General features: G+C 48.8%; 73 protein-coding genes across 73 annotated transcripts; 35 read left to right on the top strand and 38 right to left on the bottom strand.

Moving 5' to 3' along the window:
* Window positions 1-8,818: 8,818 nt before the first annotated feature.
* Window positions 8,819-10,243, top strand: P175DRAFT_0495127 (camp independent regulatory protein; the record flags this gene model as incomplete). Its single annotated transcript, XM_040896056.1, has 1 exon — window positions 8,819-10,243. The coding sequence occupies one exon, from the start codon at window positions 8,819-8,821 to the stop codon at window positions 10,241-10,243; it is 1,425 nt and encodes a 474-aa protein (XP_040750153.1).
* A 1,131-nt stretch (window positions 10,244-11,374) lies between these two features.
* Window positions 11,375-13,998, bottom strand: P175DRAFT_0330887 (tRNA modification protein MTO1). The gene is made up of 3 exons (XM_040892853.1): window positions 13,838-13,998; window positions 13,655-13,758; window positions 11,375-13,562 (listed from the first exon to the last, which is right to left on the bottom strand). Exons 2-3 carry the CDS (start codon window positions 13,756-13,758, stop codon window positions 11,567-11,569), a joined length of 2,100 nt encoding a protein of 699 aa, XP_040750152.1. The 5' UTR covers window positions 13,838-13,998; the 3' UTR covers window positions 11,375-11,566.
* An 80-nt stretch (window positions 13,999-14,078) lies between these two features.
* P175DRAFT_0559586 (acireductone dioxygenase (Ni2+-requiring)) lies at window positions 14,079-14,824 on the top strand (the record flags this gene model as incomplete). Its single annotated transcript, XM_040900929.1, has 3 exons — window positions 14,079-14,159; window positions 14,247-14,618; window positions 14,690-14,824. Exons 1-3 carry the CDS (start codon window positions 14,130-14,132, stop codon window positions 14,822-14,824), a joined length of 537 nt encoding a protein of 178 aa, XP_040750151.1. The 5' UTR covers window positions 14,079-14,129.
* A 202-nt stretch (window positions 14,825-15,026) lies between these two features.
* mmm1 (ERMES complex subunit MMM1) lies at window positions 15,027-16,678 on the bottom strand (the record flags this gene model as incomplete). Its single annotated transcript, XM_040900928.1, has 3 exons — window positions 16,581-16,678; window positions 16,481-16,511; window positions 15,027-16,410 (listed from the first exon to the last, which is right to left on the bottom strand). Exons 1-3 carry the CDS (start codon window positions 16,594-16,596, stop codon window positions 15,027-15,029), a joined length of 1,431 nt encoding a protein of 476 aa, XP_040750150.1. The 5' UTR covers window positions 16,597-16,678.
* Window positions 16,679-16,680: 2 nt separating this feature from the next.
* Window positions 16,681-18,092, top strand: P175DRAFT_0534527 (DUF1183 domain protein; the record flags this gene model as incomplete). The annotated part of the gene is made up of 3 exons (XM_040900142.1): window positions 16,681-16,696; window positions 17,052-17,596; window positions 17,649-18,092. 3 exons carry the CDS (start codon window positions 16,681-16,683, stop codon window positions 18,090-18,092), a joined length of 1,005 nt encoding a protein of 334 aa, XP_040750149.1.
* P175DRAFT_0463729 (transcription factor TFIIIB subunit BDP1) lies at window positions 18,083-20,121 on the bottom strand. Its single transcript, XM_040894824.1, has 2 exons — window positions 20,042-20,121; window positions 18,083-19,980 (listed from the first exon to the last, which is right to left on the bottom strand). The coding sequence occupies exons 1-2, from the start codon at window positions 20,067-20,069 to the stop codon at window positions 18,302-18,304; spliced, it is 1,707 nt and encodes a 568-aa protein (XP_040750148.1). The 5' UTR covers window positions 20,070-20,121; the 3' UTR covers window positions 18,083-18,301.
* A 134-nt stretch (window positions 20,122-20,255) lies between these two features.
* On the top strand, window positions 20,256-23,429 carry P175DRAFT_0525535 (E3 ubiquitin-protein ligase BRE1). Its single transcript, XM_040899417.1, has 6 exons — window positions 20,256-20,592; window positions 20,705-20,848; window positions 20,908-20,959; window positions 21,019-21,566; window positions 21,628-22,701; window positions 22,761-23,429. Exons 1-6 carry the CDS (start codon window positions 20,404-20,406, stop codon window positions 22,932-22,934), a joined length of 2,181 nt encoding a protein of 726 aa, XP_040750146.1. The 5' UTR covers window positions 20,256-20,403; the 3' UTR covers window positions 22,935-23,429.
* P175DRAFT_0330762 (uncharacterized protein) lies at window positions 22,981-23,396 on the top strand. The gene has a single exon (XM_040892852.1). The coding sequence runs from the start codon at window positions 23,113-23,115 to the stop codon at window positions 23,332-23,334; it is 222 nt and encodes a 73-aa protein (XP_040750147.1). The 5' UTR covers window positions 22,981-23,112; the 3' UTR covers window positions 23,335-23,396.
* A 28-nt stretch (window positions 23,430-23,457) lies between the features above and the next one.
* Window positions 23,458-24,600, bottom strand: P175DRAFT_0525534 (urease accessory protein UreF; the record flags this gene model as incomplete). The annotated part of the gene is made up of 2 exons (XM_040899416.1): window positions 24,319-24,600; window positions 23,458-24,251 (listed from the first exon to the last, which is right to left on the bottom strand). The coding sequence occupies exons 1-2, from the start codon at window positions 24,479-24,481 to the stop codon at window positions 23,458-23,460; spliced, it is 957 nt and encodes a 318-aa protein (XP_040750145.1). The 5' UTR covers window positions 24,482-24,600.
* Window positions 24,601-24,737: 137 nt separating this feature from the next.
* On the top strand, window positions 24,738-27,087 carry P175DRAFT_0503560 (protein kinase COQ8). The gene is made up of 3 exons (XM_040897658.1): window positions 24,738-25,545; window positions 25,599-25,884; window positions 25,938-27,087. Exons 1-3 carry the CDS (start codon window positions 24,811-24,813, stop codon window positions 27,029-27,031), a joined length of 2,115 nt encoding a protein of 704 aa, XP_040750144.1. The 5' UTR covers window positions 24,738-24,810; the 3' UTR covers window positions 27,032-27,087.
* A 419-nt stretch (window positions 27,088-27,506) lies between these two features.
* P175DRAFT_0511213 (alpha-mannosyltransferase) lies at window positions 27,507-28,976 on the bottom strand (the record flags this gene model as incomplete). Its single annotated transcript, XM_040898577.1, has 1 exon — window positions 27,507-28,976. The coding sequence occupies one exon, from the start codon at window positions 28,974-28,976 to the stop codon at window positions 27,507-27,509; it is 1,470 nt and encodes a 489-aa protein (XP_040750143.1).
* A 652-nt stretch (window positions 28,977-29,628) lies between these two features.
* On the bottom strand, window positions 29,629-30,450 carry P175DRAFT_0525531 (uncharacterized protein). Its single transcript, XM_040899415.1, has 2 exons — window positions 30,242-30,450; window positions 29,629-30,157 (listed from the first exon to the last, which is right to left on the bottom strand). The coding sequence occupies exons 1-2, from the start codon at window positions 30,416-30,418 to the stop codon at window positions 29,810-29,812; spliced, it is 525 nt and encodes a 174-aa protein (XP_040750142.1). The 5' UTR covers window positions 30,419-30,450; the 3' UTR covers window positions 29,629-29,809.
* A 932-nt stretch (window positions 30,451-31,382) lies between these two features.
* Window positions 31,383-32,833, top strand: P175DRAFT_0495116 (putative Snf1 kinase complex beta-subunit Gal83; the record flags this gene model as incomplete). The annotated part of the gene is made up of 2 exons (XM_040896055.1): window positions 31,383-32,113; window positions 32,197-32,833. 2 exons carry the CDS (start codon window positions 31,383-31,385, stop codon window positions 32,831-32,833), a joined length of 1,368 nt encoding a protein of 455 aa, XP_040750141.1.
* Window positions 32,834-33,517: 684 nt separating this feature from the next.
* kae1 (O-sialoglycoprotein endopeptidase) lies at window positions 33,518-34,868 on the bottom strand. Its single transcript, XM_040900927.1, has 2 exons — window positions 34,403-34,868; window positions 33,518-34,341 (listed from the first exon to the last, which is right to left on the bottom strand). The coding sequence occupies exons 1-2, from the start codon at window positions 34,752-34,754 to the stop codon at window positions 33,602-33,604; spliced, it is 1,092 nt and encodes a 363-aa protein (XP_040750140.1). The 5' UTR covers window positions 34,755-34,868; the 3' UTR covers window positions 33,518-33,601.
* A 390-nt stretch (window positions 34,869-35,258) lies between these two features.
* P175DRAFT_0550824 (ribosomal lysine N-methyltransferase) lies at window positions 35,259-37,242 on the top strand (the record flags this gene model as incomplete). The annotated part of the gene is made up of 4 exons (XM_040900440.1): window positions 35,259-35,409; window positions 35,528-36,123; window positions 36,183-36,410; window positions 36,470-37,242. 4 exons carry the CDS (start codon window positions 35,259-35,261, stop codon window positions 36,959-36,961), a joined length of 1,467 nt encoding a protein of 488 aa, XP_040750139.1. The 3' UTR covers window positions 36,962-37,242.
* A 280-nt stretch (window positions 37,243-37,522) lies between these two features.
* On the bottom strand, window positions 37,523-39,701 carry P175DRAFT_0484224 (enhancer of polycomb-like protein 1; the record flags this gene model as incomplete). Its single annotated transcript, XM_040895561.1, has 4 exons — window positions 39,325-39,701; window positions 38,696-39,181; window positions 38,343-38,639; window positions 37,523-38,287 (listed from the first exon to the last, which is right to left on the bottom strand). The coding sequence occupies exons 1-4, from the start codon at window positions 39,481-39,483 to the stop codon at window positions 37,523-37,525; spliced, it is 1,707 nt and encodes a 568-aa protein (XP_040750138.1). The 5' UTR covers window positions 39,484-39,701.
* A 32-nt stretch (window positions 39,702-39,733) lies between these two features.
* Window positions 39,734-40,949, top strand: cnaB (calcineurin regulatory subunit B). Its single transcript, XM_040892850.1, has 5 exons — window positions 39,734-40,070; window positions 40,132-40,184; window positions 40,235-40,308; window positions 40,385-40,719; window positions 40,848-40,949. Exons 1-5 carry the CDS (start codon window positions 39,965-39,967, stop codon window positions 40,856-40,858), a joined length of 579 nt encoding a protein of 192 aa, XP_040750137.1. The 5' UTR covers window positions 39,734-39,964; the 3' UTR covers window positions 40,859-40,949.
* Window positions 40,950-43,148: 2,199 nt separating this feature from the next.
* On the bottom strand, window positions 43,149-44,602 carry P175DRAFT_0511208 (uncharacterized protein; the record flags this gene model as incomplete). The annotated part of the gene is made up of 4 exons (XM_040898576.1): window positions 43,149-43,228; window positions 43,296-43,562; window positions 43,801-44,260; window positions 44,282-44,602. The coding sequence occupies 4 exons, from the start codon at window positions 44,600-44,602 to the stop codon at window positions 43,149-43,151; spliced, it is 1,128 nt and encodes a 375-aa protein (XP_040750136.1).
* A 4,464-nt stretch (window positions 44,603-49,066) lies between these two features.
* On the bottom strand, window positions 49,067-50,101 carry P175DRAFT_0442514 (mitochondrial 37S ribosomal protein uS9m; the record flags this gene model as incomplete). Its single annotated transcript, XM_040894125.1, has 2 exons — window positions 49,067-49,158; window positions 49,243-50,101. The coding sequence occupies 2 exons, from the start codon at window positions 50,099-50,101 to the stop codon at window positions 49,067-49,069; spliced, it is 951 nt and encodes a 316-aa protein (XP_040750135.1).
* Window positions 50,102-50,371: 270 nt separating this feature from the next.
* P175DRAFT_0503548 (putative translation elongation factor eEF-1 subunit gamma) lies at window positions 50,372-52,145 on the top strand. The gene is made up of 3 exons (XM_040897657.1): window positions 50,372-50,751; window positions 51,002-51,727; window positions 51,786-52,145. The coding sequence occupies exons 1-3, from the start codon at window positions 50,448-50,450 to the stop codon at window positions 52,070-52,072; spliced, it is 1,317 nt and encodes a 438-aa protein (XP_040750134.1). The 5' UTR covers window positions 50,372-50,447; the 3' UTR covers window positions 52,073-52,145.
* Window positions 52,146-52,803: 658 nt separating this feature from the next.
* Window positions 52,804-55,305, bottom strand: P175DRAFT_0518188 (NIF domain protein). The gene is made up of 2 exons (XM_040899040.1): window positions 55,158-55,305; window positions 52,804-55,098 (listed from the first exon to the last, which is right to left on the bottom strand). Exons 1-2 carry the CDS (start codon window positions 55,182-55,184, stop codon window positions 53,101-53,103), a joined length of 2,025 nt encoding a protein of 674 aa, XP_040750133.1. The 5' UTR covers window positions 55,185-55,305; the 3' UTR covers window positions 52,804-53,100.
* Window positions 55,306-56,653: 1,348 nt separating this feature from the next.
* Window positions 56,654-58,301, top strand: rrp36 (putative pre-rRNA processing protein). The gene is made up of 2 exons (XM_040892849.1): window positions 56,654-56,935; window positions 57,001-58,301. The coding sequence occupies exons 1-2, from the start codon at window positions 56,759-56,761 to the stop codon at window positions 57,898-57,900; spliced, it is 1,077 nt and encodes a 358-aa protein (XP_040750132.1). The 5' UTR covers window positions 56,654-56,758; the 3' UTR covers window positions 57,901-58,301.
* A 400-nt stretch (window positions 58,302-58,701) lies between these two features.
* Window positions 58,702-60,204, bottom strand: P175DRAFT_0442303 (uncharacterized protein; the record flags this gene model as incomplete). Its single annotated transcript, XM_040894118.1, has 2 exons — window positions 58,702-59,920; window positions 60,008-60,204. 2 exons carry the CDS (start codon window positions 60,202-60,204, stop codon window positions 58,702-58,704), a joined length of 1,416 nt encoding a protein of 471 aa, XP_040750131.1.
* Window positions 60,205-64,485: 4,281 nt separating this feature from the next.
* Window positions 64,486-65,676, top strand: P175DRAFT_0503544 (DNA-directed RNA polymerase core subunit RPC19). The gene is made up of 4 exons (XM_040897656.1): window positions 64,486-64,910; window positions 64,972-65,063; window positions 65,163-65,239; window positions 65,323-65,676. The coding sequence occupies exons 1-4, from the start codon at window positions 64,806-64,808 to the stop codon at window positions 65,454-65,456; spliced, it is 408 nt and encodes a 135-aa protein (XP_040750130.1). The 5' UTR covers window positions 64,486-64,805; the 3' UTR covers window positions 65,457-65,676.
* A 218-nt stretch (window positions 65,677-65,894) lies between these two features.
* Window positions 65,895-66,713, bottom strand: P175DRAFT_0559564 (putative NADH-ubiquinone oxidoreductase B14 subunit; the record flags this gene model as incomplete). Its single annotated transcript, XM_040900926.1, has 4 exons — window positions 66,644-66,713; window positions 66,465-66,526; window positions 66,116-66,262; window positions 65,895-66,014 (listed from the first exon to the last, which is right to left on the bottom strand). The coding sequence occupies exons 1-4, from the start codon at window positions 66,684-66,686 to the stop codon at window positions 65,895-65,897; spliced, it is 372 nt and encodes a 123-aa protein (XP_040750129.1). The 5' UTR covers window positions 66,687-66,713.
* Window positions 66,714-66,904: 191 nt separating this feature from the next.
* loc1 lies at window positions 66,905-68,155 on the top strand. The gene is made up of 3 exons (XM_040894823.1): window positions 66,905-67,407; window positions 67,495-67,644; window positions 67,732-68,155. The coding sequence occupies exons 1-3, from the start codon at window positions 67,126-67,128 to the stop codon at window positions 67,852-67,854; spliced, it is 555 nt and encodes a 184-aa protein (XP_040750128.1). The 5' UTR covers window positions 66,905-67,125; the 3' UTR covers window positions 67,855-68,155.
* P175DRAFT_0550810 (putative hydrolase, alpha/beta fold family) lies at window positions 67,882-69,690 on the bottom strand (the record flags this gene model as incomplete). The annotated part of the gene is made up of 6 exons (XM_040900439.1): window positions 67,882-68,228; window positions 68,283-68,411; window positions 68,462-68,585; window positions 68,641-68,715; window positions 68,763-68,932; window positions 68,983-69,690. The coding sequence occupies 6 exons, from the start codon at window positions 69,688-69,690 to the stop codon at window positions 68,052-68,054; spliced, it is 1,383 nt and encodes a 460-aa protein (XP_040750127.1). The 3' UTR covers window positions 67,882-68,051.
* Window positions 69,691-71,429: 1,739 nt separating this feature from the next.
* Window positions 71,430-76,305, top strand: P175DRAFT_0442941 (uncharacterized protein; the record flags this gene model as incomplete). Its single annotated transcript, XM_040894150.1, has 7 exons — window positions 71,430-72,733; window positions 73,188-74,286; window positions 74,346-74,456; window positions 74,513-74,530; window positions 74,593-74,708; window positions 74,757-75,409; window positions 75,464-76,305. 7 exons carry the CDS (start codon window positions 71,430-71,432, stop codon window positions 76,303-76,305), a joined length of 4,143 nt encoding a protein of 1,380 aa, XP_040750126.1.
* Window positions 76,306-76,916: 611 nt separating this feature from the next.
* Window positions 76,917-78,123, bottom strand: P175DRAFT_0484190 (histone H3 family protein). The gene is made up of 2 exons (XM_040895560.1): window positions 77,621-78,123; window positions 76,917-77,546 (listed from the first exon to the last, which is right to left on the bottom strand). The coding sequence occupies exons 1-2, from the start codon at window positions 77,742-77,744 to the stop codon at window positions 77,200-77,202; spliced, it is 471 nt and encodes a 156-aa protein (XP_040750125.1). The 5' UTR covers window positions 77,745-78,123; the 3' UTR covers window positions 76,917-77,199.
* Window positions 78,124-78,493: 370 nt separating this feature from the next.
* On the top strand, window positions 78,494-79,329 carry derA (putative ER-associated proteolytic system protein Der1; the record flags this gene model as incomplete). The annotated part of the gene is made up of 2 exons (XM_040900141.1): window positions 78,494-78,682; window positions 78,769-79,329. 2 exons carry the CDS (start codon window positions 78,494-78,496, stop codon window positions 79,327-79,329), a joined length of 750 nt encoding a protein of 249 aa, XP_040750124.1.
* A 2,778-nt stretch (window positions 79,330-82,107) lies between these two features.
* On the top strand, window positions 82,108-83,307 carry P175DRAFT_0442226 (glycosyltransferase family 32 protein; the record flags this gene model as incomplete). The annotated part of the gene is made up of 3 exons (XM_040894114.1): window positions 82,108-82,386; window positions 82,445-82,600; window positions 82,663-83,307. 3 exons carry the CDS (start codon window positions 82,108-82,110, stop codon window positions 83,305-83,307), a joined length of 1,080 nt encoding a protein of 359 aa, XP_040750123.1.
* Window positions 83,308-84,440: 1,133 nt separating this feature from the next.
* Window positions 84,441-85,321, top strand: P175DRAFT_0484180 (uncharacterized protein; the record flags this gene model as incomplete). Its single annotated transcript, XM_040895559.1, has 2 exons — window positions 84,441-84,907; window positions 85,014-85,321. The coding sequence occupies exons 1-2, from the start codon at window positions 84,556-84,558 to the stop codon at window positions 85,319-85,321; spliced, it is 660 nt and encodes a 219-aa protein (XP_040750122.1). The 5' UTR covers window positions 84,441-84,555.
* Window positions 85,322-85,362: 41 nt separating this feature from the next.
* On the bottom strand, window positions 85,363-86,243 carry his3 (imidazoleglycerol-phosphate dehydratase HIS3). Its single transcript, XM_040895558.1, has 2 exons — window positions 85,872-86,243; window positions 85,363-85,816 (listed from the first exon to the last, which is right to left on the bottom strand). The coding sequence occupies exons 1-2, from the start codon at window positions 86,188-86,190 to the stop codon at window positions 85,401-85,403; spliced, it is 735 nt and encodes a 244-aa protein (XP_040750121.1). The 5' UTR covers window positions 86,191-86,243; the 3' UTR covers window positions 85,363-85,400.
* A 108-nt stretch (window positions 86,244-86,351) lies between these two features.
* On the top strand, window positions 86,352-87,118 carry P175DRAFT_0503534 (uncharacterized protein). The gene is made up of 2 exons (XM_040897655.1): window positions 86,352-86,520; window positions 86,605-87,118. The coding sequence occupies exons 1-2, from the start codon at window positions 86,428-86,430 to the stop codon at window positions 86,998-87,000; spliced, it is 489 nt and encodes a 162-aa protein (XP_040750120.1). The 5' UTR covers window positions 86,352-86,427; the 3' UTR covers window positions 87,001-87,118.
* Window positions 87,119-88,296: 1,178 nt separating this feature from the next.
* On the top strand, window positions 88,297-92,235 carry P175DRAFT_0442961 (uncharacterized protein; the record flags this gene model as incomplete). The annotated part of the gene is made up of 2 exons (XM_040894151.1): window positions 88,297-89,486; window positions 89,553-92,235. 2 exons carry the CDS (start codon window positions 88,297-88,299, stop codon window positions 92,233-92,235), a joined length of 3,873 nt encoding a protein of 1,290 aa, XP_040750119.1.
* Window positions 92,236-92,409: 174 nt separating this feature from the next.
* On the top strand, window positions 92,410-92,967 carry P175DRAFT_0329934 (uncharacterized protein). The gene is made up of 2 exons (XM_040892848.1): window positions 92,410-92,854; window positions 92,922-92,967. The coding sequence occupies exon 1, from the start codon at window positions 92,584-92,586 to the stop codon at window positions 92,839-92,841; it is 258 nt and encodes an 85-aa protein (XP_040750118.1). The 5' UTR covers window positions 92,410-92,583; the 3' UTR covers window positions 92,842-92,854; window positions 92,922-92,967.
* A 519-nt stretch (window positions 92,968-93,486) lies between these two features.
* On the bottom strand, window positions 93,487-96,195 carry P175DRAFT_0463649 (Pet127 family protein). Its single transcript, XM_040894822.1, has 4 exons — window positions 95,925-96,195; window positions 95,346-95,823; window positions 95,225-95,288; window positions 93,487-95,144 (listed from the first exon to the last, which is right to left on the bottom strand). The coding sequence occupies exons 1-4, from the start codon at window positions 96,135-96,137 to the stop codon at window positions 93,581-93,583; spliced, it is 2,319 nt and encodes a 772-aa protein (XP_040750117.1). The 5' UTR covers window positions 96,138-96,195; the 3' UTR covers window positions 93,487-93,580.
* Window positions 96,196-96,846: 651 nt separating this feature from the next.
* ade1 (bifunctional aminoimidazole ribotide synthase/glycinamide ribotide synthase) lies at window positions 96,847-99,785 on the top strand. Its single transcript, XM_040900925.1, has 4 exons — window positions 96,847-96,892; window positions 97,076-97,380; window positions 97,437-97,964; window positions 98,020-99,785. Exons 2-4 carry the CDS (start codon window positions 97,101-97,103, stop codon window positions 99,621-99,623), a joined length of 2,412 nt encoding a protein of 803 aa, XP_040750116.1. The 5' UTR covers window positions 96,847-96,892; window positions 97,076-97,100; the 3' UTR covers window positions 99,624-99,785.
* A 1,363-nt stretch (window positions 99,786-101,148) lies between these two features.
* act1 (actin ACT1) lies at window positions 101,149-102,955 on the bottom strand (the record flags this gene model as incomplete). The annotated part of the gene is made up of 6 exons (XM_040896054.1): window positions 101,149-101,379; window positions 101,429-102,200; window positions 102,266-102,296; window positions 102,481-102,536; window positions 102,774-102,804; window positions 102,949-102,955. 6 exons carry the CDS (start codon window positions 102,953-102,955, stop codon window positions 101,149-101,151), a joined length of 1,128 nt encoding a protein of 375 aa, XP_040750115.1.
* Window positions 102,956-104,746: 1,791 nt separating this feature from the next.
* On the top strand, window positions 104,747-105,421 carry fes1 (Hsp70 nucleotide exchange factor FES1). The gene has a single exon (XM_040897654.1). The coding sequence runs from the start codon at window positions 104,799-104,801 to the stop codon at window positions 105,264-105,266; it is 468 nt and encodes a 155-aa protein (XP_040750114.1). The 5' UTR covers window positions 104,747-104,798; the 3' UTR covers window positions 105,267-105,421.
* A 648-nt stretch (window positions 105,422-106,069) lies between these two features.
* P175DRAFT_0503527 (UPF0220 family protein) lies at window positions 106,070-107,318 on the bottom strand. Its single transcript, XM_040897653.1, has 4 exons — window positions 107,185-107,318; window positions 106,804-107,064; window positions 106,596-106,693; window positions 106,070-106,536 (listed from the first exon to the last, which is right to left on the bottom strand). Exons 1-4 carry the CDS (start codon window positions 107,281-107,283, stop codon window positions 106,473-106,475), a joined length of 522 nt encoding a protein of 173 aa, XP_040750113.1. The 5' UTR covers window positions 107,284-107,318; the 3' UTR covers window positions 106,070-106,472.
* Window positions 107,319-107,568: 250 nt separating this feature from the next.
* On the bottom strand, window positions 107,569-109,231 carry P175DRAFT_0463631 (uncharacterized protein). The gene is made up of 2 exons (XM_040894821.1): window positions 109,124-109,231; window positions 107,569-109,062 (listed from the first exon to the last, which is right to left on the bottom strand). The coding sequence occupies exons 1-2, from the start codon at window positions 109,173-109,175 to the stop codon at window positions 107,687-107,689; spliced, it is 1,428 nt and encodes a 475-aa protein (XP_040750112.1). The 5' UTR covers window positions 109,176-109,231; the 3' UTR covers window positions 107,569-107,686.
* A 219-nt stretch (window positions 109,232-109,450) lies between these two features.
* P175DRAFT_0503525 (Vps55 family protein) lies at window positions 109,451-110,477 on the bottom strand. The gene is made up of 3 exons (XM_040897652.1): window positions 110,261-110,477; window positions 109,972-110,185; window positions 109,451-109,845 (listed from the first exon to the last, which is right to left on the bottom strand). Exons 1-3 carry the CDS (start codon window positions 110,297-110,299, stop codon window positions 109,712-109,714), a joined length of 387 nt encoding a protein of 128 aa, XP_040750111.1. The 5' UTR covers window positions 110,300-110,477; the 3' UTR covers window positions 109,451-109,711.
* Window positions 110,478-110,759: 282 nt separating this feature from the next.
* On the top strand, window positions 110,760-111,701 carry pre5 (proteasome core particle subunit alpha 6; the record flags this gene model as incomplete). The annotated part of the gene is made up of 3 exons (XM_040898575.1): window positions 110,760-110,797; window positions 110,860-110,971; window positions 111,063-111,701. 3 exons carry the CDS (start codon window positions 110,760-110,762, stop codon window positions 111,699-111,701), a joined length of 789 nt encoding a protein of 262 aa, XP_040750110.1.
* A 311-nt stretch (window positions 111,702-112,012) lies between these two features.
* P175DRAFT_0463622 (LOG family protein) lies at window positions 112,013-113,127 on the bottom strand (the record flags this gene model as incomplete). The annotated part of the gene is made up of 2 exons (XM_040894820.1): window positions 112,931-113,127; window positions 112,013-112,739 (listed from the first exon to the last, which is right to left on the bottom strand). Coding segments are annotated over exons 1-2 (768 nt in total), but the record flags the coding sequence as incomplete, so codon positions are not given.
* A 199-nt stretch (window positions 113,128-113,326) lies between these two features.
* med6 (mediator complex subunit MED6) lies at window positions 113,327-114,454 on the bottom strand (the record flags this gene model as incomplete). The annotated part of the gene is given in 3 exon segments (XM_040894170.1): window positions 113,327-113,857; window positions 113,869-114,299; window positions 114,358-114,454. The coding sequence occupies 3 exon segments, from the start codon at window positions 114,452-114,454 to the stop codon at window positions 113,327-113,329; spliced, it is 1,059 nt and encodes a 352-aa protein (XP_040750108.1).
* Window positions 114,455-114,958: 504 nt separating this feature from the next.
* Window positions 114,959-117,427, bottom strand: pabA (aminodeoxychorismate synthase pabA; the record flags this gene model as incomplete). The annotated part of the gene is made up of 1 exon (XM_040896053.1): window positions 114,959-117,427. One exon carries the CDS (start codon window positions 117,425-117,427, stop codon window positions 114,959-114,961), a length of 2,469 nt encoding a protein of 822 aa, XP_040750107.1.
* Window positions 117,428-117,962: 535 nt separating this feature from the next.
* P175DRAFT_0484132 (histidine kinase-like ATPase domain-containing protein) lies at window positions 117,963-123,916 on the bottom strand. The gene is made up of 3 exons (XM_040895557.1): window positions 123,472-123,916; window positions 118,336-123,423; window positions 117,963-118,271 (listed from the first exon to the last, which is right to left on the bottom strand). The coding sequence occupies exons 1-3, from the start codon at window positions 123,597-123,599 to the stop codon at window positions 118,163-118,165; spliced, it is 5,325 nt and encodes a 1,774-aa protein (XP_040750106.1). The 5' UTR covers window positions 123,600-123,916; the 3' UTR covers window positions 117,963-118,162.
* An 896-nt stretch (window positions 123,917-124,812) lies between these two features.
* Window positions 124,813-126,023, bottom strand: P175DRAFT_0495080 (phosphotransferase family protein; the record flags this gene model as incomplete). The annotated part of the gene is made up of 2 exons (XM_040896052.1): window positions 124,813-125,312; window positions 125,393-126,023. The coding sequence occupies 2 exons, from the start codon at window positions 126,021-126,023 to the stop codon at window positions 124,813-124,815; spliced, it is 1,131 nt and encodes a 376-aa protein (XP_040750105.1).
* Window positions 126,024-126,512: 489 nt separating this feature from the next.
* P175DRAFT_0442082 (uncharacterized protein) lies at window positions 126,513-128,002 on the bottom strand (the record flags this gene model as incomplete). The annotated part of the gene is made up of 3 exons (XM_040894099.1): window positions 126,513-127,336; window positions 127,389-127,797; window positions 127,853-128,002. Coding segments are annotated over 3 exons (1,383 nt in total), but the record flags the coding sequence as incomplete, so codon positions are not given.
* A 979-nt stretch (window positions 128,003-128,981) lies between these two features.
* On the top strand, window positions 128,982-134,070 carry P175DRAFT_0329180 (TRAPPII-specific subunit TRS120). Its single transcript, XM_040892847.1, has 3 exons — window positions 128,982-129,291; window positions 129,391-130,379; window positions 130,446-134,070. The coding sequence occupies exons 1-3, from the start codon at window positions 129,126-129,128 to the stop codon at window positions 133,743-133,745; spliced, it is 4,455 nt and encodes a 1,484-aa protein (XP_040750103.1). The 5' UTR covers window positions 128,982-129,125; the 3' UTR covers window positions 133,746-134,070.
* P175DRAFT_0484123 (SDR family oxidoreductase) lies at window positions 134,052-135,714 on the bottom strand. Its single transcript, XM_040895556.1, has 2 exons — window positions 135,475-135,714; window positions 134,052-135,385 (listed from the first exon to the last, which is right to left on the bottom strand). Exons 1-2 carry the CDS (start codon window positions 135,613-135,615, stop codon window positions 134,396-134,398), a joined length of 1,131 nt encoding a protein of 376 aa, XP_040750102.1. The 5' UTR covers window positions 135,616-135,714; the 3' UTR covers window positions 134,052-134,395.
* Window positions 135,715-136,011: 297 nt separating this feature from the next.
* Window positions 136,012-137,970, bottom strand: P175DRAFT_0518156 (Sec1 family protein; the record flags this gene model as incomplete). The annotated part of the gene is made up of 3 exons (XM_040899039.1): window positions 136,012-136,700; window positions 136,762-137,787; window positions 137,854-137,970. The coding sequence occupies 3 exons, from the start codon at window positions 137,968-137,970 to the stop codon at window positions 136,062-136,064; spliced, it is 1,782 nt and encodes a 593-aa protein (XP_040750101.1). The 3' UTR covers window positions 136,012-136,061.
* Window positions 137,971-138,332: 362 nt separating this feature from the next.
* On the top strand, window positions 138,333-140,598 carry P175DRAFT_0518155 (lysophospholipid acyltransferase; the record flags this gene model as incomplete). The annotated part of the gene is made up of 4 exons (XM_040899038.1): window positions 138,333-138,354; window positions 138,461-138,505; window positions 138,584-139,702; window positions 139,768-140,598. The coding sequence occupies 4 exons, from the start codon at window positions 138,333-138,335 to the stop codon at window positions 140,247-140,249; spliced, it is 1,668 nt and encodes a 555-aa protein (XP_040750100.1). The 3' UTR covers window positions 140,250-140,598.
* Window positions 140,599-141,540: 942 nt separating this feature from the next.
* Window positions 141,541-143,743, bottom strand: P175DRAFT_0442134 (putative serine-rich protein; the record flags this gene model as incomplete). The annotated part of the gene is made up of 3 exons (XM_040894107.1): window positions 141,541-141,579; window positions 141,634-141,830; window positions 141,889-143,743. 3 exons carry the CDS (start codon window positions 143,741-143,743, stop codon window positions 141,541-141,543), a joined length of 2,091 nt encoding a protein of 696 aa, XP_040750099.1.
* Window positions 143,744-145,811: 2,068 nt separating this feature from the next.
* On the top strand, window positions 145,812-147,147 carry P175DRAFT_0495073 (CAAX prenyl protease RCE1; the record flags this gene model as incomplete). Its single annotated transcript, XM_040896051.1, has 4 exons — window positions 145,812-145,866; window positions 145,958-145,998; window positions 146,175-146,555; window positions 146,614-147,147. 4 exons carry the CDS (start codon window positions 145,812-145,814, stop codon window positions 147,145-147,147), a joined length of 1,011 nt encoding a protein of 336 aa, XP_040750098.1.
* A 681-nt stretch (window positions 147,148-147,828) lies between these two features.
* P175DRAFT_0495072 (sucrase/ferredoxin-like domain-containing protein) lies at window positions 147,829-148,788 on the top strand (the record flags this gene model as incomplete). The annotated part of the gene is made up of 2 exons (XM_040896050.1): window positions 147,829-148,023; window positions 148,084-148,788. 2 exons carry the CDS (start codon window positions 147,829-147,831, stop codon window positions 148,786-148,788), a joined length of 900 nt encoding a protein of 299 aa, XP_040750097.1.
* A 345-nt stretch (window positions 148,789-149,133) lies between these two features.
* On the top strand, window positions 149,134-152,338 carry P175DRAFT_0463584 (leucine--tRNA ligase NAM2). Its single transcript, XM_040894819.1, has 2 exons — window positions 149,134-149,754; window positions 149,858-152,338. The coding sequence occupies exons 1-2, from the start codon at window positions 149,197-149,199 to the stop codon at window positions 152,240-152,242; spliced, it is 2,943 nt and encodes a 980-aa protein (XP_040750096.1). The 5' UTR covers window positions 149,134-149,196; the 3' UTR covers window positions 152,243-152,338.
* Window positions 152,339-152,939: 601 nt separating this feature from the next.
* Window positions 152,940-154,425, top strand: fdh (formate dehydrogenase (NAD+) FDH1; the record flags this gene model as incomplete). Its single annotated transcript, XM_040894172.1, has 4 exons — window positions 152,940-153,098; window positions 153,164-153,339; window positions 153,425-153,969; window positions 154,079-154,425. 4 exons carry the CDS (start codon window positions 152,940-152,942, stop codon window positions 154,423-154,425), a joined length of 1,227 nt encoding a protein of 408 aa, XP_040750095.1.
* A 436-nt stretch (window positions 154,426-154,861) lies between these two features.
* P175DRAFT_0442120 (uncharacterized protein) lies at window positions 154,862-155,399 on the bottom strand (the record flags this gene model as incomplete). Its single annotated transcript, XM_040894104.1, has 2 exons — window positions 154,862-155,284; window positions 155,373-155,399. 2 exons carry the CDS (start codon window positions 155,397-155,399, stop codon window positions 154,862-154,864), a joined length of 450 nt encoding a protein of 149 aa, XP_040750094.1.
* Window positions 155,400-156,159: 760 nt separating this feature from the next.
* P175DRAFT_0518148 (formin sepA) lies at window positions 156,160-164,887 on the top strand (the record flags this gene model as incomplete). The annotated part of the gene is made up of 20 exons (XM_040899037.1): window positions 156,160-156,916; window positions 156,953-157,128; window positions 157,168-157,207; window positions 157,232-157,312; window positions 157,352-157,423; window positions 157,451-157,465; window positions 157,496-157,560; window positions 157,600-157,768; window positions 157,790-157,869; window positions 157,897-157,930; window positions 157,964-158,225; window positions 158,253-158,416; window positions 158,447-158,854; window positions 158,882-158,907; window positions 158,929-159,036; window positions 159,073-160,860; window positions 160,907-161,222; window positions 162,695-162,810; window positions 162,889-164,492; window positions 164,574-164,887. The coding sequence occupies 20 exons, from the start codon at window positions 156,160-156,162 to the stop codon at window positions 164,590-164,592; spliced, it is 6,300 nt and encodes a 2,099-aa protein (XP_040750093.1). The 3' UTR covers window positions 164,593-164,887.
* Window positions 164,888-165,695: 808 nt separating this feature from the next.
* On the bottom strand, window positions 165,696-170,047 carry P175DRAFT_0525482 (ankyrin repeat protein; the record flags this gene model as incomplete). The annotated part of the gene is made up of 3 exons (XM_040899414.1): window positions 169,425-170,047; window positions 168,683-169,284; window positions 165,696-168,611 (listed from the first exon to the last, which is right to left on the bottom strand). Exons 1-3 carry the CDS (start codon window positions 169,780-169,782, stop codon window positions 165,696-165,698), a joined length of 3,876 nt encoding a protein of 1,291 aa, XP_040750092.1. The 5' UTR covers window positions 169,783-170,047.
* lysF (homoaconitase LysF) lies at window positions 170,030-172,613 on the bottom strand. The gene has a single exon (XM_040897651.1). It carries the CDS (start codon window positions 172,571-172,573, stop codon window positions 170,264-170,266), a length of 2,310 nt encoding a protein of 769 aa, XP_040750091.1. The 5' UTR covers window positions 172,574-172,613; the 3' UTR covers window positions 170,030-170,263.
* Window positions 172,614-172,793: 180 nt separating this feature from the next.
* Window positions 172,794-174,143, bottom strand: P175DRAFT_0503503 (cytochrome b5 reductase family protein). Its single transcript, XM_040897650.1, has one exon. It carries the CDS (start codon window positions 174,087-174,089, stop codon window positions 172,911-172,913), a length of 1,179 nt encoding a protein of 392 aa, XP_040750090.1. The 5' UTR covers window positions 174,090-174,143; the 3' UTR covers window positions 172,794-172,910.
* P175DRAFT_0518141 (putative amino acid transporter) lies at window positions 174,094-183,234 on the top strand. The gene is made up of 7 exons (XM_040899036.1): window positions 174,094-175,518; window positions 175,572-176,338; window positions 181,110-181,364; window positions 181,446-181,467; window positions 181,525-181,797; window positions 181,863-182,057; window positions 182,128-183,234. Exons 1-7 carry the CDS (start codon window positions 174,481-174,483, stop codon window positions 183,016-183,018), a joined length of 3,441 nt encoding a protein of 1,146 aa, XP_040750089.1. The 5' UTR covers window positions 174,094-174,480; the 3' UTR covers window positions 183,019-183,234.
* A 308-nt stretch (window positions 183,235-183,542) lies between these two features.
* P175DRAFT_0503495 (replication factor C subunit 4) lies at window positions 183,543-185,176 on the bottom strand. The gene is made up of 5 exons (XM_040897649.1): window positions 184,877-185,176; window positions 184,600-184,820; window positions 184,446-184,545; window positions 183,973-184,395; window positions 183,543-183,912 (listed from the first exon to the last, which is right to left on the bottom strand). Exons 1-5 carry the CDS (start codon window positions 184,963-184,965, stop codon window positions 183,687-183,689), a joined length of 1,059 nt encoding a protein of 352 aa, XP_040750088.1. The 5' UTR covers window positions 184,966-185,176; the 3' UTR covers window positions 183,543-183,686.
* Window positions 185,177-185,596: 420 nt separating this feature from the next.
* On the top strand, window positions 185,597-186,245 carry P175DRAFT_0534457 (uncharacterized protein; the record flags this gene model as incomplete). The annotated part of the gene is made up of 3 exons (XM_040900140.1): window positions 185,597-185,951; window positions 186,028-186,096; window positions 186,148-186,245. The coding sequence occupies 3 exons, from the start codon at window positions 185,597-185,599 to the stop codon at window positions 186,243-186,245; spliced, it is 522 nt and encodes a 173-aa protein (XP_040750087.1).
* Window positions 186,028-187,658, bottom strand: P175DRAFT_0559517 (protein GET4; the record flags this gene model as incomplete). Its single annotated transcript, XM_040900924.1, has 5 exons — window positions 186,028-186,096; window positions 186,148-186,944; window positions 187,006-187,158; window positions 187,258-187,514; window positions 187,570-187,658. 4 exons carry the CDS (start codon window positions 187,656-187,658, stop codon window positions 186,349-186,351), a joined length of 1,095 nt encoding a protein of 364 aa, XP_040750086.1. The 3' UTR covers window positions 186,028-186,096; window positions 186,148-186,348.
* A 350-nt stretch (window positions 187,659-188,008) lies between these two features.
* On the top strand, window positions 188,009-190,072 carry P175DRAFT_0503493 (DXO/RAI1 family decapping nuclease). Its single transcript, XM_040897648.1, has 9 exons — window positions 188,009-188,131; window positions 188,211-188,453; window positions 188,519-188,550; window positions 188,609-188,636; window positions 188,697-188,704; window positions 188,771-188,874; window positions 188,946-189,116; window positions 189,179-189,478; window positions 189,543-190,072. Exons 1-9 carry the CDS (start codon window positions 188,057-188,059, stop codon window positions 189,686-189,688), a joined length of 1,107 nt encoding a protein of 368 aa, XP_040750085.1. The 5' UTR covers window positions 188,009-188,056; the 3' UTR covers window positions 189,689-190,072.
* P175DRAFT_0525473 (tRNA dimethylallyltransferase) lies at window positions 190,053-191,702 on the bottom strand. The gene is made up of 2 exons (XM_040899413.1): window positions 191,579-191,702; window positions 190,053-191,481 (listed from the first exon to the last, which is right to left on the bottom strand). The coding sequence occupies exons 1-2, from the start codon at window positions 191,675-191,677 to the stop codon at window positions 190,105-190,107; spliced, it is 1,476 nt and encodes a 491-aa protein (XP_040750084.1). The 5' UTR covers window positions 191,678-191,702; the 3' UTR covers window positions 190,053-190,104.
* A 153-nt stretch (window positions 191,703-191,855) lies between these two features.
* Window positions 191,856-193,290, top strand: P175DRAFT_0463541 (putative ABC transporter). The gene is made up of 2 exons (XM_040894818.1): window positions 191,856-192,221; window positions 192,325-193,290. Exons 1-2 carry the CDS (start codon window positions 192,089-192,091, stop codon window positions 193,032-193,034), a joined length of 843 nt encoding a protein of 280 aa, XP_040750083.1. The 5' UTR covers window positions 191,856-192,088; the 3' UTR covers window positions 193,035-193,290.
* A 33-nt stretch (window positions 193,291-193,323) lies between these two features.
* On the bottom strand, window positions 193,324-199,391 carry P175DRAFT_0518134 (Elongator subunit ELP2). Its single transcript, XM_040899035.1, has 13 exons — window positions 198,966-199,391; window positions 198,670-198,858; window positions 198,575-198,610; window positions 198,416-198,513; window positions 198,184-198,353; window positions 198,046-198,126; window positions 197,877-197,984; window positions 197,707-197,826; window positions 197,265-197,639; window positions 197,037-197,213; window positions 196,761-196,982; window positions 195,745-195,903; window positions 193,324-195,667 (listed from the first exon to the last, which is right to left on the bottom strand). Exons 1-13 carry the CDS (start codon window positions 198,977-198,979, stop codon window positions 193,346-193,348), a joined length of 4,071 nt encoding a protein of 1,356 aa, XP_040750082.1. The 5' UTR covers window positions 198,980-199,391; the 3' UTR covers window positions 193,324-193,345.
* A 176-nt stretch (window positions 199,392-199,567) lies between these two features.
* Window positions 199,568-201,360, top strand: tom40 (TOM complex pore protein TOM40). Its single transcript, XM_040897647.1, has 3 exons — window positions 199,568-200,159; window positions 200,229-200,876; window positions 200,940-201,360. The coding sequence occupies exons 1-3, from the start codon at window positions 199,848-199,850 to the stop codon at window positions 201,045-201,047; spliced, it is 1,068 nt and encodes a 355-aa protein (XP_040750081.1). The 5' UTR covers window positions 199,568-199,847; the 3' UTR covers window positions 201,048-201,360.
* The last annotated feature ends 8,634 nt before the right edge of the window (window positions 201,361-209,994 follow it).

The raw sequence follows: 209,994 nt of genomic DNA, 5'->3' as shown, positions 1-209,994 counted from the left end.
CACTTGTCTGTTCAGTGCTTTCAGTTTCCCCTATCTTAGGGGGCTAGTTGAGATAACTAATATCTCAGATATTAAATGGGAATAGTCTGGGATCCTTTCGTATGAACAAGTGGCTCTTTCGTAACAAATCCGGGTGCTTTTTTCTCATGTAGATCTCTCATCGCTGCCAGAGAGTCAGAAATCCAATCGTCTACCTATCTTAGCATCCCTTGCTATTATATTATTATTATTATTATTATTATTATTATTATTATTACTCCTAACCGTACTCTGTAGATACGCCCCTGTAACTAATCTGTACTAGTAACTAGTTAACGAAGTCCTCCGTATTAGTATTTACTAGCTCTCATATCTACGAGAGATGAGGTTGCCAGACACCCCCGTAGTCACTTACTCTGGACGGAGTAAGTGTCTCGAGGGATTTCCGCAAATTAAGACCAAGTATCATCTGTGAGACCCGCGCAGACGCCAGAACCACGTTTTCTGAACAGTCTGAAACCAATCCCTGTCCGTTCTGTGGGGAATTATTATCGTCTGCAGCTGGTTACAGTCAAGTCCGTAAGTTACGCTGCGCTTTCCAGAAGAGTTAGAGACAGGTACTAGTTAGTAGTAGGCCATTACTCCGTACTCGACGGAAATCGGACCACCCAGCTTTAAGTACTGATTATAGATAGACTCGAGACTCATGCAAGGGATGAGAGAGTACGAAACATCTAGAAGCCTGCTCGAAAAGGAGTCGATTTGACTACCGAGGGCTCGAAAAGGATACCGCTCTAGTAGGGTACATATATTATCATATATCATACCGAGTAAGAGCGGAATGAAAGAAGCACCAGAAAGAGGTTCAGTTGAGTACGGAGGACTCCGTAATCAGGAAGCAGGAATACCCTGCTTTTTGAGATCTCAAAGTAATAATAAGTCGAGCTATATTATGGATCATGAAACGAACGAACAACCCAAGGCTCGACTCTCGAGCCCTCCAGCGGCTGAGACCAGGGCGAAGGGAAAATTAATTGGAATTCTGATTGGGATGCGCCGAACGAAGACCCTAATTTGGATCTAGGATAGTGATGGTTGCGATCACCGCTGCATTATTCGAGTCACCTGTAGTACCCTAACCCCCGACGGTTCAATCCTCCAAGACCGAGAGTGCCAATGGCATGATTCCTGCCAGTGTGTTCGCACTGCCCTCTCTACCTAGGTAAACTAGCGTGCTTTCGGTCATTTTCTCTCTACTCCGGCTAATATCAGTGACCTTCAAGCCAACCTAGGTACCTAGCTAGTCATTGTTGATTAACCACATGGGTTTGATTGATTATTCTGCTTTTCCCTTAGAGCCACCTACCTAGGTATTTATGAGTTTTTGAGAGAGAGAGAGAGAGAGAGAGAGAGAGAGGTTTCGCAGTCTCTCTGATCTGCGCACGGAAGTCTCCCGGGCTTTCATTCCAACTACCCCATCTTGAGATTAATATAATTAACTTTCATCTGGGACTTTTTTTTTTTTTTTTTTTTTTTTTTTTTAGCTAGCTCATGACATCCTAGTCCTGATCTACAACAGTAGCTTAACCTCATCTTGCGAAAGGGATGGATTGAGATAATGGTAATCGTAATGGACTCCGAAAACGCCACAATACCGGCAGGATTGGTCGCATTCACATACTGGAGATAGATAGTCGTCCGAATGAAACAGATAAGGTGATCCCAGCTAGTGCACTAGCGACGACGGCGAACACTACAAACGCCAATCATCCCTAGGTGGTTACATGGGATGCATACATAGGTACTGGAGCTGCAGCCTTGGTTCAGGTTACCGGCCGAGAGGACGGGAATGGGAGAATACTACTACTACTAATAATAAAAGAAAGGAAAGGAAAGAAAAGAAAAGATCTCTCAACTAGTTTATTATGGTGATTACAGGGGAAGCGTCAATGGGGTTGAGATGTTCATCTCAACCTGCTGGCCATCCATCCATCCATCGATGCTGCAGGCCGTGCACTCAGTCGTGGTCACACGTACATGTTTAGTCGAGCGCACTCTCAGGGAAACAGAGAGATTATACAATCTCCCTCTCCTGCTCTCACCCTGACATGGAGCCAGTGCTCAGACCTAGTACAGAGTGGTGTTAGTGAAGGATGGAGGTTGAGTTGAGAATCCGTCTAATGACGAGTAACGAACTTAGTAGACGACATACTTTTCCTCCCGTCCCATCTCCCCAAATGCTTAGCCCGTTGATATCCTCTAATCGTAACGAGCCCAGAGGAACGCTATCCTAGACTATTGGCAGTGCAGTGGATCCGCGATGGTTTTCGGGTCCCCCTCAACTGGGAGTCTGGGACTCTCGAAGCGCCCGACTGATCACCTAACCTTGGAAGGGGGCTGGGCAGGCCATTTCAAAGCTGATTATCACGATTAGATTCTTCTGATTCGTTGGAGGACATGTCTGAAGGAAATCCTTTGATTAAATTATTTATTATTACACTCCTTTCCCCCTCCCCCTTGAAACCGTGCGGACGCTGCCAAGTTGACAACGAGATGTCTCTTCCGTTTCTCTCCGGCTCTCCAGGACGGTGAGACTTGAGTATGCGTGTACCCCATAGTAAACGCTTGGACCATTTTACGATCTTAAATTTAATCTTCTGGGAGGAGGAGAGGAGAGGAGAGGAGAGGTATACTACTCTGCGTCTGTCCTCTGAGAATTCCCCTGTGAATGAGATAGACCACCAACACGATATATATATACTCCATAAATAAACTACCCTGGAGCTTAGGTGAAACACCTGCAACAACACAATGGGAAGAGGGGGCACAGGGACAGGGGGGACGATCCAGCAAGGATACCTTTTCCGTAAGCATTGTGATTTGTGCCCATCCTGGTTTCAAAATTGGCCAAATCATATCACTCCACGAGCTGGTGGCGTCAGGACTAAGTGTCTAGTGCATGTCGACTAGCATATTTGGGAACCTATCATCAGAAGGGAATACGACCCTTGTCGTCGATGCTCACTTGCGCCAGCGGTCAGGACGGACTCAGGACCTCCTAGTACCTACCTCCTAGGTACCTACCAGAGTAGGTAGTAGCTAGCAGGTAGGTACTAGCCGAATCGCCACGCCGCGCCATCGTTAAGGAGCTGGAGTCTGGACTGCTGGAGAGCTGAGAGCCGAGACAAGACGGAGGGCTTTATCATTCCCCATACGGAGTACGGAGTCCCAAGGGTTGATTGACAGTACGGAGTAGTACTCCGTAAGCTGAGGGAAAAAAAAAAAAGAAAAAAAAAAAAAAAAAAAAAAACATCATCATCATCATCATCATCATCATATCATGCCAGTTCAATGAAGCTATATCTAAATCCGAGGCAGCTATCCAATCATAATCTCTATCATTATGCTGTTCTGGAGCTGCAACATTTGCGAGAACCTCCTTACGGAGTACTCACTCTATCGTGGGCATACCTAGCTTCATCTTAGGTACCTGGTTCCTCAAGCATTCAGGTATGGCTGTGTAAGTACCTAACTCCGCGTGAGAAGGCGCCAATATTTTTTTTTTCATCCTCTCGCTCTTACTCGAATTAGCTACTTGCATTGAGAGTACGCAAAAGACCTGTGCCCTGCATGAAGTGACTCTGGGTGTGATAGGAATTCCATTTCTCTGGTTTTTTTTTTTTTTTTTTTTTTTTTTTTCTTTCTTTCTTTCTTTCTCTTTCTTCTCAGTGTCCTTTATTATTATTTTTAAATAATTTTGGAAATTTCCTTGTGCACAGTTCTAGAAGGAACCAGATTTATAGAACTACCAACGTAGTATGCTCAGAAACTGAACTGATTTTTTTTTTCTTTTTTCTTTTTCTTCCTCATTTTCATTAAATTACAATGATCTACTACAAAGTACCAACTAGTACCAGCTAATACTAGCTGATTGCGAATGGGATGTACTATGTACTATGTAGTATGAAGTTTGAACTCGTGTTCCGCCTGAGCAGGAGTCCGGAGACTACTACTAGACTACAAGCGCCGAATCGTTCCGTGTAAAATTTCCCATCGACCCCGTTCTGGCCTCCGAGTCCTTGGTTCAACCAACATCCTTGGGGTTGCGATGATCGGCTGTTAGATTAGCTCGACCCTGTCATCTTGAGTGCGCACTTGCGGTATTTCTGTTCTCAGGGTGGGAGAGATGTCAGAAGCGCCACATTTTCCACACCTCCCCCTCCTCTGCTCCTCTTTTTTTTTTTTTTTTTTTTTTTTTTTTTCTTCTTCTTCTGGTCCCTTTTTTCTTCAAAGTCACAGTCACCGTTACTTTACCGAGTAGGGACTCCATATTCCGTTTTGTAACTTGTTTCCCCTCTTTGCTAGACCGACTGCCCGCTAACCCGGGTGTTAGCTGGTGAGGCGAGTGAGCATAGGAAGAGGAAAAAGATGATCCGCTCAGACGACAGAAAGGCCCCCTGATTAGTTAACTGAAGGTAGTTAACTATCTTCGGTCAGTCAGTCGTCAGTCGTCAGCGGTCACCCACCCCGATCAGAATCCACACCGCGTCTGCCAATTTCTTCCACCCGGCCACTGGAAGAGGATCAGTTGTCCTTGTCCGTGGTTTCTAGTAGATCAACTTGGCAAATAGAATTGAGGGAAAATATAATTAATACTGACTATCTACGTAGAGGGGAAAAAAAAAAAATTAAAAATTAAAAAATTCTGTAATTCCATCTTACTTTCATTCTGGCCCAGGTGTACGGTTCACCGTCTGTGGCGGCGTCACTGGTGCATTTTGAGGATATGGACTCCCCAAAACAATCAGACTTGGATACGAAGAGTGTTGGGCGTGGGGACCAATAAGAATCCTTCGGTGACGAAGCAGAGGGGTCGGTGTTAGGTAGTAGCTGATTCCTCCAACCTGGATACGAAGCACTCTGGGTTGTCCAATCATGGGAGACGGATGGAGATCTCCTCCCTCCATGGGTTGTTACTGGACGGCCATTTTTCCCACCACGGAAAGAATTATGTCCTCTGCGACTATATTGTACTCTCTGTAGTTACAAGTTACAACTGCGAATACGGAGTATAGGACAGAAAACACACACAAGATAAAGCTCGGGGTGGGTGAGCCCGAACTCAACTCTCTTACTCCGAGTAATCCATGCATGCAACTGTACGGAGTATGTAACTTAAGCATGTGTTATGTATACCCTGGTCTTCTCCATGTTTACTACGGAGTACGGAGTACACGGCTCAAAGCCTCAAACTTGGGGAGTCTGGGGGAGATTTGCATCTTCCAGACGCATCTCGTCCTGTTTTGGGTGCAGATCTACCCCCCCCTCAGTGGGAACTGCATCTCGAAGTAGGGTAGGGTTCATGTTTTTCCCTTTTTAGTATCTGTCGTCTCCTACGGAGTACCCTAAGCTGGACCAGCACGCTACCAGAGTATGTGATAAGGTGAGAATGCTGCTTTGTCAATGGACGGCTCTTGCGGCTGCATGTAATATAATGGAGCCGCCTTACGTTCCTAGTACGGAGGAGCGTCGTCGTTCTCAAGAATAGGAACTCGGTCAGTACGGAGTACATCGACTTCACAGGGTTCAACCTCCCCAAAATTGCAACCCGCACGACGCCTAGCAGTAGCTAGCAGGTCGTGCGGCTCCCTTACTCCGTCGTGCTGCTTACCCCCTTCCCTCTAATGGCTGATACATAAGTCTCCGAGACGATATCTAGGAAAGTGACCTCCGAGCTCGACCTGAAGGACGGTCTCAGCTATTGAGCGTAATGCATGGGGAAGGGTCTAAGTAGCTACTCGCTGAGTATCGTATCCTGGGTTTGTTCCTAGTTTAGTCCCCGAAAGTCCAAAACTGCTCCAAGGTAAGCGCCCACCTACGAGTCACAATCCTGTAAATGGACAGAAAAAAGCGTCGGGGGTTCTAAGGTAGCTCTTGAGCCTTGACAGTGAGCGAGACCCCCCTTTTCCCCCCAGACAGACAAAGGCGTTCTTTGATCTTCCTCTTTGATAGAATTGAGTTTCAACAAGCACGCGCCAACTCCTGATCGCCTCCAGTTCGCCCACTTTGTCGGGATCTGCCAATCGGGAGTTCAAAGCAAGTCGTCTCTTTTTGAACCCCAGTTCCTAACTATCAGTATCAGGTAGATCAGACACACGGCAGGGGAAGAAAAAGAAAAGAAAAGAAAAAAAAAGAAGCTCTGGTTGGTACCTGTCAGTCCTTGGGGACGAAAGTTTCGGAGACTCTTTTTTTTCTTTTTTTTCTTTTTTGTTTCCCCCCCCCAAGGCAGCAGTTTGAATCAACCCTTTGCTGGATCTACTGAGGATCTCCCGCGAAAGTTTTTCATGAGCACCCCCAATACATACAAGCTCCAGGAACGGGGGGGGCCCCTGAATCCTGATGAAGTTACCGAGAATTTCAGGCGAGTCAACTCTAATCTTCTCCCTGTTAATCCGGATTACGGAGTATAGGAGAAGAGACTTAAGATATCCTGAATTCTCCTTCAATCTTTCATAAATTCGGAGCACCAACGGAACCAGAGAAGATGATGATTCTGATCTACGACAAGACGGAATACGTCGGAAACCGGCTGTCCCCTTTCTTTCCCTGTGGTGGTCGCAATATAATCCCGTCACAGACACTCATTTGTGGTGTCATGCTCAAGAAATATATATATATCTATGAGGAAAACGAGCTCGGACAAGTCTGGCTGCAGGGCGTTTGTGGAAATCCAGGGATCATGACAAAATGACGTTGATGGGTGGGTTCTTGTGTGAGGCAATAATCCAAGCCCATCCCCCTCCATCAGAAGGCCTCGACTCGATGACCAGTGCACATCATCTTATCCTCAACTCCGTCAGGGACAGAGCCATGATTGGCAGTCTGGTCTCCACTTGGACGCAACCCCCTCAGTCAGTCCATCCATGGCCATGGGATCGTTGATTTACTGGGGGCAAGAACGAAGAAAGAAAGAGGGTATTTAGGAAGAAATTCCCCGAGTGACATCGGAAATAGGTGATATTTGAATTTGTTCCATCCCAGAGGTCATCCTGTTCCTTGGCCCCCGTAGTTGAAGTTGGGATTCTTCTTCTCCTTCATCATCTTCTCTTCTTTCCCCTGGTATCCATGGATGGCCCATGACTACCACCACAGTCACTGGCGGTCCAGAGCCTCCAAGACGGGGTGGTTTCCTTGGGACTGGGTTCCTGTCCCTCGACTCTGATCTTCCTCTGAGGGTCCATCCCATTATTTGCTTGAAATTCCAGACCACCCCTCAGTACTACAAGTTGAGGGTTAGTGTAGTCAACGTCATTACTGGTTAAAACCCACGAAAAGAAGAATCCCAGTAGAAAAAACGGGGTACCTGCTTTTTTTGCCTTGATTTTTTTTTTCTTGGGATTTATTAGTTATTTATTTCCCATGACTCTGATATAATAAATAATCCTGTAATAGTAGTCTTGGGATTCACTAGTTTTTTCCTCTTCTCTCTCTCTCTCTCTCTCTCTCCCTTTTTTTCTCTCCCACCCTGGGTTTGCCCCGCCGGTCACCTCTCCTCTGGAGGCTTTAGCTGTCTGTCTCCGTATTATCGATTATTATTTTGAGAATATTTTTATTCTCTTTCTTTTATTTTTTATTTTTTTATTCGTTTTTTTTTTTTTTTCTCTTCATTAGGAAGTGTAGAAAAGCGAAAGCAAAAAGAAACTGGGAAATGAAAAAAAAGGCAGCAATTTTACAATACCTTACTTTACTTTATTAATAGTTATTTGTTCCTTAATAATATATTTCCTCTCTAACTAGTTGGTTATTATGATTATTATCCCTTTCATCTTTCTCTCTTTCTTTTGTCATCCTCCAAAACACGCATTGAACCGTTCAGTCCATTTTCCAGCATAAGCTGAACCGTCTTCTCTTTCTCGAGTTGAGATTTTAAAACAGTAGAGTTTCCCAAGGCCATTTTAACTTCTCTGACAGCCCAGGTTTCTTCTGGCGTGCCCTACAGCCCAAAGCTTGGGAATTCCCGCACTCTTTCCCTGCTCACTACCTTACTGAGTCTTCGATCATAGTCCGTGGAACCTTCCTTCCCCCCCCCCCAAACAGCTCCATTTCGACCCAGGCTTTGCTTCTTCTCCAGAAGATCCATCCAACCTTTATTATTTTATTTTATTTTATTTCCTCCCCCCCCCCCTTCTAGTCCATAAAAAAATAGAAAAAAAAAACCACGGGTCCGTGCTTTGCTTGTCGATCCGGGTCTCCCAAGTTTGGTAGTTTTAAACTCTGTCGAAGGGGGGTTTAAACTTGCGCCGTCCACCCTTTTTCTATGGGACGCTGGTGACTTGTGTGAGCTCCCTCGACCTGTCATTCTCTCTCTCTCGCTCTCTTGCTCTCTTGCTCTCTCTCTCTCTCTCTCTCTCTCTCTCTCTCATCTTCGCCCCGAGGTTTCCTTCCCCCCCCCTCTTCGCAAAGAGGTTATTTTGCCTCCCCCTCCCTGCTCTCTCTCCCTCATTCCCTCCAGATATCGATCGTCCTTCCTGCTCTCTCTGTCGCCAAAGGGAAAGCTACCGTTAAAAGCGCTCACATCCACTGTCGATTTCACCTTCCGGCCTAGTTCCTGCTAGTCTTTCTTCATCAGCAATCACGGAGTTGACGCCGCCATTGCCCTTCTGGAAACTTTGATCAGCTGTGGGTTTCAACTCTGTCCGATTTTACCTCTCTGGCCCCTTTCAACTAGGTTCAAACCTACAAAATTCAGGCAACACGGCAGACAACAATAGCAGAATCCACCACCAACGATCACCATCCCCATCACCACCACACAAGTCCAAAATCTTAATTAATAACAATGGTAAACGGCACCACTACGGTGTTGGAGCCAACCTTCACAGGCTATGTTGCGACAACACACGATGCGCTGATTCTCTTCGAGGCCTGTTTGACTGGAGTCTTGCACCATGTGCCCCGGCGGCCTCATGATCGCGAGCGCAGCCATCTGGTGCGCAGTGGGAGCGTCTTCATCTACGAGGAGAACTCGTCGGGCATCAAACGATGGACAGACGGGGTCACCTGGAGTCCTAGTCGGATTCTGGGCAATTTTCTGGTCTATCGCGAGCTGGAAAAGCCGTTCCCCCCAGGCGAGAAGAAGAGGGCGATGAAGAAGACGAACCGTCGTCCGCTGCCCCCAGCACGCCCAGGAGAGCCGTATCCGCGACAGGATAACAATGGGACCTACTCCCCGTCATCAACAGCCGGTCCGTTTGGCGAGAGGTCGCACCAGTCAGATGTGGAGAGAGCCCTGGTGGGTTCGCTGGTGGATTCATACGGCTTCAAGGATTCCGGCTTGGTGAAGAAGACGATGAGCGTGACCGTCTCCGGCGTGACCCATCACCTGGTCTCGTACTACAGTGTCGACGATGTGATCCGATCTGTCCTGCACCCGCCATCGACGGTCGAATCTCTGCGATACATTCGTCCTCGCGTGGAACTGACGCAGAAGCAGAGCTTCCGGGCTCCGATTGATGATCTGGAAACGGTGGGGATCGAGAACCCGAACGATCCTACCCATGGGCTCTTCCCCTATCGCTCTCCGATGGTCCCAGCCCCAGGCTATTCATTACAAAGCACCCATCCCGAATTCTTCATGCACACGAATCCGTACGTAGCGACCCATGCGCCGCAGTCCAATGCGATTCCCGGATACTCAATGGGTGGCTCGATGCCGGGACAGCCCGCCCCGAATCCTTATCTCCCGACGCCCACGGCTCCAACGCAGATCCCCCAGAAACAGGAGGATTACTCCCAATTCCGACAACCGTCGTTTGGGACCGGGTTTGACCCTCTCACCCATGGCTCTCTGTCGTCGTCTGTTCAGTCTGGTCTGAACGCATCTCTTCCCAGCTCCCTGAGCGACCGCGCGCGATCCCAGTCGGATCACAGCCAATCGGCATATCGAAACTCGTCCATCTCCTCCAGAAGCGTTGCGACCGATGCGACGTCCCCGATTGACCCTGCGACCCCGGGTACTTACTCACAACGGGGAAGCTTTAGCCTGGCAGCCCAGCTCGATGGATCATCGCATCCGTCCTTGGAGCAACGTGGATTAAGCTTCGATGCCAGTATCCCGCGTCGAGAGTCGAACCCGATTACTGCGCCCTATTATCCAACAGCCGACCGGCACCCGTATTACGTAGGTGCTACAGCGCCGGCTGCCCACGCATCGTATCCTGTTACCTCATGGACGACAACCGCTTCGGCGCAGCCCCAAATCTAACCTTTTTTTTTTTTTTTTTTCTCTCTCTCTTTTTCCTTTTAATCAATATACGGTTTCCTTGTCCCTCTTTTCTTTGGGTGGCAATTTGGGCATAGACTATGCATGCTATGGCTATGGATGATTACCTGGATGATTACCCGGAGGCACTGACTGCTCTTAGAGAAGATATTGGTGGCTTTCGTTGCCCTTTTTGTTTTCCCCCATGATGATATGATGCGTACCAAAATTCTTTCACAACAGCCTTATATTCCTTCCACTCTTGTCAAATTGTTTTTTTTTCTTTCTTTTTTCATATTCTCATTTGAAGGGGTTCTTTGGATTTTTTTTTTTTTTTTTTTTTTTCCCCTTTCCGCGTGGCTTTAATGTGTTTACGAGCAATGGGATGGTTCGGGCGGCATGGTCTAGGGCGGTTATCTGATTTCGTTTTCCGTTCATTGCTTATTGCTATCAAATTCTTTCTGTTACCATATGGATGGGCGGTGCAATGAGTTAATGGCAGACTCAATCCTGAGTTTCCTACAGGATACTTGGGATCCTGGACAAAAAGATCCCGATGGATTGAGATTCAGCCTCTTCTACTCTCTTTTAGTTGCTTGTTTATTACTCTTCAGTTTAACTTTTTGCGGTGTAATCCCCAGCGGCAAAGGGAAGGTTCAGGATCAATATTGTTATCATTAACGTTAACTTAACCTTAACTAGTGCTAAATTTGCCGCATGCATGTCGGCAGAAAGAATCCTTGCTTTCTTTGAATTCACTGGTTGTGCTACCTATAGAGGGTGATACTATAGTAGGTAGATTAATGAGCTGTGATTAGAACTAGAAGAGAGAGAGAGAGTTAGTTAATACCTAGTTAGAACTATAGTAGTAGTAGTAGTAGTGGTAGTAGTAGTAGTAGTATGTACGTCAAATGTAAAAAGTATCATCCAACTATCTGATATACACTCCTATATTCTCTACGTTGCTATATAGTATATATACTTCTTTCTGGGTGGATGATGGATCTTCCTAGTCAATTGATGATGCTTTCACCATCCAGGTTTGAAGTTAAAAAAAAAAAAAAAAAAAAAAAGGTTGGCCTGGTTTGGTTTTGAGTGGAAACCATTATTACTAGTCCGTCCGTCCGTCAGTCCGTCAAGTCATGTTTGATCGAATTGCTTTTAGGGTATTATTATTATATATGCAAATGTAAAAATGTAAATGTAAATGTAAATGTAAATGTAATGTACAGTCCTGGTATAATACGGAAACTCCACCAATAAGTTAACACACGCCGAATGCATCATAGCATACACCTCCGTATTCAAGGCGCCCGGGACAACACATCATCGGGCGGCGTTTCTTCGAGCTCGCGCGTCCCATCCGCCGTAAGGACGTCCTTGGGCATCCCCCCTCCCCCCCGCGTTCCTCCGCACATGGAGAAGAATCCGCAGCGCACCGGCTGGAGTCACGCCCTCGATGCGTCGTGCCATGCCGACACTGACAGGCCGGACACGCTCCAGCGCCTGTCGCTCTTCGTTGCTGATGCCCTGGATGGCCGCGTAGTCCAAGTCTCGAGGGAGGAGCACGTTTTCGTCTTGCTGGAATTTCCGCGCCGCCGCGTCTTGCCGCATGACGTATGGCGCGTAGCGGCCCTCGATGGCAACGCGACGTCGGATCCCGGGCGCAAAGGAGGAGGGCTGGTAGACCGTGCCTGTCGGGGTCTCGATATGCGCGATTAAGCTGTCAATGTCGACTTGGTCAAGACATAACAGGTCTAGCGCGGACCGGATGGAGCTGTCGTTTCGTGCGTTGAAGCCCCTGCGAGTCCAAACGCTCGCAGACATCTTCGTGTTCGCGAGGAGAGTCTGCAGCTCGGTAATCTGGGCTTCGGTCTCGCGGAATTCGCGCCAGCGCTTGTCCGTTACGACTCCTGCCTTGCGGGCCATACGCGTCAGACGGAGATCTGCGTTGTCCGCTCGTGTTGAGATCCGGAACTCGCTGCGTGCTGTGAACATGCGGTACGGCTCGGAGACGCCCTTGGTGATGAGATCGTCGACCATGATTCCAATGAACCCGTCGGAACGGCTGAGCGTAAGGGGGGCTCGGCCCTGAGCGGATAGACCAGCGTTGGTTCCAGCAAGGATTCCCTGGCCCGCTGCTTCTTCATATCCTGTTGTTCCGTTGATCTGGCCCGCAAGGTAAAGACCGCTGATCAATTTGGTCTCGAGGGTTGGCCAGAGATTGCGCGGGTCGATGTAGTCGTATTCCACACCGTAACCTGGCTGCAGCATGTGCACATTCTCAAGGCCACGAATGGTCCGCAGCAAAGCAAATTGTGCGTCCTCGGGGATGGTCATGGAGATTCCATTCGGGTAGATGACCTCATTAGGAGCGAATCCCTCCGGCTCTAGCCAAATGAGATGTTGGTTCTTCTCGTGGAATCGGATGATCTTTGACTCTAAGGAAGGACAGTATCTCGGACCTTTAACTGTCTCGCGGATGTGAATGGATTTGTCCAGGTTGTCGCGGACAATGTCATGCGACGCCTCGTTGGTGTGGGTCATCCAGCAGGTAAGCTGAGCTTCGTCGTCCACCTGAACCCGGCTGTTTAGATAGGAAAATGGCTGCGGTGGCGAGTCTCCTCTTTGTACCTCCAGGGCCGCAAAGTCGATCGTCTTCTTATCAAGCCGTGGAGGCGTTCCGGTCTTCAGCCTGCCCAACTGGAACCCAGCCTCGCGGAGAGACTTGCTCAGCCCGAAAGTCGCAGCCTCGCCCATCCTTCCAGAGGGGAACACTTTCATCCCGATATGAATCTCCCCCCCGAGAAAAGTACCCGTTGTGATAACCACCCGGCTCGTCGGGATCACCTCACCCGTTTCGAGCCGCACCCCGACAATCTTCCCGGCCGGCGCAGCGGCACCAGATCCCCCATCCTCCGTGGAAATCACAATATCCGCGACCTTGCCTTCCACAATGCTCAGCCCTTCTGTTCCCAGCAGCTCTTCCTGCATATACTTCTTGTACAAATCACGGTCGATCTGCGCGCGAGGTCCCCAAACAGCCGGACCCTTGGACCGATTCAGAACTCGAAACATAATTCCCGCTTTATCGATGATCCGTCCCGCAACTCCATCCATGGCGTCAATCTCGCGAATCATTGTACCCTTCCCAATCCCTCCGAAACTCGGATTACACGAACACACGCCGATGTTAGAAAGCGACGGAGTAATCAGCGCAGTGCGAGCACCTGAACGCGCAGCCGCAGCACAGGCTTCTGAGCCGGCATGGCCGCCTCCAATGACAACGACATCGTATGGTCTATCAATGAAGCCCCCCCCCCTGCCCTCCCCCCCAAAAAAAGGGAGAGTGGGTGGTGGTTAGTACACTCAGGATCTAGAGAGAATGCGTAAGGAAGACAGACAGTTTCGTACCGTGTGCTGTCCGACACCGTAGCCAGACCACGAACGCTCCCCATCCGAGATCGGGTGCTCTGTCCCCATCTGAGGATTGCTCCTGACCGCGCCCGAAAAGCCATCTTGACAAGAGTGGGCGACGTGTGTAGGAACAATTATCAGCAAAAGTTTATCTCCAACAAAAAAAAAACGATTGCTGACTTATCAAAGTCACGTGTGTTAACTAGCGGAATTAATTCCCAAGGCGGTGAAACATGTGACTAGGTAGTGCTGATTCGACCAATTGTGGGGCTGCATTTTTCACACCCCGCACTCGATTGGCTTCTATTTAAGGCTGAGTCAGGCTGATGCCATTTTAGCTCGTCTTTTGCTGGGAGTTTTAAGCTCAGCAAGAGGGGCACGCTTTTTTAAATCGCAAACACCCCCCCCCCCCGGGCGCTTGCTCACTTACATTAATTGATTCTCAAGATCTCTTACATAGTCTGCTGTCAAAATGAAGGCCTACTGGTACGATAACAAGCCTGTAAGTAACGTTTATGCCGTTTCTATATGAATCATCTAGACCTAGAAGAAAAGAATATGATAACTAACCACGGCATACTGAGTAAAGGGCGATCAGCGTGAACCTCACGACTCCGGTCGATTGGTGACGGAGGAATACCTTGCCTCTCTCGGTGTTATCTACCGACACTTCCCCGAAATCGAGTCCGTCAATGCTCTGGCCCAAGAACGAGGATACAAGAACCGTGATGAGATTGTTGTTGCCCCACAGACCATGGGCGAGGCCTACGAGTCCAAAGTAAAGATGTTTTTTGCTGAGCATTTGCATGAGGACGAGGAGATTCGGTATATCCGCGATGGAGAGGGGTACTTTGATGTCCGGGGCCAGGAGGATGAGTGGGTGCGCATTAAGCTGGCCAAGGATGATTTGATTATCCTACCTGCGGGTATTTACCATCGCTTTACAACTGACGAGAATAATGTATGTTGGTTCTTTCTCTCTCTTCTCTCTCCTTCCGGAATATTTTATGCTAATATGTGTTGGTGTTGTAGTATGTCAAGGCTATGCGACTTTTCCAGGAGGAGCCCAAGTGGACACCTCTCAATCGTAGTCCTGATGTCGACGTTAACCCCCATCGCACGACATATCTTGGTGCTTTCCCATCGTCTGCGGTTGCTGCGAACTAGATGGTGTTTATCGACTACCTGACCACTTGTAGGATAGCAGCCTTTGATGATTTTGTATATAAATAACGACGAGATTGATGACATCGGCGGTGAAATTCGTGGCACCGTACTTGTGATATCTAGAAGATAGATTCACTTTCCCCCATCTTTTCATTGGAGTTTAGTAATATGGTATCATACATTTGACAGGTAAAATATCAGCCTAGTTAGGACCAGAGAGCTCAGGCATAGAGCCAGGGACGTGGAAATCGTCCCCCATACTCCTCTCGCGAGTCAAACTAGGACTGCGATAATCCCCCGTCTCAACCTGATAGCTGCTGGTTCGGGAGAGGGCATCAAATGCCGGGCGTGCACCGAGATTTCCCCGGAACCTTAGTGTGTCTGGTTCCCTGCCAGTATCATCCCCACGGAGAGGACCACTCATATCGACCGACATTGCTGATCGAGAGGCTGCGTTGGAGCCAGTCTCCGAATCATCACCGGTTCGGACACCCGTTCTGCCCATCCGTGGCCAGAGGTCTGGAAGTCCCACCACCTGCACCCGGGGCTCGACCACTCGTTCCTCAAACCAGGCATGCACACGCGCCTCCACAAGTTGCGCAACCTTGGGCACATCCTGCAGTCTGCTGCGTGATCCAATGAGCGATCGAACTGAAAGGTCGAGTCGATAGTCAGGTAAGAATGAGAACGCAACATTGCTCTTCGGTGATGCTGTCTTTGGCGGCACATCATTGGCGGTCTCGTCGGGGGCATTGCCAGACGGCCGTTGTGATTCCGCTGCCGGAGGCGATGGTATAGGAGAAGGAGTATGGAGTGGAGGAGCCGACGCGGGAACAAGAGAGATGCAAAGCGTCCCTGAGAATCGAACAACAGATATAGATAGAGCAACAGGAAGAATCGCAGAATTCGGTTTAGGGTAATTTAGCACTAGTGACGTTTCAACGGCAATGGAGAGATTGTCGTCGCTAAGGTCGACATCCATCAGGGCCTGGAGCCTCCCACCATCGGACATGGGATCATCAACGGCAATGATACGGCAATTGCTAAATATCGGAAATTCCTCGCCCAGCGATATATCTGTGACCGTGATTTTATCGATGAAGGATGGTTTCTTCTCCGGATTGTTCAAAGCTGCGGTCAAGGAACTAAGGATGGAGGACGTTGGCGAGTCCTTGAGAAGATATGCAGTCTGCCTGTACTGGGCGATTGTTTGTGCAATAAGGACGTTAAACCAATCCAAAGACTCTGGTTGATGTGAAGAATGATGCATACGGTGTCTGCCATGTTTTGAGGAAGGGTTCGGGGGAATTGCAGTGTAGTATGTTTTTCGAAGAATGGAGCGCGTATTGGTGGAGGATGACGGGACCGGACGAAGAACATTAGATGTGGAAGGCTTTTCTCTTAACGATCTGGAAGAAGCATCTTGTGAGTATATCGAGTTGGACCGTCGGTGTGTGGAAGCTCGGTGCGAGAGACCGCGGGATGGTGGCGGTGGTGCCTCTCCGAAAATGAAGAACTTGATGAAGGCACCGATCAGCAACACCACAGAGAGCTGTCCTAGGAGAAATCCTTGGGTAAACGAGAGACTGAGCCCACGCAGTTAGATAGCGATCTAAAAAAAAAAAAAAAACGTTGAGAGAAGAGGAGTATACGAACGATGACGGAGCCGGAACAGGCGTAGGTTCATCTGTGTAGTTCGTGACGGTCAGCGAGGTCGCAAGGACAGGAACCGAGGAACGAATAGATTATATCGTACTTTGCTGAAAAGCCATTGTCAGCCGCTGTAGACCCTACCGTCTGTCCACAGCCCATCCTCATGCCACACTGGAGGTGAATGACTCGAATAAATCCGCGTGATGGCGGGGGCAAAGAGTGAGTGATCGAAGGGTTGGAGCTGGGAGGAGGAGTCGGGGTTTTTATCGGGGATACGCTAAGCCGGAGTTTATCGGTAAGGCGATGGATGATAAAAAGAGCGATCAAATTTATTGAATAACTTCAACTAGGAGGACACTAAATCTACCTAAAGCGGGAGACTTGAGTATTGACTAAAACCCTCTCTTAGGAACGATCGTGATTTGATTGATGCTTCCACAGCCTAGTTCTTTTACCAGGCAACACTCCAATGGATACTCTTTAACAAGAACACCTTTCCTTTTGGCCCCTCATCCTCTCCCCCCCCCCCCCCCATACTGACACCTACACAAAACAATACTTGAACGCTTCGCAGGCATGCGCTCAGTGACTACTTTCCAGCTATTTCTGTTTCTGCTTGGCCTTTCATCTCCGGTTCTTTCAGGCAAATCACAAAAGCCACCTGGCAAAAATGCCATCCTGCTCTCGCAAGTACACGCGCTGACACTCCATGGAGGCCGACTCACAAGCTCTCGGCGGGTGTCCCCTGTTCCTCAACTTAAATGTGTGGGCCCGTCAAAGCGCATATGTGATCTATACGAGATTGATACTATGAGGTGCACCAATGCAGGTTACGGCTACGACGAAGACGACGTGCAGTGGACTTGTACTGCATCGCTCCCCCCAGAGCTGAAGCTTGGTTCAACAGACGTCATTTGCGAGGGCTACCGAAACTCGGATGACCCATGGGTTCTAAAAGGTAGCTGTGGGGTTGAATATCGAATGCTTCTGACAGATCTGGGAGAGGAGAAATTCGGCTATAATTCCTATGATTTCGCACAGCGCGGTCATCGACCAGGGAAGCTCGGACGAACAATGGATCGGGTATTCAATGTGCTGTTCACTGGGATTTTCATTGGTGTTTTTCTCTGGATTTTTTGGGCATGCATCAGGGGTTGCTTTAGATCCGTAGGGAATCGGAGAGGTCCGCAACCTGGTCGCCGTTGGGGTGGTGGTGGTGGTGGCGATGGTGGCGGCGGACCCTACCCTGGACCTCCTCCTCCTCCTCCTCCTCCTCCTTACCGTCGCTATTCATACGACCCGAGTACGGAAAATCCAGATTGGAGGCCAGGATTTTGGACAGGCGTACTCACTGGTGGGTCGGTTGGCTATGGGCTTGGAAGTAGGAACAGTCGCTACAGTTCCCCAGCGAGAGGACGCAGAGGGAACTATGGGTCTGGAGAAGGCAGCTCCTCGCGCGTGTCATCCTCGACTACTACAAGCACAGGGTTTGGCTCTACGAGTCGAAGGTAACTCTCAATTTACTCTACTGATGACGCGAGTTTTCTTTATCTCGGCTCATACAACTACATGGATATATATTCAAGTAGTGTTGGCCGCCTTCGCCCATGAGTAAAGAAAGGCCTCATTCTCTATATAATAGTGATTTTCATCGACATGTGCTTCAAGCAGCGGGTCCAAAATATGTCACCACGATTATAATCCCGGATTGAAAAAAAAAAGACAAGTAGGACCGATTTACCTATACATTGAAAACGCCATGAAACGCCTGTCCCATCCAGGTAAACAAAGCCGCGCCAAAAACCAAGTCGTCCTGCGTTTTATTCAATCGTCTATAGAGCCCAAGATTTCTTCTGTTCCACCTCCCAGGCCTTTCGCGAGTTGCTTCTTATTATTGCGCTTGGGCTTGACGGGTCCTTTATCAGGACCTTGGACATTACTATTCCCATTTAAGCCATCTGGATCGCGGAGTAAATCTTCCTGTGCTTTCTTCTCTTTTTCATGCTGTTCTTCAATCCGTCGCCTTTCCTCGTCCAGCTCCTGTTCGATCACGCGAGGGTCATCGTACTCTGTGTTGGTCATCTCAGAGTAGGTACGAATGTCAATAGACTCCCGAGGCCCCATGAGGGTTTCCTTAATTCGTTCCGGATCCCGGCGCTCCTCGTTGTTGAATTTCAGTTTAATCTGGCGCCTAGACCGGCCAGGAAAAAGTTTACTTATCATCATAAAATCGGTCCCAAATATCCGTAGGCCTCGGTAAAACAAATCTGTCAGATCTTCGTCCCATGATTCGGTTTTGGACCGTTTCCCGTATGTAGATTGATTGATCTTTCGGGTCAGCGAGTTCTCAACCACGTCCTCCAATTCCCCAACATTCCTTGCTGCATCTGCATGGCGATCGACTTGAAGGGAAGCGGTATCTAGAACAATCTCCCCATTCACAATTCTCATGACCGGACCAGACTGGGGCTTCTTATCAAGAGTGCCTCGTTCCCCATCAGCTGCAGGGGATGCAGCACTCGGTGTCTCCTTAATTGGGGTCTCATCAACACGTTCTCCCTCTTGCTGAGCCTTTTTCCGCTCAAGTTCGGCCAATTCCAAGTTGCGCAACTCTGTTTCACGTTTCGATTTCTTTCCCGTGCGTAGATCTTTGCATAATTCCGACATCTTAACGAGTGAAGGGGCGATCTCTACCATCTCAGCACCCTCAGGAGTCGGCTCACGCGCCTTGCGTGAGCGCGGTTTTCTTTCTTTCGGTTTATTCCTCCCTTGATCGTTACTGGTGGATCTGCTCGACCTCCTGCTCTTTGTTTTAGTAGTGCTTTGTTGGCTAGCCCTGCGCGTCTCTGATTCGTCACGACTCTCACTACGCTCTCCAAGTGCAGGAACTTGCGTAGGCGGGGGAGTAATGAGTTGGTCCGGGCCTCCCATGGATTCATGGGAGGTGGTTTCAATGGTTGTTCTAAGGCGCTTAGACGGCCGAACTTGTGTCGTAGCTTCAGCATTTCGAGTCGCGGGCGATCCAATACTCCGAATATCATCCGGCGCTATTCCTTCGCCATCTATGTCTTCACTCTCACGGCCGGTTAAGTGCACCGTGGCCTCGGTACTCGACACAGTAGACACAGGTGGCGGGGAGCTTTGTGAGGGGACGGGGACATCTTTCGTAGGTCGAGGAACGGGTGCGGCGAATGAAGCCTTTCTCTTAGGGAGAGGGATCGGAATGGAGGTTGTAGATTGGGGTTTCGGTGCATCTTTAGCATTCGAGGGGATAGACGAGGATTCAGGGACAGATAGCTCGGATGGGATGGATGACTCGATAGTGGTAGTAGGAGCAGGGGTAGAAGGAGTCGGTTCGGGAGTTGCGGTCTCACTTGCGCGTGCAGGTACTTGGGTAGCCGATACTTGTGAAGTGACACTAGCCCTTCTTGAAGGGGCTGGAGGGGGGACTGGAGCGGCTCGTCGGACGGGCGCCTTTGGTGCAAATTTCTTGCCCGACTTATCTGGAAAAATCAGGGAAGATTAGAACCGGAATAGACCATCAGACAACAGAGGGATACATACTGATAACAGAGCTCGAAAACGACTTCATTTCTCAGTGGTAAACCATTTCTAGGGCCGATCGCTTGTCGCCGTCGTCGTCGTCGTTGGAAGCTGACCTGCAGCTGAGGCCCAGGCAGACTTCCGGGGAAAGTGGGTTGGGTCACGTGGGAGGCACTAAAAGCGCGCTAAACTTCCAAGCCGAAAATCCTCCTGGCTTCCCAAGTCTTGCTTATCTTGACCACTCCACCCTCACTTTTCCACTCTCCCTCTTTCACCTCCCCAAGAATTTTCACCGGTCGGATCCTGCTACAGTCCCTGCTACCGGCCAGTCGCTGCTCAGTGGTTACGGCCTCGCCCGACCTATGCCTCTCCAGTAGCCACTGATGCCGGCCGCCGAAGCATCCCCCGTCGCACCTCCCGAGTCCGGTTTTGTCAAAATGGAAGACCGGAAGAGAGCTGCCGCATACGATCACAATGACTCTGCCCCCCCGTTGAAAAAACAGGCTACGTCTGTCAATGGTGGCAGCAAACCTCATCCAGACGCTGATATGCCTTGGAAAGACGATTTGGAGGTAAGCCTTTAACCCTTTAATGTGGGAGGTGACTTTACACAGGGGTCGGGCAGGATTCATCCCATCTGTGTATGGCAATTCACTGACCAAACATTCTTTCTGTGTCCAACAGCGATTCCAGAAAGACGCGATATGGCGTCAAATGCAAGAGTACAAACGCGAAAAGGTTTCTCTGGAGACGAAATTAAATCAGATGTCTAAGGCTACCGTCAATCACAACGATCACCTTCGTATCATCGACGCCTGGTATGGACAGGTGCGTAGAACGAATCCCTGAGCCTCCCCCTCAATTATCTATAGCTAACAAATTCAAAGTTAATTGACGAGATTAAAATTCTCCTTGGCGCTCCTAAGGACGACAGCAAGGGTAGGTACAAACTGTGCCAGATATTGTATTTATTCGTGGAATTGTTAACAAGATCACAGAACGTGCCTCCTTCCAAAGCCTGCTACTTTTCGATGAGATTGGGAAATTTGAAAAACATCTGAAATCTCGCTCTGATGATATCCGCGACATTATTTCCCGCCTCCTTTCTACAACTTCGACAGCTTCTCCTGAGGTTTCAGATTTGCAATCCCAACTTGCCAAAAAATTAGCCGAAGAGAAGGCCACTATTGTCGAGCTCGAGAAAGCCCTATCCGAGAAGCAACAGTTGGAGGAGAGCCTGGAAGAGGCGTCTTTACGGTACATGGTTGCTGAGAAGAAACTTGATCGTGCTCGAAGCTTGACTGTTGCCAAACTGGAAAAACAGTATATCTTCGGTGCTCAGCGACCCGGTGGTGACAGTGCATCCGCAAATCGTGAAGAGGCCCCACCTACTAATGGCACAACCCCTACTGGCGAACGAACTCCGGAATCGGACGAAACCTACAGTAAGCTGTCGGCTATATCCGAGAAACAAAAGGAACAACTACAAAAATTAGAGGCTGAAAACGCCAGTTTGCTCGGCCAAATAACAGAGCTCAGTATCAAGGTAGGTACGCTTTATTTAAACCACGCTCAGTTAATGTGCTAATCTTGCATTTTTTTTTTAGAAATCTAAACTTACGGATGATGATTACGCGCATACGGATTTATTCAAGCAGCTGCGATCTCAGTATGATGATGTTGTTAAGCGGATAAACCACTTGGAGGCCACCAATGTGCAATTACGCGAAGAGGCCGCAAAACTACGATCGGAGCGAACAGCTTATCGTAACCAGGTGGACGAGGAGACACAGAACGTGATTGCTGAGAAGGAAGCCCACCTAATGAGAGCTGAAACAGACCTCGCACGCATACGCAATGCTCGTGATGAGTTACTGGCTGATCAGCAGATGCGAAAGGCTACACAGGAACAAGAGAAAATAGCCACCGTCAAAGTCCAGGAACTCGCGGATGCAGGTCAAGCTCGAATCGAAGCGTTAGAGTCGGAGGTGGAGCGGATGCGCCTAGAACTTGAAACGGAAAAGGCAGCGCAAGCTGGCATCGACGAGACACCGATTGAAGAGTTACGGGCTAAATACAACAACCTTGAACGCCAATATTCTATGCTCAACACTGAATTAGCCTCTATGCAAACAGCCTGCAAGAAGTATTCTTCGCTAGCATCTCAGAAAGTCACCGATTTCAGCACTTTGGAAGAAAAGGTACTCCGTCTGGCGGCAGAGAAATCCAAGGCAGACCAGAAATATTTCGCTGCAATGAAAAGTAAAGAAGCTCGGGATATGGAGGTTCGCTCATTGAGAATACAAAACTCGAAAAGCTCCGACATCGTCTCGCAATTGAAGGAGTCAGAAGCAACCACGCGATCTTTGCTGGCGAATATGGAAAAGCAGGTCAGCGAGACCAAGGAAGCACTGAACTCGATGGGCAACAAATATCATGCCGCACAGCAACAAGTTACAGAGAGCAATATCATTATGGAAGGCTTGAGAGGGCAGATAACGGAGCTTAAAGCGTTATCTGTGTCCAAGGATTCAACGCTAGCGACCACCTCCAGTGCCTGTCGTCAAGCTGAAGCCGAAGTCGAAGGGTTGAAGGCTGCACTATCTGATACTAAAAAGAGCCTGGACAACTGGAAGAACAAGAGTCTCGGAAACTCTTCATCCGAGTATGAAATGCTAAGAGTGAGTCTGCCTTGTCTTTCCTTGCATCCAGTGCCCGTTTGTTTGCTAACTAGTTCCAGACCCTTGCACTGTGCACCGTATGCCGCAGGAATTTCAAGAACACCGCCATCAAGACCTGCGGCCATGTTTTCTGCAAGGACTGTGTAGAAGAACGCCTCACTTCTCGGTCTCGGAAATGCCCGAATTGCAATCGCTCCTTCGGCAATAATGATTATATGCACATCACGCTGTGAACTTTTCGCCCTATATTTTGGTCTAATTCCGCAAAACCTCCTTCGTGTACCATAGTTTCTTTCACCCTCCCCCTCCCCCCCCTTTATTTACTTCTTACTTGGTTTTATTACTTTTTCTTCTTCTTCTCCTTCTTCCCCTGTTTTATCCATTTTGATTTCTCAATCATGGAAAAGGCTCATGGTGCGGTGTTTTGTTGTGTATGATTTAGCAGGATCGGTTCCCAGAGTGGCTGGCTGGCGTTTGATATTTTTATATTCGTGGACCAGGTATCGGGTCATCTGGTCTTTGGGTTCCCTTTTTACCCATACTCATTTTCCTTTCTTCTCTTTTCTTTACTGGGTCTTGGATACCTGCAATACCGTGGTTTCCAAGGGAGGATACCTAACTCGCGAGTTGTAGGATTAACAAGGAAGCAGTGTATGGGGAAGGGAATGATGAATACCGCCATAGTTATGGAAGCATGCCATTAATGACATCATGCAGAACGATTCCATTTTAATATTTTTTGTTTTTATTCCCATTTTAAGAGTTGAAGATTCTGCTGTATAGAAGTTCATGTCGCCCAACCCAAAGGTCTAATGGAGGGACGACTTGGCCGGCATCTTCGACTGCAGTCTCCCACTCTCGGGTTATCCGGCCCGCAATCATATCTTGGAGGTCCTTACTAGCTAAGACACTCTGGGCCTGATAGGGACCCATAACAGAAGCCCGAACCGCCGCACTGAGCACGGCTTTGGCATGATTCAGCATAAATACATAAGCGGTCTGATGCGCATCCATCCCCATGGCTTGACATACCGCGCCCCATAACGGCGCAAAATGCCCCTTCGGGCCTAATTCGTCTACGCCCTCCACCGATGATTTCAGAGCATCTGAAAAGGTCTCAATGGTCATGATCGCTTCCGTAGGGTTGCCTGAAGCATATGGGTTCCGGAATGCTCGCTCCCAGACCCCTAGTAATGCCCTTCCCTGGGCGATGCTTGCGCGCTGGGCGACCGGACAAGGAGTCGATGCATCTAGGTCGTTATCTAGGGCTTCTAAATCGGTAGGATGGCGGTATCCCGCTAAAACGTAGGGAAGCGAAAGACTAGCCATGGAAGCCAGAGATAGTCTTAAAAATCGATGAAAGGAAGCAGCCGGGGTTATTGATTGCGGGAGAGGCTTGTTGTGAGCTATGTAGGATTCCAGGCCGCTGGAGTATGCGAAGGAGCCCAGTGGGAGGGCGGAATCCGATAGGAGGAGGAGCGCATGGGTAGGTGCTAGGAAATTCGAGTCTAAGGGGAGAAAACCGTCCAGCATAGTTCTGTAGATAGTTACTGTGAAAAAAAAAAAAAAAAAAAAAAAAAAATTTGGATTAAATCCGAAGCTTCACAAACAACATACCGGCTTGGAGAGGCAGGTGTAAAGACGGCGATGAGGATGGAGGTCGTGGTTCGGCAGATTGCGCCACGGAGGTTTGTGCTAGACGAGATTTGGCATTGCGCAAACGATACTCGAGATCTGCAATCTCTTTCTCTAGATCCTGTACGTTGGCTTTGACGGTCATGGAGTCATGTTATGTTTCTGTGTAAGGGACATGATGGATAATAAGCGGGAAAGAGAAGGACTTCTCTGCCCTCCTCCTCTCGCGCACTGCGATAAAACCCCTCCCGGAACTGATAACTGCAGGCCAGTCAAGAGAGGACAGACAAACACCTGTGGAAATTCCCGGCGGAAAACAGCCGCGAGGGCGGTGTAACGTGGCAGAATAGAGCCTAGGTGAAGGAAAAAAGGATGACGAGAGATGCAATGACGAGGTACTAGTTCACTATGCGAGTACGGTAGGAGAAAAAAATTGAATCTGGAAGAATCTCCTCCCATTTTACGGCCAAGACGATGTCGGGTAAGCGTCTACTCGACACAATCCAATTCCTGAACGTCGCAAAGTCCATTGCGGCTAAGCACCTTGCTCTGCGTCAGAGACAGCTCGATGTGTTTACCAGGACATCTTCCCTGACGAAGGGAATAAAGAACCAAGCAGATGGCCTGATACTCACAGCCAAAGCTGCTGCTGCGCTTGCCAAACGATTCGAAGACCCGAGCCCTTCCCCGTCCACGCAGAATGCTACCAGCACAGCCGAACCCTCCCGTTCGACGCAACCAAAATCGCACACCGAGTCCAAAATACCTTCGTCTGTAGCAGGTGTTAGTGGGGATACAGGGAACGACAAGTTAAATGTTAGTCTGCAGCAGGAGGTTTTCTACCAGCCCTCCAAGGATGTGGCTGCGGATCCCGGGAGTTTACCTCGCATAAAGATACCGGAAGTTACGAGCGATGCGCAAAGCCAGCTGGATAAGGGGATCAATGCGGATTTCTACAATTCGCCTGTGAATGCACAAGAGTCAAGCTCGGCGGCACAGTCTGTAACAGAGCAGCCGGAACTTCCCGAGGAGATGATGAAGGATATATTCCATAGCCCCCGAGTCGCTAGGGTACTCTCTCGACAGGCAGCAGCGGAGCAGAGATTCCGTCCGCAGGAAATACTCAAGGGAGCGTCTAGTCAGACTGGAAATCAAGATGTCGAGCCCGTCGGCTCGACACTTGCAGAGGAGGTCGTCCCCGCCTCAAAGGTAAGTCGGAGATTGTATATCAATACCAAACAAACTCTCTAACAATTTCCCAGATAGATTCAGATATTGCAACCGACCTCAAGCAGGCGGAAGGCACTTATAAGATGGTAGAGTCCCGTGTGCCGTCTTCACGTCTAGGCAGATTATGGCAATACGGAGGGCTTGCCACATCAATGGCTTTCGGTGCCGTTAGTGAGAGTCTACGAAGGGTAGCAGGAAGCGCAGAAGATGCTGCTGGGTCTATTATGTTCAGTCCTGGGAACACAGAGCGACTTGTTGCTAAGCTCTCCAAGATGCGTGGCGCTGCTTTGAAGCTAGGTCAGATGATGAGCATCCAAGGTGTGTAAACCCAGGGCCTTTCATCATCTACTCCTAGTTCTAACCATAACAAGACTCAAAAATGCTCCCGGAACCAATGCAACAGATTCTCCAGAGAGTCCAAGACCGGGCCGACTACATGCCTGCTTCTCAGCGGGACAAAGTTCTAGCAGACAACCTAGGCCCTAACTGGCGTGACCTCTTTTTATCCTTCGAAGAGATTCCCATCGCAGCTGCTTCCATCGGTCAAGTCCACGGCGCAGTCCTCAAGCGCACAGGACAGCCTGTCGCCGTCAAAGTTCAATACCCAGGTGTTGCAGATTCGATCGACTCCGACCTCAACAACCTCTCCGTCCTCCTAACCGCGTCCCGCCTCCTCCCCCGGGGCCTGTACCTCGATAAAACCATCGCAAACGCACGCATAGAACTCGGCTGGGAATGCGATTACACCCGCGAAGCCGAATGCAGCAACCGCTTCAAACAACTCCTCCAAGACGACCCAGTCTTCCTCGTCCCAGAAATCATCCCCGAAGCCTCAGGCAAGAACGTTCTCACCATGGAGCGCCTCAACGGCGTCGCCGTCACCAAAATCCAAAACATCACCCAAGCCCAACGCGACTGGATCGGAACCCAGATCCTCCGTCTCTGTCTGCGCGAAATCGTCGAGTTCAAGTACATGCAGACCGACCCCAACTGGACCAACTTCCTCTACAACACTGCAACGAACAGACTGGAGCTGCTTGACTTCGGCGCTTCAAGGGAGTTCCCGGCCGACTTTATCTCAAAGTACGTGCGGACTCTCCGTGCGGCGTCCCACGGCGACAGGGAGACCTGCCACAAGCTCTCGATCGAACTGGGCTACCTCACAGGCCATGAGTCCCCCGCAATGGTTGAAGCCCACGTCACTTCGATTCTCACCCTAGCTGAGCCGTTTGTGAATTCCTCGCCGGACGTGTATGATTTCAAGGACCAAACGATTACAGACCGTGTGCGGGACTTGATCCCCGTCATGATTCGCGAGAGACTAGCCCCGCCTCCGGAGGAGACTTATAGTTTGCACCGCAAGCTTAGTGGAGCTTTCCTGCTGTGTGCTAGACTAGGCAGTCGGGTGCGTTGTAAGGAGTTGTTTGCAGATGCTATGAAGAAAGCGGATGAGAATCACCTCTAGGTAGGTAAACCTTTGATTTAACCGCCCCCCCCCCCCCAAAAAACGAGTTAAAGAACGGCCGCCTGAGGTTGAATGAAGTTGGGGGGTCCCCAATTTCATATGTACTTTATGTAGAGAAACATCACCACCCTGTATATTATAGAGCTATGTGCTGGTATAAAATAAATGTATGGTACAATAGAATATGCATCAGCTGCGAGGCCATGTTCGGGGCCAGGAGGAAGTGGATCTGAGGCCTGCTCATGTCCACATTTTCCTGTCCTGTCGCATCAATATGGGGTTATATGCGCGGCTCATCTCGTGGAGAGAGCCTGATCCTTCTCAAATGGGGTACAGTTAGCTTTCACGATGCTGGACGCCGTTCCCCAATGAAGATCCTAGGTCAACAACTCTTGAAATCGCATTTCAATGGAGAAGAAGTCCACTGACAAACTCCAAACGACCGGAAGGAATAGGGTACGAGATGGAACTCATTTTACTGCTTCCCTTTCTCATTTGCAAAGATGGCGTTCCAGTATCTCCTTACGTCCTTGCAGATGCCCTTCTTACCCCTCCAGGTTTGGAACTGGTTCTCGAGCTCGCAAGCCGTCCAGAGAATTTCTTTCCAGTAGTGCTTCTCGATATCAGTTCCAAAGTCCTGAATCAGGGTTTCGGGAACAGTCCAGGCACGGGTGTAGCTGCCGTCATCTGCGAATGCAGGGTTCACTTCTCCCTTTTCGAATATCGTAGCCGGATTGAATTTGGGGAAGTTGGCATGAATAAAAAATGCTCGGGGAGTAGGCGCATCGGCGTCACGGCTGGCACCATCGCGTCTTAAGGCGTAGTCTTCTGTAGGGTCGAACTGGACCATTGCTGAGCCTGCAAGGCCACCAGCTGTCGGGTGGCCGATTGCAACGATGCCTTCGGAGACTTGGTAGTACGGCTCATCGACGGCTAAGGCGGCGGCGACAAAGGTTTCTTTGTCACCTTCTCCTGCAGCGCCTTGCGAGAGCAAAGGGTAGTAATATGAGGGTCCCCATAGGTTGTAGTAGGTGCTAAGAAGGAGTGTTTTTTGGTGGGTTTTCTTTGAGATCAGCACCTCGCCCGATTCTGTCGACTGCCGAAGAGTGTTTTCGGGCTTCGGCTGAGAGGCAATCTCATAGTAGTAGGAAGAGACTGTGGATGCCCAGAAGTCAGGCCAAGTGACCATCTTCCTCGATTTGAATGGCTCGTTCGTAAATAATGAATCTGGTGGGAGCAAAGGGAAAGAATCGGCATCCAGAAATAGGATCTCTTCGAAGGAAGAAAAGAGCATCGCGAAGAGCTTGAATTGGTATTTCTCGATTTCCATAATCTTGGGGACCGCATCCAGAATGCGGGAGAGCACCACGCATCGCGCATTCAAAGAGGGGAGAACTACATCGCAGATAAAAGGTTCATATTCTTCGTCAGAGGCTAAGAAGACCTCGACGGGGAGTTCTGAGCTTGTTCTCCTAAGCATTCGGAGAGAAATCACCAGCACGGGCAGATACGAGCCTCCAGCGGTAGAGACGAGGCCTTTTGTATTGGGGGTATAGTGTAGATGCGGTGGATTACTTTCAATTGCCTCGACAAATCGGGTATGCGTGTTCTTCATTTCCTCAACTTCATCGGGTAGCATGTCCAGCATCTCAGGTCGATTATTCGGATCTGATTCCTCGACTCTGATAGACGGAGCATTTCCCATCCTCATTGGCGACTCGCATTTTGGCGTAGAGAGAATTAAAATCGGTTGAAATTGGCGCCAAAACTCAATGTGGCCCTCAGGCTCATGCACGACTCTGGCATATCCACTGGAGGATGACGAAGCTCCCGCAGTGCTTGGAGACCTGAGGTTTGGGGAGGACTTTCTATATCGCGAAAGAGACCAGAGAGAAAAGAGAGTTATTATTGTAGCTAGCAATAATAGTACGCGCACTCGCGCCATCGGTCGCCGTGGAATCATTACTTTGGTGTCGTGCGTGAAAGAGGCGGCTGTGTCGATCCTTCCACGCTGGCCTTCGATAAGCGCGGCGAACAATCAATTGGCGATTGTGGCCCGTATGTATTGCTTGACTAATTCCGGTCGCACTTGGTCGCACAGACTTCTCCAATTCGCCAGGAATTGGAAATGGGAGATTCCGCTCCTTTCAATGTGTCTAGTGAGGGCAAAGGAGTGGACGGTCACCAGGAGCAGAAAGACATCGAACTCGAAGGCAAGGTGATGTCTATGACCTGAACCCAGGCGGAGCTGGCGGAACAGGGAGATAAGTATGAAGTCTCCAGCTGCAATAGAAGCTCATGGGACAAGAGAAGAAAGGAGAGGGAGAGTAGTAAGAAGGAATAACATGATAATAATGATAAGAATAATTCAAATGAAGAAGATATGTTCCCCTTCCAATTGTTGGAAGGACAAGTAAGCAGCTTATTGTGATGAGACTTTTTTTTTTTTTTGACTGTTTATCGAACAGCGTCACTGGCACGTGTCGGGTCATACGTCATACTTGAGCGCTGGATTTCTTTTCCACGCAATGGTTTTTTTTCCTGCTTTTCTTTTCTTCTTTTTTTTTTTTTAACAAAAAGGTATGACATATCATTTTAGAAATGAATGTTGTTAAGATCATTCCCTAGTAAACAATTAGATTGCTGTAGGAAGCACCAACGCCATGTTTCATGATACATTAAAGTCAATTTAAGCACCTAGATAGCTCCATGATCTAGAACTCCTAGTCAACCTCGAGAAGCACACATCCAATTTTATTATTATATTAAAAGACTTCCTTAGGATTTGCTCTCGAAATTAGAGTCCTGGCTGGACTCTTCTTCTTCTTCTAGAATCGTTCCTGACAAAAGTCCTCCATTGTTCAAAAGACTCGCCTCTTTTTGCCAGCCCCAGCCCATCCAGGAATCATCGTTGGATAAAGTAGAGTCACCTTGGTATACAGTCTTAGCATCCTTGAGCGGACGACGTAGACCGTCCTTGGATCTCAATTCGAGTCCCGGTCGAGTCCTTGATGATGCGCCCAGGGCACGATTTAATAGATGGACAGTGAAAGTGGTGGCCAAATAGAGGAAAACCCCCAAACCAACGCCTGTCAGCAAAGCCACTCCGAGGTAGATAAATAGTGCCTAGAAATAAATATCCCAAAATTAGCCCCTAGTAATTCCATCCCACGGACAGCAAGCTAGGGACAGTCGAGCAGCACCGCGTACCTCAAATTTACTCAGTATTCGCAAGGGTATCAGGACCAAGTGAAGAACAACGGAGCAAATTTTTATCACCGGTGCTGCCAGAAGCACCAGGAGAAAATATCCGACGGATGCTACATATACCAGGGGGGAAATGAGGACAATGGAAAGGCCGGTTGATAGACCTGAAAGCCAACCCATTGGTAGAATAATGGAGTTGTTCAGGTTCTAATGTTGGTTTAATAGTGGAAGAGTGGACTTGAGTTACTTACTCTGAAGCAACATAACATGTCATAGGCGGCCAACCCTGGCAGAATAAATATATCTTCAAGCTATACAAATGGTGGCCAATCAGAGAATGTAGGTACTAGGTAGCTGGTAGCATACCTCTAAGTACCTAACCTACATCCTCTTGAAGTACTTAGTATGGGTGTATTTCGGTCCTTCTCCCTCTGCCAACTGGCCTCTATCTACGGGGAAAATTGAGACCGTACTAACTATAACTTGGTTTGTAACCAACGCATGCCAGGTCATCGAGTACCCGCTATAGCACCATATTCGCTAGAACAAAGTAAACTAAAACTGTCAAGCAGTAAATTACATCTACATCAATTTCGATTTCCATCATCTACTGTATACTCTCCCCAGTGATACTCGAACAATAAGACTTCAGCAAAACGGGAACATGAACAGTTCGAGAGCGTAGAGCCCTAAGCCCTAATTTGACGTTTTGGGCCAGACTCTGAGGTTGTTCCTATTGTCTTATCGACATCATCATCGCCGCCAACTTCAGCAATACTGTCATTCCTGTCCATTTCTCTTCGGTCGCTCGGGTATCCCGTTGTATGAGTGTTTAATACTAGCTTAGATAGATTATCTTCCCCCTGCCTTCTCATCTCTCAGTCTTTCACTGGCCGAGTAAACCCTTTCCCTGATCTATCGCGTCTTCGAATCCGTGCTCTGCCCCTCAGCCTCTTCGGATTGGCGCTCTAATGCGGGCATCTTGATCTACACAATCTCATCGCCCACTCGTGTCTGTTCCATTTATCACTCACGGGAGCCCTCAATACTGGTCTTTTCGTTTGATTCTTCCATTTATCCCCGTCCCCCCCCCCCCCCCCCCCCTTCTTTGTGACCCAGGATTCCCCCCGCCCCCCCCCGGCAGATGGGCAATAATCCTTCCAAAGGCCCTCTCGGAGATGGGCCAACGACTTCGGGCACTACGGGCCTGACGGCTTCGAGAGTGGCTCGTCAGCCATCGCTTAATGCCCTATCAGGCAGCGCGAAAGCCTCTGTGGCCGACCCATCTGCCTCTAGAGAAAATGCGACCGGCCATTCATCCTCCCAAAACCAGCCTTCAGTCCAGCATCGCCTGCAATCACGAAATGCCACGGATTCGCCTTCGCGGAATTTAGATCGGCCGGATCGACACGAGCCTAGGAAGACGGAATATCGCTCGAGAGACATTCAGTCTCCCGACCCATCTAACCCTGTCCAGGTCCCCGTCTCCCGGACCGCTCCTCGACGGGATCCTTATCAGCCTGTCGCTCCTTCTGGTCCTCCCCATAAGATGTATTACAGTGCTTCGACACATCTCCAGCGTCCCCCACGGATGCCATTGCCGATTGGAGATGCCACAGCTACCCCCGGGTCTCCGATTAGCGGCCCAGAAGAACCCGGTCTGCCACCTAATCAGGTCCTAGACGATCAGACAGATACCGCAAACCATCCCACCACCATCGAGGATGACGATACACTGGATGAGTTGCAGCCATACACTAGCAGCGGCGTGGGCAGGGCAGTTCCGACAACTATAGAATGGACTGGCGGTGGCGACAAGCTGTATGTCACCGGAACATTCGTTAACTGGGAGAAGAAGTTCCGCCTACATAAAAGGTATGCGATAATCCATGTTTTTGTGACCCGTGTTCTGGTGGCATTTATTCGCGGACTAATTGAGATTCTTCGCCTTGGATTAGTGAAAATAAACCTGGGGTTATGTCGGCAAAATTAAATCTCCGTCCAGGCACACACTATTTGAAATTTATTGTCGATGGTGAGATGCGCGTCTCCGACAACCTTCCAACTGCGGTCGACTTTACAAATCATCTGGTCAACTACATCGAAGTGAGTGCGGACGATGTCAACCGGTCGAGGCGAGAGAGTGATAAGGGCGGCGTTCCTCCTGGAATCCACTCCCCACAGGTTCTACCTGGCCTTGCTGGAGGTGACAAACTCGAATCCAGCGTGGACGACGAGTCCGACAAGGAAGAACCTGAAGAAATCCCCCCTGGGGATTTCCGTAACATTATCCCACCATTCCTTGTGGACCTTGACAAGGATGAGGAAAGCCAGAGTTACCAGCAAGCCGTCAACATCATCGGCGATGCGCCCACCCCACCAAGTCTTCCCCTTTTCCTTGGGAAGTCGATTTTAAACGGGACCACGCCAATGAAGGATGATAGCAGCGTTCTCAACTATCCCAATCATACCGTCCTAAATCATCTGGCCACTAGCAGCATAAAGAACGGTGTTCTAGCCACAAGCGTAACAACCAGATACAAAAGAAAGGTGATTTGCTCCATGTTAATCATTATTTGGAAAATAAATCACTAACATACTTGGCTGCAGTATGTTACAACAATATTGTACAAGCCCACTGGGGACATTGGTGAATAAATAACGCGCCAAGGTGGATAGTCCCAATATCACCCACCCCTCTTTCAATTCCTGGGTAACCATAATGTGATATATCTGCTCCCCGATCGATCCGAACTGCATTTGGTGCTCTGCCTTGACCTCCACTCGGAATTTTCTGGGGTTTTTTTTCTCTTGTCTCCAAAATTCCGACTTGCAGAAATCTTTATAAAGCCTTGTTCAAGGCATCCGCTGCACTCAGAGCTCCTCCCTGGGGAATGAACATATCCGAGGTCTTGCATCGGAAACCTAGCCTTCCGGAAATTTGCTGTTACCTTGACTTCTGAGGGGTTCTAATAACAAAAGCCATCTGCAGTGGTTGGAGGGTCATCTTTTGCCTTGCTTCTTTCTCATTTATTTGGCGTTTTAGGGCAGCGCACGGCAGCAATGCAAGTTATTTGGTTAGGTGTCTCGCTATTTGTCCTTTTTTCTTCTTCTTCTTCTTCTTCTTCTTCTTGACAAATCCATGTACATACAGAAGAACCAAAGTACAAGGTCTACTCTGGTTTAGATACAGGAGTCGGATTTGACTAATATAGATGTTTTTGCTGTTCACTGAGAGTGAACAAGTCATTTAGCATTTCCTAAATCCAATTGCATTTAGTCACATACAATGGGTTGTTTTATTTTGTTGAATTCTAAACTCTATTATATTCCAATATTCATGGAAAAAAAAAAAAAGGCAGGCTAATCCCTCCATTTCACAAACACATCGTCCGTTCGAAATCGTTGCGTACACGTAGATTCCTTCAGCGGTGTTCGGAATCCCGTTTTGTATGCAAGTAAACCAGCCTGCGCAATCATGATGCCGTTATCAATACAAAACCTCTCATCTGTTGCATGAACACTTCCTCCACGGTCTCGCGCCATAATTCCCATCATTTCCTGTAGTCGTTCATTACAGCCCACGCCTCCCACGATCAAAACCTCTTTCGACCCGACATGCGCCATCGCACGTTCCGTGATCTCGACTAACATAGAGAACACCGTCTCCTGGAGTGAGAAGCATAGATCCGCCCGTGTGGGCTTAACATTATCAACGCCATCCGACATTGGGGTATCTGCAGTTGCGTCTCCTTCCTCGGCTTCCTTTTCGGCCCCGTCGAGACCATGTGTAACAGCTAGGGCATCGATCGCAGCTAATATTCCGGACATCGAGCAGTCCATGCCCTTCACGGTATATGGTAGATCAACCAATTGTTTGCCTTTCTTTGCTAATTGCTCGATGTTGTATCCCGGGGCCGGGTCATTCGAAATGTGTAGGGTTCGGGCAAACCGGTCGAGGCAGTTGCCGACTGCCATATCGAGAGTCTCGCCGAAAATGCGGTATCTTTGAGAGCTGTAAGCAATCACTTGGGTGTTTCCTCCGGAGACGTAGAGGACCACGGGGTTTGTAGCTCCAGTGATAAGGCGCCCCATTTCGATATCTAGTGGAATGTGTCAGGTTAGGCACTAGCTAACCCTTGAATCTGTAGAAAATATACATACGTCCAACACAGTGATTAACACCAATCAACTCCTTCCCCCAGAGTAAACTCAACATACGAGCGGCCACAGCTACACTTTGAAGCGGAGCTCCCATCCCGGGACCCTTGGTGTAACAGATACAATCCACATCATCGGCGGATAGACGAGCTTCCTTGAGCGCTTTCTTCACTAGCTTTACAACCCACGCTCGATGATGCCTAGCTGTGTCCTTGGGGAGGAATCCCTCGCCTGGAGGGGAGACATATGTGTGACGAATATTCGCGAGGACCTGCGGGGTGCTTCCATCGTCGGGATGCAGCATGATGCCCACACCAAGCTTGTTGGCGGAGCCTTCGAGACCGATAGCAATCATGACAACAGATAAAACGTGTCTATGGGGTGGACGAGAAAACAATAAATAAAATCATATAAAGGTAGATAGGGTTATAAGAGGTCTGGATGTTTGTATAGAGCTTTCACAATCCACAGCGGTTGAGGGGCAAATCCAGATCCAAGAATCTTTTTTATCAGCAACGCTTATCGATTGGTGCGTGGACGTACCTTTTGGGGGGGTCTCTTACGGCACTTCCGCTGCTGCGTTTATCCGACGGTACCTATACAATACTCCTCCTCTCCCTCCAGCCCACTTTTGGAGGTCTTCCTACTCCTCTTCCCCCGTCTGCTGTTTCTTCCCTCTTCCCATAATTCCGGTGCGGTTTCTTGTTTCCTTTTATGATTCTCCATCTCGGGCTCTTGAATTTATAATTACCTGTCTCGCTCCTTTCTTTTCCGGAGCTTAAATTGTCAGTGTGTGTGTGTGGCTTGGGTTTGATTTTCTTGCTGATCTCCCACAACCAACCTTTCTTGTCCCCCGGCCATGTCATCCTCAGCCCATTTTACTGAATCTGGGAGTTTCCAACGTCAGTCCGATGAGTTTGCTACCTGGCTGGCTAGTAGACCCGGTGTCAGGGTGAATTCAAAGATTCTTATCGCGGATTTAAGAGGGAACGCTGCCGGAAGAGGTGTCGGTATGTTTTTGGACCCTCCCGAGTTTTCCCCTCCCTGAGCAGCCCATTTCTAGCCTGATCGAGTGTTTTCATTGTTGAAAGTGACTCCCAATCTGATTCGTTGGTGTCATCATATTAGTCGCTCAGGCCGATATTCTCGAAGGCGAAGAGCTTTTCACAATTCCCCGCGGTCTCGTTCTCTCGACTTACAATTCGAAGCTGAAGGATCTTCTTCCCCAAGACGTGGAGGAACTTGGCCCATGGCTGTCGCTTATCCTAGTGATGATCTATGAGTGTCTCCTAGGCGATCAGTCTGCCTGGGCCCCGTACTTTAAGGTTCTTCCCCAAAATTTCGACACCCTGATGTTCTGGTCACCGTCCGAGCTTCAAGAGCTTCAGGGAAGTGCGATTGTCGACAAAATCGGAAAGCAGAGTGCAGAGGAATCTATTCTTGAAACGATAGCCCCAATCATACGATCTAATCCTTCTCTTTTCCCGCCCATTGGCGGTCTGCCTTCGTACGATGGTGATGTCGGCGCCCAAGCCCTTCTTCACCTTTCCCACATCATGGGTTCGCTTATTATGGCCTATGCGTTCGATATCGAGAAGCCTGATGACGGGGACGACGAGCGTGTTGGTGAAGATGGATATTTGACTGACGAAGAAGATGAACAATCATCCAAGGGTATGGTGCCTCTCGCAGACATGTTGAACGCAGACGGAGACCGGAACAACGTGAGTCCTTACTGCGCTTTGCCTTTACTACCTGTTCGTTCTAATTTTTGAATTTCCAGGCCCGTCTATTCCAGGAAGAAGATTCCTTGGCTATGAAGGCCATCAAACCCATCAAAGCAGGAGAAGAGATTTTCAACGACTACGGAGAGATCCCCCGTGCTGATCTTCTGAGACGCTACGGCTATGTGACAGATAACTACGCCCCTTACGATGTTATTGAATTATCACTCAGTCAACTCTGCAACGCGGCCAGCCTTCAAAATGCCAGCATCGAAAGTCAACCCTCCGTATGAACCTCGCCTCTGCTCTTTTTCTCCCAGAAAATCCCTAACTCTAAACCGTATAGCTCCAACTTTTAGAATCCCTAGAACTCCTTGATGACGGATACGCCATTCCCAGACCTTCATCCAAGGACTCGCTGACAGATATCCTCCCGGATGAGCTTCTCTTACTTCTCAAGACCCTGGCATTGCCGGTCGAGGAACTCGCGCGCCTCCAGCAAAAACAAAAGCCCCCGAAGCCATCATTCGGACAACCAGAAGCAAGAATTCTCTCTAGAGCAATCCAGCTCAACCAATCTCAATACGGCACAACATTGTTGCAAGACCAAGAACTCCTGGCCCAGCTCAAGCAGTTAGAAGCCACCTCCGGCCCTGCCGAGGGATCTACCCGACGACTAAAAATGGCCATCCAAGTTCGACTCGGTGAAAAGGAGATCCTCCAGGATCTCTCTGCCAAACTCGACGCCTATCTAGCCAATTCCGCTCCAGCTGCTCACAAAAGAACCGCGAGCGGGGATGACCACGATTCGCGGAGAACAAAAGCGCAAAGAACCTAGTCCATCGTCCTCGATTTTCCGATATACTCTATAATACCAGGCGTGGGAAAAAGTTTTCTTTTTTTGCGTTTTATTAGAATTGATTAATTATTGTTTTTTTTTTCTTCGTTGCTGACCTCATAGCTCCGCTATCCGTACATGATTCTATCGACCCATCCATCCATCGACTGCAGGGGAAATAAAAAAAAAAAAATTCAGAGCAAGAGAGAAAAAGAAAAACTGGCTATGTACACTAACATTCGCATAATCCTAGGTCGTTAAAAAAGGGATAAGATAACCATCAACGACATTATCCTGAAATTTTCGAATACTTCGCGGCATTCAAGTGAGAAAGGTGGTGGTGGTGGTGGTGGTGGGTGGGTGCGCGTCTCAAGGGTATGCGATAAAGGACAACTAAAAAATGCAGCCCCACAAATCAAGATCTCGAAGGAATAAAAGTACACTGGGGGGTAAGCAAAGATGGCGCAGGTCGATATGGAAGAACGCCCGCTAAAATCGACTTCGTGGGCGCGGAGAGAAGAGACAAACAGGTTCAGGGAGGGAAGAAAGATGAAGCCCGGCTCATGTTTCAGATGTGGGAGCAACGGCGCCAGGCCCGAGATTGGATCCCGTTGTTTGCCCCGGATTTGATGGGTTACTGGCTGCAGCTTGTTCGGCCTGCAACCGTCGTTGTGCTTGCACTTGCGCCGCCTGCGCGTGTGCTTGATCTCGGGCTTTCGCGATCATGATCGCCCGGTTTTGCATGATCTGAATATCATACTGATCCATCTCATAGCCGAGATCGTCCTCTGAATCTTCCTGGTCATACTTGAATCGGTCTGCTTTCCAGGGATCCAATTCCACTCTACAACGTGCGGCAAGATTACGACGGTCGATCAGCAGGCGACCACCACGCCCGATACGCCTTCTAAATGAAGGCATCTTGCTGGTATCCTCACTCATCACCAGATCATGGGCAGCGAGTTTATCACGGAAAGAAACGGGGCCTGCAGTATCTAGGGCCGTATCCATCATATTGTCAGAAGATTCCGAAGACGGAGGAGTCGGCAGCTGTGTGGTGATAGCAGGACGGAAATTCCCATCAAATGTCCTCTCAGGAGATGGTGAAAGGGGGGATCTTGTGAAATCCACATAGCCCTCGTTCCATTTGACATGCTTCGCGATATTTTGCTTGATATCTCGAACGATATCGTTCTCCTTCTCGGCCTGGACATCTTCCAACAACTGCAAATCTTCCGCAGACTGTGTTCCAGGTTTTGGAGGCATGCGCAGTTGGGGGGCAGCTGGGCGCTGCATAGGCGGTGCTTCTGTTGGCTTTTTCTTGGGCTGTTTGCTTGATTAGCATCGTGATGGGGGTGTGATACTCATGAATGATGCTCACCTTCTGATTGATGAGGTCCTCGTCGTCATCCTTGATGTGGAGTTTCCTCTTCATCTCCTTGACTTCAGAACGCTGAAGGAAAACGAGCCGCTCAGTGGCGAGCATCTCCTTCCTTGCTAACTCTCGTTGACGGACCAATGCAACCAGTTGTCGAGCATCCTCCAATTCCTTCCTGAGCCTCTTCAGTTTATCCGCACTCTGAGCATCTCTGCCACGAGTCTTGCGAATCTGACGGACTTCACGCCTACGGAAACACACATACGGGTCTGAGTCATCGGTATCTTGGCCAGTTTCAAACTGCAAGAGCCGGTTAGTACTTGATAAATGGCACGATCATGAAAAGTGACGCTCACCTTGAGACTAGCGAGGAGTGATTGGTTTCCATCGATGGACCTCTTCTCCTTCCAGTGCTCATATATGTCCTTTGCAAAACGTTTTACGCTGTCCTCTACGGTGGCGTCCATCGCTTCCTGCATTTCTGCGAAGCTCAAGACAGGCGGGTTATCTACCGCGGCAAATGGTTGTTTCAATTGCGCCGTCTCCTCGAAGAAGTTCATTGTTTCTTCGAACTGATCCTCGTTGCATCGACTGGCAGCATCCCGCTTTTGGTTCATGATCTTCAGGAATACCTCATCCTCTCCAGTCATGTTGTACGGACACCCGCAGCAATCCTCCACGGTGGAGGAAAAGCGAATGTACGTCGCTGGCTGCGAGAACACCGGGGGATAGAGCTCATCATACCGAAGGTTACTAAGGACGGTCTCCGGTGTCGGGATGTGGGCTTCATTTGCTACTTTTCCCTGAGCAGTTGCATTTATTGCGACTTGCAAATGGAATTCCTATACAAAAAAAATCAGCATTAGCGGGGGCTGTTGGGGGCCGCTATAGCCCGGTGCAAAAATTTTCACCATGGGGTGAGGTCGGGATGATATCACGTGATATAGACAGGGATGGGGAAACACGGTCGGGGGGCAACACTCACCGACTCCTCAGCCTTCTCAACACCAGTTTCGATCTGCTGTAGGGCATTTTGGATTTCATCTTCAATAAGATCTATCTCCTGCTCCCTGACAATGGGGATAGACGCCTTGGAGGTGAGCTTTTTAGGGCGCGTCCTCCCCAATCCCCCGTATCGAGTCATGCGGACGTTTGGGGCGTAGAAGGGGCAACGACCATGGGTAGGGGTCCCGAAATTGGTATCAGTCGAAAGGTCTGATCATGGAAGATCGCGTAGAAGTATTTTTTTGATAGCCAGCGATGGGTGGTAGAAGATATTGACGGCGGAAATCTCGTAGCAACAGCGCTGGCGGATGGGTTGACGTTGCAATGTCACCTAGCCGTGGCCTGTTTTGGGCTGGCGCACGGGCTCAGGGGTTCGCTTGCCTGACCGAATTGGGTTAGTGCGGGGCTGGCCGATATCAAATTGCTGGGACGGGCTCTTCCCTTGGCATGTTGACCTCACCTGTGTTTGGCAGCTGCATCACTTAACTAACATTGGCTCACCATAATTCAATAGAACTTCTATCTATAATACATTCGCTTTTTTTCTCTCTTTTCCGCGCTTTCTTTTCACTTCACTTGACTCTGACCTCAATTCCAGACCTGTGCGCACCGTCTACGACATGGATCAGCCACACGAGCCCAACAACGCCGCTCTATATGCGCGGAGGCGACGGAGCTCTCTGGGGACTTCCCAGCTTTTGGAGAACATTGTATCCGCATCCAACTGTAGGCTCCTTCGTCATCACACTAGGGCCCGCTCGATACTAACTGCCGTCGACCCCGCTAGTCGACAAGGACGAGGTTGACCGACTCCGCAAGCGATTCATGAAACTGGACAAGGTCAGCCTTCCCGACATCGCACCGACCCAAGATCTATCTAACTTGTTCAGGATAACTCCGGCACAATCGATCGCGATGAGTTCCTCTCCCTCCCGCAAGTCTCGTCCAACCCTCTTGCCACACGGTGCGTGTCCGACTCCTCGCCCCCCCGGCTAGGCTCAAGCCGCCTTCAAAACTAACAAATATAATGGGAGGAACAGAATGATCGCAATCTTCGATGAAGACGGCGGTGGCGACGTTGACTTTCAGGAATTCGTCTCGGGGTTGTCCGCCTTCAGCTCCAAGGGCAACAAGGAAGAGAAGCTGCGGTTCGCATTCAAAGTATACGATATCGATCGCGACGGGTATATTTCCAACGGGGAGCTGTTCATTGTGCTGAAGATGATGGTGGGTAATAATCTGAAGGATGTGCAGCTGCAACAGATTGTCGACAAGACGATCATGGAGGCGGATAAGGATCACGATGGCAAGATCAGTTTCGAGGAGTTTACGGATATGGTTGAGAGCACGGATGTTAATTTGAGTATGACTTTGAGTATGTTCCCTTTTTTTTTTTTTTTTTTTTTTTTTTTTTTTTTTCTTGTTGCCTATACTCAAAACATCGAGTGATAATTGTTTGTGTTTGTATCGGTATTCAGATATGGTGACTAACAAGGCATTCAGATCAAATTTAGCGAAACTTGGCTTTCTTCCTCTTATGCTTGTGCTTCTGCTTCTGCTTCTCTTGTTCTTTGATTCCGCCTCTCCCCGCTACGCCGTTTTGTATTTATGCCTGTCGTGCCGATTCGATTTGCTATGCTTATGATCGAGACGACACACTACCTACAGTTTAGAGACAGCTGGCTTCTCCCTTGGGATGAATGATGTACTATCTGATCCATGCCGATCCATTGCGCTACCCCCCTACCTAGGACACCAACTAGTAAGTACTCGTCGGCGTACAACACACCGTATACATGGTAGAATGGGCATAAACAAAAACTATCTATCCCAACGGGTCCTGAGAATCCCCAAACACCGAGTGTTCGATTTATAACGAATCCTAAGATCGCAGACGATACGTCAAGCAAAGCGCAGCAATTTCATTAGGTCCCTTGCGAGTGCTAGGAGTTTACTACCTACTAACTACGTAATGAGCACGGGGGCGTTTAATGTTTCAGGCGATCTCTTTCTGAAACAGATCAGAACTCGGATGAATATTGTTACTACCAGCCTAACTAGGTAATAGTAATAGTACAGTATGTATGTAAGTTAAGTAAGTAAGTGCTGAATAACTAACTAACTAATTTATCCTTGACCCCTTAGTAATGGTTAATAAAAAGCCATCATCTCGTCAGGTACAGAGGTAGAGTACGCCGTCCCTTAGGTAGGTATGTAAGTATATGAGAAAATGATGACTGGTGGGTAATGCCACGCCATGCCACGCCATGCCCTGCCATGCAATCAATCAATCAATCAATCAATCAATCAATCAATCAATGCATACATGCATGCATGCATGTATGCACGGTCTCTTACGTGGTAGAGGTAGTAGTATAGTATTTCTTCTGGATTCTGATTGAGGGGTTTTTTTTTTTCTCCGCAGACTGGTTGTTGCATGACGACGGACGGACGATCTTTGACTGACTCGGTACAAGCCTAGGGAGTAGTAGTTAAGTAGATACGATACTGTATCTCGGTAGGTAGGTGGAAAGATAGAGTGGCAGGTGTTCTTGTTAGGGCTAAATCCACATCCAGATTCCAAGTTACATAGTGATCAATGTACCTAGGTAGGGAAGGGGGGGATGGCGGGAAACTCCGAGGTTCGGCTTTCGTCGTCGATCTGCACGGATGCTACAATATAATACTAGTACTCTGTTACGGAGTACGGAACCTTGACGGGTCGATCATATCTGATCAACGGTGACGAATGGAAACTAGATCTGTTTTCGGTGAATTCTGTCGGGTAGAATAGAGTGAACTTGATAACTTAATAATAACTTTCATAACTAACTCTAGGTAGGTGGTGTCTACTGGTGGTTATATCAGTATCGTACAAGACATGAATATCGAACACAGGCTTAGTTAGTCCTTCTCTTCGAAGGAAGGTTGAAATCAGAGATGGAGGAGTCAAGGATAACAACACCAAAACAAGGAAAAGGAAAAGGAAATTAAAATCAAAGGATAATAGGACATTATGATTCCTCAATAGCGTTGACGATCGAGGGAGGCCCTAAACAAACCCCTGTCTGCCACCCAGCCGAACACTGAATCGTAAACATTCAATCACTCAATGAGTTAATATCGATAATGGAGAAGAACGAAAACGATAAATAATCAATCCCACATTCCGAGTACTGCCGGGATATCAAATCAAATCAAATCCAACTAACAAACCAAATCTATGCCGCTAAAATTCGATTCAACCGGTGCGCCTTAAAAGAGGTAAATGCAAATGCAACAGTAGTGGTATCTACAACCCGACTCGAATGAAAACAGGGAACTGACTCGCCCTCTTTTGGGGACATTATTTCGGGTTTTGCTTTGGTGAACTTTTGTGAAGTTTTGTCGTCACATACTCTGTAAGACCGCATCCGATACAAGTTTGAAGTTCTTGGTGGTCGAATATCCCCATGAGGAAAGTCGTGGCTTTTCCGACGTTTCGCCGTCACGATCATATTTGAAAAAAAAAAAAAAAAAAAAGAAAAAGAAAAAGAAAAAGAAAGGAAAGGAAAGGAAAGGAAAGAGAGAAGAGGGGACAGGGAAACGCGATTGAGGGGATCACAATTCGCAAAGAATCGAATCGAATCTATCAATCGATAGCGCTTCCTATTTCTGGTGCTATAGCCTCAAGGGTTAAACTAGCCCCTGGTTTAGTCTCTTAGGGCGGATCCTGCCCGTCCCCAAAAGTACTGGCGCGAGACGAGTGGGTGGGTGATGCGCACTAGAGCCCGCACTAGATCCCGGTTCTTAGAGCTGAAAGCATCATGCGCGCGAGGTCGCGACAGGGCGGCTGCGGATGAGCTCCGGTCGACTTTCGATGAGGTCCAAGCACTGACCTAGGGCTGCATCGGAGGGTCAGCAACAAAAAACTCTCAAAAGTGGGGAGCCGACATTTGGGCAACCACCTACCAGACAGAATTTCTTCCTCCCAAATGCCCATCTGGTAATCTACCAGACCGTGTTGTTCCATTTGATCACACAGTCGGATGAGTTCATTGCCTAGGTTCTCCATTGCGTCGGCGCTAAGAAGGCGGGTTCGGGAGGATTGACGGCCGGTTTGCAGGAGTTCCTGCGTCATGTCTTTTTGTTTTTGGCAGAGAGCAAGCCAGCAGATATTGAAGTCATTCCATAGTTTCAATCGGTCGGAGTGGAGTACTTGGTCATCGCGAAGAATCCCTGTTGAGATTAGTTAGCCCCAGCACCGCCGGTGCATCCCCGAAATTAGCCCCCTCTAATTTACATTCTCAAACCAGTAGGAAACCCGCAGAGGGGGGGGGAGAAAAGGGGAAAAGAAGAAAGCACGAGGATGACCAATCCATTGGGACGCAAGTTTATGTTGCATGTGGGTGGGAACTTGGGAAAGGTGGAAAATGGATGGGAAAAATCATCCCCAACGCTAAGAGGGAAAACATACCAAGCTCCCGCGCACTAGCCACTAGCCACTCGGAAATTTCCAGTAATGATCGACTAGCCTCTACCAATCGTCCGGTGCGTGTATGATCGATCGTTACTCGCAATGCTTGTTGAAATTGTCGATAAGGTTCATTCGAGCCAGGCGCTTCTAATGAGGCTCGCGCATGCGATTGAGGTTGTGATAGTGCTTGCTGTTGTCCCGCCGTCCCCACCGGGGTCATGTCCGCCATAGTTGCGGGAAAGGGCTGCGTTGCGCTGGAACGTCCAATGGGTCCCGACTGGTTATAAGCAGATAAAGAGAGCTGCGAAGCCAGGTAAGGTGGCGGGACCCCCCCTGTGCCTGCCGACTCATTGGGAGAGAAATACTGTGAAACGGCAAATTGGCCGGGAAGTGAGTCCATCGCTGCAGACTGCCGTGATGAGTATGGTGGCACGACCTCGTACGGGGTTTGCGACGGGCCCTGCTGACCGAGGTTGTATACCATCTCGGGCTCATATGGGGAGAAGGGTTGCTGACGCTGTTGGTCGCGCAACGTCGGCGGATACGGTTGCAATTCGTCCTCCTGCAACGCACTGCCCTGAAAAGCGCTGTCTGTGTATCCATAGTCCATGTAGGCAGACATTCGTGGCCTCCCTGCGCCTGGGTACGGGTCTCCACGTGTTGAATGGAGACCAACCTGCCTGAATCGGTCTGCCGCGCCACCGGATGACCTCCCAGCGGAGCGACGGGAGGACATGCTCGACGCTGTCGCGTAGTGGGCTTGGCGACCATGTTGCTTCATGCGTCGGGAATCACCATCCATCCCCCCGAGAGCACCCCTGCGCACTGGATCGAGGTCAATGGACCAATGCGTCGGCGGGGAGAGCGGAGGACTCGCGTAGGATTCCAGCTTGGCGAGAGTGATTTGGGGGGATGTGTGGAAACTTGGACCAAATGTTGCGGACAGAAAGGCTCTCTGCTCTCGATATTCTTTTAATTTGTCCCCTTTCCTGAAAGGAATTGAATAGGGACTATGAAGAGAATTGTAAGCGCGCGTTGGTCTTACGAGTTTTGCCTCTGCGCGGGGACTTGGTACCACAGGATATAGTCCCAAAATCCAATCAATAACTGCGCATATCAGAACCGATTGCGCAGAAAACTAAGGCAAGCTTGGTTTATTCGCACCTCCCGAGCCAAACGAATACCTGTTTGGCGACAGAATTGACAGTGATTCCAATGCGCGCAGTAGAGCTGGAGAGAGGGGTGGGAGAGGAAGTGTAAAGAACTGTCTTTGGAGAGAAAGGAGGGGGGAAACAGACGCGTTATGGAGAAAATAAAAATCAAATAAAAATAAAGAAATAAAATAAAGCAAAAATTTAAAAGAGCTTCACACGCAGGCAGTCTGTAGATGATTTAATTTCCAAATGCAATGCAGGAGCTTATTAGTATGCCAGAGCCTGGGGGTATTGCAGCCCAAACATGGGAGTTATTGGAAAATGGGGCACGGAACAGGTGGGGACGGATAAGAAGGAAGAACAAGTAGTAGTAGAGAACAGATTAGTATCTCTAGAACTGGGGATTCAGCGTGATACTTATAAGAAAGAAGAAACCAGCTGTTCGAGAGAGAAGAGTGTGTGGACAGCAAGGCAGGCTCTCTTTGACTGAGGACTTGGAGGAGGGGGAGGGAGGGGGGAACGAAGATCTTCGGGTCAATTATTGAAAGCCTCGAGAACGAGGCGATGGAAGAATCTCTAAACAGTAAAGACAATAAACCCGATATCGCAAATGTAATGGGCTTTTCCCCCCCCCAAGGCCTTGCTCGGAAGTGTACCGGTGTGGACTCTGTGTGGACTCGATGTGGAGAGAGAGATAGTAAGAGAGAGAGAGAGGGTTTTAGAAAATTGACAGAATCATGTAAGCAATAGGAAGATGTAAGAAATAAAATGAGGAAAAAGAAAAGAAATAAACTAGCAGGAAAGAAAAGAAAAAAGAGAAAGGATATAATAGAGAGAGAGAGAGAGAGAGAGAGAAAGAAAGAAAAAAAGAAAAGAAACAGTCTATAGTTGCTCTCTATTTGTGTTTCGATTCCTTTTCTTTTTCTTTCTTTTTCCCTAATATTTTTAATACTATATTGTCTATAGTATAACTCATCCTTTCTTTTAGAAATACATTGAAACTACTGGAGTCTAGTATGGAGTAGGGTATATACTATATAGAGCACGAGCAATCGAAGCTTGTCAGTCATAAATAACCCAACTGGAAAGGAAGGTTATTGAGGACTTCTTCCACTCCCCAATTTATTTTGTATTATTATTTAATCTACAAGTTATACTGTGTATGTACTCCGTACTCCAGTGGTCAATAGTCTTTTGACTTCAGATAAAGCTGATGACCCCTTCCACACTAACAATCCTTCCCAAGACTCAAGTTAGTGTCGAGCCTAGTTGTATACTAGTACCTCCCTAAGAATAATAACTAATAGGATGATGGCATCTCGTCCTAGAAAAATGACCTCCTTCCGGAAGTCTATTCCCCTCTTTTTCCCAGATGACTGACCCAGACTCTCGGAACCTGTGCTGAATTTGCAGCCCCGGGAGGGTATTTATCATCTTATTGATTAACTAGTTAGATAAAACTAGCATGAAAAAGAAAACATCATGCGTAGTATCCAACCAGAGATGTCAACTCGAAACCCCTGCTCTTGGTTCGACTTTTAACCGGGAGAGGTGAGAGGTGAGAGGTGAGATCGCCTGGGGTCGCGCAGGAGGAACCGAGTAACAAACGCATTGCAGCATCTATGGAAAAAGGGATTAGCTGATGATTCTCAACTCTTGAAAGGTATAGTTGAATAAAATCCAAAAGACTAACCCCCCCCCTCCCAGTAGAGAGAAAACAATTCCGTGGAGTTGCTGTGTGAATGTCACCGCACACACTGCATGAGTTCCATCCATGCACGTACCTCGATTCTCCACCAATATCTGTCATCTTTGCCGCTCTAATTTGACTAGTACAGGCAAGACACCCTGTGGTTATTGTTAGTAGTAGATTAGCACTACCAGTAGCGCGCCTTGGAGACAATCCGGCTGACGTCGCAGCCTCGTCCGGACCAAAGGGGTGGATCGCCTAACCACCAGGGGGATCTACGGTGCTGAAACTTCTCCAGAGGGACGTGCTGGATCTGACTCTGACTCGGGACACTGGGACAGAAGAGGAAAATTGACGTCGAATCATGAATGAGGAAGAGAGAGAGAGAGAGAAGAGCGAGCGGCCTTTTGGTGGGGTTTTGGGCAGATCATCCCAGCGCTAGATCCAGCATGAAAAAAAAAAAAAAAAAAAAAAAAAAAGATATAACTTGGATAACCAGGACCTTGCTGAGGGATTTCAAATTCCAATGCTCATCATCGTCATCAAGACTGAAAAACCAGATATTAGTTATTCTTGTCAGAAATTCTCGGGTCATTGATTAACAAGTGAGGCTAACTCCGCCTCATCCACCGTCTTGGGTCCTAGCTGACGATGCTAATTCATACTAGGTCGTGGGAATCAATAGTTGAGGATCCGGTCCCAAGCACCGATCTAAAAAGGGTTATGGGGTTCAATCTTGGAGTCCTCACTGGTTGATGAAGTTTTTGACAGGTCTTTTTTCCTCTCTCTCTCTCTCTCTGTGTGTGTGTTTTCATAATTCCCATCGCATATCTCGTTTACACTTCCATACATATCGTGTTGGATTCGTATACTTCAGCCCTAATCTAATACGGAGTCTGTACTTTGGATATCCTTCCTTGAGCAATATTCCTTCAAAAATACTATTCTGCACATGGGAGAAAGGAGGATCGATATTTATGGCGTTTAGGGAGACTGATTAGAAACTAATCTAGATGAAATTTGAAATTCCCCCTGCACAAAAGCACCGTCTGGCAATGTTCCAACTTTCCCTCCTTCGTCATCGGAGAGAGGAGAGAAGTAATTAAACACGAGGAGGAGCAGGCATCCCATCTCCACACTTCATGCGAAAGACAATAAAACCGCAGTCTTCACAGCCCCATTGCAATCAATCCAGCATGATCTCATGCCCCCCCCCCCCCCAATCCCATTCTTGTCTACAATTAGTCGAACTCTCCGACCTCGTGGTTGTTACTTCTTAGCGAACCTCTCCTACGCCATCCCGCCAGCTCGTGTCTCTAACACATTAGGTAGATAAAAAAAAAATACCTAGATAGGGACGCTGATAGGATGATCTCGATCTCGATCACATCACAGAAGACATCAGTGGAAAATCAAGGAAAGAATTCCCAATCGAACGGGATGGGATGGTGCCGATGCAGCGCTAGATTCGATCTATCTAATGCGCTTCTCTCCTCACGATCGAGTAGGCATTGTCCGGTGACCTAACAGGAGTCCCGGATTTCCGGGAGAGACTTTGAAAGGATCTCTCTAACTTCACTTGGGTTAACTCTGACCCTGGACCTGGAGAGATATATATGTAGAACTACCTACTAACTGCTAACAGGTACATGCTCCGTACACCCGGATACGCCTACTCATATCTTTTTTTCTATTTTGTTTTCTTTGCATGACTCGAGCATCCATCTTCAAGATGAACCCCCTGCAAACTCAGTGTGATTCTTGTTCTTGTTCTTTCTATTCCGGGCATCTGATAATCTGAGCGCCTCGTTGTGTTGTTGTTGTTGTTGTTGATATACATACATCGCATGCGTTAGAGCTTACAGTATCAATGTACTCTACTCTGTACACATGGCAATGGTCTCTCAATATCTTCACTCTCTAGTCTCTTTCTAGGAAATTGAACCTTTCTACCGGATCCTTAGTTGCAAAGACCTACAGCCAATGGACCCCGTCCCACTTCCAATGTTTCCTTCTTCTTCTTCTTCTTCTTTCAGCCTAGGTACAGAGTAGACTTTGATCTACGTACGCACTGTTCCCGGTTCCTGGGCCACCAAAAAAAAAACCAGCAGGAACCAATAAAATTAATCACGACATTGCTAGTAGTACAGATATTCTACAATATCATCGGTCCAGTTTAATCAGACGGAAAGAACGCCAATAGTTACATGCGGGTCGCCGAGATCATACAAGCCTCGTCGTCGTGACACCGGATAGAGGGAACAGGGAACAGGATTTGCTTTCGTCGAAAATGGAATAATACAGGGTGGGAATGAAAATGCGGGAGAGAGAGAGAGAGAAGAGAAAGAAAGAAAGGATATGTCCAGCGTAAGCAGAAATTCCCGGACAATGCCAAAAACTCGAGAGGGTTGCTTTTTTTTTTTCACCTCTTGACCCATGTGGGCATCTTCCGCGCTTTGACATGACCCGGCTTCTTCCTTTCCACGCGACGAGCGTCCACCGTAATAACACCGGCTAAAGAATAAGATTTCCATGTTAGCCACCCAATCATCTTCAGGTCATCGCCGTCGTTCCCCAGTGGAGACAAGAGATACGTACCCTTCCGCAGAATCGGCTTCAATGCAGGTTCGTGGACCAGCAGCGCCCGTGCGAGCGCCAACGTAATGGCCTCTGCTTGTCCCGTAACACCCCCACCCCTTACTGTCGCCCAAACATTATACTTGTCCAGTCTGGATGTACTTCTCAAAGCCCACGTTGCACTCTCACGGTCATGCAACCGGGGGAACACCTCAGCCAAGGTTTTCCCATTGACCATCACCTCGCCCTCGCCCTCCACTAAGTGCACAACTGCCGAGGAGGTCTTGCGCTTACCCTTTCCACGGGCACGACCCATCTCATCCACCACCGGCGGAGTCGGCTTGTTTCCATACGGATTTCCCGGGCGGAGAAAGTCCTTGAGTGTGTCACGGACTTCGTCCGGAGTCACATTAGGGTCTATCCGGTTCAGTCGCTGCAGGATCTTCAGCAGATTTTTGTACTTCTTGGTTGGCACAGGTTCTCCCACAAAGTCACGGAACTGCGGGAGCTTGAACCACGCCATTCTAGGTGCTTCAATTGCGGACACGGTCGGTAGTGATGCGTATTTCGCTAGAACATATTCCAATCTCAGTAAATGATCGATGAATTTGGGACTGCCGGAAAAGTAGGACGGAGACATGGGGACGACTCGGGCAGGCCGCGCAACGAATTTGGAGAAATCGATCTCGGGGGCAGCAGGCTGGAGTTCAGTCGCATAGCCTCGAACATTCTTCCGTGATTGCGGTTGTGCCGATAGAGAAGCCCCGGAGACGGCGTAGGCAGGACCTATCGAGCGTTGGGAAAGGAACGCCCGGAGGTTTGATGTTCGACGAAGGGATTGCATGGCGTGCACAACGCAATTAGGGCTCTGCAAGGCCATGATGAGACAGACCGGCTGCCGGAAGCCTCAATTCAATATGGACCTCAGGGGGGGAGGGGCGAAAAGGAACAAGATGGGTGAAAGGGAGCTTCCGTGCTTGGATTGCCATCTTGGGTCATCCTGAGGTTTTTCGACGGTGAATCCACGTGATTCGGGGACATGTTCCTCCGAAGCCGAAACTCCGTCTGATTCGCACAAAATTATTTCATCCGCTCAGAGTTTGGAGGTCTTCATCTTTCTTTCTCCCCTCTCTCTCTCTCTTTTCTTCTCCTTTTTCTTTCTTTTCCCCTCCATCCCTCAAACCACCTTTCAAAATGGCCTTCGGCAAGCTCTACGGTCTTCCTGTATGTTCTTTCTCTTCCCAGTTAACCCCTATACTGTGTTCTCTTTATTTGAATTTGCTGCCCCGGCAATTCCTTTGGACAGCGTGGCTAATTGTGCCTTCCAGGACAACACTCGCTCCATCGCCATCCTCGTCGCTGCTAAGAGCAACGACCTGGAGCTGGAGCTTGTTGAGACTCAGGCCAACCCGGCTGCTGACTTCAACACCTCTGCTGAGTACACCCAGATCCAGCCTCTGGGCAAGATCCCCGCTTTCGTCGGCGCCAATGGCTTCTCTCTGTCTGAGGCCATTGCCATTGCTGTCTACGGTAGGTTTAACTCTTGTTTTGCATCCATTGGAGTCCCTTGGGTTCCTGTTTCCCTTTTTTTTTTTATGATGAGCAATTTTATTATTAGTTATCCCTGTCAGAACTACACTGTTGATAACGTACACCTCTGAAAAAAAATTTGGTTACCCCGCCTTTGGGCGAATATTTTTTTTTCCAAAACCTCCACTCTTTTTGACTCACGTTTTATGGTCTTGGTTTTCTTGGGCATCTCAAGCTAACTATTAAAAAGTGACCTCCCAGAACGAGAAGACCACCCTCCTTGGAAAGACCAAGCAGGACTATGCTTCCATCCTCCGCTGGATGTCCTTCGCCAACTCTGAGATTCTCCCCAGCTTCGGTCTTTGGTACCGCCCTCTGCTGGGTCTCAGCCCCTACAACAAGAAGAACGTTGAGGATGCTTCCAAGGTCGCCCTGAAGAACATTAGCGTCCTTAACACCCACCTCACCGCTAACACCTACCTCGTTGGCGAGCGCATCACCCTGGCTGATTTCTTCACTGCCGCTCTCCTCAACCGCGCTCAGGCTACTGTCATTGACAAGCAGGTCCGTGCTGACCACCCTGCCTTCTCCAGGTGGTACCAGACCATCATCAACCAGCCTGCCTTTGCTGCCGTTGTCACCCCTGTCCTCGTTGAAGAGGCCATCAAGTACACTCCCCCCAAGAAGGAGGAGAAGCCCAAGAAGGAGGCTGCCCCCGCTCCTGCTGCTGCTGCTGCTGCTCCCGCTGAGGAGGAGGAGAAGCCCGAGAAGAAGGCCAAGCACCCTCTTGAGGCTCTTGGCAAGCCCACTCTCATCCTCGATGACTGGAAGCGCTGCTACTCCAACGAGGACACCCGCTCCACTGCTATGCCCTGGTTCTGGCAGCACTTCAACGCCGAGGAGTACTCTCTGTGGCGTGTGGACTACAAGTACAACGAGGAGCTTAAGCTCACCTTCATGGCCAACAACCTGATCGGTAAGACTGTCCTGGGTCCTTCTTTATGTACTCGAACTTTAGCTAATCAGATTTATAGGTGGTTTCAACGCTCGTCTTGAGGCTTCTCGCAAGTTCCTCTTCGGTTGCCAGGGTGTCTATGGTGCTAACTACGCCTGCGTCATCAAGGGTGTCTTCATGGTCCGTGGCCAGGACTTCAAGCCCGCTTTCGATGTCGCCCCTGACTGGGAGAGCTACGACTTCATCAAGCTCGACCACACCAAGGAGGAGGACCGCAAGTGCCTTGAGGACTGCTGGTCTTGGGACGCTCCTGTGATCGTTGACGGCAAGGAGCTCCCCATGGTTGATGGCCACGTCTTCAAATAGACGAATTCCTTTAGATGCCGTAGTAGCCAACTCATGATGATATCCAAAACTTCCTTTTTTTTTTTTTTTTCCCTGGTTGGAGAAACTCGGCTTTAAGAATTCGGATCAAAAGCATTTTCCCCTTCTAATATCCGGTGGGAAGTGTTGTGTCTCTGTTGGATGACATGTCTCTCCAGATGTGCCCCTCTTTCCACCAATCTATTTTACCCACATTTTCATGTCTATGCCGCCCACGATGCAATGGTTTATGTCTCCGACTGAGAATAAAAATACATTTCATTTTGTTTATTATTCCCGCGTCGATCCTATCATGTCACGCCTATAATTTGAACTAACAATAGGTAGTTAGTTAGCTAGGTAGTTTGTAATCAACTGGTTACCTAACTAATTGATTGTTCACTCTATGTATCAAGTATGCCCCCCTGTTGGATATATTCTAAGAAGGGGAATGAACTATTCAACTCCTAGAGAATTTTAACAACAGCGAAGCTACCTGTACACGCAAATATATATATAATCAAAAAAAAAAAAAAAAACACTAAAACAACCCAAGCAAACAACCAAAGGGATAGATAGATGCCTAGCAACAACATCATATTTTACACTAGAAGAAATAACTACCTTCACCAACAACATATATTCACCAAAAGATGTCACATTCTGGTTGGGTTTGCCCAAACTCTTTACAACTAGTAGTGTCCTAAGATATCGTATGGAATTAACATTGTCTACTTTGTAATATATAATATATTATATTATACAACTGCGGCATGGGTAACAGAACAGGATCCTGTAGGAGGCCTTCTAATTGAGGTCAAGTTTTTTTCGATGGAATTAACAACCAACAAAATCAATCTATCGTGAGGTAGGTAGTAGGTAATATGCAATGCAATGGGTCTTTCTTTGCCGCAGAAATCAAAATCATGCCATGTCATGCGATAATATGCGATAGAAATAGTAGCGTAGAGTAGAGTAGAAAAGGCCGTTAGATTATTCGTCGGGTCTCGTCCAGTCAGCCAAACAAACATTCAGAGATCTAGAGACTCCTCGAGCCGATCCAGGAGGAAATTCTCTGACGGCGCAGATGACGTCGCTGGGGAAGGCGATCGATTCGTTTTCTGTTCCATTTTTGTAGCGCTAGGACTAGGACCGGATGATACAGAAGGCGAGGGAGGCTTGCTTTGATTTGCCTCTGTTTCTAAATTTGCTGTCACGGTTGCAGTTGTAGTGATAATAATAGAAGAAGAAGAAGCAGAAGAGGAGGCGGCGGCGGCAGCAGCAGCAGCAGCCCACCGTGCGGCTTTCTTTTCCTGTTTGCGAGCTTTCCGTTTCTCCTTGCGGGCTTGGGCTGGATCGACTGGAGTCGCAGCGAGGACTTTGAGATCAACCGTAGAGCTGATGTCGAGGTCTAGGATACTTGTTGTTCCCGAGGCCTTCGAACTCCATAGCTGGAGCATTTTACTGACGTCGTCGCATTTTGATAGAACCTCAAGTTGTTTGAGGACCTTAGGGAAGATCATGGATTCGTCGATTCCCGCGGCGTTCGTGAACTCGGGGATTTCGATGAGGTTGTAAGGCTCGCTGAGGGCTTTGAGTTTGCTGTCGTCAATAAGGATGGTGTTTGTTTGGTCCCAGCGGGATTTAGGGGGTGGACCCTTTTTCGCTTTATGGGGTGGACAGGCAGGGCGTTGTGGTTGTTGTAATTTCGGGTAGGACGCTTGGATTTCCTGGCTAGACCAAACGGTATCAAGGGTCTTGTAGACTTGGATCTTGGATTTGTATTGGGCGTCTGTAAGACCGAATTTATCTCTACCCCATTCTGCTACCAGCTTTTGTCTTTTGGGCTCGGGGAAAAGTTTCTGGCAGACGGCTTTAACCGTTGGCGGTTGGGAGCTAGACCAGATCATGACTTTGTATTTTTCAATCAAGGTGTCCAAGAACTGATCTAGGCCAACTCTCCGTGCGAATGTAGGTGGGAAACGTCTGGTTTTGCGGTATATTAATGTGCCATTCAAGTCAAGAATGATGAGAAGAGGTTGCGGGGTTGGTGAGAGTTTGGGTGATAGAGATGATTGATGGAGGTATTTCTTTGTTGCCGACGGTTGCTCTGGGAGTTTTGGTGACTTGAGACGGTCTGTGAACGGCGCACCTTGGGGCTGATGCCCTGAAACCATAGGAACTGGTCCTCTGACGGGGTTGGATAGGTTGGGTGCTGACAGTTGACCAAAGCCATTGATATTGATCATGGGCTGGGGAGCTGTCTGGCTCAATGGACTAAAGTTCATGAAGGGATTGGGCGGTAGAAAATGCGGTATTGCTGTCATTTGATTGCCACAATTCCACGGAGAAGGAAGTAAGAAAGGGTTCACTGTAGATTGATCTAGAGACTGAGGAAGCTGCATGTGTTGCTGCTGGTTGGCAACGTTCGGCGCAAAGAGTGGGAGTTGGAATGCTGTTCCAAATGGCGCTTCTACAGCCATAGGAAAGTGGTTCGGCATAGGAATCGAATTTATGACTGAAAACCCGGGAATTCCGTTATTCGCTAGCGCCTGGTTCGGGTCATGCTGCGATTGGGGCCACTGTGACGAAGTAGGCGGCGGTTTATGCGGCTTATGCGGAGAAAGCGATCGCTCCGGGTGATCTCTGTAGAATCCTGTCCCCATGTTCAACTGCCTCTCGGAACTTCTTTGATTGTGCCGTGGACGCCCTCTGCGCGAATTGTAGTTATCGCGGGACCGTGCTGCATCAAGACCGGCGTTCTCCCGAGCCGCCCCCTTGGAGTTCCAACGACCTCGGTACGGTCGCCATCCTCCTCTCGAATTAGGTGCCATATCGCCCTGCGAATTAATCTTCTCAGCCCGATTGTCAACTGACGACGTAGTACTCGTTGACACTCTTTGTGAGCCCATTGCGGGTTTCGAGGATTTTGCTGTGTTTCGGCTAGCTAATGAATGCTTTGCGGACGAGAGTAGCGGGGAATAAGACGCCAACGTCAAGCGATGCTTGGCCGGATATTTCAAAAGGAGCTTATGCAAGTTAGTTATCGTGTATTGTTTGCAAGCGCAGTTGAGGATACTGTACATACCTTATACGAGGCCCCACCACGAGACATGAGACCATAAAAGAAAAACTGAACCTGGGGGGGGAAAAAAGAACTAAACAGAAAAGAATGTCGTTGGAATATCCAGCATATAATCTATATACAAATTGAAGACAGATCAAGTGAATTGGCCGATGAAAAAGGAAGGGAAAGTGAATATGAAGAACCAGATGGTTTGGGCAAAATCCAGATCGGTATCCAATATTCCGCTCCGATCCTCGGGTGCATCACGTCAGCATCTCCACCTTCTTCCTTCCATCCAACTATCAACAATGGCTTTTACCACTTCAACATCAGACATCATTATCATCACGGGTTCTGGTTTAACTCCATAACAAAATCAAGCTACCAGCTGATTAAGGATTATGGCCTAGAAAAACTTGGGCAGAAGGATTATATGCCTGCAATGCTAATCTATAAAACATTCCAGCATGTCATGCGCAATCAAAAGATATCTTTCTACACTTCTTCTTTTCATACATTTATGACTGTCTGGAGTCTATAAATGAGAATACTACTGGATTTGATATTTCCCTTAAGTTAAACTATCTTAATGGGTTCTTCTCCTCCTTTAATCCAGATCAGAAAAGCAAAATCCACAGGGCTATGGAACATTTTGCTAATTATATGGTCGACAATTTCCCCCCCTGTAAGTTAATTACTCTGCATGGTTAAGAATGCTCGCTTACTTAAGTAGTTTATTAGTTAAGGCTTCATCTGCAAAAACACCAGTGATTTCACCAGTAGGTACAATACAACATGTATCTACTCTTCGACAAAGTTGTCTTATCCGGGATCATCATTATTACGTTATCTCCCACTAGTTTGATTGGGAATGAAGACGAGAGGCACACCGAGAAGACCCTTCGAGAGACAGATGAAGTCTGTGTGAAAGAAGATAGATCAACAAAAATTTAGGACATTCATTGACATTAAGACTCGGGGGTTGGTTGAAATCATTAACTAGTTAGCTGGATTCCGATTGCTTAGTCCAGCACGCACCCTCGTGGAATACCTAGTTAGCTAGCTTTTCTCTTTCCAGTCAGAGCCAGAGGAAGATAGTTAAGTGTCAGTTATACCGTTCAGCTAAAAAGGTGTCAAGACGGTCATTTCTAGTCTAGCTCATACAGTGTTATATTGGACCACATTAAGGATCTATTGATCTTCGGCCTCACTGTGTATTGTGTATGTTGTGTGTTTCAGCAAAGATAGGCTTCTAATTAATAGTTAGTTGATTCAAAAGGATTACTTTTCTTTCTCTTTATTATTATTTTTAGGAAGTTACTTGATAGAGAGTAGGAGTAGAAACAAAACAAGACAAGAGAAGACAAGCACTTGTTGGTTATCCAGGCTTACGTAACAATTCTTTGCCTTGGGTGATTATATCAGCACATCACGTGACATAAAGTATGACCTTCTTACCGCCTACACAAAGCGGCAGAATCTGTTTCATTTTTTTGTTGCGACCTCACCGCCGTCAAGATTTGGCACGTCGAGAGAAATTTCAACGTCCGTGCTTGTCCTTGATTATATATATATATATACATTAATTGGCCTGGCTTTTTGAGAAAAGCAGAGAAGGAAGCATGGCAATTTCAGATTTGCTCAATCGGCGCATGCGAGCCCGCCCAGATGAGGATGACGACGGATATTCAGATCCATCCGGATCGGAAGCGAGCAACGCGAATGTTGGTCTTTCGGATGAATCGGGGTTGGAGGGTGGGAGTGATGATGATGATGATGATGATGAAGGCAGTGACCAGGTTTGTATCCCTCCCCGGGCCATCCCATGCAAGGAATAGATAGAACAACTCCTAACTATGTCTAGTCTCGCGGGTCCGAGTCCGAGTCCGAAGATCCAGACGAAGAAAGCGACCAAGATAGCAGCGAAGAGGAGGATGACGGCGAAAACGACGTCCAAGCCTCACTGAGCAACATATCTTTCGGCGCCCTTGCCAAGGCCCAGGCGTCTCTCGGCCCCAAGGCCAAACGGAATGCCAAAGCTCTCAAGAGGAACAAGGATGAAGATGCCGGCTCAACGTCATCGCCACTAGACGATATTCGAGCCCGAATCCAAGAGGCCAGGGAACAAAAGCGCAAGGCGTCACTCAAGTCCAAAGATGCGGACAAGCCCGCACGGTCGTCCAAACACGCACCCGCGGTGCAGTCCTCTAAATACGCCGTTTCCCGGAAACGCACTGTTATCGAGGCGCCCAGTTTGCCCAAATCCCGAGACCCGCGGTTTGACCCGACGGTTATTGGTGGCCGACATAATGCTGCGGGCCCGAGCAATGCGTACGCTTTCTTGGATGATTATCGCGCTTCGGAACTTAAAGAGATGAAAGAACAACTTGCCAAGACGAAGGACCCTAAGCAGAGAGAGGCGCTACAGCGAGATATCCGCTCGGCTTCAGATCGTCTACGCACTATTGAAAACAATAAACGAGAGAAGGAGATCCTGGCGGATCACAAGAAGAAAGAGAAACAGCTTATTCGTGAAGGAAAGAAGAGCACACCGTACTTCTTGAAGAAGTCGGAGCTTAAGAAACAGGTGTTGTTGAAGAAATATGAAAGCATGAATTCTAAAGACCGGGCAAAGGCACTCGAGAGAAGACGGAAGAAGGCTGCTTCGAAGGAAATCAAGGCAATGCCCATGGCTCGCAGAGGATTTGGCGGAGACGATGCCCCTGACTTTAGTGGAAGTCGGAAACGACGACGGGTAGAATGATGTCGCTATACGAATGGCTAATTAGGAATATTCGTCTTGGTCCTGCGCCGAAAACTGCATAAATTTCGTTTCTTCAAAATACTACCAAGGTGATGCTCAAAGCATGTATTAGGACGACCAAAACATTATTAGTTGACATTATCCAAAACTACCCGCATCCCTTCCTTGTCACATAATGAGACACTAAATGAGGTCTCAGGATTACCGTGGTCCTAATAAATCCAAAGAAGAAGAGGAGAAATGATAATGAACAAAACTAATGGTATCGCAACAAAGCATCAAAACCATGACAAAGATCGCCGAAATATGAGAGATCTGGAACGAGGTATGGACGTAATGTAATTCTTTGGGGGGGAAATGGGGGAGGGAAGATAGAAAAACTCCTCAGAAACGCCATCAAATCCATCGAAATGGAGCGAGATAAAACAAAGTGCCTTAGTCTTTTGACCTCAATGGTATAAAAATGATAACCAGCAGAATGGGATGGGATGGGTAAAGAAAAAAAAAAAATGAGACAATGATAAAAACAGAAAAAAATAAAATAAAATAACCCCTAAACCTTCCTTTGGTTTAGACGCGACTGTTCATGCTGTTCATATAGATAATCATAGGCTTGCGCATTCATCTCATTCAAAGCGCAGGTGATTCGCAAGTCACCTGTCTTCACAGACATCTCTCGGAAGCCGCCGTCCAAACCGTAACTTCCAATCTCTCATGTAAAGAGTGAACTTCTTTTTTTCTTTTTCTTTTCTTTTTTTTTTAAACAGAACCCTTGTACTTCGTAAATTAAGTTGATTGCGATTAGGAATGGAACAGATCCCATGCCCGGGAGCAGAGAGCCAAGAATTCTTCTTTCTTCTTGCGCTGTGTCTCGGGGGAATCGCGACCAGCACCGAACGGGCCGTAGGAGGTACTAGGTGGACGACCCATAACAGGATTAGGGCGATGGTGAGGTTCAGGACCATGCCCCAGAGGAGGGCTGCCATTATCTTGTTCATATTCACTTCTGGGCCGACGACGAGAAGTTGTTTCAGACGGGTATGACGCAGTTTGATGGACTGGAGCATGTGCACTGGCTAAGGGCGCAGCCTCAATGTGCGATACGGTGGACTTAGGAGGGTTCGCAATGCGTGGAGAAGGTGGAGTGGGTGGCTGATGTCCACCATAATGCACAATACGTGGAAGAAGCTCCTCACGTCCACCCGACATTTCTTGAACAGCCTCCTCAGCTGAACGGTATTCTCGGGGTCGGTTGGATGGTTGTGCAGCACTGCCTGGCATCCTCGGGGATGGGAGCGGGGGTAAGTTATTCGACTGCGAAGCGTTGGAAGCAGTTGCGCCCTGGTAAAAAGGACCCCGATTCGTATCCCGGTCTCGTAGAGCATCCGACCCGAATACGTCGGAAAGTGGCGGCAGTCGATTGTTCGTTTGGGTTGCAGGGACATGATGAATATGGGATGTTGAGCCTAGAGCAGGGCTTTGGTTGACAACATGGCGTGTTAATGGCTGCGCTTGATGCCGGCCTGTAAAGGTTTGATGCAATGGCGCGGATTGAATCACGCGCTCATTAGCGAATTGCGCCGCCGACGGGGGGACGATAGACAACCCGGGGGGAGGTCTCCTCTTCGAAGAGCCAGCTTTCGGGAGACCGAATGTGTGTGATTCGGACGGTTTAATGCCGTCTGGGCCGTCATCCTTGGCTGATTTCTGTAATCTGGATTCAATAATCGATCTCTGTTGATCTCGTACTGATAGGCTCCTTTGTAGTTGTTCTCTCATGATAGGATCCTGCGTTTGAAATCCAGGAGACAGGCAGGCAAGTCCAACATCTTGCATGGTAACCCCATCCCGAGCTGTCATAGGGCCGCCGGGAGGTCGAGCGGATAATCCTCCGGAAGAGGGAAGACTTGTAGAAAGGTCTAATTTTCGAGGTCGGGGTCGCGTGTGGGTTTGCATTCCAGGGGAAGAGGGCGGTTCTTTCTTAACGATCACCTTTGGAGGGTTACTCCCGCTTTGTGACCTATTTCTTTTTTTTTTTTTTAAAAAAAAAAAAAATATTAGTTACCCATCTGCAAGATTGCATTTATGTTTTGGGTGGTAGACTTACGATGGTGAAGTCAATTTCTTTCCCGCCGGTGAACTCTTCGTAGAGGAACCATCGCGAGAGGCACCAGATGCGCGAGGCGGCGTGGAGCTTGACTGGATACTGGAACTCACTGGCGCCAGCCGTTTTGGACTTGGATCTCTGTTCATGTGCGGAGACGGTAGTGGTGCGGCTGTGGCAGGCGCGACGGCGGTCGACATTATACAGGGTTAATGGGAGTATTCGAACGAAGAGGTGGGATGGCGGAACCAAAGGAGGGGTATATTAAACCGGTCGTATTCTTCAAAGGTATGTTGGGGCCGAAACCGAAAAGGGTGCTGCTGCAGTGATCGGGATGAGAGCGACTCTGAAAATCCGATCAACAGGACGGGGAACGAAATAAGAAGCCTCCTCTGGAAGTTTTCCCTCTTGTTTGCACAGCCTCTGTATATATAAAACTCACTCCCTGCGAGTGAATGACTGTGCCACCCAATGTTGACGGTCTGGCTTCTGACGGACGTTTTGTTGACAGTGGGAACGACCGGACGAGACGGAGTCAAAGAACGCGCGGGTCCAAAATTCAGGCGGCTAATGGGTGCCTCTGGAAGGAGGGGAGAGGGGGAAAGAGATAGTCAAAGCAGGCTAAAGAAGGCAAGCAAGCTTGGAACAACCAACTACTACAACCCAAATAGCAACGGACGAGAATGACGAGCTGGGACGCGAGAAGTTGGCAGGGAAGGGAAGCCAACACCAAATTGGGTGTACCCCGGAGCGTCTCGTCGAATCGTAGGGGCGGAAGGAGGAAAGAGGAGTGGTTCGACACCTGTTTGGGAGACGGAGGGGGGAAAGCAGGCGGTTAACTAAGGCTGGCTGGCGGCAGTGTGACAACGATCTGAGGTCGGTCAGACCAAAGGCAACAAGCGAAAGAAACGGACGGGGATGTCAACAGGCCTGGTCCAGAACGAACGCAGGTGGCCGGAAAGGGAGGGAGAGAGGGGGGGAAAGGAACGAGGGAAGAAGAGCAAGACGTAGAAGAAAAGAAAAAGAAGAAGAGGAGGAGGAGGAAAAGGGATGGGCAGGTGGATAGGAAAACGGGGAATTAAGAGAAGAAACAGCCTAGGTAGAAGAGGAAGAAGAGGATTGATTAATTGTTGATAATTCGACCTCAGGAAAGGAATAATAATAAATTGTTGGGTCTGGAGGAGGATCGGAGAGGAGAAAGACAGATCAATTAACCTGATGAGACGGTGGAATGGGGATCGAACTAAAAGCACCGACTAATAGTAATAATAATAATTAAATCAAAATCTACCAAGTATAATAATAACATTTAATAAATCAATAATAAATCAATACATCTTTCAAACTGCTGTTTCAAAGGTAGAAGCAAATAAGAAGCTGAAATTGGGCTGAAAGATCAGACACTTTCAGGTATACTACTACCTAAGTACTTGATAACTATACTCCTGTATACCTGTATAGCAGCATAGCTATATGGTGCATCCCGTCCACTCAAGACCAAAAGTACCTCATAGAATACTTATTCAAATAGTCGGGGTGGAGGTCATCCCATCTGATTGGCAACTCTCTGAGACACTCTTTGTTTCTGCCCAGGGCTTGTCGCTTATGATGTGACACTTTTGTGACAATGTCCCAGTAGGGCGTAGTAACTAGGACTAGTTAACTATTTTATACAATCTTATCTCCTAGTGAAATAGTGGAAACTGACTCATTCTCATGTTCTCGCGGTCTCAAGAAGGGGGCTCTTGAACCATCCCGATCCAACCTATGAAGATCCTGGCACTGACGCTTGAAGTCATGTCATTTACTGGGTATAGCACAATTCTTGACTTTTTTCCCCCCTCTTTTTTCTTTTCACTTCATTAAAGTCTTTTGATTCTTATTATTACTTCCCCATCTTCCCCTCCCCTCATGGTTATGAAATCAAAGCTTAAACAAAAAAAAAAAAAAAGGTGAAACATCAGGTAACCTGTGACACCAGCGTCCCTCACCATCCCCGAGATCCACCTGGCGCCAAACTGGTGAAAACAATAGTCTTGGTTCGATCCATGAATCCAGCCTCTCTTGTCACACACTTTCATGTTTCTCCCTCCCCTCATCCTGTAATTACTCTCTACCCCTCGTAAACTGACATCGTAATTTGTTTTTGTTTTTGTTTTTTTTTTTTTCTTATCCTTTTCCGAATCGACGTCTCATATTCCGCCCTCCCTCCCCCACGTTCCTTTTTCTTGCGGGTTTTTCGATTTAATTTCCAGACATCGGATGAGGTGAGATTTCCCTGAACTTAAGTCTGCAAGGGTTGTAAAATATCACCATCTACTCCGTACACAGTATGTAAAAGTCGCAGCGTAATAATTTTATCCTGTGGGCCAAGTCGTACTGTACGGTCAATGTTTTGATATAACACTAATCCGATAGCAAAAATAACACCGTCTCTCCAATTGTCAGGGTTGGAAGCGAAAACATCCAGCCAACGCATCATAAACCATCGGTTCCCAGACAGGCATGGAACTCTTCCTCGTAGCTGTCAAACTGATCTTCCGTGGCTAAAACGTTGATCCAGAGTCTGCCGTGTTGATCACAGGCCTGGATGGCGTTTCTGCGTCAATAGTCGTAGGCTGAGATCCGTCTGCAGGTGTAACTTTATACGATGATATTATCTCATACTAGGGACTCCGTAGAGTATCTATCTAACCACAACAAGTGCTAATAAGTAGGTAGTAAGTGTTATACCAGAACTTGTACAGTTGTACATGGTACCAACTCACTACTGCTGTCTCGAGTGTGCTAGACTACTCATGCACCTGCTAGTACTTATCAACCCACTAACTAGTAGCGTATGGAACTACTAGTGGTAGTTTCCGATGTCCACCTTAACAGCCAGCGCTGTTCGTCTCCAGGCGGAATGCAGGCTGGTGGCCAGAGTCAGACTGCTATCAGACAAGGAATAAATGAATGGATCCATCCTTGTTGTGGTTGCAGCACCAATAGTGATAGCTGCCACACCTTTTCCTGGGATTTGGCCCCCGGTCGGCATGGAGGTAGTAATTAATTGTAATTGTTATGTTAATTAAACTCCGTTTTGTTGGGTTTATACAGAGAGGTGCTAAAGCACTACTACTTTCTACTAACTACCACCACCTACGTAAGAACTGTACTGTGTTGTGCTTGGGTATTTACTTCAAGATATGCTGGGAGTTGTATTTATATATATATATGGATATATCAATGATGACCTAGGCACAAAATCTTCCTAATCCTTGGTAATACTCCTAAGTACCGTAATCCCAACATTTCCATATCAAACACGGAGGCTGGAGGGTGTGATATGATTACCAGATCTGGCATAGCAGTTGTGACATTGAAAAAAAACATACATAAATAAATAAATAAATATGGAATCACAGGATGGAAATAACCGACAAAATAGCAAATAAGACAAAGAAAAGCCTGCAAGTAACCATCACCACCAGGTAGAAGTTGGAGTACCTAGATAGATACCTTGCTGTCACTTTTTCATGTCATTTCCCTGGTTAAAATCAATAATAGACCCACGAGTGTTCCTTGCAAATAAGATCGAGGACCGATGCGGCCGCTGCTCACTAGTTTACGGGTCTGTCACTTTCAATCCTGGACGGTCTCTAGGAATTATTGATCCACTCAGCGTCGAGGTCTTTCAATGCCTGTCTCTCTGACTGGAAAGGTGACGAGATACTACCTACTAGGTAACTAACCTGCCTGCTCTGGACAGACAATCAATCATTGCAGGAGGAACTGGAACTGCTCTGACAGTAGACTTGAGAATAGGGATTAACACGATACGATATTCATCCCTTGCTGGTTCAAGGTTGTATTAGTTCTGTCGCACCTAGGTACAGACGTCCTTCAGAACTTTTACAGGATCGGATCGGATTGGATTATCTGTATATCTCCATAAAATAAAATTGAAAATACGCAAGTGAAATTATGAACGCGCGCAAAACCCCAAAAATAACCGCCGTCCGCTTGACCTCTTGGCCTTTAATTTGAAATTCGAAAGCGGAAGAGGGTTTTCAATCTGCACGGACTATTGCTAAGATTAATTTCCATGTGGGCGTGTGGTCGTTGCGCAGGAAGAGTCGATCGCAATAAAGCTATCACGCACTGACTTCTTGCGTGATCTAAATTGAGAACCCCGTGTTTCGTGCGAATCGAACTCGTGGCTAATTAGGGTTTTTTTCAGTCTCTTTCTTGGGACGGTAGGCAAGGTAACCTAAGATGGATAGCGACCTGTGGTTTGGATTTGGATTGGATTGTTGTTCTGTCGACCATTTCGTAGCATCCTTTCAATCGATTGAGCTCCCAGTTCAGAGGTATGTAACTATTTATAGTTACCTAGGTAGTCTTACACAGGAACAATTGCACAAGAGGCCCGCATAGACCGCCGTACTCTCAGATCAAGCCGGCAATATCAAAGGCGGTCAGACGCTATCGATAACCGCTTTTCACTTTTTTTCACACCGCAGCCGGACGAAGGAGCAGCATGAATATCTGAGCAGAATAGCAGCAGTCAAAGCCTTGAACCGATCAATTATCTCGATCTCGACCTAGCGAACCAAAGTGCAATCTCGATCAGGTTACGGGGACCGAAGCACAATCCACCCAACTTGCGGACTGCCTGCCTACCTACCCACCCTCCAGCGTCACAACCCACTGACTCGGCGATTAGAGCCTGCGTTACTCCCAGCAAACGACACTAGACTGCTTCCTCTGCGATATTCTTCTAGCTGGCCAGTTTGAAACATACCTACTTACGCCTACAATGCCTGCCTCCGTACACTCCCAAGACAACGACCAGTCCATGATGGACGCCAACGCAGCTGAGCAGAACGAAGTGCTACAGCTCGAGGAGAAGCGGATTGTTGTTGTTCGTTTCCCCTTACCTCATAAAACGAACATAGTGCTAAGACCTACCTACCTATGTACAGTTGCCCGGTGCCACGGACACAGCAGCTTCCTTCCAGTTCGAAGGGGAAGGACACACATTAGGAAATGCCCTTCGTTATGCGATTATGAAGAAGTATGGGTTTTCTCTCTCTTCCTTCCTTTCCACTCTGCATCCCGGAGCTAGGAAGAACCTAAACGAAACGAGTACTAATTGGACTGAATTGAATGACAGTCCCGGTGTTGAATTCTGCGGATACACTATTCCCCACCCTTCAGAATCAAAGATGAACGTTCGTATTCAGACTTATGGTTCGCCCCCCCCCCCCCATATTCTCTCTCTCTCTCTCTCTCTATATATATATATTAAAGTGACTGTGTTTAATATCTACTAGATACAACGACTGCAATCGAAGCTCTCGAAAAGGGCCTGGACACATTGATGGACCTTTGCGATGTCGTGACGGATAAGTTCACCACTGCGCGGGATGCGTTCAATGCTTCCCAGGCGGATAAGATGGAGTCATGATTTCTGTTTTCCCCCGTCTCTTTTTGATTTGCTTTTCTTCTTCTTCTTCTTTCTCTCTCTCTTTCGTGTACTTGGGCTGTACTGTATGCTGTATATATGACTTGGATGGCGTTCTTGTGCAGAAAAAGTTACACTTCCCAGGGATTTCCATAGACTCTTTCTTGAACTACTAGTTCCTTATTCATGCATAGCAGAAGATATCCAATAAACAATTTAACTCGGTAAACTTGTCTTATACTTTAAAAGTAAACTGCGCTCTTACTTCTACGACTATAAAGAAAGAAAGAAAGAAAGAAAGAAAAAAAAATAACGAAAATGACGTTCCTATTCTGACAATATATACATAATATAATACCCTCTATCAATGTTACGACACGAGGACCCAAATCGAAATCTCAACTCAATGCTAAGGAAAACATTAAAAGAAAACAGCAGCAATCAATTGCGGCCCTCCAGGAAGCCCGAAATGAAGTTAGGAGGTAGCCGGGCACCGGGGTCCTCCTCTGGCCGGAAATACTTCATCACATGCGAGAGCTGCTTCCAGTAGTTGAGGGTTTCCTGGGAGGGGGAACGTAATTAGCTTGTTGTTCTGCGGGTGAGGAGGCCAGTAGCGCGTCTCAGACTTGGAAGGGGAAAAAAAAAAAAAGGTAGCAACTCACCTGGAACTCGGCGTGGCTTTGGAACAGCAGCACATCCACGACATTGAGCTGGTTGACGTAGCGGTGCTTCTCGAATTCCTGGCGGACCTTTGTGCGGATGGCGGAGACGGGGATGTTCAGGGAGTACATGGTTTGGATTTCGGGGGACTGTCGGGTTTGCAAGCGTAGCTGTTAGTATGGTGGACTCATCTCATCTCATCTCATATTATATCGTATTGTAGGGTGTCATGTCATGTCACAATGGAGTTGATATAAAAAAAAGGCCGTCGGCGAAGGCATCGACACCATTATTCCACTCCCCTCGTGACACGGAAAGGGAACCAGAAGGAGGAAGAGGAGGACTACTAACAGCTCGAAGCCACTCCCTGTAAGACCTCAGAACACGAGTCTTCGCATCGCTCCAGTTGGCAGCTATACAACGCAAAAAAACAAGTCAGTCAGCCTGGGATTCTAGTGCAGCCATTGACATCGCGGCAATTTCTAAACCGGTCGGACGTGCTCGGGTAAGGTGCCCTGGAGAAAACGTACAGGAGCGAGTGCGCTGCGCAAGGTAAGTAGGATTGATAGTCATCTTGATATTAAAAGAAAAAAACCCGACGTCCTTTGTGAACACCAATGGCGTACGAGGGAAGAAGAAAGACTAAAGAGGGGGACAGAACCGAGAGGTCGAGGTTTCTATGGACGGATGGGACGAATTGGTGGAGGTTGGAATTCGGAGACCGGTGTTCACCGCCTGCCTATTTCAAAAATTTCTTTTTTTTTGCAGGCTGGACCGCCGCATTTACGATCTTCTTCTTTTTTTTTTTTTTTTTTTAACACTGACCTTCAAGAGTCTGATTTTCTTTTCCTTTTATTTTTTTTTTTCAGAAAAAGAGGCTATTTGGTGGATATTTACTAGTCCCTAGTATTCATATCTTGGGGGGCGCGCTTTCGGTTTTCCCTTTCGATAAACTCCCCATCCCCTAACGAATTCCCTCGACCCCATTTGAATTCCCCCCATAACCACCGCGATGGCGCCAACCAGTGGTCCAGCTAAGGCCAAGTCCTCATCAAAAGGCGATTCGAAGAAAGGTGGTGTCCTTGGAGCCAAAGTGAACAAGAAGAATGTGAAGCGTCCGCCGCCAAAGGAAATGAAATCGAAGGCGCGCACTGAGAAAAGTCAAATGAAAAAGACAAAGAAGAGAGAGTATACGGAGGCGGAGCTAGATCTTCCTCAACTCAATATGATTACCCCTGTTGGTCTTGTGAAGCCGAAGGGAAAAAAGAAGGGAAAGATATTTGTTGACGATCCGGTACGTTTGGCCTATAATCGGCGAATCGTGTGGAAGGGTCTCGTGATAGTGCTGACGATGCTTTTTTTTTTTTTTTTGATGATGTAGGAGGGTATGATGACGATTTTTGCCATGGTCAACGCTGAAAAGGAGGGTCAGATTGAGTCTAAGATTATGAAAGCCCGGCAACTGGAGGAGATTCGAGAGGCGAAAAGGAAAGAAGCTGAGGCTAGACAGTCCCAGAAGAAGTCGAAGCTGGTACGTCGCTAAAGTTCCTATCCCCCGTTGTTCGATAGGCTCATAGAGCCCTAAGGCGGTCATGGTAGCTAACGCGCTTGAGAACAGGAAGATGTCAAGGAATCGATCCGTCAGAAACGGAAACGCAAGAGTGGCGACGCCCCCGATACCAAGTCAGATGCTCCCGCTTCCAGGTCAAGCGGGAAGAAAAAAGCGGTCTCCTTTGCGTGAAGCGTTCTGTAAAAAAGTAATTCTGTCTATAGCATGGTTGAATATGTATTTAGAAGGGTCGCTGGCGTTTCTATGGGTCTATCTATATCTTTCGAAGTATGACATGAATGACATTCGCGACGAACATCTAGTCATCAACAAAAACAACAAGTCTTCATCCAACAATATATCCTCTAAGGTCTAAGAATGACGCTGAATTAAATGATTGGCAAGCTTAGCTTGCGGCGCATCGGGCTGAAATTGGCCTTCTTGAAGTGTATATCAGTGTCGTCATCAGGCTCAGACGCCTGTCCGGGTACCTGCCCCGGAAACTCGACCACTGGAGCAGTTTCAAGGTCGACTTCCTTGGCCATCATGTTCAAGAAATTATTTACCTACATCCGGAGTTAGTTCGTTATCTTCATGCAAGATGTGGCAACTAAACGTACTGGTTTCGCAAACCATCGGTCTCCTCCGAATTCAAACCAACCAAGATGACCACCCCACGAGGTGGTCATCATGACACCGTACGGAGTTTGGCCCATTTCCTGGAATGGAAGAGCCTGGACGCAAGCAATCTGCTGCGAGTTAGCACTGAGACCTGAAGCCAACGCGCTGCTGAACTAACTGGATCGTCCTCTGCTTGCACAACAAAGAAAGGGATTCTGATCGCGAGCAGTGAATCGACAGAAGATGCATCGCGATAGTAGGTACCTTCTGTAGGATATCCCCACAAGGCGCATTGCAAAGCCCTAGATACAACGGTTAGATCAATGTAGAGTCGCGGCAAACCTTATAACGGCATACCTATCAAACTCGTGCAGATAAGTGATGCTTCTGATAGCTTCCGCATCGACTCTGGGATGCTTGGAAATCTCCTCGCTATGTCTGAAAACAACAGTTAGTCTATTTCTAGACAATTGCATGACAACACATACTGCTCGAAGAGCTTTTTCATGCTAATTCCCATCACCCTGCTGTACACCTGAAGTCCCATGAAGCTGCTCTGTAAAGCCATGGAGCTGATTTCCAAGTTCCAAGGGCTTGCGCAGATAACCGCTGCTTTCAATTGACAAGCATCTCCCTCCTCACCAAGGTACTAGGGATCGTTAGTCGGCTCTGTTTGAAAAGTGAACTGTTGCAGCTTACATTGGTAAGAATGTTCGCCCCCAAAGAAAATCCAATACCAAAGAGAGGTCGGTTGGGGAAAGTGGCTCGCAACCACTTCACAGCCTGACGGACATCCCAAGTAGCACGGGCATTGTAGAGTACACCACTCGAGATCTTTGTCTGAGCACAGCCTCTAGAATTTACCACACAGGCTTCCCAGCTTCGGTCTGCGACAAGGGGGCTAACTACATGGCGCAGGTAAAGTTCATGCGACCCACCACTGAGGCCATGGAGAACCACGAGCATTGGCTTCGTATCATCTGAAGGCAAAGCGGCGAACTCGGCCTCTGAAAACATCGATGTGCGTTCTGGAAGTCCGGATGGCAGAGTGTACTTTCTCTCTTCATCGATTGCTTCGGCAGTCTCCGGCACCTCGTACGGCTCCACGACAAAATCGATTGCGAACTGTCCTTTGAAACGGGGGCTATCGGCCTCGAAGATTCGTCGCTTGTAGTAGACAGGGACATTATCAAACTTTACTGAGGTCCAACAGGTTTGCAGGTGGCCATTGAAAAGCAGGGGGTTCAACTGGCATTTTGTTGGAGTAGCAGTGCGGCAGAGCTCCGCCAGGGTAACATGTTCCTTAACGCCAGATTTTGCAGATTTTTTAGTCAAAAGAAGATTATTCTCCTTTGCGCTAAAGAATGAAATCCGTCCGCTGGGACGGATCCACGAGAAAAGTCCCATTGCGACCAGCAGACCGGACAAAATAAGAGACACCGGGAATGAGTTGGTGAGAGGTACCGAAGTGGGAAATTCAGCCGAGGCAGCCATGGGCTTTCAGGGAGAGAAAAGAACGAGAGTTAACGGAGAAGAAAAACAAACGAGCAAAAGATGTTGGTCCGCTGGGGTATAGAATATGAGAGGGAAAACCAAGGGTACCTGAAAGTTCCTCGATATAGTATCGATGGAGGAATTTGTCAATGTCTCGTGGGATCCTCTTTTGCTCAGACAAGCTACGAATCAGTCCTACCAAACGTACCAAACGGGTCGGATGTCGAGCTTGATATCGAAGCCTGGAGATTGGGGGGGGGGGGATAATGTGCAAGAGGTTGACTTATTATCTACAATGTACTCCTAGATCTTCAGAGAATTATTCTCAGCCTGCCAGGTGCTCGGGAGTTGATACCAAAAGTAGTGGAGCCTCCGAAGAGCATATAATAATGCCCCAGGCATAATTTTAATGCAATCTTTCCGTGGATTTACTTTGAACACGACCAACCCTTTGGATACAAGCAATATGGCACTAAAGAATACCCATACTTGAAGCTACTTGCGTGATAAGCCTCACAAGTATCAGGAATCAGGATCAAGTTTAGGGACTTTACTTTCCTCTATGATTCTACATAGGATGCTGAATGGGCCTGTATAGTCATGTGACCTCATCTCAGATGTGCCACCATTTCCCCTTGTCATTCGCCGCACATCAGATCAAAGTCGTCACTAGTGTACTTTGTCAGGTACAAACTTCCGGAAATAAACCAAGTAAATTTCCCTTGAGTATATACTATAGTCTCTTGATATCAAAATGTTGTATAGTCAGGTACCTCGCTTCCCAGTTAAGGTATGACATGACATAAGCGGCACGGGACGTAACTAACCATTTATGTACAGTCGCAGCTTATCCTTATCGCTTATCCTTATCGCTTATCGCACGGGTTGATCAAGGGGCGGATGACTCAATAATTGGTCACTTGATGCATGGAATACGAGAAAAAAGGCTGCTGGAGACATTGTCATTTGATCGCTCCTTGCCGTTCTTCTTGTGTATGGCAGTATGCAACTACTCCGTACTCAGATCGCAAACAGCCTTGGTGCTAGCTTCAGAATGTCCTGCTAGGATGACCATTCCTTCCGTGCGAACAGGTGGGCTCTTTAATACCCCGCCAGATGATGCTGCTTGATGCGGGAACAACTGGAGGCCGCATGCGGACGTCAAGGGGCAGGTCTAACCCCGACAAGCAGCGCCATAGAAACCCTCGACGATCCTCGCTGGTAGCAGAGATCTGAAACTAGAAGCATCTGAGGTGTTTTCTTTTTTTTTTCTTTTTTGGAAGATGGTTTTGAATGCAGCCGATGTCGATCGAGATTTTGGGGGGCGAGAGGCTTCGTCAGGTTTATATCATCCGCCCAATGGGTTAGTGGTGGGCACGGATCAGGCTAAACAAAGAAAGCGGTATTCCCACTGCATGAAGAGGTCCTGATAACATTGTCCCTATCAATGTTGTGATGCTGTCCCGTGCTCCGTTTGCGTGCAAGATTATAACTATATGCGTAGAGCACTTCAAGGTCAAAAGGCCCGCCTTCCTTCCTTCGACTCGTTTTCTGATCTTGAGCTTTTGTCACGCGATGCTATTCACCATACCTTCTATATACAACATGATGCCCCAGAGTGAGCAAAAAGATAGCTCTTTTCGATTCCACTCATGAGGTTATATCAGACCCCAACACGCAACGATCACTCAGCAACACCTGCAAGTCAGCGACGGCGCTTAGGAAAGCGGTTGGTGGCGGCTATAGTTCAGACTGAGAGACCAGACTCTCCGACCGACATGGCAGATAGCCTCCATCGCGCTGGAGTAAAACTAAAGGCCATGATGAGAATGACCCGTTGGTCGCGCGGTCAAACCGAAAAACGATCTGGAGAGCAGGACTCTCCAAAGCGAAGCTACCTCCTTGAACTCCCCACAGAGTTACTGCTCGAGATCATCTCGCACCTATCAGTCTTACCAGAGGCATGTCTTGCCCTGACGTGCAAGAGATTATTTGCAATATCCAGTACTGTTCTGGATTCGAAATCCCTCCATTTCAGTCGCGACTTTGCTCCCCTGTTTCACCACTATCGCAACGGACATAGCTTCGTTACTCCACGGTGGCAGCTCATCAAAATCCTGGAAGATAGCAGGTGGTGGGCCTGCTCAAAATGCTTGAAGCTGCACCCACGAAGTTTCTTCCCATCACGAGAGCTGCGGCGAAAACCCGAAGATCGAACCTGTAACTTGGGCAACCTGGCTGGTGTGGTCGATCTATGTCCCTGCAAGAAGCTCACGTTCCGCGACAAGATTGACCTGGTTGAGCTTTTGAAGGTGCGACAAAAGTCCATAGCGCTCCTAGAATCCCAGTTTGGCTCTGGAGTCCAAGAGCGCTTCTGCTGGCATGATTGTACCGAAAGCTACGGGTCTACGCAGCTGAAGATAGAGATTTACCCCGAACTCGATGCAGAGGACCAGTTGATGATCAAGACGGAATATCACTTGACTACAGTTCCAGGACAGCTTGGCAAAGAGGAGCACATGACAGCTCGGTTCGGATGCGCTCACCGGTCTGTCGACTTGTGGCTCGCAGGTGTTTGCCAGACCACCATTTGCCGACTGTTTGACAATAGCTGTGCGTCATGTAAGCGAATAACGGTATGCAGATCCTGCAATTCTGCATTAAAGTGTTCTCGCAAGCAGCCCTGCCACGTGGATGAAGAGGCTCGCACCGCGACCTACTCCTTCTGGACCGAGAGATGCCTTGGGGGTGCATCTTTGATCCCAGATACTAAATGGGCAGTGCAGCGAATTCACCCTGCTGAGACCTTGGTTGATCTCGATAATTGTAGCGAGCTTTGCCCCTGGACTGTTCGTGAACATCCTCCTCTTCTTGACCCCCCAACCTTGGGGATGGACATCCTTAACCCCGCCATCAACGATCAATCGATGAACCAGATATATTCATCCATTAATATGTCTTGAACGGTATGGGTGGCAGGGTTGTTACGAATTCACGTATATGATGTCTAAAGGATTGGTTAGAAATGGCGTCCTCGGAAGATTCCGTTTCGGGACTGTTTCTGAGCTTTTGTCCGGTAAAGGCTGGCGCAATCATGAAGGAGTTACTATTACATATGCTGTTACTTTTATCGGTCATAGTAGTTTGTTTGATTTACATTACATGTACACTGTCTTCCTTGTTTTTGATGAACTAGGTATTTGCATATAGATTGGAGAGATCGCCCTAAGGAGTATATTCGGCGTTACTCCGCCACATACTATGATCTTGTTTTCTTGGAGGCACCAGAGCCCCGCAGACTTATAGCAGATAAATAACATAGTCGCTTGCGCTCTATCAACTTCCTGCCACAAGTTATAAGAGTAACTTCAGTAAAAAGACTTACCTGATTGTATCCCAGAGAGAGAGAGTGGCCGTCATGCTTCACCCACACTATTCCATATTTGTCGACCGCTCTCGGGTTTCTCCGACCCGAAGCCAAAAAGGAAAAGGCCTCACGATCTGCTGGAAGGGAAACAACCTTCCAGAATATTGGCTTCAACTCGAGATACTACGGGAAATTTAGCAAATTGCAGTAGTTTTGATGTACAGCATCCGCGTCCTGGGGCGATGAGCTACCCACCATCCCATAACGGTCAATATCCCCCGCAGTATATGCAACAACCCCCCGATCTCCATCCACCCCAGCAGACTATTCAACCGCAGCAGCTACTGTATAATAATGTCAACGCGAATACCTCGCCATATCAGTATGGCAAATCGCCTGTTTACCCCCAGGTTATGATCCCGTCCTACCCGGCTTATAATCAGCCGTACGCTCCTCAACAACATCAACTCCCTCCGCCGGCGCCACCACCACCACCGGCGCCGCCGCAACACCACCAACAACCACCACCACCACAATATGTCAATCCGTCCGATCTGTTCCAACAGCCTCCCCTTCCTTCTCCCTCGCCCTCGTCATTCAGCAGCCATGGTATGTCTCAGTATGGCTTGCAAAACGCGGTCTCTGTTGCAGGCAACAACCGTTCCCCAGCCCTCACCACCTCCTCCATCCCAGCCCAACCGACAACGACATATTACCCGGCGCTTACTCCCAGCCAAAGGAGTCAATCATATGGTAACACTCCTCAACCTGCGCCGACCCCATTGCCTCAACCAAAACCAAAAGCTGTTCCAGCAACTCCTCCGATTGCCGCTATTCCGCCCGCGACACCTCCAAAACCCGTCCAGGTGTTGATTCCAGCCCCTGCACCGGACATACAGCACAAGGTTCCGCGCCAACCTCCTAAGAAGCCAGCACAAAAGCAACACAGCCAGCAACATGCACAAAAGCCCGCCAAGCCTCCGATAGATTATCAGGTTTTGCTGCTGGCAATGGCGGATGAATACCTCAATGCGGCTCATAGCCATGGAACAACAGTTGCTTTGTTGAGGAGGGAAATGGAGATGGAAGAATACTACAGGCTTGTTGCAACTGGCCTTGGGTGTTTGGAAGCTGTTCTTAAGGTATGCGGTGACCGTCGCGTTTGGAATCGATGTCGTGGATGATCCTAATCGGAGTTCAGAATTGGAGGCTACAGCCTCGAGTAGAGGCGTTGGTCCGCTTGAGATACGCCCGTATTCTCTTTGAAGAAACAGAGAATGATTTGGAGGCGGAGACCGCGTTGAGTAAAGGCGTATGTATCCCCTTTATCCAATGTCCGTAGTTTAGATACTGACAAATATGCTCTAGATCGACTTATGTGAGCGAGTGAGTTGTTTCTCCCATCTCCCATCTATCTTGATCTGCGCGGCCATACTAATTGTCATTAGAACCGTATGCTTGACCTGAAGTATAGTATGCAACATCTACTTGCCCGGATGTTATACAAGACAAATCCGAAGGCCTCACTAAAAGCTGTCGATGGAATGATCCAGGATGTCGAAGCGTAAGTTAATTCAAATGTGACCCTTCGATTGTATTCTAAATGTTGCAGTTACCGTCACTGTGCCTGGGAGTATGCGTTTCGATTTCTTCGTGTGTCGCTTTCGCTCTCATCTTTTGCCCACCAAGAGTCTGTTCCAGCTCTTCAACATCTTCATAAAATTGCCAACATGGCTAATCGTAACGGGGACAAGGCCGTTTCTGCCATGTCTGCCATAACGGAGGCTCTCGCACATCTTCAGCAAGGGTCTAGTCTTGACTCTATTGAACAAGCTCAGCGTGCAGTGGCGTTGGCACGAAGCCACCAACTCAACGACGAGTTGCGTCATATTCCGCAGCTGACAACACTAGTTCAGATCGTCGACATCTGCTGCAGTCTTCTCGAGTATGATGTCAATCAATCTTCTCAAAAGCTCAAGGTTATGCAGGATCTGATGGATGAGCGACTGAATGATTCCAATTGGCGTGCCGATGGGTCATTCTCCATCCCTTTGAGCGGCAAGTCGGCAGGGCCATCTTCTATTGATACCGGAGATATCCTCCAAGTCCAGAATGGCACCTTACTTCTGAGCTTTAACTGGTTACCCCAACATGACCTTTACGCCCTTTGCTATTTCCTTAGTTCGATCACACTGAGTTGCAAAAATTCATATGATGGACGCAAGGCGGAAAAGTTCCTTCAGGAAGGGATACATATGGTAAAGGGTGAGTCATTTAATTCGCACGCTAGAGTTCACAGGTCGTTAATACCATCAACAGGAAACTTTAAGGCACCTCAGGAAATCACGGAATCATTGGTCAATGCAAATAGACGTGTGGAATGGCGCAGGACGCTATACTGTAATCTACTTATCCAACAAGTGTTCCTTGCATGCGGCCGTACAGACTGGGACCTCGCCAGCAGGACACTGAAAGAACTTGAGCAGGAAACTCAGGCTCAGGGTGATTTTCTTCCCGACGCAATTCACTGCCTGATGGAGTACGCTACGGGTACGATTGCGCAGGCGACTGGCGATGTCAAGGGAGCCCTGGCTGCCTTCCAATCTCCTCTCCTCTCACTATCTCAGCCCTTCAGTAAGACTGCACGCAACGACCCTCGTCGCGATATTGCCATTCTGGCCGCCATCAACACCGTGCTCATCCTCCGCGATCCCAACCATCCGCTACAGTACCACCTCCCCAGTGTCTTGTCTACCATCGAATCCTTCTGCAAAGCAAGCCCGAACAAGTATATCCAAGCGGCTTACTACCTTCTCTGCGCAACCGTGCAAACAGACTCAACCCTGCAGACAAAACAGCACCTACAGCAAGCGCTCCAGTCCGCCACTGCGATTGGAAACAGCCAGATAACTTGCATGACGTTAACATTTATGAGCTGGAAGTACTTCCGCGGTGTGGTCGGGGAACAAGCGGAAAAGAGCGCCCGAGCCGGTCGTGCAATGGCCAAGAAAGCCAACGACCGGCTGTGGGTTAGCGTTACAGACGAAATGCTTGCAGAGACCTTGGAACGGCAGGGTAAAAATGAAGAGGCCAAGGGTGTTCGCCAAGAGGGTCATCGAGTGATGATGGGACTGCCACCAGCACTACGACGGCCCGTCTAGGTACCTAACATCATCACCTTTGTAGTTCACTTTTTTCTTTCTTTCTTTTTCTTTTTCTTTTTTTCTCTTTTCCTTATAATCTTTAGTAGTTTCGTGATACCATTGTCAAAATCGTGGATTTTTTGTTGTGGTACATGGGAGGGAGGTATCTGGCGTATTTTGAGCATCATAAATCGGACTGGGTTTAGTTTAGGGTTGTGATGGATGGATACTATGTAGTTTTTCGAGGCCATTGCCGTTTCTATGGATGCTTATATATCCGAGGATCCATAGTTAGTGTATGTGTGTGTGTGTGTGTGTGTGTGTGTGTGTGTCTATGTCAAGTCAATTAGAACCGGGCACATATCAGGCTTGCATTTTCAGTGATTCCTTTATTTCGGGGAACATCCCTCACACCTATCATTCTAAAACAAAATACTCGTCGATGGGGAAGAGAACAGGTCATACAGAGTTCAAGTATACTCTTGATTCGTTAGGTATCCCAACTCGTATTCATGTCACCCATAGGGACATCTCTCATCTTGTATATGTAAAATACAAAGTATAATTAAATGGCAATCAACTCAGGAACAGAAAGCGGGGGGAACAACGATAAGGCAGAATTGGGAACGAAAAAAAAAAAAAAAAAAAAAAAAGGAGATAGATAGAAAAAACCAATTCCATGCTCAACGAAGACTCCTTAGCCCACCGTACGCCTATGCCATATGCACCAACGAAATCAAGCAACTCGGATTAGCAGCCCTTGAGGAAATAGGGTTACCCCGTGGGTAGAGTTTTCTCGTCTTTGTATATGAATATGAAGAATTAGGAGTGCTGTCACCGAAAGCGAGAGAGAGAGAGAGAGAGAGAGAGAGGGAGGAAGAGAAGGAAAGAGGGGGGGGGGACAAAAGGGATTTATCCCAATCCACCCCAAGCACCACGGATCCTCCTTGCAAGTTGAATGTCCTTCTGCATAATCGTTACCCGTTTCGCGTGGATGGCGCATAGATTTGTATCTTCGAACAAATGGACGAGGAAGGCTTCTGCGGCCTCCTGGAGTGCGAGAATTGCATGCGACTGCCATCGCAGTTCTGCACCGACCTCTGTGGGAAGGAGGTCCAATGCGACCTCACGGACGAGCCGTGCGAAGGGAAGTTTCCGGAGGAGAAGGTCATAGGAGCGCTGGTACTTCCGGATTTCCTTTAACGCGACGGTGCCGGGTTTGTATCGGCGAGTTCGGCCGTGGGGGGTTGGATCGCCAGCTATTGGAAGAGGGGGGGGGGGAGGGTATTAGTTGGGAAGATTCATTGATTGTGGCTGGATGGTGGGAGCTTACGCTGAACATTGGATGTCCTTGGTGGTCGCTTGCCGCCCTTTGCTGCTGTTCGCGGTTTTCGGGTTGCCTTGGAGGGGCCTGCAGCGGAGATGATTTTTGTACCTTTGCCGGTTTTGGGGGGCATGTTGGTGGAGTTTTAGGGGGTTGTCCCTGGGAGGGTGATGTGGGAGGATGAGGAGACTTGTTTGGCGACGTTTCGTCTTAATGCACAAGGAATTGCACCGGATACTGAGGGGTAAACTTGATGGCGCTTCTTTCCATGTGCGGCGCAAAGCAATTGAGTGGTGTGGCCCGGTACCCTTTCCTCAGGCGATCCTTCGCGTGGAAAATTGGTATGGAGTGGAGTATATACTGTACAAGCTGCGAAGCTTTGTCTGCAGCTGCAAGCGTTAGAACCCCCTTGGAAATCCGCAGGAGGGAAGGAAGCTCCTGACACAGTACGGAGTACGGAGTAGACAAACGATATTCGAAGCGCACTTTGAAAGAAAATCGAGGGGGCTGGGGAGAACTGGACTCGAGCTTTCGAAATCCCAGCCTTCGAGTTTTGACGCGTAGCGCGTCTCTCTGTCGTTTCCCCGCCCAAGGCGCGCGGCTGGGTGGCACGTGACCGCACGGGTTGAGGCCGACATCTTCGACTGCCTCAGGCTGAAAGGCCACTTGGAGCCGCGGCGCTGGCTAACTGGGTGTTAGGTGTCATTTGTCATTTTTATCATTCTTTCTTGCCTTGGTTGTCCCTCGTATCCTCTTTGAGGGCACACGCACCATAAATACACACACACCCCCTCTCGTCTCTCCCTGCTGTCCCTCATTCCTTTTCTCTGTTGATCGCTGTCAAGCTATATAGCGGCCTGCACGGCTCTTATCTCCGACGGCATGGCCGCCATCTGGGGCAATGGTGGGCAGGGAGGACAGTTTCCCCTGGAACAGTGGTTCTATGAAATGCCCCCTGTGACTCGATGGTGGACAGCAGCTACGGTGGCGACCTCAGTTCTGGTTCAATGTCACATTTTAACACCGTTTCAGCTATTCTACAGCTTCCGCGCAGTCTATGTAAAGTCGCAGGTGCGTCATCGAAGGCAGATCCAACCCGAACCAGCAAAAAGCTGTTCATATGAGATAAGAGTTGTGGAAGCTAAATGAACTCGCAGTATTGGCGTCTAGTCACAACTTTCCTTTACTTCGGACCGCTTAATCTGGATCTGCTTTTCCATGTTTTCTTCCTCCAGCGATACTCGAGGCTCCTCGAAGAATCATCCGGTCGATCCCCGGCAAACTTCTCCTGGCTATTGTTCTACGCGATGGTGTCCCTGCTCGCTATGTCTCCGTTCCTCTCACTCCCGTTTCTGGGTACCGCCCTGTCCTCGAGTCTGGTCTACATCTGGAGCCGACGCAACCCGGATACTCGACTGAGCTTCCTTGGCGTCCTGGTCTTCACAGCCCCATATCTTCCTTGGGTCCTGATGGCGTTCAGCCTAGTTGTCCATGGAATTGTGCCCAAGGATGAAATATGCGGTGTTGTAGTGGGTCACATTTGGTATTTCTTCAACGATGTCTACCCCTCGCTCCACGGCGGCCACCGGCCATTCGATCCCCCAGCGTGGTGGGTGCGGTTGTTTGATCCTCGGGCAAGATCTGGAGAAGGCCGAGGTACAGATACGGCTAATATCAACCGCGACTTCGCCGCGGCTGCCGCGCCGGAAGTTCGATGAACTGGTCCTGGAGGATGGCTTCAACCGCCATGGCCTTTCTCGGAGAAATAATCACGAAAGGGGGATCAATCATCTTTTGGATCTGGATCAATTGAGACGTCCGTCCCTTGTAGCGGGATCTTCTGTGGGCCGCACCTTGCAGCTTAGGCAATCCACGGTGGCACCGTGGACAGAAGAGATGCCGTTGTACATTTCGATAGCTCGTTCTATTTTCCCGGGCCTACCGCATTCCGTTTCGCAATCAGTTAGTCGATGCATTTCTGGGAGGTCCTTACATAGGAAAACGGTCGGATGCTTCACCTGCCCCGCGAGGATCTGGGGATCGCTTGTGGGGAAGCATTGGAGTAGGGGATTCTGGGGTTGTTTTTTCTAGCGTCGTTGACTGTAGACCGCAGTTTGCCTCATTAGCTTGTTGGGAAGAAATTGTACGGTGTATAATGACTCGAATCCTAAATTGGGTTGGTAATATCCTATGCAACGAAGATCCCATCTCGTGCTTATCTCTGTTTCCTCCACGCCACGACAGCGACAGACTTAAGGAGGTGCCTAGGAGAGTTTCCCTTCCCCATCTTCGAAGGCTACATACAGTACAGTATATTATGATACCACGGTCCGGACTACTTCGTCGTCGTCCTCCTATTTGGTAGGGGATAGATTCAAGGTTTGATTCCCTAGATAGTATATCCGAGGTCTAATCACCCCTGCTTGTCAGTTTTCCCAAGACAGTAAAGTAAGTACTGCGCGATCTAGGATAAAAATGGAGTCGTGAGTACATACATACACTGTATGTTCCTTGTTCGTGTCGGGAATCGTATGTCGTCACTGACTACGAGGAAGATGAACAAAACAAGGAATAACCCGATACCCGCCCTTCTATCTGTTCAAGTTCTGATATCATAGGCATTCATTCACTTTGGATTGATTCGGGGGTTGTGATGATGGAGAACAGACACGGTCTCACGTCACTCTGGTAACCTCTCTGGTGGACGAGGGCCTTACTACTTTCGGTAGTACGTGCGAAATAATTATTCTTTCTTAACTAGTTATTATCCGAGGTAAGAGTAAGCGAACGGATTCTTGTTTAGTAGGAGGATATGGCTGTGCTGCATTGCATTACGCATGCCTCTTCAGCTGCCAAGGTACTACTACTCAACGTCGGGCAGTGGACGGACTACCTGTACAGATTACAGAAGAAGAGGGTCCTATGTTTAGCGCACGATAGAGTGGGGGTAATGTGTTTCAGGCAGGATTCTTGGATTAGAATTCAGAAATGCATGGTATAATTCATGTACTTTATTGCAGGGGGCCCCAAGATACCAGGGAAAAGACCAGAATAACTGACTGGTCCAGCTGCACTTTCTTCGTGCCTTAGTTGGTTTTCTAAGTTTAGGACGGAATCATAGGAAGATAAATCTCTTCTGGGCGTCGGGGAATCGGCCAATACACGGTCCGTTGTTCTTTATTCATCCTATCCAAGTTCGATGCATAAAGTTGAGCGATTAAAGTATAGGGAATTTGTGGATGGTTCTTGGTAACTATTGTGTCTGCCTGATAATAAATGGTAGAGCCCTCTGGTAAAGTGACCTCAACGGTGGCTACGAATACGATAGGATAGACCCTCTTCAAGAGTCCCTTAACAAGAACCACGGAAATAATTCGTGGCGGAGTACTCCATAGCTTTGGTTCCAACTTAATATTTATTTATTTGTTGTTCAAACTCAGAGAGAGAGGGGAGAGCCCCTTTAACTAACCATAGACCGTTTCTCGCTGTTAACAAAGGTATCGTGACTTGCCGACTACTCTCTTGTCTTTTCTCTTTCTCTTTCTCTTTCTCCCAAAAAAAGTCTACGTACGTCCGTACCACTACTTCTCCCATCCTGGATGCCAGGCGTCGTTCGTTCCTTGTGTTCTCTGGGGCTTGTACCTTACCTTCCTTTTTTATCTCTCTCTTTTTAATTTTATTATTCTTTCTTTAATATATATATATATATATATATATTGATTTTTTTTTTCATTCTTTTGGAACTATTTTACCCTCATTTTCCATTGCCTCTTATCATCCCAGACCCCTCCTTCCCCAACCAAGTAGAGCCACTCCTCCATCCTACAACCAAAATCTCTTTTTCCTTATCTGACCCTCTTTCCTGGATTTCATTTCTCTACTGTGCTACTACTAGTAGACATCTACTTATTGTTGCAGTGCTTGTGATCAACCTCCTTCCAATCCAAGTTCAGCACTAGCCAGGTTTAGGCTTCTTGACTAGTTAACTTACTTTCACTGCTTCAACCCTAACCCAGCTCGTGGAAGAGACCCCAGGAACAAGAAAACAAAAAGATTGACTGACACCTGCTCTGCTCTTTCCATTGTCCCAATCTCTCGAACCGTCGACTGCAACTCTCCTTTCCCCCACAAAGCTCGAAGCGCTCCTCTCACGACCCCGAGTATCGTCCGATTCGCGTCTGCATCCCCCGGCTTGTGCTTGTGGAACACGATCGTCGTCAAGCCCATCTCCTTTTTTTTTTTTTTTTTTTTTTTTTTCTTCTCTTTCCCCCCTCCCGCTGAATTGGTTGGGATCTTGTCGTCCGGAAATTGGGTTATTGGTTATTCTTTCACTCTCTCAACCACTTTGTTTCCTCCCCTGCCACGAAATTACGACGCAAGGCTGGCATCAATTGGCTTATCTCGCCGGCCCTCGGACACTGTGTTACCCTTCTCCTCGTCTGTCTCGTTATTTTTGAACAGGGGCCGCCCAACACCACCTCCAACCAGCTTTCACCATGCGGCGCGGGCTTCTGGTTTTCCTCGTCGTGAACCTCCTCATTATCACCTTCCTGATTCGCAGCGTGTCTACACTCCTGTCGTTGCTGTTGGAGGATGCCGCGGCTGATGCGATCCACCGTGCGGAGCTCCCCTCGCCAAACTCGTCTCTGATCGAACAACGTCCCCAGATCATTCCCAAGATCATCCACCAGACATACAAGAACGAGTCGATCCCGGAGGTGTGGCAAGAAGCCCAGCAGAGTTGTATTGACCTGCACCCGGACTACGAATATATCGTACGCGCCCCTGTTCCGGTTGAATGCGACGCATTAGCTAACCCTCGCCTTCCTGTAGCTTTGGACCGACGACAAGTCACGCGAGTTCATCGCCGCCGAATACCCTTGGTTTCTGGACACCTTTGACGGCTACAAATACCCCATCCAGCGCGCGGACTCCATCCGATACTTTGTCCTGGCTCATTACGGTGGAACATACATTGATCTTGATGATGTACGCGTCACTACTTTCACCCATAATGACACCCCATGATTTACTGACTTTGAGGATGCTAGGGTTGCAACCGTCGTTTGGATCCTCTTCTCGCATACCCCGCGTGGGTTCGTCGCACCGTCCCCACGGGAATTTCGAACGACGCCATGGGATCGGTTCCGCAACACCCATTTTTCCTCCGGGTAATTGAGTTGCTGCAGGCATATGATCGCAGCTGGCTTCTCCCCTATATCACCGTCATGTACACCACCGGCCCGCTATTCTTGTCGGTGGTTTGGAAGGAGTATATGGCAGAAAATCCCGGCGAAGCGGGCCGGGTTCGGATCCTCATGCAGGATGAATACAACCGACACTCGTGGAGTTTCTTCACTCACCATGTGGGCAACAGCTGGCACGGCAAAGATGCCAGGCTAATCTTCTGGATGGGCCAGCACTGGGTGTTCCTCACCCTCTGCGGATTCATCCTTGCTGCTGCCGTGGGGCTGTGCCTGTGGTGGGCCTATGGACGACTGATCCTGCTGGGCTCCAAGTACCGCTTTCGCTATGCCAAGCTCCCCAATCTCCCTTCGATCCCCGGTCTGTCTTCGCCAAATCGTCGTTCCCGCCGCATGATGCCCACCCTCCTCCGTCGCGTCAGTTTCAAGGAGGACGAGGAAGCGGGCCATGTCACCGAGACATCTTACGAATTCTTCGACCGACGGGACTAAATTCGGCTGCTGTATCAATTGTAATGTGCCTGCTTTTCCACGGCCTTTTGACACGAATTTTGCGTCCACCTTTTTGCTTACCTTTTTCTCTCATGAATTTATTCCCGTCGCTAGGGACTTGTCCCGGGAATTCGCTTCAGTGCATGTATGGAGTTTTGGGAATACCGATCGACCGCAGTGCTTTTCAAAGCACTTGTACATGTTTTGACATTGTCTTTCTGATCTGTACGCGGCGCGATCTGCTAGGCAGCGCAGCCGCATAGTATTTCTTTCCTCCCCCTTTTTTCTTCTCTCTCTCTCTCTCTCTCTCTCTCTTCTTTTTGGATGTTTCATTTAGACCTTTCCTCTCAGCCCCTTTGCTTCTTGTCTCTTTTTACACCTACTGTTTCCCTCACCACATAGACTCGCTTCCGATTAGGTAGAGAGGTCAGCGTTACAGATGCCTGGAGCTACCTGGAGTCGCGACAATTATAATAGTGCCACAATGACATAAATCAACTTCACTCGCCTCGGTAGTAGTTGGTAATCTGTAATTGCATGGCACCCTGCCTCGGTACGGTTATCTCGTATATATACATGCCGAGTACTGGTATATATCCTCTGGATATATGTAGGGTACACGTGTTGACGTACTTATCCCCAAGTGAGGAGTCTCGCGACGATGGTCAGATATGAAATATCAATATCATATAAGTACATATTACCTTGTCCTACGATGAAACAAATATACTCAATTACCAGGTACATAGCTAGCCCTACTAAGTACTATTTACTATTTACTAGTTTGGTATGGATGTACTCGAGGCTTGACAGGACTTCGGAACGATCCTGACCGGCCCCAGCAAAGATCTCGAATCCCCATCCTGTGCAGACCAGAATAGCTGGTTCGGTAGCTCTCCCTCGGCAAATTACGAATACCTTTGGTTGTCGGACCTCAGAACCAGAGAAACGATCGCTGATTTGCATCCACCGTGGGGAATGTGGAGTCAGGAGAATCCGTGATTGTTGTTGTTGTTGTTGTTGTTGTTGTGCGGTGGCCCCCTTGTACATAAGACTATTATTTAACTATGTATAGTTGTCTGATATGGATATAAATGAACTTTTTTCTTTCTTTCTTTACTATACATCCATCATACATACATACATACATATTCTATTCTATTCTATTCTATTCTATTCTATTCTATTCTATTCTATTCTATTCTATTCTATTCTACAGAGTATAGTATAGTATAGTATAGTATAACCATGAAACCATCCTATCTCCTGCTAAACACCCTCCTCCCCCTCGTCATCAGCGCCATCCCACTCCACTCTACCTCGCACCTCACCACAGAGATCGGTCCCGATTCCACCAGTACAAGCATCACACCCAGCCAAATCGAAGCCATCGCCCCAAAGGCCAAGGCCTGCGAGAACCCGCCCGCGCCAGACGAATGCGCCACGGCCGCGCAGGCCGCGCCCTACATCGCCAGATCCTTCGCCACGTACAACGTGACGGCCAGGGCGGAGCAGGCGGCCGTGCTGGGGCTGATGGCCTTTGAGAGCGTGGAGTTTCGGTATAACCGGAATCATTCCCCGGGGGTGCCGGGGCAGGGGAGTATGTTTGTTTTTTTTTTTTTCTCTATCGGTTATCTGGCTAGCTAAGAAAGAAAGAAGAGAAAGAAGAGAAATGCTAATTGTATGGCTATATGGCCTATGAACAGCGAGAAATATGCAATCCCCCGGGTTCAATGCGGAATATGCCGCTTCCATTCCGGGGCTCAAGGAGGCCCTGGACGGTGGTGCGCAGGGAGACGTCGTCAAAGTGTTGGATTTGCTGCGCGGGAATGCCGAGTATGATTTTGGGTCCGGGGCGTGGTTCTTGACGACGCAGTGTTCCGCTGAGGTTCGGGCTGCGTTGAGGACGGGGTCGGAGGAGGGATGGGCTGGGTTTCTTACGCGGTGTGTGGGGACGGATGCGAATGAGGAGAGGAAGGGGTATTGGGTTCGGGCGGTGCAGGTTTTGGGGTAGTTAATATTATTATATATATATATATATATATATTGTATATTGTATATTGTATATTGTCTATTGACAGGTTTAATTTTGATTATAATACTCCCTTGGTACTAACGACATCGCCCGCGCCAACTTCACCCGCCACTCTTCGCGCACAAGCGGCCCGGATCGCAACCGCCAGCGCCTTGAACGCGCTCTCTGCCCGGTGGTGGTCATTGTCGCCGTACGTGCAGCCCACGTGCAGTGTCACGCCCGCGGCCTGCGCAAAGCTCTCCAATCCATGCGTGATCATCTCCGTGCTGAGGTCGCCGATCTTCTCGCGGCGGAATCCAAGCTGGATCACCGCCCACGGACGGCTGGAGAGATCGATCACCGCCCACGACAGGGCCTCGTCGAGAGGCGCATCGCCGCGCCCGAACCGCGCAAGGGACTGCCGCGCTCCGAGGGCTTTGGTGAATGCGTGGCCAAGCGCGAGGAAGGTATCTTCTGTCGTGTGGTGGTCGTCGACTGTTGTATATTAGTTTTCGACTTGTAGGATAGGGGGGGGGGGGGAAGAACGCACTGTATAGATCTCCCTTGGCCCGAATGGCTAAACTCCATCCTCCGTGCTTTGCCAGCGCATGCAACATATGGTCGAGGAATCCGATTCCCGTGTTGATGGTGATCTGCTGGGTTGGGGTGAATTGCGTCGCATGAGGGGCGTTCTTGTCCGGTACGATGCCAGTCTTTGCGGCTTCAGCTTCCTCGGGGTCACTGGGGGCGGGGAAGTGCTGTGATGGCTCGTAGGGAGGGAGGACGCCGCCGTCGAGAGACAGCGAGATCTGGATCTTGGTCTCGTTGGTGACGCGCGAGATGGATGCGGTGCGTGGGGGGAGGGGCATTTTGTCTGTCGACTAGTTCTTCTGACTGGTCTCTGACTGGTCTCTGACTGTGTGTGTTGATTGATATGGAGAGAGAAAAAAACCTAGTTCAATAGATATCGGAAATCAGGATAAATAGTTGGTCCGGTAACTGCGTCATGGTCTTGTCGCCAACTACATATATTTTCTACAGTTATATCACATCACATCTGCGATATGATCTCCTGATTTTCTATATCGATTGTGATTTCTCCTACAATGCCTCCACCGTCTTCGCAAAGAGCAGACATCGAGCCTCCAGAGGAAATCACCACCGAGGCTGTTCGTGGCTTTCTAACGGGTGCTTTTCGCGTATGTTGGAATCATTTCCCCAGGCTACAGCTTCGATATGATTAAAACATGCTAATACATGCTATGCTGCCTAATGTCCTGTAGTTTGGCTCCGTCTCCATCTTGGCTCATATGATTATGATCCTCCCTCATCCCTTCAAATTCTCGTCGTCCACCGCCGCCGGGACGGGCCCGTCACATCCTCCGGTTCAGCCACATCTGCAAGAGCATCGTCGTCGGCCACCGCGGCCATCCCCCTTTTCCCAGGAGTTTATTCGATCGAGGCTCTTCTACCAGCCGCTCGAGGGGGTTTCCGAGTGGCTTTCCCCGACGGCTCGGATCTACAGGGGGTTGACGCTGCAGTTCAAGGTCTTTCTGCAGATCGCGGCCATGACACTGGGTGGATGTATCTATGCGGAGAGGAGGGTCAATGATTATATTAATATGATTCGAAAGGTTAAACGGGCAGAACGGTTGCAGGCACAGCGCGAAGCCCGGTAGAGAATCGGAGGTGTGGTATGTATGATTATTATGGATAGAGATCTTGTTTCATCCCGAGGTCGTTCTCTTAATTTTACCCTATATGGAAAGATATATCCTTCGATTCGGTGGTTCCCCCCCCCCCCCCCTTTTTTTTTTTTAAACAAAAAAAAAGGAAGCCAAAGTCCCCGAAGTGGCTTGACTTTTTCCAAACTCTTAAGAGCTGGACTGACTCAAGTCAACTTTTCCTTTCTACGGGATTACCGAAGAATCTCCAGAATCCATTTGCCCAATCTGTATAGTTCAGCCCTCTAGGGAGGATAATATGACCAGGTTGGCCCCGAATTGGGACAGGTTATTTCCGATCTCTCTGATGGCGTCGACGGTGCGCTCGGGAGAACTGTTCAATGGTTCATCTGATTGCGCTATGGTCGTTAACCCGGATGGTTCGTGGACCCTTAATTAAAGAGTTAGTTATATGCGAGTAGTAGAAGATACTATATAGTATTATTGAATCGTGGGTGAGAAACTCACTCTGTGTGGACGAATTCTATCTTGTATAAAACACTAACAATTGCTTTCTTCTGGGGTTACATCTCTTTGGCATCATTGTATTATCTATCACTGACTGTTTTCATCGTCCATTTCCTCATCCGGCTCTCTCTCTCCGTCTTCTTACGCTGGTATCTTCTTATTTTTTTTTTATCTTATTTTACTATCTAATTTGCAATTTGCCCCAGGGTTCATTTCATTTATTTGATTTGGTTCCTGTTCCAAGTGGGTGGTTGCCTGGGATTCTTCTAATTCACCCGTTTTTTCTTCTTCTTCTTTTTTTCCGTCTTGAGCTGTTTTCTTTTGATTACTTTGTTATTATTATACTCAAACAATCCTTCTTTCTTTCTCTCATCTCTTCTCTTCTTCAACCTCTGCTTAGATGCTACTGCTAGGTATGTTCCACCTGCCTCCCTTCTTCCTTTTCCTCCTCCCTATTTGCCTTCTCCCGACTTTTCTCCACCTTTCGTCGTCACTAGTCACTTTCTTGGTCTCATCCCCCTTAGCTTTTTGTCTTGCATCATCCAATGTCTATCCAATATCCGTTCCCTTTTTATTATTATTATTATTATTATTATTATGGTCTTATCGTTCGGTGATAGCTAACGTTGGCCCGTTTCTCTCGCTTTTCCCTTTCTTCTAGTGAGAGCAACACCGGCGTCGTCGATGTAATAGCTCCTGCTGGACAATTCTCTGCCCGCGGACTTCCTCCCTCGATCCCTCTTTTCTCTCTTTCTCTTCCTCGCCCTCTCTCTTCGCTCCGTCATGGCCGAGAGTTTGGGGAAAAGGGAGCGGAGAAAGAGTCTGAGTCTGTTTGGGCCGTCCTCGACCACCTCTTCCCAACCCGGTCCCTCGCCCATTGACCAATCGCCCACAAACGAGGTTAATGTTCTGAGAAAGAGACAACGCCGTAATTCCGGTTTCTTTGGGGGCAGGAACCCCAGTCCCGTACGTACTCCGGCCGCTTTGCCCCTTCGTCGTCCTGAGGCCGCGGATTTCGAGGCCGCTCCCGCTGTGACGTCGTTACCCGCTATCGCCGTCGACGGCCCTCGCGCGCGCCGCAAATCCCTCCAGAGGAAACGGACCTCCGTCTTCGACTCCCTGCGGTCGCTTCATTCTCTCGACGATGATGACCCGTCTCGAACGCACCCCGATGGAGAGGACGCCGGACATGGCATCGGGTCGATGATTTTACACCATGGCGAGATGCAGATCACCGGGGGCATGTGGAGGAAGAAAAGCCAGTACCTGGTGCTCACAGATACCCATCTTGTCCGATTGAAAAATCTCAACAAGGCCTTGGAGATGTTTCCCTCAATTCCTCCCTCCATGGCTCGCACGGCTGCAAATCGCCAGTCGATCGCATCAATCAGCTCCCTGCAGGATCCACAACTCGCGGCCATAGGAGATGCCTCAGCTGGGATCCCCCTGAACAGTATTGTCGCCGTGTACATGCTGGATGATGGAAAGCCCTCCTCAACCGTGGAGGTCGCCTATATGGACGAGCGTGGACAAAAGACTACCTTCATCCAAATGCAAACCCCGGATTTCGAGGATCTCAACCTATGGATGGTGGGGATTCGATCCGCTGCGGAGATGACTCGCGGCGCGGAGCCGATGCCCTTTGACCGCCGAGGCCTGGAGTGTGTAGTCAGGATGCTGGAGCATGAACGAGATTATGATCCGGACACCTTTCGTATGTTTCGCGTCATTCAAATGGCCTCCAGCAAGTCCCCGACGCGGGCGTCGTCGGACGAACTCACCAAACTGTCACCGACTGGATGTTATTTGGCCCTAGGAATACACAAGCTTCACTTGGTTCCGCTACACAAGGTCCCGAGTCGCAGCTCAGCAGTGTCGCTGAGTGACTTGGATACCTCGTCATCCTTGGGTCTGATGAACCTGTCATGTCTGTCCATGGAATGGGGCGATGACAGCCTCCATCTGACGTTTCGGTATGTATACTCCCGAGACGGCTGCTCCGGGTACTTACTTGCTCCATTTATTAACTGGGATCCCAGGGTTCCACTTCAAAGGCCCTGCTCAATCTTCCTCGCCTCCGTCCATTCGCTTGAAATCGCCTTCTGGATCCGACAACAAACGGAATTTCTGCGTCCGTTGTGGGCCAAGCAACCCTACGAATTTATCGTACCCCGCGATCTCAATAACGACGACAATTTCCCCCCGGTGTGCCTTGACGAGGACTATGGCTGTTTCGACCGGACGCTGGTAGCATACTGTGCGAGTTATGACATCGACACGTCCAACATTCGATACACAATCGATACCCAATGCGATGACGCACCTTGTTTCAAACTCCTCCGGCCCGCCTCCCTCCATCAAAAGAAATATACGGCCCTCGAATTGATCGCTCTCTTGCGCGCCCTGCGGTACAATGAATCGTTCCAGTCAATTTCGTTTAATGGTGTCAGTCTGGATGCCCTCCAAGGCTTGCGCGATTTGTACGGCAGTGATAAGGATGCTCTTGTGACTCGCGCAAACACCCCAGTTCATATACCCGGCCAGGAAAATCTATCGGTGCTGTCCCAAGAAGTCCGCGCTTTGACCTTGAAGAGTAAGTGGCTCCGGCGCCTCGACTTTTCGTACACTCTCAGCCGAACGCCCAAGTCGGATAGCGAGAGTCATGACCCGGGATGTGGCATTCCTGAAGCGATATTTCCCATCTGCCGGCGCGAACTCACCAGTGTCGACTGGGTTGTCTTGAATGGAATTAAACTGGGAGACTCAGATCTCGATTACCTCGTCGATGCGGCCTCTCAACGGGGAAGCCACCTGCGAGCCCTTGAAGTGGGTAATTGTGGACTATCTGTTCACGACCTTGATCTTCTTCTTTCGACAACTATCGCTCAAGTCTCGACGATGGAATCAATCAATATATCCGGCGCCCAAGGCCGTGTAAAACCAGATATGTTACAGCAGTATCTCGGCTACTTTGGTCAAATCAAAACGCTTGACCTATCTCGCATTTCCCGGACCTCGGGGTTGGAACCCCTCATCAGCGCTGAAACACTGTTTCATTGGCGTCTCGAAGAACTTTCCTTGAGCCGGACCACCCTGAACCGGGAAACCGTGGACGCCGTGGCCACATATTTAGCTAGCGACCGCTCTGAGCGGTTGAGGGTGCTGCGACTGGATCAATGTGGACTCAGTGGACAAGATGTTGCCATTTTCCTGCATTCCTTGGCTGCCATCGAAGAAGGGCGCGACCTTCACCTCCATGTTAATGACAATCGACTCGATCTTGGCTGTTCATACCTGAGTGATGCAATTGCCCACAATAAAGCCCCTTCTCACATGTCCATGAGAATGATTGATTTCAAAAAAGAGGAGCAATTCCAGGAGTTAGCGGAGGCCTTGCGCAAGAATCGCACAGTGAAGTACCTGGACATCTCGAAAGCATCGCTGCCATACGATGCCGGCCCAGAGACCTGCAAATCCTTGCAATTAATGTTTGAGGAGAACGAAACCCTGGAGGATCTGGACATCAGCGGAGACAGTGCCCATCTGGATGTGGCTCGCTTTGGAATCGGTCTGAACTTAGCCCTGACTGGTTTGAAAAAGAACCAGTCACTGAAAGTCCTGAGGATCGAGCACCAGAAACTGGGATTACAAGGTGCGAACACTTTGGCCTCGGTTCTGGAACAAAATACTAGCCTGTTGGAGGTTCATTGTGAAAACAATGATATCAACCTCCAGTCCTTCACGGTTTTAGTCAATGGGCTCCAAAAGAACAAATCTCTCGTGAGCTTGTCGAGTATGGATCATGACCGACTCCACTCTCTCGAGAAGGTCCGTCGGGAGATTGAGAATGTGAAGCGGGATCTGAATCTCTGTCAAACTTCGACTACAAGTTCTATCCGCCGATCACTCCATGCTGCGATCAATGTGAAGCATATGTCAGTAGGACATAAACTGACCAAGCACCCTCATGGACCTGGTTACGGTCGCTCTATGGCCAACTCCCTTTCCGCCGCCGAGGCCCCCACACTCTCTGTGGATCACGATGTCGAGGTTATCTTGCGGTCATTGATCCAAAAGTGGGATGCAGAGGTGTCCCGTCTGCATCGATACCTCTTTCGCAACTACCACCTCGCTAACGGGGTCGATGAGAGTCTCGCAGGACTTTCAGGTGATGATGCTGCTAGCGACGGGCGTCCTGCAACAGCAACGAGCCTTGGGACCATGCTGGGGAAACTCAGGTTAGACATGACGATGTCTAAAAGCGAGGATCATTCAATACCGTCACCTAGCACGCAGGTTGCTCCAAGAATCGACGAAGAAGGCCAAATTGGTCATCTGGATCCCCTTCAAGGTTCTGGCGCGGGGAGTAGTCAGGAGGCTGAACTCCAACACGCCTCCCAGATCCCGCTGTCCGAGTATGCCGCGTCAGGTTCAGGATCGTCCAGGCTTGCAATGCTAGTTCCCTCGATGCCTCCGCCGATCAGCAAGTCCAGCAGTGTCCGGAGCGCTCGTAGCTCCAGCACTGTATCCACCAGTACAGGTACTGGAAGCGCGAGGAGTGCATATGGGACGGCATCTTCCACACTACGAGGCTTCCTCAGTTCGTCAAAGGATCGCAAGAAGATGGAGATGATGAAGTCTGGAGCGGTGTGTGTATCAAGTGATAGACCGCCTACTTTGGACTGGTCACCGCCCCGCTTCGACCTAGGGGACTTGCGGTAGTTCCTCCTCCCTCTTACAAAGACATAGGATGTCTTGAAATGATTTACGAATCCAAATGATATATCATCTGAACACCATCCCTTGTTCACTACCTCACTCTCCTCCTCACTTGCAGGGAAAATTCTTCCAGGCCTTGGTTTCCTTGATGAATAAGCCCATGACACACCCTCATGCCACCACCACTGGTTGTTCATCTACATTCACTTGCGCTGTTTACTTTGTCTGCGACTTAGCCAGCTAGCACTTTACTCCCCCCCCCCACATAACCCTCATTGCTTTCCTTTTTCTTTATCTATTATTATCTGCCACCGTCCAGGGAAGACGGTCTATAACCCAGAAGACAGATGTATGTCTACGCCCGGGGTTGCATATCGCGTGTTTGGCGCATGGATTCGGCGGCGTTTTTTTCCCCCCCCCAGCACATCCCTCGAGCAACCCAGCTTGACATCAATTGGAGGACCTGTGCAAATATGTTTTCTTTCTTTTTCTTTCTTTTTTTTTTTTTTCTTTCTATTTCTGGTTTTTGCCATCTCTCAACATGACTTAATTGTTAATGACAGAAGATCATCATCAGCTTTGGGGTTCTGTGTCTGTCAGATACCATGATGAATGCTTTCCTGTATGGCTCTCTGTTTCCCAGCATGTTTGTTACAATTGTTGATATTCTAGGCCGGCGTTGGATATAGAGCGTGTACATAAGAGTGTTTTTGATACACACACACATATATATATATATATATACAGTTATATGGCATGGTTGGTTTCATCTTTCTCTCTTTTTCTGTCCTTTTCAACATTCTTTCTGCATCAGTTTAGTGAGTTGCGCATCGTTGAAGATAAGAAGTATGCCGATTTTGCAAGGTATGCATTTCGTTGCGAGATATACTTGGGAGTAGTCCTGGAATCTAGACCTGGTCCTTGGTTTAAAATGAATAGACCGTGATATACTATGATATGGTGCCCATTTGGGCTCGAAGTTAGCCGTTAAACTAGAGCCAAACATACTACTACTACCACCACCTGTACCTAGTAGATTAATTAGTACAAGAAAAAAAAAAAAAAAAAAAAAAAAATCCATAATCCATCGAATCAAGCAAGAACCCCCATCGGATCCCACCGCGGAAGAACTTTAAAGAGACGGGAGCCGTACTTTTGGACCAGGTTAGCCACCAGTAGGAATACTTGGAGGTAGTATGGAGGCTAAAAGGATTACAGGTAACATATGTTGTAGGTATATATAGCTTGGATATCAAAAAAAAAAAAAAAAAACAACAACATTTCAGTGGAGGCGAGGGAATATTATTACAAGGGCGTCAATAGAAGAATAAGAGAGAGCTTTCAGGGTCTAGAGCTTTACATCATTCAAGACAATGACGCCATGGTCCTTGTCAAGGCTTTCCTGCTCCTTGCGGTATTCGCGGCCTTCCTCGCTCATCGCCCGTAACTTGCGGATGTAATAGTTGCCTGCGACGTCTGAATCATCCTCGCCACGAACCGTCAGTTCCTTCTGGCGACGCTTCAGGCACGCTTGATAAAGAGCATAGGGTTGATATCCTTGCATCGCGCTTAGTTCATATTCAACGGTCCACCGATCCTTGGCGCTGAGATTTTCGGGTCGCTCCGTTTCCTTTCCGTTCACAAAGGTTTTGATCATGAGCACCATGCCAAAGAGCTCTTGCTCACCGGCTTGCGAGGTAGCAGACGTATCGTCCGGAGTGGCCGCGTCCGCTACCTCATCGGCCAGGTCGTCCGACGTCTCATCTGTGACTTGAGATGGGGGGGCCTCGTCTGCGTCATGGGGTGCGAGGTTTAGAACCCGTTGCTGGTAGGCATCAATGGCGGCCTTGTTCTTCGTCTGAATGGTATGGATCTCGGCATCCGTGACGGGAACCGCGAAGATATACATGAAGGGAACCTTGGCGTCCCTGGTCTCAAAGTGGAACCGAAGAGACTGCTTAGGAAACTTTGCGGTGGCTTTTTCGAGAATCTTGTTCCAAAGCGCAAGACTTAGGCGAAATTCAGCATCGCCCAATGCCGTGTCGCTCTGGCCATGTAAAGTTCGGTCCATTTCCGGCAAACTAATATACTGGAAACCAAATATCCGCTCGATGTTGTGGAAAGCCACAAAGATGCCATCCATTCGTCCAATCCGCACCTGAAGTGAATACTTGAGGAACGCAGCACGGATCATGTCAAAATATTCCCGCTCATACGACTCGAAAAGACCGTACTGAGATTTGATCTGATAACCTAGACCATGCTCAAAGTTACGTGCATCCATCCGGATAGACACAACGGCGCGGGTCTTCAAATCGAACATCCCCGTGCCTGGAAGACGTGGGTCATAAGCGTCTAGCTGAGACCTCATGAGAAAATCTCCAAACGTGGAGTAATGATAGGCTTCTGGGACTGCCTGTTCCTCCTCGGGGGTGATCTTATTCGCACTTGATCTCCGGTAGCGCTCAAAGTCTTCCTTTGGTAAGGTCAGAAGCTTCTCCATAGACTTGCCTAGATTCATGAGAATGTTGGCGGAGTCAAACTCCTTGTCAGCGTCAATTGCGTAGACGCCATCTTGATACCGAAGGAACATGGCAGCGGGAGCTCGCATCAGACGTGTGAAGGTGCGCATTTTGTCAGAAAACCCTTGAGACAATGTCTCCGTATTAATGGGGCGCCACGCCGAGAGAAGATAATGGAAATGCGAGAGTACAGATGTCATGCTTGACGAGGATCCTATGTACTTCTTTTTCTCCTTGGTCGCGATATTCCGCAGGATATCGTCCTTCGAAGATGTAATGTATTCCTTCAAGGCTGCAAAGTCGAATTCAGTCACAGGCATAATGGATCCTAAGTACGGATCGAAGTTGAAAACGCGAGATCGGGGATCGCGGAGGTGATATACCCCAGGGCTGGAGATCAAGAAGGCGGTGTTAGATAGCACAGTTCACCTAACCTATCTTCAAGGACGTAGTGATGATTTTTAGCTTACTTGAATAAAACTCTCTCCAACCCGAAAGAAAGTTCTGGAACCGGGGGCCGTTCAACGTCCAGTGCTTTAAACCAGTTAGCTCAAACCCTCCCATTGGCACCCAAGAAGTCAAGATTCATACGTGTTATAGCCATTCCCTCTGTAACTCCCAGCCTAGAGTACAGCTTGCCATGGTCTCGGGACCCAATGTGGGCTAAGGTGAAATTGGGGGGTTGGGGGAAGTCTTGCGTAGGTGGAGGAGGAGCTGCTTTTGTATCGGGAGCACTGGCAGCGGCGGCGGTAGCAGTTGCAGCGGCAGCAGTCGCAACAGCCGCAGTAGCAGCAGTAGCAACAGTCGAGGGCGTCTTTGGCGGTTTCACTGCTGAAGACTGTGATGAACTATCCGCTCTCGCTATCGGCTTCAGCTGCTTAAGACTTTGACCTGTGGATAAACGAATCTTCGGATTATTCCCTGTCCGCCCTTTTCCAGTTGGCTTCCTTGGTTTTGTGAATTTCTTGTCCCCGTCGCGGTCTGCACCTTTATCATGACGTTTGCTGGGGTCCTGGGGCCCGGAATTTCCCTTATGAGACCGGGGTTTCTTCTTCGCAACAGGTTGATGCTATTGTTGGAGCTCCGTTAGTGATCTTGATCAAGCTCCGCAAGCGCAAAACAATCTGAAAAGTCCGGATCAGATGAAGCCACACGGGAATAACCACGCACCTTTTTGAGTTGTTCAGCGGCAACTGCTAGTTCCTTAATTTGCGCGCTACCAGCGTTCTCATCTTCTGGCTTATCTCCTGATTCCGCACGCGACACACGGCTGGCGTAGAAAAAGCGCGCCTGGGGACGAGCTCCGAAGCTTCGGGCTAAACAGGAGAAACAGACATGATCACGAAGAGGGTCTGAAACAGACCGCAATGAGGCTCGAAACATTCGAGTCAAATGTGTCAGAGAATCCCGTCACCCAGCTCAATTAAAGACTGAAGAGAGTGGGTGGAAGAAGTTGGTGTTTGGAAAGCTTTAACTGTCAAAAGTGCTGCTGTTCCCATCTTTTTTTTTTTGCCCTTGAGAATTTCTCACCGCCTTAGGATCTTATTTACCAGGTAACGTATGGTACGGTATGATACGGCCATACAGTGTACCTTCTAGAATGAACAATAAGAAGGTCATTCATGAGGTTAGACAGGTGAAGTCTGTAGGTATTTAGAGAGATTAGGTGATGATTGACTACATGGGATGAAGATAACCCCAAGTGACATCCAAATTGCAAGTATACAAATTGGCCTCGTCGATAGCACATAGAAGTATACAAAGTATGAGTCACATGACTTGTCTGCAATGGCGCAATTCTGTCGATTTCCAGTATTCTTGAGGATATTCTCATGCTATGGTGGGACCTTATCAGATATATACTCTACAAAAAGGCCTCCCCCCTTCCAGATGCTTAATGTCATGCAAAAATGGCCGTAAAGTATCCCACTAGAGGCACGTAAAATCTCAAATCAGTCCTCCGAATCCGGGGATGATTCGGAGAAAAAGCCCCGCCGGCCCGCAAACCATAAAAAAAAAGTGAGGGAAAAAAAGGTGACGAACAGCGCAACCAAGTCAACTTTATCACTTTTTTTTTTTTCAACAGCTAATCTCGCTGTCTCTGCAGTTTGGTCTCTCTGGTCAAGTCTCTTCTAGAGGTGAGTTGCATAGTTTTCTCTGTCACTGTCTTCGCATGCGTTTTTCCTGTCTCATCGAAATTTCTGCTGGTATGCGTTGATGGAGGGGTCGAGTACCCCTCCACCGAACCTGCAATACTGCAGATTTCCCTTCTCCAAAATGCGCATCAATTTCGTTTACTAATATTTTGGGCGATTGGATAGGTTTACTCGAGAAAGCTGCACCGCAATGGCTCAGGAACGTCTCCGCGTCCTTGTCGTTGGCAATGGCGGGCGTGAACATGCTTTTGCTTGGAAACTCAGCCAGTCTCCCCGTGTCGATGTCGTTTACGTTGCTCCAGGCAATGGAGGAACTGCACTAGGCGCCTCTAGCAAGATCGAAAATGTCAACATCAAGGGCGACGATTACCCTGGATTGGTGGCATTTGCCCAGAAGAACAATGTCAACCTGGTGGTGCCGGGTCCAGAGGCACCCTTGGTGGATGGTATTCAAGGATATTTCCAGGCAGGTTCGTATATCCTCTGGTTTTGGACGGTCGTGGATATGGCGCTGATTAGCCGAAAGTTGGAATTAGGTGCTTTGGCCCATCTAAGGCCGCGGCCCGTATGGAAGGCTCCAAGGCCTTCTCCAAAGACTTCATGAAACGTCACAACATCCCCACTGCCGCATACGAGAATTTCACAGACTACGAAAAGGCCCGGCAATACATTGACACTGTGTCCTACAATATTGTCCTCAAGGCTGACGGATTGGCCGGTGGCAAGGGTGTTATCCTCCCCACAACCAAGGAAGAGGCTCACCAGGCTCTGAAGGAGATGATGGTTGATCGCCAGTTTGGCAACGCCGGAAACGAAGTTGTTATCGAAGAATACCTGGAGGGAGATGAGCTGAGCATCCTGACCTTCAGCGATGGCTATACCATCCGATCCCTTCCCGCTGCGCAGGACCACAAGCGGATTTTTGATGGAGATAAGGGCCCGAACACTGGTGGTATGGGCTGCTACGCTCCTACACCTATTTCGTCAAAGCAGGTTCTCCAGGAAATTGACCGCACCATTGTGCAGCCTTCCATTGATGGCATGAGAAAAGACGGTGCGTATTACATACATCCCTTTGACCATTTTGGACCACGCTAATAAACCGCCAGGCTTCCCCTTCGTTGGTATTCTTTTCACCGGTCTCATGATGACCAAGAACGGCCCTAAAGTCCTTGAGTACAACGTCCGTGGCGGAGACCCAGAGACCCAGACCCTGCTGCCTCTGCTTAGCGACGATACCGATTTGGCGGAAATCATGGTCTCCTGCACCGAGCACTGGCTTGATGGTGTTTCGATCAACATCAAGCCCGACTTCTCGACCACTGTCATTGCGGTTGCAGGGGGATACCCTGGCTCCTACGCCAATGGCAAGAAGATCACATTGGACGCTGCCCCAGAAGGTGCACTGATCTTCCATGCCGGAACCAATCTGGCTGGCGACGAGCTGCAAACCGCCGGTGGACGAGTAATTGCATCCACCGCGACCGCTTCTAGTCTCGAAGAGGCTCTCCGCAAGAGCTATGCGGGCATTGATACTATCCACTTCGAAGGCATGTTCTACCGCAAGGATATCGCCCACCGTGCCTTCCGACAGCGGGACGCCCAGTCTCTCACATACGCCTCCGCTGGTGTCTCCATCGATGCTGGCAACGACCTTGTGAACAAGATCAAGAGCTGTGTCGCTAAGACCAAGCGTCCCGGAACAGATGCTGTTATTGGAGGCTTTGGAGGTCTATTCTCGCTGGCCGCCGCCAACTCTGCCTATCACCCCGAATCCCCAACTCTGATCGGAGCCATCGACGGTGTGGGGACCAAGCTCAAGATCGCACACGCTGCTGGCGTGCACAACACCGTGGGAATCGATCTTGTGGCCATGAACGTCAACGACCTAGTTGTCCAGGGTGCAGAGCCCCTGTTCTTCCTTGACTGCTACTCGTGCGGCCACCTAGACGTGGAAACCGCCGCTGCATTTGTCACCGGTGTTGCTGAGGGTTGTACGCAAGCAGGCTGCGCCCTGATCGGTGGCGAGACCGCCGAGATGCCCGGTCTTTTCATCGACGAATCCTACGATGCCGTCGGGGCTGCCGTCGGCGCCATCAACACCTCGGGCCCCAACGCCCGCACCATCCTCCCTGACACATCCGCCATGAAGCCCGGTGACGTTCTGCTGGCCCTGGCCTCCTCTGGCCCTCACTCCAACGGATACTCCTTGGTCCGCAAGATTGTGGAGCACTCCGGCCTAAGCTATAACGACCCCGCCCCTTTCTCGATGCCTTCCGCTAATGAAACCCTCCCCCTTGGCCGTGCCCTGCTCACTCCTACCCGTATCTACGTCAAGCCTCTCCTCAAAGCCCTCTCCGTCTCTTCCTCCGCCATCAAGGGTCTCGCCCACATCACCGGTGGCGGTCTCCTCGACAACGTGCCTCGTATGCTTCCATCCTCCCTGACAGCACACATCAATGCCTCTAGCTGGCAGCTTCCCTCCGTGTTTGCCTGGCTCAAGAAGACCGGCAACGTCACCGCGCACGAGATGACCCGCGCTTTCAACTGCGGTGTGGGCATGGTTATTGTCGTGGAGAAGGGCAGCGAAGCTGCTGTGAAGGACCTCCTCGAGAAAGAGGGTGAGACCGTTTACACCATTGGAGAGCTTAAGGCCCGTGCTGCCGGCGAAGAGGCCTGTGTTGTCTCCGAACTGGAGACATGGAGTGCTTAAGTACTAGCTAGGGCTCTCAGCACATGGATGCGATTTGCGGATTCCACGAAGTCTTTTTTAAGTGCGCCAAGATTATTAAGAAAAAAAAAGTTATCAAATAAGACAAATGCGAAGGGCGAAGGCGAAGACCAAGTTATGACATTGCGATATGGTTAGAAGTACACTTCTTATTTTTATTTATTTTATTTTTATTTTTTTTTTTTGACCTGGGATTTAGAAATACAGTATTGACCACGCTATGCATATGACAATACTGTATGGTACAATACGTTACAAGCCAATATACCTCCCTATACTTCTACTTCTATATATACCTTGTTCTGATCTGATAATAGAACAAACAAACTCTGAGTACCTAGGTGAGTACAGACTACAGAATATAAATTAGGCGAGCATCATAATTAATGAATACTCAATGTAAAAAAAAAAAAAGTTCCTCCCTGATAACTAGTTAATGCCACCGCCACAAAATCAACCCCCGATTTCAACCCGAGTACCCCCCCCGTACAAGCATCAATCAAATCAATCATTTCACTCGAACCTCTCGAACCAGCCCAACAACCACACGCAGGAAGTACGGAGTACAGGGAAGGTTTTTTTTTTTTTTTTTTCTATGCGGACTAACCCCAAGCAGTGAAATATGTATCTCTTCTCTCTCTCTCTCTTTCTCTCTCTCTCTGTATAATTTACTTATTTATAGAGGGAGACGAAGTTGGGTAAGTCAAGGAAGGCATATATATCTACTACTAGTAGGCGTGCATGTTGCTTGGGGATGTATGTATGTTTGGGTATGAAGGTTGAGTCCATGAAGACGACTTAATACCGAGCGGCTAGGATCAGTCGGTCATACGCTACACGATGATAATGTCTGTACTGTGTATTTTGCACTACTAATTCCATACTATACTGATATCAAGCTCGCTGGTTGCAACGTGTTAGAGGGAACGTCGACAATTCCAAGGTTCGAAAGGGTGAAAAGGGTTTGGAGATGAGATAAAGAGAACAGGAAAACAAGCAGTGGCTAGAGATACCAATCCGCTCACAGGAAATCAACATTCTCAGCAGCCGTGAAGACGTCACCCAGTCCGTAGATTGAGCACTTCAGAAAAAAAAAAAAAGGAAAAACGAGAGTCCAAATAGGAAACAAACGGATTCAAACAAGGTTGGAAAACTATATGAGAGGAGCTGTCACCGCACTGGCAATAAATCCATGTACAGTATTCCCTTCATCGGCTTTTCTTGCCTTTGGTCCCCACAAGCTGCCTTCCGAAATTGCCCTCCCCCCTGCGCCGAGCGACAAAGCATCTCAAACAAATCATCTCTATTCCACAACTAAAATCAAAGTTCCTTTTTCAGGCAATCTTCCTCCTAGTGCGAGTTCAGAGAAGGCCTGCAAGCCACCATTTGTCTCCGTGTGATCTTTTAATACAACAGGAAATACGAGAGAACGATAAGGTACAACGCAAGAGCTAATAACTGGTGTTAGCTGGATTTGCTGTGATAGGCACGGCAGCGCAGACATACCTTAGAAGCACTTGCGGTGAACGATCGAAGGACCGCTCTCATCGTACTCCTGCTTGGAGATCCACATCTGTTGGAAGGTGGACAGAGAAGCCAGGATGGAACCACCAATCCACACAGAGTATTTACGCTCAGGAGGAGCAATGATCTTAACCTTCATGGAAGAGGGAGCAAGGGCGGTGATTTCCTTCTGCATACGGTCGGAAATACCAGGGTACATAGTGGTACCACCAGACTAGGAATGTGTTAGTAGGCGCCAAATAAATCGCAAAGAAGGAACGTACCATGACAATGTTGCCATACAGATCCTTACGGACGTCGACATCGCACTTCATGATGGAGTTGAAGGTGGTGACGTGGATACCACCGCTCTCCAGACCCAGGACGGAAGGCTGGAAGAGAGCCTCAGGAGCACGGAAACGCTCGTTACCAATGGTGATGACCTGTCCATCGGGCAGTTCGTAGGACTTCTCCAGGCTGGAGCTCTGGGAAGCGGTCTGGATCTCCTGCTCGAAGTCGAGGGCGACGTAGCAGAGCTTCTCCTTGATGTCACGGACAATTTCACGCTCAGCGGTGGTGGAGAAGGTGTAACCGCGCTCGGCCAGGATCTTCATCAGGTAGTCGGTCAAGTCACGACCCGCCATATCGACACGAGAGATGGCGTGGGGGAGAGCGAAACCCTCGTAGATGGGGACAACGTGGGTAACACCGTCACCAGAATCCAGGACAATACCAGTGGTACGACCGGAAGCGTACAGGGACAGGACAGCCTGGATGGAAACGTAGAAGGCGGGGGCGTTGAAGGTCTCGAAGACGATCTGGGTCATCTTCTCACGGTTGGACTTGGGGTTGATGGGGGCTTCGGTCAAGAGAACCGGGTGCTCCTCGGGAGCGACACGGAGCTCGTTGTAGAATGTGTGATGCCAGATCTTCTCCATGTCATCCCAGTTTGTCACAACACCGTGCTCAATGGGATATCTCAGAGTGAGGATACCACGCTTGGACTGTGCCTCATCACCAACATACGAGTCCTTCTGGCCCATACCGATCATAATACTGTTGCGCGGGTCAGTATGCTACCCGAGTTGGGGGGGGGGGGGGGGGGGAAGAGGGATATTTACCCATGATGACGGGGACGACCGACAATGGAGGCTTTACGAGATGGTTAGCATTCTGCTGAGATGACAAGAATAAAATGCAAGCTAATCACCCGGGGATAAAGCCAGCTGCGACGCAAGGGCACCCGTGGCTTTATTTTATCGAGATTTTACCTCGATGACCGCTGTGACACGGGGGAGGGGTTGTGCATAATGAAGAAATTGTGGGGTTGACTTACGGAAGACAGCACGGGGAGCATCGTCACCGGCAAAACCGGCCTTGCACATACCCGAACTGGGGGGGGAATCAGCGTCAGCATATACCAGGCAAGCTCATTAATTGCGTGAAACAGAAATTCTTCATCCTCCAAACAAGCACCCCAGCTCGAATGGAGACCGTCAGAACGCCGATGACCATCGTGATCAGAGCAGAAATCGGGTGAATTTTAGGTTGAAATTTCTCTCTGTAGGAAAAGAAAACAACGGAGGATGGACTGCATCAACCAGCATCCAGAACGGAGTCAAAACATACCCATTGTCGATAACGAGAGCAGCAACTTCCTCTGTAGAGAGCAAGAGAATCAAGTTAGCGCAAAATTGTCATAATAATTCAGTGTGAAAGGGAGGGTGGGGGGTGCAGTTGGGAGACACGGAAAGGGAGAGCAAGCGAGTGAAGCAAGGTGTTGTTGAGGTGGCAGGAACCTTACCTTCCATGGTGACTAAAGTGGATTAAGAAGTTAAATAGAGGAGAAAAGAAGAGGACTGGGGAAAAAAAAAGAAAGAAAGGAACGAGAAGAGTGATGAGAAGGAGAAGAAGAGGGGAGGGAGATGATAGAGAGAGAGAGAGAGAGAGGGAAGAAAGATAGAGGAGGTGAGGTGGTGGTGGTGAGAGAGGAAGAGAGAGGGGAGGAGGTCGAGGTTCAGGTAACAGCGGCGGCTGTGGTTAGTGGAATGGATTGGTTCAGGGTTGGCGGAGAGAAGGGGGAGAGAGGAGTAGTAAGCAGGCTTTTAGTCTAGTTTAGGTAGTTAGTTAACTAGTTAGCTAGTCTAGTTAACCAAAAAGAGTCTTGACTTTGACTCCTAAGAAGAATTGAGGTGATGCTTCTCGAGGGGCAATAGAAGAAGTACCTCGTAGTGAGAAAGGGGCAATAATAATAATAATAAGAGGATGTGATGATTAGGCGACAAAGGGGCTTAGTCTCGTCTAGTTCAAAGTTGCTGTCACCGCCACACTATTACAGAGTACCAGAGAGAAAAAAAAAAGGGAAAAAAAAAGGGAAATCTTCTCTACGTCCTTTTATATGTTTCCCTATTGTGATTGTATTTATATTTAACAAAGAGAGTAAGGAAGTAAAAGAGAGAGAGAGAGAGTGAGTGAGAGAGAGAGTGAGTGAGAGAGAGATTGGTGCCTTCAAGGCAGAATGATTCTAGCTGAGGTGTCCTTTCCACCTTTCCAACCTTCCCACTTCTCCGGAGCTGATGGCAAATCCGCCGCTACCACTTGCGCATCCTCGTGGGGCAGATCCTGAATCCAAGGTTGTCCCTTCACGAGAAAATGGTTCTGCCCGCGCTGTTCCAGTGAACCTGCTGCTATTATTGTTGTTATCGTCTCTCGGGAAGATGATGACGACTCTTTTTTGTTTTTTTTGGCAGGCTTCCAGATTCCTTGTTGCCCCATCCCGAGTAGAAAGAAGGGCTGGTGCCCGAGGCCACCATCTCCAACCTATCTTCACTATCTGAACCATATCATTTGTCTTTATTACAGTAGTAGTAGTAGTAGTAGTAATATCTTCCAAGTAATAGGAAAGAATCTAGTTATACAATTTGTATCCTCAGGTAATAATAGAATAGCCACAATAATTCATTCCCACACTTGTTGGGCTTACCGCCTTTTTCATCCTCAATAATAATACCATCCGGTTTATCTCTCTGCCTACTTGGAACGACGAAATATGAGATTCCAAATGCCTATTCCTATCAATTTCGCCTTGGTTTTGATTCCAGATCTAAAACAATTGCAAACACCTAACCTCAAGAGAAATGTGTTATAATTCCCTTAGGATGATCAATTAGCCGTATACGAATACGTAGATGACAGCATCGCGGGGCTCACAGGGGCTCACAGCATCGCGGGGTATTTATTATGTATGATGATGTATACACAGGGTTCACCTCTTAAGCACTGCAGTTTTGTAAGTCAAAGTGAAGAAATTAGAATATCTCTGAGGTGTGGACTGCAATTCAGTCGGGTAGAGGACTGTGGAACAGTGTGGAAAGTCATCGCCGCTGGGTGAAGCATCTGGATTCGTCCCGAACTCTGGTCACCTTCCAATTCTTGGACCTTTTCAGTCTTCACCTCTCTCTCTCTCTCTCTCATAATATTTAATAAGATTTTACTTCAATTATTATTTTCCAAGTGACTACTCTACTCCTACTCAAAACCAGTCAACCCCATTTCACTCTACTCTGTTGTGGAAAAAGAAAAAAGAAGAACAAGAAATTTGCAAAAAAAAAAAAAAAATTTACTATACTTATCTATCTAACCTTCAACCTCAAAATGGATCCCAACATGAATAACCTCCTCAAATGGGGAATCCAAAACTCCACCCAAAACGGCGAACAACCCTCAGATGATACCAATGCCAATGCCAATACAACTACCACGGCCAATGGCACGGACACCTCTCGTGGCCTCACCCCCCAAATGCTCTCTGCGCTGTTCGGTGGTCCCTCCGACGCCGATCTCATGAAAGCCGCCATGGAGGCCCTGCACTCCGACGAAGTCGACCTGGAAAATAAAATGATCGCCTTCGACAACTTCGAGCAGCTCCTTGAGTCTATTGACAATGCGAATAACCTGGAACCCCTGGGTCTCTGGACCCCGCTGGTCCAGTTACTTCAACACGAAGAGGCGGATATGAGACGAATGGCTGCATGGTGTGTCGGAACGGCGGTACAGAATAACGAGAAAGCCCAGGATAAGGTATTTCCCCTTGCGTCTATGATAGTTCGTCTATCAAGCTAACGAGTTTAATGTGAAAAGCTCATCGTCTTCAACGCCCTCCCCACCCTCGTCTCCCTGTCTACCAAAGACACCACCCCCGCGGTCCGCAAGAAGGCCGTCTATGCCATTTCCTCTGGCGTGCGCAACTACCAGCCCGCCATGGACGAGTTTGTAAAACACCTGCCCGAGGGGTACCCCACCGGCGAGAAAGTCGACGCCGCAGACATGGAAGCCGTTGATGCCATCATGGAGAAGCTGCGCGCACACTCTGTGGCCTCGTCATAATCACTTTCTTTTTCTTTTTTCTTTTTCTTGTCCTTTTCCTTTTCCCCGAACGCCACACAACACAGTTATATGGCCAAAAATAAGGGACTTCAATACGAGGATTTCCCCCCCCCCCCGGTCCGCGACGTAATCAGTCACGTGCACTGTCTGTAAAACAGGCAGAAACAGGCAGACGGTCTTTTCTCTCTTTTCACAGGATGAATCACACAAGTCCGTTTGTCCTCCAAGGAGGATTTCACCGTCGTATCCCGGGACAGGCTCCCATTGTTTGAATGAATCCGAGCGAGGGAAATGGCTTTCAAGGTTCGCCAAGAGCGATGGCGTACGTACGCAGCTCGCATGTTTTTCTGGATATCTATGTATATACCTACTCCTAGCACGTTGTGAACCGACAGAAGGTCAGCACTTTTTGTTGTTAGTCACCGCTAGCGTGCTATTTCAGATATAGATGGGAAAAAAGAAGAAAAAACATCTAGAATAGTTCTCTTTCCCCCGTGGATAACTGCTGCCTGACTTTGACCCTGATGTAATATTATTAGTCCGAATGTATAAAGAATAGTCGCCTAGATTAGGTAGGTCCCTCAAGACACAGCCTATCTACCTATGCATGACAAGACATATCGTAACATCAGGGCATAAGAAAGTACGAGCCACAAGTATACAGGTACAGCTGGGAATTCAAACAAAACAACATCCTATTATTAGTAGTAGTACAAGAACATGCAATAAAGAAACCCAACTACGCCATCCACAAACAAACAGGATAACAATAGCAGCAACAACCACCGGAAAACTGTAAGAACAATAGAACATATCAATCATTGAAGCATCATATCAAATAATATACTCTCTGAAGCAAAAAAAAAATATCAATCTCCTGATCATTAGTGTAGTCCCCCGAATACTACACTAAACAAAACACCCTTGACATTGGACATTCCCCTACAACGCAAGGTTATAGGTATAGTCATCTTCTATGTTCTGCGAAACCCACAACACAATTGAACTGCGAACACAGCGTCAGCATGCAACATGATGACATCCCACACCAGATAAGAAACCTACCTAAGCATAACCAATCCATTCGCAATGACATTCGCAATCCCAAAGTACAGCGTTGGAAGCGGATACTGCTTAATGAGGTATTTGAGGACCATGACCGTCTGCAAGGGGAAAAAAAAAAAAAAAAACAACCGTGAGCCCACACCTTCCAAGCATAAATCATTTCTTTTCTCCAAAACAATGAAGAAGAAGAAGAAGAAGAAGAACTCACCACACTCCCCGCCAATCCACCCGCCAACAACGCAAACCCCAAGAACAGCACAAACCGCGCCTTCCACGCAACCCCATTCCCACTATAACTGAAGCTATCCGCCTGCAACCGGGACTTCTCAATCGAGTTGATAACCAGCATTCCCAGCGCCGAGCAAATCCCCGGAATCCAGTCGACGAATTTCACGTGCACGTCGGAGCCGTTGCGAGTGCTGTGCGAGAATGCGGCGGCATCAACGAGGAAGAAGAACCCGAGGGAGAACTATTTTTTGTTTTGTTTCCCCCACCGTCCAGAGTAAGTTAGATAGAATGATTTTATCCCGCCTCTGGCACTTCTTTGGAATTTTATTTTTATGTAGACTTGGAGATGGGGGGTGCGTACCAGTGCGCCTGAGGCGTAGACGCCCGCGTTACGGATGGCCGAGTTGTTGAGCCATTCGGGCTTGGAGAAGCGGAAGAGACGGTTCTCGGAGTCGTCCATGGTTTTTGTTTTTGGTTCGTGTTGCGTCGGAGTTCTATCCCCTTCTTTTTTTTTTTTTTTTTCTTGTCTTGTCTTGTCTGTTCTTTTCTTTTTTTGCTTGTTGATTTGGGGAGCTGATCTCTAGGTAGTCAATATGCTCGGGGGGACTGGAGATGGTTGGTGATGATGGAGAGTTGCTCGGGCCGGAAAATCGTGGGTCCGAGGTTTATACTTATGTAACTATAGAAAGAGAGGGAAAACATTTAACTATTAGGTACGGAGTAGTTAGGTCGAATCTTACTTTTTGACTTCATTTAATCAGGAAGTGTGTCTAAATTATCTGCCCGGTTCGACCTTAGTCCAGGGAATAAATGGCTGTATATACTTCGTAACGTCATTGCTTCTTAGCCCCGGTCCGGCCGGCTCAATTCTCTTCCTCGCAGAAGAGTTTCAGAAATCCATCAATATATGTCATCGCCTTTTCTTTCTCCAGGATCGGCGGCAGACTCTTCGAACCAGTCTCACGCACTGGGGACTCCTTCAAGTACTTTCTTAGGGCAAATGTCGACGCGCGATAGGTTGCGTGGTACATAGCTTTAAACTCGTCTTCGCCATGCGCGTTGGAAGCAGGGCCCTCGCCAACTGGGATTTGTGAATCTTGTGTTTCGCTGTTCAAAGGAATCACATCATGGTGATTGCCCATGGCCGGTGGCTTGGTAGAAGTAGCAGAGCGCGGCGCTGAGCGATTGAACCCATATAATCGCATACAGGTCAAGATTGTGCGGGTGATAATGTTTTTATTCTCGGAGATTACTGTATCTGCATCCTTCGGTCCTGACCGAAGCTCGATCTTGTCTTCTGAAGATAACAAGCTCGGCGAAGCTCCACGGTCTCTTCGTGTAGAAGCATCGGAAAACGGAAGAGGTGTACCTCTTTTGGAGACGAGCTCGCGGGCATGGCCGCGGTTGCTACTCGATCGTGGATGTTCTGGACGGCTCTCGGCCGCTTTATTCGGATTGAGATTCGAAATAGAAAGGGACCTCGACCGGTGAGAAGCGATCTTGCTCAATATAGGGAGGCCCGGTTCTTCGGACTCTCGTTTGATTCTAAGACCTTGTAGCTGCTGGGATGATTGAGAAAGGCTATGCGCCATCAACTGGGACACGGCCTCGCCTCCCCTCTCCCGTACTCGCTTGTGATGTTGTGCAACCGATTCAAAAAGAGTAGCAACGCGTTTGCGTTTCGGACTAGGAGAATGGAAGTCCGGGAGGAACTGACCAAATTGCTCATCCCCAGTTATTGCGCCGGAGCCCTCATGACTTGTGGCAAGGGCCTGCGCTTTGGCAATGAGTGATCCGGAGATCGGTGCAGCATATATCCTTAGTTCCTGTTTAACGACATCGGAAATGGGTTCTTCGGTCTCTGGCGAAGAGGATACAGGCGGAGTAGGCGGCCGTTCGAATGTGGTTACGGTCGACAGAATCCCGTAGACCAGCAGATCGGTCGTGGTCACTCCTGAGCTTCGCGGTCGTGCCGCTCCGTCAAGGCTCACGAGAAACCCAACTGGGCATTGAATTGTCTGAAAACAGTCCAGGTCCTCATCTTCCAGCCAGATATTGCCGAGGAATTTGTGCTTCAACCACTGCGAAGTTTCCGGGTCTGTCGTGTGGAGTTCGAGATTTGGGCCAATGCGAGCGTAAAGTGGAATTAAGGCTGGGTTCACAAAAGAACAAAAGCTTAGGGTTGAGTCCTTGGGTATATCCGACTGCCAGTTTGTCGATCGATCGATAAGTTGTACGCCTGGGGTACAGTTTGTGAGCAGAGTAGGTTTGATGTGCGCGTGGAGAGTTGTAGAGCCTACCTCGAAGTTGCGACTTTTCATCTAGCGCAATAGCACCGGACCAGACATTCATTTTCGAGGCTCTCTATACCAAGCAGTATACATTGCAAAAACGCATATCAATTTCCGAGGGCAAAGCTACTGAATAACCTGGGGGTCGAGAGCATGAAATCGACACGACGCGCGGGAAAAAAGGCGCGTGGTCATGTGACGAACCTGCTCAGACCTGTTGTGCCTATGTTCCCCAGCTACGAAGGCGACAACTGTCAAGAAAATACTTAGTGATGACAGGAGAGTGAACTACTTTGAACCATCTTAGAGAAAACGCTCTATATAACCGCACAAGTGGCTATAGTACATCAATGAATCATATCACCTAAGAACGGACTGTAGAATCAATGACGGAATTTCATGTAAAGTCGACATCAAGTGCTCTTTGCATACGTCAAAGACAAAAAAAATATTCATGAAAAATTGAAAAATAAAATGGGAAAAATGATCCGTATTATAGACCAAAGGTCACCGGTTGTTATAGGGGTTACTATAGGGTAGCGATGAAAGTACCCAGTAACTAACCTTACCCTCCCTGCATTCAACCGACCCAACCCTTTAAAATTCCTCCTGCTCACGGAAAAACATTGAGAAACTGATGATCGTTCCGTAGATCAAAAGACCACCCAGGATAGACATGATCATGGCGGGAATTTCAATCTCACCACTGTGCGCAAGAACGGCCGGAAGGGCTGGATAAATCAAGAAAGTTAGCTCAGGGTACACTAGTCATAGAAATATCACAGAAATATTACACCAAAAAAAGAATCCATCAAAGCAGGGCATTATAACCACATCTGGGAGAGCGAAAGACATACCAATACCCATAAGAACCAGGAAACCGGTAATGAAACGGCCAAAGTCTGCGACAGCGCTACCAGAGCTATCCATAAAATCATCTGGGTTTGCACATCGTGAACAAATCCAGTTGGGGAGAGGCGCAATAACGTAAGTTGCAACGACGGTCAGCGGCAGGAAGCTGGGCCAGAGAGCCGACGAGAGAATAACAAGGAGGAATCCAATGGCGAGGACCTGAGCAAGAAGAAATAGATTAGCAAGATGTCTTGGAGAAACGCGCGAATATCCCATCGGAATAGCCAGCCATACAAAGGAGAGAGCAATGATCGTCTTAAGACCGGCCGTCATGACTGCGGAGACGCAGGTGCGTCCAACTCGAAAAAGGCAGAAGGCGGAGGGTGTAACAGCTCCTGTTGCGCAAGCGGATATCGACGAGAATTGTACTTCCCTAGGGAAGATAAAACAAGCGTAGAGTCCCGACCGATCTATCCGATCGATCGATGGATGGATCAATAATGAATGAAAATGAATGCGGGTGACGTGAGAGGTTGGAGATTCAGGCGGCAGCACCATCCAAGGAGGGCAGCCTTGGCAGCCTGAGGCGCCCAGGCCACCCTGCCATCGTCGAGCTTCCCTTCGTAACTTCATGTTTTGCGTCAGTCGCTGTCTGCCTGTTGTCTCCCCCTCATCTTTCCCATCAACTCTTCTTCTGTTTCTCCTGCCAGTGCACTTTCTCTACATAGGGCATTGACCTGGATTTGATTCAATCGATTTATCCCCATACTTTCGCCCTCTTAAAGCTCCCAAGATGTTCAGGAACAACTACGACAACGATGCGGTCACCTTGTACGAGCTCCCCAAGCATCTATCTAATCACATCCAGACTGACCCCTTTTGCTTTGAAATAGCTCCCCGCAAGGTCGGATATTCCAGGTAGAATACGCACAGGAGGCTGTCAAGCAGGGTTCCGTGGTAGTGGGACTGGTCAATAAGACACACGCCGTGCTGGTCGGCCTCAAGGTTCGAGAACCCACCACCACCACCACCATCATTATCGTCGTCGTTGTCGTCACGCATTGATCTCTACAGTCTAACATTCTGCAAATCTTAGAGAAATGCCGAAGAACTCTCCTCATATCAGAAGAAGATCATCGAAATCGACTCGCACATGGGCATTGCCATCGCCGGTCTGGCATCGGACGCTCGAGTCCTCTCCAACTATATGAAGCAACAGTCTCTCGGTTCTCGTATGACCTACGGCCGTCCGATCCCCGTTGACCGTATCGTCACGCAGATTGGCGACCGTGCCCAAACAAACACGCAACAGTACGGAAAGCGGCCATATGGTGTGGGCTTGCTTGTCGCCGGCGTTGATGAAGCCGGTCCTCATCTATTCGAATTCCAGCCCTCCGGAGTGACCCTGGAGATGGTGGCCTGTGCCATCGGAGCCAGATCCCAGATGGCCCGTACTTACTTGGAACGCAACCTGGAGCAGATTTCGGAGAGTACGCGGGACGAGCTCATCACTCACGGCCTGCGGGCTCTCAAGGAGAGTCTCTCGCAGGACAAGGAGCTGACAGTGGACAACACATCTGTTGGTGTGGTCGGTCTTGCAGGAGAAAAGGCCAATGGGAAGCTGGAAAGCTTCAAGCTCTACGAGGGACAGCAGCTCGTACCGTTGCTGGAGGCCCTGGAGCGGACCGATGCGGGAGAGACGAAAGAAGAGGAGACAATGGAAGTTGATTCATAAGTTCTGGATTTACGCCCATAGACATGACGGCTTGTTTTCTTTGATCTGGAGATTACGTCCTTCTAAGTACTGGTATATCGGGGATAATGTGACAAGATTTCATTCATTCATTCAAACATCCATGCCATGCCATTGTCATCTATCCGTAAAAAAAGAAAAAAAAAGGAGGGGGGGAGGGGGGCGTCTCCTCTATAATAATAATACCTTATTCCTAACCATGTACGTACCGTATATACTTACGTATAGGAGGCCTCAAGGAGGTTGGTTTGGTTACCCGTAGACCAAAACCTACCCAACGGTACCTATTTCTCCCAGTTCAACTCCATCCGCTCACTGCTAACCTGATACTGCACCAACTTCGGCCAAACCTCATCTACATCCTTCGCCTCGACTAGAATCCCCCCATTGCCTTTCCCAATATACCCCTCTGCCACAGCATTCCTCACCCAAGCCAACAGCCCATCCCAATACCCCCCAGCATTCAACAACACCACCCCCAAATGATGGATCCCCAACTGATTCCACGTCGTCATCTCCATCACTTCCTCGATGGTCCCAAACCCCCCAGCCAACGCAACAAACCCAGACCCCGGACCCCCCTCGCACACCTTCTCCGCCATCAGTCTCTTCCGCGTATGCATGTCCGCCACGATAGTCGTGACCCCGTACTCGGACTCGCCGAGGCTGCTGCTGCTGCTGCTGCTGCTCGAGATGACGATGCGTTCGGCTTCTTTGCCCGCGCCCGCTGGTCCCGGTGTCGGCGCTGCTGCTGCTGCTGCTGCTGCTGCCTCGTCCTCCTCCTCGTTCTCTTGTTTTCGGGCGCTGTCGTACCCTGGTTCGATCCGGACCAGGGCGCGCGGTATGATGCCGTGCACGGCTTTCGGCCCAGATAGGGAGACCAGCGTGCGTGCGATCTCGCCCATGAGACCCTTGGTGCCGCCGCCGTAGACGAGTTGGATGTTGTTCTCGTGGAAGATGTGCGCGAGGCGCCGTGCGGTTTCTATGTGGATTGGGTTGTTGCCTTCGACGGATCCGCAGCTGTGCGAGGATTAGATTAGTTTTTTTTTTTTGGGTAGTAGGGTTAGGGGGTGGAGATTGTATGGATAATTTCTGCTGGAGATGGGGGAAGGTATCTAAGATATCTTCTGGGAAGTGTAGGGTAGAGTGATTGCGGGGGGGGGGGGGGAAGAAGAGGAGAGGAGGGGTAATAATAATAATGAATTACTTACAACACGCAGACAACCGGGGGTTTTGATTCACGACTCGCCATGTTTGGACTCTGTAGATTGGGATCAATCAATTGAGTTGGAATGAGGGGGGGGTTTGATTCTTGCGCGGTTTATAGAGTCTGGAAGAGTTGTTTTTCTCTTTTGTTTTTCCCCCAGAGAAAGAGGGGAGAAGGAGATGCTAAGAGGGCGGGAACATACTATACTGACTTCTGGCTGGATTTCAAGACCACGTCTACTACTATCTCTAGGCGGCTACAGGAACAGCTACCTGACTATTCGTACTTTTTTGTCGGGCCTGGATGCATGCAAGTTGATTGGTAACGGGTATCATGAGCTTTTTTTTTTTTTTTTTTTCATTTTTTTTTTTACATTGGTAGAACGACCGATATACAGTGGCTAACTGCCCAGTTTACTCTTCTTCCTCCGTAGTTTGGACTCCTCTGCGCCCGATGGAGCAGCTTTCTCGGATGTCTTCCCCGGCGTATCCACCTTGACTTGAGGGGTTGCAACACGCCCGGGAATCGTACTAGGCGGGGGCGGTTGCTTTGCGGTCGCTCCTCGGTCGGTGTCGCCGGCCTTGGAGAGAATGAAAGACCCCGGCTCACCCACCAGGGGATTCTCGTCCATGAACTCATCGCCATACCGGGAGAGAAGATTGAACGACTCCGCGAGGGTCTTCAGATCTTGGAACGTCGAGCCAGAGGTCTGCTGCGCCTGCGAACTAACGAGGGCTGCTGCCGCCTTGCTTGAAGCATCGACGTCCGGCATTGGTGTGTTCTCCTTGCTCCCTTGCGACTGAACCCCAGGCTGACTGGGGTCCGTAGATTTAGGCGCTGGTGGAAGGTAGGTGTGCCCATGCGACGGCGTAAAGATAGGCAATGTCGACGCGGTCTTGAGCAAACTGGTCAGAGAAGTCACGGCCGAAAGCTATGCCACACCAGGACCAGGACGATGTTAGCTGCGGACGTGGAAAAGAAAAAGCACCCTAAGAGTAAAAGTTCACGTACGATCCGATTCCCCACAACACTCGCAACCGAGGGCGCCATGTAAATACAGTCTCCGACCACGAAGAACGTCGCCAGGACCACCACCTCATCGTCAAGACCAGCCCGTTTTCGCCGGGTTTGTTTCCGGATCACCCAGATGTTGGACGGGTCGCGTGCAAACTGTGTGTTCGACTGTGCTGCAGCCTGCAAAGGATCATACGCCACGACAAACTCGAGACCCTGCATGGTCTTCAATCGGCCTTCGAAGGCTTCCCGTGTCTCCACGAAATGACGGAAGGCTTCATTGTAGTTGGCTTGAATGGCAAGGGAGGCATTGTTTGAGGTGGCATCGAAGAAGGGAGATTCGGCAAAATAGAAGAGAACTATTCATGAAACATTGTTAATGAAGAGGACAAGCTCCGGCAATCTCGAGATCCTTACTGTTATTCGAATGCAGATATCCGCCCATCATCTGGACGTGGGGGGGGGAACGCCACAGAATCTCCTCCAACGAGGAGGGTTCCTGGGTTCCGGCCATTTCTGAGTTATCGCCGTAGCTTAAGAGATGGGCGGATCTGGGTGAGATATTTGAAAGGAGTGCTATCCTAAAGGTATGAGATTTGAAGCTCTGACGATGGATTTGTTCCTGAGCATCTCTTGCGGGTGGATTTCCTCCGCGGAGGAGAAGCTCTGTTTGCTTGGTTTGCACCCCGGTCTACAGATGATAAAAGCCATAGAAAGAGAGAAAAGAAAAGGTATCGTGGAGGTATCATTGAGAAGTGTTGAATAAAATAAAACAAAATGGGAGAGGGTCTTGAATCTCCGTATCAGCAATGTATATATATATATGTGTGTGTTGCAACCAACGCCGTCTTCCAATCGCTGAATGTTGAATCCCGTCCATATCGCATAGTAGTTCACATAACCCCCAACCATTCCTGCCCGAAGAGGTATTTGTTGAAGATTGTTGTCATTGAATTAAACGCCGGTATAAAAGCCAAAGCTCTGGGTATTGAAGCACATGCCGATGAATTAGAGCACATTACTTTCCATTAGACGATTTTGCATCTAAAGGCGTGAAAATGCCACAGACAGTTCGTAACTTGGTGAGCATCTCATCCCACTCCCCTTCGGCAGTACTCAGAATGGTGACTGCACCACCGGCACCGATTCGCCACTTTTGAACCGGCGAGTTGTCATCGGAAGAGGTGAAAGCTGTGCGGATAAGCACGGAAAAGCTCCCCCCGCCTCCTAGGTCAAGAAAGCCCATAACGCCCGAATAGACCCCGCGCTTGCGACCCTCGATTGACGAAAGGTGTACACATGATCGTTCCTTCGGCGCACCTGTCATCGAGCCTGGCGGTAAGCACCGTTGCAAGGCTGTAAGTCCGTAGACAGACATGTTGGGGGATTGTAATCGTGGCATACTCCTCGCGGCGTATCCAGGCCGGCGCTGGTCCACTACTCCCTTGACGTGGGTAATCATCTGATACACTCGTCCATGATCCTCTACCTCAAGGAGTTTCTCCACATGGACACCACCGGTTCCGCAGATACCATATAGATCGTGTCGGATGAGATCCGCAATCATGAGATTCTCAGCCATCTCTTTCGTCGATCCCAAAATCTGGCGAGCTTTCTCTAACGTCATTTCATCGGATTTCCTCACGGTGCCTTTCATTGGCTTCATCTCAAGAGTAGACTCGCGGTCCCAGTTGAGAAAACATTCGGGACTGCTGCTTATGATCTTGACATTTCCAAGTTTTGCGTAAGCACTAAATGCCGCAGGGTTGTACTTCCAAAGCCGTTTGTACATCTTCCAAGGAAACATACTGCGGCCTTCCGTCGTTTCTGGGGAAGGTAACGTTATCGAGGTTTCGCCAGTGAGACACAATTCGTACGATTCGCCCGCTCTGAGCTCATCTTTGCAAGCCTCCACCCGTTTGAGGTATGTCTCTTCATCTGGAAAATGGGTTATTCCTCGCCGCAAAATAGGATCCAAGAATTCTGCATCAGCTGCAACATTCTTAGCGGCTGTGGGTAGGTCAACTTCGGCAAGGTCCTTAAGATATTGGAGAGTTGCATCCAACCATGCGGATGGTTGGTTGTCTTCCTCCCGTGTAGACTGTACGGTGATTCGTCCTGTTTGATTGTCGACCACAATACTTCTATCCGTCCATAACAGACTGACATCTGCAGGGTCTTCTGTGAAAGAGCTGCTTTTGGTGCAGCAATGTTCTTGTAAGCTATCCTCGGCCTTGGGATGCGCAAGACAAGCCAGTCCTAGCTCGTAGGAGAAATATCCTAGGAACCCTGCCCAGAAAGGGACCTCGCTATCTCCCGATTCAACCTTTTTCATGTCCATCAAGTACCTTAAAACGTCCCAAAGTTGGCATACTGAGACGACCTTTTCAAGCGATTGGTTTTCATTCAAGCCCTGGAGGGTTTCCATTCGAAGTGTCTGTGTTTGAATATAATACTCCAGTCTCCAGCTGCCAGGGCTGGGAACAGACATGACACTGTGTCTTCCATTCGATTGAAACAAGACTAACGGCGAGCCTGGAGAATTGAGACTTTCGCATATCCTTTCAGCGTCCAAATTTTCCAGGGTAAGAGTCCGAAAAGCAGAGTGTTTGGAAGAGGATGTACTCCAGCTCAACATACTGAAGGCGGCATCGGAAAGCGAATTCACGTCACTTAGTGGTCGGATAATATCGGCAGGTAGACGCCCGTAGCCTCCCCGACCATGTCTCTTATTATAGTTCAGAGACATCTCCCACCATTTGCGAAGAAGTTCATCGCAGGCAGTGCGGTCTGACTTACAGGACTCGGGGTGAAACTGCACGCCCCAGAAGGGCTTCTCCATGTGACGTACTGCCATCGGAATCTGGGTTTCCGTGAGCGAGGTGTCATCTGGTTGAATAGAGAGCCATGCCAGAAAATCAAGACCGTGCGTTATTACCACCGTGGAAGTCTCTCCGGGTAAAGTCGAGTGTGTTCCGTCCTTTAATTGGGCATAGAAGGAATGATACAGCGTGACTTCTAAGTCTTGAACTTGTTCAAAGATGTCTCTCTGCGCCGTGGTGATTCGATGCACCTGCCCGTGTAGAGGCTCCGGCAGTCGCCCGATAGAAATGCCATGATGCAGACACAAACTTTGAAAGCCTAGGCAAATCCCCAGGACGGGCAGTATGTTCGCACTGGAGAGATTCCATATATCCGCCATAACCCCAACGTCCGTAGGAACATGCGGATCTCCCGGTCCAGGCCCCAGGACAACAGCATCGTAATGCTGGAGAAACTCGACCATGTTGCCATCCGGCCATTCTGCGTCAATCATCATGACCGTCACTTGGGCCTTGAGCACCTCCTCAAGCATAGCTACCACATTATAAGAGAATGAGTCATAAGCATCAATATAAAGGATGCTTTTCTGAGTAATGCCCTGGCTAGCCGCTTGTGAATCAGATCCAGCAGCGGACGCACTCCAGTCCCCCAGCAATGGTGCCATTTCGAAAGTGAAATGGGCGATACGCAGTGTTGGACGCACTGGCAAGAAAGGAATAAAACGCAAAGGAAACAAAATAAAGAAATAAATAAAAATAAAAGAAAAGAAATCCGGTAGAATAGAATCGATCCTTTGCTATACCCAAAAAAAAACTCCGGGTCCGCAGCACTAAAATATTACTACTGCAGCTGTCATTTGACGAAGATTCCACCACGCTGCTGGGTCTTAGTATGGCCCAATTCCGGCGCAGAAGAAAGAAAGGAAGCTAAAAAAAATGAGCCAAGGTTGTGAATAGAATGATAGCAGCAAAGAGAAAAGTAGATTGTTGGGAGTGGCGGAGAAGGGATAGAAGAAGAAGAAGAAGAAGAAGAAGAAGAAGAAGAAGATTTCCACCGAGGGGTGGAAAAGATAGGAGAGTGGAGAGCGGGAGAGTCGAGCGAATTCCCATGGGTCTGTCTCCCCATAACCTTCTCGAACACTACCGGACCACGCTTACCATCGGATCTTGAACTGGAGGAAGTACAGAGCTGTAATTTGAATAGAACCCAATTCATTTACATTCATGCTAGCCGCTCATCTATCTATATATGAAAGAAAGAAAGAAAGAAAGAAAGCAAGAAAGAAAGAAAGGGGGAAAATGCGAACAGTGATAGTGGAAGATATTGCAATATATATCAAACCACGCACGTTATGGGTGCATTGGTCTGATCCCCGTCTCAAGAATGGGTGGATGTGACATTACTGACTTGATCCCTGGCCTTGTGTACTGGCTTGAGTACCAGGTTGTGCACATACGGCAGCGATTTTAGCCGCCATCTTGGGGAAGTATTGGGTGACGAAACCCTCACTGCAGCGAGATCGTTAGCATAAACACGAAGGGTACAACGCTTACAGATAGCCGTAAACCATACCTATAGAAGCTATGGGCAGAGCTGTGGTCTCCAACCAGGTTATGTGCCAACTCGTGACATAGAATCACCCACCAGTAAGTCATAGCGTCGCCGCGACTTCCCGATGGGGTCTTGATCAGTTCTGCCTCGTGTAGCTGCTGGAAAAAATGGTAGTTGCAGAAAATGCTGCCTGAGCGATTGAAAGCGATGGTCTTGGATCCTGGCTCGTAGAACACGCTGAGGCTATCAGACCGTAAAGAGAAAACATCCGCACAATCAATCAGAATCGACCCAAATATGTTCATGCCGGCAAAATTCTTCGCTAGGAACGCACTTCTGTCCGGAACAGTTTTGGAAAACAGAACATTAAGTCGACAGGGGAGATTGGCTACAAACTCTAGATCATGCCCGGGTTTCTCGTCACAATAAGACTTCATATCTGCGATTTGATTCGTCTGAGGTCGCGAGAAGACCCCAGACGCACCGTGCGGACGGCTGGACTGAACAGCGGACATCAATTTCTTCTGAAGCTCAAGGGGTGAGCCGACAGTCACGGGGGCTTCGGGGAGAGGGGTTTTCGGCTCTCCAGGAGGAGGAGCGGGAGGAGGGCTAGAAGAGGTAGACGGAGGTGAAATCTCGCTGAAAGGGTTCCAAGATGATCGGTTTCCGTCCTTGAAATGTCGGGTAAAATTGGAAAACAGACCTCGACGCTTCTCCTGGGCGCGCTCTGATCCGTCTTGTGGGGAGGAAGAGCCAATGCTCTTATTCGAAGGAGAGTCCGGAAAGACACCGGGCATTGCAGGTTGAGCATGCTGTTCCGGTACCTGACCATGAGCCTGTTCCTTCATCCATGTATCTTCCTTCTCCTGAAGGCGCTTGCGCTCTTCTTCTAACTGTTTCTGACGCCGGTCTTCCGCAATCTTGGCTTCCTGAGCCTTCTGCCTGAGAATGCGTTCCACATTGTACCCCCGAGCTCTTAGCTCCAACAGATCGGTTTTCAACAGCATTTCTAGCGTCAAAGTTGAGTGAAGCTTGGGTCGCGAAAGAATGAGATGTGAAAGAGCTTGACTGATTTCATAGAAGTCATACCTACCAGGGCATATTCGCATGACCCAGGTTTTGGATAATTCGGTCACTATAGCCCTCCGTTCTTGTTTGTAAGAGATGCGGCGATCTTTGAGTGATCGTGTAATGGCGACGGATTGAACAACCTGGACCTGAAGGTGATTCTCCACCCATCGGCTATCGTGCTGGATTGTATCTCGTGGATGGTCGTGGAGGAAAAGCCTTGTACGTTCATTGATCAATTTCAGCAATTTGGATGCAGGGCGTTGGTCAGCAGCTATTGCTCCCCAGTGTGCTCGTTCTTCCACAAGACGACTCAGAGGGACTGCACCTAGAGCGATGTAGAAATTTTCTAGCACCTCTTCCTGGGGAGCCGCAAGAACGTGTTCCTTGAAGAGAATGAAGCTCTGGATGTCGTCGACAACGACCACATCCTTTGCCGCCGTTAATGTCCATTCCCTGATGCTTTCCTCTCCAGTCTCATCATCATCCTCCTCCTCCTCTTCCTCTTCACCAGATTTAATGATGCGCTCTTTCGTGGGCTTCTCAGTCTTTTCCTTGGCGGCTGAGGTGATGTCCTTACTTGCCAACAAAAAAGCGGATCTTTTCATTTCTTGAAGAAGCTCTTTGTTCTTTTTGAGAGTAGAAAGGTCTTCAGCAAGTGTCCTCAACAATTTGAGGTATTTATCTGCACTTTGGAACGTAGAGGATATCCTGGCTGGCTCCTTAACCACCATCTGGGCGAGCTCGATTTTGGTTGGCTCTCTCTTCGATCCTACTGCCATGAGAAAGAGGTTTGCTTCATGTCCAAAATCCACGAAATCGAAGATATCTTTATAATCCTCACCCTCTCCAAGATAGCAAAACTTGGGTGCCACGCGATGTGGGGGTTGACCTTTGGCAACTTCATCAGTTGTGGATACTGGCACGATTTCAGCCCTGCTAACACGGCCCATATCTCGTGTCGTGAGTTCCGAGGCTCTTCCAGCCAGATATCGGAAAATTACTCTTGCATCTCGTTTTGTCGATGGTGGATTTTGGATGACAACATCAAGGCAGTCGGGGAGCCTAGGATGTTGTTTTACACCTAGCTTCGACGCGTGACGGTGTAGGTCCCCGCGAAGAATCCTAAAACCGAACAAGGCAGCCCCTGGATCTGTGAAACATTTACCCGGAAGGCTAACATCATAAAGCCCTTCAGCTGGCACGCCGAGCATAGCTGCATGTGGGCTAGTTGTATTCTCACCGAAAAGACCAGGATCTGGTTTTTCGATTGGCAGGAATGGTTCGGTAACTTTGTTGTAGTCGAACGTGCCATAGCCATTAGCATCGTATTCCGCAAGGAAATACGAAAGGGCTTTTCCGTGCAGAGTCCAGTTATTTGAAGAAGCTGCTTTTGCCATGACCTGTATTACCTCGGCGGCTGTCGGAAAGCCTCGAAGGCCTAACCTGGTCAAGAATTGGCCTTCGTTGCTGTTCGGCAGATACTTTCCGGGCCACTCAAGTAACGGAAGTCCCAGGACCCTGAGAGCGTCGTTGGGCTCAAAGAGGTCGAGGACCTTATAGCGTTTCTGGCTAGGTGTCTTGGAACCATTCGGACTGGTGCTCAACTCGGCCATGCAGAAACTAGTGTCCTTGAGCCTTTTGATATCATTTGTGGGAATGTCATTGCTCACGGAGGCCAGATAACGTATTAAGTCAACATGGCTCCATTTTCTCCGGCCGGAACTGTTTCCGTCAGACGGCTCCGGTGCATTCAGAAGACGTTCAAAGATCACACCAAGTTCAACGGTCTTCCGTACGCCCAGAGCGGCCAGAAACTTTTCTTTCACTCCCTGTACGCCGTGGACGACGGGGAGATCATCAAACAGGCGAACAGAAGGGAAATATGTTTCTGCCGGTCGTTTCATCCCGACTCTGGTTGGAATGACGGTATGCGGCTGTAACTGATCAACCAAGAGTTGTTTGTAGTTCGGACTGAGGCTCTCCCATTGTTTTGATAGAACCGGGAGCACCTGTGTCGAGAATGAGGGAGTTTGGGTAATATCATGATCCACAGGAAGGACGTCTCGATTTGCAGCGTTGCTAACGAGCCAGCGGACCCAAGGGACAAGTGGTAATTCTATCCAGTCAAAAGCTTCTAGTTCTTGCTTTGCGAGGGTTTTGGTGTATTTGAAAGGGATTACAGTTGGTGGCAATGGTAGATCTGCAGGAATCCGCTGCGGGTTCAGGAAAGAGGTGATGCCTGAAAAAACGATCAAACCGGTCGTGTTGCCATTTTCGTCTTCTGTATTCGCTACTGCAACGGTGAGAAGACTCTTCACAGAATGGGGGTCGAGTTGCCCTGTCAGAGCCCTTCGACCTAACCATGCCAGAAACTCGGTGATCTGATGGGAGCGGAGAGTGCTGGCCTCCAGTTCACGCTTAATGTCAGATACTGTGACCTCATTTACCAGCCCTAGAACGGTCAATTTTTTGACGAACTCTTTCGCTCCCTCCACAAACTCATCTGGCAGGACAGGAATAGAGTCTATAAAGTTCAAATCTTTTGACGCAATTCGCGCCTCATGGTTTTGAACGATACCGCACGTAGACAACACCTCGATAGCTGCATTTTTATTGCAAGTCCAAAAAGCATCCTCCATCGTCTGTCCGAGTAATGACGAGGGTGTAGACTCGCGGAATACGAACTGATTCGCTGCATGGATGGCCTCTGGGATCACACTCATAATGTCGTCCTTTCGAATTTTCGACCGCCTTGCCGGGTCTTTCGCTGAAAGGATGCTTGACTTGATGGAGGCCATCTCCGCAGACCAGGCAACTCGGCAGACTATACCCGCCGCTCTCAGCATCTCCATATTCCATCTGCTGATATATCTAGTATTTAGGTCGATGCTCTCGCGCTCAACGGTTGGGATTACTGAAGGGGCCGAGATATGGGCGTTGAGGCCAGTCGTTTGGTGTGTAGGGAAACCAATGAAGACTCGGCCACCCTTGGAAGGAAGGATGGATGACAGAAACTCGGGCTGCGATCCCGACGCCGCCGAGGCCATGCTTGTATCATATGAAGGTGTTAAGACGGAGAGGGAGGTTTTCTTAGGCGGAGGCTTTCGAGTAGCTCGTTCTAATTCGTTACTTAAAGACTGACTGATCGAAGCCTGAATGCTCGCAGTGTTAATGTGCAAGAACACAGAGGCCATTGACATCTTTGTCAAATCCCCATTGTTACCGGGATGGTCCTTCTTTTCGCTGCTCACTGGCTTGTCCGAGACACCCTGGAGAGTGAGCCTGGATAAGAAGCCCCGCAAGGAAACCGTGGTGTCCCGGATCCCGTCGCGGAGTAAGCTTCCATTTGGATTCCATTCAACAACCTGCATCCAATGGGCATCAACCTGGGCGACCTCTCGCGTAACGGCTGTAACCTTCATTAGACCATCCTGCGTTTTTGTCTCAATATCCCGCGGAAGAGTGAGACTAAGGCTGGGGGCGGTTTTCTTGCAGAGGCGAAGAACATTCCAGTCATCAAGCCATAGCTCTATGCATTCTAGGCTGACGAATGTCAGACTGCTGGACAGGAACTGACATAGCTGCATTAGGGACGGAATGGGGCTCGTATCATTCCGATAATCCAGGACAAAGGTCGTCTCAGGGTTTGCCTTCTCGTTCAGTTGTAAGCGACGAGTAAAGAGCGCATTGCCTTTCCAGTAAAAGGCCATAGCATCTTTTCCTGAAGATACAAACGGTTCCTCGCAGTCATCAAAAACGCTGTAGAATCCGACTCCAAAGGCTCCAATCTTCGTCTCATCCGGGTTGCCGTCCGCGATACGCTTAAGTCTCGCCCAGTCCTTCTCACTGAAGGGAAGACCATTATTGGAGATCAAGAGGCGTCTGAGAGTATGGTGAGATATCGTGTGCTTTATCATAGTCGTGCTGTCGGCAGCAGAAGGCAAGGGAACCGTCATCGAGGGTAGAGTTTCGAATCTGACCGTGACTTTTGTAGCATTGGCATCGGCGGCATTTTGGATCATCTCCCGCAAGACCGTCCTTAAACCCCGTCAGTAAGTAAGGACAGAGAAGCGATATGCAACATACCATTTCCCCGAATACCGTGCCAGAACCTTGGAAATCAGCCCGCGCGTGTCAACGGTGACTGCTTCCTCGTCATCCCCGGACCCCATAGTGCGCGCTTTGAGCGCATTAAAATCAATCTTCTGTGCCATCCTGTAGTCTTTCAGAGCTCCAAAACACCTGCGCTGGGTCTATTATGCAAACAAAAGCAGAACAAAATCACTGAGACAATAAGAGAAGACAAGTCACCGCAACAAACAGGAGAAAAGGACTCTATTCTAAAAATAGACTCAGAAAGAGCAAAGAGGTGCGAACAGAGAGTGCAAAGTAAAGCCAAAGATCATGGCACAATCAAGACACAAAAGCAATCAGCTGGCAGGGGAATTTGCCATCCATCATAACATACATGTCCTTTGTATGAATGATGCGGCTGCGGAGTTAAGAAAAGCTCATGCTGTACTTATCAGCAATTTTATCAGCAGTTGGGCTTACAGCTCGGCGTGGGTAGAAAAAAACTCCGCGTGGGTAGAACCCCGGAATGGATTAACTCTCGGCGTGGGTAGAGATTCTACCCATGATGAGGTTGGCCCATACTAGCTCTACCCACGATGAGCTATTTATCTAACTATAATAGGGTCTCGCTTAGAATTAGTACTACCACACCAAAATTTACTACTACTACTCCGTACCATTAATATAAAGGCTAATTCTAGCTAAAAAAAAGCCTTTTTCTAGCTAAAAAAAGAATAATAAATAATAGTAGTATTAAAATTACTATTTCTACCAAGTATATGCCTATTACTAGTATATTAGAAGTAGTAAATATTTTATTCGTGTTAGGTATATACCCTAATGATAAGAGATAAGCTCATTATGGGTAGAGAATTGATTTTCTACCTATGGTGAGGTTAGACCGCGCTAGCTCTACCCATGCCGAGGTCCAGAGTTCATCGTGGGTAGAACTAGCGCCACGCTAGTTCTACCCACGCGGAGTTTTTTTCTACCCACGCCGAGCTGTATCCCCCAGCAGTTGGTTATCAGCGGGAGATGCCTGGATGACTAACCCCGTGCCCCAATACGGGAATTTATTCTTGTATCAAATACGGAGTATACAACTACGTAACTCCCTGGGAGAAATCAACTCACACTCTACCGTCTGATTTCTAAAAGTCTGCAGTGCCCGAATGGCCCGGAACTACCCAAAGCTAAGCCCCCACGAAAAGCCACGGTCTAAGAAGCTTCATGAAAAGACCTCGGCTGCCTAAACAATGCTGACATTCTAGGTAGCCATAGGATAACCCCGATGAGTCGGATGTCTGGACTAGTGGTCTCTGCTTCCCACTAGTGAGCCCATATATTGTTGGACTAAAGATCGACAAACTGGTCGTACGTCAAGTGTTCTTCCAGAACGTTTTCACGGGCCTGCTGCATCTTTAATGGAACAATTTCTTCCAGCCCATCCAACTCTTCCTGCGACAAAAGCAAAAGCCTATCCTCAAGAGACCCTCTGCCAAAGTATTTCTGGTCAAGAAGTGTCCAGTAGATATCATCAAACATAAAACTTTTTCTTGCAGCAAGGCAAAACCAGAAAGACTGTGCCATCTTGTCAGAGAGTCGTTGAGAATCATCCATCTTCTGTAGCTGAATCTGCTGGTCTTCGCAAGACCGAAGTACTTTAAGAAAAAGTTGTAGGCGAGGAGTGTACCGAGATAGGAACTCGTTCAGATCCGGCTCCCAGGCCTCAGGGCTCTCAAATAAAAGCCACCACGGGGCAGCGTATGTGAATTCATCGGGTGCCACATATGTATATTCCCAGTCGATGATACCGGCGACTGTGAAGTTTGGGTCTGAAACAAGCACATTCCCTGGATGACATCATTGCGTTGGTATTTGAGGTGAAGAAGCTGCTGTGCTGCTAGCTGCTGAAAATAGTCGTACGCGGTACCAAAACTCCCTCCCGCGAATTTATCCGGGGGAATGTTTCCTACACGCACAAGCTCATTCATATTGAGAGTCAATGGTCTGTTCACCACCTTCCACACTCCCGACTCTTGAACAAGAGCCCCAATACATGGGAACGTAGGTTTTGATAGTTCAAGCATGATCTGGGCCATTGCATGAAAAGCATTCTCAATGCCAGGGCCTGAAATGGTTGGATCTAAGCCAAGTGAGCTTTCGACGCGCTGGGACAACAAGGTCCCCTCGATGAAGGTCATGACAATGTAAGGCCCGCAGCCCCAACGGCCCGCACCAAGGACAATGGGGACAGGGATATTGGTCTGTTGAGACAGATACCTCATCACCGATATTTCATTTCTAGTTTTCTCAGTGCGAAACCGGCTCCGGCCTAGGATGGGAAACCGAACAAGTGCACGGAATCCATCGTCGAAAGTAACCGTACAGCAGATGTTGTAAGCACCAGTACTGAAACCTGACACGGCAATCGCCTGTGCCTTTCCACGACGATGCTGATTTGCCAGTCTCAACGGCAAGGCAGGTGACTGTTTGGACAACAGCTGAAGCCAGGCCGCAAAAAGCCTTTGACCATTCTCTTCGGCTAGATGGTCCCAGTCCATGGCATGGGATTATGGAATAAATATGCGGATAGAAAGAGACCTGAAATGGTTCTTGATGCGAAGAGGCAAGGGAAAGAAGATCAAAGAAGATGGGTGTTCTGAACAATGTACCAAGCGATGTACAGTCAAGTAACTACCTGTTAGTTACCTAGGTAGTTAACTAGTTAGTGAACACAGTAATCAGTCAGCCAATGTAAACCAGTTTATCCCATAAGTACGGGTTATACGCAGCGGCCAATGACAACACTGCCGGTCCTCCGACAGGAAGTGAGGGGAAGTTGTGTACTATATAGGCCTACTTCAAGCACCTCCTGTTCTGCTTAGCCGCTTTTATCTTTCCTGGCTTCAGAATCAATGATGAGAACCATCCAAAGTAGAACAACAGCTTTTCAACCATTCGTCAATTGCAATGAATTGGAACGGGGAATACATTACCATGCGGCCAAGCAGTCATTAAAATCTTTTCCCAAAAGCATCCTAGCTGCAGTTTCAAACATAAGGCCATATTTTACCATGCAGTTCTCTCTGCTCGTCGTTTTCTGCCAAGTCCACGAATTTTTGTTTCAATATATCGTTCACTCCCTTCGCATGCTCATAGTCCTGCCGGCGTACCATACCACCCAGTGGAATAAGTCCTTCGTCTTGTAGCTGGTGCATGATGCCCGAAACCTCCTCGATAAGTTCCATCTCACTTTGGTGTTCTGACAGTTCCGCGTCTGTAAAATCGATTGGACATGAATTTTCATATATGTCACCCCAACGAGCTATAACCATGATCAAGGCATTGCGTAGAGAGAAGAGATCTTCCCAGTCCCAACAACCAGGTACCAAAGAAATGGGCTTAGTTACAATCTTGAGAAATGGCTCACAGAGAGCCTTCCACCGTAATGGGTCTGCTTCCTTAACTGCATCAAGATAATGATCAAGGAGTATCCTCTCATCCTTGTATTTATCTGACTGTTCAGCAGCCGACAGTTCGAGCATCTGTGGGTAAAGGCGTTGCATAATTGTGGGGGAAGCAGAAACGTGCTGCCAGTCTATTATACCAGTGATTTCGCTTGTCGTAGGATCAACAAATATGTTGTCAAGATGCAAGTCTGGGTGTGAAATCCTGTTGGCCTGCTCTATGCTCATTGAAGTAGACACCAAATATGGAGCAAGCGTTACGTAGCGTTTAAGGAGAGAAATATAATCATGTGGTACTTCATGATGCTCCAATGACCGATAGAAATTCATTCTCGGCTGCGCGTAGGATTCTGCCCATTTTTGTTCGTTCTTTCCGATGGCTATGGCATATTCAGCAGCGGTGTTCCCTGCACGTATATTAGCCTGTAAATATGATAATTCTGCGTTATAGAAGCATACATGGACCTCTGTCAAGTTTCATGGTAGCCCTTTCCCCTTCCCAGAATCTTGGATTAGTTGATGGCCCGATTACGAAGTCAGGCAGGGCGCTTTTTGCACAGAGCGATGACACCGAAGACGAACCAATTGGGATGTCAAGCCGTTCATAACTGAGTGACCTTGACTTCAAGTCCGATTCGTAGTAGATGCATCCATGCTTTGGAAAAGAGATAGTTGCGAGTTTCTTCTCCATGTCCACGACCTGGTCCACTATCTCCAGGCGTCTTGCTGTGGATAGCCCATCCCACAGTTTCCCCAGTGGCTCTCCTCTAGCTTTTTCCTCGATGATATATTCAGCACCAACTGGATTAGACGGCTCAGCTGACCAAGCATAAACACGAGGGATAGGAATGCCCATGACGTCCCGCAGCTTTGCACTGTATTAGACCTTGGAAAGATCCAATGGTAAGGCTGATTTTACTTACAAAATGGCGTGTTGCAACCTCTGATGCGATTGTATAGAAGGCAGACCCTGCGTTGGGATTTGGTAATCGAGCGACCAGTTCATCGCCACGACTCATAGTCAAGATGAAAGCTTTGTTGAATTGACCTTCGACACATTTAAGAAGCTTCACGCCTGCGATAGAAAGATCAGATAAGAGTGCTTTAACGAGGGGATGCTTCTACACTTGTTCCCATCGCTTCCACTCGCCCTTGAAGATGCACTTATTGGACGCGCACTCGGAATCGTACTCGAAGAAAAGTAGGGACTCAAGTTGGAGGAACACTTGATCTGCTGTTTATAGAACTATACTCCAAGGTACCCAGGCAGTATTCTATATTCTATTCTATAATTCTATAATTCTATTAATTAAATAATATATGAAAGTCCCCCAAACACCCGTGGTATGACCTGTACACCGTGCTGTAGAACCTGGGGATATTGGTTAACCTGTTAGCTATGGAGATTCCTATCTTATCTACTTTTATAAGCTATTACTATGCTAATACCTACTTGAATGCCTGCTTCAATGCCTACTTGAATGCCTACTTGTGACAATATGTCAAGATACTGCATCATCCCTTTGCGAGGGCCCATAATCTCCTCCAGCCTTAGCGCAGAAGTGCAAATGCGCTTTCCGGTCCTTCGGATGAAGAATATTCGGGTCTCTGAAGGGCTGCTAAGAGCGGCGAGACGCCCATGACTACCTAGGTAGCCTTGGGTATGTTTTTATTTATTATTCTTTTACTTGTTAAGTTTAGCCCCCGTGCCGCCCTACCTCCCCCTACCGGATAAACCTATAAATCCGAGATGGCTAGAGATAGTTGCCACGGGTCTACAGCAGCGCAAGGTCCAAAACATGGCTATTTCCTATATCTTCTTAATATCAAATAGCAGTTATACAGACAAGGAAGAAAGGGAAAAAAATTGTCTCCCCTATGTGATACCTCATAAACATTCCCTGTAGACGAAAGCACAACCTACTTCACTCTTTGGATGGTTGGTCACGTGTCGGGATTGTTGAAATAGTGGCCAAGTGGGAATGGCCTCCGGGTAAACAGCGTCTCTGGTCGCTATTTTCGGGGTCGAAGATCTCGTGGAAGGTATAGAGAAGTTCCGATTGGACTTACCTGTGGCAACCTCGATTTCAAATTTGCTTCGCCCTTTTGATCGATTTTGTATGCCTGAAAGGCACTTGTGTTTCCCCAGGTGGAAGCAGTGACGTCCCACACGCCCGCCTCCTTTCAAATGTCACGATGGGTGTTGACCCTCTTTCGCCTATTGCGCCCGCGCGCCTGAGGGCTTTGATTCTTCCCATTGGCAACATCAAACGGTCCCGGTTCTTGAGTTTCGCTGCCAGACTCCAGGCCGAAAATGTTGTCCGCTTGGGGGACATTAGCCCCGATGCGCGGCCCAATCGAAGTAGGTATCCCAAGGAATACATGATAGACCTCTTACTAGGCGATTCACAGGCTCGTACAGGAATCAAATAACTAATTACTGGTTGTGCTTTGAATGTAGATATGTTCTCCCCCCTAGCCTTCCCGACTGGCATCATTCTCTACGACCTCTCCTTCTCCATGCCCCCTATCTCGCATTTGGAACTGTTCCCTTTTGAAATCTTCCGCGAGCCCCTTGTGGTCCTTGCCATAGCGGATGGAACTGAACTCGGTGGTTCTACAAAGGAAAACGGGGTAGGGCCGTCCCCAAACAAGTCGCCGGCTCCGGATGGCCTGGACCAGCTCCGGCAAGAACTAGAACTCGTGAAAGAGAAGAACCCAAGAGCATTGGTCCACCAGCTTCTCGTATTCGATTATGATGGAGTTGATAAACTATCCAATGGCCCGGATAATGTGCTATGGATTCCACCCCCGCAGGCCTCCAAGGCAACCACGATGAAAACCGTTTTATGCGATATAACTTCTATACTCCTTTCTGAAATGGATGATTTTGCGAAAACCATACAGGGCATACCTTCGATTGAATCACCCAAGGCATCGTCTTGGGGTCCGCATCGGGGCCCCGATCTACGCCGTCGGCCAACAGACAGGCTGTTTCACAGGATGACGATGCCTGCGCAGCTTCCCTCAAACCCATCGGGTGGCTCCGAGACGCCCGTGGGTTCTACCCACAGTTCACCTACCCCAGGCGATCATGAAACCCCAACAACGTTCGACGAAATCACTCGATCCATACAGCTCACTACCCGTTCCAACACTGCCGTGCGCAAGCCACATTCCCTGCCGTCATCCAAAGAGCATAGTCGGGATCGAATGTCTGTGGGCGGCCTGAGCGCAACAGACCGAACCAAGAATCGAATAAAGGGGCGTGCAGGTGTTGTCATTGGAACTCTGTTTCTTCAAACCGGCAGATGGCCTGACGCCTTGAAAGAGCTTGTTGAGGCAGCATCGAACGCACGAGCAACCAGCGACTATGTGTGGTATGCCAAGGCTCTCGAATCAATCCTCCTTTGTTTATTGATGTTTGCTTGGGCTGGCATGGATTTCCATGTATTTCCCCCCCCCCCCCCCCCTCCTGTATAGATCAATGCTCCATGTCACTAAACATCTTCACAGATTCCTCCAATCTGCTATCCTGTAGCGGAGAAGTCGTCTAAATCATCCTTGAGCAGTACCTTCGACCCTAGTCAACCCACACCGGGGAATCGGCTCGTCTCTTTGCAAAATCTTTCAAACCTTTTGCCTGACCTGACGAACAACATCCTGAACCTTTACAATCGTGCGGCCAACATCACGGATGAGCCACTCCCTCAGCTGGTTTTCTCTGAAACCGTTATACGCCTATCAAGATTGCTCGTTGCCTGCCGTATTCGCGATGGGGCGTTGGATGACGATGCATTGAAACACATTGTCATGAATGAACGCCTACGTCCCTTGTACCGGCCGGAACGGCCACGGGGATTGACCATCCTTCGAAAAACGGAAATTGCAAACTTTCTCTTTCGTGGGTTACCCCTTTCTGCTGGCTCAGATTTACCCGCGACCGATGCCATACCCATCTTAATTGGGATCGTCTCCGTTTTGAATGCCCTTGACCTACCACGGAAGAAGGCTTTCATCCTAAGGGAACTTCTTTCCATCATGGTCCCAGCTCTTGTCCAGGCTCGAAAGATTGGCGCTGCTGAAGTTGGTATTCACCCCGCAGCCGGCCTATCCTCCCTCAGCGAGAGAGCCTTCGATATGAATGCTCTTGATGTAGGACCAGGGAACATGGAATACAGCATGCGTTCCCTTCTTGCTACAGTAGGGGAGATATACGGTGTCCAGTCCTCTTCATTTACTGAATGGGGGAAGAGACTGTCGTTGAGTGCTAGCGAAATCCATGTCCCTGAATATGACTCGGTAGCAGCGATCATAGAAAGATCATTTCGGCACCTCGTTCTAGATCATTACGGGGATCTGAAATTGAAGATTGATGTCCTCAGGACGTGCATCAACTCCTGTGAAGCCCTGCCGGATTTTGGCGGTGTTCTTCGGTTCACTGTTGAGCTGCTTCAGACTATTCGAGGAGACCTTATGCTTTCTCACTCACTCTACATCTCCCCTTGTTTGCCGCCTGACGAGCAGAACAGGCTTTTGAACAATATCAAGCGAACTGTTGGCGCAGCAAATAAGCTCGGGGCATCTGGATTGGAAGCAGAGTACTGGGATGATTTCTTAATTCGCGGTGTCCAACTCTTGTCCCTCCCAGATCCTCGAAGACCTGTTCGTCGGTCAAAATCTGAACTTGATGCTGTGACAGCAAGCCGTGAAAAGGTCACAAAAGATCCGTTCTTGTACAACCCTTTCTCGAAGCCAAGTAATAAAGTCTCCGAGCTTCTCATGGTTGCTGGGGAGCATGCAGCCTTTCGGGTGACACTTCAAAACCCCTTCGAGTTCGAGGTCGAAATCGAAAGCATCCGCCTTGAGGCTGAAGGCGTGCCCCTCGATGCTGTTGCAGAGTACATACTGCTTGCCCCACTCTGCATCCAGGATGTCACAGTGTATGGCATCGCGCGCGGGGAGGGTTCTTCGAAAATCACTGGCTGCTCTGTCAAAGTCCGGTACTGCAGGGAACGGAAGTTCCCGATATTCAAAGATCTGTGGCGACCAGAGGTGGAAAGAAAATTCAAACGAACCGGCTTAGCAGCCAAAAAGCCCTCGATAGACCGTCCTATGTCTTGGAGCTCGACAACTTCGAGAGACGGGAAGCTGGTCCCCAAAAAAGGGCCTGAAACGTCGTGTTGTGAGATTAAAGTCATTGGCGAGCAGCCATCCCTCCTCATAGAGTCGTTATCTTTATCACAATCTGCGATTATGGTCCTCGAAGGCGAAAGGGCATCCTTCAGCATTACACTGCGAAACACTTCATCATGTGCTCTCGACTTCATCCTATTTTCTTTTCAGGACTCCATAACGAAACAAGTTCAATCTGCACTGAATAACAAGGACTTGCTCCCCGTTGAAGTGTATGAACTAGCACTTAAATTGTCAAGGCCAGCTTTGCGATGGCGTAGAGAGGGCCCGGATCCGAGCGATCACTCGATAGCAGCAGGACAGCGTGCTACCTTTACCATTGATATTATTGGCAATCCTGGGTTACAAGAGGCGACTGTGCAGATTGATTATTCCCGCATCGGGGTCTTCCATGATGCTCTACCTGATGTGTTTTATACCCGACAACTGTTTATCCCCCTGGCTGCAACTGTCAACGCAAGCGTAGAGGTGGCTCGTTGCGATATCTTACCCTTCACAAGCGACTTTGCTTGGTGGAGTAGTGAGGAAAATGGGGGCAATCCACCCGCCACTACCAACGTTGAATCCTCGTACTCCAACAATAGCGACCACTTTTCGTCCGTTCTGTCTAACCTCGCGCGGGGTACTTACGGATCCGATCATTGTATTCTCCTTCTTGATCTGCGCAATGCTTGGCCAAACCCGTTATCAGTAGCTCTCCAAGTTAGCGAAAACCCGGTTGAGGCGCCAGTCGACAGCCTATCCGAGAATAAGGACGGCCAGTATATCGTCCGGGAGATTCTTCAGCCCGGACAGATGTCACGCTTCGTTCTCGTTTTACCTCGTGTCTATGTACAAAACCCTCATGCTTCGATCCCATCACTCAGCACTGGGTTCAAGAGGCAATTCGTCGTCAGTGCCAATAAGCTTACATTTGAAGCAGAGGCTGCGTCCCGAGAAGCGTTCTGGTATCGCGAGGAACTCCTCAAAAGGGTTGCCGGATTCTGGACCGAGGCGTGTGGCGAACGAGAGGGAATTATTGACCTCAGGAACCTCCGCTTTACCGCCCGGATGGTAGATGCATTTCGGCTCGAGGATGTCGAGATGAGCTTCTCGTTGAAGTCCTCATTTTCCGGGGGCGATGAAAACCAGGAGCGTAATAGCGTCATACAAACGGGACGATCGAAGTACAAGGTCCAAACCGACGAGATGATGGACCTCACCGTTACCGTTTCTAACCGCTCCTCCAAACCTATCCACCCTCTTTTACGACTCCAGCCCAGTCTTCGGCACCAACCCAGCAACGTCGCGCTTGATCTTCCAAGACGCCTTGCCTGGACAGGCATGTTACAGCAGGTGCTTCCCGTGCTAAACAGCGGAGAGCGCACCAGTACTACCGTGGGAGTAACGGTTCTCTGCCGCGGCGAATACGAATTCGGCGCCACCGTTGAGGAACTACGACTCTTACGCGCATCCCCCGAAGGCGAAGGAGACCAGAAATCAAATATTGCCCCAGGCCCCCCGATAGCGCCCTCCTTTGACGATGAGGGTTTCATCCAGGATACCTTTGGCGCAGATTTGGCCAAGAAACGACGAATCTGGCATGCAAAGGAAACATGTGTTATGAATGTTCATGATTAACGGCCATAATCAACCACTATTTGTATTGCTTACTTACTGTCTTTTCTCTCTCAACCCGAACAACGAAGCTTTTTTTTTTTTTTTTCTTTTTTAGCGCAACACAGCCCCTACCAGTGGTTTCATGAATGAAATGAAAAAAGAAAGAATGTTTTGTACAATCCCGATGCCAGATATGATGTTGCTCTAATGCTGTTATTGTGGTTTGGGGAAGGGAGTCATTAACTAAGTAACTATATCAGACCTCTCATTAATTGAGATGTTTAGTGGAAGGTGAAGGTATCAAGTGAGATCTAGAATAGAAGCTGCAATATTTTGATACCAGGTAGACTGATACCGACGCTTTCGCTTGCTGGTCAATACTTGGAGTTGTATATATGATATAGGTTGTTGTTGATACTGTCTAATGGGTTTTTCTTTTCTTTTCTTTTTCTTTAATTCATCTTTCTGTACAGATAGATTTGTTTGGTTCCATAGTGGTGATTCTGTACATACCATGCACATCAATCCATATAATGTAAAGTATGTACCCCTTCTTTGGTTCCCTGTTCATCGTTTCCCAAAATCGATCCATGCACATGAGTATATGGCCGTTATCATCGTCATCATCATCGTCATTATATCATATCGTATCGTATCGCAACCCTGGTGCTCTACTCTTGATCTTGAGAGGCCGTTTCCCTGGCTGGTCCTGCTGAGGGACCACCACCACCACCACCACCACCACCACCACTAGTTTGCGGGTCCCCCGTGGGAAAGCTCAGATACTTCCAGTCCTCGATCTCCTCGATAATACACTTGAGTCGGTCACGAATACTCTCAACAGCATACGTGCCCAGAACCAGCCGAAGAGGCGGATAAGAGCAATGACCTAGCTGCCAGACCAGGTAGGCAGCTTTGACGGCACTGGCGGGCTGTTTATCCGCCAGCCACATCAGCATACGCTTCGCATGCGCAGCAGGGGCCGTAGGCGTGCTGTAGGGGTCGCTGGGCGGCTTGACCAGGAAGTGCCCGTACAAGGGCAGAGGCGAGGAAAGGTGATGCACGCCGTCCGAGCTGCTGGGGGGGACAAGCTCAGCGGAAACAAGATCCCCGGGATCGTCGCGACGCATGTGGCCCGGTTCAACCAGGGTGGCTTTGATATTGAAGCCATCGACCTCATACAGCATGCTCTCCATCAGGCCCTCGACCGCATACTTCGAGGCACAGTAGGGTCCCAGCCCCGGAACCCCGAGGGCGCCCGACGTCGAGCTGAAAATCAGGTACCGGCCTGCGCGGCGCTCGCGGAAATGCGGCAGCGACAGCTGGATGATGTTCAGGGTCCCCGTGAAGTTTGTCTCGAATTGGTCGCGGATGTCGTATTCGTCTTGGTCTTCGCAGGACCCGATCACGCCGTACCCGGCGCAGTTGGCGATGATGTCGATGCGCCCGAAACACTGGATGGTGCGGTCAATCGCCTGGTGCACGGTTTCGCGGGCCCGTACGTCGCAGAGCAGACCCAGGCAGTTTTCGTGCTCTTCTTCGAGCTTCTTCATGCTTTGTGGGCTGGTTTCGAACGTGCGCCCGACTGCTGCGACCCGGTCGTCTCGGGACAGAGCTGTTTTCACGAGGGAACGGCCCATGTGGCCGGTTGCACCGAAGATCTAAAAACAAGAAAAAAAAAAAAAAAAAAAAAAAGGATAGTCATTAGTCCGTGGTTTGGTGCTTGTGCATATTTGAGGACTTCTCTCACCAGCCAAACTAGTGGCTTGGGCGGATTCTGTGGCCCTGGGGGGTCAGTGGTGGAAGGAAGCTGGAGCTTCGGTTCTCGATGGACAGTCGCAGATGGTGACAGTGCCATTATCCCCGTGGTGGGGGAATCGTGAAGCTCCATCGAGCAAGAGAAGAGGCACAAGGAAGGCGGGGGAGGGAGTAGTTGACTGGGAGAGAGGAGCAGATGAGGTATTGTTGTAATCTTGATTGCATCGTGAAATTTGCCGCCAAGTTTAAGCTCGAGTTTCTCCGCAGCGGGAAAAATCCGGGGTCTCACCAGAATCCGTCCTCGCATATAAATAATAGCCTATCTACTTCAAATTCCTTCTTTTAATTCTGTCTCCTTTTTGAAGATCTACTGAATATATATATTTATTTATGTGTGGTTGTATCATAAATAAGACTATTAAGATACAAATACTGCTACAGAGTCATCGCAAGGGATATATATATACGCCATGCTATCAAACCTCATCCAACCCAACACCCAGACCCCAGGAAGAACCCATTGAAAAACAAAAAAAAAAAAAAAAAAAAAAAAAGAATTGGAGCAAAGTAGGCTAAAATCTAGCGCCCGATCTCTCTCCGAAGCCGTCCAGCGGCGGTGGAAGGGGTAGGTTCAGGCCAGCCGCTTACAGCATCATCAACTTCCTCTAGGAAGCTCTTGCTATTGTGAATGCCTGTGCCACCTAAAACGACCCGGACTCCCGGTGAACTGGCATTGACCTGGGCCACCATTTTGGCCTCTTCATACGTTGCCCCGCCCACCATGAAAATAATGATATCTTGAGGTTTGTCCCGAATATGACCCACCCCCTCCAGAAATGGATACTGGAGCTCCTTCAGTCTGCCTTTGATCAGATTCTGGAGCGTAGCTTCTAACCGCGGGGAGTGCTGGGTGTAGACGTTCTCCACTCCTTTCAATCCTTTGAATCTGTCCCGAGCGCCGGAGAAGAGCGACGTAGATTCGAACAGGTCCGAGAAGCCGCCCGCAATGGGTGGAGCCTGAAGGGAGTGGTGATAAGCGAGCAGCTTGGGGATGATATTGACAAGACGCGAAGGCACATTGCCTGCCGTTACCAACAGGTCGAGAAGAATTGGAAGGGAGTTTGATGGCTGCTTCTCGTATCGAATAGCATACAATGCCACTAAGCGGAGCTTATTTTCAGCTGGGACAGAAGGTAATTGAATGATTCGTTGAAGATTCTACCCAAACAGTTAGGAGATGGGATGTTGCCGGCGGTGCAGAGGAATACTTTTCTCATACCTTCAGGTCGTTACTGTGGTTATCGCTGCAAGCCAAGCTTTGTTCCAGTTCACTCACATCGAGAAGGTCTTCTTCTCCCACTCGTCGACTAAGTTCCCCAACCAAGGTGACATGCTTGCTCACGTTTCCAGATAGTTTCCGGAACTCAGGATAGTCCTCCACGAAACGTTTCATATCCGCAATAGAATCAATATTCATGGTGTTCTTAGTCTTAACCTGGTACTGTTCAACGTACTCCTTGATATTCTGGCCAAGATCTCCAAAGTTCTGGTACATATTCTTCTTGAAGAATGGGTCCTGATCTTGCGAAAGGACGATTTCCCGTAACTCGGGCCGAATTTCGGGCACGTCTCGGAGGTCCACCCGTCCATTGTGAATTCCGATCTGCTCGTGCACCATCGCTTGATATGTCCACTGGGTGAGGAGCGGAGTGATAGGGTCATCGCGGCGATCGAGAATCATAAGAATCGGAGGGGTATCGGTCTTGCGGAAGTTGAAGAGCTGCTCCTCCTGCGTGAGTTGATACCGAACCTCCGTAGCCAGCTTCTTTGCCAATAAACTATTCTTCTCGTATCGAATCAAAGGATTCTTTTTAAGAGAAAGAAGCATTGCGATCACCCCTTCTGTGGTTCTCTGCAAGGCATCTGCATTCCACACATCGGGCGAATTGGCCCAAAGTCGTTGTTCGGGGTACCCTAGATTCAAAGAGCAGAGGTCGGGATTGATCACGAGAAAGTCCGCAAAATGTTCTTGAACCACCCGCACCACTTCATGGACGTCAGCTTCAGCCAGGCGTTCGAGGGAGGACTTCCGGATGATATTGCTCAAATAGATGTAATATTCGCCGTACTTCGGTTCGCGTAGCTCGTCGATAAGCAATTGGATGGAGGTAGGGGACGGTCGCACAAAACAGAGACAGCGTAGGTGTCGCATCCGTTCCCGGGCAGCGTTATCCAGTCGGTCGATCAGGTATACCTCATGGTTCAAGAGGGCAGACTGTGTGATTGCGGTCGATACGATAGGCACCTACGGTTCAACCATTAGCTCCCAAAAGTTACTCGCAGCCACCGAGGATAGAAGCGCGTGTCCCACTGTCTCACTATCAAGAAGCAAGATCTTCATCTTGGAGGATGAAGAGCCCGAAGCCGATGGATCACCAGCGGTGACCATCTTGGATATGTACCCAGACACCGCCGCGACGACGTCCATTATGCCTGAGCTGAGTGACAAGGACAGGGAGGGAAATTAGAATATAGCAAAATCACGGGCAAATCATGGAGGAGAAGAAGAAGAAAAGAAAACAGAACTGAAGCTATAGGTCGGCCCTATGGAGATTGTGATGATGGAGGGGGAAGAAGAAGAAGAAGAAGAAGAGGGAGTGTGGCCAAGTCACGATGGGAAGATCGCCCATGTGATTCCGTCATCCTTCGAAACGAACATCGCCAACTTTTTTTCTAGCCTCAATTGCGCCTTTCTTCCCTCGTCCTCTTCTTTTCTTTCTGTCTACCTCTTTAATCTCCATGGTTTTTGTTTTTCTTTAAATCTCTCCCCCCTAACGGGCTCTTTTAACCATGTTACCAGGCATAGACCTTTGTATGTTTCTTTTTCGGCTTTTTTTCCCCCTTCCACCTACTCGTTTGACCCCGAGGCTTGGAGCTTGAAATCGAATAAAGTCACCTTCTAACTTGCCTTTCTGTAGTGTTCAGTTATCCTGCTAGGATTACTGGAGCTTCCGCTGATGAGTGTATGTTCTCTCTTCTTGCCTGAGTGGCACACAACCCCAACTTTGATCACTCTTGCTAATCCACCACCGCTCCATTAGTGAAGCTTATTGCCTCCTTCCTTCTTTCTTATCCTTTAGCGGGGCTGCTGAAGAGAATCCCGGATGGGGAGCCCTGGAAGAAAAATGCCTTCATTATTGCTGTCTCTCTCTTCTATCTCCTTGGGTTGTTTGACTTATGGGATGGCCTCCGAACCCTCATCTACAGCGCTGCTGGCGTCTATGCCATTGCTTACTACGTCGATGGCTCGCTGATGCCCTGGATTGGTTTTATCTTTCTCATGGGCCACATGTCCATCAATCACATCTACCGTCAGATTGCCAATGATCCGCACTCCGTCGACATCACCGGAGCCCAGATGGTGCTTGTTATGAAGCTCTCCGCCTTTTGCTGGAACGTACACGACGGCCGGCTGCCTCAGGATCAACTCTCGGATGCTCAAAAATATGCAGCAATCACTTCGTTTCCCTCGATCCTGGATTATACGGGTTATGTTCTGTTCTTTCCATCCCTCTTGGCTGGGCCCGCGTGCGACTATGTCGATTACCGCCGATGGATCGACACTACGCTCTTCGATGTACCTCCAGGTACAGATCCTTCCAAGGTGCCTCCAACTCGAAAGAAGCGCAAGATCCCCCGAAGTGGCACCCCAGCTACTATCAAGGCTGCGACCGGCCTAGCGTGGATCTTTGCGTTCCTCCAGCTTGGCTCGTTCTACAATGAAGGCAAGGTGATGGAAGCCAGTTTCTTGGAGAACTCCTTCCTTCGCCGCGTCTGGATTATTTATATGGTTGGATTTACGGCACGTACGAAGTACTACGGCGTGTGGTCATTGTCTGAGGGGGCCTGCATTCTCTCTGGAATGGGGTATAACGGCTTTGATCCCAAGACTGGCAAGGTATTCTGGAATCGCCTTGAAAACATCGACCCTTGGAAGCTCGAGACTGCTCAAAACTCTCATGCCTACTTGGGAAACTGGAATAAGAACACCAATCACTGGTTGCGAAACTATGTCTATCTCCGTGTCACTCCCAAAGGAAAGAAACCAGGATTCCGTGCTAGTCTTGCAACATTTGCGACGAGTGCCTTCTGGCATGGCTTCTATCCTGGATATTATCTCACTTTTATCCTAGGATCCTTCATTCAAACCGTAGCTAAGAGTACGCGATAATCCACAATTCCTATGCCCTTTCCGCCCTGCTCGTTTGCTAATAGAATCATCTAGAATTTCGACGCCACGTTCGACCCCTCTTCCTGTCTGCCGATGGCAGTAAGCCTGGTCCATACAAACGCTATTATGACATTGCCAGCTGGTTTGTGACCCAAGTCACCCTCTCATTCACCGTAATGCCCTTCATCTTCTTGTCCTTTGCGGACTCTATGCGAGTTTGGCAAAGCGTCTACTACTACGGCATTGTTGGCGTCATCGCATCTCTTGCATTCTTCTCCTCCCCTGCGAAATCCATCCTCGTCCAGAAGTCACCAGCACGCTCTCGACCCGACATCGTTCGCTCTACGAGTACGGAAAGCCTCCAAGAACCAACGCTCGGACTACCGAACGACCCAATCCAGGAGTTTGACGATGCTGTCCAAGAGATCAAGGCTGAAATTGAGTCCAGGCGTAGACGAGGAAGTGTGGTCACTATGCCCACAGGCGAAGAATTGAGAGCCGCCGTCGAAAGCAAGCTTGGTCGAAAACTCCCATGAGCGGGCGCTCCCTTCTTTTCGGGTTCCAATGTCAGGTCAATAACTCCGGCAGCCCCATCAGGCGGACTTGGCCGTTTGCTTTCTTTTCTTCCTATTTACATGCACAGTATTAACCAACCAGTGGATGACCAGGTGAATTCCCCGGTGAGAAATGCAGTCGATATAGATGATCATGTGTCAATGTGCACTACCTAGACGTGTTGTTGTTGTTGTTGTTTTCTTTTTTTTACACGGTACAAAGCGGCGCCCTTATACTACTTTCCCCAGCCAGATGTTACTGCAAATCGAGTTCTGAGGCTTATTTGCGCTTTTTTCGTATTAATTCAGCGCTTTTGAATACAGAATAGTTATATATAGTTACATCTCCTTAATGGACTATTGTAATAGTAGAGGTTGCTACACTGGTGAGCTTCTGCCCTCAGATAATTTACCTAGTATGTGAGTTAGCTGTTCGTATATCCCCAACAACCCCGATGGCATACCAGTAGTCAGCAGGCGCTTGACTCTTGTCTCCTTCCACTGGTCGTCCAAGTCAACCATAAGACTACCTACCTAGGTACCTACCCTACCTCGCCTACTTATATTGGAACGCCTAGTAGCAGCTTCCACGAGAACGCAAGGTCTTGATGGGGATGGCTCTTTCATCAGTGGATGTTCGAGATAATATATAATTGATATTCCCCCTCTAATAAAGCCACGGCCCAATATATTTATACATAAATACATAAGTAGGGTAGAAGAGAACAGAGAAAGGTAAAGAAATCTAAGAGATAAAAGGGGTAAAGGGGGGTAAAAAAAAAAAAAAAAAAAACATGTCCATAATCTGTCGTGAAAAGTCCGCCATGGATCCATTACCCTTTCCTCCACAGATATAAAAGCTACCTTCCATACGCTGAAATGCGAGGAGAAGCAAAGGTCAACGCCGGGTATGATAGAAAGAGAAGTAGAAAAAAAAAATAATAAGAAGAAGAAGAAGAAACATTATGTGCATCACGTCGTGCAATCGTGTCGAGTAATTTTTTTTTGACCAGAAACAAAACAATCGGTTGGGGGAAGGTAAGCGAAAGAGATGATGAGAAGAATCCAAGAGAAGAATAAGAGGTAAGAAGAAAGATGACCGAGATAGGGATAAAGGAGGAAAGATCCGACTTCTAGAGGGAGAGGGAGGAGGGAGATAAAAGTCGATGCAATCGAGAAAGGAAAATGGCGGGCATAGCCTGCTAGAAGGACGCAGAACCAGCCGGGTGAAAAAAGAGAGGGGAGATAAATGAGGATATTCAGTGTTGCTTCTTTAAAAGCCCACTGTCGTTCCTACAACAGCCAGTGTAACCTAAAGAAATGTTAGTCATTTGAAACATACAAGCCCGATTGTTATTATGCCTACAATGATAGAGATAATCACCAGCCCCAACGGGTTCATCCAACGATTGAGGTTTCTCCACCACCGAGCGTTCAAGTGTCGTTTCCGCTCAAGGTCATAAAGCCGCATTTGGAGTGTTGTTTCAAGCTGAGGCCCAGAGTTTTCCTCCATTGGCATCTCCGGTTTCTTTGGCAAGGGAAGAAATGAGGCAATAAGCCAGGCTGCAGGAAGGAAATGTAAGCAGAGTATAACTCTGGAAGCAAGACCAAGAATACTTACTGAGTGGACATATGAATCCCAAGCAAAAGGACCATACTTGAATGTTCCGCCGGCCAAGCAAAGGCTCTGTCCTTGAATCCATGGAGGGAGCACGCCAAGCGCTCGATTTAGGTGCAACAGCCCGCCTATCAGGATAGAGATGAGGCGACCAACTGTGCCGTAATCGGTGAAAAGACGGCCCAGATCTTGTTACAGACGGCTCTGGAGCTTTCACCCAGTGGTTTCGAGGATCCCGGGGGTCGGGTTTCCAGCGTATACTTTCGCGCGTTTCATTGGTGAAGGTCCTAGCTCTACTAACAGCAGTAGCGAGGCGTTGAAGAGGGTTCGAATTAGAAGCTGCCGGACGTGCCGATGCCGGTCGAGTACCCTCCACCATGGACAAGGTGGAGTTACCGGTCTCGTCTTCCGCGCTATAATACATCTTAGCCCAGGTGGGAAGAATGTTCGTAACAAAGCTAGAACTAGTGCCCGGTCGCTTGTTGCTCCTTACACTGCTGCTCCTTGAGCTCGAAGACTGACTATTAGGAACGCCTGGATTTGCGGGACGAGGAGGCAAACTGGAAATATTGTCAAGGTATTCGTCGTCATCCTCCATGTTGTTCACTAGCCAGACCGATGACGACGTTGGTCGCTGGCGCATCAGAGCAGTGGGAGGTGGAGAAAGCTCTTCCGACATACTCTCAGAGTGATTGTCTGCAGGAGAGGGAAAGCCAGAGTCACCTTCAGCCGACCATTGGGACGGCACAATTGACAGATGAGACCTAAATCGATCAGAGGAATACTCTCTCAGTGGTTCATGCAGATTATTCTCCGATGAATCCGGAGAGTGTGATACATTATCGAGTCTCGAGCTAGACGATGAAGGTGCGCGGATCGTTGGATACTGAATGAACACTCCGCTATCAATGGCCGGTTGGATATCTGATGGTGGACCACTGCGGGAAGAAGAGGTTCCGGATCGAGAATGAGTTCTAACACTGGGCCGGGTGGAATTAGACCGTACTGAGGGGACCTGATGAGGCGGGCTTGAGCGGAAAGAGTGAGAACGTGAGCCGCCAAGTTCAGATGATGAGCCATGTGTCCATTGGGCTGCACCCGCATATCTAATGACTGTTCCCAATGAATTCAAAGATGACAACGAATTGGAGCGAGACCCAGAATCCTGATTAGAGGAAGCGCCGATGGGGACAAAGTTTAGACTTGAGCTATCCAGGGCCACAAAATTTGGACTCGAAGGCGGTCCAATTGGGATGAAGTTGGGGCTTGAGTTACTTGACGAGACGTTCTCGGAACCAGACGCTTGGCGCGAGGCAGTCTCAGAGAGCACGGGTTTAATAGTAGGAGCAATTCTTGGGAGGGAGTTCGGCTCGTCATCAGAGTAGGTAGCGGGGGAGCCATCATCGGACAGGGGGCCGGCTAATTTATGTTGTGGTAGATCAGGTGTTGGGAAAGAGGATTTGCCTGAGTTGGGGTCATCCTCCCACACTGGTGGAGGTGTGTTCGCAGCATCAAAAGTCGATGAGAGATCCCAAGGATCAGAAATTGATTGATCAACCAAGCTGCTGTCACCAGTAAGACTGAGATCCGTCGAGTATGTCGCAGAGGATTGGCTTGGACCTTCGTCGACATGAAAGCGGGAATCTGGAATAAACTCTTGGCCCTTCCCCGGGCGTGGAAGAAGAATTTGCTCTGGTTTCGTTGGATATGGAGTTGCTGTATACACATGGAACTCTTCATGATCGGCATGCTTATCGCTGGCAACTCGTACGGATGGTGGTGGAGAAGTTTCATTCGTATGGGACGGGGTGCGTTCATGAAGAGCCCTCCGGCGGGGAGAGGAATTAGTCGAACGCATGTTGAGGTGACGATTAGTTCATTATCAATAAACACCAGCAGAAGTAGAAGTATTAATAACAGTGCAAGGAATGTAGTCCCCAAAGGGGTAAGTTTCTCTAAAACAAGTGAGAAGGAAAAAGGAATGAAAGAACGAAGGCTCCGCAAAATTATCAATTCGCGGGAATATAAGAAGTGAAAGAAAATTAAGGGCAATCGGCGATGGCTGCTTGAACCGAAGCGGATAAGAAAAATGAGGAATGGCGAGTCTGATAGTTCGACGAAACGATCGACACTGTTTATGTTGTGATGGTCTATAAATTTTTGTGATGTAATAAGGAATGACTCGACACAAAACGACGTGAAAAAGAGCGACAATGGGGCCCAACAGACACGGGATGAAAAGAGTGTAGATCCGACCGAAAGAACAACAGGAATGTTGATTATCAAGTCATGTCAAACGACAGTCAGAGAGAATGTGAAGTGCAAGAACGAGAAAAGAGCGTCTAACCGGAGACCCAGGAACACGGCGGAACAGTTTCTAAAAGAGCGACAAACGACAGAACGACTGGAAGCAAAAGGATCCCGATCTGAAACGACGAGATGCACCGGCAATTATGTATTTAAAAGCCTTTTCCCTTTCAGCCCTGGAATCTGGTTGCCCAGCGGTGAGGGACAGCAAGACTAGGCCTGAACCGATCCAGGGGCATGCAGGCTGCACGCTCGAGGACATGGGAGTCTGGCGCACGGGTTGAAACCGCACGATTGGCCGATAAGGAAGGGGAAAGGATGCTCATCGCTTATTTTAGCTAGATGCCCACCTCTCGATTTGCGAGAAGGTTTTGGTTTGATTGCTCCAGCGGTTCCTCTTCGTCATCTGAAATCAAGGCCTGGATGGAGATCGCCTATGTCTAACAATAATTGACCATCCCATGCTGATGCTTCGATTAAGGATTGCGTTCATATTTCGCCGGCGGTGGAGCTAGTGATTATGAGCCTGTTCTCTAGGCTACACGGTCAAGTTGGACCGTAGTACTCCGTAACTATACAGAGTACTTTGTGTCATCGTATTCCCTTGATCCACTCCACGAGTCCAATACGTGCTGCTTCATTTTCAGGAACGAGTTGGTTGGTGGAGAGGTCAAAAAATCAACAATCGGACAATGCAAGGTACCCCTCCATCATACATACAATGTGCATTGGTAGCACTGTGTATGTAATATCCATGCACGGAGGACGGTCCATCCCACTCCCTGTATGCCGGGGAATCCCATCACACTTCCAGTCTTGGGTTCGCGCGGCCACTTTTCCACGAGGATGCCAATTAAGACGATGTGACAAGTCGCAACGGTGGAGTCTAAGGCCTCGAACGAGTCGAGGTAGCAAAAAGGAATCGGGGATCGGTCCACCCGTGGTGGCTGAGTGCGCTAAAAGCGGATTCTGGAAGCTTTCATTGGTGTCATAGAAGGGGATTTGGACTTTGTAATCCAATAAAAGGTCAGCTTCAGGGGTTTAATTGAAAACTGGGCAAATATAATGATGCTTGGGTATGCCTGTACATCACGAAAGTAAAGGACCACCCTAAAACTGCCAACTCATCCAAAGTGGAGTTGCGAGAATTGCTTCTCACGGAGTTCGAAGGTTAGTACAGAGTATTTCTCCCACGAAAGAAAGGACATGGGATTGGACATACTTAACCGATTGGAGAGAAACCCCAATGAAATACAAAAACATGATAATGATAATGATGGAAATGAAAGAATAAATGATGAAAGGACGTTAAGATTCGATGAGGTACAGAACCAAAAATACCAGCGAGACTCAACCATGGAAAGTTGGGTGTGGGATTGATGCCTTGCTTGTCAGGCATTTTTCGTGCCTTTTCTTTGTCTGTTTCTATCAGCTCGACTCAGCAAAGAGACTGGCCTCATCAACCACTAGACTTCGTCCAGCACAACTTGTCTATATTTTCATCTAAACTGTTTGGATGCAGTTATTTCCCTAGGGTGGTTAATCCTCATATATTCATTCTTTAGCTACGGATTGTCTTTCGTTCCGAACGTCAACCGTGTTGCCTGGAAGAGAGGGAAATGGCACCCGTCGGTCTTGTTGCGCGTCTGAAGACTCTGTACTCGAGACAGGATGGTAGGTTACACCCCAGAAATGTTGATCTAGTTCTTCCTATTTTCATTTGATCGTCTTCGTTGTTTCATTTTTTTTTAACCGTTCGTCCCAGAAGAACCGGTTATTTCGGCCCAGGCAGCCGCTGGTATTTCTGTAAGTTCTGCTGGTCCTAGCGTTAATTCTCGGCGCTTCTATAAAAATAGTTCGGTTGCGCTGCTCATAAAAGGAGAAGGCAACATAGGTAAAGGGGTAGTCGGAGCACACTGGATCCGATTCCTCTTATTCCAAAGATTTGTCTTCTTAAACAGGTGCTAATGCACGCGTTCTAGATCTGCTTAACGCTGATCTACGTGATCCCATTCTACGTATCTTCCGCTACGCGGCCATCCGCTACACTCAGTCGAGATGCACCCTCCGTGATCAGAGCCAGGATCAGGGCGGTAACCCTATCATGTATTATCTGTACCTTGGCTGTTCTATGGCTCATTACTGCGAAGAACAATGTCTCCTTCTTTGGTGCCCTCAAACTCATGGGATGGTGGCCCATCGGCTTATCGGAGGTCTTTCAGAGCTTACTTCTAACGGCCATTCTCTTCACCGGCCCCCTTTTCGAAAGGGGGATTGCCGAAGGAGAATGGAGAGAATGGGTCAACGGAAGCAAGGTCTCCGAGACACTTCGGGGCTGGATCGGATGGAGAAACTACGTCGCAGTAAGTCTAGTCCACAGGCCCAGGATGGAATAATAACCCGACTTACGATGAGATGCAGGGCCCGATCACAGAGGAGATCATGTTCCGGTCTGCCATAATCCCTCTTCATCTTCTCGCCAAGATCAGTCCAGGCCGCATTGTTTTCATATCCCCTTTATATTTTGGGATTGCACATGTTCACCATTTCTATGAGTTCCGATTGACTCACCCGGATACCTCAATTCTTGCCTCCATGTTTCGCTCCATTTTTCAGTTTGGGTATACCACCGTCTTCGGTTGGTATGCAACCTTTCTTTATCTTCGAACTGGTTCTCTCCTGGCTGTCATCTTGGTGCACACCTTCTGTAATTGGTGCGGACTTCCCCGACTCTGGGGAAGAGTCGAGGGTCCCATTGCGGTGAAACATCCCCTGGTTAAAGGTAAAGAATATTCTAACCAGGGTTCCGTGTATACATACGGTCAGCTAGGCATTGGTTGGAGTACTGCATATTACTCCCTTCTCATTACAGGGGCTATTGGCTTCTATTATATGCTGTGGCCCTTAACAAACTCTGCCTATGCACTGGTTGACTTCACGAGCCAGACCAAGTGAGCAGGATCCTCTTGTCTACACGTATCGTTGTCTTTATCCTTTCGGTCCCATGTTCAGTTCCTGGTCCTCTTATCGGACCTGATGCTTCCGTAACCAGTCAGCCTGTAGGCATTGGTAGGGAGGTAATGACTGGTGCTTGGCTACGAAAATCATGATAATGGCTGCCCAAATATGTTATTATAATTCTACATCATATGAGTTAATGTTAATATTCATTGTACAAGATTTCAAAGTTGATGTTATTGTTTGAGAAGCTTCGAGTACTTATAGGTGTAGTTTTATTTTGGTTCTCGGCGGGCATCTTTTATCTCCGACTCGGCCTCGGAGTGCTCGGGGTGTCTTGTTTTTTCTCATCCATCAGATGCACTCGGGTTACCAACCATTCACCCTACTTTAAAACGCCGTTACTCCCTAATGCCTTTTTAATTCAGTAGATTCGATCTTGCGCCTTTCTCCTCAAATTTAATATAAGCGATGCGGGCACGATTCACGAGCTTAATGCTCCCGGCTCCTTCGTGCGCCAGGAACAAAACCACTAGAACAACAGCTGCAGCAATCCGGCCCTTCTCAAGCACCAGGTGCCTTTTGGGCTCTGGACGGATCCCCCTTCACATCCCTCCGCCGTTTCCTGTCGCGGAAACCTGTCCAGAGCCTACCTGCTCATGTCCTACGACCCCGGCAATGCCCGAGGGGCTTCCGCTAGATTATGACCAAGCGCTAAATGGGACGATGGCAGCCTATGCGCAACAGATAGTCATATGTACGGGACAAAGAGATTGGACAAGTCGCATTGAAGATGATGGGAAGGACCAAAGCTGGGGAGAGCTTGTCAGGGGTTTGAAGGGCCTAATGGGCCGGGGGGGCATATACGCGGATGTAAGTTGCATCATTTTATCTCACTCATATAGTACGTGGCTAATCTGTACGCGGGACCAGCCGTTCAATAATATTATGATTTCCAATTCTTCTTTGTCGCCCTCTCCCAGCTCTCCTCCCTCTGCCAACACCGCCTCGGCCTTCCTCTTCCCTAGCTTCAAATACTTCCCTTCGATCCCTGTCCAGGCCCCAGAACCATCGAATACAATCCCTGACCTCTCGACATTCGTAGAGGCGTTTCTTCTCCCTACAAGACTCAGCGCAATGGCTGAGTCCCTCCCCGAATCCCGACAGCATGATCTACTCCGCAAGCCCGAGTTAGCATCTAAATTCCCAGACGCGGTCGAGCTACACCACTCCCCAGTCATCCTGATATGTGGTCATGGCGGCCGGGACATGCGATGCGGGGTGATGGCGCCAGTTCTAGAAAAGCAGTTTCAGGAGGTTTTAGAAGCTAGGGGAATATTCACATCTCCCGGCACGGACGAAGGCGTCGTTGATAGTCCCGATCGTGCTTATATCGGACTAATCAGTCATATCGGCGGACACAAATATGCTGGTAACGTCATTGTATATATCCCTAACGGCATGAAGTATGGAGATTCGACTGTTCCTCATCCGCTGGCGGGCAAGGGTATCTGGTATGGACGTATCGAGCCAAGGCATGTTGAAGGCATTGTGGAGGAGACCATATTGAATGGAAGGGTGGTATCGGATCACTTTAGAGGAGGGATAGACCAAGATGGGACTATTTTGCGATTATAGATGGGTATCTTTGGACGTGTACAGTCCCGAGAGTCCGTGTATGTATATAGGTAGATATATAGTGTAAACTCAAGAAAATTTTCTAGAAAAAGATGATGACCACTTCATGACAGAAACTTGATCCAAATCTTCCGTCCGTATAAGCTAAAATATTAATAATAACTAAATAACTCTTGAATCCAGCCAGATAACCCATAAAGCTGGTGAATAATACATAGTTATCTAAGAGTAACTACAAAGAACTCCGATATATATTGGAAAATTGCGCTAATCCCTATTAGGTTAAATATCTCCAAAAAAACAAGCGTCACCGCGATTGAGCAAGTTTATCACAAATGCAATTCCTCTCTCCCACCTCGTCCGTGGCCCAATTCCATTATCCCAGGGCAGGATGATTAATCGGATAATATGCAATACCTCGCCCGATTCCGATTGAGTCCGTCCCGGACGCCCCTGGCGCCCGGCGCATGGAAAACCAACCTATCCCGTCCACTACCGTTCCTAGGTTCGAGCTGTTACCACCGCCATCTAGCCTCTACGACCACACCCGCGAAACCCGGGAGACTCGACCTACGAGCTCTGGACAAGAAATGGCAAGCGAAATGGCAAGCAGATGGAGCGGGGGGCGTTGGATTGACCGAAGGAGGATCCTCCCACACGCAGGGAACCCGGGAACCCGACGGAAGTGAAAAGCCCAAATTCTATGTTCTTTCCATGTTTCCTTATCCGTCTGGAACGCTGCATATGGGTCATTTACGGGTGTATACGATCTCTGACCTGTTGGCGCGGTTTTATAGAATGCGTGGACATGAGGTGTTGCATCCCATGGGGTGGGATGCGTTTGGGCTCCCGGCAGAAAACGCGGCGATTGAGCGAGGGATTGATCCGGCGAAATGGACCATGGATAACATCGCGAAGATGAAGGAACAACTACGGAAGATTTCGACTTCGTTTAACTGGGATCGGGTATGTGGGATTTCTTTCCCTTTAGCCAAGTAGGCTAGGCAGTTGAGAGATGGGTGGGTGTCTTGGGCTGATCTGGGCTGCTAACGGGGTTTGGTTATATTAGGAAATTGCGACGTGCAATCCGGAATTTTACGAGCACACTCAACGACTGTTTCTGAGGCTGTACGAGAAAGACCTGGCGTACCAGGCTGAAGCTATGGTCAACTATGATCCGATAGACAAAACGGTGCTGGCGAACGAACAGGTCGATGCGAATGGCTTCTCATGGCGATCCGGAGCGAGAGTTGAGAAGCTGAAGCTGAGACAGTGGTTCTTCCGCATTACGGCATTTAAAGAAACGTTGTTGAAGGATTTGGATTCCCTGGCCGATGGATGGCCAGAGCGCGTGCTGTCTATGCAGCGGAACTGGCTCGGGAAATCGTACGGCGCGAAGATCAAGTTTCCTCTTGTTGTTGAGGGCAACGGCGGCCAACATGTAGATATTGAGGTTTTTACTACCCGCCCTGATACGCTCTACGGAGTTGAGTACCTCGCACTCGCGCTGGATCATCCCATTGTTCTAGAGGCGGCAAAGAAAGACGAGGGATTGCAAAAGTTCCTGCAGGAGGCAGCGTCGTTCCCACCTGACTCTAAGGCTGGTTATAAACTGTCGAACGTTAGTGTGACACATCCGCTGCGCGCCATTGACCCGGAAAGTCCTCACATCGCTCCATCCTTACCGGTGTTTGTAGCACCCTACGTTCTGAGTGATTACGGTGAAGGTGCTGTGATGGGGGTTCCGGGTCATGATTCTAGGGACTTCCTGTTCTTCAAGGAGAACGCGAATCCTAGCTCGATATCTCTCGTAATTGAGGCTGAATCTGGCTCTGATAGCGCGAAACCCATTACACAGGAAGGGGTTCTAAACTCAAGATGCGGTAAATACCACGGTCTTCACTCCCGCGAGGCTGGGAAACAGATCGTAAATGATCTCAAGGCCACTGGTGGCGGCGACTTTGTGGAGCAGTGGAGACTAAGGGATTGGTTGATCAGTCGACAGCGTTACTGGGGAGCTCCAATCCCCATCATTCACTGCGGAGACTGCGGTCCTGTCCCCGTGCCAGAAAAGGACCTTCCAGTAAAGCTACCTGAGATAGAGGGTGACTGGCTAAAAGGGAAACGAGGGAATCCCCTCGAGTGGTCTGAGGAGTGGGTGAACACCCAGTGTCCGAGCTGTGGCGGAGCAGCTAAGCGGGACACTGACACGATGGATACATTTGTCGATTCTTCGTGGTATTACCTACGGTTCCTGGATCCTAAAAACAAACAGGAGCCTTTCTCTCCTTCGGTGGCACGGCCAGTCGACATCTACATTGGTGGTGTCGAGCACGCTATTCTCCATCTGCTCTACGCCCGATTCATCTACAAATTCCTAGCCAGCACCGATTTGTTCCCGGATGAAGCCCGCACAGGTGCAGCACAAGAGCCATTCAAAACCCTCCTTTCCCAGGGCATGGTTCACGGCAAGACTTTCTCTGAACCATCCACGGGCCGATTCCTTCTGCCTTCTGAACTAGATCTTTCCAACCCCGATAGACCATTCATCAAAGGCACTGCGGTCACTCCTAATGTCTCATTTGAGAAGATGTCCAAGAGCAAACAGAACGGCGTGGATCCGACGACGTGCGCTGCCAAGCACGGCGCGGATGCCATCCGCGCCCACGTTCTCTTCTCCGCTCCAGTAAGCGAGGTACTGGAGTGGGATGAGACAAAGATTGTTGGCATTGAGCGTTGGTTTGGCCGACTTTGGAACCTTGTCCTGGACGCACAGCAGAGCTTTATTAGCTCATCGCCCTTGGAGTCAGGGCAAGGTGACTCGAGCGCGGTCGTTGATCTTGTAGCACGCCTTGCGGATCAATTGCAGAGCCTGGGCGACAATGACGCCGAAGCGGTTCTTTCCACTCACCGAACCATCTGCTCCGTCACCAACTGCATTGAGAACAACCCCTACGGGCTCAACACGGTCATCTCTGACCTAACCAAGCTGACGAATTCCCTCTTATCGTCACCCCCCACCTCACCACTCGTCCTCTACCTCACCGTTTCCTCTCTTTTGCGTCTATTGGCTCCTATTGCGCCGGCCTTGGCCTCTGAATGCTGGGAGATCCTTCATGCGGCTGCGGTGCCAAAAGTATCGGGGCGCGTGGTGCCGGCGATATTCGATTGCCCATGGCCTACCCCTCTGTTGAGCACGGAACAAGCGGATGCTCTTTCTGCACGCGGAGGTCAAATCGTCGCGGTGCAGATTAATGGCAAGCTTCGATTCACGGCCACCGTTCCCCGCCCAGTGTCGCCCACGACGACGGCCACGGAGGAACAGGAGTGGATTATCCGGCACATTCTAGAGACGGAAGAAGGGCGCACTTGGTTACGGGAAAAGAATGACTGGGAGAAACGCAGACGGGTGATTGTGGTCAAGGGAGGAAAATTGGTCAACGTGGTGTTCTAGGTTCTTTCTCTTGCTTCTTGAGGTTGCAATAGACCAACTCATTGTATTTTTTATCAAGCCGTGTAAATTAGAAATTCTCAAATACTCTTAAAATTCCTCTCTACCTAGTTTAAGTAATACCGCTTCTCTAAGGTACCACTACACTTACTACTATCGAGTAGTGAGGAGAATGGGGGAGTTTCCCCTCATCTCTCAACTATTATCTGAGTGTCCAAATATTGGTACTTCTTAGTAGTTGAGATGACAATCAAGAAGAATTGGTGAGGGGTACATTCTGTCAGCCCCGCACTGACCTCGTACCCCTCACGAGGGGAAGCCAGACAATACGAATACCTGAACACTACTCCGTGGTACTTTGTAGGTACTTTGTAGGTACTTCGTAGGTACTTCGTAGGTACCACCTAACTAAATGAAGCCAAAATATCCTTCGACTTGAGGTTCCCCGCATAGAGTATCCCATGCGGAGAAAAGCCCTCAACCCACCTTACGATAGAGGTATATATTCGAGTCTTGGAATCTTCTCAATCCTCTCAATCAATCTTTTCTATCCTCTCAATCTACTTCCATCCAATTTCAATACCCGCATTTGGTCAGACATCTTGCCTATTCTCCACACTGTCTCCCTCTATATACTGACCCTGGAAAACAGCCCCTCGCTATTTTATTCCACCACTATCCCTTCAATTGATCTTTCAAAATGGTATTTCTGCGCTCTTTCTCCCGTCAACTCCGACGGCCTGCCACCACTCTTCGCCCGTTCAGGGTCTCCGCATTGGCAAATAATGCGGCTCGCGGAGCTCGTTTGCTAACTGCTTCTGCACGTCTACAGGGCAAAGTTCTTATGGTCCTCTATGATGTGAGTTCCTCTCTCTCAACCGGATCTCTCCTCCTCGATCGCATCCAATGCTGACCATATACTAGGGTGGAGAGCACGCCAAACAACAGCCTGGTCTCCTCGGAACCACAGAGAACGAGCTGGGCCTGAGGAAGTGGCTCGAGGACCAGGGCCACACGCTGATCACCACCTCCGACAAGGAGGGCGAGAACTCTACCTTTGACAAAGAGCTTGTTGATGCCGAGGTGATCATCACAACTCCGTGAGTAACAGCTTTTTCTTTTTCTTTTTCTTTTTTTTTCTTTTTTTCACCCCATTTCTTCAGTCTAGCAGCTGACTTACTTCAGCTTCCACCCCGGATACCTCACCGCTGAGCGTCTGGCCAAGGCCAAGAACCTCAAGATCGCCATCACTGCTGGCATTGGCTCGGACCACGTCGACCTGAACGCCGCCAATAAGACGAACGGCGGTATCACCGTTGCCGAAGTCACCGGTAGCAATGTCGTTTCCGTCGCCGAGCACGTCGTCATGACCATCCTCATTCTGGTCCGCAACTTCGTTCCCGCCCACGACCAGATCCGCAACGGCGGCTGGGACGTTGCTGCCGCTGCCAAGAACGAATTCGACCTCGAGAACAAGGTCGTCGGTACCGTCGGCGTTGGCCGTATCGGTGAGCGTGTGCTCCGCCGTCTCGCCCCCTTCGACTGCAAGGAGCTCCTCTACTACGATTACCAACCGCTGCAGCCCGAGGTCGAGAAGGCGATTGGGTGCCGCCGCGTCGAGAGTCTCGAGGAGATGCTTGCGCAGTGTGACGTTGTCACCATCAACTGCCCTCTCCACGAGACGACCTACGGTCTGTTCAACAAGGACCTCATTTCCAAGATGAAGCCTGGTAAGCTAGCATCCCATTTTCTTTTCCTTTTCCCCCATTTTTTCCCTACCTATGCAACAGCAGCGTACTGACTTTTTTTTCTCTCTCTCTCTCTCTTTTCTTCCTAAAGGCTCCTGGCTCATCAACACCGCCCGTGGCGCTATCGTCGTCAAGGAAGACGTCGCTGCTGCCCTCAAGTCCGGCCACCTCCGCGGCTACGGCGGTGACGTCTGGTTCCCCCAGCCCGCTCCGCTGGACCACCCTCTGCGCTATGCCGAGCACCCATGGGGCGGTGGTAACGCCATGGTCCCCCACATGTCCGGCACCTCCATCGATGCTCAGATCCGTTATGCCAATGGCACCAAGGCCATCCTGGACAGCTACTTCTCTGGCCGCCACGACTACCGACCCGAGGACCTGATCGTCCAAGGTGGCGACTATGTCACGCGGGCTTATGGCCAGCGCAACAAGGCTTAGATTTGGGAGGAAGATAAAAAAAAAAACACATTACTATTTGGGATTATGAAATGAATGACTTTGCTTTTTTTTTTTCTTTCTTTAAATGAACTGTATTATTGGCGTATTGCATTTTTTTTTTTTTTTTTTTTTTTTACATCGAAGTAGTAGCCAATCTTTTTCTCTCTCTATATATTTTTGTTGAATTCTAAAATAACCCCATGGCTTAAGAAAGGAATAACAGAAGCATAATTAGGTAGATATATGCTAGTCTATAGTATATATATATATATATATTGTGAGAATATGCAGAGAAGGACTAGTTAACAATGCCAGGAACATGTCTAGCACAACACGCTTGTAAGATGCTGCTGCTCAACTTTCCCTAAAACAAAAAACGCCAGAAGTGATAACCCATTCGCACGTATATACAAATCGAATGCAGAGAAATGTAAACTTAATGGCGACGCCCGCGATCGCGATCCCCTTCCTCGTCTTCCTCCTCGCTGTCGTCCATGAACCCTTCCTCGAGGTCCCGGCTCAGCCGACTGTCATCGGCAGCTGTACTGCGTCGTCGCTCGAGCGCTTCTCGGTGGGCGGGATCCACATTCATGCCCACCATGATTTCGCCTTCCTCGTCGAGAATACTGATGTTGTCGTGGGCGTCTGGGAGGTGTGCTTGCTCTCGCCAAGAGGACGGGAGGAACCGGCGCATCACGGCATCGGCAATGCGGTCTCGGAGAGAGGAGGTGTGTGCTGAGATGGTTTCGAGCGGGAGATACTGAGAGTATCGTTGGTGGTAACGGCGGAAGAATGGGACGATTACGAAGGATATGAGAACGTAGAGTGTTAGGGAGATCACTGCCGGGATAAGAAGGGTCTACTCGGTAAACCAAGGGGGCAGGCAAGTATGTTAGAAATCAAAAAATAACATAAAATAAAAATAAAAAGCGCTGATAGGTACATACCTTTGCAAGGTTAGATGCAGACCCCATTGTATTTGATTGACTTGAGATTCTCTCTTGTCTTGAGCTCGCGCAAGGCAGCAGTAAACTTTGTACATTCACAGCGGCTTCCGACAAGCGGTTGTCATGACCTCCCCAGACTGCCACCAAATGGGAAAGCAAAACCAGTAATTGACTATACAACCCGTGGTTCGACCGAGTGCACAGCGAATCGCATCTTCATCTCCTCTCGTTCTCAAGATTGTCGTCGCTCTCGTCTTCTGTTTCCGGCGATGGCGCGGACGACGGCCGCCACGTGACGATGGCGTCTAGCCGTGGCGCCTGAGGCAGCCATCGCATTACACGTGACTGGCATTCCTACCGCGCTGTTCTAGAGCCGCCGCTTCCCTTTCCCCCTCAGCCCGCCCCTAAATGGCGTTACTGAGAAAAGAGGTCCCAGCGTTTATTATACCCTCGTTTTTGGGTGTTCAGGCAGATTGAATTTTTATTTACAGGGGTTGTTCTCCGGATGTCTGTCGGGCAACGGAGGAAGGGAAAGGTAAACCGTTTATTTGTGGCCCTCCCCTCTCTCGTTCTAACCCATAACGGAGCGGCGACGACTTAGTGACAAAATATCATCGCTCGTTGTGAACTTGGATGTCACCGTTTTTTTTTGGGCCCGGAGTTTTTGGAGCGAGGGTTGTTCTTCTTATCTGGTTGAGGGAGTGAACCAACCACACCGTCCACTTGTGTGCGCCGTGGACGACGCTCATGCTGCGCGCTCTGCATCTCCCCAGCGACGCTCGTCAAGATGCCAACGACCACATCCGCCTCTGATAAATCTAGACAGACTTCGGCGGGCAAATCGTTTTTTGGAAGGAAGCTGCATAAGGAAAGAGCTGGTGACGATCGGTATGATGCGCACGGAAGCTGGGAGAGTCTCGCCCCTCCTGGAAGTGCTGCTGGTTCCCGTTCGTCGCGACACTCGAAACGCTCCTCCATCCAGTCTGTAGACTTCCCCAACGATATAGACCCCGCGGGGCTTTCCATGACCGCTGGTGTCATCACTGCTATACCTTTCGACAGTCTCTCAACCGAGAACAAATCGCCCATCCCGATCGATTATCTTTCAAAGCCTGACACCTCCCCTCGAAAGGATCCGTCACCAGGCCTCCTATCGAAAAGTGCGGACTATCACCAATACCCATCGTTGAATTCATCCAATATGCGCGATAATCCACAATATTCACATCCTACGGGGCCCCGGCCTCCACCACACGCTTCGAATATGGCAATGAGCTCAAGTGCTACGGGGGATAGGGGTCCGCGATATCAGCAATGGGGGAGACCGGGGAGCGCGGCCGCCAATACTGGATTCAGTCACCATTCGTCCTCGACCGCGGATTCTTCATCCAATTCTCGCATGTCTATTGACCAAGCCAGCGTTCATTCGTCCCCCTCGTCAAATACACGTGGTTCAAGCTACTTTCCCTCGGATAATTCAGCGCGTACACTGACGACTTCGCAATCTGCCGATCGGAGTACCTTTCTCCCCAGTGCAAATTCGAGTCGACCCTCGACTGCGCAATCCGCATGGCCTTCAGCTGCTCCACCTGCCAGGGTCACGCAGAATCCGGAGCAGTACCTGACGAGGCCCAGAGATGACCGGGTCGTGGATCAGTTGTTCCTGGAATTAATGCAGAAGCGAGGTTGGCAAAATCTCCCTGAGCAAGCCAGACGACAAATGATGGCCTACCCGGCAGCGAAGAAATGGACGCTGGTCCACCAAGATCGATTGACGGAACTTCAAGGAGAGCAGAAACGAAGACAAAATGCCCGCCAAACGCATGGATATGACGGTCCATCGGGGATCCTTGAGCGAGCCGACGAGGAAGGTAGCCCGGAGTGGTATGTCAAAAAAGTCATGGACGATTCTATTACTTCCAAACAACTGGCGAGTTTGAGTGTCAGCCTGCGAACGCAACCGATCAGCTGGGTGAAAGCTTTTGTCGAGGCGCAAGGCCAGATCGCGCTCACGAATGTCCTTGCGAAGATCAATCGCAAGAAGGTCTCGGGTCCCGTCCCCGCGCCCCCCTCGGGAGACAAGGATTTGGACCGTGAGTACGATATCGTCAAGTGTCTCAAAGCCTTGATGAACAACAAGTATGGCGCGGATGATGCTTTAGACCATCAGCAGATCATTGTGGCCCTAGTTAGCTCTCTACTCTCTCCCCGTTTGAACACGAGGAAGCTCGTTAGCGAGGTTCTTACCTTCCTCTGCCATTGGGCTGAAGGACATGGCCACCAGAAGGTCCTCCAAGCTATGGACCATGTGAAGAACCAGCATGGCGAAACTGGCCGCTTTGATGCCTGGATGCGCATCGTTGAGGTGACCATCGATGGGCGTGGCAAGATGGGCAGTTTGGTCGGTGCCAGCGAAGAGTATCGCAGTGGTGGGATTGGGATGGAGAACCTCCTCATGGAATATGCTGTTTCTACCATGATCCTGATCAACATGTTGGTGGATGCTCCGGAGCATGACTTACAGCTCCGCTGTCATATCCGAGCGCAGTTTACTTCTTGTGGCATCAAGCGCCTGCTGACAAAGATGGAAGGCTTCCAATATGAGGTTATCGATAAGCAGATCGAGACCTTCCGAGAGAATGAAGCCATTGACTATGAAGATCTCCTACAGCGGGAGGGCAGTAGTATGAAGGACAGTATCGAGGGTGAGGTGAAGGACATGAGCGACCCGATGCAAATCACGGACGCCATTACGACCAGGATCCAAGGAACCCGAGCCCATGACTATTTCCTCTCTGCTCTACAACATCTTCTTTTGATCCGCGAAAACTCAGGCGAAGATGGTCTTCGAATGTATCAGCTCGTGGATGCCATGCTCAGCTATGTTGCTATGGATCGAAGACTACCTGATCTCGACCTCCGACAAGGATTGACCTTTACCGTACAGAGTTTGTTAGACAGACTTCATACAGACGCCGAAGCAAGGCAGGCATACGATGAATCCCTCGAAGCCCGACAGATTGCAGAGGCTGCACTCGCTGAACGTGATGAGATGAAGGCTCAGGTCGAGTTAGGCGCGGAAGGCTTGGTCAAGAAGCTCCAGAAGCAGATCGACGAACAGACCAGTATCATCGAGCTTCAGACTAGACAAAACGACATGGTCAAGGCAGAACTCGTTGACGTTCAGAGGCTTCGTGCTCAAGAATTGCAGCGGAACGAGCTTGAGACCAGAGAGCTTTATCTTATGCTTCGAGATGCCCAAGATATTGCCGCTTCGAATGCCAAGAAGACCAATCTACCGGAAGCCGAGATTGATCCCGCGCAGATGCGGGGAATTCTAGACCGGGAAAGATTGCTACATAGATTGGAGAAGCAGCTAGAGAGAACAAAGACTCAGTTCAAGTTGGAGGGCAAGGTCTGGGGTCAGCACGGTCCTTCAGATCGGCTGCGTGAACTTCGGGAGCAGATGGATGGTGATGCTGGTCCTAGCGAGGACTTTGAGGAACAAGCCCGTCGCAATCTTAGCATCAATCCTGTGGGGTCGGTTTACCGCAAGAGAACCTATATGCAGGGCATGGAGGACATGGACGACACCGTTACGGAGGAGCAAGGACTGATTCAAGGAAACGAAAGCAGCGAACTTATCTATGAAAAAGCGCGCCTTGTGGATTTCCATCGGCCGCGCATAGATCCAGCGCAGGCAACAGGCCTCATCGGTGAAATCGCCGCTAAAGTCCCCAAGATTGATGCCGAAGATGGGACGGAAACTCTCAAGCCAGCTGAGTCTAAAGGACTTGAAGGAGATGATGCTACCTCCAAGGCCGAGGAACCAGCCGTTGATGCGAAGAAAGCTGGGGATTCAGCTGGTGGGCCCCCTCCGCCTCCTCCACCACCACCACCACCACCTCCTCCTCCTCCTCCTCCAGGGGCTGGCGCGGGACTTCCTCCTCCTCCTCCACCACCACCACCGCCGCCTCCTCCGCCCCCAGGACTTGCCGCTGGAGCTCCACCTCCGCCTCCGCCACCCCCTCCTCCTCCACCTCCAGGGGCTGGGGCGAGACTTCCTCCTCCGCCTCCGCCACCTCCTCCTCCCGGTGGATTCGGTGGAATGCCTCCCCCGCCGCCTCCTCCCCCGCCCCCAGGTGGTGCACTTGGCGCCCCTCCCCCGCCGCCTCCTCCTGGCACAGTAATTGGAGGATGGAGAGCAAACTACTTGGCTTCTCAAAACGGTCCATCTCATGCTATGAGTCTTATGCCCTCTATTAGACCTAAGAAGAAGCTCAAGGCACTGCATTGGGACAAGGTCGATACTCCGCAGGTCACGGTGTGGGCGTCTCACGCACCCACTCCCCAGGAAAAAGAAGAAAAATATACGGAGTTGGCCAAGAAGGGTGTACTGGATGAGGTTGAAAGGCTTTTCATGGCCAAGGAAACAAAGATTTTTGGAGCCGGTACAGGCGCCAAGCAACGCAAAGACAAGAAACAGATTATTTCCAATGACCTGTCGAAGAACTTCCAGATTGCTCTGTCCAAGTTTTCTCAGTTCCCTGCAGAAGACGTCGTCCGGAGAATCATTCATTGTGACCCAGAAATCCTGGATAATCAGGTGGTCATGGACTTCTTGCAACGGGATGAGCTGTGCACGATTCCAGAAAATGTCTCCAAACTGATGGCGACGTATAGCAAGGATTGGACCGGCCCTGATGCTGCCAGCTCAGAGCGGGAACAGGATCCAGGTGAACTGACTCGCGAAGATCAGATCTATCTTTTCACCGCTTTCGAACTCAACCACTACTGGAAGGCAAGAATGCGTGCTCTTGCGTTAACACGCACTTTTGAACCGGACTATGAACATCTCTCCGCCAAGCTGCAAGATGTCGTGAGAGTGAGCGAGTCTTTGAGAGACTCGGTTGCTTTGATGAATGTTCTTGGCCTGATCTTGGATATTGGTAATTTCATGAACGATGCCAATAAGCAAGCGCAAGGATTTAAGCTGAGCTCCCTCGCCCGTCTTGGTATGGTCAAGGATGACAAAAACGAGACCACATTCGCGGATCTTGTCGAACGTATTGTCCGAAACCAGTACCCTGAATGGGAGGGCTTTGTGGACGAAATTAATGGAGTCATTGGTCTCCAGAAACTCAACGTTGATCAACTCCGAACCGATGCGAAGAAGTATATTGACAACATTAAGAATGTACAGGCAAGTTTGGACGCAGGCAATCTTAGTGACTCGAAGAAGTTCCACCCCCAGGACCGTGTCAGCCAGATAACTCAACGTAGCATGAAAGATGCTAGACGCAAGGCTGAGCAGATGCAGCTCTATCTGGATGAGATGGTGAAGTCTTATGATGATATCATGGTATTCTATGGTGAAGATAATACCGACGATGGAGCGCGACGAGACTTCTTCGCGAAGTTGGCTGCATTCTTGCAAGAGTGGAAGGTAAGCAAAAGGCTTTTTTTTTTTTTGTCGGAGATTCTGTCAGTATGGCTAACGTTGATTGATTTTTTTTTTTTTTTTTTTTTTTTAGAAATCCAAGGAGAAGAACGTAACATTGGAAGAGACCAGAAAACGCACCGATGCGTCATTGGCCCGTAAGCGTATTAACGCTGGTCTCGCCAATGGCACGGGCGCAGGCGGTGATGTTCCTGCCTCACCTGTAACTAGCGGAGCCATGGATTCGCTTCTGGAGAAGCTACGTGCCGCTGCCCCTCAAGCGAGGGATCAGCGGGACCGTCGTCGCCGTGCGAGATTGAAGGAGCGGCATCAGGTTCGCATTGCCTCGGGACAGATGCCAGATCTAGCAAGCACCGACAGCCCAGCGGACGGCACTGACGGCGAGAATGGTGGCTCTGGCGATGCCAACTCTAATGAGTCTGGGCTATTGAGTCCTCCACCCCAGGACTCCGAGACGGGCAGCTCGCAGCCTGTGTCGGAAAGCGAGGATGTGGCAGACCGAGCAGCAAGCATGCTCCAAGGTCTCAGAGATAATGTTGATGGAGACCGCATTCGGAGGCGACGAGAAAGTGCGGAAGAAGAACGACGAAAGCGTCGGCTGAGGAGGCGTAATGGGGCAACCAGCGGAAGTAAAGATAGCAACGATGCTACTCCTTTATCGCCTGTCGCCGAGCCAGCTTCTACCCCCCACACGGAGCTGGGAGAACCAGATGATTTGGCTCTTCCCGGTTCGCCCAACGGAGAAGACCCAACTGCCAATCCTCCATCGATTATCTTATCCACTGCTGGTCAATCAGTTCCCATGTATGGCGACGAAACCAACCACAATAGTCCTTCGTGAAGCTAGTCCACAGCTGTCGAAGCGATATCATGCTCGATTTCCTTTCGTTGTTGCGAGGAAAAGAAACCAGCAAAAGAAAGCATCAACCGCCCTAACCCTTCTAACCCTTTTCTAATATAATGTTTGATAGACCAGCGGATGTCGTCTCGGAGAACCCCTTTACTATGCCATTAAATGTATAATATTTCTTCGACCCTTTTCCCTTTTCGTTCTTTCCCTCTCTCTCTCTCTCTCTCTCTCTTTCTTTTCCTTTTTTTTTTTATATGTCTTTCACGCTCTTTCTTCTGCTAACTAGCGTGACGGGATCAGGGTTGATGTTATGATCATCTCTTCCTTCCCCGTGTTCCTTTTCCCCGATGCATTTCTTTCGAGAGTACGTTGTTTCTGATCTGATCTTCAAAGCCTTTCTTTCTCTTTCTTTTTTTTGCTCCTTCTTCATTTCATTTCTCTTTCTTCATCCCACGTCTGAGACGATTGCCGTCCCTGTACATAACTTCTCTTCCACCTATCCTTGTTGATGTCTGGTCTGTCTGGTTATATCCATGAAGAATTGAGCGCACGGTTCTGTTATTCGGCACGCAGGCGTGGCGAAGTGATTTATATATATTCTCGCATTATCGTCTTATGACAGGTAGATAGTTTTGATATAAAATAAATTCTTCTCCTGGACTGATTGACTGCTTCAGATTTCTTTCTGGCGTTGCAACTTGTACGGTTTCCTAATTGGGGATAGTCCGATTCGACTGGACAGATAGTCACGTGACACGTGGTCGACTTCCACTTCGCGACCTGCATGATCTCCTCGAATTGAGGATTTTCTGTCGTCGAATTTGGCTTGAAAGGGTTCTTCCTATTTCTCTGACTTCTAACCGCGTATGCGGACATCTCCGTTCCGACACCTGCGGTGGGTTGCAATTCCCTTTCGCCCGGCATGGAATCGACCTCTAAATAATGCGCACCTACTCCGGTCTGCGCCGAGCTCGTCTCTTCAACCGAGAACCCAACCCCGATGTTTCTCAGCGTCACAGTCTGCTCGGTTGATCTTCGACGGGGATTCCACCATATATGCGCTTTCCACGGCCCCAGGTAGGGCTGCAATTGCGGTGGTGCGGGTGTCTGGGCCCTCGTGTGTCTCGGTACGGCTAGGATCGCAAAAGTCCTCTATTTCCGACTGCCCCAATCGCTAATATCGTTTTGTTTCCTGATTTTCTTAGGTGTACCAAGCACTGTGCCCCAAATCCCCACTCCCTCGGCCTCGCGTTGCCGCCGTACGCACCCTTTACGATCCATCATCATCATCATCATCCGCAGAGCCCTCCGGCGCTTCCTCCGTTCTAGATGCCGGCGCTTTGGTCCTATATTTCCCGGGGCCCAAGACAGTCACGGGAGAGGATGTCCTGGAGTTCCATCTGCATGGTGGGCCTGCAATTGTTAGATCGGTCCTCGCTGCTATTGCAAGCGTAGGCAAGGACGATGGCCGTGTCATTCGCTACGCGGAACCGGGGGAATTCACCCGGCGAGCGTTCATGAACAACAGGCTTGACCTTCCGCAGATCGAAGCGCTAGGGGATACCCTAGTTGCGGACACAGAGCAGCAGCGTCGACTTGCAGTGCGGGGCGCGAGCGATGCGCTATCGAACCGCTACGAACGGTGGCGGCAGCAGCTACTCTATGCGCGCGGGGAAATGGAGGCCCTGATTGATTTCTCGGAGGACCAGCACTTTGACGAGTCCTCGGATGAGTTGGTTCTGTCTGTGGCGGGCCAGGTGCGTGCGCTGCGCGGCCAGATTGCGCTTCATATCCAGAATGCCTCCAAGGGTGAGTTAATGCGCCATGGGATTAAGGTTGCGCTGCTCGGCGCGCCTAATGCGGGGAAGAGTTCTCTGCTGAATCGGGTTGTGGGTCGGGAAGCGGCTATCGTTAGCACGGAAGAAGGGACCACCCGGGATATCGTGGACGTCGGGATTGATTTGGATGGGTGGTACTGCAAGTTGGGGGATATGGCGGGGATCCGGTCCGCGTCCGCGTCCGCGTCTGCGGCTGGGGATGATGGTGGGGTCTCGGTGGTGATGATTGGCGCCGTGGAGCAGGAGGGAATCCGACGAGCCCGAGCCCGCGCGTTGGAGTCCGATGTCGTGGTGGTGGTGATTTCGGTCGAGGATGGGGCTGGAGGTGATGGACCGCGGTACCGACTTGCCGTGGAGCCGGACGTGGTTGACGCCGCCAACGAGTGCGTCCATGCAGGCAAGAATGTGATCGTTGCAATCAACAAATGTGACCGGCTCCCGTCACCACAGGACTGCAGCGAATGGCCCGGCCAAGCCCCGCGCGATCTTGCATCGGCAGTCCGCCAGCTCTTGCCCGAGGTGCCGATGCGGCGCATCTTTGGCATCTCCTGCCTGGACCTCGACGACCACGCCGGATCTCGCCGTCCCGCGCAGGACTCGTGGTCGGTTTTCCTCAGGGGCCTCATCACAACGTTCGAAGAAATGGCCACCCCGGCCGGACTAGAAGGAGACGCAAACGGACAATACGACCGATCCTATTGGGAAGACTCTCTCGGAGTCACACATCGACAAAGCACTAATTTACAAAGATGCCTGGAAAGTCTGGACGATTTCCTAGCCCAAACCACCGCCGCCTCTTCTCCCAGAACGCCACGAACCTCTACCCCTTCCGCCACGAACGCCATCGAATCCGAAGTGGACATCGTAACCGCCGCAGAACATCTGCGCTTCGCTGCGGACACACTCGCCGCGATCACAGGCAAGGGCGAGAGCGGAGACGTCGAGGATGTTCTGGGCGTGGTCTTTGAAAAGTAAGTGCAGCCTGCTCTCTCCCTTTACTCCGCAAAAAAACCAGCCTTCTTCGCAAATGGTGATTAACGAAAGTGGTGTAGGTTTTGCGTGGGGAAGTGATGTTTTCTCTTCCTGGACCTTGTTCTGGAGATCACATTGTGTGTGTGTTTCTCTTCTTCGCTCTGGAGAGGAAACGTCCGGTCGAGAATTATACCCTCCTCGACCCATAGTGATGCTGAAGCTCCCGGCTGTACTATTTCACGGATATTAGATAATGTACAATATGTAACAATAGCAAGAGAGCTTGACGATGCCTCAGAAGGTATCCCTGTAGATATATTATGTATCTTTCTAGATATAGATATAGATATAGATATAGATAGATCGAGTAGACCAGACCAAATAAAGCAGTAAGAATGAACAGAGAACAGGAATTCTGTTATGGATTGTTGATTGACTGACTGATTCTAGTCTCGCATCTATTGTTGATATGTATGTATATATGTATATATACCTAGCTTGGTAACCATCCATCTATTATGACTACTAAGCAAAGCTGACTGACTAGTAACAAGGTATATATTATCAATGCTTGTTATTTTCTTCCCGTTCTATGATGATGATGATGATGATGATGGATGTGTCTGTCTGAATGCAAGGCCGTTTCTTATTCTAAGCTTGCAAGCGGAAAGAAAGACAAAAGAAAGAGAGGCGCTAGCTAGGGCTGGGGCTTATTTTGTGATTCTTACGGGATACTGCCCTGTTTCTCTTCTTTCTCTGTGCTGTGAGCTCACGGTAGCACTGACTGGTGGTCTGCAAGGGGAGGGAAGCGGGGGTTTCTTTCTGTGTACTCCGTATATTGTTGCGGCTGGTTGAGTTGGAATGGAAGGAATGTAGGGACTTGCGTTGGAGTTGACTATGTACCTGATTGGCTTGGTTGAGGGCTACAGGTTATCTGGCCATGTCAGGCCAGGGCAGTGAGTAGTACCAATATACCTTTGGGCTATATGTAAATCTATATATATGTATATATGTATGTATGTATGGATGTATGGATGTGTGATGAATAAGTCTGTCTCAGAGAAAAGTGGCTGTCTTGATCCAACTCGTTAATTCATTATGTATAGGGGTATACTATTCGTGGTTTGTACACGACCTAGGTAGATGGACACGTAGTGATTACAGTTGTGAGAGTCTGTTGGGTTCATCATTCATTCATTATGTCAGGCTGGAAGTTCGGCGGCGCCTTCTGAGGCAGTGTATACCGAAGTCATCGACTCCGAGTCCGTTTCCCAGCCCGAGTTGGCCCTTACGTTCGCGTCCCCAGCCGCCTCATTCGGACCTGGACCTGGACCTGGACCAATGGCTGAGGCTGCGGCTGCGGCTGGGTCTGGGCTGCCAAGTACTGATCGTCCCAGCCTGAGACCCTCGTTTTTAGGGAGAAGGTTGGCGGGCTCGATTCTACCTTCGCGGGTGGGGGTAGGGTGGCTAAGGGGTGGTGGACTTGGAGGGTGTGGCAGGGGTTGCGATGGCTGGCGGTCCCAGGAATAAGGGGGTTGTATGATCTGTTCGAACTCTAGGCGCGAGGGCTCTGAATATTCTGCGAATGCTGGATCGGGATCTTGGGAGTTGAGAATGTTTCGTGGTTCTTCCGCGTTTGGTGGACGGTGCATGCGTTCTGGTGTCTGGGATCGGCTTGCGGGCAGCCCTTGCTCTAGCGTGCTTGGAAGTTCCTGCGCAGGGATCGGGGCAGATCTGTGTGTGCTTTCTAGCACAGGCGTTAAAGAAGACACGCATGGCTGCATGCGTATATGGCTCACTCTCCGTACTCCTGACGTTGTTTGGTGGGGTTCTGTGGGAAAAAGAGAACTCCCGGGAAACGTGGTTTCTCGGACAAGGGACTCTGGCTGTTGCTGAGCCTGAAAAAGTAAATACATCACCTTTCTTTTGCGCTCCTCGGAAATATCGGCGGAGGGCGCGAAACCAATCCCATCGAATGGTAGCCTTAAAGTCTCCCCCCGGATAGACAACTCAGCGAGGCTCCGGGATAGGAGGACCTCGAGAACGCGCGGATGTCCATGGTAGGCTGCATACTGGTATGGCCACCAGTCGTTCTCATCTTGTTTTAGTACAGATGCACCACGCTGAAGAAGAAGGGTGACGATAGGAAGATGTCCACCCATTGCAGCCAGACATAGCGGAGAATCGTCTCGAGACCAGGCTTCGAACGGTAGATGCACGGGAGACCCGCGGTCGAGAAGATTCTGAACAGCGGCAGCGTGGCCAGATCGGGATGCGGCACTCAACGCTCGGTATCCCAATGCATCTCGGGACTCTAGAGAGGCACCTTTGTCGCAGAGAAGATTTAGGAGGCCCATCGACCCCTGGGTCGCCGCGATATGCACAGGCCGTCGTTGTAACTCCCCCTTCATTTGAGCTTCAATGTCTGCGCCCGACATGAGCAGGAGCCTTGATATCTCAGTGCTGTTCGCAAGACACGCGTAGTGCAGTGCTGTGAAACCGGACTGACATCGCGACTCTAAAGGCATCGCCTTGCGGAGCAGCAGCTCCACAACAGCGAACTGTGAGTTCATCGCCGCCACGTGGAGAGCCGTCCGCTCTGCAATATTCACCTTTGTCAGCGAGCTTTTTCTGCGACTGAGGACGTCTACGACATCTGCATGTCCGTTATACGCAGCCCAGTGGAGGGCAGTCATGCCACTGTCATCGACGCACCGACTAGATGCCTTCTTATCCAGGAGAAGCTGAGTGACTGAAAGCCCACCAGCTGCCGCTGCACAGATGAGAGGCGTCCTGCGGTCACAACCAGGTATATCGATACTTGCCTTGTTGTCAAGAAGAATCTTGATTACACCAACATGACCATTTTCGCAAGCATAATGCAAGGCTGCCATCGTCGTACCGTCCTTCGCTTCTACATCCGCACCGCCGCGAATTAAAAGCTTGACAATGGCCTCATCGCCTCGCATAGCGGCTGCATGCAGAGCAGTCATCTGTGTTTCAGCCCGGGCGTTGACCTTTGCGTTAAAGGAGAGTAGCATATGTGTAGCCTCCACCTGACCTCGTCCAGCAGCAATCCAGAGAGGTGTCCGGCCCCTGGCATCTCGAGCCTCCACGCTCAAGCCCTCCCAAAGAAGTAATTCGAGAACTCCACAATGACCACGCGATGCGGCGAGATGTAGAGCGGTGGAAACCGACCCATCTGCAACATCAAGACGAGCACCTTTATGAATCAAAAGATCGACAACAGCCTCGTTGCCGCAATGTGCTGCTACGAGGAGAGCTGTTCGACGGGACTGGAGGTGCTTAGCTTCCAAGTCACATCCGCTTTCAATTAATCTCTCCACGTCAGGCCTTGTACCCGATTGGGCAGTCTTGACAATCAGAGGGGCTCTCGCACCGTCAGGAGAGGTAAGGTCGATGCTGGTATTGACATCTTTATCATATTGTCTGCTGGCTGCTGCTCCTGCTGCAGAACCCCCCGTTAGACCTCGTGTGGGGATCCGCGGAGAGGCGTTCGGTTTGAGACTGGCTTGACTGAGCCGGCGAATGATAGACTGGAACTTTGGGAACAATTCGCGTCTTGATTTTGAGGCACGATCTAGTCCGGAAGTATAATTAGAATCGGACTTGGTTCTTCGCGTTTGGTTTGTAGTTGGGAAACGAGCCGTAGGTCTTAACCCGACGCTGTTGCTTTGTCCGAGAGTTGGACTGATCGCACTGGATGGGTGAGAGGGTAATGCTAAACTACTAGTCCGTGTGGTGGTGGTACTGGTTGCGAAACCACTTGCGTAGCCTTCGTCCGTCGTTTGGCTTTGACTGCCACTACCCGTGGTTGACCATATTTCGGGCCGTTGCTGAGATTCCCGGGGTGTGCATTGGTATGGCATAGATGCGGCCAAAGTCCCATCGAAATCAAAGACAGTAGTATCACCCGTTGTGGACTCGCGTTGGCTCAAGCTGGAAGCTGTATCGGCTCGGGAAACGGCGTACCTGTTCGAGGACCGGAGGGTCGCAGCATCGTCGGCAACTTTCCATATTTTGCGGCGATTTTCTGTCCGACGTAACAATTCGACTTGCTGGGCAAGGGTTTTGCTAAGATATGAGCTGTTAACACCCTGTTTTACGTTGTATTACTGGAGTGTCCTCACCATTGGCATGCTTGCACAAGTAAGTGCAGGGCAATCACCTGTGAGTGAAGACGCTCTTGATGTCCTTTCATGACATCTTCCTTCCAGATAACTCGTATGCGGGCTCGCATCCCCATTCCATTCTCGCTGACCGACAGGCCTTGGGTCAGCGCAGAAATCTCATCCGCAAGGGCTTCCATGACTGCGCGACAGCCATCGAGCGCAACGTCAAGACTTTCATGGTATTCATGTGAATCATGGAAACTGCCTCTTGTCCAATCCTCGAGCTGTCTGATTGCAGCTTTTACCGTGCGCAACTCCTGTTCCAGGCAGGCAATGGTGCGATCTGCATTCAAGTATTTCCCACGTAGAGCTGACAGTCCAATCAATGTATCGGAAATAGCCTGGACAATCTGGACTGCTCCCGAAGCCACCCCAAAGGCAGAGATAGGATCCATGGGGACGGCCGAGTAGGGACCATGATCCCCTGACTCGTTAATCGCAGCACCAGAGTGAAAACAGATTTGGGAGAATAAATCGACCAGCAGATTGAAATAAGTACTCTGAAGAGATCGGTGGGTGGTTGAGTGAGGCTGAGACATACCGGGAGTCAGAGTGGGCGTTGTGCACTGCCCCCATAGAACGAACGAGTTGTGGTCAGCTTGTAACGAGGAGCAAAGTACACATCCCTCTCAGGTGCTGTAGATACTGCCCGAGAATAGTAAATTATGCTCCAGCCTGTTCTCATTCAGCTTCTTTTGTTCGCAGCTTCCAGGAAGAGCCGGCGGGCTTCCGCTGTACAGAGCCGTGGTGGGTAGAGCCCGTCCAGGGCGAACAGGGGGCGTGTGTCCTCGGCCAGCAGCGCGGGCACCGCAGCCAGCTCCCGCGTCTGCCGGAATTGATTGCTTTTGTAGTGCGCGTTGGGGTCACTGTGGGCGGACATGTTATCTCGGTCTAGTTCCTCAAAATTACGCCATGTCTGCATCATGCAGATTTTCTCCTTCTCAGTTGCTAGTCCGCGGGCGTCAATCTCACGGATGCGGTCCTGGATGAACTGCCAGTTGGCGGCCGTCATGCGCGTGCGGAACCGATCAACTGCCTGCCGCATGGTTTCGTCCGCGTCAAGAGACAGCGGATTGGTGCTGGTCGGAACGGTCATTTTAATAACTTGGGTTAGAAGCCAAGGTTGCAGGCTTATACAAAGAGGTGGTAATGACTAGAAAGAGAGAAGGAATCACCAGAGTTCAGCAATCCATGAATGTCCCAGCCCTCATAAAAGGGGCGGCACCGTTCACTTATGCACTTGGACAGGCCAAAAACCAGCATTGAAGTCAGCAAGGACGCAGACAGGACCAGAAATGTAACCGGGAGAATAAAGTAGTATCGAGTATATGTTCAAATCCAATCTCTAATCTAGATTGCTGCCACGAAATCGCTTTTTGGTATGTATACACATCCAACACGGTAATCATCTCAATCACACTGCCTTTCAAGGTTACAATGGAAGTCCAAAAGCGAAAAAAAAAAGTCAACCAATCCATCAATGCTGTTCAAAATAAAGGGTGAAACGTTGGGTATAATAGAACACGCGTAGAGCCTCCCTACTTTACTCCAGTATTGGCGAGAAAAGCCTGTTTGCTTTATGCTCCGATGGCATTCTTGACCCATTTCTCGAGACCACCCTTGGCGATGATCTCCTGGACGTTTGGTGGGAGCTCTCCGACCTTGTGTGTCCACTTGGGGCCATCCTGTCCTTCCTGGACCTCGATCTGGCTCCTCCGCACATCCCAGGTGAGAGTCCAGCCGGTGCGGCGGGTGAGAACCTTGTCCCCAGAGCCAAAGGTCTCACGGAGGCGGCTGACCAGGCGTGGAACTTCGAGTCCCATCAGAGCATTGTTGATGCTGTTACGAGAGAAAATATTGCCGAAGCTTCCAGACACCACCAGCGGGATCTTCTTTGCCAGAATAGCAGTTGCTGCCTGTTCTCGGGAGCTTCCACAACCAAAGTTGAAGCCACTGACCAGGATATCCCCCTCCTTTGCAATGGAAGAAAATGTAGTGTCATAATTTTCCATGCAGACCTTAGCCATGGTCTCCGGTGGCACGTCATCCTGGTAGGTATACTTGCCGGGGTAGATACCATCGGTATTGATGTTATCTGCATCGCAGAAAACAATCTCGCCAGAGACACGCTCGGGGAAGCCAGGGTAGACCTCGGTCAGAGCTCCCTCGGATTCCTCAACAGCTGGGGTTTCAGAAGCGAAACGCTTCTCACCATCAGCGACAAGGTCATCCAGTTGGCCAATGATCTTTTCCAGGGCCTGCTCAGCGGTAAGCATCCGGTCTTCTTCCCGGATACCGTCGCCCTCCCCTCGCACAACTTCAGTCCAGCCCTCCGGGGACTGGTACCAGCCAGGACCGCTAAGCTTTCCACTCAGAGCGCTGGCAGCGACCACCTCGGGGCTTCCCAGATAAGCCTTCGCATCCGTACTGCCCATACGGCCTTTGAAGTTGCGATTGGAAGCACTAATACCAACCTCCCCGGGTTCAAGAAGACCCTGGCCCATTCCGATACATGGTCCGCATCCGGCAGGAAGGGCTGTGGCCCCGGCTTCCAAGAGTGTTTGCCAGTCTCCAGCACCCTCAGCAGCCAACTGCTCAGGAATCGAGGCGGCAGCAATGTAGAATTTCACACCGTCGGCAATCTTAGGGATCTTGCCTCCGTTCTTTTCGGCAGCCTCCTTGAATACCGCGGCAGCGGCAGCAATGTCAGAAGCTCGGGAGTTTGTGCAGGAGACGAGATAGGCCTTGTTGACCTTGATGTCCTGGGCCTCAAGCTCCTTGAGGGGGGTGGCGATCTTGACGGAGTTTGGTCCAGAGACGTAAGGAGTGAGGGTAGAGAGGTCAAGGAAGAGCTCCTTGGCGTACTTCGCGCCCTTATCCGCAGTCAGTGGGTTCTCGAAAAGCTGTTCCAGGATGGGGTGCGTGAAACGGTCGGCAGCCAGGGTCTTGAAAGGACCGTCTGCCAGGCCCATAGCCGCGGTTGTAGCCTTGCCCCTTAACCATCCCTTCAGCACGTTGTCGATGGGGAACAACCCAGAAAGCGCACCCCACTCAGTTGTCATGTTGGCGATTGTCAAACGGTTATCCACGGAGAGACTTCGCATCGTTTCTTCCGATCCAGTGAACTCAATGGCGTGGTTCAAGACGTCGTCCTTGTCAAATAAGCCACAAAGCGCAACAATCACATCTTTACCGGTCACACCTGTGGGCAGGATTCCGGTGAAGGTGACCTTGGCCACGGGAGGGATCTGCCACCAGGTCTTGCCTGTCGCCCAAATACTAGCTCCATCGGTTCTCACAATGGGGGTTCCTAGACAGCCAACACCTCCGTACATGTTACTGTGACTGTCAGACGCCACCACGAGAGTTCCGGGCCAGGCATAGCCTTCTTCCACCATGATCTGATGACCAATACCTCTCCCAGCAGGGTAGAATTCTACTCCATGGTGCTTGGCAAATTCTTCGATTTGGCGGTACTTCTGTAGGTTCTTGTCCGACTTGTTCTGAACGTCATGGTCAAGGGTCATGACAATTTGATCGGGGTTGTGCAGGCGGGAAGCTCCAATAGACATGAACTTGAGGGCCACAGGCCACGAGTTATCGTGAGTCATGCAGCGGTGCGGCGAAATTGTGACATAGTCGCCAGACTTGACGAACTTGTCCTTCCCCAGTCCCACGGAGTATTTCTGGACTATTTTTTCGGTCAGGGTCTGAGGTACGGCCCGGGAGCTCTGGAGGGTCGAAAAGATCGCCGCAGAGGCAGGATTATCCAACTGCGATTGGAAAACATCCTGGAGATGGCGTCTGGTGGAGGCGAATGCTCGTCGCTGGAGATTCTTCGAGGAGCGCAGGAGCGCCCATCGGCGGACAAGGCCGTTTGGCGACATCAATCGGGACTGTATATATGTTAGATACGGGCCTGAAGGTGTGTACATCCCTTATTTAAGACACCATGACAGAGGATACTCACCGTCATGATTGCTTTTGCGGATCGTGGAGAAGTTGAGAATCGCTTTTCTTCCCTTCGTTCTTTTTTGGTCCGCGGCGAATCAAATGTCGGGCATTATTATTGGTTCTTTCCGGGGAAGCGCCGACAACCGCGGTTAGCGCACGCCTGCCGGCCGACATCGGCGGTAAATCATTATATGTATTCATATAGTATCTGTGAATGGATTATGCATATATTACAGGTGGAAAGATGCTAATCTAAAGCTGGGGAAGCTGTCAAAGCTTCCATACAGCCCAACCCTGGAGATTGAGGTCGTTGATGATTCCTTGAACTGGGCCTTGGAGTTCCCTGCCTTGGGCCCAAAGCTTTGGTCCTGCCATGTAACTGATGAACCCTTCTGGCCCGGAAACAAGAATCATGTTGCGTCTGGGCGAAGTAGGGGAAACTACTGCAGATCTGGTGAAATCTAATATAGACTTCTTCCCAATAAAGGTGTTGTTCTCGTCAACAAAATACTCAACGGTCACCTGCCCAGGATACTGAGACTGGAGAGACTCCAGCTCCCGTATGACAAGGGATGTATCTTGATTATTTGACTTCTCGACCGGTTTATGGTTTGCATCGGGACTCGAAGTCTTGAGAAGCCGGGAGAGCCACGATCTCTGGGTCCCATCTGAAGAAGTCCCCGAAACCGCGTTGTAGCCGCCCTTACAGTCTTCTAGCATTCTATTCGCCCAGAGGATATGTATTCGGGGTTTGTGAGATTGGTCTGTACGGCGTAGAAGGGTATGTCCCGCCTGCAGAGCAGGAGCGATACCGGTGCCACCAGCGATGAAGAGTATAGTCTGCGTCTCCGATGGAATCTCGCACTCGATCCGAGGGCCCCGTACTTCAATGGGTGCACCAATTTTTAGGCTATGTAGGTACCGAGAAACCTCGCCAAAGGGATCCTTGCGAATAAAAAATCGTAGGCACTCCTCATCATCCCCGTCTGGCGATGAGGATGGCAGGGGGGTATAATCTCTTCCAATCTGCAGCTGCGGCTGTTTGAACATCACGCTCCAAACTCCGGTCTTCCATGCTTCATCGTATACCTCGCGGTTACTTCCATCCGACCGGGGAGGCTGCAGCGTAAATAAGCTACCTGTGGACGAGACTGGCTCTCGGGAAACCAAGTAGTAGGGAGTAAAGCGCAGGGGATTCAGTGTAGTAGATGACCCTAACCCGGAATCTTGTGTCCACCGAAAATACGCCCCGATCCCTGCAGCCGTGACGGTGACCAAAGTCAATCGCAGCCACCGCCGTTGGCCCGAGGGAGAGGTGGCAGATGATCTAGATGGCGGAGATGAGGAAGTAGTAGCATGGCGTCGCTGCGGTCGACTTAACGGCCTCGTCGCTGTGGGAGATACATCGCCCAAAGGAAAGAAGCCCCGCGACGGTATTCTAGGCTTCATGGGACGGGTGGAAGTGTAGAATCCGAGAGTGGAGAGAGAAGTTGAAGTCTTTTCTGCATCTTCATTTGCATTTTTGGTGATTTTCTGGGTCTATTTTTACAAGACGAATACACTAGTCCCGATCGGGAAATCCAGATGATCGTCGTTATTTCATTTCGTCTTCTTCCACCTCAAAACTTCATCCACCGGCTTGTTTTCATCTTTAGATTTACTGTGTTTATGCTGCTTCGTGTGCTTCTGGGATCGGCTCTTTCCCTCGGCTGGCCCTAGAGACAACTCCCGGTTGTGCTCCCCTGATTGATTGGCATGGAACTCATTCTCCCCCTCCGCCTCTAGACCACCGCCACTACGACTTCCTCAACCTCCTTTTAATTCGGTTTGTGAGGACGCGATGTCCCGGATCACCTTCTCGGCCTCCGGACCAGCATCGGATAGCCATGATGCTCATAGGGACTCCCTGGAACTTGCCTCTCTCGCCTCTTCCTCGCCTGAATCCGGGCTTGACCTTTCGCGCTCCTCGTCCCCGTCAGGCATTTCGTCTTCGCGCAAACTCTCCCTAGAAGATGAGGATCCTCTTTCCGCCTCGAGTTTACATCTGAATCACGAGTCCTCACAGTCGCGGTCTGGTCGATCTTATTCGATTTCCTCCGCCTTCGATTTTGGGAGGAACCTATTTCCCCTGTCCCAGACGGCAGGGGGTTACGCTCCCTTGGGGACTCCATCCGCGCTTGATCGAGAAAGGGGTCTCGGTGATGGCTCGTTGGAAAGAAACAAAACCTTGACGTATCTGAATGGTCTGTCATTGGTGGTAGGTCTGGTTATCGGCTCAGGGATCTTTTCGTCTCCTAGCCAGGTCAATGCCAATGTGGGGTCTCCAGGTGCTGCTCTAATTGCATGGCTCGTTGCCGGTTTGCTGGCCTGGACGGGAGCAGCTAGCTATGCGGAGTTAGGTGGTGCGATTCCTCTCAATGGCGGCGCTCAAGCTTACCTGTCAAAGATATTTGGGGAGCTGGCGGGGTTTCTCTTCACATGGTGTGCCGTCCTGGTGCTCAAGCCTGGAAGTGCTGCCATCATCTCTATCATCTTTGGGGAGTATGTCGTTCGCGCTGTCGTAGGCGCTCAGGTTGACCAGGTTAACCCATGGATCGAGAAAACAGTTGCCTTCGGAGGGCTGTTTGTCGTCACTCTTCTGAACTGTCTTTCTACCCGACTCGCAGCGCGCATTGGCGATCTTTTTATGTTCTTCAAATTTGTCGCACTGCTCGGAGTCGCAATTATTGGAATCATTGTGGCTGCAACTGGGTTTTCGTCGAAAGGGACTGCCAATCAGGAGTGGAAAACAGGTTGGTTTGAAGACACAAACATGGACATATCCGGCTGGGCTGTCGCGTTGTATGCGGGGCTTTGGGCGTTCGATGGTTGGGACAACGTAGGGAAACATTTGTCCCAGTCATCTTTATTTGCGATACTAACGAATGGCAGACAAACTACGTAACTGGCGAATTCAAGAACCCTAATCGCGACCTCCCTCGTGTGATCCATACCGCCATGCCACTAGTCATCCTCTCGTACCTACTTGCCAACATCTCCTACTTCCTTGTTTTGCCACACTCGACTATTGCTGCCAGCGACACCATTGCCGTTCAGTTTGGTGATAAGGTGTTTGGTGCCGTGGGGGCCTTAATATTCGCGCTGGTGGTTTCTGCAAGTTGTTTCGGAGCTCTGAATGCAACTATATTCACCAGCGGACGACTCGTCTACGCTGCTGGCAAAGAAGGATATCTCCCTTCACTTTTCGGTAACCTATGGACTCGCGACTCCTCTTCTAGCGGAATGAACAGGCTCCAGCGCCGGTCGTGGGCCAGCAAATTCATCTCGCGCATTTTCGGCGACGGAAACTGGTTCGGATACACACCCATCAACGCCATGGCGCTCAACAGTACGCTCACCCTCCTTTACATCATTGTCGGCGAATTCAAGACGCTGGTCACCTTCTACGGTGTCGCAGGATATACCTTCTACTTTCTGACGGTCCTCGGCCTAATCGTGCTCCGCATCCGGGAGCCTCACCTCGAACGACCGTACAAGACCTGGATCTCCACCCCAATCATCTTCTGCTGCGTCAGTCTGTTTCTGCTCAGCCGCGCCATCATTGCCGAACCCCTCCAAACCCTAATCGTGGTGGCGTTCATCGTCGCCGGGGTTCCCGTATACTTCTGGCGAATCTATAAGCGAGATGGCCGCAAGACGTTTCCGGGGTGGAAATTCTGGCAATCGCGATGACTTCCGAACATCTCTTTTTTTCTTTTCTTTTCTTTTCTCCAAGATCATCTTTATATATCTTATCTATTTTAACTATCATGTCAAGAGTCTCCCTCCCATGCCACACACACACACACACACACATATATATATATATCATGATACCCCATTCGCATTCCCCGGGTGTATAATGGATACCAGAGTTTGTTTTCCCTCCATGTATGTTATGTTATGCTGTTCTACTTACTCTACTATACTAATGAACTGAATACGAAATTTGTCTGTTTTGTCTTTGAAAGAGCTTTTTCATTTTTTTCATTTTTTCATTTATTTACTTATTATTTTCTTTTTTTTGGTTCTCGACATGTACGGAGTATTCTAGATTCTATTATTTATGATAGAATACCATGAGGACTACCTAAGTTACCTACTAGTAGTTAACTCACTGGTCCTACCTACGGAGTACGCATGGGCAAAATGATTTATTTCATATAGATAGATAGTTAGTTAGTTGACCACGCAGCTAATATTCATGAATGAATTACCACCCAATATACGGCGGCAAATTATACACTATGTACATTTTTTTTGGTAAAAAAAAAAAAAAAAAAAAAAGAGAAAGGAAAGAGAGAACAAGAAGCGATAGACAGGATATGAATTGTACGTCTCTTTCTCAGCCTATTCTATACCTATTTGAATCTGCAGGCAAATGCAACGCAGCGCTCGAGAATTGGAGAGATTCCCTTTACCAAGGGGTTGTCATCTTCAGAGAACAGCTGCAGATCAGGTGGCGTTCAGCGATATCGGGTCGTGTGTCGAATAGAGATATCTAGATCCGGGTTTGAGAAGGCGGGGGTGCTCTCGGTACAAAATCTTCCATTATACTCGTGCCAAAGACACAGATATGGGGGATGTATGGCCCTTCTGTTTCTGCCTTGGAGTCATTGGGGGGGAAAGAAAAAGAAAAGAAAAGAAAAGGATGGACGCTATCCGCTAGATCTCCTTCAGCGATCCCAGCAGTAGACAAACATTTTGCTTGGTGAAAGAAAGACTCGTCCCCAAAATGCGTGACTTGTAAGGGGTTTACACTCTGAGTGGACATTCGCGCGTATCCAAAGTTGAGCTTGGGAGAGTTTGTTCTCTGATCAATGTGGCCGCAGACAGCGCTCTCGAAATTTCCGGAAGCACTTTCATTTCCAGTAAGTGGAATCCAGCGAGCAACCTCACAGTTAATCCCCAATGAGACAAGACGGTTAGGAGAGTCCAATATTGACCAGCGGTCCAAGGTCTTCCATTTCCTGAAGTTGGAGGGGTTGGGTCATATGAAAAGACCGTCGAGGTCTGAGTAGCAATATCCCCAGAAAGAAGCGTCTCCGTGACGAAATGAGGAAATGAGTAAATCCCAATTTGGTTTTAGCCTCGATCTGTGCACAAAAACCGGAGGAAGCTTTTGGGCATCTTATCCTCTACTCTGCTTACACATCCGTCCTCTAAAACGCAAGTCGAGTTGCCAGAAATGGTTCGTAGGTGGCATGATCGCCAGAAGCACTGGGTGATCTCAACTGGAGGCACCCTTTACGTCGTGACTTAAACCTGATGTTCTGGATCAAGGTAAGTCTCAAATATCGGATGTGGACTATGATGTTATTGAGCAACATGGGTCATCCTCAGGAACGCCTTGAATTTGGGAAGAAAAGGATGTCTTCCGCCCCGAAGGTTGCTCAGCACGAACAAGAAGTTTTCTGCAAGGGGGTGCGATAATCGTGGAGTGCTACTGGTTTGCGTTATTGGAGGGGTCAAGCCTTGAGGAGGAGTCACCCCATCCGAAACCGTGGAGTCTGGGGCTCCTAGATCATTGTCATCGGAAGGCGGGACTTGAACATTAAAGAGAACACAGATTGCGCTGACCGCGATATCGTAGAGTTTCTCAACCTAGGTGGTTCCATGAGTACATCTGAGACACTACTGGTTCTTGGAGATCTTTTTTTTTTTTTTTTTCAAAACTTACGAGACCGATTCCATGCGCTTCCATAGAACTCAGGCGCAGCTTCCGACAAATTTGAAGTGTTTCTTCAGCAACAGTAATTGCGTAGTTGAAACAGAGCTCGCGGTACTCTGATGTATGAACCAACAGCCCGTGTGTGGAGCACAAGACCCAGACCCGATTCTGCAGCCATTTTTTGGTGATGAAAACATCCGCACACTGGGTTCCTCTGAGACCCAAGACTGGATGAACGTTGTGTCCTGTCGGTTGATGAAGTTTGGAACGCTCAAACCAGTCATATCCGCTCAAGGCTTCCGACTCGCTAACATGGTTGAGAATCTCATGGATAGATAAAGCTTTGGCCGCGGTGAGCTTCGGACAAAAGCCGGAGTTTATGTTGCACCGGCGGCTCCAGCAATCAATGACATCCTCATCAATAGCGTCGAACAGTTCCATTAAATATGCCAAGCCCAACATGCCCTCTGCGTCCTTTTCGTTATGGACAACGATACCGGACACCAAGCTGTTGGTGGCATTGTGGATGAAATCGTGGACGGAACTCATACTAAGGCTTGGTCTTCCCCAGAAGGTGATTGGATGTCGACGCTGCAATGCGTATGCCCTTTAGAAATCGCCCGTCAGCAAAGAACCGACTGTACGCATTAGTACGGGGTAAGCCGTTACCTCTCCGTGATGGACAAGACAAGATATGTTCGCAAATATTGGCCCCGGTCCACACTGGGTAAATCAGCATATAAGTGCGGATTGCTCAAGCCCAAGGCAGCAGCTAAATCCAAAGCTTCCCGCAAGCGCAGCCACGCAGCATTGTGTTGATTGCTCCCAAAAAGGCAGCCAAAAAGAAAGAAGCTGGTCAAGACGGCCTCAATGGTTGGGTGCTCGCCAAAGTCCGAACAGCTCCGCATCTTGATGGCTTCGTTCATCATGGATCGAGCCTGGTGGGCTCGCGATAAAGAAGTCGACCTTTCGTTTATGTCAATCGGCTGGGTAAGAGAGAAGGCACATAGGGCGAGAAGCATGGAGCCAAACTGGGGGTTGGTGCGATGCTCCTGTGACAGGAGACGGATAAATAACGAGGACCGATTCAGTAGTGGTAACGTGGCATGCAATCGGTCAAAGTAGACATCAATCCAAGGAATCATATTGGCCTCCACGATCGACGGTGGCCATGCCGATCGCTGGTTCGGTGCTGGCGGCATCATTCCCACAGGCGTAACGGGAGCTCCGGACGGCTCCACATGAGATGATCGTAGAAGCGTAGAATTAGGATCATCTTGAACGATCGAGGGAAGGGAAGTCTTCAGGTAGATATTGCTGTGGGGGAAGTTGAAGATGGGCATCTGGGCGGCACCACCAATTGCATCGGGTAACCAGTATTCGACATCATCCCGCTCAGGCCAAGCAGCCACTCCGTTCTGCCAGCCAGCTGGTTGAGATTGAGAGACGTCAGTGGGAACGGGAGCTTCACCCTGGGTAGGCCACGGAGCAACATTATTATTAGTAGTAGTAGTAGTAGTATTATTATTCTGTATTGACGATGGGATCGACTCAGGGGCTCCATGTTCTCCGGATGAGCTACCTCCTCCTGTCTGATAGGAGAAGGAACCTGTCAGAGCATCCACGGGGCTGGCATTGGTGGGAGTCTGCACAGGTGTCTGCTGCTGTCGGATCTGGGTTACACGACTTTGCAACCATCCACGTATCAATATCAAGGAAAGAAGACGAGAAAAAAATAATAATAATAATAAATAAATAAAAGAGGTCGAGGGAACTCACTGTCCAATGGGTCCCCGCTTTTTCTGGGGTTGAATAAAAGTGCATTCAAAGTTCATAGAAACGCATGCTTTGCAAGGCTGCGACAGACTGCACTGTAAGGTCGAATCACATTGTTAGTCTCAAACCCCCACGCTTTGAATCGACAATGGCATATTGTCAAGAGTTTAAGAAAGGACTCCAACATGGCAACTTATGGGGTATGTATGGGGTAGTTCAGGTACTAAAAGGATTTAGGGTGAGATGAGATGAGCAGAAAACGCGGGAATAATTTGCCTTGATTTTGCGGAATTTGCACTGATCGCAAGCTCTTTTTGCGATGGTTCCAGTTGTCTTTCTGCGAGAGCCAGATTTGGAGGAATGAGTGGGAGTGCTGGAGCTCATGATGGCATGATGAAGGAAAAGTAGCAGGAGGGGGTTTTCATAAATCCTGATTTCTCAAGCGGGAGAGAGAATGGAGAGCGGGAAAAGGAGAAAAGAAGGAGATTTCACTTTGGGTGTGGGTGGAGAACAGCGTATGTCAAGGGAACATTCTCAGGAATGAACTCCAGATTTGTAGAATAATATAAGACTTTAATATAATACTTTATATAATAATAGAATAATAGAATAGAATAGAATAATATAATGAAGAAAAGAATTTCAAGCCCCTCTTATGGTTTGAAACTGCATCTTCTCCTGAGACTTTCTCATACATTTTGACCACTTCTTCTCTTTCCACGCATTACCTACACTAGGATACTCTATAATAACGCAATTATTATTTTTATTATACTATTTCCGGCTCCACTGCAAATCATCTGATAATATGCGCAAGACGATGCTGCTTGTATTCTATTTAGAAATGAAATGAAATGAAAATGATAGTTAGTTACAGTTGAGCACCGCTGACTAATGTAAACTTCGTCCGAACTCGAGGAACCCCGCGCTTTCACTCATTCTCTACTCTGTATATCCTCCATTCTCTCTTGATCTGGATCTAGCATGGGCAGCCTTCAGCCATGGGAGCAAACCGTGGCCCAGAAACGCTCCTTGCGGGACCAAGCCCTGAAACCATATATGGTCCTCGATATCGACCAGCGTCCTCCTCAGGTGCATTCAGTCCATGACCGGTCCTCTTTAAAGGGTGACCCTCTCATTCAAGAAATCACGGACATCGACAATATCTCCAGTCTACTAGAGAAGCTGAAGAATGGAAGCTTTACCGCGGAGCAGGTAACTCGCGCCTACATCCAAAGGTAATTAATACCTCGACTACACCACGGGAATCTCTACCGACGCGAGTAATCTAGAAACGTTTACTGACTTGGTTGCCCTAGAGCTACAGTAGCTCACCAGCTTGTGAGTTGACTTGACCTTTGGTGCAACTCGCATACCGGAACTAACCCCGGGGGATAGACGAACTGCATCACAGAGGTTGTGTTTGCGGATGCCCTGGCTCAAGCTCGGGAATTAGATTGCGAGTTCAAGAAAACCGGCCAGCTCAAAGGGCCACTTCATGGAATTCCGGTTACCGTGAAAGATCAATTCAATGTCAAAGGATATGATTCCACTATTGGCTATGTGGGTCGGTCCTTTGCCCCCGCTGCAGAGGATGCAGTTCTCGTCCAGCTGTTGAAAGGCATGGGGGCTGTGATTGTGGCCAAGACAAACCTCCCCCAAAGCATCATGGTGAGTTGAGACATGCGCGACCGAACCGGAGAAACAGGGGATGCGATCGCTGAACAATCAAATAGTGGTGTGAAACCGAGAATCCTCTCTGGGGCCTGACAGTTAACCCCCGAAACCCTGCTTTTTCACCCGGTGGCTCAACAGGGGGCGAGGCTGCTCTGCTGGCCTTGCATGGGTCGATTCTAGGATTTGGCACAGATATCGGTGGAAGTGTGCGGATTCCACAGAGCATGATGGGATCCTATGGGTTCAAACCCAGCGTACGTTCTCAAATCCAGCTCCCACCAAAGCATCCATCCATTTTTTTTTTTCATCTAACCCGTACAATAGAGCAGCCGGCTCCCTTACGGAGGCGTTCCCGTCTCGACTGAAGGACAAGAGCATGTCCCTTCGGCCGTCGGCCCGTTGACGCGCGATCTCGCCTCCCTCTGCTATATCAGCCGACTTCTCGCCGACTCTCGACCGTGGGACCAGGATCCAAAATGCGTCCCTCTGCCCTGGAACGAGAGCAGCTTCCAAGACATCCAATGTCGCCCGATGGTGATCGGGCTGATCCTCGACGACGGTATGGTCAAGGTGCACCCGCCCATCGAGCGAGCCCTCCGCGAACTGGTCGCCAAGCTCGAAGCCAAGGGCCACGAGGTCATCGCCTGGGACACATCCGACCATCTGCGCTACATCCATCTCCTGGATCGATACTACACTGCCGATGGCGGCGAGGACATACGCCGGGACATCGCTGTTGCCGGGGAATCCTATATCCCACACGTGGAAGCCCTGGTGAACCGGGGCCAGCCGATTTCCGTCTACGAATACTGGCAGCTGAACCAGGAGAAGGTCTCCCTGCAAAAGAAGTACCTCGATAAGTGGAATGCAGTCCGGTCGCCATCCGGGAAGCCCGTCGACGTTCTTCTGAGCCCGACCATGTCGCATACTGCTGTTCCCCACCGAACCATGCGCTGGGTTGGATACACCAAGGTCTGGAACGTGCTAGACTACCCGGCCGTTACTTTCCCCATCGACCAAGTGCGCGCTGACAAGGACATCGCGCCACACGACTACCAGCCGAGGAACGAGGCTGATGCATGGAACTGGAATCTCTACGACGCGGCGGCTATGAACGGCCACCCGGTCAATGTGCAAGTCATCGGAAGGAAGCTAGAGGAAGAGACGGTATTGGGGGCTGCTACGGTGATGGAACAAATATGGCGCAGTAGCTGATAGTACGTACGTAAATACTTACCCTATTTTGAGCTCCACCGTTTTCTATAACCCACTTAGGTTATGGCGGAGGAGATATACCCTAGTATAGACGATTGCTAGTGGGATGAATATATATATATATGTATGTATATATATACCTTGATGCGAGAATAAAGAAGCATACCTGAATGGTGATACTACTACCACGTACTCAGATACTGACTATCAATCTCGACCTAAATCTCCTCCACGATATCCGATTTCTCCAGTTCACTAAGTACTAGATATAGTTTTTCATCGATCTGTCCCACCTGTAGTTATAAGAAGTGAAGAGGGAACTCGACAGCAGACTGTATGGATGTAACTTTATATTTCTTTCCTCTGCTGTATCTGCGCCTCATTCATACCAACCAGCCAACCAATCCAGCACAATATCTCATCTCTCATAATTATTGAACATGTCAATAAACATGCAGGCGTGGAATGGCAGAAATAAGCCCCAGTCGTGTACTCACTCTAGCTACCAGGACTAGAGGTAAAAGTAATATAACTATGAGTTTTTATTTTATGATTTTTCCTTTCTCTACCAAACTAGGAAATAATTAACATGTATCATATCATAATCTACGTGCATCCAACTCCGATGAACACCAAATATGCCAATATAAAACACTGAATCCCCCAGCTCAGGATCGCCGTGGTTCAAACAACTGCGGCTTCATGTTGATCTTGCAGAGCTTCGACACACAGCCACTCAGCTGAAGAAGTGACTGCACCCCATCTAATATCCGCATGTGTGTAAACCCGATCTCACGGATAAACTCGAGCTTCGAATGTTCCGATAAAGTTGGGATCGTCTTCGTCACTCGGAACATCGTGCTGATGATATCGTGCGAAGAGTAGCCGAGGTCCCTGCATAATCAAGATTAGATCGGCCCACATCAGATCGACGAGGGGGTGGGATTTAAATACCAGAGCTCATTGAGGGTCTCCAACGCGACATCGACCTTGCCTTCCCAGCAAGCCTTAATCATCGCCTGCACCTTGATTGGATGAGGACTGTCAACCACGCGGAAAACATTGTCCCCGCTAACCAATCCGAATCCGGACCATGTGCTTTGCAGGTTATTAAGAGCTTGACGCATATCGCCTTCGGCGCTGAAGACCAACGCTGCGAGTCCGTCCTCGGTATGTTCCACGTTTTCGGCATCACACACTTGCTTCACTCGTTTCACAACCTGCGCATCGGTCAATCGTGAGTAGCGGAGAATGGCGCATCGGGACTGAATAGGTTCGATGATCTTGTTCGATTGGTTGCAGGCGAACGCAAATCGCGTCGTAGAAGAGTAGATCTCCATCGTACGACGGAGCGCCTGCTGAGCACCAGATGTCATGCTATGACCACAAGTTAGTGATCTAAATTTATCAACACCCCTGGTACATACCTGTCTGCTTCGTCGAGGATGACAATCTTGTGACGGCCGGGAGGCAGCGTAACCTTCTTCTGTGCAAACCCTTTGATCCGATTCCGGACCACATCAATACCTGGAAAGCGGATCAGTCTAAGCTCCTCCAACTATGTATTAAACCCAGATGTACCTCTTTCATCACTAGCATTCAATTCCAGCACGGCCTCCTTGTACGCATCTCCGAGCAACTGCCGCGCCAGACACAAAATTGAAGTTGTCTTTCCGATACCAGGCATCCCCGAGATAATCAAGTGAGGCATGTTCCCATCCTTTGCGATAATCTTTAAGCGCTCAACGGTCTCCGTATTGCCCACAATATCGTCAAGGAAAGTCGGGCGGTACTTTTCGACCCTAGACATTGTGAGGGTCAGCGTGGGGGAATTAAGCTTGCGGGTTCGTTGACATACCAGGGCAGTTCGTAATCAGGGGGAGCCCCCGCTGTGTTGGCTTTGAGCCCGTTTATAGCAGCACTGGCTGATGATTCGGCTTTAACCATGGTGATGTTTCTGTGGTGGGGATATAGACAAGAGAGAAAAGTTGCCGCTGGGGAAGACGCGAAATTCGGCCGCCGACGCGTCGAGATGCGGATTACCTAAATGGGAATGGAGCTTGTCGTCCCTTGAGCTGAGCGTCTATTGCGTCAGCCTGCAGATGTAACTAGTTAACGGACGCAGTACTTTAAACAGACGAATATAACGGCATCAAATAGATTATGTTTTAATTGTACACACGTTGTCTTGGTGGTCGCAGCTGCGTGATGCTCATTTTACCTCTTTCGGCGACCATGCCATGTTTGCTCTGTTTGTCAATCTCCTCGGCCTCTCAGATGTTTAGAGATCCTTCCTTCCTCACATAACTGAGGCACTCCTCCTCGATTCCTTCTATTTGACCTAGTATTACCTTAATTATCTTATTCTTTTTAATCTTTTCTTCTTCTTCAAAAATCTCAATTCATCCTCAATGCATACAAAATAACAAAATCTTGCGCAGGAAATTTTGTTTCGTTGAATCGTTCTAATCCCAATTACCCAAGCACCTTTCCAAGTATAACGTCGACTCTGGATGATACAAAGTTGCCCTGATATAGATCTCCCCTCTATCCCCCAGAAGAAGAATATCCATCCGCAATGGGTACAAGCTCGGTCCGCCGCAATCTCTTCCACCACCATCTCAGCAGACGTCCTGTCTCAGCAGCTCCTCCCAATGCCCCCACTTCAGGTCCTGGAATGTCTGGTCTTTCTTCCCAAATACTGCAGTCTACTGCGCCAGACTCCAGCTCGTCCTTGTCCTCTGGTCCTGTCGATAACGGCGAAATTGTCGTGAAAGACAAAAATGGCGGGTACAAGCTGGATATCCCGGTATTGCCCCCGCTGGTAGGAGAGGATGGGGAGGAGATGGAAGGTATCGAGGGAGGGGGAGGTACCAACTCTACAGCAGCTACCGAGGCCGGGCAGGGAGAGATTAACGGACGCGAGAAAGAAAGTATGGCTACTTCTTGCTCTCTTACCTGAAATTCGCTTTGTATTGGCTGATCGGACACTGACTGCTCTTTCTTTAGAGATTGAAGCGAACTTGGTAGAGATGATGTACCGAAACAGGAACAGACAGATGAGCAGTGAGCCACATGGTGAGTTGCTTTCCCATTCGATATCTAGAATTACCAGACTGATCCCGCTAGAAATTCTGAACCTCATCTATCAGAGCCTACGAAACAAAGTCGCCGCATTGGAAGAGGACAATTGGATGTATGAGCCGGAACCCGATACTCGCGTCTAAATACCAACCGTACCCGTCAGTACACGAGTGTCATTATGTTAGTCTCGATGATATGTTCAGTCTGCATGTTCTACATTCAAAATATTGCATTTCCCGGCCAAGCCTAATCAAGATCGATATTCGATGGCGGCGCCTCGACCTTTTTTGGCTGGCCGCGTCCCTGGGCCGGCCGCCTTCCACCCGCACCACTATCTTGGCCACCGCCTCCAAAGAACATGCTGCCCATCATGTCAAGCAAGGGATTTCCCTGTCTCGGGATCTTAATCGCAAAGTACTGCTCCCCAATCTGAGCCAGTGATTCGTCCAACATACCAGCCTCCCTAATTTGTGTCGCGTAATGCGCGGTCAACTGCTTAAACAGGTCCGCACTCCCACGCTGGATCGTAAGCAGCAGCATGCTAATGAAATTGACTAAAGGCAAAGCCGGGAAGACTTTTACGTCTGAGCTAGCGCTGCTTACTTCCTGCACGCCGGGCGAGGGGTTTGCAGATGCAAGTCGGGATGTGAATATCAAGAAGGCCTTATTGGCGCTGCGAAGATTCCCAATCAAAAGGAAAGGGATAACAGCACGAGATGCATAAATACCAGCTGTATGCGGCTCGTCGTTTGTGTACCACTCGTACTCAAGCTTGGCCAGTGTCTCAGCGGATTCAGAGGTACCGAGGATGAGATGCTTCTCTGCATCATAGGGTTCGTGATCTATGGACTTGGGGTTAGAGGATAATGTTTTCTCCTTCGAAACTAGGACAGTGGCTCCCACCTTCGGCATACACAGAACCAGCAGCATGATGCAATTCCGGGTCACCTCGTTCCAGGGGCCCAAAACGCCCGCTCCAAAGAATTATCTCCTGGATGAATCTCCTTCGTGTGGGTTCTTCTGGCGGGAATTCATGTAGAAGTTCGATCAAACGCTCTGTAGTCAGAAATAACTTGTTAGCATTATATAATGTCTCTACTAAGAAGAAAAAAGACACCACAAGAAGAATTTAAGACGCAACAACATTCCACTTACTCTTGCGAGCGCGCCCCACAACGTCATCATCTCCTCCAACAATTTCCCAGCCTGCCTTGGTGTACACCTCGACCACCAACATGATAGCTAAATCTCCTCCACTAGCTGCAGCTCCCTGTTGCGAACCAGCTTGGAGGAGGGCAGTAGCTCCGCCAGCCAGGATCTCAGCTGCTGCATCATAATTAGCCTGTTTAATGTATCGCGCAGCAATCACTCGCAGCTGCTGATGGGCTTCGTAGTAGGCTCCAGACGCGATCCTGTAAGAAGTAGCAAGTGCGGATTAGCCTCGAGAATAAACTTCTTGTAACCAACCGAGATGCGCAGTTCTCAAACGAGCAACAAAAGGGGTCGAAATACTTCTCTTGCTGTCGGGCGATTGTCTTCTCAATCCGTGAGGTCATCTTGTGCTCGGGGATCACCACAGTCGGCGATCCTTCGACGAGGACAAAAATAAATTAAAACAGATGACTAACTAGAGAGAATTTCACAAAAAGAAAGAAGATAATGGATGTCGAGCCGGCTGGCGATGAGAAGAAGCTGTTCTTTTGCGTGGAGGGGGAAGGCCAGTGTGTTACCAGAACAACTTTTGGTGGGGACTCCGGTTCTTCCACAGGCGACGGAAACGACTAAAAGAGTAAAGAAATAGTTGATGCGATCAACGAACGTCCCTTCACTCCTCTCCTTCCATCAAACGTCGTGGACTTACTTTTTACAAACCAGTCAAATCAATTGTCTACTTCGATTTCTCAATATTACGAAGAAACAGAGAAAAGTACTCCGTACCTACTACATCTAGGCGATGAATCGAGCAGCTTTCGACATCCAACCTATTGGTCGCTTCTATGGATCCAGCGCTGCCATTCGACGACCCAAGGTATGTGAATCCTCTTTCAGCTCCGTCCCGTTTATTGAATTATGTCTCTACAAGTAAATATAACTATGGTTACGCATAGGAAGTTGCTTGTTTCTCTTATGATGACCAACACAGCTTTTCTCTCGGGGAATCATCCCTGCGCTACTACTATCCACCGCAACTCCCAGCGGATTTAAACCGCGGCTTTGATACCTTCCAGAAGCTAGATGATTCTGCCGATGAGCACCTAGACGCTCTGCTGGACACTATCATAGCTTTGGAAAAAGAGACGGGGAAGAGATGCGAATCTGACATCATTACCTGGAGAGGCATGATGACCAAGGTGTGCTTGTGCAGACTTGTCCATTCCTATACGGCGACGAACAACCATACTAATCTGCCACCTAGATTCTAACTGCACCATTTGATAACATGAACGGGTGGGTTGAGATCCCTTGCTATATTATCTGGATCCTCCGCTTATCGACCTGTTTGTAGATTCGAGATGAATGCAACTTGCTTTCAGGTGAGCTTGAGCTAGTGACGCCGATTACTTTAGGTTTTAGACTAATATCCAACGTCCTAGGGAACAATGTGCGTATGTTCATAATTGGCACTGAGGAGTAACAAGAGGCGACTGACGAGCTTATGATTCTTCAGATTCATTGAGGAAAACAATGCCTACAAGAACGAACAGAAGCGTATCCAAAAGAACCAGCGAATGCCTCCTGGGATGGCTTCCCAAGACCTAATGGCCTACTGGGGTACTGTATCCATTTCCCTTTTTTTTTTTTTTTTTTTCTTTCTCTCTCTCCCCACTAACCCGTTCGTGCAGGATACAAATTCGAGACGATATCTGTTCTCGACAAGCCATGGGATGAAACCTCCCGAACGGAGATCGAAGGTCGTGAAGACCTAGTCGTGAACAACAATGCCCAGTACTGTTCCGTCGCGCGTACTGGAATCGGCCAAATAAAGCTGGTTCTGGGTGGAGAAGTTGATGCCAGTATGATGCTCACTTTTCTCTCTCCCTCAAAAGGATGTCTCTGACTATATTCCTTCCGCTAGTTTGGGACTGCAAGCCCGGCCGCAAAGAAGACCCCATCAACTGGGTTGAGCTGAAAACCTCAGCAGAGATCCGGAACGACCGAGACTCTGTAAAGTTTGAGCGGAAGCTTTTAAAATTCTGGGCGCAGTCATTCCTTCTTGGTGTTCCCAAGATCATCGTCGGCTTTCGCGACCAACATGGCATCGTCCGCCGGCTGGAAGAGCTCGAAACGGCAAACATACCGAGCAAAGTGAAGAAATCCGGCCGCGGTACATGGGATGGGAACATCTGTATCAACTTTGCCGCCACCTTTCTAGAATGTATGTGGCGATTCTCCTTGTTCCGTTGCTTTGTACTGCATCGCTTACCTTTGCTATGTTCTAGGGCTCAAGTCCACTATCCAAGAAGGAGGGACGTGGCGGATCCGCAGACTCGAGAAATCATCAGTCATTGAAGTCTTCAAGATGGAAGAGAGCGGAATGGGAGATATCATCTCACCTGCTTTTGCCGCTTGGAGAGCTACAACATGAGGTTATCTCAAGAGGTTTTCTTATCGGACTACATGAAGAACAACTGCACATCAAATCAAGTGTTCTTTCCCTGCCACAGCTAAGAAGCCGATTTACGCTCCGCCTGTAGAGGAGGCAGCTCAGACTCTAGGTCTCCAGGAACTACTTTCCCGAGCGCTGGGGTATACATAAATCTTGCAAGCTAATTCAGCGTCCAGTGAGAAATCTTACTACCATGCTACCTTCTGCTCCTACATATTCATTGCTTGCACTAGCACGATTGCAAGTCAATCATTGATGCCAAGTTTGATTGGATCTACGTGGAAATGGCCGCCGGCTTGGGACCGGGGGGTGGCTGTTGCAACACTCAAAAAACTGATATGCACGATAATAATAATACAGGATATCTCTTTTAATTTAATATATTTTGAAAATCTTCAAGGTGGAGGTGTTTTAGAGTCCTGCTCTGATGCGCCACTGTTGACCTTCACCTGATCATTATCCAAGCTTTCTTGTTGCTTGCGAAGATACTCGTCGCGCTGGGCTCTCCTCGCCAGTGCCTTGACAACCCTTTTATGGGCGTGTCCGTTTATATGGACATTCCACTGGTCTTCGTTTGTCATGGTCTTCTGACATACTTCGCAAGTCATGCATTTTGTTATGGGATTAGCATCAAGGATTTGGGGTTGTGCTTCCTTTGCGCCTAGAGTTGTCCTTGCTAGATCAGACAGAGATTTTGGATCCGGGAGGGGTTCGCCCTTCAGAAGAGACTGGACGAGGCGCTCTGACGGATCCGTGATGTTCTTAGCCCAATCTTCAACATTACTGCTGTCCAAGACAAAAAGACGACCAGTCAGTCCCGCCTCCGCAAGGGCGTTCCATAGTTTATTTCGAATCCACTTAATCTGGGACCCGGAATACTGTCTGGTTGCGGTCTTGACCGACTCAATACATGTTTGCTTGAGAGTCTCTAGCTCCTTGTCGGTCTTCGATCCATCCCGAACTGCTTCAAAGTAAGGAGCTAGTTCTTTAAACCCAATAGAGACCCAGACTCCACGTGTCGAGTCAACAGTGACGCCCTGGCTTTCTTTCTCCTGGAGATAGTCCGACATACGATTCGCTTCTGACATTAGTCCTTGATCAATCATATCGTCGACGCGTTTGTTTAATCGGTCGTTCAATGTAGCTTTCTCCGAATGGACCCAGAATATCATAGTCTCAAATCGAAGCTGTCCCACGCCAAGAGCAGACTCATCCTTCGCGGCAACAGCCTGTTTCAGCTGCTTCTGCTCAGCGTAGACCTGGGAGGCTGGCTTTCCGGTTTGAAAATAAATTTCGAGGGAACGACGGATCTTGCGCGTGTCCTTCGGATGCCATCGATCTGCCATAACGGGGTCGACCTCGCGCAATTTCTGCATGACCACCTCCGGGTCCGCATCGAGAATCGGCCACTTAATTGACGAGTCAAGATCCTCGGCTGGAATGGATTCTAGCTCTTGGTCTTGCGTGGATTCCTTCCCCACAAGGTTATCCTTGAATAACACAGACTGGGTATAGTAGTGGGTTCCGCCGACGAGGATCGGAAGCTTCCCTCGCGCACGGATATCATCAATAAGTCGTAAGCATTCCCTTCGAAACATCCCCACTCGCCATGACTCCTCATCCAGTTCGACGCAGCTGATCAAGTGATGCGGAATACCGTTTCGCTCTTCGAGAGGGATCTGATTCGTGATAATAGGGAGGCCACGGTACATTTGCATCGCATCGCCGTTGATTATTTCACCATTGAACCGAGACGCAAGATCGACTGCAAGCTATCTGTGGTCGTCAGTCCTGGTACTCCAAGATCCCCATCGAACAAAGCAAATTGCCCGCTTAGAAACACGATAAAGAAGGAGGAGGTAGATTCACCTTAGACTTGCCTGTGCCTGTGGCACCGACAACGGCTATCAGGGACTGCATGGGTCGGGGACGTTTGACGGAGAAAAGCGAGGAGAGAAAACTGCGCATGGAAGACACTCAAAAATGGATTTTGACATCCTGGGCTTCTCCTAATGACTCATATTCCAGAACCTAAATATAAAAAGCGCGGAGAAGAAAAGTCGAGGGAAGTTGGGATGGAGAGGAAAGTCGAAGGCGAGAAACAAGAAAAAAAAAAAAAGGTGAGGCCGTGGGGACCCTTTACATAGGCCAGTCCAGTCATCCCCGCATCTCATCTCGATCGGCAACAGACTCGAAAAAAAAAAAATCTCAGGTCTCTTTGGTTAACTAACTACATCGCGCCATTGACAAAGATCCTTCGTGAGTCATTGTCACGAGCCGTTTCAGATATATACCGAGCGTTTACCACAATCCCCATCCAGCATCTACAATTCTCTCTCCCACCTTCCCTCTCTCTCGACCTCCCGCTACCTACATACAATGTCCGACTCCGATTCCCCCGCCCCCTCTATCCAGGTGCAAGATCTGTCGTACAGATTCCAGGATGGATCCTTGGGTTTAACAAATGTGAATATAGACTTGCCCGCAGGAAGCCGCACATTGTTCATTGGAGGTAAAACCTACACCCCCCCCCCCCGCCCTTTCTCTCCTTTCTGCGCCGTATCATTCAAGAACCGCAAGTTCGCTAACCATCGCAACCCGACTACTCCAAACAGCCAATGGAGCCGGCAAGACCACCCTGCTACGCTTACTCGCAGGGAAACGGCTATCCCCCAATAACACCATCACCATAGGCGGCAAAGACCCCTTCAAGGAAGGTCTCGAGGGCGTCACCTACCTAGGCATGGAGTGGGTGCTCAACAGCATCGTCCGCTCCGATATCGACATCCCAACCCTCCTCGCCTCTGTCGGAGGCAACGCTTATCCCGAGCGCCGGGACGAGCTCGTCGAGATCCTCGACATTGATCTCCGGTGGCGCATGCATACCGTGTCAGACGGCGAGCGTCGTCGCGTGCAACTCGCCATGGGCCTCCTTCGACCCTGGCGAGTGCTCCTCCTCGACGAAATCACCGTCGACCTGGACCTGTTGACCCGCAGCAATTTCTTGGCCTTTCTGAAGCGCGAGACGGAAATTCGCCCCTGCACCATCGTCTATGCGACGCATATCCTGGATAACCTGGCCCATTGGCCGACGCACCTGGTGCATATGCATCTTGGCAATGTGCGGCAGTTCGGGGAGATGGAGAAATTCAGGTCCGACACCCGCGAGAGTTCGGAGAATAGCCAGCTTGGAGAGATTGTTCTCAAATGGCTCAAGGAGGACTTGGAAGCTAGAGGTCCTCGTAATGGACCCAGGACGGAAGCTAAGTCTTACGAGGCCTTGCAGGGCATTGGGGGATATGGCCTTGAAAAAGCCGATAGATAGCAATGGCTCGACGAGCCTATTTTATCTTCTTCTTCTTCTTCTTCTTCTTCTTCCATTTTTTTTTTTTTTCCTTTGTCGTCTAACTTACATGTTCTGATCTTCTTAGCGATTCAACAATAATGTCTCTCTTCAACCAACATGATAGGGTACACCAGGGGGGGGCTTTACGGGGCATTTAACATATACTATCGGTGTTCAACATTTTCAGGAGTTCAACATTCATGAGGCTATTTAGGATTGGGTTGGCTGGCTGGCCTTTTTTTTTTTTTTTTTTTTGTATGTTTTTTTTAACATAGACATCTTGATCTTGTTCATGATATGGGTATCATATCCGCGATGCTGTATATACGTATCGAGGTATCCTCGCTTGCCACTGCAAGCTCGAAATTCAACTTATCGCCTCCCACCTCACCACTGATTTGTGGTAGAGGCCGCCATAATAGTTCCGTGATCGTTTTAGATGGTGACACATCTTTATCAAGGCTCGCTACTGGAGTGGATTCAAGGGTTTCGGTGGAAACTTGATGGATTGATAGCGTGCCGTTATCCTCTCCCGTTGCAAGGAAGAAAGCACCATTGTAAGTCTGTGCGAGGAATGCAACAGCAGTCACTGAGCTTTTCATGGAGATAGTTGACTTGCACTCGAACGACTCCCCGACTAATTGCCATAACTTAACCGACTTATCTCGGCCAGCCGTCGCAAATATCGGGGGCTGGTTCTCTAGCATGGGAGCCCAGTCCGCGTCGAGAATCATTCGGGAATGGCCCCTCGGGTTCGATGTCATAAGGGCAAATGTTGAGGGATCGGATTCGCTTCGACGGTAAACTGCCCACTGACGGTCACGTCCAACACTCAGAAGATATTTGTCATCCGTAGAGAAGCACAGATCTGTAATGGTCAAGGTGTGTGCTGCAAGGGAGGGTCGAATCTCGTGCCAATCCGAGGTGTCGTACAGTCGCACTACGGCATGATCTATCGAGCTTGCCTTGCAGGCGGTAGCGATGAGAGTGCGATCGTGGCTAACAGCCACGGCTGAAATTTCGTAGCCGTGGCCGTAGAGTTTCTCGTGCTCAGGCCACAATGTGTAACGAGCCAGTTGGTCTTCGAGAGGGGGTTGCGTGGAGTTTGATAGAATCTCTTGATTCGCATGGGCCTGTCCAACATCCACGCTGTCCACAACATCTGCGTCAGCAGGCGCTTGTTCGCCGACAGCTTGATTAGACAATCCTAGAACCGGAATATGGGCGGTATCCGGGAGATCTCCCTCCGGAGACTGGTGGAAATCACATAGTCTCTCCAGGAGCTGCGCAATTGGCTTGGGTTCGTTGAATACTCGTAGGAGTTTTTCTTCTGCGCCCGACACAAAACGTGTGGGACCCAATGTGTCGACGCAGTTTAGATCATAGCCGTGGATTTGTGGCCGCGAGAATTCATGCCATGACTTAATGCCGTGTCGATTCCATTGTGCATGAAGGCGTGTAGTTTGGTCAGCGCTTGTTGAAAGAAGATATCCACCAGAAGGCTCCCATTGAATTCCGTTGGCTGATCGTACATGCCCAGTGATACCGAGTATCTGAACCCAGACATCCATTTCGGCTTCATACCTCCACGCCCTCCAGCTGCCTGTACGCCCGAGACTCACAACCTGATTGCCGTCTGGAGACCAGAGGCCAATCCAAAATCCACCGGTACTTCCCGTAGCGGTAGTAGAACCCTTCTGCACGCTAATCTCTCCCATCCTTTCCGCCGAAAGCCACACTCCAGACACCGGATCTTGCTCCCAAATAGTCAAAGTATTGTCAGCAGAGGCGGTGAGAAGCTGTTGACGCTCGGGGTTGGGGTTCCATGTAGTGGTATAAACCCAATCTTCATTCCCAAATAGAAGGGCTTCAAATGTGACGGAGTATTTGGATCCAGCGGCTCCAAATTGGTGGGCTTTGTTGGACAAGGTTGGCTCAAGACCGCCCAGAACGGCATCGGCGTCATCTCCTACTGACGGACGAGACACTTCACCGCGATTGAAGCGCCATAGTCGAACGTATTTATCCTGGCTAGCGGACGCAAGCAGAAGGTCTCCTGCTTTATTCCCCTTGTCTGCGGTGAAAGAGAGCGAGCGAACCCAAGCTTCATGCCCCGAGAGTGTAGCAGAGATCTTGAAATTAGTTGTCGCAATGGTGCTTTCAGCAGCGTAAACCTGCACGACGTTGGTGGTGCCTGCAACTGCCAACGCCATGGGCCGGTCTTGCGATTCTGTCGGAAGTAGCGCCAAGGCCAGTGCTAGAGGGAAATACCGGGGCTTCATGGGTATAGTTTCCAGTAAATCTGCCTTCACCGATTCTCCAACGGTTACCCTCCGTATTATCACCGTCCCGTCTGCTGCGCCAGTGGCAATGACGTCTGCGCCTGCGGTTGTCGCAATCGCATTTACCGACCCCGTGTGGCCCTCTAGCGTAAGGACAGGAGCAAATCGTTTGGGGTCGGATTGATCAGCTTGCCATATCCGAACAGTATGGTCGACAGCGCCAGTCAGAAGAAGTTTCGTGCCGGTGGTGGGACAGGTGTAAAATCTAACGACGTTGACCTTCTCAGTATGACCGACGAGGACGGAGTACGCCCCACGGTTGGATGCATCCTGTATTCAATATCCATCATTCAGTCAGGTACGACCATTTTCAAAAGACAACCGCCAGAACTACATGGAGTACATACCCTGGGCTCCCACAAAGCGACATTATTATCTGCGCCATAGGCGAGCACCCCAGACTGAACATCCCAATCCGCAGCAGCGGGGTGCCTATTTCCGCCAACGCTGATATACTCAGCGGTGATCGAAACCATGAAGTAAGCAGACTTGAAACCAATCTGTCTCTCAGACGAAGTTAATGGGAGGGTCGTGGTGGAGGAGTGTAGAAGCGGAGAAAAGACAAGCTCCCGCAATTGGAGCCAGACTGGGCAACGACCGACTTTTTCCTGTGCCTTATCGATAACGAGCAAGAGAGAGACAGACGAACCCCTCCATCCATTCGTCTTTCTCTCCCCCGTTTTTCTTTCTTCGATCGAGACAACAAGGGACAACCCCTCCGTTAATATTTATTAAGAGTAATCATTGCTCATTTTACCGCCCCCTTTTGCTCCAAAGTATGGCTACAGAAGTCCCTGCAGGCTCCCCTGTGGTGGGGAAAGACTCGGAGTCCATTGCATTCACAGTCGAGTTCACGTACAGTTTGCCCGTTGGTTCGCAATTACTCTACTTGATGAGATGCTAACCTACAGATTACAGAGGTGGTCTAGAAATCCTCTTCGCCAACGAGCGCAAGCATAAAGTGACTCTACCGGCTCAGTTGAGCAACGGCAGCCGACCAAACCTCGCCTTCCTTCTCCAGTACCTCGTCAATAACCTGATGAAGGATCAGAGAAAAGAACTGTTTGTAATGGAGGAGAACGTGTAGGTGGCTATCAAATTAATTGGCCTACAATCCCAGCTAATCATGATGACAGACGACCGGGCATTCTCGTCCTCATTAACGACGCCGACTGGGAACTAGAAGGAGAGGAGAAGTATGAAATTCAACAAGGAGATAATATCGTATTCGTTTCTACGCTGCATGGAGGATAGGCTTAATCTAATATTCTACGCAAACGACCAACCCGTCCATGTCCATTTCCAGGCACTATATATACTCAAAAAGAAACCAAGTGGTTTGGGATCAAACCACGTCCTCCACGTGCTGCTGCGAGATTCGCTCCGGCTCACGAGGGGTCCGAATGCCGCCTTGTGGTGTTGAGAAACCTTCCTTTGGGCTTCCTATTCCTTGGAACAGGGGTGTTGTAACTCCACTCGGAGGTACCGGAATCTTTATATCTTCGGGCGAGCCGGGAATGATTTCATTGGGAAGACCAGGAACATGGATTCTGCGCGCCTCATTCTGGTAGCTTTCGGGGATAATCTGAACAACAATCAGTCAAATGTAGTTTGGTTTTATGCGGTGAGAATAAAGTACCTCAATGATTTCATCCCGTGGGAATTCTAGGAATGGAATATCTGCTGCATTGCATGCCATAAGGTACCCGTACAGAACCCTCAACACGCTTTCGTGAGCGATAATCAACAAGTCATTTTGCTCGCGTTCGAGCTCCAAAATGATAGGCTCAAGTCGTACCGCAAGATCATGGTATGACTAGCAAACTAATTAGCCCACATCATGTGTACAATCGAAAGATGGTCTCACCTCCGCGCGGGGATATCTATGGTGGTAAGGATCAAGCTCATGTTTGGCTACCTCTTCGGGGTATTCTTGGCGAATTCTTCTCTCTGACTTCATCTCGCAAACACCAGGATTCAGTTGGCTCAGTTGCGACCTTTGCCGAACTTTGTAGCCTTTTTCGTGCAAATACTTTGCAGTCTCAACGGTCCTACGTCTTGTTGAGGTCCAAACAGTCAAGGGTTTCAGCGCGTAGTCCGGCTCTGCTTGATCCACCATTGCCTGTTTTTCAGACTCTCTATGCTTCAGCAGAATCTCAGTCATCTTCTTGGCATAATCTTCGCCTTTTTCAGAGAGAGGTCCATCTGCTTTGTAGGAATTCGCATCGACCGAAACACCGGCCTAGTAGTCCAAAATTCGTCAGAGAACCGTTTGTATACTTTGGATTAACCCTTAGCTTGCGACTTACCCGTGCAAAGTACGTGTGTCGAGACTTGATATGAAGATTAAGAAGGTAGAACACAATCCGATTCGAAAGATAACCAAAACTTCTGTTGTTGACTATCAGTCTTTCTCCCGCATTGATCATCCATAGAAAAGTTAGCCAGAACGCGAAAGTTGGTGCCGTGGAAATTATACTTTAATGTAGTTCAAGTCCTTCTCTTCCATAGTATGAAACTGAGGGATACGAGCAGATATCCTCGCCAGATAATGTTTAACAGCATCTTCCGACGTCCACCCAACATACTGCTACTGAATCAGTGTGACTGCTCGATAGCTCCGCTGCTTTAGCAATAATAATACTGACATCAGGAGATGAAATTTTGACCCTCCGCACGTTCTCTTCGATAATGCGGCTATCATCACACCATGATTCGATGAACAATGTCTATATAAGGGAACTAGTTAGTCGACCTATCAGTCCGTGGAGGAAAGCGTAACGCACCTCAAATTCGTGCTTAGCGAACTCATTCGCTAATGACCTCCGTCCCGCGGCTGATGGGTTAACAGCGTCATAAATTGCAATTTGTCCATTTTCTTCATTCAGGAACCGGTAAATATCCTCGCGACACCTTTTAACAATCTTTTGCCTCAGCAAAACTGACGACGCGGAGGCTAGCACGAGATTAGTAGGGGAGTCTTCAAAAGTAAGATTCAAAGAAAACTCCCTGCCATACCGTTCACAAAAAAATAGTCATCCGGAATATCCTGGCCATAGGGAATCGTAGCTCGTCGGTAATCTCCTAGGTGGAAGATCCGTGTCTTAACACCCAACCTACACGGCGATTAGACCGAATCTAAAGCGAAATATGAACTAAAGGAACGTTCTAACTCACCAGCGAAGATAGCGGGCCATTGCGACAGACATATGCCTAAGACAAGTCAGGTAAAAAGCATTCGAGCAGTGCTAATCCTGTATGGTCAAACATACGTCTTGCCCCGCGCAGGCAGGCCTACAGTGATTATGACAATCCGACCTGAGTGGAAAAGCCTACCAGACTCGGTACTGTAGAGCTGCGCCGGCGCCAGGTCGGCCTTTTCCGGTAAGTCATGAATTGCATCGACAAATGTCGACGACTTGCGCCGAAATCGCGGGGAGCTGGCGACAATGTCTGCGGTTCTATTTACTGATGTTAGGTCACATAAGGACTCGTTTTCTTCGCAGAGGACCGGGTAGAATATTATAGGATCGGAGAAATGCAACAAACACAGATTGACAAGGCTTACAAAAGAGTATCCATGGTGATAGGTAGCGGTAAATGCCCAACGTCCAATTCATACAAAATGGGAAGCAGGGATCATGGAAGTCGTCGGACAGCGGGCAGAATGCAAGAATAATATTAGTTTTTTCTTTTAGCACAAGTGATAATAATGATCTGTCCAAAAGTCTAGTTTCAAAGTGAAAAAAAAGAAAATCGTTTCTCGTGAAAAGCTTGGTTCGAGGGGAAAAGAAAGGAGGTACGTTAGCCCAACCAGAGTGCCAACTAAACGATGTCAAAGTTAAGCATCCAAAGGGACGGTCGGGGTCGCAGAGAGTCACTCCCAATGGTGACTAAATGCAGCTGAAGACGGGATCCATAAGAATTCCGATCGAACTGTCAATCCCACAAAAGCAGGTCAAAAAAAATGAAAGCGAAGAAAGCGAAGATGAGAGAAGTAAATACGAGAGAGAAGTATCGTCATTCATGATGCATTATATCATCTCGGCCAAACAGAAAATCCCGATCCGAAGTCCGACACGGCGACGCATAGTAACCAAAGACGCAGGCCGGGCGGAAAAGCAAAACAGGTGACTTTTTTCAACGCGGGACTGAAGCTTCTGGATGCGAATTATTCTCACCAGCCATTAACCCAACCTGCCCTGGTACTTTTTCCCTCTTTGCCATCTCACTCCCTCCACTTGAACAGGCGATACAAAGCCTGTTCCCTTGAGATCGTTTAGCCAAGACTCCTGATCTTGTTCCTTTAAACCCCAGGTGCAATCTCGGAGCTGATCTCAAATTCTTTCTTTCCCTTTTTACCACCGACACCGGCCACTTCTCACCACCACCGAATCCCTTACCCTCCAAGTATCTCGTGTCGACATCGACTCCTCTCTAAATAGCCATCATGGCCGAATTCCTGACTCCCCCTTCTTTCCTTACGGACAATGCCGTCGCCGCGGCTCTCAAGGATGCATACACCTCTTTCTCAGACCGCAGGGCGGCCCTCGGCCTGTCTAACCCAGGAACCATCGATAACATCTCCAGGGAGGTGCAGAAAGAAGTCCTGCTATCCAATTTCATGTTTACCGGTCTCCGTGCGGACTTGACAAAGGTTTTCGGCATGTCTCCTCTCTTCCGTGTGTCGCATGCCTTCTCCATGGGCTCATCGGGAAATATGACCCCGTACGCGTTCTCCGCCATGTACGGAACCCCCAAGGTAAGAAGAAACTCAATTAATCCATATTTTCCGCGGTATTTGATGCTGAGTGATGGGGTTGGTGGATAGGTCTTCATGCAAGGTAACTTCGGCAGTGACGGTGCCCTTGCCGCCGTCGGCAATTATCGCTGGACCCCCAAGCTGGTCACCAAGACCAACACTCAGATCATGGCTGGAGCCAGCCAGGGTCTGATGCAGATTGACAATGACTACACCGGCGATGACTTTAGTGCTTCTCTCAAGGCGTTCAATCCCTCGTGCTTGGAGGGCGGTCTTACTGGAATTTTCGTTGGAAGCTACCTTCAGTCTGTTACCCCCAGCCTGGCTCTTGGTTTCGAGGCGATCTGGCAGCGACAAGGCATGACTACCCGTCCCGACACCGCCATCTCATACAGCGCCCGATACAAGAGCGACGACTGGATCGCCAGTGCTCAGCTGCAGGCCCAGGGTGTCTTGACTGCTTCTTACTGGAGGAAGATCTCCGAACGGGTGGAGGCTGGAGTTGATATGAACCTCCAGTTCGCACCCAACGCCGCTGCCGCTATGATGGGTGGGCCCAGCAGAGATGGCACTACTGCCATTGGTGCCAAGTACGACTTCCGTGCTTCCACATTCCGTGCTCAGGTTGACAGCACCGGAAAGGTCAGCTGTCTCCTGGAGAAGCGGATAGCGATGCCTATTTCGCTCACATTCGCTGGTGAGATTGATCAGGCCAAGGTAAGTCACGTTTTTTTCTCTCGTCCCAGTGAGTTCAGATACTAATCCGAGATTTCCTTGTAGCAATCGGCTAAGCTCGGTCTTGCTGTCTCCCTTGAGATCGCTGGCGAGGAATTGATGGAGCAGCAAGAGAAGGTGGAGGCTCAAGGAATGACCCCTCCTCCTTTCTAAAAAAAAAAATAACAAAAAGCAAAAGATCTCTCTTACCCATCTCTGAGGCTAATCAAGTCCACCTCGCAGTGAGAGGGTAGAGCTATTGCTCTTACCCTGCCTTTCAGCTTATACCTCTTCACCCATTGTTTTACTAGCTCTTCACCCCCCTCCCCCGTGTGCATGTTTGGAAGATGGAGTGTTGCCTCGGTTTATCCACTATTAAATACGGTTTGTTGGTCAATGGAGGCAGTCATTTGGCGCCACGGAACCAATTTTGTATAGATCCGATCTTCGTCTCTTTTTCTTTTTTTCGTCTGATGTTTTTTTTTTTGTTAATGGCCTTACCTATGGACTGTTGACCTGTTTTCTTGTTGTTATTGTTATAGTTCCTTCTGATGACTATCTTGGCTGGTCAACGGGGGCTGCTCAGGATGCATGGAAGCACTCGCAGGAATGTCTTATTCTTTGTTTATGCATCATAGATGGGCAATGTAAAACATATTTGTTAACTTGAAAGAAAAGAAACTTTAGATGCTAATATCCACAAGGCAACAGTTCCTCTTGTTTGGGTATGGTAGGCCCAGACCCTCTCAGTATATACAGTGAGTAGACACGTATAGAGTACTAATCCTCAGACTAACCAAAGGAATGACCCTTCCATGGAGAAACCGAACCCTATTACTATCTGTAGTTAGTGACCACCTCTCGCTCTTTCTGTGTGTGGCTCATACAGACAACTGGAAAGCACTACGGCATTACGGAGTAAAAGCTGTAAACAACTAATCTACCTAGTTAACCTAAGTAACCCCCACTGTACTAAATAGTTACTAGTAGTAGTAGTAGTAGTAGTAGTAGTAGTAGTAGTAGTAGTAGTAGTAGTCTATAGGTATATATATCCAAGTACAGCAGCAGGTACGGAGTACATGGACCGTCGCTAGTAGGAGAAGTCAACAGATAACCTCGGTATACTCAGGTATATCCGACAACGGTTAAACGGGTTTGTCGATCCAAGCCCAAATGGTGGGTTTGTCGTGGGGATATTGTTGAATCACAATATCCGTATTTATCTTTTTTTTTCCCGCTGCGAGGGGAAGGGAAATGAACCATACCATCCATGGTCGAGGATTTTTTTTTTACGACCTAAGGATACCTAGGTAGGTAGTAGTTAAGTACCGTACGGAGTACTCTGTTGATGAGATACTGAATGGAGCAGTGTGATTGGTGATTAGCAAGCAGAGCAGATCCACTGATGATGTCATTTAGTTTTCTTGTGATTTTTTCCTTGCTTGTCTCTATTTTTTTTGTGTGTGTGTGTGTGTGTGTGTGTGTGTACATATCTTAGGATCATGCATTATTTTATATACTCTCTATAAAATTAACTATATCCATTGGAGCCTTTTGAGTTAAGGGTTATTATTCTGTAAGTAACATCCAGGAATACCCCCCTTTTATTAAAAGAACAAAATCAATGGACTCGACTCGGATGATCGCATACGCATACCAAAGAAAGGGCAGCAGCAGGATAAGCGGCAGTGCACATTTTGTACCACATCGTCTTCAGCGTTCGCTTGCTGACCGCGCAGCGTGCCATGATCATACCTAGGTAGGTAACTTGTACTCTGCAAGTTGTAAGCAAGCCAAGAAAGGGGGCGACAAGCTGGAAACTACCGATATCTCGAGACAAAAACGGCTTCCGGGAGATGTTGTAGTTATATAGTTATACAAAACATCGCTCGCCTCGCCTCTCTATGACACACGATCGATAACAGATAACTAACCTGTATGGTTCAATATAGGTCTAGAGCGTAACGTGTGGAGTTTCCCCGTTGCGGATTACCACAGCCGAAACACTTAGTTAAGCCACATCAATTATATATAGCTATACGGGATGAGGGTAATTATTACGGCTTTGCAAAGTAGGGCTGTATTCCGAGAAGTACGTATACCTGCCTAAATTACCCGAGTACATCCAGCAGACTCAACGTCGAGGGCTACTGTAGTTATAGTAACAGCCGGAAGCCGAGAGAACGCTCAGCTAGATTCCCGTCCCGGGTCGTAAGGTAAATCGAATATCGGGATCCAACCGATCATGGGTTGAAGGGGAGAAACAAAGGGGGAAGAAAAAAAAAAAAAGGGGAAGAAAAAGAAAAGAAAAAGGCAGATGAATAAGTTGATCTCTACTCTGGTCTGATTGAGCAGCAGGACAAGGATTATACATAGTGGGGGTTTAATTTCTTACAATATCAAGACTCCCAATGCTTCGGGCCTGTGATCACCCGGAACATGAGACTGGAATTTGATCTGCTGACCGTTGTTTGGTGCAGTGATTCAGGAAGAGCACGAGTCTTAGTATGTCCAGTTGTTGTAGGTAATTCTGGCTTGGGAAGTAACAATAAAACAGGACTCAAATAGTCCGGATAGTCTTTTGATGATACAGAGTGGATCAAAGAGTTGAACTGCCCCGAAACTCAATTTGAACCTTGAATGACAAGGAATGTTATGATATGGCTTGACAGAGATCTATAACAGTAACAGTGGCTGTGAAACCTTGACTGTAGCACCGCCGGCCAGCCTTGCTAATGTCCTATGTACACCCACACTAACTAGTTACTCAGTACAAGTATTACATATCAGAGTACAGCACTGTGGCATTAATAGGACTTCATTGTCTGAGCTTACTATAGTGGTGTGTGTTAACTATTCTTGTCCTCCGGCCGATGACAGACTCAGACAGAGTCCAGGTGATCAACGGCGATGCGCCCTCTGACAGAATAGTTCGTGAGGAAATTGATCGACTTGGCTTGATCATGTCGTACGTTTTCCGAGCATACCATTAATATAACATTCACAACAGCCCAATTTTTGGTGTATTCCACCTTACTAAGCCAGAGTTATAATTCGACTTAAGTAGTTAGTTTAGTGAGTTAAGTTACAAATAATCAATGACTTTCACACTGTTATCCTAGCCCAACAGCTCTGTGGTGAGAGGCATGTGTTGGGTATTAAGAGGACTGTTATAAGGTACCTAGGTAGGTAGGTTAGGTAGCTACTAGGGTGGTTAGCAGCGCTATACTCACAGGACCAGGAAGTAAATACTTAGTAGTACATAAAGAAGTATTATGATTTGGTAAGGTACTCGTATTTCTTGATGTTCAGCGAAAAGTACAGTAACCATTCACATGTAGTACTAGTAGTAGTTAGTAGTAGTAGAAATGTATTATTGGGTACCTATGTAGGCCCATAGTACTAGTTAAGGAATCGGAGCACGCTCCAGGATCATACTACTAAGTACTTAGGTGCTCTGGCTTGAAGTACTAAGCAGTGCAGCAGAGTACAGAAACAGACATTGCATATAAATATGCCTCAACAGAGTTCAATAATAAGTACAAATTCTACCTGCAGTGTTACGAGGATGAGGTTCCTTCCAGATGAATCAGCCACCTCAATGCCCGCCGGTGCTGCAAGAGGATTAAAAAAAGGAAAGAGAAAAAAAAAGACAGAAAGCTGCCCCTGAAAAAAAGTACGAAAAACGGTCTAGACAAAGCTATGACTGGATAAAGCGAAACCACGACGTCTCCTATCATTATTTCCTTATCTTAGATTCCAATCCTAATTCTTAGCTTCGTGCTGGTCCCCAAGACCTGGGATTTGGGAAGTGGTACGTTCCTCTTTAGCGTCTCTATCCCTGTACCTATCTAGGTAGACTGAAGTTCCCGACAGTTTTGGATTTTCCTTATTATAGACTATGAAGAGAGAGAGAATGTGTGCGTGATGTCAATTATCCTGGTACTGTGTCAAAATTTTAGCCAATAGGGAAGGGAATCTGAGGTTCCTAGTTATCGCTGAGGCATTATTTTGATGACCTATGTTTCATCTCGAAAATAATAGGACTTTGTTTTGAGCTGCCTTCTTTTCTTTCTCTTCATTGTTCTAGAATTCCGTAACTCCAGTTAGGTGGTCATGACTGACGCCTACTTCGAATCCGGAGTATTTTTGCGTCACGAGCTACTGGCAGACAGCACACCAAAGCGCTGAGGATACTTGCCACCGTTGGCTGATTTCAATCTATTGTCATAAACCACTTGGATGTACATTTGTTGGGGGTTTGTCTCCTTCCTTTTCTTCTTCTTCTTCTTCTCCTGATTCCATACTATCTACAATCCATATCAGGGGAGATTGTAAAATTAGATACGATAGTATAAAGTTGACCAGCTCCCCCCTGAGAGGTTATCAACAATAGTTTGGAAAGTGGCCCAAGATCGGCCCGAGAAGCGAGTCTCGATCCTAGTAGGACGGAGACAAGCCGTTTCCCATCCTGTATTTCAGTTCCAGAAAAGTAAGCTGGTATGCAAGGTAAAAAAAAAAATAATCATCCTACATATGAGATGATATTGACAGGCAAGGGAGCAGCCAGAGTCGCCTCTCTCATGCACGAGGAACACCTGGCCCAAATCTTGTTCTTGTCATAGAACAGATGGCGCGGCATCGGACTGTACATCCTTTTGGCTGGATGTACGGAGGACGATGTAGTACAGTGCACATCGTACATCGTACACACATACACGCATACGCAGCCCTGGAGGGAAAATGTATTTGTTGGACAAGGATGCTGCAAGTTATTGGAAAATGCACTAACAAACTCTGACCACTTGCATTTGGACGGCCGCTGGATTAAGAGGCATTAGTTGGGATGCTGTGCTTCAGGTGATCAGCTGCGGCATGATTCGGGACTAAATAAAGAACCTCCCTGAGTCTGATCTGGTCATTCGCCTCGTTAGTTGTGACTGAACGAGCTAAGAACAGAACACGGCGAAGGGGAAAGGTAACGATACCTACGTCGGTCAGGCCTAAATTCTTCTTCTGGACTTTCTGTTGTTGATAATAATAGTTCTAAATATGTAAAAGCTGACCGTCGACTCGTTGCTCTATCCATTATTCAAGGACTATTGCTCGAAGCTCATGTGGATGAATGAATCCTGGCTGAACTCCACTTGTTACAATAAAACATGGGGATCAAAAGCGACTACTTTTTAGTCCTGGGCGTTGGGAAATGTACTCCGTAGAATCTAGATTAATCATACCCCGGAGTCACAGCTCTGCCATTCCCAAGGTTGCACTATCTAGTACCTAGGTAATCGCGAGGCTAACAGATATTTATCTCTCTATTTACCTCTCAAGCATATAGAATATTACTTAGTGCTCACAGAAGACAAAGAGCTGATGCATTTTAGGAATTGATAGTTGATTGAAATCAATCCTAAATTGGTCACCGGACCACCACTGATCCCAGTGACTTTTGTTAAGAGCATGGCATTGTATGTTAAAAAAAAAAAAACCCAAAAAAAAAAACAACCGTTCAAACCTACTTGTCCTGAGATCATCACGAAACCCTCGTCATATCTCCCGGAGATGGAGGGAGGTGAGGACACGGTGCTCTTCCCAAAGCTCTCTAGTCCTAGGTACTCCGTAGCATGCTTGTCACAAGAATACCCACCACCAGGGTCTGTCTAATTTGGAGCTTCTAACCAGTATCCACAATCAGTAACTTGTTTACGGTAAGTAGAAAGCGCTTCGAGGTTCTCCTTTTCTGGCGCCGCCCAGACAATGAGGCTACTAGTACGCACGGAGTATATGCCCTGGCGAGAAGTGGTTCTTAATATGACTATGGAATATGGATGGAGCGTTTAATCTGAAGGTATAGTAGGTGTTACCTAGTAGGTACTAGTAGTATTGTCCGATCGTGTAATTACCTAGGTACGGTACGGAGGAGGCAACAGGGGCAACCAATAAAACCGGTCCGAGTGAAAATCAGACCTGGTCACTTGACACTGCTGGACCAAACACATGGCACGTCTGTCTCTGTCACCGGAACTCCCAAGTAAGCGTGTAATCTTCTCCACTACGTCTTCAACCTCTTCGTACTAATTAGTAGTTACGTGAGTGAGCTGCGACATATATTTCATGATCCTTGGCGTTTTGGGGGGGGGGGGGGGGGGGAGAGGGTTATTGACGAGGAATGAAAACAAAGCGAGGCAATTGTTCAATGGGTTCTTTTATACTATATATACTATTATCAAGAGTCTACCTAGGTAACTACCTAGATAACCTTTCCTAAGTAGAAGTACGTAGTACTATATTCTCCAATCCAAGCAATGGAATATAGAAGTTGAGATAAGTCTCAATTAAATCAATTATCATGGCTGTCACGCATTGAGCTTCTCCCATGGTCCAAGCTCGACTCCTTAGCCCCATCTTCCCTCTCGGGGGGCACAAGAACATCGTGATCCTGGTGGCCCGTCAAACCACCTCTGGACCTGACATAACTACCTAGGTATCTACTACCCAGGCTCAACAAATTTCTCTCCCGGATTGGTCAAGGCCAAGGGAGAAAATTCCCCAGCCTGTTGATTCTCAATGGTAGATTTAACGAGGGCCGTCATGTCCCAACCAGGGAAATTTTTCTGTAGCATTGGTCCAAACCTCATAGTTTTGTTCACGACCTAGTACCTTCTCGGGTAGTCTCAACTCAAGCGCGCTTGGGATCAAGGTCATCTGGCCTGTCGTATGGAGCCTTCTCCCAGCGCAGTAATTGGTTACCCACTTTGTGTCTTACGCTCAATCTCAGTGGTTCCACATCAGCCGCTCCCGTCATTGAGTGATCTACCTTTCCACGACTGAGGATGAAAGCTCGTCGTAGGTATGATGAGAGACAGAGAGAGAGAGAGAGAGAGTACCTAGGTATGTGTGTGAGAGAGAAAGAGAGAGAGAGTTCCAGATTTATAATTTAATGGATTTTTTTTTCTTGTTTCTTCATAGCTGGAAACTTGGGTCAGATACCAAAAGAATTTATTATTTTTTAAATTAATATTTCTTATATTCTACATAGTACTCCGTACAGCAAAAAAAAAAAAAAAAAAAAAAAAGGACTGTAGTCATCCATGTCGTAACAGTACCTTGCTTTCGGTAAGGGCAGGTCGCGTCAGAGGTTGCGGCTCGCCAGGTCGCCAGGTCGCCAGGTGGCTACCAAATTTGACTAGTTGGGACCAGTAATAACCAAATTTCATTACCATATGTGACAATACTAGTGGTAAGTTAGTAATATATTCTGTAAAGCTGCGGGATTCAAAATCATCTATCTGGTAGTACTGGTTATGACCAGTCATGCCCAATTTAAGTGGTAAAATACCACCTGGCGAGACAAGATTTGGTATGGTATACTTTTCATGGTATATTACAGTAGAATATATATCTAGTTATTACTAGTAATATCTAGAAGTTCTAGTACTACTAGTAATTACTAGTAGTACTAGAACTTCTAATTATAATTAATAAAAATAAATATATACTAATCTTTTCTAATAATCTATATCTTTTATCTAGATAGTAGTAACTAGAGATTCTAATAATTACTAGATATTACTAGTAATAACTAGAATTTCTAATTTTATTAGTAATTACTAGTAGTACTAGAACTTCTAATTATAATTAATAAAAATAAATATATACTAATCTTTTCTAATAATCTATATCTTTTATCTAGATAGTAGTAACTAGAGATTCTAATAATTACTAGATATTACTAGTAATAACTAGAATTTCTAATTTTATTAGTAATTACTAGTAGTACTAGAACTTCTAATTATAATTAATAAAAATAAATATATACTAATCTTTTCTAATAATTTATATTTTTTATCTAGATAATAGTAACTAGAGATTCTAATAATTACTAGATATTACTAGTAATAACTAGAATTTCTAATTTTATTAGTAGTTACTAGTAATTACTAGAACCTCTAGTTATAATTAATAAAAATAAATATATACTAATCTTTTCTCGTAATCTATATCTTATTATCTACATAATAGTAACTAAAGATTCTAGTAATTACTAGTAAATACTAATAAAATTAGAAATTCTAGTAATTACTAGTAATACCTAGTAATTATTAATAAGATTAATTCTTTTTTAAAAATAATTATAATAATCTAATCTAGATATATATTTTACTTAAGTAAGTACTAGTCTTGACTAGTCTTAACTAGAAATAATATACTGTATTATACCATGAAAAGTATACCATACCAAATCTTGTCTCACCAGGTGGTATTTTACCACTTAAATTGGGCATGACTAGTCATAACCAGTACTACCAGATAGATGATTTTGAATCCCGCAGCTTTACAGAATATATTACTAACTTACCACTAGTATTGTCACATATGGTAATGAAATTTGGTCATTACCAGTCCTACCTGGTCCCAACTCGTCAAATTTGGTAGCCACCTGGCGACCTGGCGACCTGGCGAGCTGTACATTCGTCGCGTCATACCCTCTCCTCTCTTCCCATGACCTCGGTATTGTATTGTAAGTTACCAGACAGTACCACTACCAACCATACATACCCCTCTTTTTTAGACTTCCCTACAGAGAGTATCGCTCACTGCCGGAAATCGAGAAACCAAAAGGTTGGTTCTGGTTTACTCTGAAGTACGTTAATAATCCCAGTGCAAGCACTTAACTATTAGATAGGTTCCCTCTTATTCTCCCTTCTTCTAACCGTAGATTCTAGAGGAAGTTGCAGGAGGACGATTTATTATTATCTTAAGAACTAACGCTACTGTGTAAAATTTACTATCTATATGCCGGCGTCCATAAACAGAAATCCTTCAATTCTAACCATGCGAATAATAATCCCAGCCATCATCATCCACACCCATCCTTTTGCCTCTCCACATACTGTCACAGCTCCGGGCTCATTACCCAGACTATCCCAAGTCACTAACTCACTAACCACTCACCATTCCCGCCCCTCCCAAACTATCGTAACTACCAGATATTCGGACTGGCCCTTTTTTTCCCACCTTTGCTTTTCTTCATTTTAATTCTTTTAGGAATCTCTAGAAGGGAAAAAAAAAAATTCACTCTCCATTGAATTCCTTTTCCTCCTTCCTTGGAACAATT

The sequence above is a fragment of the Aspergillus ochraceoroseus genome (assembly GCF_002846915.1).
Source record: "Aspergillus ochraceoroseus IBT 24754 chromosome Unknown P175scaffold_7, whole genome shotgun sequence".
Taxonomy (NCBI): domain Eukaryota; kingdom Fungi; phylum Ascomycota; class Eurotiomycetes; order Eurotiales; family Aspergillaceae; genus Aspergillus; species Aspergillus ochraceoroseus.
This window is presented reverse-complemented; position numbering and strand designations above follow the sequence as displayed.

Bases quoted from the DNA above. Each gene is read 5' to 3' on its own strand.
- P175DRAFT_0330887 (XM_040892853.1), bottom strand. From the start codon at position 13,758: ATGGCTTTTCGGGCGCGGTCAGGAGCAATCCTCAGATGGGGACAGAGC. The intron at 13,563-13,654 runs GTACGAAACTGT...GGGGGAGGGCAG, and splicing joins ACGGTGTCGGACAGCACACG to GGGGGGGGGCTTCATTGATA.
- P175DRAFT_0463729 (XM_040894824.1), bottom strand. From the start codon at position 20,069: ATGAAGTCGTTTTCGAGCTCTGTTATCA. The intron at 19,981-20,041 runs GTATGTATCCCT...TGATTTTTCCAG, and splicing joins GTTTTCGAGCTCTGTTATCA to ATAAGTCGGGCAAGAAATTT.
- P175DRAFT_0525535 (XM_040899417.1), top strand. From the start codon at position 20,404: ATGCCGGCCGCCGAAGCATCCCCCGTCGCACCTCCCGAGTCCGGTTTT. The intron at 20,593-20,704 runs GTAAGCCTTTAA...TGTGTCCAACAG, and splicing joins CTTGGAAAGACGATTTGGAG to CGATTCCAGAAAGACGCGAT. The intron at 21,567-21,627 runs GTAGGTACGCTT...TTTTTTTTTTAG, and splicing joins TAACAGAGCTCAGTATCAAG to AAATCTAAACTTACGGATGA.
- P175DRAFT_0330762 (XM_040892852.1), top strand. From the start codon at position 23,113: ATGGTGCGGTGTTTTGTTGTGTATGATTTAGCAGGATCGGTTCCCAGA.
- P175DRAFT_0503560 (XM_040897658.1), top strand. From the start codon at position 24,811: ATGTCGGGTAAGCGTCTACTCGACACAATCCAATTCCTGAACGTCGCA. The intron at 25,546-25,598 runs GTAAGTCGGAGA...ACAATTTCCCAG, and splicing joins AGGTCGTCCCCGCCTCAAAG to ATAGATTCAGATATTGCAAC. The intron at 25,885-25,937 runs GTGTGTAAACCC...AACCATAACAAG, and splicing joins TCAGATGATGAGCATCCAAG to ACTCAAAAATGCTCCCGGAA.
- P175DRAFT_0525531 (XM_040899415.1), bottom strand. From the start codon at position 30,418: ATGGGTTGGCTTTCAGGTCTATCAACCGGCCTTTCCATTGTCCTCATT. The intron at 30,158-30,241 runs GTACGCGGTGCT...ATTTATTTCTAG, and splicing joins GAATACTGAGTAAATTTGAG to GCACTATTTATCTACCTCGG.
- kae1 (XM_040900927.1), bottom strand. From the start codon at position 34,754: ATGATTGCTATCGGTCTCGAAGGCTCCGCCAACAAGCTTGGTGTGGGC. The intron at 34,342-34,402 runs GTATGTATATTT...ACATTCCACTAG, and splicing joins TGTTAATCACTGTGTTGGAC to ATATCGAAATGGGGCGCCTT.
- cnaB (XM_040892850.1), top strand. From the start codon at position 39,965: ATGGATCAGCCACACGAGCCCAACAACGCCGCTCTATATGCGCGGAGG. The intron at 40,071-40,131 runs GTAGGCTCCTTC...CGACCCCGCTAG, and splicing joins CATTGTATCCGCATCCAACT to TCGACAAGGACGAGGTTGAC. The intron at 40,185-40,234 runs GTCAGCCTTCCC...TAACTTGTTCAG, and splicing joins GATTCATGAAACTGGACAAG to GATAACTCCGGCACAATCGA.
- P175DRAFT_0503548 (XM_040897657.1), top strand. From the start codon at position 50,448: ATGTTCTTTCTCTTCCCAGTTAACCCCTATACTGTGTTCTCTTTATTT. The intron at 50,752-51,001 runs GTAGGTTTAACT...ACTATTAAAAAG, and splicing joins CATTGCCATTGCTGTCTACG to TGACCTCCCAGAACGAGAAG. The intron at 51,728-51,785 runs GTAAGACTGTCC...TCAGATTTATAG, and splicing joins CATGGCCAACAACCTGATCG to GTGGTTTCAACGCTCGTCTT.
- P175DRAFT_0518188 (XM_040899040.1), bottom strand. From the start codon at position 55,184: ATGTCTCGTGGTGGGGCCTCGTATAAG. The intron at 55,099-55,157 runs GTATGTACAGTA...AACTTGCATAAG, and splicing joins GTGGTGGGGCCTCGTATAAG to CTCCTTTTGAAATATCCGGC.
- rrp36 (XM_040892849.1), top strand. From the start codon at position 56,759: ATGGCAATTTCAGATTTGCTCAATCGGCGCATGCGAGCCCGCCCAGAT. The intron at 56,936-57,000 runs GTTTGTATCCCT...AACTATGTCTAG, and splicing joins ATGATGAAGGCAGTGACCAG to TCTCGCGGGTCCGAGTCCGA.
- P175DRAFT_0503544 (XM_040897656.1), top strand. From the start codon at position 64,806: ATGCCTGCCTCCGTACACTCCCAAGACAACGACCAGTCCATGATGGAC. The intron at 64,911-64,971 runs GTTCGTTTCCCC...ACCTATGTACAG, and splicing joins AGGAGAAGCGGATTGTTGTT to TTGCCCGGTGCCACGGACAC. The intron at 65,064-65,162 runs GTATGGGTTTTC...ATTGAATGACAG, and splicing joins CGTTATGCGATTATGAAGAA to TCCCGGTGTTGAATTCTGCG.
- loc1 (XM_040894823.1), top strand. From the start codon at position 67,126: ATGGCGCCAACCAGTGGTCCAGCTAAGGCCAAGTCCTCATCAAAAGGC. The intron at 67,408-67,494 runs GTACGTTTGGCC...TTGATGATGTAG, and splicing joins AGATATTTGTTGACGATCCG to GAGGGTATGATGACGATTTT. The intron at 67,645-67,731 runs GTACGTCGCTAA...GCTTGAGAACAG, and splicing joins CCCAGAAGAAGTCGAAGCTG to GAAGATGTCAAGGAATCGAT.
- P175DRAFT_0484190 (XM_040895560.1), bottom strand. From the start codon at position 77,744: ATGCCCCCCAAAACCGGCAAAGGTACAAAAATCATCTCCGCTGCAGGC. The intron at 77,547-77,620 runs GTAAGCTCCCAC...CTCTTCCAATAG, and splicing joins AAGGACATCCAATGTTCAGC to CTGGCGATCCAACCCCCCAC.
- his3 (XM_040895558.1), bottom strand. From the start codon at position 86,190: ATGCCCCTCCCCCCACGCACCGCATCCATCTCGCGCGTCACCAACGAG. The intron at 85,817-85,871 runs GTGCGTTCTTCC...AATATACAACAG, and splicing joins GGCCAAGGGAGATCTATACA to TCGACGACCACCACACGACA.
- P175DRAFT_0503534 (XM_040897655.1), top strand. From the start codon at position 86,428: ATGCCTCCACCGTCTTCGCAAAGAGCAGACATCGAGCCTCCAGAGGAA. The intron at 86,521-86,604 runs GTATGTTGGAAT...AATGTCCTGTAG, and splicing joins TTCTAACGGGTGCTTTTCGC to TTTGGCTCCGTCTCCATCTT.
- P175DRAFT_0329934 (XM_040892848.1), top strand. From the start codon at position 92,584: ATGTCTACGCCCGGGGTTGCATATCGCGTGTTTGGCGCATGGATTCGG.
- P175DRAFT_0463649 (XM_040894822.1), bottom strand. From the start codon at position 96,137: ATGTTTCGAGCCTCATTGCGGTCTGTTTCAGACCCTCTTCGTGATCAT. The intron at 95,824-95,924 runs GTGCGTGGTTAT...CTCCAACAATAG, and splicing joins CCGCTGAACAACTCAAAAAG to CATCAACCTGTTGCGAAGAA. The intron at 95,145-95,224 runs GTAAGCTAAAAA...CTTGATCTCCAG, and splicing joins TTGGAGAGAGTTTTATTCAA to CCCTGGGGTATATCACCTCC.
- ade1 (XM_040900925.1), top strand. From the start codon at position 97,101: ATGGCTCAGGAACGTCTCCGCGTCCTTGTCGTTGGCAATGGCGGGCGT. The intron at 97,381-97,436 runs GTTCGTATATCC...ATTAGCCGAAAG, and splicing joins TCAAGGATATTTCCAGGCAG to TTGGAATTAGGTGCTTTGGC. The intron at 97,965-98,019 runs GTGCGTATTACA...ATAAACCGCCAG, and splicing joins TGATGGCATGAGAAAAGACG to GCTTCCCCTTCGTTGGTATT.
- fes1 (XM_040897654.1), top strand. From the start codon at position 104,799: ATGGATCCCAACATGAATAACCTCCTCAAATGGGGAATCCAAAACTCC.
- P175DRAFT_0503527 (XM_040897653.1), bottom strand. From the start codon at position 107,283: ATGGACGACTCCGAGAACCGTCTCTTCCGCTTCTCCAAGCCCGAATGG. The intron at 107,065-107,184 runs GTACGCACCCCC...AACAAAAAATAG, and splicing joins TCTACGCCTCAGGCGCACTG to TTCTCCCTCGGGTTCTTCTT. The intron at 106,694-106,803 runs GTGAGTTCTTCT...TTCCCCTTGCAG, and splicing joins GTGGATTGGCGGGGAGTGTG to ACGGTCATGGTCCTCAAATA.
- P175DRAFT_0463631 (XM_040894821.1), bottom strand. From the start codon at position 109,175: ATGAATGTCTGGTCCGGTGCTATTGCGCTAGATGAAAAGTCGCAACTT. The intron at 109,063-109,123 runs GTAGGCTCTACA...ACTGTACCCCAG, and splicing joins TGAAAAGTCGCAACTTCGAG to GCGTACAACTTATCGATCGA.
- P175DRAFT_0503525 (XM_040897652.1), bottom strand. From the start codon at position 110,299: ATGACGGCCGGTCTTAAGACGATCATTGCTCTCTCCTTT. The intron at 110,186-110,260 runs GTATGGCTGGCT...CTTCTTGCTCAG, and splicing joins CGATCATTGCTCTCTCCTTT to GTCCTCGCCATTGGATTCCT. The intron at 109,846-109,971 runs GTATGTCTTTCG...TGATTTATCCAG, and splicing joins CCTGGTTCTTATGGGTATTG to CCCTTCCGGCCGTTCTTGCG.
- P175DRAFT_0484132 (XM_040895557.1), bottom strand. From the start codon at position 123,599: ATGGCACAGAAGATTGATTTTAATGCGCTCAAAGCGCGCACTATGGGG. The intron at 123,424-123,471 runs GTATGTTGCATA...ACGGGGTTTAAG, and splicing joins GCACGGTATTCGGGGAAATG to GACGGTCTTGCGGGAGATGA. The intron at 118,272-118,335 runs GTATGGTTTACG...ATCTCGCTGCAG, and splicing joins TCTGCCCATAGCTTCTATAG to TGAGGGTTTCGTCACCCAAT.
- P175DRAFT_0329180 (XM_040892847.1), top strand. From the start codon at position 129,126: ATGGGTGTTGACCCTCTTTCGCCTATTGCGCCCGCGCGCCTGAGGGCT. The intron at 129,292-129,390 runs GTAGGTATCCCA...CTTTGAATGTAG, and splicing joins CGATGCGCGGCCCAATCGAA to ATATGTTCTCCCCCCTAGCC. The intron at 130,380-130,445 runs GTATTTCCCCCC...ACATCTTCACAG, and splicing joins GGGCTGGCATGGATTTCCAT to ATTCCTCCAATCTGCTATCC.
- P175DRAFT_0484123 (XM_040895556.1), bottom strand. From the start codon at position 135,615: ATGGAGCTTCACGATTCCCCCACCACGGGGATAATGGCACTGTCACCA. The intron at 135,386-135,474 runs GTGAGAGAAGTC...TCTTGTTTTTAG, and splicing joins CCAAGCCACTAGTTTGGCTG to ATCTTCGGTGCAACCGGCCA.
- P175DRAFT_0463584 (XM_040894819.1), top strand. From the start codon at position 149,197: ATGCAATACCTCGCCCGATTCCGATTGAGTCCGTCCCGGACGCCCCTG. The intron at 149,755-149,857 runs GTATGTGGGATT...TGGTTATATTAG, and splicing joins CTTCGTTTAACTGGGATCGG to GAAATTGCGACGTGCAATCC.
- lysF (XM_040897651.1), bottom strand. From the start codon at position 172,573: ATGTCGCCAAACGGCCTTGTCCGCCGATGGGCGCTCCTGCGCTCCTCG.
- P175DRAFT_0503503 (XM_040897650.1), bottom strand. From the start codon at position 174,089: ATGAAGCCTAGAATACCGTCGCGGGGCTTCTTTCCTTTGGGCGATGTA.
- P175DRAFT_0518141 (XM_040899036.1), top strand. From the start codon at position 174,481: ATGTCCCGGATCACCTTCTCGGCCTCCGGACCAGCATCGGATAGCCAT. The intron at 176,339-181,109 runs GTTTCCGGGGTG...ATCTGGATCTAG, and splicing joins AAGCGAGATGGCCGCAAGAC to CATGGGCAGCCTTCAGCCAT. The intron at 181,798-181,862 runs GTGAGTTGAGAC...ACAATCAAATAG, and splicing joins ACCTCCCCCAAAGCATCATG to TGGTGTGAAACCGAGAATCC.
- P175DRAFT_0503495 (XM_040897649.1), bottom strand. From the start codon at position 184,965: ATGGTTAAAGCCGAATCATCAGCCAGTGCTGCTATAAACGGGCTCAAA. The intron at 184,546-184,599 runs GTACATCTGGGT...TCCGCTTTCCAG, and splicing joins GAATGCTAGTGATGAAAGAG to GTATTGATGTGGTCCGGAAT. The intron at 184,396-184,445 runs GTATGTACCAGG...TTGTGGTCATAG, and splicing joins ATCCTCGACGAAGCAGACAG to CATGACATCTGGTGCTCAGC.
- P175DRAFT_0503493 (XM_040897648.1), top strand. From the start codon at position 188,057: ATGAATCGAGCAGCTTTCGACATCCAACCTATTGGTCGCTTCTATGGA. The intron at 188,132-188,210 runs GTATGTGAATCC...GGTTACGCATAG, and splicing joins CTGCCATTCGACGACCCAAG to GAAGTTGCTTGTTTCTCTTA. The intron at 189,117-189,178 runs GTATGATGCTCA...TCCTTCCGCTAG, and splicing joins GGGTGGAGAAGTTGATGCCA to TTTGGGACTGCAAGCCCGGC.
- P175DRAFT_0525473 (XM_040899413.1), bottom strand. From the start codon at position 191,677: ATGCGCAGTTTTCTCTCCTCGCTTTTCTCCGTCAAACGTCCCCGACCC. The intron at 191,482-191,578 runs GTGAATCTACCT...GACCACAGATAG, and splicing joins CAGGCACAGGCAAGTCTAAG to CTTGCAGTCGATCTTGCGTC.
- P175DRAFT_0463541 (XM_040894818.1), top strand. From the start codon at position 192,089: ATGTCCGACTCCGATTCCCCCGCCCCCTCTATCCAGGTGCAAGATCTG. The intron at 192,222-192,324 runs GTAAAACCTACA...TACTCCAAACAG, and splicing joins CCGCACATTGTTCATTGGAG to CCAATGGAGCCGGCAAGACC.
- P175DRAFT_0518134 (XM_040899035.1), bottom strand. The intron at 198,514-198,574 runs GTGAGTTAGAAC...ATCGCCGTGTAG, and splicing joins ATGGCCCGCTATCTTCGCTG to GTTGGGTGTTAAGACACGGA. The intron at 197,827-197,876 runs GTATAATTTCCA...ACTTTTCTATGG, and splicing joins AGGACTTGAACTACATTAAA to ATGATCAATGCGGGAGAAAG.
- tom40 (XM_040897647.1), top strand. From the start codon at position 199,848: ATGGCCGAATTCCTGACTCCCCCTTCTTTCCTTACGGACAATGCCGTC. The intron at 200,160-200,228 runs GTAAGAAGAAAC...GTTGGTGGATAG, and splicing joins CCATGTACGGAACCCCCAAG to GTCTTCATGCAAGGTAACTT. The intron at 200,877-200,939 runs GTAAGTCACGTT...ATTTCCTTGTAG, and splicing joins GTGAGATTGATCAGGCCAAG to CAATCGGCTAAGCTCGGTCT.